We start from the raw sequence: 288358 nt of genomic DNA, 5'->3' as shown, positions 1-288358 counted from the left end.
CAGCAAATTAAGATCCACTGGCTTGAAATTCTCGCTGCCAGCACAGCAGAAGTCGACCTGGGACACTCCAGCTTGGTGAGGGGAGGAGGGTCCGTCATTACTGAGGCTTGAGTAGGCAGTTTTCCCCTCACAGTGTAAACAAGGCCTCCGGGAAGTTTGAACTGGGTGGAGCCCACTGCAGCACTGCAGAGCTTCTGTAGCCAGACTGCCTCTCTAGATTCCTCCTCTCTGGGCAGGGCATCTCCGAAAGAAAGGCAGCAGCCCCATTCAGGGGCTTATAGATAAAACTCCCATCTCCCTGGGACGCAGCATCCTCCCTGGGGGAAGAAAGCGGCTGTGGGCGCAGCTTCAGCAGACTTAAACATTCCTGCCTGCTGTCTCTGAAGAGAGCAGTGGATCCCCCAGCACAGCGCTCTGGCTTTACTAAAGGACAGACTGCCTCCTCAAATGGGTCCCTAACCCCTGTGCCTCTTGACTGAGAGTCACCTTCCAGCAGGGGTCAATGGACACCTCATACAGGAGAGCTCCAGTTGGAATCTGGCAGGTGCCCCTCTGGGACGAAGCTTCCAGAGAAAGGAACAGGCAGGAATCTTTGCTGTTCTGCAGCCTCCACTGGTGATACCCAGGCAAACAGGGTCCGGAGTGGACCTCAAGCAAACTCCATCAGACCTGCAGCAGAAGGGCCTGACTGATAGAAGGAAAACTAACAAACAGAAAGGAATAGCATCAACATCAACAAAAAGGACTCCACAGAAAAACTCCATTCAAAGGTCAGCAACATCAAATACCAAAGGTAGATAAATCCAAGAAGATGAGGAAAAACCAGCACAAAGAGGCTGAAAATTCCAAAAACCAGAATGCCTCCTCTCCTGCAAAGCATCACAACTCCTTGCCAGCAAGGGAACGAAACTGGACAGAGAATGAGTTTGATGAATTGACAGAAGTAGGCTTCAGAAGGTGGGTAATAACAAACTCCTCTGAGCTAAAGGAGCATGTTCTAACCCAATACAAGGAAGCTAAGAACCTTGAAAAAATGTTAGAGGAATTGCAAACTAGAATAACCAGTTTATAGAAGAACATAAATGACCTGATGGAGCTGAAAAACACAGCATGAGAACTTTGTAAACCATATACAAGTATCAATAGCCAAATCGATCAAGTGGAAGAAAGGATATCAGAGACTGAAGATCAACTCAGTGAAATAAAGCATGAAGACAAGGTTAGAGAAAAAAGAAAGCAAAGAATGAACAAAGCCTCCAAGAAATATGGGACTATGTGAAAAGATCAAATCTACATTTGATTGGTGTACCTGAAAATGACGGGGAGAACAGAACCAAGTTGGAAAACACTCTTCAGGATATTATCCAGGAGAACTTCCCCAACCTAGCAAGACAGGTCAACATTCAAATTCAAGAAATACAGAGAACACCATAAAGATACTCCCAAGACACATACTCATCAAATTCACCAAGGTTGAAATAAAGGAAAAAATGTTAAGGAAGCCAGAGAGAAAGGTGGAGTAACCCACAAAGGGAAGCCCATCAGACTAACAGTGGATCTGTCTGCAGAAACCCTACAAGCCAGAAGAGAGTGGGGGCCAATATTAAATGTTCTTAAAGATAAGAATTTTCAACCCAGGATTTCATATCCAGCCAAACTAAGCTTCATAAGCAAAAGAGAAATAAAATCCTTTACAGAGAAGCAAATGCTGAGAGATTTTGTCGCCACCAAGTCTGCCTTACAAGAGCTCCTGAAGGAAGCACTAAACATGGAAAGGAAAAAACAGTACCAGCCACTGCAAAAACATGCCAAATTGTAAAGACCATCAACACTATGAAGAAACTACATCAACTAATGGGCAAAATAACCAGCTAGCATCATAATGACAGGATCAAATTCACACATAACAATATTAACCTTAAGTGTAAATGGTCTAAATGCCCCAATTAAAAGACACAGATTGGCAAATTGGATAAAGAGTCAAGACCCATCAGTGTGCTGTATTCAGGAGACTCGTCTCACATGCAAAGACATATAGGCTCAAAATAAAGGGATGGAAGAATATCTACCAAGTAAATGGAAAGAAAAAAAAAGCAGGGGTTGCAATCCTTGTCCTTGATAAAACAGACTTTAAACCAACAAAGACCAAAAAAGACCAAGAAGGGCATTACATAATGGTAAAGAGATCAATGCAACAAGAAGAGCTATCTATCCTAAATATATATGCACCCAATACAGGAGCACCCAGACTCATAAAGCAAGCTCTTAAAGACCTACAAAGCGACTTAGACTCCCACACAATAATAGTGGGAGACTTTAGCACCCCACTGTCAATATTAGACAGATCAACAAGAAAGAAAATTAACAAGGATATTCAGGACTTGAACGCAGCTCTGGACCAAGCAGATCTAATAGGCATCTACAGAACTCTCCACCCCAAATCAACAGAATATACACTCTTCTCAGCACCACATCACAGTTTTTCTAAAATTGACCACATAATTGGAAGTAAAACACTCCTCAGCAAATGCATAACAAACAGTCTCTCAGACAACAGTGCAATCAAATTAGAACTCAGGATTAAGAAACTCACTAAAAACTGCACAACTACATGGAAACTGAACAACCTACTCCGGAATGACTATCAGGTAAGTAACAAAATTAAGGCAGAAATAAAGATGTTCTTTGAAACCAATGAGAACAAAGACACAACGTACCAGAATCTCTGGGACACATATAAAGCAGTGTTTAGAGGGAAATTTATAGTACTAAATGCCCACAAGAGAAAGCAGGAAAGATCTAAACTTGACATCCTATCATCACAATTAAAAGAACTAGAGAAGCAAGAGCATACAAATTCAAAAGCTAGCGGAAGACAAGAAATAACTAAGATCAGGGCAGAACTGAAGGAGATAGACACAAAAAACTCTTCAAAAACTCAATGAATCCAGGAGCTGCATTTTTGAAAAGATCAACAAAATAGACCACTAGTCAGACTAATAAAGAAGAAAAGAGAGAAGAATCAAATAGACACAATAAAAAATGATAAAGGGGATATCACCACTGATCCCACAGAAATACAAACTACCACCAGAAAATACTATAAACACTTCTATGCAAATAAACTAGAAAATCTAGAAGAAATGGATAAATTCCAGACCCATACACCCTTCCAACACTAAACCAGAAGAAGTCAAATCCCTAAATAGACCAAAAACAGTGTCTGAAATTGAGCCAGTAATTAATAGCCTACCAACCAAAAAAGGCCCAGGACCAGACAGATTCACAGCCGAATTCTACCAGAGGTACAAAGAGGAGCTGGTACCATTCCTTCTGAAATTATTCTAAACAATAGAAAAAGAGGGATTCCTCCGTAACTCATTTATGAGGCCCACATCATCCTGATACCAAAACCTGGCATAGACACAACAAAAAAATAAAATTTCAGGCCAATATCCCTGATGAACATTGATGCAAAGATCCTCAATAAAATACTGGCAAACTGAATCCAGCAGCACATCAGAAAGCTCATCCACCACGATGAAGTCAGCTTCATCTCTAGGATGCAAGCTGCTTCAACATACGCAAATCATCACATAAACAGAACCAATGACAAAAACCACTTGATTATCTCAGATGCAGAAAAGGCCTTTGATAATATTCAACCCTGCTTCATGCTAAAAACTCTCAATAAACGAGGTAATGGTGGAACATATCTAAAAATAGTAAGAGCTATTTATGACCCATAGCCAAATCAAACTGAATGGGCAAAAGCTGGAAGCACTCCCTTTAAAAACCAGCACAAGACAAGAATGCCCTCTCTCACCACTCCTATTCAACATAGTGTTAGAAGTTCTGGCCAGGGAAATCAGGAAAGAGAAAGAAATTAAGGGCATTCAAATAGGAAGAGAGGAAATCAAATTGTCTCTGTTGGCAGATGACATGATTGTATATTTAGAAAATCTCATCGTCTCAGCCCAAAATCTCCTTAAGCTGATAAGCAACTCCAGCAAAGTCTCAGGATACAAAATCAATGTGCAAAAATCACAAGCATTCCTATACACCAATAACATACAAACAGAGAGGGAAATCATGAGTGAACTCCCATTCACAATTGCCACAAAGAGAATAAAATACCTAAGGACCTCTTCAAGGAGAACTACAAACCACTGTTCAAGGAAATAAGACAGGACACAAACAAATGGAAAAACATTCCATGCTCATGGATAGGAAGAAAACAGCCATACTGCAAAAAGCAATTTATAGATTCAATGCTATCCCCATCAAGCCACCATTGACTTTCTTTAAAGAATTAGAAAAAACTACTTTAAAGTTCATATGGAACCAAAAAAGAGCCTGCATAGCCAAGACAATCCTAAGAAAAAAGAACAAAGCTATAGGCATCACACTACCTGACTTCAAACTATACTACAAGGCAACAATAACCAAGACAGCATGGTACTGGTACCAAAACAGATATATAGGCCAATGGAACCAAACAGAGGCCTCAGAAATAACGCCACACATCTAAAACCATATGATCTTTAGCAATCCTGACAAAAACAAGCAATGGGGAAAGGATTCCCTATTTAATAAACAGTGTTGGGAAAGCTGGGTAGCCATATGCAGAAAATTGAGACTGGGCCCCTTCTTTACACCTTATACAAAAATTAACTTAAGATAGATTAACAAAAATTAACTTAAGATAGATTAAAGACTTAAACGTAAGACCTAAACCCATAAAAACCCTAGAAGAAAACCTAGGCAATACCATTCAGGACATAGGCATGGGCAAAGACTTCATGACTAAAACATCAAAAGCAATGGCAACAAAAGCCAATATTGACAAATGGGATATAATTAAACTAAACAGCTCAGTTTCTACAGAGCAAAAGAACCTACCATCAGAGTGAACAGGCAACCTATGGAATGGGAGAAAATTTTTGCAATCTAACCATCTGACAAAGGGCTAATATTCAGAATCTACAAAGAACTTAAACAAATTTATAAGAAAAAAAAAATAACCCCATCAAAAAGTGGGCAAAGGATATGAACAGACACTACTCAAAAGAAGACATTTATGTGGCCAACAAACATATGGAAAAAAAAACTCATCATCACTGGTCATTAGAGAAATGCAAATCAAAACGACAAGAAGATACCATCTGATGTCAGAACAGCAATCATTAAAAATTCAGGAAACAACAGATGCTGGAGAGGATATGGAGAAATAGGAACGCTTTTACATTGTTGGTGGGAGTGTAAATTAGTTCAACCATTGTGGAAGACAGTGTGGCAATTCCTCAAGGATCTAGAACCAGAAATACCATTTGACCCAGCAATCCCATTACTGGGTATATTCTCAAAGGATTATAAATCGTTCTACTATAAAGATACATGTTCACGTATGTTTATTGCAGCCCTGTTCACAACAGCAAAGACTTGGAACCAACCCAAATGTCCATCAATGATAGACTGGATAAAGAAAATGTGGCACATATATACCATGGAATACTATGCAGCCATAAAAAAAGGATGAGTTCATGTCCTTTGCAGGGACATGAATGAAGCTGGAAACCATCATTCTCGGCAAACTAACACAGGAACCAAAAAACAAACACCGCATGTTCTCACTTATAATTGGGAGTTGAACAATGAGATCACATGGACACAGGGAGGGGAACATCACATACCAGGGCCTGTGAGGGGGTGGCTGGCGAGGGGAGGGATAGCGTTAGGAGAAATACCTAATGTAGGTGACGGGTTGATGGGTGCAGCAAACTACCACGACATGTGTATACCTATGTAACTAACCTGCACGTTCTGCACATGTATCACAGAACTTCAAGTATAATTCAAAAAAAAAAAGAACAGGCACAATATTTCTCATCCATATTAGACTTTTGAAAAACAAGTATTTTAATACATTCTCTGGAACACAGTAAGTAATCATAAACAGTTGTTTAATCAATTAAAGTATATAATACATAATTAATGTAGATACTTATCCTCATGTTTAAAAAGAAAAACAGTCCTTAGGAATTTAGAAAGAAATGAAAAAAAAAAAAAAAAAAGCCTGTGTTGAAATACACAAATATTTGAAGAAATCTGTATAAAGTATACAAAGACAAATCCACAGTCTGATCTAAATGATACATCCATGATGTATGGATGTGCAAGCAGTAACTCAATTTGCATAATATGCCCAGCACAGTAAGCATATTAATCGTGCTTACTCTTCAGTTATTACTATGAAGAAAAAATCCAAATCTATATTCTACTAAATAATCATAATTTGGATTTTCAAAGGAAGATCAGACTGTTTAATTTCTACTGTAAAAGATTATTTGTGTTATTTTTACCTATCAAATTCTACTTAAATATAAAACAGAACGGTCTCAATCAGTGTTTTAGCAGAAATAAAATTATTTACAACTTGTTCCATTGATCTCAAAAAATCTCTGAGTGTGTAGGAAAGTTTATGAGTAAGAAAAGCAATTCTGACAAAAATGTTGCTTTGATGAGTTAACTCAATGAGCTCCAAATGCCACTAAGTTTTGCTTTTACTTTTTGTTAGAGAAGCATCTATCTCTCACTTAAATAAGCATTTAAGCATTTAATTTAAATGCAACTGAAAAACACTATTTCTTCAAGTATCAAAAATTTAACAAAATAAATGTAGTCTGATCTATTTCTAGTAGCCTTGTCATTTTAAGTATGCTAACTTTTATTTATTCGCTTGGAATATAAATTGGTCTTGTTATTCCCATCAAGTAGCTGTTAAAGACTTGAATTATTTTTTAATTAAAAAAAATCTTCCAACATCCTAGCATAAGCATTTGTCACTTCGAAAACATAATTTCAAGTACTTTAATTCCTGATATTACTCTGATCTTGTCACATATTAATTCCTAAAAAATGCATAGGGATAAGTTACGATTCATAGATGTAGGTACCATCAAGTCACCAAGTTGAGTCAGAGTAGGCGTCTTATCTAAGGTGTAAATTAAAATCTATACATAAATTTACTCATTTAAATATTAACTGGATATTCAATAAATGCAAGCTACCACATGCGATGCTAGAAATGTAGAAATTAATTAAAATTTATTTACTTTAAGAAATAACATGCTATTGATTTTTTTACATGTCAAAGCACTATAATACCACTGGGACTTCAAGTTCAACATGGTAAACTGGGGCCAGGCACGGTGGCTCATGCCTGTAATCCCAGCACTCTGGAACGCCAAGGCAGGCGGATCACTTGAGGCCAGAAGTTTGAGACCAGCCTGGAAAAACTCCAGCTCTACTAAAAATATAAAAATTAGCCAGGCATAACACGGTGAAACCCCGTCTCTATTAAAAATATAAAAAATTAACTGGGCATTGTGGCGGGAGCCTGTAGTCCCAGCTACTCGGGAGGCTGAGGCAGGCGAATGGCATGAACCCAGGAGGCGGAGCTTGCAGTGAACCGAGATCACGCCACTGCACTTCAGCCTGAGCAACAGAGCAAAACTCCGTTCAAAAAAAAAAAAAACAAACAAACAAATAGCCGGACATGGTGGCCTATGCTCGTAGTCCCAGCTACTTAAGAGACTGAGGCATGAGAATCACTTGAGCCTGAAGGGCAGAGGTTGCAGTGAGCCAAAATTGCACCACTGTACTCTAGCCTGGGTGACGGAGTGAATGGCTGTCTCAAAAAAAAAAAAAAAAGATGATAAACTGAACAAATGGATATTTCTCTCCTGAGATACCTTGAAAATTATACTAAAGTAAATAATATCAACCCACTAAGAGAATGAGAGAGAGACCAGCAGCAAAAGAGAAATTTATACAAATTTCCAAAACATTAGTGTGTTAGTCCATTCTTGCATTGTTAAAAAGGAATACCTGAGAGTGGGTAATTTATAAAGAAAAGTGGTTTATTTTGGTTCATGGTCCTGTAGGCTATAAAGGAAGCATGAGGCCAGCATCTGCTTCTGGTGAGAGCCTCAAGAAGCCTACAGTCATGGTAGAAAATGAACGGAGAGCAGGTGCATCACATGGCAAGGGGGAGCAAGAGAGGGTGGGAGGAGATGCCAGGCTCCTTTAACAACCAGATCTTGCATGAACTCAGAGCAAGAACTCACTCATTACCACGGGGAGGGCACCAAGCCATTCGTGATGGACGTGCCCCATGACCCAAATATCTCCCACCAGGCCCCACCGCCAACACTGGGGATTACATTTCAACACAAGATTTGGAGGGGACAAATATCCAAACCACATCAACTAGCAAAGACTAATGAAGTATAACAAAGGAAGTGACTACATAGGATATTTGGAGAATAGGCTGTCAACATGAGGAAACAAACCTGCAGATATTCTAAATGACAAGGGCAAGAGGGTGAGGTGGGGCTAAAAGGAGAGGCTGTTTTGGTCTGCATGTGTAATATCTGCATATGTAGTTCACCTCCTCACAAACAATGCACAGCAACTAAACTAGCTGTATGTAACTGTCAGGAGAGTGACTAACAAACAACTGAAATGAACTTTGACTAGTCTAAGCAGGAAAGAAATGTATTAAAGTTTACTGGGTAGCTCTCAGAACCTCAGTGAGTACCTGAGAACCAGGCTAGAAAAGCACACAGCCAAGACCACACCCAAACTCCCATGTAGAATTGCTCTAGAGAAGCCAGCCCTGCACTATACCAGGATACTGCATGTTATGACTGAAACCTCAGTGCCTACTACCTCTGAGTTCCTGGGAGCTCATTTGCTCTTTCATGTCTCACACTTCTGATCTCAAATCGGCACAAATGCCTCTAAATGATGGAGCCTACTTCACACTCTACATGCAGACTGCCAGGAAGCTTGGGAAAACAGGGGTTATTAAGTGGGAATTCCTCAAACACGACCAAAGTATTCAAAGGTGTCAAATGGCCAAAGACAATTAAAGAACTATACTATATACTCTTACACGTTAAAGGAGGAAAAAGTACAAGTTATTTGAGAACAACTTGAGCTTTTCATGTAAGCTTGGCACCGGTATGGTAAAGCCCTGACATTTAGGCGACAGGCCTTTAGCATAAATGGCAGCTCTTTGCTTGAGTGCCTAACATAAAGCCTATCAGTTGATAAACACTGCCCATATGCACAGAAGTCACATTCTTCCTGTTTCTTCATTTAACAGCCATGCTGAATGGAGACATAAAGACATGAAGAAAGTCTTTAGCATTGTGTTAAATTTTTCTTTTATAAAAAGAAAGTAAAAAGGAAACTAACCACAAGGGACACAGGGATAAATTAAAGAAAAAATAATAATAAAAAGCTTTAACAAATCTTTAATGAGTGTCGGCAGAGACATTTCAGAAAGTTTTGGATCCATAAAATAACAAAGGAATAATGTGAGCAAGAAAGAGCTTTTGAAAATTACATGCATAGTGCAAAAAAAAAAAAATTTCAGTAGTTTTAAAAAAATGCATAATTAACAATTCCCCCCAAAGGCAAAAAAAAAAAAAAAAAAACAGGAAATAAATGTTTAAGAAAAAGAAGTCATTTAAAAATAAATCCAAGAGACCCAAATCCAACTGACAGTACTTCCAGAAAAAAAGAATAGAAAGGAGAAAATAATCACAAAAAAAAGAAAGAAAATTTCCCAGAGATAAAAGGCACAAGTGTTCCCAGAGACAAAAGGCACGAGAGATAAAAGGCATATTTCCCAGAGATAAAAGGCACAAGTGTTCAAAGTGTAAAATATGGCTACCGGGTTCCAAGAAGGAAGAATGGAAACAGATTCTATTCCCAAACATGTAATTAAGAAATTACCAAACAACAAAGAAAAAAAAAGAATGTAAGAAAAGATTCCAGAGAAGAAAAAAAAATCACCAAAGGAGTAAGAAACAGAATGGAAACAAATGTTTCATCCCGAATACTAGAAACACCGAATACTAGAAAATAATCCAGCAACTGACTTACAGAAAATTCTTTTCAATTTAGAATTTTATGTCCAGTCAAAGAAGTATCAGAGAGAAACAAATATATTTTTAGTAATGTAATGGCTTACAAAATTTATATAGTATGAATTTCTTTGCCAGAAGTACCTTATAAAGTATTCTAGCAAAATGAGGAGAAAACCAAAAAGGACAAAAGCACATTCAGGAAATCGTGGTTACAAATAAGTTTGCTGGCTCTGCAAACTTTCAAATGACTAGTCCAGATAGCAGCTGTAGTATTTATGGCCCCCAAAAGGAGATGGCAAGGTGGAAGGTGGAGATGGTAGGCAACCTGACACATAATATAATCCTGAAGCCAGAAAAAAACTTGAAAATAAAATAAAAACACAGAATAAACACCAAGGAAAAAGGAAGTCATAATTCAAAATTGAAGCCACTAGAATATGAGTCAGTGGACTTCAAAAAAACAAAAAGAGAAGAAAATGCGTTCAAAAAAGTAAAGTAAAAAGTTGAAAATTATTAAGGATGAAACCAGGAAGGCCTACATATGCTTTCCCAATAAGAAAAAATAAAGGTAATTTGAAAAAGCTTTACAAAAATTCACAATGTAAATATGAATGAAAAGAAAATATGGCAAATTTTTAACAAATGCTAGAATTAAATAATCCATTTGAAAGAAAGAATCCTCTTAACCTTGATTCTAGAAACATTCTTCTTTGGGTGGCTCAGAAGCCATACTGAATGAAATGTAACTGTAGAATACTTCTTGATTCTGCAGTAAACAACATTTACAGGGTCATAATAACTTCAATGCTATTTATTAATTCAACTTTTAGGGTCAACGAATAGACAAAAATATAAAATTTAATTACAAATACTAAACCTAAAATATTATCAATACTCTCACCATACAGTTGTCAGATTTAAGTGGTATAATATACAAGGAGAGATGGTGAGAGGACAAAGGGTGAAATATCCCAATCTCATGAAGGAGGGGGTCAAGAGAAACTGTCTGTAGTTAACGGAACAAATATCGTGGTGGAAATGACAAATGTAACTAATAAAGGAACTCATAAAATTAATATAATTATATGTGGAAGAGCAAAGAAAGGAAGAAGGTGAAATGAGTAGGCTAAATTATCTTCTATGGTATCTGCTTGAATGATAAATGGAAAAAAAAAAAAAAAAGCAGGCAGTAAAAACATACAATTTAGCCGTAGGGGAAGAAGGACTAAAACCAGAAATGGTTCAGACTAGTTGTTCCCAGGGTCAGGTTGTACCCCTTAGTGGAGGTAGCAGGACAGAGGGCTACTGCTTTATATTCAAATAAGTTTTTTAAACCATGTACATGGATTATTTTCACCCCAAATTATTATTTAGTTCCTTTCATTAAATAAAGTACTATGGGATTTCAGAGAAAATAGCTACTAACAAAGTCCTAGGGGCCAACGAAAGGTGAGATTTTTAGTTGAACTACAAGAAATACAAAGGAAGAGAGTAGTATTATACGTCTTCTGTTTTAAGATTCACAATATTTTAACACCTCTGGCATCAGGATCATTGTTAAAATTTACAGCATCTTACAATTCCCGATGGCCTGATAGCAGCTGTGATCTAGTTGTTATTGATTGCATACATCCAAACTGGGGCGCTTTCTTAATGACCAACCGGACTATTTTAACCCATCAATATTTTGGTCAACAAACTATTTAAAGACCATTTGAGGAAAGAATATAAACTCCAAAAAACCCTATACTGACATCTTACAAGATCAGTTAAAAGCCAGCATCGAAATTAGCAAAATGAACCAGTTTGGAAGAAAATCCCAGAAACAATAGTGAGGCATTCTTTTATGACTTGCTGTATCACAAATATTCTTGATAGCCCAGAGTATGATACTGTTTGGGAAAATATTTACATCAACGGTTCTGAAATCAAAAGCAACTTGGGAAAAAAAAAAACAGATTTTGAATATGAATAAGAATCCCTTAACCAAAATCTTTGATTTATACTTACCTTATGACAATGATATGATTTAGATAAAAATGTTTATGTATATAATTCTAAGTGAGCTATCTAAGTATAAATTTTTAAATGATAAAAAGTACTGTAAAACAGTTAAATAGGCAGAGCTTTTTCTTTTTACTGATACAAAAATGATGGTTATCTGTGTTCATTCATGTTGCAATAAAGGAAAACCTGAGGCTGGGTAATTTATGAAGAAAAAAGGTTTCTTGGTTCATGGTTCCACAGGCGATACAAGAAGCATGGCATTGGCACCTGTATTGCATCTGGTGAGGGTCTCACGTTGCTTCCACTCATCATGCAGGCAAAGGAGAGGGGAAAGGATGCCAGCATGCAGAGATCACATGGTGACAGCATGGAAGCAAGAGAGAGGAGGGAGGAGCCAAGCTCTTTTTAAAAATCAGTGCTCACAGGAACTAGTAGAGTAAGAACATGCTCATTAATGTGATGATGTCACCAAGCCACTCTTTGGGGATCTGCTCCATGACCTAAACACCTCCCTCTTCAGGGTTCACCTCTAACACTGGGAATCAAATTTCAACATGAGATTTGGAGGGGACAATTATCCAAACTATATCAGTGGTATAACTTAAAAATCCATGTTGTCTTAGACTTGAAGAATTACAACTACCTAGTAAGAAGGGTAATTAGGAGAAATCAGAGTAATTACTTATGATTGGGAAATTATAAAAGATTCCATAGAGTGGACATTTAATTGCCCCTCAAAAATGCAGAGGAATATGAAGCACATTGTAGGTATTAGTAAATGAGATTCCCACCAAACCTATGGTCAGTAGAAACAAACATCAGCTATCGGTAAATGCCAATAAGAACTCTTATTGATACAATAAGAATTGATTTACAAGTTTAGAATCCAGTTAGTCAAAAGACCAAGAAGCCACTTGCCTAAATTACTATTTTTTAGATTGTTTCTTTGAATCCTGTTTGTTCTGTCAACAAAACTTTTCTCCCGGCCTGGCACGACGGTTCACACCTGTAATCCCTATGCTTTGGGAGGCCAAAGCGGGAGGATCACTTGAGTTCAGGAGTTTGAGACCATCCTGGATAACATAGCAAGACTTCGTCTCTACTAAAAATTTGACAAAATTAGCCAGGTGTGGTAGCATGCAATGGGGACACGGAGGCGGGAGGGCAGCTTGAACCCAGAGACTGAGGCTGCAGTGAGCTTTGATCGTGCCACTGCACTTCAGAATGGGTGACAGAGCGAGACACTGTCTTAAAAAAATATTTTCTCCCCCAAATCAGTCCCATGACTAGCAGTGTTGTTGCAAGACACCAGGTCACTAGAGAAATACTCAGCTACCTCCTGGATAGGTCTAATATGATAAGTATGCCATAATTCTAAGAGATAACATCTTACTAATATAACAGCAACTACAATTAATGGGTGCTTATGTGTGTGCCAGTATGTTTTCTCTCTGTTTATACACACACACGCACACACATAGATACAATATGTGTGTTTATCTATGTGTGTGTATGATTTATCATCTCTTTCATCTCCTAAACACAAACCACTTTGATTTAGAAATTCTGTTGGTGTGCACAGAAATCTAATTATTTGATTATCTCACTTTACAGTTTCTTAATTCGTATATGTTTAGACGCCCAAATAAGAGCTGCTAAAGTTACAACGAGAAAATATAATTAATTCTGAAAAAAACTAAGTTGTCCTCCACCCTCACAAAACAGATAGTTGGTAACAGCTGTTCTTAAACATGAGTTTTTCACGTTTTTAAAGCCTATGATGATACCATTATAGAAGCACCTGAGACTCTCTATTTGGCTCAAACCTTTTAGCTATTATTCTAGTGAAAACAGATAAAACAATTATATGTCCCCACGAACTTTATAGACAGTATTGTTCCAAAGGTAGGGCACACTCACTCACTTTCACTTGTACTTATGTGCACTCACTCTCATTCATTCTCTTTCTCCCTCTCCCAGCACTCCTAATCTCTTTTGCCTTGCTCTATTTTTTTTCCATATACTTATTACCTTCTAGTATATGGTATAATTTACTCTATTAACTTCATTGTTTGCACTCTGTTATGTCTTACAAGCACAGGGATGCTCATCTATTTTGTTCACTATCTAGAATAATGCTTAGCCCCGAGTAAGCTCTCAGTAAATATTTGAATAAACAAATGGAATTCAAGATGCTCGTAATATACAGCAAGAGAGCATTAAATGAAGTTAAAGTAAGCTAAGGCCTGTGTTTTCCTGTATTCATTACTGCTCAAAGTGTATTCATTTTCAACTTTGATAACTTAAGGATTCATATGGTAACAGTAGTTACTGAACAATAGAAATAGAGTGTATAACTTTTAAAGTAGTGAAAGAAAATTTGAAGTGATAAAAAATAATCAACCTAAAATGTGGAAATAAAAAAGAAAATAACCAGAATTATGATCAAATACAGAAAGCAGAACAGTAAATACAAGTCTAAAATATATTAGTAATTGTATTAAATGTAAACTGACAAAATTCTCCAGTGGAAAGACATTGAATTTAAAATACCTTAAGAAATAAATGCTGTTTACTACAGACACAGCTAAAACATAAGAATATAGAAAGGTTGAATGCAGAATGACAGAAAAATGATATAGGACACAGAGACACATTTAAAATAAGTATGTAGAAATCTGAAAGCAAAGGATGGAAAAAAGATTTAACATGCACTTACTGAACAAAAGAAAGCTGGTGGAGTTATATCAATATCATACATCATACTTTTTGCTTTAATGCAAAAAGAAACATTAGAAATCAAGAAGCTTACTCCAAATTGATTAAAGTTTCAATTAACCAGAAAAATACTTTTAAGTTAATAACTGGGCAAAAAGAAATATAAAAATCAGAACATATTTTAAACTGATCTTAGTGAAAACAGTATCTCAAAACTTATTTCACACAGATAAAGAAGTATGTAGAAGGCAGCTCAAAGCCATAAATAATACTTTTCAAAAAGAAGAAAGGCTGAAAATTAATGTGCTATCATTCCTTTATAATCAGTTAGAATAAAACATTTAATAGAACATTCACTTAAGCAGTTAGGACAGAAAAAATTAAAGAAAATGAAGGGAAAAAGAAATAATAAAGAAACATTGTCTTAATTACTACAGATTTAAAATGAGTCTTGCTATCTGATAGCACAAATTCTCCCATTTTGCATCTTTTTCAAGAGCGCTTTAGCATTCTTTGGGTTTTGACTTTCCATATATATTTTAGAATCAGCTTGTCAAGTTCCAAAAAAATTGTTAGGAATTTAACAGAGATCCTATTGAGACTGTTTTGAGTCTATAACGATGAAAAGGAAATGGATATCCTCTAATTATTCAGTCCTAAAATGTATGACTATCTGTCTCTATATACTGAGTTCTACTCTAACATGAGATGTAAACCTTGTCTGATTTTTTCCTTAAAAGTCCCTGAACATCTTGTTAGATGTCTTTCACAGGAACTTCATGCTTTTGAAATTATTTTAAATGATGCATTTTTTTAAAATTTCATTTTCTGTTTCTTGATGGCATATAGAAATATGCTTAATTTTTAAAGTATTTTTTAAAATAACAGTTTTATAGGTCTATTATTCATATATAATAAAGTTCACTCTTTTATAGCATACAATTCACTAGGTTTAGTAAATTAACAGAGTGACTGTATGCTAACAGAGTGATGCAATCATCACCACTGTCTAATTTCAAAATATTATCATCACCCCAAAATGCACCTCTTCCTCATTAGCAGTCGCTCCCCTTTCACCAGCTTCCTCCATCCCTGGCAACCACTGATCTACTTTCTGTGTTTATGGACTTGCCTATTCTGAACAGTTCACATAAATAAAATCTTGGGGGTCTTTAGTAACTGGCTTCCTTCTCTTAGCATAACGTTTTCAAGGATCATCCATGTTATAGCATTTATCAGCACTTCATTCCTTTTAATTGCCTAGTAATATTCCATTGTATGGATATACCTCAGTTTGTTTATCCATTCATCAGTGTAGGAGCATTTGGGTAGTTTCTAGTTTTTGGTTATTACGAAGAATGTTGCTACTAAAACTTCTGTGCAATTTTTTGTGTGGATGTATATTTTCATCTGTCTTAGGTATATACCTAGGAATCAAATTACGGAGTCATATTACGATGTGACTATATTAAACACTTATGTTTAGCATTTGAAAATAATTCATGTCACTTTCAGATGGAAGCATTTAAAGATGGCTCACGAGTGTCCATGCTCTCCTTTCCCCTACCACACCAAATGGGAAACTTCCATGTTCCAAATTGTTACAGTTACAAAATAATGGAGTTTCCCTGAACTTAGACCTCCAAGTTATTACATGGAGAAATTGTCCCAGAGAGTTGTCTTAGTCCATAGGAGACTTTGCATCAATGAAGAATTGCATTAAGTCCATGGGATTTGAAGATTATTTGTTACTGCAGCGTAACCTAACCTATTCTCACAGACACCAGGCTCACTTTCTCCAGTAATTAAAGTAGTAAATATTAATGAGATAATACCCATCAGACGGCAAAAAATTAAATGTTCTGGCAATATGAAGTTTGTCCATCTGGTGTAGAGCAATAAAAACAGGAATGAAAATTGGTGAATCCACACTAAAAATGTGTGGCATTATCTAATAAAGTTGAAGTCTACAAGTCCTGCTAGCCTGTAATTTGTCTACTGGTTTTATGCTCTAAAGAAACTCCTGTATACCAGCACACTTGTAGATGGATCATAGCTGCTTTATTTATAGCGGCAAAAGGAAGGAAGGGAGGAAGGCAGGAAGGAAGAAGTAATGGGTGAGGGAAGAAGAAAGGAAGGAAACTAAATATGCATAATCAGAATTCATTTTTTAAATTAATGTGTTACATTTATACAATTGAATATATCCAGCAATAAAAATGAACAAACAATAGCATTCAATTACCAAAAAAAGTATTGAGCACCTCTTACCTGTTAGGCCCTATTTCACACACTAGGGACATAATAGTGAGCAAAACAGGACAAAATTCTGCCCTTGTGGAGTTTACATTCTAGTGGAAATGGGACAGAAAAAAAAAAGATAATTAAGAAGTCATACAGTATTTTATAAGATAAAAATATGCTATAGGGAGACACAGAGGAGAGGAGAGAAAAAGAAATGAAAGGAAAGGAAAGGAAAAATAATATATTACAAGGTAAGAAGATATGCAATTTTAAATACTGTAATCAGAGTAGGCCTCATTGAAAAGGAGACATCTGAACAAAAACTTAAAAGAAGTGACAGTAACAAGGCAAACCATGTGGAAATCGGGAGGACAAGCATTCAAGGCAGGGAAAGCTAAAATGAAAAGTTGCTTTCTAACACAGTCAAGAAATAGCAAGGAGCCCAGTGTGGCTGGACTGAGTAAAGTGAAAGGAAGAACAGTAGGAAATGAGACTAGATAGGTAAAGTGGCAGGCAGAATGATCAGGTAGGGCCTTGGAAGTTATCCTAAGGACTTTGGTTTTTACTCTGTGTGAACCAGAAATCTATGGAGAGTTTGGAGCAGAAAAGTGACATGATCTGACACACATTATAAGAGGAGAGCTCTGATTGCTATTTTGAGAATGTATTGAAGAGGGCAAAAGGTAAAAGCAGGGAGAACAGTTTGGAGGTCCTTGCAATAACCCACATGAGAGTTGATGGAATCTTGTACTAGGGTGGGAGCTGTCACTGGCATTTGAACCAGAGCAATTCCATCTTGAGTAGGGGCTGGGTAAAATGAGGCTGAGACCTACTGGGCTGCATTCCCAGTTAAGGCATTCTAGGTCACAGGATGAGATAGGAGGTCAGGACAAGATACAGGTCATAAAGACCTTCCTGATAAAACAGGTTGCAGTAAAGAAGATGGCCAAAACCCACCAAAATCAAGATGACAATGAGAGTGACTTCTAGTCATCCCCACTACTACACTCCCACCAGCGCCATGACAGTTTACAGATGCCATGGCAATGTCAGGAAATTACCCAATATGGTCTGAAAAGAGGAGGCATGAATAATCCACCCCTTGTTCAGTATATCATCAAGAAATAGTCATAAAAATGGACAACCAGCAGACCTTGGGGCTGCTCTGTCTGTGGAGTAGCCATTCTTTTATTCCTTTACTTTCCAAATAAACTTATTTTCACTTTACTCTATCTAATCTCCCTGAATTCTTTCTTGCACGAGATCCAAGAACCCTCTCCTGGGGTCTGGATCGGGACCCCTTTCCTGTAACAGAGCCATGGAAGTAATGAGAAGTCATTGTATTCTGCATTTGTTTTGAAGATAGAGCACAGAGAATTCCCCAACACATTACAAATGAGGTATGAGAGAATAGGAGGAATCAAAGATGACCCCAAGGTTTGGGGCCTCACTAACTTGAAAGATGGAGATGAGGGAGACTGCAAATAGTGCAGGTTTGGGAAAGATGAAGATTCCATTTGGAAAATTTGAACTGGAGATGCCTACTAGACATCCAAATGGAAATGCTCAGTAGACAGCTAGATATAAAGATCTGAAGTCCAGAGGCAGGAGTCAAGGCTTGAGCTATCACTTTCGGAATCATCAACACACACACAGAGACAGATTGCATGAAATCATCAAAAAGCATGGAGAGAAACGAGCTACACCTTAAGGTACTCCAAGGTTAAAACCTCTAAGAGAAGAGGAGAGGCTGGCACAGGAGACAGAAAGGAGCAGCCAGTGAAGAAGGAAGAAAATCAGCAATGCATGTTGTCCTGGAAGTCAGAAGTCAGTAAGGGACTGTTTCAAGGAGCAGAGTAATAACCGTGACAATGCTACCAGTAGTGAAGTAAAATGAACACTGACAACTGACTATTGGATGAGCAAAGGTAATATCATTGGTGAACTTGACAGTAGTAGACCTTGATGTAGTTTTAGCACAATATTGAAAACAAAAGATTAATAGGAATGAGTTTTTTAAACAGTGTGAAGAGAATAATTGGAGACAGGGAATAGAGATAACTTTTTTTTTTTTTTTTGAGACAGAGTCTCACTTGTCTCCCAGGTTGGAGTGCAGTGGTGCGATCTTGGCTCACTGCAACCTTCATCTCCCAGGTTCAATCAATTCTATGCCTCAGCCTCCTGAGTAGCTGGTATTACAGGTGCCTGCCACCAGGCCCGTAAAATTTTTTTGTATTTTTAGTAGAGACGGGATTTCACCATCTTGGCTAGGCTGGTCTTGAACTCCTGACCTTGTGATCCACCCGACTCAGCCTCTGAAAGTGCTAGGATTACAGGCATGAGCCACCATGCCAGACCGAGACAACTCTTTCAAAAAATGTTGTTTTAAAGGAAAGAGAAGAAATCCCTTAATCTCACAAACATGCTAAGCAAAATAATCTATGAATGAATGCCTACTATAATCATATAAAACTTTTTTTGGGCCAGGCATGGTGGCTTACACCTGTAATCCCAGCACTTTGAGAGGCCAAGGCAGGCGGACCATGAAGTCAGGAGATTGAGACCATCCTGGCTAACACGGAGAAACCCCATCTCTACTAAAAATACAAAAAAAAAAAAAAAAACCCATAGCCGGGTGTGGTGGCACACACCTGTAATACCAGCTACTTGGGAGGCTGAGGCAGGAGATCGCTTGAACCCAGGAGGCAGAGGTTGCAGTGAGCTGGGATCGTGCCACTGCACTCCAATCTGGGCGAACAGAGCGAGACTCCATCTCTAAATAAATAAATAAATAAATAACTTTAAAAAAGGGTAAATTAGATTTGTGATGAAGAAGGAACAAACAAGAAGTTTTGGGATGTTTGCAATGTTCTTTTTTTGGGGGTGGTGAGTAGTGAGAAATTTGCCTTATAATTACCTGTCATATGGCCGGGCGCAGTGGCTCACACCTGTAATCCCAGCACTTTGGGAGGCCGAGGCAGGTGAATCACCTGAGGTTGGGAGTTTGAGACCAGCCTGACCAACATGGAGAAACCGAGTCTCTATTAAAAATATAAAATTAGCCGGGGCGTGGTGGCGCATGCCTGTAATCTCAGCTACTCAGAAGACTGAGGCAGGAGAATTGCTTGAACCCAGGAGGCAGAGGTTGTGGTGAGCTGAGATGGCGCCATGGCACTCCAGCCTGGGCAACAAGAGTGAAACTCCATCTCAAAAAATAAAAAATAAAAATAAAAAACTAATTACCTGTTATAATGATTTATCACATTATCTGTCAACCATTAAATTTGTTTTATATGTTTCTCCCTATATTCGTTACAGTTCAAATTTTTTAAATATTTTATTTATAGTTATGTAAGATTTGTAGTTTAAAATGTTTTAAATATTAATAAGATTATGTGTGACGATAACAGGTAATATCACTATTAAGTCACAGAAAGTATTCAATCAGCCTGGGCAACACAGCAAGACCCCATCTCTACCAAAAAACAAAAAACATGTTTGAGAAGGAATATTCCAAACTATAAGCAGATCGTATGTGAATAGCAACTCCAAAAGGTTGTATGTACTGAGTCTGGTCAGTAGGTGAACATTTGCAACTTTCTAATTTAATTAAAACTGGAATTTGTAAATCACACAAAGTATTAAGAATTAGAGCAGACTATAAGCCTTTTTATTCATTTTTAACTCCACAGGACATACTCTTTAAGTGGGTGTGTTTGGCTTTCAGTACGAAAAATGCAGTACAATATCTGCCGACAGAGTTCTTTTTTTTTTTTTTTTTTTTTCCTGGATACTTTTAGTATTTATTTCCAAGACCTCCCGGAAATATTGCACTTCACAAATACACACCATTTGGTCCTATAGTAGTGATCTAAGTGTGAAGAGATTACTTTTTTCTCAGTAAATTGGTGAGAGAGTAAGTCCCCACATCACAAAGGAGGAACAGAGCCTCTGCCAACCCTGACGACACTCCCAAGCTGTGGGCCGTGAGCTGTTGGATCCATCCAGTTTCAGTTGTTTTCCAAATGACTAGCAACCAGGGTATGTTTGAGTTCTACGATTCCCTGTTCACTCGACAAGCAATTTACTTAAATCTCTGAGCATCTGTTTCAACGGAGATGACTATCCCTACTTCGCCAGAGAATATGAGGGAAGATAAATGCCTGAATAACTTATGACATTTCCAGCCCAAAGGCAAAAAGGCACTGAAAATAAGTCAAAATGTGCTCATAAAAGAGTACTTCAAATCCATTTCACTCTCCCAAATTGCACACAAAGCACGTGTGGGTGAGAAAAGATTGTTTTGTTATTTTGAATCCAAGCCACGGAAAAGAGGCAGAAATATTCTTAAACCTGTCCTTACTAGTGATAACTAAGTTTCAAATAATCTTGAAAACATTGCTGATAAAACATTAGAAGTAGCAACAAAAGCTACTCTAACATTCTCTGTCTGCTAAAACAACCCGACATTTTCTTTTAATCAAAAAGAAAAGTACAAAGTACACCAACCCTTCACAGTACATACTCACTGTACAACTTGTGTGTGTGTGTGTCCATTCCTAATTTCTGGTTTATCTGTTTAGTTAATCTCTGCTATTTTCTGGGATTCATTCCAAGGCAACTAACTGCATTACTAAAATTGGCATCTCTGCTATTGTGCTTAATTTCAGAGCGGCTCAGAAGTGACCTGAAACCAATTTTTTAACATTCTGCCCACAACTTTATGCTAAAAAGTAGCGAGCACTGTTCAAGAACAATAATTGATAGGAAAGGGGCAATGTTTGTTTTCCTCCAAATACATTTTTATTTCCTCCAGATGGACAATACTTAAAGAGAAAACGTGCTATGCTAAAGCCATGTACTTTTGTTGCAGTGTTGCAAATACTAGCTTAAAGATTACTTAAGGTAATATGAGAGGTGTAAATATTCATATAAATCTATATGTTTCTGAGCTCTTTATAAATGTTTTTCTCTGCACCTTTTGGTTGGAAAATCCTAAAAGCCTAAGTCATAAATGCATATAAACTAATGCCAAGATTAACACAGATTGTTTTTATTTCATGAAATTATGAAACTAGCAATGTTTGTAACAAATTAAAGAGTTAAGGAATTTTACTTTTTTATTCTAGGGCATACCTTAGATATTCTCAAAAGGCCCTCAGAAATTATCTTAATCCAACCCTCTAACTTGAAAAAATGAGGAAACTGAGGCCCACTGAGGTTAAACTAACCACAGTGTCATAAATAGTAAACAGGAAATCATACCAAAACTCAGATTTTCGGATTCCAAGTCCAGAGCCGTGAAAGGGTATTTGTTTCAATATACTTTAATACTTACAGAAATAAATGTTAACAGAGGACACCCGAGGCAACCCTTCAGTATAAAGAACTCCATTAGGCTGACAAGAGCCCAGAATTCTAATCTGTCTGCAAACACAAGTCCTAGAAATAACACCAGAAATAGCCAGTTTTTAAATGGCACCGCACCTGGGGTTTCCAAATGATTCCTTAGTTGGGTCTCTTTCTCACCACTACAAATCCCTTTCAGTAAGTGGTTTGGTTGGGATTGGATTTGGGGTTTTGCTGCTGATGCTGCTGCTGCTGTTTAATTTGCTTGCAGGGAATGGGGGGAGGTGGGAAACAAAAGCTTAGGTCTAAACCATCCCTACAGCACAATTATTTTTTCTCTTGTCATTCGAACCAGTAAATCCTCTTCAGGGCCCCAGGGCTTACTGTTTTAGGTGGCAGTCCCTTCAGTTTCCAAAGTAGGCAGGAACCCTGGAAAAGAAGTTGGCGGGGTGGCATGCTCTCTCGGTGGTCCTGGGCAGGTTCGCGCCAGGCGCGGCCGGTTGCTCTCAGCCTTGCGCCCAGATCTTCCTCGCCCCGCGGGAGCCGAGAGTCGCCCGGCGCCGCACCCACCCCACCCCCGCAGCCCGCCGGACGCTGACCCCTTTGGTGGTCCCGCTAAGCTGCCCCGGACTCCTGGTCCCTAAGCGGCCCGCGGAGCTCCGCGTCTGCCACGCGCGTCCCAAAGCCCCATTCTCGAGCTACGCGGAGCGGGAAGAGGTGGCAATAGAAGGTGCCGGAGAGGGAAGCGGGTCCCACCTCGATCCGGATCCGGGGGTCCAACTCGACCGAAGGCAGAGATGGCGGCGGCGCCGGGGCTCGGGCACCTGCGTCGCGCGGGCTCGGCCGGCTGTGGGCTCTGCGATGGGGCCGCTCCGAACTCCTCGCCCAAGGTGCGGGACAAGTCTCAGGAGAGAGGAGGGCAGCCGAGTGCGTGGGGAGGTGGGGCTGAGCAGGAGCGGGCTAGGGTGGGGAGAAGGGAGGGAAGAGTCGGGTGGCCGCCCGCGCGAGCCCCGCGCCCTCCACAGCCGCCCCTGAGCGGGAGGAGCCGACTCGAGCTGTCAGGGAGGCCGCGCAGGTGGCCGGGGGCAACGGCGGGGAATGCCGCTGCGGGTGGCCTCGGGCCCGCGGGAGGAGAGACCCGGAGCTGGGGAGGGAGGACCCCCTGCCCGCAGAGAGGCCGAGAGCCCAGGCGAACCTAGCAAGCACGCGGCGCCGCGAGTTCCCTGCGTCGGTGGCTGCAGGCTTGAGATAGGCAGTGGGTTTCCCCTGATCCTCCCAACCCCAGACTTCCAGAACTCTGCAGCAGCAGGTGTGTAAAATGCTACAATTAAGGTTGCAATAAGTGGGAGGAGTGGGAAAAGAAAGCTCAATGGAAAAGATCAAAACAAGTGAGGTCATGAGTTTCCTGATACCAGGGATGCTTCCACCAGCATCTTCGTCATGCTTGTGAGGAAGGCTGAAGAGGGCATTTGCGCATCTGGTGGGTGGGGGTGTTTGGAGGGGATTGAGCTATATGTCCACCACTCTTTCAATCCTGAAATTAAATGTTTGACGTAGCAATTTATTTTTGAAAGTATCCTTGGACAGTCTGATTCCAACTCCAAAGTAAATAAACATTTTCCGGCCCTCCACTCAAAATGTTCATTCATTATTTGTCTATGTATTAAATACATCTTTATTGAGGAGGTACTATGTGCCAGACAATATGCTAGGTGCAGTTATAGTGTTCCTTGAACTTAGAGTTAGGGGTGGAAGGACAGACACATAAGCACGTATTCATACAATTATTATCAGGACTGGGTGATATGAAGGAAACCAACAGAGTAAGGGAGAAAGAATGAAACGTAGTGGACATTCTCTAGATTGGATGGATGGCTAATTTTTAAAGGCCTCTACTTAATTTGACTAATGGCCTCATAGGAGGAAGCATTCAAGGCACACAGGGAAAGTGAGTTACGGGAAGTAGCCCACAGATGGGTAGGCCAGAAGCAAGGTCTCCCGGCTCCCTGGCCCAGCTGCTGTGCGTTATGGAAGGAACCTTGCTGTAACTTCGCAAACGGAACTTCTCCTTCTTAGGAATCGCATCTCAGGACCAATGTCACTTTTTTGAACAGCACTTGGATCTCCAGACCAGTTGTTGAAGTCACTTTATTCAGAAATGTCATATTTGTGTACTAAATGGGCTTTCACCACTATCTGTGGTAGGCAAAAAATAACGCAGAAACACTAACCCTTGGATATCCCCCAAACCTCAACAAACAGACAGGTGTCTCTATTGGATGGAGACAAGAATTGAGGTAGGTTTCTCCAGATTATTTAGGAAACAAAACAATACAAAAAGAGTCTTTAATTAAATAATCAGTACTAACTAACACATTAGTTTCCTAGGTCTGCTGTAACAAATTACCACAAACTTGACACTCAGACAGAGATGTATTCTCTCATTGCTTTGGAGACTAAAATTCCAAAATCAAGGTTTCAGCAGGTCTGTACTGGCTCCCAAGGCTCTAGGGGAAAATCCTTCCTTGCCTCTGGTGGCTTCAGGAATTCCTTGGCTTGTGACCACATAACTCCAGTCTCTGCCTTCATCTTCACATGCCTTCTCCTCTGTGTCTGTGCCTTCTTCTCTTCTTTCTCTGGTAAAGGACATTTGTCATTGGATTTAGGGACCAACCAGATAATTCAGGATGGTCTCATCTCAAGATTCTTAACTTAGTTACATCTGCAAAGACCCTTTTTCCAAATAAGGTCATGTTCACAGGTTACAGGAATTAGAATGTGGACATTTTTGGTGGGAAGTCACCATTTAACCCACTATAACTAGTAAACTAATAGAGATCAAAATCATTGTCTACTGTGGTATTGGGTGTCATTCCAGCATCATTATTTGAAATTGTATTGGCACTAAATATAATTAATTATTTCATTGTGAACTACTAAAAATAAGTATCGCTGGGCATGGTGGCTCAGGCCTGTAATCCTAGCACTTTGGGAGACTGAAGCGGGCAGACCACTTGAGCCCAGGAGTTCACGACCACCCTGACCAACACGGTGAAACCCCATCTCCATTAAAAATACAAAAATTAGCTGGGTGTGGTGGTGCACACCTGTAATCTCAACTACTTGGAGGGTTGAGGCAGGAGAATCAGTTGAATCCGGGAGGCAGAGGTTGCAGTGAACCGAGATCGCACCACTGCACTCCAGCCTTGGTGACAGTGAGACTCCGTCTCAAAAAAGTAAATAAATAATAAAAAATAAAAATAAATATCATTAAACCTGGGCATTTTGAAGAATAACTGTCCTGTAGGAAGCAAGTACAAAGGCTCAAACCCTCAACTTGTGTTTGAGTTGCAGGCAATCCTTGAAGGGCAAGCATGGCACCTCATAAGTGACCGTTGTTACAGAAATGCATCCTAAATGCATCTCTATAGATTTTTGATAATGTGCCAATACTGTGCTCCGAGTGAGAGGGTCCTTATAGAATTTACATTCTAGTCTAGGAGACACCTTTGAATCTCATTTCATCTGGCACAATATTGGGTACATACCTGAAGCCTGATAAAGAACTGTGAATGAATACATGAGTAAATACCAAGCAGCTGAGCAAATTATTACTACAGTGAAAAACATCTCTACAATAAGAAGATAGAATTTGCTAGAGCAAAGCAGATTAACACCCTGACTCATTCAGTATTCTCTTGAGAGAAGGGAAAAAAAAAAAAAAAACACCCTAAAAGGAAAGCTTTGATGTGAAAAAGAAATTAATGAGATCACCTATCCTCTCTTTTGAAAAAAAATCAATACTACGCTCATTTACACAGATACAGATCCTGCTGGGAACAATGAATCATGACTGAAATTATAGTTACTTAAATCAGGAGAAATATTTTATCCAAGTATTTTAGTTGTTAGTTTCAAAAACATAAACATTGCTCAACTATTAAGTTGAGAATGTTGATACGCCACTTCTTGAAACTCTTTACAAATAATGATTTGAATGACTCCCTTTTCTTCCCAGCTTAACTCTTTTCTCTTTGACTTTCCTTCCTATTCTTCCACTCTTACAATGTTAAGCAATCAACCTATACCTTAATAACTACCAAACCGGGTCTCATTCATTGACTTACGTGGCTTACAGGTCCATCCCTGCACCAGTCGTGTGGCCAGTGAGTTGGAATATGATGACTGCCCAAGTATGTCACCTGACCTGGAAAATGGGGGATACGAGGAGGGTGAGTTTCAACCTAACCAAATTACTGAATGCAGGGAGAAAGTGGAACCCCAAAATAAAATTAGGGTGCTTTTACTGATGGGGAAGTTGACAAACAAAACCACATATGTCCACTACAGTAGACACTCAGAAAAGCTTGTGGTTGAACTGACTGTAGTTTTAAATAAAACAGTGACTTAACTTGGCCATGATACCCTAAATGTCTTTTGGAAAGTTTTTCAGAATAAAATAATAATTGTAACTATGATTATATGTCTAATTACCACACAAATCTTAAAAATTTGCATTCAAAACTGCATATAAAAGCCTCCCGAGTAGCTGGAATTACAGGCACCCACCACCACACCCACGTAATTTTTGTATTTTTCGTAGAGACGGGGTTTCACAGTGTTGACCACGCTGGTCTCAAACTCCTGATGTCAATTGATCTGCCCGCCTCAGCCTCCCAAAATGCTAGGATTACAGGTGTGAGCCACCGTGCCCAGCCAGCAATAGACTATTTAAATAGTACCAATGCCATTTCCAGCCAAAAGAAATTTATATTTAATGTACATGAAACTTTTACCTCCTCATGGAAAAACAATTTACAACTTGTAAGTTGCAACCGCTAATTCAAGAACTATTGTGTTCAATGAGCCAATGATATAGAACTATTTCTATTTTGGTTCCTAACATATCTCTGAGAATAAATCCCTTTAAAACCTAAATGACCAAGTAAAAATAAATTATTGTGTTATGTGAGGTGGCAGCTTTGGTTAATGGAATAAGTGATAGAAGACACTGTGACAGTCTTTTTGATGTATCAATATGGCTAGGCTGCAGTCCCCAATTACATAATCAAACACTAATCCAGGAGTTGCCAGATGTCATTAAAGTCCATCATCAGTTGACTATACATAAAACAGATTATCCTAGATAATCATGGTGGGCCTGGTTCTGTCAAGCCTTTCAGTCAGATGGCTGTTTTAAGGGTTTACAATCAGACAAAAGGCCTTAACCCTTTTTCCATTTAGGACAAAAAAGTGCAGCTCACTGCCAGCACTCATTTAATTTTACATTAGACACATTCTTTGAGGCTGAAGCAAATCTGACTGATTTTCAATGTGAAAATAAAATATAAAAACTGTTCTTGGAGTTATTTCTAAACAAAGCTAACACCAGAATCATCTGAATCATCAGAATCATCTATTATGGAAAAATCAGGTTAATCAAATGAACCTTCAGCCAACAACTATTGGGAACAGGCCCCCAAATCTGGCCATAAATTGGCCCCAAAACTGGCCATAAGCAAAATCTCTGCAGCACTGTGACATGTTTGTGATGGCCATGACGCCCACGCTGAAGGTTGTGGGTTACCGGAATGAGGGCAAGGAACACTGGGCCCACCCAGAACCGAAAACCGCTTAAAGGTGGTTCTTAAACCACAAACAATAGCATGAGTGATCTGTACCTTAAGGACATATTCATGCTGCAGATAACTAGCCCAACCCATCCCTTTACTTCAGCCCATCCCTTTATTTCCCATAAGAAATACTTTTAGTTAATTTGTAATCTATAGAAACAACGCTTATCACTGGCTTACAGTTAATAAATATGTGGGTAAATCTCTGTTCGAGGCTCTCAGCTCTGAAGGCTGTGAGACCCCCACTTTCCCACTCCACATGCGATATTTCTGTGTGTGTGTCTTTAATTCCTCTAGCGCTGCTGGATTAGGGTCTCCCGACCAAGCTGGTGGTCTTGGCAAACAACTCTTCAATAATAATGTTAACATCATCCATAGGACTGCTACATTTTCTAGGATTTGACATTTTCAGGGATTGAGAATGACTGTATTTTGTAAATGGAAATACCACTACTAAAAACAGAATGTGAAAAATAGAATGATGTCTTTTGTTTCTGAAGTCAATATACTGGAGGGATGCGAAAATAATAATAAAAGCATATTACTTGGCAAAGTTATCTTGGGGTAAATGCTACAGCTACAGGCACTATTGGTGGGTATTCTCTGGGAAAACTGGTTAAGTCCAGGCATGGTGGCTCACTCCTGTAATCCCAACACCTTGGGAGTCCAAGGCAGGAGCATCACTTAAGGCCAGGAGTTCAAGACCAGCCTGGACATCATAGCAAGACCCTATATTTAAAAAACATTTTTTTGGCTGGACACTGTGGCTCATGCCTGTAATCTCAGCACTTTGGGAGGCCGAGGCAGGCAGATCACGAGGTCAAGAGATTGAGACCATTCTGGCTAACATGGTGAAACCCCGTCTCTACTAAGAATACAAAAACAAAATTAGCTGGGTGTGGTGGCGGGCCCCTGTAGTCCCAGCTACTCAGGAGGCTGAGGCAGGAGAATGGTGTGAACCCAGGAGGTGGAGGTTGCAGTGAGCCAAGATCACGCCACTGCACTCCAGCCTGGGCAAAAAAGAAAAACCCAAAATCAAAAAAAACAAAAAAAAAAAAAAAAAAAAAAATTTGTAAATTAGCCAAGCTTGGTGGGGCAGACCTGTAATCTTAGCTATTTGGGAGGCTGAGGTGGGAGGATTGCTCAAATTCAGAAGTCAAGGCTGCAGTGTGTGTGTGTCTTTAATTCCGTTACCCGGCATAGCAGGCCTTTTGTTAAAGACTCCCTTCACCCTTGTACACACCCGCAGACTTACATGCGTCAGAGTTCCAGCTGGGCAACCACACTCCCGCATGACCTGCAGCTCACCTGCATTCCACAAGTTTGTAAATAGCAGTTTCGGTTTAACAGTTTCGGTTAACAGCAGTGAGCTGTGATCACACCACTATACTCCAGCCTGGGCAACAGATCAAGACCTTCTCACTTCCTTCTGAGGAAGTAGAGTTGTTAGAATCTGTATTTCTACTAAAAGTCTGCTTAGATAGAAAGATAGAAGGCTATCTTAAACAGACTTTTAGTAGAAATATGGATGTTAACAACTCTGCTTCTTCAGAAGGAAGTGAGAAGCAAGGTAGAGAAAATATATATTGCCCTGGAGAATACCTAAGTCATTATTAACAGGCTATTGGTAGAAATACGGACATGAAAGTGGCTGCTGGAGACCAGACGCAGTGGCTCACACCTGTGATCCCAGCACTTTAGGAAACCTAGGCGGGCAGATCACTTGAACCCAGGAGTTTGAGACCAGCCTGGGAACATGGCAAAACCCTGTCTCTACTGAAAATACAAAACTTAGCAGGGTGTGGTGGTGTGCACCTGTAGTCCCAGATACTTGAGAGACTGAGGTGGGAGAATTGCTTGAACCTGGGAGGTGGAGGTTGCAGTAGACTGAGATCACACCACTGCACTCCAGCCTGGGTGAAAAAGTGAGACCCGGAAGGAAAGAAGGAAGGAAGGAAGGAAGGAAGGAAGGGGGGAGGGAGGGAAGAGAGAGAGAGAGGAGGGAAGAAAGGAGAGAGAGAGAAGGAAGGAAGGAAGAGAGAGAGAGAGAAAGAAAGAAAGAGAGAGAGAGAGATGGCTGCTACTGAGGACTCAGATGGAAATGAGAAACGTGTTATTGGAAACTGGAGGAAGGGTGATACTTGTTATATAGTGATAGAAAGCTTGGCAGAATTGTGTCCTGCAGTTATGTGGAAAGCAGAATTTGTAAACAATGAAACTGGGCATATAGCTGAGGAGATTTTCAAGCAGTGTTGAAGGCACATTTTGGTTTCTCGCTGCTTATAGTAAGATGTAAAAGGAAAGATAAAAATTAGGGAAAGAACAGTGAAACCAAAAGTTGCCAGGACTTGATGACTTAAAATGTTCTCAGCAGAAATTAAGGATTCATTGCCAGAAAAGTGTGTTGTAGAGAAAAAGCCAAAAGTGTGGCTGGTAACACTTTTGCTATTACCTCAGAAAGATAAAAATCAGTATTCAGTCACACAAAAGACTCTTTAAAGAGATGAAACAGGTGACCCATGGATCCCCTCGGCCTTCTTGGACCCCCAAGATAGAGACAAGATTATCTAGGAAAAAATCTATAAACAAGCTTCTTTTCTTCTGCGGTGAATTTCTCTAATACACACAGGAAAACTACAAGATTCTGGAGAATTTTTTACCAGTGGAAATACTGCCACCTTGAAATTTAAAGGATAAAGTATGAGACAAAACAAAGCCATTGGACCTCCAAAATTCCACAGACAAGAAACAGGCTGATAAAACTACTCAGATGTAAACAGATCACACTGCAAAACAGACAGAAATCCTAGGCCTACCAGAAACCCAATCAACAAAAACCTCTGCAGGTGAGGAAACAGGATTCTGCATTTTAATAGGCACACCAAATGAAATTGGAGAAAACTACATTTAGGAGGAAGGCAAGAATTATGGTTCACTTCACATATTGGAAAGATGGTAATGAGGAAAATGTGGTAGACTATTCTATGTAGCTCCTGTAAACTGAACTAATGTCAGTGCGTGGAATGAATAGGGAGCCAGGTTTAAACGAAATCTGAGGAATAACTTTCTAATTCTCACAACTATTGGAAGTGGAATGGGCTTTCTGGTAAGACAATGCACTCTTTGTTAGGCAGGAATCTAGACCCAACATGGCGGCATTACCCGGCATAGCAGGCCTTTTGTTAAAGACTCCCTTCACCCTTGTACACACCCGCAGACTTACATGCGTCAGAGTTCCAGCTGGGCAACCACACTCCCGCATGACCTGCAGCTCACCTGCATTCCACAAGTTTGTAAACAGCAGTTTCGGTTAACAGTTTCCAAAGACCCCTTCCTCGTGACCCTTACTCAACTCCTGCCCTAGTAGTTTCAAGACTCCCCAGGCCCTGTTTGCACAACCAGCTTCCCTACCTCTCAGGCTGTAAGAAGACCCTACCCTCCTCCCTCAGTGCGACTTCCTCGGCCTGCACCTTTGGACTGAGGAACCTCGCCCGCAAGCCCTAATAAAGGCTATTCTCACTGCCGTTTGCCTTGTGTCTTCGTTCCCGGTTTGGCTCCAGCCTCAGTTTACCTTTACACTCTTCATAATAGATATTTTTAAATACAGGCTAAATTATGTTCATCAGGGATGTCATAGGATGGGATTGGATGGGAGACGAGTTAGACTGGAATGATGGTGATTAAGACACATCAAAGACTATTATTCGAAGCTACAACTTCAGAGCATTTATATAAAAAGATTTGGGGTGTAAATGATGAGTTAGAGAGTAAAAATGTTACTGACTATCCACAATAGAGTTGATTCACCCTCCATAGAACAGGACCAATTTTTCCCTCCAAAGGTGGTGATTGCTTTACTTACTTTGCCCACATGTGTTCTCCATTGGTAAGGGGAGAGAAGTAACATACAGACAGAGATCAGAGACAACTTATTTTCAAGATGGTCAGGGTGAACTGGCAAATCTGAAGCAGGAAAACTAGCTGATGCAGATTATCACTTAAACATATATACACATGCCCTGACTTTCACCAGCTCAGTTAAGCAAAGAACCACTAAGTAGCTTCACAGCTTATGGTGCATTTGCTCTGCCCTGACTTTCAGATTGATTGTGTATAAATCTTTCAGGTCTGGAGTACCAGTGCCCTGCAGGAACCACTAGTATCTATAGTTACAGGAGTATTTACCAAAGTTTTCTTGACTTTGACCAGCTTTATACACTGTATCCCATTTGTAATATCAAAGAAGTCTGGAACAAACTGGTAGAGGTAAAAGGACATTTACTATTACCATCTAAAAACCGTGGGAGATTACTCAAAACATTAAAATTTCATGAGAGAGATTTGAGACTACTCGGTTAGTATGGTCTAAAGAGAACCATGAAGCTTTGTCTTTCTTTTGCGATTTTGTGTTGCTACAATTGCTCTGATTTGCCCTTGTCTTTGGAAGGGAAAAGGGTGATGGGGTGGCAAAATCAAGGTCTCAGAACAGGTGATGAGTCTTTATGAAATGGGTACAGAGGCACTTACAGCTAACAGCAAAAGAGCTGTATTTGCAAACTTGAAAGGTGTTATGGTATGGTACAAAAGAATTCACCAATACAATTAATAGTAATAAAAATTCAAGTATATGCTTAGATTTAAGTAAATGCCTTCTTACGTACTGAGTTGCATTAGCTGGATAAACAATATAGCTGTTTAATTAAATAATGGATTCTGAGACCAAAGTAAACATTAGAAGAGAAAACCTTTTACATAAAGATATTTAATTTTGGGGGTCACTTGACATGACATTTGCAGATAATTAGTAGGCCTGCTTATTTGAGTAAATGGCAACCAGTATCTCTGCCTGAGCTGGAAACACATTTAGCAATGGAAAGTGGTTTTTTGTTTTTTTTTTTTTTGAGACGGAGTCTCACTCTTTCGCCCAGGCTTGAGTGCAGTGGCGCGATCTCGGCTCACTGCAACCTCCACCTCCTGGGTTCAAGTGATTCTCCTGCCTCAGCCTCCCAGGTAGGTGGGATTACAGGTGTGTGCCACCATGCCTCGCTAATTTTTTTGTATTTTTAGTAGAGACCGGGTTTCACCATGTTAGCCAGGATGGTCTCAATCTTCTGACCTCGTGATCCGCCCACCTCAGCCTCTCAAAGTGCTGGGATTACCGGTGTGAGCCACTGCACCCGGCCAGAAATGGAAAGTTTTGTTTTTTTGTTTTTTGTTTTTTGTTTTTGTTTTTTTTTTTGAGACGGAGTCTCGCTCTGTCACCCAGGCTGGAGTGCAGTGGCCGGATCTCAGCTCACTGCAAGCTCCGCCTCCCGGGTTCAACGCCGTTCTCCTGCCTCAGCCTCCCGAGTAGCTGGGACTACAGGCGCCTGCCACCTCGCCCGGCTAAGTTTTTTGTATTTTTAGTGGAGACGGGGTTTCACTGTGTTAGCCAGGATGGTCTCGATCTCCTGACCTCGTGATCCGCCCGTCTCGGCCTCCCAAAGTGCTGGGATTACAGGCTTGAGCCACCGCGCCCGGCCCAGAAATGGAAAGTTTTAAACCTCGAGTATAAAAGTTGACTTAACGAAAGCCTAAAATCAATTTTACACATTAAATGCAAATGGTACCCATAGAATACATTTCATTCCTCAAAAAGTTTTAGCAATTTAAAGTTAAACCAAATAGTTAATAAGCAATAAAAGAAAAGTACTTTAAAATTTTAGAAAGGAAATTGAAGAACAAATAAGGAAAATCTGAGTTTCAAAATCCTTAATTAACAGGATAATTAATATCAACTAACGAAGTTGACTATCTTAAGTGCTAGCAATTTTTTCTTTAAATTTCATGATATTCAAAATATCTCTTACTAAAGTGCTATCTCCAGGCCCAGCCAGATAATTTAACCCAAATTCTCCAAGACACACAGTTTTTATAGTGCTCATTATACAATACTATATTTTACTAATATAGTTGCTCCATAAATGCTTTTTGAATGAAAGGGGCATTTTATGAAAGAAAGACAAGAGGAACAAATACATACAGAACAAATAAACACTCTATTGTCAAGCCACAAATTGAGAAAAACAAATACTAATAACAAGAAGGCTTAGACATTAAAATACTTCAAGCTATCCTTATGTTTTTCTAAGAAGTTCTAAGAAGGTATTCTTGGGGTACAAAAGTAAAAATGAAACTGTATCTATAATTTATATTAAAAAATAAATATGAGATGTTTAGAGAACAATTATATGAACACTTACCTACACACAAAAAAATGGCTTTGTCATTCCTTCTAGGAATTTAAGGTTTCATAAAATATTCTTAAGGTAAAGCCTTGACCATTTTACGGACTTGCTCAACAGCATCTGTGTCTCTGCACCGCCTACAGGATAAAGTTTAAACTAAGTCTGGCACTGAAATTCTTTCTCAGTATATTGTCAGCTTAATTTACCAGTGTTTTCTTCCACTTCAGGAAAGAACTCACATTTACTTAAAAGCATCTTTGCATTTATTTTCACTTTCTGATTTTGTTCATGCTATGTCATCCTGAATGTTATTCCTTCATTCCACAACATCCCTCCCTCAACCATCACCCACCACCATTATCTGCTGGCTGAGATCCTAGCCAATATGTCAAGATCCAACAAAATATTCCTTGTAATCTCCCAAATTGGGACTAAGCTATCTATGGTCTATGATCATTTATAAATTTATTTGGTTTCCATTTTATCATGAAACATTATCTGATTCATCTAACGACTGCTTATGCATATCCCTATATAAATGCCCTGAGGGCAAATGTTATGTCTTATTAAAGTTGTTTGTTTCATTATTTCCTAAAGTATTTATGACAGTATCTTAGATGTACAAATTGCTCAAATAATGTATATTGGACTCAAGTGTAAAAGGCAAATTTTACTGTTTTCCATTTGTATAACTAAAAAGAACAAAAAAGTGATTAAAGAATAGATACTTCACAATGATTATATGCCTATAATATTGTTTTAAATTCACATACCAAAGGGATTTTTATTCTAAATTACCATAGAACATGCATTATAGGAATTATATGTTCAGCATAATCTCAATGGATTTTAAAACATATATGCATAAGAAAAAATGATGAGCTATACACCAAAATGTTATCAAAGACTATCTTCAGATTATGGGATAATGGATACATTTATTTTCCTGTTTATATTTACTTTTCTAATTTATCTACAACAATCATATGTTTGCTAAAATAATTGGGAGGAAAAGAGTTATTTGAAAATATCTATGTAAGACCATGTGTTCTTTGGAAGCTCTTCCTGGGAACTAGAACCTTTCAGATTCTCCTGCAGGCCTGGGGCTGCCCGGTTACTGTTGGTGGCTCTTCACCGGCCAGTTGCTCAACCTGTAACTCATTTAGACTCCTAATCTGTTGAAACACCTTTCCTTGCCCTTTGAAATCTGCTGGCATGAATATGGCAGAATCATATTTCCTTGACTGTCTGAAAAGCTACGTAACAGCAGTGAAATTCATAGCAGCTATTTACACCGTGATCAAGAAGCTGTTTAGAGTTGAAAGGCAAGTCAATTGGATTGTTAATAATTTCATACCAAGAGCAAAAATTACTTAACCCCGAGATTAAAATTAACAACAGAACATGGACTAAAATATGACTTCCCCATGGAAATTTTTTACATTTTTTCAGTACTTCATGCAGTATCCGTATTTTTTTATCTATTTGCTTATTTCTCATAAATGAGCAACACAGTGTAAGAAAAACTACAAAATTCTCCAAATTGTATACATAAGCCAAATCAATTATTATTTCCTTGTACCTGAAAGAATATCATGAGAAATAAAGTAAAGAGAATAAATCTTGGGAAATAACTCCTAGAATATTACCTGAAAAGGCTGTTATAAATAAGCAGTTGGCCAGAATAAAACTATTTCAGAATTATGCAGCTAAGTAAAGTTTTTGTGGAGAAGCATTTCAGATTTAAGTCCCTATGAACCTCAAAGGAAGTGTCCAACATTTCTGACAATCCTGATAATTGGTACACACATACTACAAACCAATTTTCACAAAGCACAGAGCACTTTATTCTCTGCAGGAGTATAATGGGATTTGAGAGCAAAACCCACCAGGCCTATTCCCTGACCTATATGCCAACTCTCATGGTTAAACTGCTGCAAAGTTTACAAATTTATAATGAAATGGCTGTGTTATTTTCTTTCCAGAGCCCAGGTTCTAATTCTGAACTAATGAGTCATAAAATACCTAGTCAGTATCTTGTTCATAATTTTAGTTTCTTGCTTTTATCATATCAATGTGACATAAAGGAAACCTTTATAAGTATAGGCACACAAGGTAGATAATGCAATTCAGTGTTCTTACCAGACTACTCCCCGCCTCCCCTACCTCTGATCAAAGTATTTATTCCCTTTTGGCGGAGAAACTGTTCCTTTCCTGACACCAAGCACATGGATCTAGGCGGAGCTACCAGTTACAGCATGCTGGCTTCAGAGGCCACACTGCAAGTGCTCCAAGCTGGACCCATCATAGTATCCCACATTCCTAACTCTGTAATTGGTAAATAGGGTGAGAACACGATTAGAGAAAAGCCAGTCAAGATTGTTCTCTGAAGCTTTTCAAAGAGGAGCTTGGATGAGGGCAGCATGCTGTAAGAGTCAAGGAGGTGAAGAGCTTTTTCCTTCCAGATGGCGAATATATGCAGTTGCAAGCTGCAGCTGCTAGGAGCCAGGTTCTCTGCCACATATAAGAACACAGTCTGAAGTAGAAGACAAAATTTAAATTTCAGGTCGCATAAGCAAATGATCAGAAAGTGTGGCTTAATTTTTTTCATGCAACTGAACTTAATTTCTTCAATGATATCCTGTTTTACTAGATGATAGAAACTCAACCTTAATGAATTCAGGCTCCTACTTCTTTTCCTTCAGTTCACATCTAATTTTAAGCAAGGGACATGGGACAGAAGGAAGGCAGGGCCAGAATAAGCAAAGATTCTGATATTTGGTCATTTGTTGAATTTGGCATCTCCCTCCTTATCCTGTCTGTTTTTCAAGGGTTGATGCACATGGATCCATGCCAAAGGTCACTTCAGGATCAATGACTCTCCTTCCTGGCCCCCAGTGCCCTGCTGAAGTGCATTGAAAAGTGTTCTCCAGCACCACTCTGGGCTCTGGGCACCTTGGTGAAGGCCCAGCAACATGACTATGCCAGGTTCAGGAATTAGTCTACTGCTCCTACACCGTGCTGAGGCAAGTTGGAACTCCAGGAAGCTGCTTCAGATCTGAGGACCTTCATCACAACGGCTATTCCTACATACTGCCCCATGCTACCTGATAGGGTTTAGATTTGTGTCTCCGCCCAAATCTCATGTCCAGTTGTAATCCCCAATGTTGGAGGTTGGGCCTGGAGGGAAGTGATTGGATCATGGGGGCAGTTTCTACTGAATGGTTTAGCACCATCCCCTTGGTGCTGTTCTTGTGGTAGTGTGTGGGAGGTGTTTGGGTCATGGGGGCAAATCTCTCATGGCACTTTGCTGTCCTTGGTGTAATGAGTGAGTTTTCACAACACCTACTGGTTTAAAAGTGTGTAGCATCTCCCCCTTCTCTCTCTTGTTCCTGCTCCCACCATGTGAAACAGATTGCTCCTCATTTGCCTTCTGCCATGATTAGAAACTTCCCGAGGCCTCCCCAGAAGCAGAAGTCACTATGCTTCCTGTACAGTCTGCAGAACCATGAACCAATTTAACCTCTTTTCTCTATAAATTACCTAGTCTCAGGTATTTCTTTACGGCAATGAGAGAGCAGACTAATACACTAACCCGAGTTGCAGAGGGCTTTTCTCTCCACCCCTAGCTCTATCTGGAATAAAGATGAGTAGCTCTTTCTACTCTGTGATTGTCTCAGCTGTTGTGATAGTTTTCTACAGATGGTGGCATTTTCCCACATTTGCTAGTATCTCAGGCACAGCTCTTCAAACTCAGTCCTGTCTTTTCTGAACAAAAATTATCCTGTTCATTCAACTACCTCTTACATGGCAGAATTGGAATGTGAAATTTTTTAGGGTAGGAATAAGATCTTACTTTTTAAAAAGTTTCAAGTTAAATCAGTGCTTAGCATATATGCTCTTAAGAAATGTTTTGTGAATACACAGATGAATTAATGAATGGGGCAATGTGATTGCAAGACCTTGGTTGCCATTTTTTGGGAAAAATATATATATATGTGCGTGTGTGTGTGTGTGTACATATATATGAACACTAGAGCAATACTTTTCAAATTTGGATGTGCACATAAATTACCTGGAGATCCTGTTGAATGTAGATTCTGATTCAAGTCTGGATTGGGGTCTGAGACTCTTCATTTCTAACTGGATTCCAGGTTGTGCAGATGCTGCTGGTCCTAGAACCACATCTCAAGTCACACTGCTCTAAAATCATCTGACAATGGGACTCTTTAGGACATACTGGGTTGCCAGTCACTGGAAGTATTTAAGCAGATGTTACTATTTGTCAGAAATCTGACAGAAAGAATGTAAGATTGTTAATAATAGGGGAAACTGGGTGTACAGTACACGGGAACTTTCTGTACTATCTTTGCCATTTTTCTTCAGATCTAAAACAATTCTAAAATAAGTGTCTTGTTTTGTTTTGTTTTTTGTGAGACAGGGTCTCACTCTGTTACCCAGGGTTGGGTACAGTGGGAGTGTCTATTGCTCCTCCCCCAGAGGGTTCAGTTCTGGGATATGAATTTCACAGAGTACTTCAAAGTTTTTGTTTCAATTATAGATTGGCTGTACTTGACATAATAAAGCAAATTCAATTTAAAACAATAAACACAAATGCCTGCTGTGTTGCCTAGTGATAGTATCATCTACTAGGTGCAGAGCCCCTTTCCCAGTGGTACTGAGAGGTGAAGCTGGCTGGGCTTCTAGGTTGGATGGGGACTTGGAGAACTTTTCTGTCTAGCTAAAGGATTGTAAATGCACCAATCAGTGCTCTGTGTCTAGCTAAAGGTTTGTAAACACACCAATCAACACTCTGTGTTTAGCTAATCAGGTAGGGGACTTGGAGAACTTTTGTGTCCAGCTAAAGGATTGTAAACGCACCAATCAGTACTCTGTGTCTAGCCAAAGATTTGTAAATGCACCAATCAGCACTTTGTCAAAATGCACCAATCGGCAGGATGTGGGTGGGGCCAAATAAGGGAATAAAAGCAGGCCACCCAAGCCGGCAGCAGCAACCCCCTGCGGTCCCCTTCCATGCATTGTTGGTTCGCTCTTTGCAGTAAATCTTGCTGCTGCTCATTCTCTGGGTCTGCGCTGCCATTATGAGCTGTAACAGCGCAAAAGTGTGCAGCTTCACTCCTGAAGCCAGCAAGACCACGAACCCACTGGGAGGAATGAATAACCCCATATGTGCCACCTTTATGAACTGTAACATTCACCGCGAAGGTCTGCAGCTTCACTCCTGAAGTCAGTGAGACCACGAACCCACCAGAAGGAAGCAACTCCAGACACATCTGAACATCTGAAGGAATAAACTCTGGACACAACACCTTTAAGAACTGTAACACTCACCACGAGGGTCTGCAGCTTCATTCTTGAAGTCAGCGAGACCAAGAATCCACCAATTCCGGACACAGTACCAACTCAACTGTCTTTTTTTCCCTTTTAGCCTTCCTTTTCCTGCTAACGTGGGATAGCTCTCTTAATCTTGAGAGCCTGAATTCAATCCTAGTCTGTGCTTTTGAGATTCAAAACACAGTGTGCTGTAACATCTCCTTCTGTGGCAATGCACATAAAAATGCCAATGAGTAGATGAGGGTTACAGGATAAATAAAAGAAAGTACTGGTGGAATCACATAAGGTAATCAAAGTATTCCTCTGCAGAGGGCACAGTGTCCAGAAAGAAAAGTAGCAAAGGCCACATGAGGGAAGTGTGCTGCAGCAGCACCTAAGTCTTGGCCCTAGGTTCTGAGTCCCTTCTAAAGTGCCTGCTTCTGCCTTGTTAAAGCTCAGTTGATCAACTATTCATTTAATTCTGTGAGTTACCTAAGGATCTCTCCTTAATTCCCTCTCTTTACTTAAGCTAATTGTAGCTACATTTTTACCACTTGCACCTTACAGAATCCCACCCAAAATAATAGCTTTGCCAAAAAGGAGAATTTTTATTTCCTGGAATCAGAAAAATGTCAACAGTCAAGCAACAGGAATAGGACACATGTAGATGGTCTTCGGGAACCCTAAAATCACCAGTAATCTTCTCCATCTCTTGTCTCTTCTTCTTCATATAAGTCAGTTTCATTTCCCGTTACTTCCACATAGTGGAAAACATAGTGCTGACCATTCCCAGGTTTTCCATAGAGTGGTTTCCATCACCAGATAAAGGAAGAAATAAATCAGTTTCTATTATTTTGTTTAAGTAGTAGAAATGTAAAGAGAAAGAAAATTATTGAGTTCTCTAATTATTCCATGCCATGTGGACAACAGCTTGTGTTTGGATTGTAGTGGTAAAGAAAATCTCCTCTTTATGACCAAGCTATCCAACCCTTTTAAAACTCCCTTTTAAATGTATACAAAGGAAAAAATAAATTTGAAAAGATTGCTCTGTGTTTTTCTTAAGCTAAATTCAGAAAACAGAAAGTAGTGAGAATAAAAACAAAGCAAGTTTTTAAACAGATAAAAATTTTAAAAACAATCATGCGTTAATGCCTTTGCACTCAATATTAAATATAACATAACAAAGAAGGATCTCATATTCCTAACACAGAAGAATTTTAAAGTCAAGGAGACTAAACTGTGATAACATATGCCCTGTTTCTTGTACCTCGTCCAAGCATAAGATACTGTAAAAATTTTCTTTCAGTTCTAAATTTGATGTACTTGACATTATGAAACACATTCAACTGAAAACATCAATAAACAAAAATGCCCACAGAATGAAGGACAAAAAACGTATGATCATCATAAGAGATGCAGAAAAGGGCTTGACAGAATTAAACATCCTTTCATAATGAAAATGCTCAACAAATTCAGAGTAGAAAGAATGTTCCTCAACACAATAAAGGCCATACACAGCAAACCCATAGCTAATGTCACAATCAATTGTGAAAGTTGAAGGCTTTTCTCTAAGATCAGAAACAGGGCAAGGATATCCACTCTCACCACTCCTGTGCAACATAGTACGGGAAGTCCTAGCCAGAGCAATTAGGCAAGAGAAAGAAGTAAAAGGCATCCAAATTGGAAAGAAGTAAAATTATCTCTTTTTGCTGATAACATGATCTTATAGATGGAAAATCCTAAAGACTTAACCAAAAAAATTAATAAAACTCATAAACTAACTCAGTAAAGTTGCAGGATACAAAATTAACCTACAAAAATCAGTAGCATTCCTATAGACAAACCATAAACTAACTGAAAAAGAAACTAGGAAAACAATCCCATTTACATTAGTATCAAAAATAAAATAAAATAAAATAAAATACTTAGGAGTAATTTAACCAAAGAAGTGGAAGATCTGTATACCAAAAACTATAAAACATTGATGAAATAAATTGAAAATTATACAAATAAATGGAAAGATATTGTGTGTCATGGAGTGGAATAATTTACATTTTGTAAACATTCGTATTACCCAAAGCAATCTACAGAGTCATTGCAATCCCTACCAAAATTCTAATGTCATTCTTCACAGAAATTTTTAAAAATTCTAAAATTTGTATGAAGTCACAAAGACCCCAAATAGCCAAAGCAATCTTGACCAGAAAGAACAAAGTCAAAGCCAGAGGCATCACACTACCAGATTTCAAAATATATTACAAAATTACAGTAATCAAAACAACATGGTACTGGCATACAAACAGACACATAGACCAACAGAATGGGACACAGAACTCAGGAATAAACCTATACATCTACAATCAGTTGATTTTTGATGAAGATACCAAGCACACACAATGGGGAAAGGACATCTCTTCAATAAATCATACTGTGAAAACTGGATATCCACATGAAGAAGAATCAAAATGGACCATTACCTTATCCCTTATAGAAGAATCAACTCAAAATGGATTAAAGATTTAAACATAGGACCTGAAACTCTAAAACTACTAGAAGAAAACCTAGGGAAACACAACATTGATCTGGGGAATGATTTGTTGGCTATGATCCCAAAAACACAGGCAATAAAAGCAAAAATAGACAGATGGGATTGCATCAAACTGAAAAGCTCTGCACAACAAAAGGAAATCTCAACAGAGTAAAGAAACAACCCACAAACTGGGGAAAAGTATTTGTAAATCATACATTGGATAAGAGGCTAATATCTAAAATATACAAGAAACTCAAACTACTCAATAACAAGAAAACAAATAACCCAGTGAAAAAACTGGCAAAGAATTTCAATAGACATTTCTCAGGAGAAGACATACAATGGCCAACACATACATTTACTAAAATGCTCAACATTTCTAATTATCAGAGAAATGCATATTAAAACTACAATGGGATATCACCTCACGACTGTTAGATCAGCTATTATCAAAAATATGAAAGATAAGTATTAGCAAGTACGTGGAGAAGGAACTCTTATACACTGTTGGTGGTATTACAATTAAGTGCAGCTATTTTGAAAAACAGTATGAAGTTTTAAAAAAATAAAAATAGATTTACCATATGATCTAGCAATTTTACTTCTGGGTATATGCAAAAGAATTGAAATCATATGTTAAAGAGATGTCTGCACTCCCATGCTCATTGCAGCATTATTCACAGTAGCCAAGATATGGAAACAACCTAAGTGTTCATCAACAAATGAATGGATTTTTTTCAATGTTGTGTATATGTGTGTCTGTGTGTGTATATATATATGTTATATATATATTTATATATATACACTCACACAATGGACTACTCTTCAGCATTAAAAAAAAATCTGTCATTTGGGACAATATGAATGAACCTAGAGGGCATTATGTTAAGTGAAATAAGCGGTCGGGCATGGTGGCTCACACCTGTAATCCCAGCATTTTGGGAGGCTGAGGCGGACAGATCACTTGACGTCAGGAGTTCGAGACCAGCCTGGCCAAGCTGGTGAAATCCCATCTCTACTAAAAATACAAAAATTAACCAGGCGTGGTGGCAGGCGCCTGTAATCCCAGCTATTTGGGAGGCTGAAGCAGGAGCATCGCTTGAACCCAGGAGGCAGAGGTTGCAGTGAGCCGAGATTGTGCCACTGCACTCCACCCTGGGCGATAAAGCAAGACTCAGTCTCAAAAAAAAAAAAAAAGAAAAAAAAGAAATAAGCCAGGCATGGCTTGACAAATACCTTACTTTTATGTGGAATCTTAAAAAGTCAAACTCATAGAAAGAGAGAGTAAAAAGGTGGTTACCAAAGGCTGGCAGTGGGTGAGAGTGTGGACAGGGAAAGGAGAGATGTTGTTCAACTGATACGAAGTGTCAGTTAGGAATAAGTTCTGGTGTTCTATTGGACAGCATACTAACTGTAATAATAATATATTGTATATTTCAAAATCTCTAAGAGAGGATTTTAAGTGTTCTCACCACAAAGAAATGATAAATATTTGAAAAGATTGATAATGCTAATTAGCCTGATTTGATCATTCCACAGAGTATATATGTGTCAGAATATCATATTGTACCCCATAAATTTATACAATTCCTATTTGTCAATTAAAAATAAACTAGAATTTGGAGGCAAAACACACACACACACACACACACACACACAAGTACCCAGTCTGTGTTGCTTAATGAGCTTTTGTAATCATTTATAAGAAAAAAAAACTTAGACTAGTATAAATGTTAACAGTTCTGGATCTGAGAACATGGAAGTTCTAAGTCACAGTCACACTGCATCCATACTTCATTGAAGAGTCCTTTCAACTTCTTGCTAAAACTTTCAGATGCACTCTTTTCCTCCTCTCCATCCCTTCCCCCACCAGATCTCCAGTGAAATGCAATACTCATGTGTGTTTTTGAGACTCAAAACATAGTGTGCTGTAAAATCTCCTTCTGTGCCAGTGGATACAAAAATAACCACTTTAATTTTTATCGATCCTCCTATTTTCCCCAGATACTATTTCCCTCTTCACCAGGAGTGGGACAATATGTTATGCAAACAACTGAACCCTGGTAACTTGGGTGTCTACTGTGACAGCCATTGGCAACTTTCATCAGATTTGTAAGATTCTTGTGGTGAAGTGAATTATAGCTGAATTCCCTTAATGTTTCAAAGTTGAATTTTCACTTAGGTCAATGGTTCCCGGACTCCAGATTTTGAAAATGAAATTTCAAAAATATGTGGGGAACCAGCATGTTTGCCAGCTCTTACTTTTGCCAAATAAGGACTTAGGGAAAATAATGTTCGCTACTATCAACATTGTTTCACAAAACAAAGAACTTTTTAAGGACAAAAAAAGTAGGCCAAATGTTATCTTGGCTTAAAAAGGGGTGGGGGAGAAAGGGTCATCATTTCCAGAGAATTGACAATAACAGACTAATTGCATCAGTCAGAAAGTCTATCAGGAAACAGATGACACCCTCAAGAAGTTAAAATATTTCAGTAAAGAGACGATTTACAGAGATATGAGCAACAGCAAGAAACCATTACTCCCTCTTAGTTTGAAGGGGTGAGAAAAGGCAACTGTGTTTCCAGAGCCAAGTATGAGCCAGAAGGGATGGGAGCTGGAGTTGCAAGAAACTCAGCCACTGCCGGAACCACGATGAAGAAGGGAAAGACTTGGGTTAAAACTATGATACCTGTCTCCTCCATCTTGCCTAAACCTAACTGGAAATCAGAGCAAGGAGGTCTGAGGATTATAGTCCATAAAGTCAGCCTCCTGGAGCACAAACCAGGTCAAAAATGGCAGAAAAAATGAATCGTGGTGGAATCCACTAAAGTATGTTAATGTGGGATCTGACAGCATAGGGTCAGTCAGAGGAAAGGGTGTGCGTGTCATATCCTTTTTTCTTTTTTTCATTTCAATTGGAGGAAAATTACGAGAGACATTTTAAGATGTAATAGTGCTTGTAATTATATGCTTGATACATTTGTCAGTTAGGAGCTCAATATCCAATATTGTAACATCAAGTGGTGCTCAAATGGGCAACATGTTCTAGTACTTTATTTTTATCATGCTCATAATTAAAATTTTGACTTCACATAGGTACAAAATGGAGGCAACACGCAACACTTTCATTTAGCTCAGGACATTTTGTATGAATTAAGGAGTACCAAAATAAAACAGCCACCACAGGTCAGGGACTTCTACTGCAGAAATTTCCAGTGCTGCACATTGACAGCACTTGAGATGTTTAAAAAATACTGATCCCTTCTCACACCTTAGAAATTCTGATTTAACTGGAATGGGGTAAAACTTGGAATGGGATTTTTTTTAAATAAACTTTTTATTTATTTTGAAAGATTTAGATGTTCTGAAAAGTGATAAAGATAGTAGAATTCCCACATACTTCACACCCAATCTCCCCTATTATTTCCACCCTATGTAAGTAAGGTGCATTGGTCATAATCAGTGAACCAATATTGGTACATAATTTTTAATTGATGTCCATACTTTATTCATATTTTATTAGTTATTAACCTCTCACACTGTTTTTCTGTTCCAGTATCCCGCAAACTAGATGTTGCTACTTGCAGTCAGCATAGCTGTTACCTTAGACCGTTTGCCAGAATAAACTTTCTCGGACTTTTCTTGTTTTTGATGGCCTTGACAGTTTTAGTTAGAAGTATTGGAGCGATGCTGTGGCTCACAGCCATAATCCCAGCACTTTGGGAAAGGCTGGAGGCGGCGATCACAAGCGGTCAGCAGATCGAGACCATTCTGGCTAACACACGAAACCCCGCCTCTACTAAAAATACAAAAATTGGGGCCGGGTGTGGTGGTGGGCACCTGTGGTCCTGCAGCTACTCGGGAGGCTGAGCAAGGGGAGAATATGGAACCCCGGGAGTGCAAGTGAGCTTGCAGTGAGCTGGGAGACGCGGCCACTGCACTCCAGCCTGGGCCACAGAGCTTGCACCTTACTCTTCACAAAAAGAAGTACTGGTATTGGGTGTCATGCCCCTCAATACCAGGATTTGCCATGCTTTCTCAGGATTACAGTGTGGATGTTTGTTACATGCAGAGGAAGACCACAGGAGTGTAATTTCCATTACATCATACAAGACTACATACTATCAACATGACTTGCTACTTTAATATTGACCTTGATCACCTGGCTGAGGTAGTGTTTATCAGGTTTCACCCTTTAAAGTTACTCTCTTTTCTGCTTTCCATATGGTACTCTTTGGAAGGAAATCACTATGCACAGTCCATGCTCACGGAGTAGGAGTTATGTTCCACCTCCTTGAAGATGGAAGAGCTTCACAAATTAGTTGAAATTCTCCCCCACAGAAGATGTATCTTTTTCCCTATTTGTTTACTTACTCAACCGTTTATTTATGTCAGTGTAGACAGGAATATTTATTGTATATATACCTGAATTATAATCCATTGCTACCTTATTTATCTTATTGCTCAAATTGTTCTAGCTTAGGCCATTAGGAACTGCTTATATTGGCTCTAGTCTCCCTTTGATGTGCTCCATCATTGTGGGTATTAAGTACTTCTTTCTTTTAAGAAACTACAACATGCTCCAGACTCATATTGTATGTTTCCTGAGAATCAGCCATCTCTCCAAGGATCCGTGGTTCCTTTTATTGGAACAAATAGTATTAGAAACAAAGATCTGACTTGTTAGGTGTATCCTTGTATCTTGACCTCTTCAGCAGACAGAGCAAAATGTGTGTGTGTGTGTGTGTGTGTGTGTGTGTGTGTGTGTGTAGCTAACTCCTGAATATATACATATCTATAAATATTTCTAGATGTAAATATCTGTACCTATAATAATGTAAGCGTGAGTTCATACTGATGTCTCTAACTCTAATCCATAACCGTATGAATAATTCTTGCCTTCTCCCCATGCTTTCCTGTAAGCTCCCACTTCAACAGTGAGAAACCTGGCTCCTGCTAACCACATTCCATTTACTTAATTCTTCAGTTCCAGATTAGATGTATGATGGTTTCAGAATTGTTAACCTGTTCCCCCATGGGAGACTTTATCAACTAGATTACCATGCTTACATACAGTTCTTTTTCCCTTTAGTCTTACAATCTGTGCTCATTTCCAAAGTTATTCAGGCTAGCAATTTTTTCTGCCAGTCCCTTCAGTGAGATTTTATCATACATTTGTAACATTGTTAATTGTTTAGTCATGTTCTGTATTTCACCCTGTGACCCTCTGACCTCAGAAATAATTTTTTTTTTACAATTTTCATACATTAAAGTTCACTCTGTACTGTAAAGTTCTATAGGTTTTGATAAATGTATGGCGTTGAGTACCCACCATTATGGTATCATGTGGAATGGTTTTATCACTTACAAAGAATATCCTTTGTGCTTCACCTGTTCAACCTTCCTCTCTCCCCAAACCCCAGTAATGTCTGATTTATTTGTTGCCTCCATAGTTTTGCCTTTCCAGAATGTCCTATAAATAGTGAAATCATACAGTGTGTAGCCTTTTCAGACTGGCTTCTTTCTCTCTGTGTCTCTCTCTCTTTCTCTCTCCCTCCCTCATCCACACCCTCCCCCATTTTGCCTGCTCACCCTTCTTTTTGTATTAACTTCACTCTGGGGACTGGCTTTCTCTACAAGTTAGTCCCCAGTAGCTCCATAGCGCCTCCACCCCATTCTCTCTGACATGTTACTCTCCCCCCAGGCTCTCTACATTTCAGCCCCACTGGCTTTTTGATGTTGTCTCTTGAACATGTCAGGCACAATCCCAAATCAGAATCTTTGAACTTGCTACTTCCTTAACCTGGGATCCTCTGCCTCTCCTCATCTTGTTCAGATATTTGCTAAAATTTCAGCCTCACAATGAAGCCTTCATAACTATAAAATTGCAACTTTCTATATGATTTCTCTGACTTTTTTTCTCTGTAGCACTTAGTCTGATCTGACATATATTTTACTTATTTATTGTTATTCCCTTTCTCTATCCCCTAGAACATCAGCTCCACAGGGAACCTATATCCTCAGCATCCAGAATAGCATCTGGACCACACTACTCACTAAATCAGTAACTAAAAATTGCTGTATTCGTTCTCTAAACTGCCATAGAAAATGCCACAGTCTGAGTGGCTTAGACAGCAGAAATGTATTTTTTCACAGTTCTGGAGGCTGAAAGTCCAAGATCAAGGTGCCAGCAGGTTTGGTTCCTCCTAAAACCTCTCCTCTTGGTTTACTGATGGTCATTTTCTCAAATGGCCTTTTCTCTGGGTGCACACATACCTGGAGTCTCTTGGTATGTCCAAATTTCCCTGTCTTATGATGATATCATAAGACATATTGCATTAGGGTTCACCTTAATAGCCAAATTTCAATTTAATTATATTTTTCAAGGCCCTACCTCCAAATACAGTTACATTCTGATGTACTAGGGGTTGGGGTTTCAACACAGAAATTTTGAGAATGTACAATTCAGCCCACAAAAATTACCCTTCCAGTGGACAATCATTTCCTCTTGTTTTCTGTAAGAAGGAAACAAAGATGAGGACCACTGATTATCTCATATAACGTTCACATTGCTAATGTTACCTTATTAAATACTCTTACTCTCTTCTTCAAAAGTAACATTTGTTAAATATTTTTGAAGGCTCCACCACCTCTAGTGTGGTTCTAAAGGAAAAGCTAAGGGAAAATAGTCACATTCAAGGAGAATACATCAGAAGACCGTATCTCGAATATCCTCCTTGGACTCTTGTATTACACCTGTTTTATGATTCACATATTTGACACTGCCAAATTTTAGTTTTCCTCATTATTTAAATAATTGCTGAGAGAAGGGAGCCTGAAGAAACCGAGTATTTAAGGGAGAGGCAAGAAATGGAAACACTACTGTTTTGGGTTGGATTGTATCCCCCCAAAAGACGTGTTCAAGTCCTAACCCCAGTACCTGTGAATGTGACCTTATTTGAAAACAGGCTCTATGCAGATGTAATCAAATTAGGATGAGAGATCATTGTTGATTAGGATGAGACCTAATCCAATATGACCGGTGTCCTTATAAGAAGAGAAACAGACACAAGGTTTTCCTCTTTGTGTGTGTTTCTCTTCTTGTAAGGACACCAGTGACAGAGGGAAGACAGCCACGTGAAAATGGAGGCAGAGATTAGAGTTATGCTGCCACCGAATAAGGAATGCCTGAGGCTACCAAAAGCTAAAAGAGGCAAGGGATATTCTCCCCTAAACGCTTCAGAGGGAGTATGGCCCTCCCAACACCTTGATTTTGAACTTCTAACCTCCAGAATGCTGAGATAATAAATTCTTGTTGTTTTAAGTCACCCAGTTTGTAGTATGTTTTAAAGGCAGCCCTAGGAAATGAATACATACACTGAGAAGACTGAGAAAGAGAAGCCATATAGGTAGTAAGAAAACCAGAATGTATCAGAAGTCAGAGGAGGAAAATGGATGGAAAGTCGCTTCTATTGTCAACTATTCTATGCGGGTTAAATAATATCTAAATCAGGAAGTGTCCACTGATTTGAGCATTATACAAATGTATAGAAGTTTATTATTAATATTATAAAGAATTAATAGGCAATTCCAGAAGAAGAGAAATCACTTCTGTCTGAAGAATTCAGGAAGACTTTATAGAGGGCATGACATTGATGCTGGAATTTAAAGAATAACATTTCAAAGTGCAGAAATGGAAGGTAGAGTTGAACAACATTGGGGTTAGGGGTGACACCTCATGCAGTAGAAAATTGTATATAACTTTTGACTCCCCAAGCACTTAATTACTAATTACCTACTGTTAACCAAAAGCCTTACCAATGACATAGTCAATTAACACATATTTTGTATGCTATATTTATTATATACTATATACTTACAATAAGTTAAACAAGAGAAAAGAAAATGTTATTCAGAAAATCATAAATTAGAGAAAATATACTTACTCTACATTAAGTGGAAATGGATCATCATAAAGGTTTTATCCTTGTTGTCTTCATGTTGAGTAGGCTGAGGGGGAAGAGGAAAAGGTAGGGTTAATCTTATCCTCTCCGGATGACAGAAGCAGAGGAAAATCTGTGTATAAGTAAAACTGCACTGTTCAAACCCATGTTGTTTAAGGGTCAACTGTATTATAGTTAGAGGGGAAAAGTGAATGCAATTGTGGAGGAAAAATACTTCAGAACATATTGAGGAAATGGACAGTATAAAGGAGATGTTATTTGGGGCGGTCTGTATTAGTCTGTTTTCACACTGCTATAAAGAACTACCTGAGACTGGGTTATTTATAAAGAAAAGAGGTTTAATTGACTCACAGTTCCACATGGCTGAGGAGTCCTCAGGAAACTTACAATCATGGCAGAAGGTAAAGGGGAAGCAAGGTGTGTCTCACATGGCAGCAGGAAAGGACGAGCAATGGGGGAAGTGCCATGCTTTTAAGCCATCAGATCTCTTGAGAACTCACTCACTATTATGAGAACAGCATGCAGGAAATCCACCCCCATGATCCAGTCCCCTCCCACAAGCTCCCTCCCGCGACCTGTGGGGATTACAATTTAACGTGAGAGTTGGGTGGGAACACAGAGCCAAACTATGTCAGGGTCAGATCATGGATGTCCTTAAATGCTATGATAAGGAATCTGAACTCTTTTCTAGAAAATCAGAAATGGCACAGTCTTAAATGTAAGTTAGGAAAGTTGTGTGTAACATTTTATACAAATACTGGGGGTAAACAAACATTGATGAGCTGTAGACAAGGAAGACTGGGAAGTATTAAATGCCTAAAGAAGATGTCTGCAGATTTGATCCCACGTGACAGTGGGAATGGAAATGTGGTTCCTATTTTTGAGGCCCTAACACATGCCAGGCCCACTACTGATTGCATTATGTATGTTATTATACTAAACCTGACAACATTTTTCCATGGTGGAATTTATCCTCCTAATTGTATACTTGTGAAGTCTGGGACTCAAAGATATTAAGTATCTTACCTGATTTCACATATCTAATAATGGTGGGGCTGATATTTATATCCAGAAATTTGGTATAATTTTAGGCTCCTGCCTCATCAATTTGCCCTAACCCAACCCAACCTATAGCTCATGTTGAAAATTTTGGATTATTCAGAAAATGTATTAAATGAGGCTTTACATATTTTTCCATTTTATGCCACCCACCCCCACACCCCTAAAAAGGAAGAATATTTTGAAAACTCAGGAATTCTCTTTGGGAAACTTGCTGTATTCTTGACTTACAATTAGTTTGCCATCTATTTCCCCCCATCTTTCCTATTTCCTAAAATACAGTGTCTCACTATTATAAGCATTTAATAGCTTTCCTTTTCCTACTGGCACCAGAGAACATACAGGGCATTTTGACATAGTAAAGAAAAGTGCCCTTTGAACTCTCTGTAAAGTGAGTGCTGCTACTCAAGTGTACATTGGCTTTCCTTTTAGACTAGGATCACTTAGTATTTCTCTGTCAGAGACTCGCTGATGGCCATTTACCCTTGAGACATACATGAATGAACCAGACAATGTTCTAATGATACTGAATTGGAAAGAAAACTGTGCTTTGATTCCTGCTTGTAAGATTATTGACTCAAGATAAAGATGCAAACTTTTAAAGAGAGCATTCTTCTGTGTTTGATAAAAGAGGAATCGAGCTATTCTTCAATCAGCTTTTACAGAAAACATTCATTTATTTATTTTTAAACAGTAAAATATTATGGAGTCAAGCATACACCTGGGTATTTAAATAAATGATCAATGTCATTGCAAGGTAACTGGCTTCCAGCTTTTGAGAATTTAAACTAAACTAAAAACAGGAGAAACTGAGAATTAGGAGGGAAAAGGAACAAGGACCAAATAAATGCCTTTCCTTCTCCTGTTTATATAATAAATGCACTTATTGTTGCCATGGCAAAAGAGCTAGCCTATTTTTTCCATTCCTCTTTCTCTACCCATTATTATATCCAACACCAGAAAATGTCATATTTTGCCATCGTCATTCTTGGGTCATTATGTTTATCCATCTACTCTGCATTTACCACTCTCCTTTACAGTTTTTTTCATAATAGTATTTACAGAAAAAAAAAAAAGTGATTTCAGGTAAGGGAAGTGGCTTCCAATGCAGTTAGAGAAAGAAGAAAGCAAAGAATGATGGAAAGAAAAGGGGAAAAGCCCTCAGCAGTTATTTAGCCAGCGGGGAACCTTCCTAATCTTGTAAAGCCCTTCAGCTCCTCAAGAAAAACCTAGAAATGTCATTTAAAGCAAATTCTACCTTACTGATAAGCTAAGTCAACGTTGTAGGGGTCTATTTTGGCCTTCTAAACACAGACAGCTATAATGATGGGGGTCATATTCTCCTTCATCTTTATTGGGCTGAACTCATCAAAAAGTAAATTCTAAATTAGGGAAATTAATAATACAACTATCCTACAATATGCATACACCATATGGAGTGTTTTGCTCAATTCATGATGCCACATTTTATCAGGGACAGTAACACACTAACATGTTTTCAAAAGATGGCAAGCAAGGTCTTGCAATCACATTGCCCCATTCATTAATTCATCTGCGTATTCACAAAACATTTCTTAAGAACATATGATGTGCTAAGCACTGATTTAACTTGAATTTTTTAAAATAAGACTTTATCCCTACTCTCAAAAATTTCACATTTCAGTCCTGTCATGCAAAAGGCAGTTGAATAAACAGGTTAGTTTTGTTCAGAAAAGAGAAGACTAAGTTTGATAAGCTGTCCCTGAGAGAAGAGCAAATGCAGGAAAATGCCACAGTCTGTAGAAAACAGTCAGTAAGGGTGAGATAAGTGTTTTCATCCTGTTTATATGTCCTGAGGCTTGAGTGTATAAACAACCCACTCATAATGTTCTTTCTCTCTCATTCGCATTCCCATTCCACCTACGATTAGGGCAAAGGGATGAGGTAGCCTGCCTTCCCTTTCATAAATCCTTCAGTTGCAGACCCTGACATTCATGTAAAAGCAATCCTGCAGGACGAAGTTACTATTGGACAGCTCAGGACAGGAAGGGTGTCTAGCCTTGAACAATCTAGGAAGAATCCAGCCAAGTAAAAACTTGGATTCTGCCTTCGATTATCTGAACAGCTGTCATGTGGAATAAGAAACAGACTAGATGGACACAAAGTTAAAAGAAAACAAGTTGAGACAAAAGAAGGGATATTATAAAGAATAAGCTTTTTCCTGAATTTTTCTGAATTTGCTTTTCTTGCAGGGTCAGCTCTTCAAACTTAGTCCTCTCTTTTCTGAACAAAAATTACGCTGTTCATTCAACTACCTTTTGCATGACAGGATTGGTATGTGAAAATTTTTAGGGTAGGGATAATTTTTTCTAAAAAACAATCAAGTTAAATCACATAATATGCTCTTAATAAATGTTTTGTGAATACATAGCTGAAGTAATGAATGAGGCAATGTGATTGCAAGGCCTCGGATGCCAACTTTTGGGAAAAAAAGAAAATTTTTTTTATATATACATATGTATATGTATATGTATATACGTATATATATAAACTCTAGAGCAATACTTTGCAAATTTGGATGTGCACATGAATCACCTGGAGATCCTGCTGAATGTAGATTCTGATTCAGGTCTGGAATGAGGTCTGAGACTCTTCACTTCTAAGCAGCTCCCAGGCTGTATGGATGATGCTGCTGGTCCTAGGACTACATCTCAAGTCACACTACTCTAGAGTTATCTGGCAGTGGGGCTTATTAAGACATACTGGGTTGCCAGTCACTGGAAATATTTAAGCAGATGTTACTATTTCTCAGGAATGTGATAGAAAGGGTATAGATTGTGCATAATAGAGAAAACTGAGTGTACAGTACACATGAACTTTCTTATAATCTTTGCAATTTTTCTTTAGATCTAAAACAATTCTAAAGTAAAAGTGTTTTTTGTTTTTGTTTTCTGAGAGAGGGTCTCACTCTGTTGCCAAGGCTAGAATGCAGTGGTGTGATCTCAGCTCACTGCAGCCTCAACCTCCCAAGCTCAAGACATCCTCCCACCTCAGCCTCCCAACTAGCAGGGACTACAGGCACGTGCCACCACACCTGGCTATTGTTTCTGGTTTTCTTTTGTAAAAACAGGGTTTCACCAACTTGCCCAGGCTGGTCTCGAACTCCTCAGTTCAAACCATCCCACTGTCTTGGCCTCCCAAAGTCCTGGGATTATAAGCATGTGCCACCACACCTGGCCCTAAAATAAAAGTTTTTATTAAAACAAATTTTCTCTTAAGCAGATAATTATCTTTGGGGAAAAGTATTTATTGTGGCTTTTTTTAAAAAATTGATTGACACATAATGATTATATATATTTATGAGATACATCTGATATTTTGATACATGTATATACAATATGTAATGATCATATCAGGGTAATTATGATATCCATCATCTCATTTATCATTTCTTCATATTTGGAACATTCAAAATTCTCTGTTCTAGCTGTTTTGAAATACATGATAAATTGTTGTTAACTATAGTCTTCATACTGTGCTATAGAACACTTGAACTTATTCTTCCTAATTAACCATAATTCTGTACTTGTTAACCAATGTCTCCCTATCCTCCACTCCCCTACCCATCCCAGGCTCTGATAACCACTATTCTACTCTCTAATTCTGAGATCAACTTTTTTAGCTACCACATATGCGTGAGATCTTGTAGTGTGTGTCGTTCTGTGCTTGGCTTATTCCACTTAACATATATCCTCCAAGCTCATTCATGTTGCCACAAATGACATGATTTCTTTCTTTTTTATGGTTGAATAATAGTCCATCATATATATATATATATACATACCACATTTTCTTTATCAGTTCATCTGTTGATGGACACATAGGTTGATTCCATATCTTGTCTATTGTGAATAGCACTGCCGTAAACATGGGAGTGCAGATATATTTTCAACATACTACTTTCCTTTCCTTTGGATAAATACCCAGTAGTGAGATTGCTGGATCATATGGTAGTTCCACTTTTAATATTTTAAGACACCTCCATACTGTTTTCTATAATGGCTGCACTAATTTAAATTCCTGCCAACAGTGTGTTAAGGGTTCCCTTTTCTTCACATAGTCACCAAACCTTGTTGCCTTTTGTCTTTTTGACAATAGTCATTCTAACAGGAGTGAGGTAATAAGTTATTGTGGTTTTGATTTGCATTTCCCTGATGATTAGAGATATTAGCATTTTTCTTCCATCTGTTTGCCATCTGTACATCTTCTTTTGAGAAATGTCTATTTAGGTCTTTTGGGTTATTGGCTTTTTTTGCTATTGAGTTGTTTCAGCTCCTTGTGTATTTTGGATATTGACCCCTTATCAGATGTATAGGTTGCAAACATTTTCTCCCATTCTGTAGATTGTCTCTTCACTGTGTTGATCATTTCCTTTGCTGTACAGAAGCTTTTTCACTTGATATAATCCTCCAATTTGTATGTTTTTGCTTTTATTACTTGTGTTTTTAAGGTCTTATTCATAAAATCTTTGCCCAGACCAACATCCTAAAGCATTTCCCTTATGTTTTCTTCTCATAGCTTCATAGTTTCAGATCTTACATTTAAGTCTTCGAATCATTTTGAGATAATTATCTTTTTAGTGAAAAAAATGCCTTGAGGATTATGGAATCATAGCCCCAGGTCACGATAGATAGAGACTAGAGAAAGATTAAGTTTGGAAGGATTGTGATATTTCCAGAACCACCTAGCAGGAGATTAGGAGCCAAAGATGAGCTATAAGGGAATGGAAAGAAACCAGTGATATGGCAGGAGACCCTAGAAATTGAAGAGAGAAGTCTGAAATATTTCCAGTGGCTAAGAAAGTTTAAGAACTCATGCCTAAGTCCAATTTAATTTTTTCTGTAGCATTATGATATAAAGTAAACCTTTGTGATAGCCTTTTCTCCATTAAATATCTCATACAGACAACTGCCTTAAGTGATAATTTGAGAAACCAAGGAAAATTTGATGCTTTGGGGTACATGCTAGTGGAGGACAGAGAACAGCCAAAAGAAGCAAAATGCAGGTGAGGAAAATAACTTTGAGAAGCCAGAAGTCAGAACAAGAGGTGACTATGAGACATAAGCCCTCAGAGAACATTTGGAGATCTAGGAGGAGGGGAAATAATGACTTTCCCCTAATGCTGTAAGGCTATGACGTAAAGGGACACATTACTAGTAGTGTGTAAGTATATAGGCCTACTTTTAAATAGCAATTGTGAAAATATTTGCCATGTGCAATTTTATGAGTGTACAAGATTAAACTCTAGTTCATACTGACCACTTCAAACAAAAGGAAGTTGCAAATTATTTATTGCCATCTTCATTGAAAAAATAATATGCCAGTACAGAAATTTCCTTTCAATTATGTGTTCCTGGCTTGCTGCCTTCTTAAAATAAACAAACAGCACTGTCCCACCTCCCAGAACAAAAACAATAGCACCATGTAACAGTTAAGCCAAAAAGCAAAACCTCCAAAGCAGATGGAATCAACTCCCTGTGCCAATTTCTTACTCTGTTGACTTTCATCTTTCTTGTTTACATAAGTGGAAATGTTTTCAAGATGTGCACTATTTCATTGATATCAGAATCCAGGTCTGTTGACAGAATAGGGTTCCTGTGGCATGCACATTAGATCAGAACTATCAGGGAATCCAGGGTCAATTCAAATTCATGAAACAATTATTAATTGATTATGCCAGGTAGTTTTATTAAAAGATACAAAAGTCAGTAACACAGCCTTGTCCTCAAGAAACTTTTGGTCCGACATACAAGAGAAAACAAGTAAATAAATGACTGCTTAAAAATGTAAAGAAAGATTGCAAGATGAAAAAAGTTCTGGAGATTGGTTGTACAACAATGTGAATATACTTAACACTATTGAACTATACGGTTAAGATGGTAAGCTTTATGTTATGAGTCTTTTGCCACAATTAAGAAGTTTTTAATTTTAATGAAAAAAATCAATAAAGATAATTGACTGACCACCTCATCCCCTTGGGAGAAAAAAGAGGGAAAGGCTGGCATGGGTTTGGCCCCAGGCAAGATTGGATTCTGGAGTATGGAGCAAAAGCAAGACCTTACCCTATAATACCTACTTTAGAAAAAAGCTGGCCAGGCGCGGTGGCTCACACCTGTAATCCCAGCACTTTGGGAGACCGAGGCCAGTGGATCACGAGGTCAGGAGATCGAGACCATCCTGGCTAATACAGTGAAACCCCGTCTCTACTAAAAATACAAAAAATTAGCCGGGCGTGGTGGCGGGCGCCTGTAGTCCCAGCTACTCGGGAGGCTGGGGCAGGAGAATGTCGTGAAACCGGGAGGCGGAGCTTGCAGTGAATGGAGATCGCGCCACTGCACTCCAGCCTGGGCGGCAGAGCCAGACTCCCTCTCAAAAAAAAAAAAAAAAGAAAAAGAAAAAAGATGAGAAGTTATTTCAAAATCTGTTGTGGTGAATCAATTATCAAATGCTAAGAAAACAAGTAGGGAAACCAAAGAAGCAGAGAAAATAGAATAGAGATGGGCAAAAAACTGGCAGGGTCCAGGAAGAATTGACAAAATACAAAAACGTACCCGAAATAAGAGAAAAAGCAAGGAGCAATGGCCAGCAGCAATCTCTAGCTCCCTCTCTAAGTTGTTGGTAAGCAATTCAAAAAGTGTAGGGACAAAGTAGGGATAGCTAGACACTAGGTGTGATGCTGCAGAACAAACTGCAAGGATCTGCCAGGATGGAAGGAGGAGGGAGATCAGGGAAAGCTTCATGGAAAAGTAGCAGTTAAAGTGAGCTTTAAAAGATGGACGATTAATAGTTAGCTGATGGGTTGATAGGTGCATCAATCCATCATGGCACACATTTACCTATATAACAAAACTGCACGTCCTGCACGTGTATCCCAGAACTTAAAATTAAATTAAATTTAAAATAAATAAATAAATATTCACTCTTTTGAAAAAAAAGATGGATGAATTTTAACATATGAGATGGAGAGAAAAGCGTTTCCATATGACAAGAACAACATAACCACTGAAGCTATAGGAAAGGCCAGGAATCATGGTAATGTATATCTAGCACATGCATCTATCTAAAATGTAGGAAAATTAAGAAAATAATATGAAGTAACCCTAGAAAGAAGACTATGGCCACACTATTAGGATATCTCAGGCCATAATAAAGCATTAAATAAAAATAGTTTTGCAATTATGTTTTTAATGTTTTGGAGTAGAGAGAGAAAATACAAAAAGGGCCAATTTAGAGGCTTTTCAGTGACTTGGGTAAGAAGATTGTACCCAACATAAGGTTTTATCTTGATTATTGCTGGTATTCCCACCTATTAATACATAGTACCTAGTAGGTGAATAATAAAGGCTTGTTGAATTAATAACTTAATGCATAATAAGGAAAAGCTTAATTAATGAAAGAAGAGAGCCTAAGCTAAGATAATGACAATGGTAATGAAAAATAAAAAACAGACAGAAAAAATATTGTTGAGACAAACATCAATATGATTTCATATTAGATTGGAAGTGGAGAAAGAATATATGATTTTGGAGTTTGCAGCCTGGGTGCATTGGGGGTAAAGTAGGGAAGATAATGAGTCTTTTACCCCCACTTGTGCATAGAAAAGATTTTTTATTGTTGATCTTTCTCATATGAGGTATAAGCTATGGTTGAACTTGGTAAATACCCGCAGTACAGAAAGGAGCACAAGAAATTGATTATAATTAACATGAAATTGAATTTACAAATTATCTAGCTCTACTTTTTGGAATGGGTAGAAGCAGTATTCTTAGCTACCTTCTAAAAGGATTCTAAGCAACTTGGATGCTGCAGTGAACGGATAGCTTAGGTCCCACTCAGCTTTTCTCAACAGAAGCACAAAACGAAAAAAGCTAATTAAGTAGAAAAGCTGCCCTATAGTTCATCTCACAATTTTAGAAACAATCCATTTTACTTTAAGTACTCCTAACAGATACCTTCTAAAAGGCAAGGATACTGGTAAAAATGAAACTCAATGTTCCCAGCTCACGATGTTTCCATCTCTGCCCTGATGTTTGGTAAAATAATCAAGATGATCTACATACTGCCCACTGTAATATCTGGCTATTTGCTAAAACAGGTGTTTGGCTTTTACACCATAGATACCTTGAGGTTCCCCTAGGCAGAAAATCAGAGGAAAAAGTATTCTCCCTTAAAAGACAAAATCTTCCATAGTGAACACGTTGATAAATCTGACCACACCTCTATTTGAAATTTTAAACTAAAGCATAGGTAAAGGATGATATTTGGCTACCTTAATAGTCACTTAGCAATAGTGGGTATTACTAGGAAATCTCATTTCTTGTTCAGGGTAACATAAATGCATTAGATTTTCCTGAAGTTTTACAATCTAAACCCAAATAGACTCAGACCTGTTAGCTGGAAATGGGGCCTCTGGTTAGAGTTTTTGTGATCTTCGTGATACATTCTGTGTACGTAGGAAAATAACTGCCTGTGCCATTTATCATAAAGAGATTTTAAGTATATGGCAAACATTAATCACTTCCCATCTGAACTAGCAGAAGCAGATTCTTAAGGCCAGGCTGATCTCCCTGCCAGCAACAAAGACTTCATGAGGGTGTAGTAAGGAAATGGAAACACATTATACAACGACATATATAATTGAATATTGTTCAGCCCACAGTTTTTATTTTAGAGTTGGAGTCTTGTGTTCAAGATCCAATCCAAGATCCATTCAATCCTCTGATTTCCAAATAGCATTCTCTCCCATTATTAAAAATCCATGGGCATCCAGATTCCTCAGCATCCCCTGTGAGAGTTATCCAGTGTTCCACAAACATTGTAAGCTGTTTACACTTCTGAAATCATCTATACAGTCACAGTTCTTTCTCCTTTCTCAGTTGAAATCCAGGGAAACGCAATCAGGAAAGAGCTTGGAAGATACTTCTGCAAGTCATCCAAGAGGGTGGAGACCAAAATACAAGCACTGCAGCTTCAAAGGCCTAGCTGCTGGCTGACAAGAACTTGTTTTTAGGCCCAAGGATAAAAATACTCAAGATGAGCCATTTTCCGTAAAATGCTTAAGAAGAAATGAAAAATTATAACAGAATTATTTGGAGTCTTAAGGCATCTTTTTCATCTGGAAGACCTGCCATTTCTAATATCCCTTTCCTCTAAAAGCCATTCTTAAAACAGCCCAGATTGAAACCACTAGGATTGAAAGGGGAAAAGTTCAGAAAACCCACAGTGAATTAGGGAAAACAGACTCTATACCAAGAAAACAGAAATTTAAGAAGTGCAAGGGAATTTGCTGTCACAGGAAAAGAAGCCTGGTATGTATAATCCTCCTAGGAAAATTCATATTATCCCCAAGACAAGGCTCTAAATAAACTGTGTTACCACTGTCAAATTTCTAAGATTTTTTAAACTAACATTGGGACTACCAGAAAATGTAATGTGCTCTTACACATTAGAATGCTTCCCTTCATTCTCTTACTTTGCAAGCTGTTTTTTACAGTTCTCTTTGAGTACGTGGACAGCAGCATCCCCCAGTAATAAAAACAACACTGGAAGCGATGACCTGTTGGGTATTTACTAGGTGCCAGGGACTGTGCTGAGTATTTTATAGTCATTAAGTCTTTTAGCCCTCACAGTAATCACTATAATCTGGTAGTATTAATTATTTTTTAGAACTAAGAAACTGAGGCTCAAAGAAATTAAGAGAATTTCCAAAAGATTGCATACCTGAAAGGTAGCAGAGCCAGGGTTCAAATCCCTGACCTTAGTAGCACTGTACTGTTTCCGTTGCTAATGAAAATGGAGGATGCATTAAGTATAAACTTGGCTTATTGCCCTGGCATTTGGGGTATGAATAAAAAATGTGCCTTCTTCATCATGTCCCCTCTCACCTGTAAAACTGGACTCACAAGTGATGGGGCCAGGGAAATCCCAACAAATCGAAATTACAGAAAAGCAGCTTGAAAATGAGTGTTTAAATGTCGGTTGATTAGGTTGGAGTAAAGAGTGGGATGGAGGAGATTAACTAAAAGCCTAATGAATATGGGGAAATTCTCCATTACATTGGTCTTGGCAACTGTTTCTTGGGTAATACCTCAAAAGATCAGGCAACCAAAGCAAAAACGGAAACTTGAGATCACATCAAGCTAAAAAATTCTGTGTGGCAAGGGAAACAGCAAAGTGAAGTGACAACCCACAGAATGGGAGAAAATATTTGCAAACTATCCATCTGACAAGGAATTAATACCCAAATATATAAGGAACTCAAACAACTCTATAGGAGAAAAATCAAATAATTCAATTTAAAAATGGGCAAAATATCTGTAATAGACATTTCCCAAATGAAGACATACAAATGGTCAACAGGTATGTAAAAAATATTCAACAACATTGATCATCAGAGTAATGCAAATCAAAGCTACAATTAGATACCATTCCATTGTAGTTAAAAAGGTTTTTATCCAAAAGACGGACAATAACAAATGCTGGTGAGGATGTGGCGAAAGAGGAGTCCCTATACACTGTTGATGGGAATGTAAATTAGTACAGCCACTATGGCAAACAATATGAAAGTTCCTTGGAAAACTATATAACTACCACATGATCTAGCATTCCTACTGCTAGGTAAATATCCAAAAGAAAGGAAATCAGTGTATCGAGGAGATATCTGCACTCACATGCTTACTGCAGCACTATTCATAGTAGCCAAGATTTGGTATCAACCTAAGTGTCCATCAACAGATGAATGAATAAGGAAAATGTGTTACATATACACAATGAAGTATTCAGCAATAAAAAGGAACAAAATACTGTCATTTGCAACAACATAGTTGGAACTGGAAGACATTATATTTAGTGAAATAAGCCAGGCACAGAAAGACAAAATTCTCATGTTCTCACTCATATGTGGGAGCTAAAAGTTAAAGCAATTGAACCCATTGAGATAGAGAGTAGAAGGATAATTAGCAGAGGCTGGGAAGGGTAGCAGGGTGGGAGTGGTGGGGGGCGGGGAAATGAGTAATAGGTGCAAAAATAAACTTAGAATGAATAAGATCTAGCATTTGGTAGCACAACAGGGTGACTATAGTCAACAATGATTAATTGTATATTTTTTAATAACTAGGCTGGGCATGGTGGCTCACACCTGTAATCCTAGCACTTTGGGAGGCTGAAGCAAGCAGATTGCTTGAGCTCAGGAGTTTGAGACCAACCTGGGCAACATAAGAAAACCCTGTCTCAAAAAATACAAAAATTACCCTGGTATAGTGGTGTGCACCTGTAGTCCCAGCTACTTGGGAGGCTGAGATGGGAGGATTGCTCCAGCCAAGGAGGTTGATTCAATGCTGTAGTGAGCCATAATCATGCCACTGTACTCTAGCCTGGGTGATGGAGCGAGATCCTGTCAAAACACAAAAAAAGAAGAAGAAAGAAAAGATAAAGGAAGAGAAGGAAGGAAGGAAGGAAGGAAGGAAGGAAGGAAGGAAAAAGGAAGAAGGAAGAAGGGAAGGAAGGAAGGAAGGAAGGAAGGAAGGAAGGAAGGAAGGAAGGAAGGAAGGAAGGAAGGAAGGAAGGAAGGAAAAAAGGGAAGGGAAGGGAAAGGAAAGGAAAGGAAAAAAGAAAAGAAAGGAAGGAAAGAAAGAAAGGAAGGAGAAAGAAAGAAGAAAGAGAAAGAAAGAAGAAAGAAAGAAAAAGAAAGAGAAAGGGAGAAAGGAAGGAAGGAAGGAAGGAAGGAAGGAAGGAAGGAAGGCAGGCAAACTACAAGAGTGGAATTGGAATATTTCTGACACAAAGAAATAATAAATGCTTGAAGTGATGGATACCTCAATTACCCTGATGTGATTATACTTCGTAGCCTGTATCAAAACATCACCAGTGCCCATAAATATGTATACCTATTATGTACGTAAGATAATTTTAAGGTATTTTTTTATTTAAAGCCCAATGAAGGGACAAGTTTAACCTTCAGTTTTATTCAAGATATACAGAGGTGACAGTCCCAAGTACATCTGCTGGTCTGTAAATGTAATCTCATTTATTTATTTAAATATGGTCAATTTTTCTTTACTCTGGTAAAACCTTACTTTGTTTTCTCCTAGCTATGTTTATATATTTAGATTTAAATTTATATAAGATATATGCATATATATGTATATATGAAACCACACATAACAATTCAAGTATCCAATATTTATTTACTATACCTACAACAACCCAGAATCTAAGAGAGAAACAGACAGTAGGCAAAATGTTCTTTCCACACTCAAAATAGATATGACAAACATCATGTACTTAGAGCACAGCATCATCCTCTCTGGTGCCCACATTCAGAGCTTACAAGCTTTTATTTTACTTATCATTACTCAATTCCACTGCTAATAAGTAAATAGAAAGAAACGATTATTAGAGACAACATCCTTGGCAGCAGCAAAAAGTGACAACTGACAGACAAATAGCAAAACTATAAAAAAGTCCATTCATATACAGTAGTTGCTTAATATATTGTTGTTGAATGACTGGGTGAATGAGTAAACTTTCCAAAAATTCTATTATACAATTGGTTAAACTGCAGTTTGTGTGAAAAGTTTTAGTTATCTGTGTGCAGAATATGAGTCAAGAATTAGTGTTATATTAGATTGAATAAACTGTTTTAGAGAGTGGTAGGAACAGAACTAACATAGGCAACCTTCAATAAAGGCAGATGTGTGTGTTTTTCTGTTTGTCTGTCAGGGTGGGACAGGGATTGTTATAAGGACTCAGAGATCTCAAAGAAATGAAGAACAGCTGACCCTCGTGGAAACTGGAGCCATGGGCTGGGAAGCCATCAGGTATCTGGACAGCCATATGGCCTACCTCATGTTCTCCCTGGGGTCATGTGTCTCTCATCTGTGTTACTCTTGGTTCTCCTAGAAACTTTAGTCTCCATGAGGCTTTAACTCACTTTCAGCCTCAGTGTTGGAACTTTCAGCTCATCTCCCCAGAGATAGGTCTTAATTCCAAATACCCAGGAGAGGAATTTGATTGGCCCAGATTAAATCAGATATTTACCTTTTCTCCAACAAGTCATGGCCAAGTGTGGCAGGGTAAAACATTACAACCACTACTAGAGCAGCATTCAGGATTTATTCACTCAATCATGAATTTACCTCCTTACATATAATATGTGGTCCTTCACCACATGGAACTCACATTTGAGAAGAGTTAATGGTCACATTTTATGCTTCACATGTCAAAGAAATATAATACTTTGTTTCAGTCACTCTAGTGGAGAAAAGAGAAAACTCATTTAGTTATTCATTAAAGAAATTTAATGAGTACCAACTATATTTCCTACATGGTGCTAGGTGCTGTGGTTCTAATGGAGCACAAAATGAGACCCAATCCCTGCCTCATGAGTGAAATTTGACTGTTACCATCAAATTTTAAAGTTTTTCATGTATAAAATACATATCTATTCTGTCCTGCTTTCAAAGGCAGAAGTCACATCAGAGAATGAAAGTTACATAAAGGAAAACAGCTGAATGAACTATCTCACTGTTAGTAGATTCCAGAAATAAAATTAAAATTCCCAGAAGACTATGCTTCCCTCTCCAACTACAGCAAGTGGAGATAACTATGAAGAATATTATCAAAGTAATTCAGCATGAGAGAAAAGGTTTACGGTATTTGCTAAAGTGCCTTTTAAAGCTAAGATTCCAAAATGGAGCTTCGGGGAATGGTGTTCAGAAGCATAGTTAACTTCATCTGACACTCCAGTTCACCTTAGAGAGAGGGCTTCCCAACAGGCTTAATTACGTCATTCCCCATCCTCATTCTCATTCTTCTTGGATGTACTGTCTGTACAGACAACATTGCAGAAATGTTCAAAGAGACCCACAATGGCTCCAAAAGAACATTTTTATAAGCAATATTGTAGACTGACTGTACAAATTGGTAATGGAAGCACTATAGGATCTATTGTGACTAACCTGTTTTTAGAACAAAACTGAAAATGGCACAACTTGTAGCAGACAGGAAAATAGGCTGACCTCTGAGAGAGAGAGAGAGAGAGAGAGAGAGAGAGAGAGAGAGAGGGTGTCTGCATGTGACAACAAGAAAGGATTTATGTAAGCAACCTTGAAGATCATCTGAACCCCACCTCCTATATGAAATGTGATGGTGATGCTCTCTATGGCAACAGAAAGATGCAAGAAAGCCAAGAATTTCAAATGCAGACTTTTGGACCCACCACAGGGCAGAGGGTTTGAGTCCTGGCTCCCTCATCTCTGCCTTTTATTTCATTTGTAAAAAGGATATAATCACAACACCCACTGCACATAACGATTAAAAAAGAAAAAAATATACATGAGGCACTTAGCCCAGTCAGTGCCTGGCCCATGGTGAGCATTCAAGATACATTAGTTGTAAATTAACATAATTATGAACGTGTGCTGACTGCTTTATCTGAATTTTCTCATTACTCTTCCCTGTTTTACAGATGAAGAAATGCTTTACGGATAAAGAGATTGAGACTTAGAAGAGTTAGCTAAATTGATCAATGTCAAACAGTGAGTGGCATGGATGGAATTTGAATCCAAGTAGATTTCAACCAATAATTTAAACCCAAGTAGTTTCCAACTACTTCAGGGTGTATTCTCTGCCTGGCATCTTTACTACCTGACTTCTGTCTGCATTTCTGGTCACATGAAACGAACACGAATTTAGTTGTCTGAAAGACAGTTCCTCTCACTGACCAGATAGCAGATTTCCTTATAAACATATACAATATTGTGATGAATTTCAGAACAAAAATCATAGCAGTATCCTGACCATCCTTTTCTTCAAAAGAAGCATGCAACCTTCAGATTCTAGTAAACCATATTGAAGGATGTGTCTGATAACCTAATGTTTGCTCTGAAATTGACCTAAACAAATCTTGATCTCGTTGGTTTGTTACAAAATATGATCTGTTTGGGTGTGGAACAACCTTCCTTCCCCATGAGTTATTATTGAAGCCAGAGGCTTTTCTGTTGCACGGAATACTCAAGATTCTGATCTAATGGCACTATGCCTCATCCAGAGTCCTCCTGTACCTTCGGTGTTCTTTATCATCGTTCTTTCCTAGTTCATACTGACAAGTCTCAGTGTTAAAAGAACCACTGATGACGCTCTCTTTGTACAGTCCACAATAGAATAAATATTGACCAGAATGTAGGAAAACCTTGGACGTGTGACAACACTGACTTGAAAGCAAATCATTAGTTTAAAAAACAAGTGTGTGATAAGCAAATTCTTAAAAAAAAAAAAAAAGTGTGGGAGGCAGGTATATGTAACAAAATTCCCAAATGATGTTAGTAAATTAGATTTTAAAATCTAGAAGTAAAATATTCTGTCAATTATATCAAATAAGAATTAAGGAATTTCATGTCCCTTGATTACACAAATATTAAGCTCCTACTACGGGCCAAGTAATCTAGGAATGAGGGGTATCACAATAGTAGTCTAGTGGAGGGATACAAAACACACAATAAAAAAGTTTAAAGGCCAGGCGCAGTGACTGGTGCCTTTAATCCCAGCACTTTGGAAGGCCGAGGCAAGAGGATCTCTTGAAGCTAGGGGTTAGAGACCAGCCTGGGCAATGTAGCAAGACCCTACCTCTACAAAAAATTTAAAATTACCCTGTAGCGATCTATGACTGTGCCACTGCACTCCAGCCTAGATGACAGAGCAAGACTTTACCTCAAAAAAAAAAAAAAAAAAAAAAAAAAAAAGGAGAGAGAGAGAGGAAAAAATTTAAAATGTAAAATGTAAAGTCGTGATGAAGGTTCTAAAGAAAAATAAAACAAGGAAGAAGATAGACAGGTAGGATGGGTGGTCACTTTTCTGATAAAATTATCAGAGAAATCATCTTAAAAAGTTGACGGTTAAGCAGGCACTAGAATGAATGGAGAGACAGAGCCATGTGGATATCTGGAGAATGGATATTCCAGTAAGAGGGAATGGCAAATATAAAGGAATAATTGAGAAATACTTCAAAGGACTGAGGATGGCAAGAGTGACGGGAAATTAGTAAGAGGTGAGGTTAGAAAGGCAAGGGAGACCCAGGTCATACATACCAGGTCCTGGTAGGGCATTTTAAGGACTTTGATTTTATAGCAGGTGGCCTTGATAGAAGTTAATATTCACAGGCTGATGTCACACAAGCGTAAGGTTGTTGTGATATCATAACTCCCTCAAAAACTTAGGAGACAGGCCTTATTCCTTTAGGTAATTCCATGTTGAATCTATCATTGTATAAGAGTTCTCATTGTCCTACAACATCACCAGTTTTTTGTAATATCAGGTTGTATTTTTCCAATCTGATAGGTAGGAAATGGTGGTACATTGTGATTTTAATTTTCATTTCCAAGATTACTAATGAGTTTGAGAAGATTTCCATGGTATTATTTGTCTTTTTCTTATTGATTTGTAGAAAAATCAATATTGATTTGTATATTCTGAATACTAATTATTTGCTAGATACACACGCGCACACGCGCACACACACACACACACACACACAACGTTCTCCAAGTCTGCTTTCTGCTGTCCTTACAGTGTCTCCTGATGAACAGAAGTTCTTAATGTACTCAAATTTACCAATCTTTTTCTTTATGGTTTGTGCTCTTTGTGTTTTGTTTAAGCAACATTCCCTCCCCCAAGTCACAGATACTCCCTTTGTAGACTTTTACCTTCCACATTTACTTTTTTTTTTTTTTGAGACAGAGTCTCACTCTGTCACCCAGGCTGGAGTGCAGTGGCAAAATCTCGGCTCACTGCAACCTCCACCTCCCGGGTTCAAGTAATTCTCATGCCCCAGCCTCCCAAGTAGCTGGGATTACAGGTGTGCACCACCACACCCCTGGCTAATTTTTTTGTATCTTTAGTAGAGACAGGGTTTCACCATATTGGCCGAGCTGGTCTCGAACTCCTGACCTTGTGATCCACCCGCCTTGGCCTCCCAAAGTGCTGGGATTACAGGCTTGAGCCATCGTGCCTGGCCTCACATTTACATTTTTAATAGACATGGAATTGATATCTGTGTTCATGGTAAAGTGAACATCCAGTTCCACTTTTTCCACGTAAGTAATCAACTATTTCAACCCCATATGTTGACCAATTCCCTCATTTCACTGGTTTTCAGCAATGCCATCTCTGTCACGTACCAAATTTGTTATATTCCATTCCTCCCTTGGTCCCTTAGTCCTCATACCAGTCACTCACTTCTTATTTAATAAGCTTGATAATAAAATTTGCTTCATCTTTTTCAGGACAATTTGGGTCATTCTTGGACCCTCAAGTCATCTATATAAATTTTAGAACCAGCTTTAAAGCTTTGTCATTTCAAGCTTTTTAAGTATAACACAGATTGCCTTCAGATACATATTTTAATCCCATTGAATTCATTGTTCCATTTGAGTAGATACAGCATCTCAAGATATTTTGTCTACAAATTCATATATATGGTATATTTTCTATTCTGGTATTTTTAATATCTTTTAATAAATTTAATAATTGTCTCCATTAAGGTCTTTATTTTTTCAGATCATTCCCTAGTGTGTGTGTGTGTGTGTGTGTGTGTGTGTGTGTGTGTGTGTGTAAAATTGCTATTGTAAATTAAATTGTAAGTTTTAATTTCAGCTCTTTTTGAGCTTTGTTGCTGTTGTATAGAAATACAATGTATTTGTATATTGATTTTTATCCAACAACTTATCTAAACTTTTTAATCAATTTTAGTAATGTATCCATAGCTTGTTGTAGGCATTGCATATTAAATCATCACATAAAATTTTTAATAATGCTAATTTTCTCTTTTTTCTTCTAATTCTTACACTCTTCTTTTTCTTGTTTTTGTTTAGGGTTTTATTTAACTTTTCTTCTGGGGTGGTTTTTTTTTTAGTAACATTACTAAATTACCTGAAAGATAATGTGCCTGAAGTTGTACCAAACTTGTACCAAAGTTGAAGTATATTTACATATCTGAAATAAATTGAACTTGATAATGATGTATTAATTCCTATACACATTGCTGGAATTACTTTTAAATAATATAAAGTATGGGATTTTTGTACCTAGGTCTTAAACATTGGTCTATAATTTACTTTTACTTATTATACCTATTCAATTCACTTTTAGAATGAAATGAGTTGGGCAACTTTTTCTTATCTTTTATTTTCTGATACAACTAAAGTAATATAGGGATTTTCTGTTCCTTGGAAAGTGTATTTGGACTCACCTGTAAAACCAACAGAGTCTCTATCTAGTAAGGAATGTGGTAGTAAAAGGAAAGGATTGATAATCATATTATATTATTGATGTATTTAATTTTCTATTTCACATTTTTGCTGGGAGGTTGTGGGGGGTTTTTCCCCGAAACCCACTTTTCTAGACTGTTACGGGCTGAATCATGTTCCTAGAAAATTCATATAAAGTCTTAATCCTCGATTCCTCCAACTGTGCATGTATTTAGAGATAGGGCCTTCAGAGAGGTGATTATGTTAAAATGAGGCTGTTAGGGTGGGCCCAAATCTAACCTGCCTATTGTTGTTATAAGGAGATACATGTGACAGCAGGCATGCTTGCACACAGAAGAAAGACCACGTGAGGATACAGTAAGAAGGCAGTCAGTCATCTGCAAGCCAAGGAGAGAGGCCTCAGGGGAAACCAAACCTGCCAACACCTTGCTCTTAGACTTCCAGCCTCCAAAGCTGTGAGAAAATGAATTTCTGTTGCTTAAGCCACTCAGTCTATGGTATTTTGTTATAATAGCTCTAGCAAACTAATATATACATATCTATTGGAGTGTAAGCTAGTTGTTCAAAACATTTTTTCTTTCTCTTTTTATCCTGTATTTTGCGTATTCATATCTTTTATTTTTTTCTTAGCCTTGCTGGAGACTTTTCTGTCTTGTTAAGAGTGAACCAGACCTCCTGGTTCAGATCCTGGCTCTGCTGTTATTAGTAGTGTGAACTTTGACAAGCTACTCAACTTCTCTTAGCTTCTTTTTCCTCTTTTGTAAAATGGGGATAAATATCCTCATGTACATATCTTTAACAAATAAATAGGAAGAAAGAAAATCTACTCAAACCTATAAATTTCCTCTGCCTTAGTGACTTCCAGTAAATTTTGATATGAGAGGCTTTTGTTATCATTCACCTGTACATATTTTGTATTTCCTTTTAAATTATCGTTTACTGCAAGGGTAAATTATCATTTGCAGTAAATGATAATAATGGCACCCGTATTCCATTCTATTCCGTTTCCAGAGATAGGGAGTGTTTTGTCTCCCTTCCATATATTTTAGCTTCACTCTAGTCCTTCCTGGATACATCTGTCTCCATGCAGCTCCTGGTTCATAGACACCATATCTTCTTGTACTTTTCTGAGGATGCCAAGGTATTTCTTAAATATTTTTCTGGATCCCAGACTAGCTGGTTTTCACATGTGTATTCTTCCTCGAAAACCATCTCAATATGGTTTCTTTTCTTTGTTGCACAGTATCTTTTATTTTCTACCATAGGAACTATTTTATTTTTCTTCTCTATTTCTTGAAGACCTATTAAAGTTCCAGGTTTTCAATAGGTAGGGTGGATGGAGTTTCTGTTGGTCCTGCTCATTGTCTATTGGTATGGTGGTTGACTACTTTTCTCAAATCTAGAACTGAAGGGTAGATTGAAAGGCACTGCTCTCATTCTAAACCCTAGATTCTAGCTGGCTTCCTTCTGGCCTGCTTCTATTTTTCATGGGTTAACATGTTCCTTCCACCTAATGGAGCTTTTTTTTTTTTTTTTTTTTTTTTTTTTTTTTTAAGTGAGCTAAACTGATTAAATACCTACTGAGATCAGGTTTCTTTTTCAACTTAAACCTTCAGGACTGTATTGCTGGGAATTGCCTTCTTAGAAAGCAGTGAATGCTGCTGATTATCTTCTACTTTCTGCCCAGGTGTTTTGGGGGATTTGTTGTTTAGTATCTACCTGACATTAAGAAGATGACAGTTGAGTTTGATGATGGATAAACAGAAGATCAGGAAATATGTACTCTGTCTTAGAAAACACCTTTAAAAATGCATAGAGGGCTTCCTCAAAACCCATTTTCTTTATTTGTCTGAACAAGTGAAGAAGTGTAAACTACTGCTCTACCTCTGGTCAGGTAGATGCCTCTGGAAGTAAAGCTGGTATATGCCAGATACACTTTGGAAATTGCTTCATGATATGTCCTATCTCTATAGAGTTCTTAGTTCTTACACGTAACTCTGGGGACAAGTTTATTAACCTCTCTGCCTCTCTCGGTTTCCTCACCTGTACAAAGGGGAAATGTACCTCTATGGGCTATTATGAGGCATAAAAGGCATAATCCATATAGAATACTTAGAACTATGCCTGGGTATCATAAATGTTCCATTATCATTATTTAATAATGATGCTGCTGCTATTGTAAAAAAAAAAAAAAAGTCCTGTACTAAGAGCTATGAGACTTAGGTGCATTTCTATCTCCTCCAACTGAATAATCCTAAGCTTTATTTTCCTCCCTGTGCCTTTTTCCATTTGTAAAATTATAGTGTTGGGATATATAATCTCCAAAATCCTGCCTGTTCTGACATACACGCCGTGGAAGCTGTAGCATCATTTTGCTTCATGAATCCTCCGGGATTGGAAATTCTTTATAAGACTGTATTAAACAAACACAACTCTTTCTGAATCCTGCAAAACAAAACTGGACCTGGGACAAGTTTAAGTTCCATTTGTCCTCAACCCGGTTTGGCCCTGACCAAATGTAGGGTGTGATTTTTTCTTCTTACACAAGTCAAAACCTACTCAAACTCCAGGTTTTCAATAGGTGGGGTGAGTACAGTTTCCACTGGTTCTCCTTGTTGTCCATTGGTATGGTGGTTGACTACTTTTCTCAAATCTAGAACTGAAGGGCAGATTCACTGGCACTGACCTCATTCCAAAACCCATCTTCTAGTCTACTTCTTTCTGGTCTACCCCTACTTTTTGTGGTTAACATGCTCCTTCCATACAACTGAGCTGTTTTTGTTTATGTTTTTAGTGAGCTGAACAGATTAAGCACCCACTAAGATCAAGTTTCTTCCTTCCAACTTAAACTTCAAGACTCAACTCTAACTGAACTGCAGACGAGCAAGCATGGGAATGTGTATGGAATATGAGCCACTTAGATACTAAAGTTGGCATGCAGCAAAAGCTGACTAAATACATCTCCCTGAAGCAGAGGTCCACACAAAACAATTTGGGAAAATGAGCTCTAAAAGCCTTCAAAAGACCTCTTTCTACCAACCTACCATAATTCCCCAGTGTTTAAGAAAACATGGCAGCCTTTTAGATTTAATATAATTTTACAGTTTTTATTGTGATTCTCATATTTATATTCCACACAATAGAGTTAGTTAGGATGGACGGCCCCATTCCCCAACCAAAGAGGGACTTGGAGAGCCCAAATTGGCAGCGATGTCAGTGGGACCTAGGTCTCCCAAATCCTAACCGGGGTGCTTTTCCACTAAACTTGGTTTTCCTCTTAGTTTTTCTAAGAAGCCCTTCAAGCTCTTGCACATATTTAGGTCAAAATTACTACTTTAAGACCTATTGTCTGATTTGGAACGAAATCTTGTAATTACAGGATGACTTCAAAACATTCAATTGAATAATAGGAGTGTGGGTTGCATGTTTTGAGCATTAATAATACCAAGAAGCCTTCCATTTATTTGGTTGAACAAAAATAGTAATCCAATGTCCACTACCCAAAATGACCCAAGTAACTTTAAAAGCTACTCTAAAGGGATGGAGAGCTGTGGGAAATGACTAAATGGCACTGAAAGCAGTACTCTGCTCTTTAAAAGTTCAAAAATTAGGCAATCTGGGCAAGAGAAAGATGTGATCTAAAGGAACCAGAACACAGCCCTGAACAAATTCCAGAACTTGTAATGTGGTCAAGTTCTGCAATCAAGTGCTAAAACCAATTTTGGGGCATTGCTTTAAAAAGCATTCCTGTTGAACCCATTTGAGGGCAGGTGGCCTCCTCAGTATGGCCTTGCACTTGTGTGTGGCACCTGCCCTTGGCGCAAGGCACAGTGTACACTCCTTCCGCGTTGCAAGGATCTGACTCCCAGTGTCTGCCACAGAGATCCCAGGCAGCATTCAAGTGATGACTCGAGGTTCCACCCATTAAAAATATGCCTCTCACCGGGCGCGGTGGCTCACGCCTGTAATCCCAGCACTTTAGGAGGCCGAGACGAGCGGATCACAAGGCCAGGAGATCGAGACCACGGTGAAACCCTGTCTCTACTAAAAATACAAAAAATTAGCCGGGCGCAGTGGCAGGCGCCTGTAGTCCCAGCTACTCGGGAGGCTGAGGCAGGAGAATGGCGTGAACCCGGGAGGCAGAGCTTGCAGTGAGCCGAGATTGCACCACTGCACTCCAGCCTAGGGGACAGAGCGAGACTCCGTCTCAAAAAAAAAAAAAAAAAAAAAAAAATACCTCTCACATGGCGCTGCCTTACCCTTCTTGTAGAAGTGGAACTAGTACAGCATTTCTGAAGGGCACTTTGACAGTTGTATTCATTCAAGTATCCATCATTGGACAAAGAGGTACTAAGCTACCTCTCCATGCCAGGCACTCTGTTAAAGACTGTAGATACGGAAGTGAGCAAAGGAGACAAAAAGCTCTGCCCTTATGGAGCTGACATTCTAGTGTGTATGCGGGAGTGGAGCCATGGGGAGGTGGGGAGATAAGTTACTCTGAGGAAGCAAAGTAAATTAAAAGGTAATTAATAAATAGAACGTGAGAAATTCTATGGAGAAAACTTAAGCAGTAATGGGGACGGGGAATGGAGGTGGGTTATAATTTTAAATAAGGTGGTAAGGAAAAATCTCATTGATAAGGTGATATTTATCCTAAAATTATGTTTAAAAGATTATAGCTACAAAAAAAGAAGAAAAACTGAATGGAAACACATAAAGTGCAATTTGTGGTTATCTTTAGAAGATACTTGTGGTAATTTTCTGTGGACCATGTTCTGCATACGTGTGCTTGTGTGTGTTTAATTAGTTGGAAATTTTGACAATGTACTCTGGCATCTTTATTTCTTAAAAGACCCCACCAAGCAATTCTGAGGCACAATAAAATATAAAATTGTTTTCTTCGCACCTTACGTTTTAAGTTCTACGCTCAAAAAGATTCTAGTAGCTCTGGGCATGCTGAGTTCAAGATTTTAAGTTATACGTATTTTTTAATTGTCCTGAAATTCCCCCTCAATTGGGTTACTAAAGAGTTATATGTAAATACCTCATAGTGCATTGTGAGAAATGAGTGATGTAATCCATGTAAAGAGGTTAGCATCATGCTCAATAAATGTTTAGCTGCCATCAATGTTATAATTGTGAGAGGCTTAGTGGAGAACTTGCTGTTTGATCTGGACCTTGAAAATGAAATGGGTAAAGGATGTGGATAAAGGTCAGATGGTGGATTATCTAGGCAGGAGAAATACATTGGCAAAACATGAGGAATGAGCTCATCATGAGCAAAGGCAAGTCTCCCTTTCATTCGGTAGACATTTACTGAGCTATTGGACCACAAGCTCCAGGAGTTCTGAGGCTATGTCCACCCCATTCACTGCTTTATCCCAGCACTTAGTACAGTACTTTACACAAAAAGAGCTGTAAATATTTGTTGACTGTTCAAAGTATTTTAACCACTACTAAAAGCATGTTTATTTTAGATGTGTCCTCAGGCAGCTTGTGTGACATCAGTTGTCATTTTAATAAAGAGCTAACCAGAGCCACCCTAAGAAAATGATTTCACCAAGATATAATCAAGCTACAAAAATAAAATGTAATAATTTTTGGATTTGTATGCAATAACAACTCATTCATCTAGTATGGTTAGGAAATTAGTAACTTATTTAGAATGGAAATATCCATTTAATGCTAAAGGTTTTCAATTCTATTTTAACCAAGTTGGATGGAAATATTTTTAATTGGGGGGGGGGGTTGTTTTGTTTGTTTGTTTGTTTTGACACAGGGTTTCATTCTGTCACCCAGGCTGGAGTGCAGTGGAGTGATCATGGCTCACTGCAGACTCAACCTCTTGGGCTCAGGCAATCCTCCCACCTCCAGCCTCCCGAGCAGCAGGACCATAGGCACGCGCCACCATGCCCAGCTAAATGTTTGTATTTTTGTATAGATGGGGTTTCACCGTGTTGCCTACGCTGGTTCCATACTCCTGGGCTCAAGTGATCCTCCTGCCTCTGCCTCCCAAAGTGTTGGGATTACAGGTGTGAGCCACCATGCCTGGCCTATTTTTTAATTTTTATTACAAATATCTATGGCTCTTGAACACTGCATATAGAACAAAACTGAGCCTTTAATGAATCTGTGTAATGAACACAAGTTATGAGCAACCAAAAACCACTTTTGACTAACATATTTTATTAGAATGTTTTAAAGTAGTCTTCCAAATGAAAAGAAAATTGGACAACCAGTCTTGAAAAGGTCAGGGACCATGCAGCTCCAGGGTTCTATGTGGAAGGGAAGAATTCAGGGTACCACCATAAGGATGAGTCAGCCCAATTGCTTTGTGTTCCTCTGCTCAACATTCAAATTCCTGCAAGAAGTTGACTGACTTGTCTTGGACCATAAGCTCAGCCTTGTCCAGGACATGGGAGAGCTCCTTACATGATGGTTCCTTTGGAACAGAATACAAATTGGGAAGGGTAATTTTCTGAAGAAAAATCATAGTGCTGCCTCCAGAAGAGAGCGGAATGAATGCTGAGCATGTGGAAACACAGAAGTCCAACACAAGAATGAATGATCATTTTGAACACCAATTACAGTATTAACTTGTAATTCAGTAATATTCTTGAAAACTGATGTTTAAGGTTACTTTTCCCCTTTAATTAGTGGTCTCAGGCCTCTTTACTTTTTGAGTTTCTAATTTTTATAATTCCTTTGTCTTTTTTTTTTTTTTTTTCATCTTTCAAAGTGATTATTTTCTTGCTACTTTTTTTTTTTTTTTTTTGAGATGGAGTCTCTCACTGTCGTCCAGACTGGAGTACAATGGTGTGATCTTGGCTCACTTCAACCTCCGCCTCCCAGGTTCAAGCAATTCTCCTGCCTCAACCTCCCAAGTAGCTGGGATTACAGGTGCCGGCCACCATACCTGTCTAATTTTTTGTATTTTTAGTAGAGACGGGGTTTCACTATGTTGGCCAGGCTGGTCTCAAACTCCTGACCTCATGATCTGCCCACCTTGGCCTCCCAAAGTGCTGGGATTACAGGCGTGAGCCACTGTGCCTGGCCTTTTCTTGCTGCTTTCAATTTACCCACTTTGGGTAGTCTCCATCCATTTTCTTCCTCTATTTGGCTGTGGACTAGGAAATGAAATAAACAAGCTTGTTAGATGTGTGTATGTAATGAGACTGTGAATCAGTGTGGGTCTATGAGTAAAGCACATGATAAATGCATAGACTTGGTGTCATTCACATGACTGCTCAGAGACTTCTCTTGCTAATGTTTAGTTGTTTAGCTACTTAGATAGTGACCAGATGAGGAATTTCTCTGTAAATGACATGTTACCAATTGTAAGAACACCATGTCCTTTTTATAATTACTTTAAATTCATTTTTACTATATCATTGAAAGGAAGGAGAGGGAAAATATTTGCTCAGTTTTAAAAGTATAAAAAATGGAGCCACAGAGGGCTTAAGTACACTGGGGAAAGGCTAGTGCTGAGCCCCAGGTGCCCTGGTTTCCATTTTAGAAGTTAGTTAATAGATTCAGTTATGTCAATATCAGGAGATGTACAGAATCATAGGTCAAAGACAGCTTAAAACTTCAGGGATCACTAGGGGATACAACAAGTGTATGATGTAGACAGAAAAGCACAGGGAAAATTACATATGTGGCTATAAAATACACATACAAAGCTGTTAACTGCACCCACAAATGGGAACAAACATTGATTTCCCTGTTCAACCACTTTTAGCAACAACTTGGATGAAGATACTAAAAATATGTTTAACAATTTGCAGGTGACACAAAATTGAAAAGGATTGCCAGTATATTTAATGAGAGTACCAAGATCCTGGCTGAAACTATTGGCTAAAATGTAATTGTGATTAGACAATATGAATTTTTCAATTTCTTATATTTATAGCTAACATTCTAATTTACAGACATGGTGTAGGGGAAGTCTTACTTGACAACAGTCATACAGGTTTTGGTTTGCTGCAAATAAAGAAATAATAATACCATTCATTGAATATAGTGCTAGCATCATACTAAGTGCTTTATGTGTACTATGTCAGTTCTCACAATTCTAAGACATAGGCATCATCATTATCCCCACATTGTAAGTGAGAAACTGATAATCTGAGAAGTTAGACAAAATGCCCCAAATCTGACAGCTAATGAATGTTGAAACCAGGTGTCAAATCTACCTAAATCCATGTCTTAACCAATATGCTGCTGTTATTATGTAAAAATAAATGCCGTTATTAAAAGATTCAAGGAAGTCTCTTTGTAATACTCATTTTAATTGAAGTACTGTGATTGTCATTTTCTAGGGGTCAATAAATTTTGTATTGATTTATATTTTTATAGAGATACTGTCATAGCATATTCTGAAAGCATTGGAAAGCATGCCATATGAGATATCAATGGGAAAACAGAAGAGTCTAAAAGGTGCCTTCAAATATAGAAATATGAAACAGGAATTATTCATGGTGTCAAGAAATTGGCCTAGGCATTGGATTTAGCCAGACTAGATCCTTCTCTCTTAGCTGTGTGACCTTGCGCCAGTTCCCTCACCTGTAAAATGTGCAGGATGATCCCTGCCTGGCACTAATGTTGCAAGTGTTACAAACAATGCATATGAAGCTCCTTGGCACAGACCCTGGCACAGGGCAAGTGATCAAGAGTATTATCATTGCTTTTTGTGGAAGCTAAAGAACAATAGACTTTACCTCAATATTAGGAAGAATGGCACCTATCAGAAAGTTAATTGGCTGCCTTGTCAGATAGTAAACTTCCATCCCTGGGGGCACTTAGCCAGCATTTATATATGTACTTTAGAGGAATGCTGCACTGCATTAGATGAATTTTTGAATTAGATGCTATCTGAGGTCCCTTTTAAAGATGAGACTCTATATAAGAACAGATGTGCTTTGCTTCATCTACAGAAATGCACTAACCAACCAGCAGTGGGACATCCTCATCTTATCCATTCCCCATTGAGCAAAGGGCACATCCTTTCCAAAAGCCTGACAAGGTAGAGAACTATTTGCAACCCCAGGTTGGTGCACACGATTCATGCAGTTAAGCAACTCTGAAGGCAAAGTGACTTTAGCATCAATTACACTCTTTTAAAAAAGAAATATATATGTGTGTGTGTGTGTGTGTGTGTGTGTGTGTATACTTATCTATTTATTTATTCTGAGAGCATTGATATTTCATGTTTGATGAAATGTCAATGCTGTGTGCTATGCACACAGGTCAATCATCTACTTCATTCACTATTTGGCTATGGCTATAAGTAAAAAGTATATTATATATATTATATATATACACACACACACGTGTGTGTGTGTGTGTTTTAGCCACAGCTAAATGACCCAGAGGAGTAAGGTTAGTTGGATTGGGAAGAAATGGAAGGGGAAAGACTGCAAGTTAATTTCTTCATCCACTCCACCTCTTTTCCCAAATGACAGTCCTGTTTATGAATTACAGCATCTGGTCTGAGTTGCCTCATTTTACTACCTCACTCTAGCATGACATTAGTGAATTGATTTTATGCCTTGTGCTTTTTTAAAAAAACGGATGTTTGGTAATACCTTCTAGATACATGATGTTTTTAAGACCTCAGTTGCTCTTTGCTTTATGAACCAAATTTCATAGTATTTATTCACAAAGGCCAAAAAAAAAAAGTTTACTCTGTTACTAAAGTTTGGAAATTCTTCTCAAGTGATGAAGAGAATAATTACAAACTGACTTTAAGCCTTAGGGAAGTGTTTTGGGCATTTTGTTTACAGTCCAGAGAGATGAAATCTGCCTCTTTGAAGTCTTCCTCTTGACACATTTCTGGCCAGGCTAAGGTAAAGTAATGAGATTTTCTAATATCACGGGATGTTATGTTTCTATTTTGAACTTTGGAAATTTTTTACCATTTGAAATTTATTAAAGTCAAATGATTCTCTATTCCACATGCTACTCCTGCCTGTAAATCTCTTCCCCTAGCTCATGACCAGACTGTTTTCTACTCATCCTTCAGATCTTTGCCAGAAGAGTTCATCACTTCATAGAGCCTTCCCTGACTACACTGTAGAACTTTGCTTGCAAGTAGATCCTTCTTGAAAACATGATTCTCTGTTTGTCCATCAAAGATTTGGTCAAAGGTCTTTTGGAAAAACAGGTCAACCAGGTCATTTTTTGACTGGCCACATGGGCAAAAGCAATCATGTACAAAAGTCATGAGCAACACAAACATTGTAGAGGCACAAGACCTGCCAAAGTTTCATTACTACATTCCCTAACACTTTCTGGGACTATAATGTTATCAAGATAATGCTGTGGGAAAGTACAAATGATCTCAATATGTGGGCGTATTTATCCAATAGCAGTAGCTTCCAATCAGTGTGTCTTAAAGATTTGCCTTTTGTTTTTTCCATGCCCTGACCCCACAACCCCTTATCATAAATGTATGAGGGCAGGGACAAAGTCCACAGTGCTCCTCATCTTACTCCGACTGCCCGGCACGGAGAAGGTACTCAATAAGCAATCATTCAGTAAATGAGTGGATCCTACCTTAAGTCTGGTTCTCCTTGCATGGAGACAAATTAGGAGTGATCAAATCAAGAATACATACAAACTTGGGGAGGGATAGCATTAGGAGATATGCCTAATGTAAATGACGAGTTAATGGGTGCAGCACACCAACATGGCACATTGGCACATGTATACATATGTAACAAACCTGCACGCTGTGCACATGTACCCTAGAACTTAAAGTATAATTTTTAAAAAAAAGTTAATGAAAAAAAAAGAATACATAAAAACTTTTATATCAGCAAGAGAAGTTTGATTATCAAATAAGTAACTATTTAATCCAGCATTACTTGGTTACCAGTCATCAGGAGTATTGTCTTTCTTTACTGCCACATACAAGAACACTTTTGGAGCTCTTCCGGGGGAACTGCCTTCAGAAGCTGTTTTTTGAACCATGCAAAGAAGACTGTCTCATTAATTTTTATTCTTACCCACTTTACTGCCCCCAAATGACTATCAATCATCCACTTCACTCACCACACTTAACTTCAGATAATTCCTTACATGTTTTTAGAATTATCTAGTTATTACAAAATATTTTGCACATTTTTGAAATAAGGTTAGGACTTTCCCCTACACTGATTAACTCGGATAAAGAAAGCACTCATTTGGATATCGAGAATGTTCGTTGTTTAACTTGTTGCATCAAGTTTAATTCCTGTTACATACAGATAAAAGAGTTTTCATTATAAATCTTAATGGTAAAGTCATAAACAATGTTGGGTTATCAGTAGTCCTTCATCCCACTAAAATCAGAAATTTCTCTCTGTTTGCTTATTTAGGAAGAGGAGCAAGGGATTGGGAGGGGCCCCACTAGGGATTTACATTATTCATTCACAACTTTATCAAGGTTGCCAATAGTTTCTACTAATTAACAAGTGTTTTTTCACATAATGAAAATGAGATTAGAGCTACTCACCAGGCAGAACTAGAACCAATGTTAAGTTACAAAATATCAACTTCAACATTGTTAGGAAAGACCAGCCAACAATTACCGAAATCCTGTTTAAAATACGTAGCTGCCAATTTCCTGGCCTCTGATTTTTGTGCTTTCACCGTGAGGGGCTTATCATAAATCCTAGAAATGATATTTGATCTTCTTGGTGATGGTGGTGAGGTAGGAGTAGTTATTTCAGCCCCTCTTAGGCTATTAAAATGTCAACATTGGCACAATAAGTGTTTAAAATATAATGATATTATTTAGGGAGGAATGTGGTCAGCTAGCGGCCCAGTGGAATTTAAGAGTTTCAAATGAAAATAATGGACTAGAATTTAGGGGAAAGGATGCCTAAGGGAAGATAAGGAAAGCAAGCCAGGCAGAGAGGGAAACATTTCCCCCCAGAATAAAGCCTTTTCATTTTGTTGGCTGTATGCCGTGCTTTAGAAGGCTTCCCGGCTGGCTCTGACCTAATCTCACATCAAATATCAATGCTGTGTGCTGTGCGCACAGGTCAGGCATGGCTTTCTCCATTTTAGCAGTTCTGGATCAGTGCAATAATCCTTGGAGGGTCAAGAGGCACTGAGAAAGAAATGAGAATGAGGATGAATACAGCATGTGCTTATCGGTGTTAAAACTCAGTGTCCACAGCAACTGACGGCCCAGATGGGCCAGCCCAGGCCAGCTGGAAAGTGTATGTATTATCAAATAACCGCACACAGGCATATGCATATACGCTGTTTTGCTAAATGTTAAGAATGACCACTCACACCTTAACCCAATCATTCTAACTAGACTCGGTGCATTAATTGACTCTACCTTGCTCTTTTTGGCTGGAAAGTTCTGGTGGAAATGTCAAATTTCTCATTATAACTTCTGATTTCTGCCCTGTGCTCCTCCAAGAGAACCTGAGTATTTAGTCATCTGTTGCCAACAGTATATATTCCAAATGCTCAGGCCCATCCTAATCTGGCTCCAGCCTAACTTTCTAGACTGATAACTACTTCTGCTCTTCATGAGTCTTTACTCAAATCATCTAGTCTCCAAAACACACCTTGTGATGTTCTAGTTCCGGACCTTTGCCTGTGCTCTTAGCTCTTTCTTCTCCACATTGTCCTCAACTTCCAAGTACAAGCTCAGTTATTTACTCTCAGAGAATGATCTCGTCACAGCTCAGGACACAGACTAACTCCATGCTCTACACCACACAGACACAACCCTGCCTCATCTGTATTAGCCCATTGGACAGCATAGCTCAGGTTTACAGAAGTAATTACAACCTGAGGGGTGGACCATGTGCAGTCCACAGACACATTTCCTTCGACACAGATTGGGCATACATGATGATTAATAAACACTTTCTGAACTAGTTGCCAACATTTAAAAACCAGAATTTTCCACATTAAAAAAATGAATCTAGATTTTCAGCTTCTTTTGAAATACCAGAAAATGCATCTCAGTTCACCTTCCTGCACAGCAAAAATCACCCAGCACTGAACAGAGCAGCAGCTATTCTTTCATTTGAGGCTTGTGTCTCCTATTAGGTATAGCTCCCAGCACTTTCTTATTTCTTATACCCAACTTGCTTTACTCATTTAGACTTCCTGGCTGGATGCTATGGGGATTTGAGTTTGCATGTACACAACGCACACGCATGTACACATACACCCACATCACACCAATGAACTGTTGAACCTCACTCTCCAATTCATACGGTTCCATAGAGCTAGAGCTCTTCCCAGGAAGGGCGCCATGACAGCAGAACAGAAACAAACTGAACACCATAACTTGGCTCCAGCCTTCTCCCAACCAAATGTCATCTTCTTCCTCCCACACCAGGCAGGAAGACAGGTTCTAGTCCTCTGTGGATTTTGCCTCAACTCTGTTTTTTCCGAGGTTACAAAACAAAAATATTTACTCCTGCTCTGCCATCAATTTTTTAAGGAAGCTTTTTATTTTAAAACGGTTTCGGAATCACAGAAGTGTCGCTGAGAGAGTACAGATGGTTCTCATGTAACTATACCCCATACCCAGTGTCCTCTATAATTTGTAACCACTGTAAACCAATTCTAAAACGTGAATATTAACTAACATCCACACTTTACTCAGATTTCTTTAGTTGTTCAGAGTTTCCTTACCAAATATCCTCTTTCCCTTCCTAAGATACATCCAGGACACCACATTACATTGAGTCAGCATGTCTTCTTAGTCTCCTCTTGGCTGTAACAGTCTCTAAGACAGGCAATCACTTCCAAGATGGCCGAACAGGAACAGCTCCGGTCTGTAGCTCCAGCAAGATCAATGCAGAAGACAGGTGATTTCTGCATTTCCAACTAAGGTACCTGGTTCATCTCACTGGAACTGGTTGGACAGTGGGTGCAGCCCACAGAGGGTGAACTGAAGCAGGACAGGGCATCGCCTCACCCAGGAAGTGTAAGGATTTGGGGGATTTTCCTTTCCTAGCCAAGGGAAACCATGACAGACTGTACCTGGAGAAATGATACACTCCTGACCAAATACTGTGCTTTTCCCACAGTCTTAGCAATTGGCAGACCAGGAGATACCCTCCTGTGTCTGGCTCAGTGGGTCCCATGCCCACAGAGCCTTGCTCACTGCTAGTGCAGCAGTCTGAGATCAACCTGTGACACTGCAGTTTGACGGGGGGAGGGGCATCTGCCATTGCTGAGGCTTGAGTAGTTCACAGTGTAAACAAAGAAGCCAAGAAGCATGAAATGGGTGGAGCCCACTGCAGCACAGCAAGGCCTACTGCCTCTATAGATTCCCCCTCTGGGGGCAGGGCATAGTAGAACAAAAGGCAGCAGACAGCTTCTGCACACTTAAACGTCCCGCTTGGACAGCCCTGAAGAGAGCAGTGGTTCTCTCAGCATGGTGTTCAAGCTCCAAAAACAGACAGACTCCCTCCTCAAGCGAGTCCCTGACCCCCCTGTATCCTGACTGGGAAACACCGTCCAGTAGGGGACAGCAGACACCTCATACAGGCAGGTGCCCCTCTGGGAGGAAGCTTCCAGAGGAAGTATCAGGCAACGATATTTGCTGTTCTGCAGCCTCCACAGGTGATACCCAGGCAAACAGGGTCTGGAATGGACCTCCAGCAAACTCCAACAGACCTGCAGCTGAGGGGTCTGGCTGTCAGAAGCAAAACTAACAAACAGAAAGGAATAGCATCAACATCAACTAAAAGAACATCCACACCAAAACCCCATCTGTAGGTCAACAACATCAAAGACCAAAGGTAGATAAAACCACAAAGATGGGGAGAAATGAGAGCAGAAAAGCTGAAAATTCCAAAAAACAGAGTGCATCTTCTCCTCCAAAGGATCACAACTCCTCGCCAGCAAGGGAACAAAACTGGACAGAGAATGAGTTTGACCAGTTGACAGAAGTAGGCTTCAGAAGGTAGGTAATAAACTTCCCCGAGCTAAAGGACCATGTTTTAACTCATCACAAGGAAGCTAAAAACCTTGAAAAAAGGTTAGACAAATGAATGGCTAACTAGAATAAACAGTGTAGAGAAGACCTTAAATGACCTGATGGAGCTGAAAACCATGGCACAAGAATTTTGTGACGCATGCACAAGCTTCAATTGCCAATTCAATCAAGTGGAAGGAAGGATATCAGTGATTGAAGATCAAATTAATGAAATAAAGCAAGAAGACAAGATTAGAGAAAAACGAGTAAAAAGAAATGAACAAAGCCTCCAAGAAATATGGGACCATGTGAAAAGGCCAAATCTACATCTGATTGGTGTACCGGAAAGTGATGGGGAGAATGGAACCAAGTTGGAAAACACTCTTCAGGATATTATCCAGAAGAACTTCCCCAACCTACCAAGGCAGGCCAATATTCAAATGCAGGAAACACAAAGAACACCACAAAAATACTCCTCGAGAAGAGCAACCCCAAGACACATAATTGTCAGATTCACCAAGGCTGAAATGAAGGAAAAAATGTTAAGGGCAGCCAGAGAGAAAGGTCGGGCTACCCACAAAGGGAAGCCCATCAGACTAACAGAAGAGCTCTTGACAGAAATCCTACAAGCCAGAAGAGAGAGGGGGCCAATATTCAACATTCTTAAAGAAAAGAATTTTCATCCCAGAATCTCATATCCAGCCAAACTAAGCTTCATAAGTGAAGGAGAAATAAAATCCTTTATAGACAAGAAAATGCTTAGAGATTTTGTCACACCACGCCTGCCTTACAAGAGCTCCTGAAGGAAGCACTAAACATGGAAAGGAACAACCGGTACCAGCCACTGCAAAAACATGCCAAATGGTAAAGACCAAGGACACTATGAAGAAACTGCATCAATTAATGGGCAAAATATCCAGCTAACATCACAATGATAGGATCTAATTCAAACATAACAATATTAACCTTAACTATAAATGGGCTAAATGCCCCAAATAAAAGACACAGGCTGGCAAATTGGATAAAGAGTCAAGACCCATCAGTGTGCTATATTCAGGAGACACATCTCATGTGCAAAGACACACATAGGCTCAAAATAAAGGGATAGAGGAAGATCTACCAAGCAAATGGAAAGAAAAAAAAAAGCAGGGGTTGCAATCCTAGTCTCTGATAAAACAGACTTTAAACTAACAAAGAACAGAAGAGACAAAGAAGACCACTACATAATGGTAAAGGGATCAATGCAACAAGAAGAGCTAACTATCTTAAATATATATGCACCCAATACAGGAGCACCCAGATTCATAAAGCAAGTCCTTAGAGACCTACAAAGAGACTTAGACTCCCACACAATAATAATGGAAGACTTTAACACCCCACTGTCAATATGAGACAGATCAATGAGAAAGGTTACCAAGGATAACCAGGACTTGAACTCAGCTCTGAACCAAGTGGACCTAATAGACATCTACAGAACTCTCCACCCCAAATCAACAGAATATACATTCCTCACAGCACCACATCACACTTATTCTAAAATTGATCACATAATTGGTAGTAGAACACTCCTTAGCAAATGTAAAAGAACAGGAATCACAACAAACTGTCTCTCAGACCACAGTGCAATGAAATTAGAACTCAGGATTAAGAAACTCACTCAAAACTGCACAACTACATGGAAACTGAACAACTAGCTTCTGAATGACTACAGGGTAAATTACAAAATAAAGGCAGAAATAAAGATGTTCTTTGAAACCAATGAGAACAAAGACACAACGTACCAGAATCTCTGGACATTTTTAAAGCAGTGTGTAGAGGGAAATTTATAACACTAAATGCCCACAAGAGAAAGCAGGAAAGATCTAAAATCGACACCCTATCATCACAATTAAAAGAACTAGAGAAGCAAGAGCAAACACATTCAAAAGCAAGCAGAAGGCAAGAAATAACTAAGATCAGAGCAGAACTGAAGGAGATAGAGACACAAAAAAACCCTTCAAAAAATCAACGAATCCAGGAGCTGCATTTTTGAAAAGATCAACAAAATAGATAGACTGCTAGCAAGACTAATAAAGAAGAAAAGAGAGAATAATCAAATAGACACAATAAAAAATGATAAAGGGGATATCACCACCGATTCCACAGAAATACAAACTACCATCAGTGAATACTATAAATATCTCTATGCAAATAAACTAGAAAATCTAGAAGAAATGGATTAATTCCTGGACACATACACTCTCCCAAAACTAAGCCAGGGGAAAAAGTTGAATCTCTGAATAGATCAATAACAGGTTCTGAACTTGAGGCAATAATTAATAGCCTACCAACCAAAAAAAGTCTAGGACCAAACGGTTCACAGCTGAATTCTACCAGAGGTACAAAAAGGAGCCGGTACCATTCCTTCTGAAACTATTCCAATCAATAGAAAAAGAGGGAATCCTCCCTAACTCATTTTATGAGGCCAACATCATCCTGACATCAAAGCCTGGCAGAGACACAACAAAAAAAAAGAATTTTAGGCCAATATCCCTGATGAACATAGATGCAAAAATCCTCAATAAAATACTGGCAAACAAAATCGAGCAGCACATCAAAAAGCTTATCCACCACAATCAAGTTGGCTTCATCCCTGGGATGCAAGGCTGGTTCAACATATGCAAATCAATAAACATAATCCATCACATAAACAGAACCAAAGACAAAAACCACATGATTATCTCAATAGATGCAGAAAAGGCCTTTGACAAAATTCATCCACCCTTCAGGCTAAAAACTCTCAATAAACTAGGTATTGATGGAACGTATCTCAAAATAATAAGAGCTATTTATGACAAACCCACAGCTAATATCATACTGAATGGGCAAAAACTGGAAGCATTCCCTTTGAAAACCGGCACAAGACAAGGATGCCCTCTCTCACCGCTCCTGTTCAACATAGTGTTGGAAATTCCGGCTAGGGCAATCAGGCAAGAGAAAGAAATAAAAGGTATTCGATTAGGAAAACAGGAAGTCAAATTGTCTCTGTTTGCAGATGTCATGATTGTACATTTAGAAAACCCCATCATCTCAGCCCAAAATCTCCTTAAGCTGATAAGCAACTTCAACGAAGTCTCAGGATACAAAATCAATGTGCAAAAAATCACAAGCATTCCTATACACCAATAATAGCCAGAGAGCCAAATCATGAGTGAACTCCCATTCACAATTAATACAAAGAGAATAAAATACCTAGGAATCTAACTTACAAGGGATGTGAAGGACTTCTTCAAGGAGAACTACAAATCACTGCTCAACAAAATAAAAGAGGACACAAACAAATGGAAGAACATTCCATGCTCATGGATAGGAAGAATCAATATCGTGAAAATGGCTACACTGCCTAAGGTAATTTATGGATTCTTTGCTATCCCCATCAAGTTACCACTAACTTTCTTCACAGAATTGGAAAAAACTACTGTAAAGTTCATATGGAACCAAAAAAGAGCCCACACAGCCAAGACAATCCTAAGCAAAAAGAACAAAGCTGGAGGGATCACGCTACTTGACTTCAAACTATACTACCAGGCTACAGTAACTGAAACAGCATGGTACTGGTACCAAAACAGATATATAGATCAATGGAACAGAACAGAGCCCTCAGAAATAACACTACACATCTACAATCATCTGATCTTTGACAAACCTGACAAAAACAAGAAAGGGGAAAGGATTTCCTGTTTAATAAGTGGTGCTGGGAAAACTGGCTAGCCATATGTAGAAAGCTGAAACTGGATCCCTTCCTTACACCTTACACAAAAATTAATTCAAGATGGATTAAAGACTTAAATGTTAGATCTAAAACCACAAAAACCCTAGAAGAAAACCTAGGCAATACCATTCAGGCCATAGGCATGGGCAAGGACTTCATGACTAAAACACCAAAAGCAATGGCAACAAAAGCCAAAATTGACAAATGGGATCTAATTAAACTAAAGAGCTTCTGCGCAGCAAAAGAAACTATCATCAGAGTGAACAGGCAACCTACAAAATGGGAGAAAATCTTTGCAATCTACCCATCTGACAAAGGGCTAATATACAAAATCTACAAAGAACTTAAACAAATTTACAAGAAAAAAACAACCCCATCAAAAAATAGGCAAAGGATATGAACAGACACTTCTCAAAAGAAGACATTTATGCAGCCAACAGACATATGAAAAAATGCTCATCATCACCGGTCATCAGAGAATGCGAATCAAAGCCACAATGAGATACCATCTCACACCAGTTAGAATGGTGATCATTAAAAAGTCAGGAAACAACAGATGCTGGAGAGGATATGGAGAAATAGCAACGTTTTTACACTGTCGGTGGGAGTGTAAATTAGTTCAACCATTGTGGAAGACAGTGTGGCAATTCCTCAATGATCTAGAACTAGAAATACCATTTGACTCAGTGATCCCATTACTGGGTATATACCCAAAGGATTATAAATCATGCTGCTATAAAGACACATGCACACGTATGTTTATTGCAGCACTATTCACAATAGCAAAGACTTGGAACCAACCCAAATGTCCATCAATGATAGACCAGATTAAGAAAATGTAGCACATATACACATCATAGAATACTATGCAGCCATAAAAAGGATGAGTTCATGTCCTTTGCAGGGACATGGATGAAGCTGGAAATCATCATTTTAAGCAAACTATCACAAAGACAGAAAACCAAACATCGCATGTTCTCACTCATAGGTGGAAGTTGAACAACAAGAACACATGGACACAGGGCAGAGAACATCACACATCAGGGTCTGTTGCAGGGTGGAGGGCTAGGGGAGGGATACCATTAGGAGAAATGCCTAATGTAAATGACGAGTTGATGGCTGCAGCAAACCAACATGGCACATGTATACCTACGTAACAAACCTGCACGTTGTGTACATGTACCCTAGAACTTAATGTATAATAATAATAAAAAAAGAGTTTCTAAGATGTTAACAGATTTGGGGAGTATTGGCCAGGTATTTTATAGAAGGCGCTTCAACTGGGAGATGCTCGATGATTTTTTCATGATTAGGCTGAGGTTTGGGGTTTGGTGAGGAAGACTACAGAAATAATATGCCATTCTTATCAATCATATCAAAAATATATGCCATTGATGCTGACCTTGATCCCCTGGCTGAGGTGGGGTTTGTCAGATTTCTCCACTGCGAAGTTAGTTTTTCCCCTCTCCATAACTGTACTCCTTTGAAGGAAGTCAGTACGTGCAACCCACACTTGAATGCGGAATTACGCTCTACCTCCTTGAGTACAAAGTATCTACATAAATTATTTGGGATTCTTCTATATGGGAGATCCGCCTATTCTCCACTAGTTGTTTATTTATTCAATCATTTATTTGTATCAGTATGGACAGACTCGTGGATATTTATTTATACTTTAAAATCCAACACTATCTTGTTGACTTTGTTGCTCAAATTTTTCTATCTTCTGTCATTAGGAACTCTTTCCCTTGCTACAGTTCCTTTTAACATATCCCCATCGTTGTGTGATTTTTTTGAGTTTTCTGAGCACTTCCTTATGCCCTGGTACATTAGGCCTATGTTTGTATTTACTGCCCCAGTGCTAGAATTGATCTCTTCTCCTAAGAGCCCTGGTTTATTTTACTGAAGAATTGTATTAGAAAACTGGATCTGGGGCCAGGCGTGGTGGCTCACGCCTGTAATCCCACCACTTTGGGAGGCCAAGGCAGGTGAATATCTTGAGGCCAGGAGTTCAAGACTGGCCTGGCCAACATGGTAAAAACCCGCCTCTACTAAAAATACAAAATTAGCCAGGCGTGGTGGCGGGCACTGTAATCCCAGTTACTTGGGAGGCTTAGACAGGAGAATTGCTTGAACCCAGGAGACGGAGGTTGCAGTGAGCCAAGATTGCACCATTGCAGTCTGGCCTGGGCAACAGAGTTAGACTCCATCGAAAAAAAAGAAAAGAAAAGAAAAGAAAGAAAATGGGATCTAGGTGCCTGTCTTCCATTTTATATATTTTTATTTTTCTCAATACCCAATTTCTAATTTTATGAAGTATTTCAAAGGTTTTTTGGGGGTTTGGTTTTGTTTTGTTTTGAGACAGAGTCTCACTCTGTTGCCCAGACCAGAGTGCAGTGGTGTAGTCTTGGCTCACTGCAACCTCAGTCTCCCAGGTGGAAGCGATTCTCCTGCCTCAGCCTCCTGAGTAGTTGGGACTACAGGCGCCCACCACCAAACCCGGCTAATTTTTGTATTTTTAGTAGAGATGGGGTTTCACCATGTTGGCCAGGCTGGTCTCGATCGGCCTCCCAAACTGCCAGGATTACAAGCATGAGCCATCGTGCATGGCCACTCTCAAAGGTCATCTTTTTGGTGAAGAGTTCCATGACTTTGTCTAATAATTCTTTCTTTGAAAGGTATTTAACACATTATTATTCTGAGGAGGGGGCGGGCACATATAGATCTGTACCTATGCACACACAGTAGAGAGCCATTTCCATAGAAAGAAAAAAATGGGTAAAGAGATAACAAAAGGTCAATTATTTTAGAAACTCCACTGTAACATGTACCTCAGATACACTCTTTCCAGCACTCAGGGAAGTGGTGGTGCAGCGCAATGACAATCAGAGCACAGTGATCAGGAGGACCTGAGGTGACTCCTGACTCTGGCACTTGCTAGCTGTGTCCTTTGGGAAAGTCACTTTATCTGAGCCTCAGTCCTCAGTTATAAAATGGAGATCATTCATTCATTCGACAACTATATAGTGTTTTTTATGAGCACTTACTACATGCCAGGTACTCTTCTCATTGCTGATATGTAATATAGATTATAGTCTGGCTCTTACTTGGCTTATTATTATGTGGATAAGAACATAGTAAAAAAAAACAAGGATAATTTAGTAATAAGTACTATGAAGAAAACTAACCAGCAAAACAACAGAAAGTATTATACGCACGTGGGCTCATTGTAGATTATGTGGTAAGGGAAATTCAAATGAGGTCGCATTTAACAAAGACCTAAATATTAATAGAGAGCTAGTTATATAAAGATATAGGGGAAACTTCTTCCAAGCATGGGGTATAGCAAGGGCAAATGTTCTGAGGTAAGATGAGCTTGGAGTATGGAAATAACAGAGAGAATGGCTAAAATGGTGGAAAGTAGGCAGGGTAGCCCTCCAATAATATTGAAGAAATAGGTAGAGAGTAAATCATTATAGGTGCTGGCAAAGAATTGAAATATATCCTATGTGTAATGGGCAAGTCTGCCAGTTATTGATTTATTACATTTGAGTTCTAAATTCACCCTTCTTTGTCCTGGGTTCGGATGGCAGAGCTGGATCCTGTGAACATTTCCCTTTGTTAGTTGGATAATGAATGGCAAGCCTTGTCAGTAGAGGGCATTAGAAAGACGCTGAAGGAAGAAGGAGCTCCACTTCCTGATTTGAGTGCTTTTTTGGTTTGTTCTTGCCACACATAGCTGCCAGTGGCATGTGAGATAGGTAGAAGGTGCCTCCCCAGTGAACTTTGCTGGCACTCCAAAGGGTGGCTTTCTAGTGAGTTTGGCCAGCATACCATAGGGCAGCTTCCAAGTGAGTTTCAGGAATGTCCTCACAGGTGTCTTCCCAGCCAGTCTTTCCAGCACCCTGAAGGGCAACTCTCAGAGGTCAGTTCCCCAGAGAATTCAGTAGCACCCCAGCTGGCTTCTCGGTCAGTACCATTGGCAACACCATGGGTGATTCTCTGCCTGCCAACATCTTAGCCAACTTCATCATCCAGGGGTGCTGAGTCACATACTGCAGATGACCTGTTGCCCTGAGAGAAATTGAACCAAAAAAAAATCTCTCTACACTTTGGGAGACAGACAGGAATACATGCAGAGCTCTTAGCCAGATGAGCATAAAATCTCACACTAACGGTGTATTTACATCAGTTCCTTTCACCTATAGATTATGTCTGTCTGACAGAAATGAAGCATGCCTTTGATGGACTCAGCAATAGACTGGACATGGCTGAGATAAGAATTGTTGAGTTTGCAAATATATTAATAGAAACTTCCTAAATTTAAAAGCAAAGAGAAGAAAGACTGAAAAAAAAATGGTGCAAATATCCAAGAACTGTGGAACACTTACAGAAGGATAATAAAGACATAATGGGACTAACAAGAGGAGAAGAAAAAAGGAACAGAAAAAATATGTAAAGAAACATTGGGTCAGAATTTTCCAAAATTAGTAACAGATATCAAAGATTCAGGAAGCTCACACAACGCCAAGCAGGAAAAATACCAAGAAATATCTACACCCAGGAATATCATACCTAAACTGCAGAAAATGAAAGAAAAAAGAAAATCCTTAAAGAAGCTATAGGAGGGGGAAAAAAAACAACAACAAACAAAACAAAACAAAACAAAAATCCCTTATCTACTGGAGGAACAAGGGTAAGAATTACATTGGAATTCTCTTCAAAAACGACTCAAACAAGAATAAGGTGGAGTAAAATAAAGTGTTGAAAGAAAGAAATCGCCAATTTAGAATTCTGTATCCAGCAAAATTTTCATTCAAAAGGGAAACATAAGATTTTCTTGAATGAAAATTGAGGGACTTTGTTGTCAGTACATATGCCTCGAAAGAAATGTCAAGAATTCTTCAGAAAGAGGGAAAATAATATAGGCCTGAAACTCAGATCTAAATAAAGATGGGAAGAATATTTGAGAAGGAATAAATGAAGGTACCCCTATGGTGACTCTAGGAGGTGAAAGAGCTAAAGGAGCCTCCTGTATCTCACATAAAAAGACTTTCCCTCCACTATTACCATAATTTGTCCCTCAGTATGAATTAAATTCTAAAATATTTTCATCTAAATTTGAGGTTTGTGGATTTCCTACCGTAGTCAAAGCTGTTCTCAGCACTCTGGTAGCTCCAGTATCACATTACTGGCACATTTCGAATTGCTTGCCGTATAAGTTTTATAGGCCTCAACTCTGTAAGTATTCAGGTATCATAGGCTAACTCAAGTGTACTCGAGATGCATAGAAGGGAAAGAAAGCTACTGGTCTTTGAGAACTCAAAACTCATTCAGGTGAATCACTCAGAATGGGTACAAATATACTATCAACTTCAGCTTTGAAATTACATGAGTAGTTTGCTTTACCTATGGATTTGGATTCTGTTGTAGCCTGTCTCGAAATTTAGAAAGAAAAGAAACATGAGAACACTGTAAACACTGTAAGTGGATGCTGAGAAAAAAGGTGGACACATGGAGCTAAAGAGTGGAATTATAGACAATGGAGACTCAGAAAGGGGAAGAGGTGAGAGGGCAAGTGAGGAGAAATTACTTCATAGGTACAGTGTATGTTATTCTGTTGATAAATACCCTAACAGCCCTGACTTGACCAGTATGCATGTAACAAAATTGCACCTGTACTCCATACATTTATATGAACAATTTTTTAAAACCAGGTAATAGACATGAAGAATGGCTTGATGGCTTATTAGTAGACTGAACGTGGCTGAGGAAAGAATTTCTGAGACTGGGAATCTTTCAGTAGAAACCTCCAAAACTGAAAAGCAAAGAGAACAAAGACTGGAAAAAACAGGACAGCGTATTCAAGAACTGTGAAACAGCTACAAAATATAACCATATGCATGATATGAATACAGAAGGAGAAGAAAGTGAAGGAAAAATTTAAAACTTCTACTTTTCTTATTCTTAACTGATCTAAGAGGTAACAGTTTAAAAATAATAATAGCAATAATGCATTAGGTTATATACGCTTATGTATATATCTTATGTGTATCTATATGCTTATGTATGCTTAAATATAAGTAAAATGAATAATAACATTGATACAAGGGATAGGAGGAAAGAATTGGGTTATTTTGTTATTAAAAAACACTACCCATGAAGCAGTATAATGTTATTTAAAGGATTGGATTCTTGTAAATGTATACTGCATATTTTAGGACAACCACTAAATATGTTTAAATAAACAGATACAATAGATATGGAAAAAAGTATAACATAAAATGAAACCATGTAAAGTATTGAATTAACCATACAAAAGGCAGAAAAAGAGTGGAAGACAAAAACAGGGTCAAAGAACAAGGGCAAGAAATAAAAATCTAACAATAGAGTAGATATTAATCCTACTATATCAATAATCACTTTGCATGTCAATGGTCTAATGCACCAATCAAAGACAGAGACCGCTGGAGTAGATGAAGAAACCAGACCCAAGTATATGTTGTGTACAATAAACCAGCTTTAAAAATAGACATGTATAGATTAAAAACAAACGGATAAAGATATACCATACTAACACTAATCAAAAGAAAACAGGAGTAGCTATATTAATTTCAGTAACAGCAGACTTCAAAGCAAAAATAGTTATCAGGGACAAAGAGGGGCATTACACAGCAATAAAGAGGTCAGTTCTCTAAGAAGATATACAATCCTTAATATGTATGTGCCTAACCACATACATTAAAATATGAGAGGCAAAACCATCAGAACTGCAAAGAGAGATAGATGAATCCACGATTGCAGTTGGAGACCTGAATATTCCTCTGTCAGAAATGGACAGATCCAGCAGGCATAAAACCAGTAAGGACATAGTTGAACTCAACAACACCATCAATTAACTGGATATAATTACATCTATAGACCACTTCATCCAACATTTGCAGAAAACGTTTTCTTCTCCAGTTCACACGGAACATTTACCAAGATAGACCACATTCTGGCCCATAAAACACACCTTAGCAAATTTAAAACAACATCTGCTCTCAAACCACAATAGAATTAAACTAAAAATGTAATAACAGAAAGACAACTGGACAATTCCAAAATACATGGAGATTAAACAACACACTTCAAAACAACACATGGGTCAAAAAAGAAATATCAGAGAAATTTAAAATTATTTTTAACTAAATGAAAATAAAAGCATGACTTTTCAAAATTTGTGGGATACAGTAAAAACGGTGCTTAGATGAACATTTATGCCATTAAATGTATATATTAGAAAGGAAGAAAGATATAAAGTCAATCATCTAGGCTTTCACCTTAAAAAACTAGAAAAAAAGAGGAACAAATTAATTCTAAAGTAAGAAGAAGAAATAATAAAAATGAGAGCAGAAATCAATGAAATTGAAAACAGAAAATCAATAGAAAAAAAAAATCAATGAAACTAAAAGCTATTTTAAGAAAAATAAAAGATAAATAGGCCCTGGACATGGAGATTGCCACTTACAGGAAGCTGCTAGAGGACGAGGCGAGTCAGCTGGAGTCTGAGATGCAGAACATGTATATCCATATGAAGACCACCAGTGGCTATGCAGGTGGGATGAGCTCAGCCTATGGGGGCCTCACAAGCCCTGGCCTCAGCTGTGGCCTGGGCTCCAGCTTTGGCTCTGGCACAGGTTCCAGCTCCTTCAGCTGCAGCAGCTCCATCAGGGGCGAAGTTGTGAAGAAAATCAAGACCCATGATGGGAGGCTGGTGTCTGAGTCCTCTGATGTTTTGCCCAAGTGAACAGCCATGGCAGCCCCTCCCAGCCGACCCTTCCTGCAGCTGCCCCAGAGCCCGAGAGGGAGGTGGCTGTGAAGGGGAGTACAGGCAAAGGAGACCTACCTGAGCCCTCGCCCTCAGCCCACCCCTAGGGGGAGTTCACTGCCTGGGGCACCCTCCTTGCCAATGCCTCCAGCTACAAAACAATTCCATTGCTCTCTTTTTCCAAAATAAAACCTCAGCAAAAAAATAAAAAATAAAAAATAAATAAAGATAAATAAAACCAATAAGCCTCTAGCTAGGATAACCAACAAGAAAAACAGAAAGATGACACAAGTTATTAATATCAGAAATGAGGCTGGGTGCAGTGGCTCACATCTTTGGGAGGCCAAGGTAGGTGGATAACGAGGTTAGGAGTTTGAGACCAGCCTGACCAGCATGGTGAAACCTTCTCTCTACTAAAAATACAAAAATTAGCTGGGCTTCGTGGTGGGCACATGTAATCCCTGGAATGTGGGAGGTTGAGGCAGGAGAATTGTTTGAACATGGGAGGTGGAGGTTGCAGTGAGCCAAGATAGCACCACTGCACCTCCAGCCTGGGTGACAGAGCAAGACTCCATCTCAAAAACAACAACAAAGCAAGAAATGATAGACGGAACATCATTACAGATCCCATGGACACTAACAGGATAAAAATGGACAACTATGAACAACTCTATGACTACAAATTTAATTTGATAACCTAGATGAAATGGACCAATTTTTTGAAAGACATAATCTGCCAAAACTCACACAAGAATCAATAAATAATCTGAATAGGCCAATATTTATTAAGAAATTGAATTAATAATTAATAACCTTCCAAAACAGAAAGTACCAGGCCTAGATAGTTTCACTGGTAATAATACCTACCAAACATTTAAGGAAGAAATTATACCAACTCTCTACAATCTCTTTTAGAAGACAGAGGCAGAGCGAATACTTCCCCACTCATTCTATGAGGCCAGCATTACCTTATTACCAAAACCAGACAAAGACATTACATGAAAAGACTACAGACCCAGTATCTTTCATGAACACGGATGCAAAATCCTCAACAAGATATTAGCAAATTGAATCTAACAATGTATAAAAAGAATTATACACCATGAGCAAGTGAAATTTATCCCAGATATGCAAAGTTGGTTTAACATTCAAAAATCAATTAATGTAAAATTCAGTACATCAACAGCCTAAAAGGGAAAAAAAATCACATAATCATATTAATATATGCAGAAAAAGCATTTGACAAACTCCAACACACATTCATGATAAAAGCTGTCAGTAAACTAGGAATGGAGTGGATCTTCCTCAACTTGATAAAGAATGTCTACAAAAAACCTGCAGCTAACATCATACTTAATGATAAGAACCATGAAGCTTTCTCACCAAGATCAAGACCAAGATAAGGATGTTCCCTCTCACCACTCCTTTTCAACATCATATTGGAAATCCTAGATAATACTGGGACAAGAAAATGAAATGAAAGGTACACAGATCTGGAAGGAATATATATTACTGTCTTTGTTCACAGAAGACATAATTGTTCATGTAGAATATCCAAAAGAATAAACAACAGACTCCTGGAACTAATAAGCAACTAGAGCAAGATTAATATACAAAAGTCAGTCACTTTCCTATGTATGAGCAATGAACAAGTGGAATTTGAAATTAGAAACACAATACAGCATTTTAGGAGGCCGAGGTGAATGAAATCACTTGGGCCCAGGAGCTTGAGACCAGCCTGGGCAACATGGCAAAAACCCATATCTACAAAACAAAAACACAAAAAATTAGCCAGATGTGGTGGTGCACACCTGTAGTCCCAGCTACTCAAGGGGCTGAGGTAGGAAGATCACCTGAGCCCAGGAGGTCAAAGCTACAAGTGAGCCAAGATTGCACCATTGCACTCCAGCCTGAGTGACAGGGTGAGACCCTCTACCAAAAACAAAACAAAAAAATATCACAATACCATTTATACCAGCATCCCCAAAACCAAACTACTTCAGTATAAATCCAACAAAATATGTACAAGATCTATACGAGGCAACCTGTAGAACTCTAATGAAAGAAACCAAATAAAAACTAAGTAAATGGAGAGACAGTCCCTGTTTATGAATAGGAAGATTCAACAGATGGTGCTGGAATAATTGGATTTCAATATACAAGGAAGGGAGAAAGGAAGGAAGGAAAGGAGGGAGGGAGGGCCTTGATTGATCACTCATACCCTTTACAAAAAAATAACTCCAATGGATTACAGACCTAAATCTAAAATTTTAAACTATAAAACTTTGAAGAAAACATAGGAGAAAATCATCATGACCTTAGGCAAAGATTTCTAAGATGCCAAAAGTATGATCTATCCAAGAAAAAAAAAAAAAAGATGATAAATTTAGTCCTAGCACTTTGGGGGGCTGAGGCAGGTGGATCACATGAGCCCAGGAGTTTAAGACCAGCCTGGGCAACATGGCGAAATCCTGTCTCTACACACAATACAAAAATTAGCCAGGCATGGTGGTGGACACCTGTAGTCCCAGCTACTCAGGAGGCTGAGGTAGGAGGATCACCTGAACCCTGAAGGTTGAGACTGCAGTGAGCCATGATTGTGCCACTGCACTCCAGCCTGGGTGACAGAGGGAGATCCTGTCTCAAAAAAGATAAATTAGATTTTATCAAAATTTTAAACTTCTGCTCTTCCAAAGACGCTAAGGATATGAAAAGACTCCCACATCATCTAGTAGTTAGGAAAAAGAAAAAGAAAATTAAAAGACCAGCCATGGACTGGATAAATATTTGCAAATCAAATATACAATAAAGCCTTGTGTTCAGAATATATAAAGATCTTTCAAAACTCAGTATTAAGAAATCACACAACTCAATAAAGAAATGGACCAATAATTTGTATAGACATTTACTGAAGAGATAAAGATTATAAATAAGTACATTACAAGATTCTTAACATCGTTAGTCAGAAGGGACTTCACTGATAAAATAGGTTGCAGTAAAGAAGCTGGCCAAAACCCACCCAAACCCAAATGGCAATGAAAGTGACCTCTGGTCAATATCATTGCTCATTATACACTAGTTGTAATGCATTAGCATGCTAAAAGACACTCCCACTAGCGCCATGACAGTTTACAGATGCCATGGCAATGTCAGGAAGTTACCCTATATGGTCTAAAAAGGGTAGGAACTATTAGAATGGCTAAAATTTAACAACTGGCAATTCCATTTACTGATGAGGATGCAGAACTGGGACTCTCATACATTGCTGGGTGAAATGCAAAATTGCACAGCCACTTTGGAAAACAAAATCCCAGTTTAGTACAAAGTTAAAAACAGACTTACCATTCAACTCAGAAATCCAGCTCCTTCATATTTACCCAAGTGAAAAGACTCATTGGTATCTCAGATAAGAATACAGTCAGCACCTCAACTAATAAGATCGCTGGTCGTTATGCAATCTCATTTGACTTAGTGGTATCTCACAAAATAGGATGACAATATTTTTCTTAGTTGGAAAATAATTTTATCCTAAAAAAGATTTAAAATTAAGCATAGAAATATTGAAAAGAATCAACCCCGTAATATTAATGGTTTTGTGTTAAATCTGCATATTTGATACTTTATGTCCTTAAAATGTTAAGAGAGTTTCACCTGTTCCTGTTAGCAGGTAAATTTACAACATATAATTGTCTAAGTTCAGTATGTGTTACAAGTTAGAGATTCTTACTTAAAATTGCTAATATATTGAAAGATTTGCTGTTTAGGAAAAACAAACAAACAAACTCTATTCAGTTAACGTAATCACCAAAAGCTCCACAGTAAAACAAGTATTGGCTGATCCTGGTAGTGAGTTTCGCACAGATCTGCTCATTGTCTTCACGTTATAAAGACTTTAAGAAGGAAGATAAAATTACAGCCAACACCCAATGATATCTTACACCATACTGGATATGTGAACACGATGTGTCATTTGGGATTCAAAGGACAGAGGGAAGAATGATACTTACCAGCAACTTTGCCCCACGTGCAGTAGATTATATTAACCTCTCTAAGCAAGTGATGTTCCTTTTACCAAAAAACTAACAAACCTACCTTAATTCATAGTTGACCTTTGTTTATTTATTATTGACTTTGTCCAAAAATACATTGAACACAGCCAGGAGCAGCATTTACAATCTGTGTAGCTTGGTAAAGGGCTTTTTGACTTGTGCTGCCCATAAGAAAAATTAATTTAAACCCAGTTTTCAGCCATAGATAAGGTAAACTATACCTTGGAAGTACCCGAGATGGTCCCAATTTACACCTGTTTTCCCAGCATAATGGATAACACCTACTTCTGCTCTCAAAAGTGTCCCAGTTAGGATGGCAATCCATAGCCTATACATCTAGCTTGTAGCCCATTTGGATTAGCATTTGTAGGGTACAAAGTCGCTACCCTTGAAGTCAAAAAACTTGGGTCTGAGTAACAGTCAGGTTATTTGTCATCTAAGGCAAGCCCCTTAACTTTGGAGAGTCTCAAGGTTTTCCAGTGATGCTGCTGCTTTTTCAGTGTTATGTGGACCACATGAAAGTATATAATTGACACAGTTTTGTAAACTCTAAATGACTATACGAGCACACATTATTACAACAATAAAGCAAGAGGATGTTAGCAAAAGTAAAAATTGTAATAAAATATAAAGAATTCAAAATATTTAATAAGTTTTAACCCAGTGCCGCTTTTCTCATTTAAATAAAGTTATTCATCCCTTCCTTCTTTCGTCTCCTTTGTTTTCTTCCCTTTGATATTTTTTGAGTCCCTACGACACGCTGTAGGAGTAAAGGGATTTGCCTTCCTCCCCACCCTCCCCATCCCCAGCCTGCCCACCTCCACCCTTCTGAAAGTTTGTTAATCTGAGTCTATAAAACAAACTGACAATAGACAGATTCACAGGAGACAAAGTATACATATTTATCACATGCACGTGTGCACAGGAGCCACACAAACTACGAGACTCAAAGAACCAAAGAAAGGCCAGATAGTTGAAGCTTCAATAGAATTTTGAGCTACAGGAAGAAATAGGTCCTAAAGGCTCCTGCGGGGAGGTAGCAACACTTATGAGAGGGTGTGGGGAGGAAAGTCATGGCGAGCAAAGCCATCTTGTGATGCAGATGAAGTCTCTCAGGGAGCAGCCCTCAGAAGGAATAGGTGCAGCAAAAGTTTCACTGTCCAGACTTTAAAAGTATCAGGTCTTTATTCACCTTTTCTTGTGAGTTCCTTTTTCCTGATCCAGATAAGTGGACCTCAGAGAAAGTCTCTGTGTCTGTTCTTTACCTCACCAATGCAGATTTCCTCTACAGATGCAAATCTCCCCCTAAAAGAACAGCTTTTCAGAACTATTCCTGTCTGCTACTTCTCTGAATAACCAACTGAAAATATGCCAAAGAAGTATATTTTGAGGTGACATATTTTGGTTTCCCACAGTGTCATGCACTATTCTAGGTACTATATGAAGAAAGGATTCCAAAAGAAGACTAAGATGTGGCTCTTTTCAATATGAACTCGTCCAATCACTTTTCCAGTATTCATTGAATGCTTACTACTTTATCCCTTAGTATTTAAATATAGTATATATTTTTATATATTTAGAGCTTATATGCCCTGCAATAAATTTTTGAAATTTTTCTCCAAGTATTGCACTTCTTTGTGAGGTTTAACCATCAGATATAGATGTATATATATAAAATTATATATAATTATATATATTATAATCATATTATTTATGTAATTGTTCCTATTGAAAATTTGGAAAATTACATTTTCAGAGACAGGGTCTTGCTATGTTGCTCAGGCAGGTCTTGAACTCCTGGGCTCAAGTGATCCTCCCACCTCAGCCTCCCAAAGTGCTGGGATTATTGGCTGGAGCCACGGTGCCCAGTGCATTTTCTAATTAGTTAGTACTGGTGTTTAGGAAAGCAATAGATTTTTTTTGATACTGATCTGTTATCTAGTAAGTTTTATACGTATAATTTTTTTCTAATAGTGTATGGATTCTCCTGGATTTTCTAAGTAAATAAGAGTATACTATGCAAATAATAATCTATTTATTCCTTTTCAGTCCTTCTGCCACTTACATCTCTAGCACAATGTTAAAAAGTGGTAAGAGTTGGCATATCAGCTACTCTTGTTGTATCAGTTGCCAGAATCAGACTGTTGCTATTAATTTTTGCATGTCTATTCCTGCCTTATGAGGTCCTCAAGATAAGGGCTGGTACCTCTTCCCTCTAGGTCAGTGATTCAGGATCCTCAGGCTCCTGAGTATGGTCTCTGTGTGCAGTCTCCCTTGTAGAGTAACCCTCCACGATGTATGCTGAACTGAGTCAAATGTCACATCTGTGCAGATTTTCTAAGCTTCTGCAGGCACTGTTACTTGATCTTTGTATTCCCAGGTTGGTTTTGTTTTTGGAGGCAGGGAAGGCATTGCTTTATTTTTATTGAGGTATATCATATTTTACTGAGTGTGTATATTGAGTGTATATATACAACCAAATAAACTTGCACAAACTTAAAACTGCTGTGTAACCACCATTAGATCAAGAAACAAATATTCCGGCTGTTGATGAAAAGAGTCAGACTCTATAAAATATTTAAAGAGGTTTATTTTGAGCCAAATATAAATGACCAAGGCCCAGGTATAGTCTCAAGAGATCCTGAGAACATGTGCCCAAGGTGGTTGGGTTATAGCTTGGTTTTTATACATTTTAGGGAGACAAAAGATATTAATCAATACATGTGGGATATATACTAGTTTAGTCCGAAAAGGTGGGACAAAGTCAAATCAGCAGGGTGGAGTAGGGGAGGGGTGATAGGTTATAGGTGGATTCAAAGATTTTCAGATTGGCAATTGGTTGAAAGAATTAAGTAATTGTCTAAAGACCTGGAATCAACAGAAAGAGTGTCTGGGTCAAGATAAGGAGTTGTGACAACAGGGACTTATGTAGATGAAGCCTCATAAGCACCAACCTCTTGGGAATCACTTTTTCATTTTATTTTATTTTTTAAAAAAGGGCTTAAGCCTCAACCCACATATAGGAGAGTCCTCCCAACAAATATTTCTGAGGCATTTGGGGTAACTTATTCTCCTACTCACCTCTTGGTCCATTTTACTCTGAATACTTTCTTTGCCCTGTGTCTCATGCCTCTTTGCTGTCCTCTTCTCTCTCAGCCCACATTAACCCCACATGCAACCATCCTCCTTTTCTTCACTCTCCTACCCCCTCAATATACTTGAACACCACAGTGAACAACAGTATGTATCACAGGCTTTCAGTGGGAATCTGAGGCAAGGGAGGGAGAAGCAATGGGAAAGGGGAGAGGGTTTCACAACACTGCTCTGCCAATATCCTTGTTCTTAAAAATTCTTAGGCTGTCAACCCAAAGGGTCTCCCTGGCGCTGTTTTAGCCTCAGGCTCCAGCCCTTCAGTGGCCAGGATTTCTGTCACCTTTCCCCTGGATTTCTTCTCCACTGGTGTTAGTGTATCACCCCTCCCCCACTTCCCCTTTGTCATTCTGACGCAAATCCCAAATTCTCCTCACTTTCTTATCTAAAACATTTCTAATCCCTTCCCTGTCATGGGCCATAGCTCTTAACACTCAAATGGCATATCTAAGATTAAATAAACAAAAAACGTTTTCTCCTCAGAATTGTGCTACCAACCATCATAATGATAACTTTCACCCTGGTCCACTATACGAATTAAAGGAATGCAGTCCAAAGGCTAGGACTTAGAAGCCACTTCCCTTTTATTGATAGCTTAAACCTAAGGAAGTGTGAGTCCTGACAGCAAATATGCCTAAATGACACCAAAGTCAGCTCCTAGGGTCACCATGAGGGGGAAGTAGCCCCAAAGCACCTGTATGTTTCAGGACTCTCTCCCTTGTCCCCCATCACTCTCCCCACCCCTTTTGCTAAATCAGATGTTAACATCCTCCGTCTGCAGGTCCCAGGGACAGACACCCAAGTGATTATTGCTAAGGATGTGGCACACCAAGCTCAATGCTATTAGGACATAGTTTCAGTTATTTGGGGTTTACACAGTATTCTTTGCCAACTTCATTGAAAACATGTTTTCATGAGAATTCATCTCATTCTACCTACTGCTGGCTAAATTTATCTCCGCAGAGTTTAACAACATAGAATGATTAATTAGGGACCAAGCTATTTCCTGAGTGCTTTGCACATAACTGTGATTCTCTGACTCTGTGATTCACTCTTGTTGCTTCAGCCATCTGTCCCTGAACAAAATGCATTTATTTATGTTTTCTGTGATTTGTTGTTCTCCTCTTTCAAAGACATAAACATGATTGATTTGGAAAAGCAAAAATTTTTTTCCTCTCTTTATAAAATAGTTCTAATTAAAACACAGCCAGAGCAATCCCAATAAAACATAATCATGCCACTCCTGTTCATATCTCCAGTGACGTCTCATCTCTAAATGAATGCCGACACCTTACGATGACCTGCTAGGCCCCATAGGATCCATCCACCCCTACACACACATTATCTGATCTCCCTCCACTCTCCCTGAAGGCTTCACGCCAGCTCACAGGTGCGCTCCAGCTCAGGGCCTCTGCACTTGCTGATCCCTCTTTTTGGACCATCTTGCCCATTGCCACCTCCATAACTGCCTCCACTTCCTTCAAAAGTACCAAGAAAGGTAAGCCTTTCCTGGGCAGTGTATGTTAAACAGAAGCCACCGTCACCCGTTCACACCCACATGCACACTCACACATATTCTATATCCCTTTCTTCCTTCCTTTTTTTGCCTTAGCATTTCCACTAACATACCATCCGTTTGACCTATTTGTGAAGTTTATTTTTTGCTTCCCTACCAAAAAACAAAGTAAGCACCATGGGGGCTGGGGGTTTGTCTATTTTATTTACTGTTCTACCTTCAGCACTTAGAATAATATCTGGCATATAATAGGTGCTCAACAAATATTTCTTTAAAGAATAAATGAATATTAAAAAGAATTGAAAGAGTAGACTTAAAAATAGGTCCCATCGTGTTCATCCTTCTCATTATTCATAGCTCTGTTCAACCACCAATCATCTCTATCCACCCTATTTAAATAGCACCACTACAAGTCATTTTCTATGCCTTTATCCTGATTTATTTCTTCATAGCATTCACTACTGTCAATTTTCTTTTCTTTTTTCTTATTCCTTTTTTTGAGACAGAATCTCTCTTCCTCGCCCAGGTTGGAGTGCAGTGGTGTGATCTCGGCTCACTGCAACCTCCACCTCCAGGTTCAAGTTACTCTCCTGCCTCAGCCTCCTGAGTAGCTGGGAGCTGGGATTATAGGCGCATGCCACTGCACCCAGCTTTTTTTTTTTTTTTTTTTTTTGAGATGGAGTTTCGCTCTTGTTGCCCAGGCTGGAGTGCAGTGGCGTGATCTCGGCTCACTGCAACCTCCGCCTTCAAGTGATTCCTGGGTTCAAGTGATTCTCCTGCCTCAGCCTCTCAAGTAGCAGGGATTACAGGCGTCCACCACCACACCCAGCTAATTTTTTGTATTTTTAGTAGAGACGGGGTTTCACCAGGTTGGCCAGGCTGGTCTTGAACTCCTGACCTCAGGTGATCCACCTGCCTCAGCCTCCCAAAGTGCTGGGATTATGGGTATGAGCTATTGCACCCAGCCCAAATTTCACTATTGAATTATTTTTTACTTTAAAAATTATTTGTCTTGCCCATTTGAAGGTAGGCTCCATGAGGGCAAATAATTTGTCCTGTATCTCCTCAGCTTAAAATGTTTTTTTTTTTCCCTAATTATCAAAAATCATTTGACCATATATTTTTGGGTCTATTTCTGAATTCTTGATTCCATTCCATTGATTTATATGGGTGTCCTTTCTCCAATACCGCATTGTCTAATGTATAACTTTGTAATAAGTTAGAAATCAGAGAATATGTTAATTTCTCCTAAAAATCTTACCGGGATTTTTACTGGGATTGCTTTCAATCTATAAATCACGTTGCGGAAAATTGATGTCTTAACAATACTGAGTCGAATCCATTGGAGGGATGTACATCTGAAGATCCTATAAGCAATGGGAACTCATGTCCTACTGCCCAGCAGTACCCTGAAATAGTGACAAGAACTGAATGGGGAAGTAGCTTTATGATTTTAAGTCTCATTAGAGATGGCTTTTCACCAATATTTTAACCTGGTTAAAATATCTCTCAATCCAAATAAAGAAATCCAAACCGGAATCAATTTCACTTAACATAGAAAATTAAACTCTTTTAATTGCTAATACTGCCCAGAAGTACATGAGGTTTAGCAGTTCTCTAAAAGCTTTTGAGCACCTGAGTAATCACTCGGGTTATCTAAAATACAATGGGGTTTGTAATCTGACTGATTTGGCTTAGAATAAAAGAGCTCCTAAGATTTCAGCAGTTTCCAACCTGCATGAGGATAAATTCAGATAACAAAGAAACACAGAGTAAAAAAAAGGAAAAAGAAAGAAAATGTTCCTGACATTGCCTTAATTAGTCCTCATAGTTAACAGTAGCAACAGTTCAGCTACTGCCACTTCATGAATCTACACCCATCGTATTAGGGGCCATTTTATTTACTCTCTAGCTCAACCGTGTCGCTTTTTTTTTTTTTTTTTTGGTGCTCTGTCGCTAGGTTGGAGTGCAGTGGCACAACCTCGGCTCACTGCAACCTCTGCCTACCAGGTTCAAGCAATTCTCCTGCCTCAGTCTCCTGAGTATCTGGGACTACAGGAGGGAGCCACCACACCAAGTTAATTTTTGTATTTTTAGTAGAGACGGGGTTTCACCATGTTGGTCAGGATGGTCTTAATCTCTTGACATCGTGATCCACCCACCTTGGCCTCCCAAAGTGCTGGGATTACAGGTGTGAGCCACCACGCCAAGTTAATTTTTGTATTTTTAGTAGAGACGGGGTTTCACCATGTTGGTCAGACTGGTCTTAATCTCTTGACATCGTGATCCGCCCACCTTGGCCTCCCAAAGTGCTGGGATTACAGGTGTGAGCCACCGCACCCGGCTGCTCTTGTCTTTATCATGACCATAACCTGGCCAAGTGTTCCAGCTAGCACATAATTTCTTTTCCTAAATCAAGCTATTTTATTTATATTATTTATTTCTCAAGCAATAAATGCCAAAGCTTAGTTGGAATATTTTTTGAAAAAAAAAAAAAAAATGAAGGCTAGGAGCCATGGCCCATACCAGTAATCTCAGCATTTTGGGAGGCTGAGGTAGGCAGGAAGATCTCTTGAGGCCAGGGTTGGACAGCAGCCTGGTCAATGTAGGGAAACTTCATCTCTACAAAAAATAAGTAACTTAGCCAGGTGCGGTGGTCCATGCCTGCAGTACCAGCTACTCAGGAGGTAGAAGCAGGAGGAACCCTTGAGCCCATGTTAAGGTTGCAGTGAGCCATATCTTGCCACTGCACTCTAGCCTGGACAACAGAAGGAGACCCTGAAATCCACATAGCTCTTCTTTGCCTCTTTTGGGTGCGGCTTTCATGGCCACCCTATCTAAAACCACAATGCCCCAAATACTACTTATCCTCCTTCCCCACTATATTTTTTCCAGTAGTGCCTACCATATCAGATACTTTATTTACCTAGTTGTTTTCTTCTTACACTGAAATATAAACTTTTTTTGGAAATGGGGTCTCCCTCTGTCACCTAGGCTAGAGGGCAGTGGCACGATCTCAGCTCACTGCAACCTCCGCCTTCCGGGTTCAAGCGATTCTCCTGCCTCAGCCTTTTGTGACCTTTTATGGCCTTTTGTGATTGGCTCTTTTCACTTCACATAATGTCTTCAAGACTCATACACGCTGTAGCAATGTTTCAGTACTTCATTCCTTTTTATGTCTGAAAAAACATTCCATTGCATGGATATATCACATTATCCATTTATCATCTGCATGTTTCCAGCAGAAGTACTAGCTACTTAGGAGGTTGAGGCAGAAGGGAAGCTTGAGCCCAGGGAGTTTGAGACCAGCCTGGGCAACATATTGAGATGCCACTGCAAAAAAAAAAAAAAAGAAAAGAAAAGAAAAAAAATTGTTTATATATATATATATATATATTTTTTCATTCCAGTGATTTTATTAAAGAGCTGAGCAACTATCAGTTCCACACCATGGAATCTTGAATAAATCAAGCCTAAGACTCACTGCAAATACTAAAGTGGTATCTTGAATAAATCAGGAATCGGATTAAAACCTGTGTTTAGAGCTCATGTAACTCATTTCCATCAGTGGTTAAGTGGATTTTAGCAGAAGCACTGTCAAGGAACCACAAAAGGCAAGGCTGCAGCAGTGATGGCTCGAAGTACTGGAGAATTCTGGGTTTGTCAGATGAACAAGCATACAATTTTGAGAAGAAGGCTGTAAAAATCATGAAACTTTACAGAGTGTGGTGATACCATTTGTTTCTCAACCACAGAGGAAGTGAAAGTGTTATGGCAGAGGCATGGATGCATTTACGCTTTAAATTAATAAGTGAAATGATTAGCCAGCTCAAGTTGAACTGATGGTTTTATTATTTAATTATTCTGAGGGGAAAAATGAATGAATGAATGCACACACTTAATATCCATTCATTCAGAAGTGTGTAAACAGTTATAATCATTCAATTTTGACAGATCTACTCAAAAGTGAAGAGAGACTGTGCAGTCTCCAAGTGTGCTCTTCTCCAAATGAGCAATCTTAGGATTAAGACCACTTTGCCTATGTGCCTAGTATTGACCACAAATAACTGTTTCAAAATGGTCATCTATTAATTTTCCTTGGGAACTGATTTTTCTTATGGCCATTTTACAGTTATGTTGGTATTATCACATTTTTATTTCTACTTCTATTAAAAGTTTAACTTTACACTTGGCTTGGCAACACAAAGAAACAACTAGCTTGATTTCTTTATAATCTGGCTGCCTAAATCCACTAGTAAAAATCAGATCTTTCCCAAATATTTTGTGCATAAGAAGGATATATTATTCCTTAAAGACTATTTTCTATTAGTGCATTCTTTTCTTTAGTGTGCAAAAAGACTCTTCAAAATATGTAGAGCACTTTTCTTAAGGTGTCAGGTTTTTTCCTCTTTTCCAATACAGCTTTTCCAGTCTTCCAGGTCCACCACGGGGAGCATCAGCCACAGAAATTAGGGCCTGGATTCCTTCCAGTCAGCACAACATTCCTGGACTGCTTCTCTTCAACTACAGCAAGTACAGGTTTCACTGGTCAGATTCACATTAAGATTATGCAGACAAAAACACTGGGAAAATTAACTTACTGATCTCCTTTCCAAACGTAACATACCTCAAAGGAACATATAAACTTTTTCATTTAATAACGTACATAAAAGCCTTCGTTAAAATGTCAATAACAACTTTTATTTACAAAGTAATTGTCCTATCACATTACATTTGGGGTTACATGTATCACTGTTGTATGCTGGTAGCATGGCTATTTGAAAGATTATAATTTATGAGCTATTACTCAGTGGGATTTTTGCAATAAGGTACTTCATGAGACAAAATGGAAAAAGGAGAATTAAATTAAAATGCACAACTAATATGTATCTACTACAGAAATAATACTTCTCAGTTGTGAACTAATCACTAGTTCACAACTAGCATCCTCATAAATATTTTGGTTCTATCGGGATACAAAATCTGATTTTGCAAACTTTGAAAAGGCACATTTTGTGACACCACCTAAGCATTTCCCTGAGAACATAAAGAAGGTTATTAATATAATGAACCATTTCAGCCTTGAAAACAGTATTCGTTGAGGAGATACCTCAGAGGTAAGGACTTCCTCAGGACTGTAAGAAAAATCTATGAGTTCTTAAATGGAAGAAAAGAAACAACTATGAAAAGCAAGACCAGCTCAGAACTCCTCCTGAGGAAGAGATGAGATACGATAGGATTGTCCCTGTCCCAAAATATTGCTATCCTTCCATAAGCTGCTGGAATATTTCTTCATTCCGTTCTCCCATTCTCTGTGAACAAGAATCAGTGGGTTATGAGGCATTCTCTAAAAATGCAGGTGCAGCAGTCATGGGAATGGCAGTCGGCCCAATGCAGGTGTCAGGAGTTTCAGATGTGGAGAAGAAAATCACAAGGCATTCATTGTTTCTGTGATGAAGTGTGATCTGCTTTCTTCTCAGCACCACATGACATCAGACTTAGAGAACTAATGAGAGGAGAAGGGTGGGTGACTCTGGAATATGAAGAACCTCAGGAGGGAGGATGGAGGCCAATGGGAAGGCTCTCAGTTGGCAGAGGTGAGCAAAATTCCCAGGAGTGCACCTGGATCTCAAGGGCATTAGGAGGTGAAAATGAGTGGAAAAATTAAAAGGAGAAAGACCTTGTTCTTAGGAAAAGGGGTGGAAAGTTGCACTGTCCTTCCTCCGAACTGCTCACACTACCCTGTCTCACAGACCCAAAACTCAGGCAGGCACCTTCAGTATCACAGGTCAGGTATATTAGAGTTGAACCTGTTGAGGGAGGCTTGGCCTGGAAACTCAATCACCAATTCATGGTATTATTTCTGTGGAAAAGTGTCTCAAAGTCTGCTTGTAAGCCACTTGTTTGAAACATGATAAAGAATCCCTTCCTAAGATTGTTTACTTGTGGACAATTTTAGAAGTGCAATCTCAGTTTTAGACTACAGTCACTATGCTCTGAATCTCCAAATACATTGTACAATTAAAAAAAAAAAAAAAAAAAAAAGAGCCTCTTGGCCAGGCGCAGTGGCTCACGCCTGTAATCCCAGCACTTTGGGAGGCTGAGGTGGGCGGATCACAAGGTCAGGAGATCAAGACCATCCTGGCTAACACGGTGAAACCACGTCTCTACTAAAAACACACAAAAAAAATTAGCCAGGCATGTTGGTGGTCGCCTGTGGTCCCAGCTACTTGGGAGGCTGAGGCAGGAGAATGGCATGAACCCAGAAGGCGGAGCTTGCAGTGAGCCGAGATGTGCCACTGCACTCCAGCCTGGGTGACAGAGCAAGATTCTGTCTCAAAAAAAAAAAAAAAAAGAGCCTTCTGTAAGGAAAAAAATGCCCAACATTTGTGTCACCATGATCAAACTTTTGTATTATATATTCAGATACAGCAATATTTCCTACTGATATTTACTATTTAAATGATATTTAGGCACTACAGAATAAATAGCTCTCCTTTCAGACATAGAGCAAATCTAATAATCTATCACTTGAAATACTCTATATACAAGTACTTTATATCACTCTAAAGATACAGTCAAGAGGTAATGCTTTAAGGCTACATATGAAGGCTATCTTGGTTATTGAAAATGTGTATAAGCAACAAAAACACTTTTGCAAAATGTAGTAGAAACGAATCATTATTGCCATCTTAGAAAGAAAAGGTATTACACAGCAACTAGACATTCAAAATGGTATCCTAAAACTTATTGCTATTGTTCTATTAGGACAGATTATTGCTCAAAACTGCCCATTTTAAAACATCAAGAAATTCTCTCGTTTTTGTTATCTTTTCAGGCAAGGCAACATCACAATAAAAACTTTTAAAGTTAAACTTTTAAAGTTAAAAGTGAAATTTATTACAATACAATAAATGCAAGTGTCATTATTAAAAATGCTGGTTAAAATTATAAAGTATCTAAATAATTTTTCTAATATAAATATTGGAAACAACAACTTTAACAATTCTATATGTACACAGGACATTGAAAACATAAAATCATGCACAAGTCCAAAAAATAACGTTGCACATTAACCCTTTAGTTATTACTTTCTATTTTCTGGTCCCAGCATCATATCCGCTAATTACTCAGATCACAAGCCTCAAGGATTAAGTGTTTTGAATGTATTTCAGTTTCATACTTTAAAAATGCTTAAAGACTATTGGTTGTATTCTGATCAAATGGTTCTCCTTCCCATATTTCCCTTCCTCAACAGATCTTAGAAAAAGATGAGCTGGGAAAACTGTGATTACAGGATCCAACATGACATGTATACCCAATGATTCATTTAAGGGTGGCATAAAGTTATATAGAAAAGACCTACAGGATAGAAGACAATAAGTACATCAACATGTAGTGAAATTAAGCAGTTCATCCACTGCGTGCTTACATGGCTCCTGTATCACTTCAGGAAGAAGCCAGAGTCGCAGAGAAGTCAGGGCAAACCAGAACTGTTGAAGAGTAGGGGTGGGGGGCAGAGGGAAGGAGCTGGGGAGAAGCCCAGATCATAAAGGAAATGTAAAAGAGTCACATATCTATTCTTCCCCTCCTGCTAATGCAGGGGCTGGCTCCAGCCCAGCCTCCCAGCCCACATCTCAGTGGAGCTCTTCCCCCAGCATTGCCTTTCAGATGAGAAGATATATCTGTTCCCCACTGAGAATTTTTCTGGGGGAGAGGGGCTTTTTTTTTGTTTTTAAACTTATTTTGATTCTATATTTACAAATTATTGTATATATTTATAGGGTACAATATGGTGTTATGAGTTTTGAATATAAGGTGGAATGATTACACTAATTAACATACGACCTCAAATATTTAACTTTTTAATGAAAACATTAGAAATTTACTCTCTTAGCAATACTGAAATATACATTCAATTATTCATATATTTAGCATGCTGTGCAAGTGATCTTAAAAAAAAAAAAAAATCACACTTATTCCTCCTGAGGCTTTGTACCCTTTGACTATCTCCCAATTCTGAGAAAACTTTTCACAAATTTGAGGAACAGCCTAAAAATTATAGGCTTGAACATCTGAACTTGAGGGCAGCTGAGACTTTTTTTTTTGTTTTCAAACAAATGAGCAGGTAACACCCAGAGAGGTTAAGTGGTTTAGCCACTGGGAAGATAAGGAAGTTGTGTGTGATGTTTACTTCTCTATGACGATGCTTCTCAAACCTTCATGTGCATACAGCTCCTGTGGATCTCATCAAAATGCCCTGGGTCCAGAGTGGGGCTTCAGATTCTGCACTTATCTAATAAGGCCCTAGGAAATGTTGAGGCTCTTGGTCTGTGGGCCACACTTTGAATAGCATGGACTACAACACAAGGAGGGATCCACCCCTGCCTTCCTGGGCCATGAGAGATGCTTCAGTGTTATCTGCCTCTCCAAGCACATCCCCAAGCAAAAGGTTTAGATGCACTGCGTAAGGTGGCAGCTGTCTACAAGACTGGGTTAACATATTGTCTGACAGCACCATGACTACATGAACAGCCAAACGAGTAACATAATTTGAGTAACATAATCTAAATTTGACAGGTCTATTTGCTGAGAATAAAACTCATCTTTTACTTATGAAGTCTTCCTTAAAGTGAACGTGATATAAAGGTATTAAAAAACCCAGCATATTAAATTTCATAGTAAAATGCTGCATGTGCACAAGTATACAGATAGTATGAGTTCTAAGAAATTCAATGCACTGTAATCAGAATAAAGTGCTACCACTGCTCCCAGCTAAAATCATCTCCTCTTCCAAATATAAGGAAAAACCCTTGAATTGTAAGGAAAATGACTGCATTGCCTGCCAACACAAGGCCACAGGCTCCCCATTTGATCTGAAAGACAAGAAAAGAAGGATTAAATCCTTACTTCCTTCATATCGTACTCTTTGCAATCTCTATTATTTTCTGCATTAGAAACATCCAATGAAATATTACACAAAGCTGCTAAAAGGCTTAATAATGTAACAGACAGGAGACAATGAACTGTTCAGTAATGAGTCTAATTACTTCTGTGATACTTGTTAATTAAGTCTGGTATCATCCTTAACATTTTCCCAATTAGACATATTTCTCTACTTGTTTTTAATTGACAATGATTGCCTTAAATAAAACTCAAGTGGTAAGATTATAAATAGTGCAATTACAATATTGGGTACTGAAAGTTTTGCACACATCAACTTCTTTCATGGAAAATAAAAATTGGAGAGTTATGAATTTGTTTGTTTCTTTTCTAGGCAAGAAAAGACTTTAAATAATAGTCTTTGTACAACTGAAAACTGCTTTCCAGCTTGGTAAATGGTTTGTAGATGGTTTTACAGAAGCACATTTGGGGGTGAGAGTACCCTCTAGTGGGCATTTTTTGTTTTACTTTAATCAATAGAAACGTCAATGAAAGTTTCTTCACAAAACATGACGACAGTATTGAAAGGAAAAAATATAAATATTTACTGCAGCGCTTAAGAAGCGCTGGTCTAAAGCACAAGAAGAATAAAGTCATGACAATCTTGTTGTATTAAAAAACTTTCAATCCTTCCCAATTATCTAGTCAAAGTTCAAGACCCTTGCTAGTCAGGTTTCACAACCTTTCCAGCCTTAATCTCAACAACTTTCTTTTAGCTCTACCACACTGGACTCTTCTTTATTCCATACACTGCATTCTTACACGTGAATGTCATTCCATATAACAGCCATCCTACTTTAACACAAATGCTATTTATCCTTAGAGGCCCCTATCAAATGCCAGTTGGAATTTCTCTCTTCTTGGTGCCCCTATGGCATTCTGATCATGCTTCAACCATCTCACACAGTACACTTACAGTATACTTAGCCAGCAAGCTGGTTTCTGTGTTCCTTAGGAGCAGAGACAGTACCTATTTCTTATTTCTGGTGTTTTACAGTAGCAGTTGTTCCAAAGATATTTATTGAATAAATAAACAAGACTTGCGCTCAAATGATATTTAATGCCTCAAATAAGATTTCATAAAATTAAAACAGAATGTAATTGGAGGGAATAAAATCAAATAGGAGGAGAGATAGTGAACATCAAATAATTGAATAAATTATACCTACAATGTGTACTCTGAAGACAAAAAGAAAGTTTTTGTCTTGGAAGTGAAGATGTCATCTTATTCACTGCATTTTCTGGAAGCTACATAGTTGTCCCTCAACATATACCTATTCTACTGCATTGAGAGTTGAGTCCATGATCCCATTTGCAGGAGAAGAATTTGAAATATCTTCATCTTGCAACTAGAAAAGTACTGCTAGCATAGTATCTGTGGATTACTGTAAGACTTAAGAGGCAGGAATTTAAGAACAATTCCAGAGAATAACTTAAAGTAGAAAAAGAAAAAATCATACAGTCTGGCTAAAAGTTGTAAGAGAAATACAGAAAGCACTCTGAAAGCATGGTCGAGCTACTGATAGGCAGGTCTAAAGTAGAACAGAGAAACTAAAAATACGTGGCCCTGAGTATAAAGCCTAAGTAATGAACATGAAATGGAGGTCCCGGACACAGTCTTCTGAAGTAAACTCAGCAACAGTTGAGCAAAACAATAGAAAATAAAACTTACCACAGCCACACGAGCAAGAATAACAGGAAATCCAAAGGCAGAAACAACAATTCCAGTAGTGAAGAAATATGCCAGTTCCCGACAGGCACTACTGGTTGCGTCTGAGTCATAGGTGACTCTTTTGGCAATGAAATGGGGTATGGGGGAGATGGCGTGGAAAATCAGGACGAATAAGGGCCAGTAAACGCTGTCAGTTGGACCCAGGCAAAATCCAAAAAGAAAAGTAACAGTTACATTTTAAATGAAAGACATACTACTATTTCAAAATCATTGCTATTTTAAATGTTTAGGTCAAAAAGCAATTAATTGTGAATATAAGAACATAAGATGATTTTTACCACATAAGTAGTGATAATTTTAAAATTACTATGTAGGTAGCTTATATTGTGTTAAAAAACCACTGTATAATATAATCTCTAGAAACTTTACTGTTTTCTGTACCACTGAGCCACAATTTCTTTAGAGACAGAATTTTAACTTGGTCATTTCTGCTTTCCCTGTAGAACATAGTAGAGTGTCTTGCAAAAGCTAATTTGGTAAAGATCTTTTGAGTGCATGCATACTTGAAACCTTTTAAGGGCTTAGAATAAACCCCAAATTCCTTGTCCTTGCTTACAAAGCCTTACATGGTGTGGTATTATCTACTTCTTCCATTTGTTTTGTACTCCTTTCCCTTCATTTGCTTAATCTGTAGCCACACCAGCCTTCTTTCTGTTCTTTGAACACTCTGAGCTCATAACTGTTATCCTAGGGCCTTTGCACTAGCTGTGCTGCCTGCTTGCAATGTTCTTGTCATTGGCTGACTCCTTCATACCATGTGATCTAAACTGACAGATTCCTTTCTAAAAGCGGAACTTTCCCTGGCCGTCTATTCTAAAGTACCCCAGGTCACCCTCGAACATACCACCATCTTTCAACTTTCTGCACAACACTTATTCCCATCTGATAGATTAGTCTTGGTCAAACGCCATTTATCTCCAGGGCCTAGAATGATGTACTCCATTCATACTTGTTAAATGAATAAAATAACAAATAAATTTTAAGTACAGAAGGCATGAAAATAAATATGCTCACTAGTGAAAACCTTAGATGTACTCTAATCTTCATTACAATAGCTCACAATTGATAGTGTAATGCAAAAACAAAACAAAACTGTTTTCCTCCCAAATTTCAACGTTTTGCAATTATTAAAAAAATTGCCATCTGGTTTCCAATGGTATTTTCTCTATAAATACTTCAAAAATAATCTTTTTTTCTCCATCAAGACATTTGTTATGCTTCATTTCTTAAGAAAAAAAAAGTCTCTGCTCATTTTTATCTATACACCACAGTAATTCATATCGTCACAATACTGTGATCACACAGACACACCCAGACCGCACCTACAAGCAGGAGGATGAAGCCACGCTAATGAAAGCCTCCCATTCCAGCCACAGATCTAGGTAACCAAAAGGCAAGAAGGGAATGTGTCCTTCAAGAGGACTCAGGATGGAAACAGTGGATTTGGACTCCTGATTCTAAAGTAGAGGGATGTTAGTATGTTTCAAGAATCACCAAACAATATTGTGGGAAGGAGCCCTTAGACATTCTCTACTTCACAGCCCTTCTTTGAACAGTGAGAAAGGAGATACAGAGAAGGGAAGGGGTTTGGAATAGAAATAGCTGTCACCTGACATATCCACAGCCAAGAACTCTTCATTTCTCCTGGAATATAGTGACAGTTTTGTGAAAAACAACCTGACTTTATGTTTCCATTCACAGTAAGCCACCAATATCCAACTAAGAGAAATGTTCATATACAAGAAATCTTGTTTATATGTAAAATGTAAATATTAAGTATATACAATTCAGTAAACATGTAGGCCAGGGGTTGGCAAACTTTTTCTGTAAAGGGCCAAAGAGTAAATAATGAGGATCTGCAAACCATAAAGACTATCTCAACTACTCAACTCTGCCAAAGATAATTGGCAGAGCAATGCAAAAGCAGCCAGAGATAATTCATAAACAAATGAGCATGGCTGTATTTCAATAAAACCTTTATTACAAAAACAGGTAGCAGGTTATATGTGGCAGTTTGCTGACTTCCAATACAGATGATAATCCTGGTTCACTATCATTAAGATACAGTTTTGGGAGGCCAAGGCGGGAGGATGACTTCAGGCCAGGAGTTCAAGACCAGCCTGGGCAACACAGAGAGACTCCGTCTCTACAAAAACTTTTTTTAAAAATCAGCTGGGTGTTGTGGCATCTCTAAAAAACAAAAAATTAAAATAAAGATAGAAAATAAACTTCTTTGTAGCAGCAGTGATGAGTCATTTTCTTACCTTACAAAGACCCAGTGTATCACAGAGAATTAAAACTTCTAGATTTACAGTTGGTTGTAGAATAATGGAAAAACGTTTGGTCAAGAGCATAAGAACATGAGCTCCATTTCCATGTCTGCAATTTTAATTTTTTTTTTTTTTTTTTTTTTTACTTTTTTATTTAAGAGATGGAGTCTCGCTCTGTCGCCCAGGCTGGACTGCAGTGGTGCGATCACAGCCCACTGCAGCCTCCAACCCCTAGGCTCAACCAATCTTCCCACCTCAGCCTCCCAACCCTGCTACAGGCACCATGCCTGGCTAATTTTAGTTTTTTGTAGAATGGGGTCTCACTTTGTTGCCCAGACTGGTCTCAAATTCCTGGCTTCAAGCAATCCTCCTACCACTGCCTCCCAAAGTGCTGGGATTATAGGCATGAGCGACCATGCCCGGCCTCTGTCACTTATTGCTGTGTAATCTGGGTAAGTCTTTAACTACTCTGGGCTTTGGTTTCCCAGCAAGAAATGAGGATAATAATACCTTATTACATTCCTAAATCTAGAATAAAGTAATTGCTGTGAAGGTTCTAAACAAATATAAGTGACTGCTTATATTTGGATCCCTCTTGGGTTTAAACAATTTCCATAACAGGTGGCCAGGACTGTGGTGATGGATTTAAATTCATCACTGTCATAACAACTCACTTCAGTTGGTCTCACTTAACCACATCATCATCTTCATCTTCTTTATTTTTTATTTTTTTATTTTTTGGAGACAGTCTTGCTCTGTCGTCAGGCTGGAGTGCAGTGGCACGATCTCAGCTCACTAGAACCTCTGCCTCCTGGGTTCAAGTGATTCTCCTGCCTCGGCCTCCTAAGTAGCTGGGATTACAGGCGTGAGCCACGCCCAGCTAATTTTTTGTATTTTTAGTAGAGACGGGGTTTCACCATGTTGCCTAGGATGGTCTCGATCTCTTGACCTCATGATCCACCCGCCTCAGCCTCCCAAAGTGCTGGGATTACAGGCGTGAGCCACAGTGCCCAGCCTAATCACATCATCTTCTATCTGGTTGTTCAAGCCAATCATCTGGGAGACATCTAAGAACTCTCTCTCCTTGTTGAATCTTGACATCAATTAACAAAACCTGTTGGTTGATTTGGTTTCCTAACTCACTCTCCTTTTCTTTCCATTCCTACTACCCCAGCCCTGAATTTTGCTTGATTTATGACAGTAGTCCCTTACTATTCTCCCTGACTGCAGTCTCAGCTCTTTCCTGTCTGGTCTCACGTTATGGCCAGAATGACATTTTAACATAACCCCCTCCTCCAAACCCTTTCTCAAGATATTTTCCCAGCTCCTATTGTCTGATGTATAAAATGGAACCTCCTCTACATGGCAGGCATGTAGAGCCCTAAGTGCTGACTTTTGCACTCTTGACTAACCCTTCTTTTGCCACTCTAACTACAATTTATGCTGTACCATAATGTACCATGTGCGGTTTCCTGAAAAGGCTATATATGCTTTCATGTCTCTGGGCCTTAGCATACAGCTTTCCTGGTGCCTAAAGCACTTTTTCCCTAGAGATCTGTATGACCTGCTTCCTGATTTTCTTGACAATTCTTCTCACTTTTTACCTCCTCTGAGAGGCCCTTCCTGACCACTGTCTTCCCAGCTTCTATGCTCTTCATCTTTTGTACCACTTCTACCTCTGGCAGTATGCACACTTTTGTTGTTTACTGTCCGTCTCCCCAGCTGAAACACAAACTCTGACAGAGCAGGACCTTTGTTTTCTTATGTCTTAATCCCTAGTTCCCATCACAGTAGCTGGCACATGGGAAGCATTCAACCAACAATGGTTGAATAAAAAAATGTGTAGAATGTTCCCTCTGCCTGGAATGTTCTCCCCTGACTCATCAGCCTGAGAAACTCTTATTTATCCACCAAGTCTTGGCTCAGATACAACCTCTGCCATGCAGCCTTCCCTGACTGTCCCACTGAAACTCAGGAGCACTTTATCTGAGCTCCAGCATACTTGGCCGGCATCCCCACTGCAGCTGCCATCTTACTGACCAGACTGTTTGCCTGTCTCTCATTCCCAACTAGAACTGTACCTCTTTGAGGAGAGGACTGTGTCTCTTCATTTGTGTGTCCCTAGCTAGCCCAGAGTAGGTGTTAAACAAATGCTTACGGAATGAATACATCAATTTTTAACAGAGCCCTTTTTTTTTCTGTAAAAGTACACCTGACCCACAAAGGGAAGGTGTTCATAATCTGGGCTCCACTAACTCATTGGTTAGAACTTGGTGCTAAATTGACCAAACTCTCTAACACCCATACTAATAGTGACAAAGACACAGAAAGAGGAATGGTTCTTTTTGAAATGATAACTTACCCATAATCCTCTAAGGCACATCCCAGCATAAGAAAAGTCAGCCCAATAGCCCCACTGAAGGATAATGCCACAAGAGCTGTGAAAAATAAAGCCAAGAGTTAAAGTTCCCACAGTAGAGGTTGTCGGGGCTAGAGGGTTTGGGGAAACGGGAAGTGACTTCTAAATAGGTCCAGAGTTTCTTTGGGAGATGATAAAATTTTCTGGAATTAGATAGTAGTGATGACTGCACAACCTTCTGAATATACTAAAAACCATGAAATCTTACAGTTTAAAAATGTTAATTTTATGGTATGTGAGTCACTTATCAATAAAAATGTTTACAAAAAAAAGAAAGAAAAAAGGTCCCAAATTCAAGCAAAAGTAGCAATTTACTCATTTCACTGAGGTTACATTTGACCCCTGTTACAGACTGCATTGTGTGTGTCCCTTTCAAATTTATATGTTGAAACCTTCCTGGCTCCACCCCTCTCACCATGAGACGCCATTAGGAGGTGGGTCTTTGGGAGATAACTGGCTTCAGATGAGGTCATGAGTGTAGGGTCTCCACGATGGGATGAGTGTCCTTATAAGAAGAGAGAAAGTAGAGCACATGCTCTTCTCTTTCTCTCCCTCTGTTCTCCAATGTGAGAGCAGAAAGCAGGCCTGCAAACCAGGAAGAACGCTCTCACCAGATGCCAGATCTGACTGCACCAAAATTTTGGACTTCCCAGTCTTCAGAACTGTGGAAACTAAATGTTCGTTGTTTAAGCCACCCAGTCTACAATATATTTCTTATAGTAGCCCAAACTGATTAAGACAATGACCCATGTCTGCCACCTTAAAATCGTAAGGTATACAAAGGTCTCAAGTAATTCCAATACCTAACCCCTATCCAATGTATGAATTCCCTCTATATTTGTCACCAGAGGGCAGTCAGTCGGTCCACACAACTCCAGTGAAGGAAAACTCACTACCACTCAAGACAGGTTTAATTTAATTCCAACAGTTTCTAAATGTTGAAAGCCCTCCTTCTTTAAATTATATCCAGAACTGCCTCCCTGTAATAGATACCTTTGATCATTTTGCCTCCCCAAACCACGGTACTTCAAGTATTTGAAGATTGTTTTCATGTCTTTGTAGGAAACAATTCCCAACTAGTGTCCACTGAATAAAATATTTATTCCCTGTATCTACTGGACACTAGTCTCTGTGGGAGTAGGAACGTATTTGCCCTTGTTGTGCTGCTGAGTGAGAAACAGAGTATCAAGGTTGTTAAAAAGTTTTGAGCTCTGAGTCACAAATATGAGTCAAATCTTAACTCTGCCACCATCTGGTCTTATGACCTTGGGTAGAAGCTAAACCTCTGAATCTGATTTCTCACCTGTAAAATGGAAATAATGGTGCCACCTTATTGAGCTTATGGGAATTAAATGAGATAATCTATGTAAAGCGCTTGGCAAAAGGAGGTAGTCAAATAAATGCTGACTGACTCAAGTATCTACTCATTTTAGCAATGTTCTTTGATAAAAGTAGAAATCAAAAGCATAGGAGACTATCTTATCCAAATTTTCTTCTGAAAAAAGTCCATAATACTCATAATTAGAATTTAATTAATTAAGCTAATGAACATTTTTGAAGATTTAGAGAGACTCTTTAATAGGAAGGTGCCAAAGTGCTTTTTAAAAAACATCTGAAAGTATACAGATGTTAGGGGACAAAGAAAAACTGTCAATTTTAACATATCTTTTTACATTTCCACTCTTTAATGGAAAATGCTCATGTGCGGATGGAAGGCAAATACCACATATTATTTCATTACAGATGATCTTTTCCTGGCGGGCTTTGCTCCCCTCCTCTGTGCCTGACCATCTGCAGTAACCCCTCCTCCATGAGGCCTGTCAAAGCTAGGAACTGCAGACCTCTTCCTTCTGTTCTGATATCAGTTTCTCAAGGTTCACAACCATCTTTCTGTTTGATTCTTTTTGGTCTTTTTTTTTTTTTTCCTCTTTTTTCAGGAATCACATCCTCTGCATCTCTTAAAGTTGGAGTTGACCAAAAATCCAACCCCATCTCTCTTTTCACTCCACACACTCCAGCTGAAAACTTACGTTCAACCCAAAGCTCCCAGTACAAGGGCCCGGCCACCACTGATGCTCCAGCCCAGAGTAGGTCCTATAGAACTAGGCCTGTACTTCCACCTCCAATCTGAACTCCTCTGCCTTGACAGTCAACAAGAACCTCAAATTCAACATGTGTAACGTGTAAAACCGAACCACTATCCCCACCCTTTAAAGGTCCTATCTTAGAGGGCTGACACCATAATTGCATTCCACCTTCCAACGAATCAGTAAGTCAAGGTGACTCAATCTCCCAGACTTCTTAAACTCTCTGCTACAGCCCTGGTGCAGGCCCTTATCCTCTCATTCCTGCCTCTGTGACTCTTCCAGTCCATCCTCTACACAGCACAGTGATCTTTCAACTATATATATCACTGCTGCCATCCCTTTGCAATTGCTTCCACAGCCTACAAGTTGTTCTAGCATGGAGGCTCCCCATGGCCTGACTCATTCCTAACGCCTGTCCAGCTTCAACCCTCACCACTAAGTTCCCGTCTCACTAATGAAGCTTAAGTACCTGAAGAAAAGAAGGCGTGTTATTTCATGCGCCCTGCACCATGTCACGTGCTGTCCTCCCCCCTTGGGATATACTCCACCTTCACTCCATGCCTTGCCAAGTGAAACCATATTGATCCCTTCAGATTCAGTTCAAGCATTGCCTCTTCTGTGAAAACAGTCCTCTCTGTGGAGCACGGGAAATTAATCCCACCCGGATCAGTTTCCTAGGGCTGCGGTTACAAAGTACCACAAACTGGATGGCTGAGAACAACAGAAATTTATCTTCTGACAGTTCTGGAGGCTGGACTTCTGAAACCAAGGTGTCAGCAGCGACACCACACTCCCTCTGAAGGCTGCAGGGAAGCACTCTTCCTTGCCTCTTCCTAATACTCAGTGGTTGCCAACACGGTTGCCAACAATCTTTGGTGCTCCTGGCTTTGTAGCTGCGTCACTCCAATTTCTGTCTCCATTTTCACATGGAATTCTCCCTGTATGTCTCCATGTCTAAATTCCCCTCTTCTTATAAGGACACCAGTCATTGGATTAGGGTCCACCTTAAACCAGTATAATTTTAACTTGCTTATATCTGCAAAGACACTACTTTCAAATAAGATCACATTCACAGGTACTAGGGAATTAGAGCCTGAATATATCTTTTTGGAGGACAAAAATTCAACCTACCATCTCTGTTCTCCCACCACATCTGAGCACACCATAAACACTCACATAGTAATATAATTATTTCCAGCTCTGTCATCCCCCAATAACTTCTCATTTATCTTTGTATCCTAAGTCTCTGGCATACAGTAGTTCCTCAATAAAAGTTGAAGAATCTGTAAAATGCTTCCTTCCCTTAGTCCTTTTCTATTTCGGACTTCCTTTTTTTTCACCACATTACAATTTTCTAACACATTCACACATGGAACATGATCATGATTTGGCAGTTTCTGATCATGTGTTGTACTGAGACACTACTTTTCATGTTTTCGGCATTGGCTTCAAAAGGATGTATAACACACAGTCGACACTCTCCAAGTAAACCATGTTTACTAAACTGATATTGAGTATAAAAGTCAGTCAGAAATAATGATAAAATATGTCTACCGCTAACATCTCACACACTCGGATAAATTCATAGTGAACAGAGGCGTACTCGTGTATACACATGTTTATAGCAGATATTAACTGGGGAAATCTTTGGGTGCAAATTTCAAGAATGATACAAGCGCCAACATAAAAACAAGTCATGCTACTCTATTCGACAGATTAGAAATGGAATGGTTTCCTACCAAAATACAGGAAGCCTTGCAAAAAACCTTTTCCGTCTCACATTGCTCTAACGCCATACAGATAAGGTACACGGTGTTTTTATCAACTGCCCCAGGCAAAAAACACATACTACACAAACACTACTTTCTTCTCTATGCATAGACGAACAGAGAAAACATCGAAGAAAGCAGTATTAAAATTACACGTAATCTACTCTCCACGACTGCGAGAAACACCGTCTTTCTGGGTGCTTTCCATTGACACCCGCCCGCAGTCAACTCTGCCCAGTTGGAAAAATCATTAGGAAAAAGAGGATTAAGTTTCCCAATGCTAAGAACGCTGGAGACAAAGCGTCCTTTGTAGCAAATAGGAAACTGCGGAGGGGTAGAAAACCGGAGGAAAGGCGTTAGGGTGGACACGTCAAGAAGTGGAAACCCGGTTTAAAAACTCGAGAGAGGTGGAGGGCGCCGCTCTCGCCGAGGGCTCCGCCTGGGGAGGGCTCTGGTGCCGCCACTGGAGAGCAAGAAGGCCAGCGCCCTCGTAAAAAGGGCCGAGGCTCCCCCGAAACGCCGCTCCACCCGCACCCCAAGGGACCAAGGGAGCGGGCGATCGCCTCCCCACCCGGAGAGGCGGGAAGGGTGGTGAGGCCGTTCCCCAGAGGCGCGCGGAAGGCGCAGCCCCAGGCTTGACTGGAACGGAGGTGGCAACCCCACCACACGACAAGCGGGCCGGGGACCGCGATGTACCTTTAACGCCCGCCATGTCTCCCGAGCTGGGGCCGCCGCTGCTTCCGGCTTCCTGCCACGGCCCGGGCAGCCTGCCCAAGCCAGACCGGGAGTCGCCCCCTCGGATCCCGAGCCCGCCCCGGCCACGCAGAGCCCCGCCCCCGCCGGTGCAGAACCCCGACCGTAGCTCGCAAACGCCGCGCCTGCTGGTCCAGACCCCTCCCCGACCACTCAGAGCCCCGCCCCCGCCGGTGCAGAACCCCGCCCCCAGCTCGCAGAGGCCGCGCCTGCTAGTTCAGACCCCGCCTCGCTACTCAGAGCCCCTCCCCTGACGGTACAGAGCTCCTCCCCTAGCTCGCAGAGGCAGCGCCTGCTGCTCCAGACCCCGCTACCGCTACTCAGAGCCCCGCCCCTGATAGTGCAGAGCTCCTCCCCTAGCTCGCGGAGGCCGCCCCTGCTGGTCCCGCCCTAACCCTCACTGGCCCAGAATTCCGCCCCCAACTCTCAGAGGCCTACCCTTGTTGGTCCCGACCCCGCCCCCGCCACTCAGAACTCCGTTCCTGCCAGTCTAGAACTCTGCCTCCAGCTCGCAGAGTCCAGCTCCAGCCCTAAGACCCCACCTGGCCCCACAAAGCTTCCCCAGAGTAACCCCAACCCAGTGCCCTGGACCCTACTCCTAGATCCTGAGCCCTCTGGGTAATCCTCAAGCCCGTTCCTTTTGTGGGCTGGGACCTTGGCTCCGCCCGGACCTCGGGCCCAGAGTCTCTCCAGGGCCGCTCAGAACGCAGTGCACGCAGCGGGGGATCCTCCCTGAGCCTTCCTGAGAACGGAGATGTAGACAAGTGGAGAGAGGGAGGAGAGAGGAGAGGAAAAGTTGCAGTCGATGGGAGAGGGACACCGACTCACTAACCAGTGTTATGTTCCCTGAGCTCCCAAGTGCGTGCTTGTGTGCGAGTGTGTGCCTGTCTGCCTTCACATGACTGTGGAAGGGGAGGGGCGGGGTACCAGAGGACAGGCCCCTTAGGAAACACACCTCGTTAAGAACTTGATATTTGCATAGGTTTGCTTTGCTTCATAGCAACGCTTTACTGAAACCAGCGGGGTTTTTCTTTACTCCCTGATTTATTTGTAGAGACGAAGACCATATAAGCTTTTGTGTCCGAAGCTTTCATGAACCTTAAAAAAAAAAAAAAAGAAAAAGGCTATTATTTTTGTGCCTTGGGGCCTCAAAGTTTGCAGTTTTTAGATCTCTGAGAGCCATTGTGTACTTATCTCACAGGAGTGGAGAGTTCTGTTTTGGCAAGAGCAATCTAGAAGATCATTGAAACAGTCTGGTCCAAATGCTTCATCTTACATTTAAGGAAAGAGGTGCAGAAAGGGTAGGACTTGCCTGTCACACAGCTCTTTGGAGGAGGTTGGATTCTGGGCCACTTCCCCTCATTCTAGCTGAGATCCACTCTACCTGATGGTGCGGTCCCTCTTCTCTTGCTTTTTCTATTTTCAAAAGGACTGAAAGACAAAGGAAACTGTAGAAACTTAGCTTCCCCTGGCTACCTGAGAAGTATAAATTCTCACCACGATCACGTTTCAGGATCCTTGCTCTGTTTACTTTTTCAAAATTGCACATTGAGCATGTTATTGTTTCAAGAAATGTCTATTTGTTGATTCAGTGGAGTATTTTTCTAGCTGTCAGTTTATTTTTCTAGCTCCTCTCATTTCTCCTCATAGACGGATGGCACACTCACTGAAAACAGCATTGTAATACCTGACTCACTGCAGATGCTTGGAGATCCCGTACTACATGGCACTTTTTACTTTGGAGCCTTCAATCTACTCAAGAGCATGGGCAGTGTATGCCACTTTGGTTTAAGGATTATTTTGAGCTGAAGGCAATTAGGAAGAAGCAAATAGGTACAAGGTACTAGAAAAGCACTCTGCCCTCCCTCCATTTGCCAAAAAGCAGGATATAAGTTTACAAAAGTGTACCTCCTGCCTGCTCTACCAGGAAGGACAAAGATTAATCACCAGAGACAATTGTAGACCCCTGTCAGCCTGGAGACAACACAAGAAAAATCTACATGATTAACTTTAGTATTTAGCCTGTATCTGCAACTAGTCTCCCATATATTTGTCTTCCCACAATTTGCTGCCCCTAGAGACTCAAGGTCCTTTATCTTGTCATTTCTTTAAAAATTTATTGTTCTTTGGCTAGGATGCTATATAAGCCCAAGTTCTAAAACCTTTGACTTGCTCATCTCTGAGTATTCCCATTTTACCTACATGAACAATGCACCTGTTGATAAACTTGCTTTACTTTTGTTCATTTGTCTGTCTTTGGCCGGTCTAATGCACAAAGACCCAGCTGAAGAACCTAAGATAGGTAGAGGAAAAGATTCTCCCTCCTCTACAAGAGCTTGGTTCCCTATCATATTATTTCTAATACCTGTTAGAGCACTCAAGGGAACCTGTGTATCAGACAAGCCCTGGAAGTCTGTGGTTTTTAGCTCTCTTCGTATAGTGCTAAGCTACTCTCATGGGGAAGATATTCTATGGGGTTAAATTTCCCTCATTCCCCCTTCCATTTCCAATCACCCACTCTGTCTCCAGAGAGCCTCAATAGGGTTTGCGGGAGCCTTCCATGTCAGCCTGACTCCAGTCCCACAGAAGGTAAGTGATTTTAGAGAAAACTGACAACACATCAGAGGCAGGGTTTGGTTTGAGCACCCTAGGCTCAGGAGTAAGATCCTGGAAGCTGGTATGAAAGAAAAAAGTTGAGATGCTTGCCCCAGGGTAATGTCTGGAATTTTAAAATTGCTGGGACAGTGTTTGTCTTGAACAAGTTTTCTGCCCATGCCAGCTGTCCTTTTCAAGTCACCAAACACCTTAAAGAGAAAGTTAGCTATTTTGCCATAGGCTTTAACCATCTGAAAAAAATCTGCTTTTCTTTTGCCTGATGTTGCACTGAAAAAACTGTTCTTCCACTTACTCCTTCCACATTTTCTCAAGAATAAAAGAGTCACCAAAAACAGAAAGTAAAACCCTAAAAACCAAATCCTTATCCCCAACTTGCCATTGATATGTTACTTGGATGTATAAGATCTGTAACCTCTGTCATGTTGCCTAGGACTACAGTGGACTTACTGGGATGAATTTTAATATTCTCTCCTTGCATTCAATAATCTCACATGATGACCTAGGTTTTATTGTCTCCATCTTACAGGTAGGAAAACAAGCTCCCAGTAACCAGTGAATAGGGAAGCTGAGATCAAGTCCCAAACTGTTCAACTCTAAAGTCAGATGGTCAGCACTTGTACTGTTCCCCACAGTAGATCTTATGCACCAAGAAGCAAGAATTCTTGTAGTAATTAGAAGTAACAGTAACCTCCTATGCTTCACAGGGCATCAAATCCATTCACTGACTTAATTTTCTCCAACATATCTATTAGCATCTTGCATACAGTATACACAAAATGTTGGCTGAATTAACAAATATTAATAAGTTTACCATACACAGTATCATCTCTCCCTATCCTCAGGAAAAAAAAAAAAAATTGTAGCCTCAAGCTTCAGCTCTGGGTAAATTTCTCCATGCTTTAGCTTCCTAAGGTAGGATTTACAAAACCCTGTCTCTCAGAATCTTTGGGGGAATTAAATGAGAAAAAAAATATATAAAACATATATATATATATAATAACACCTAGGGCAGTGCACACAAGATAAATGCCAGGATGTTATATCTACACTGGGGCAGGCTTGCAAGTCAGTGCATAAGTTAAATGCAAGAATGATGCAACACTAATTGAAATCCGTAAATGTTGGTTTTCCTTCCTAATGCTCAATCACTACTTTTTTTTACATAGCTGTTCCCTTTACAGAAACTACAATGCAAACCTTTTTGCCATTTTATGTAGACAGATCTCTGTAAACCCAAGGAGATAAGGAATAAGGACCAGGGTAAAAGTAACTTTGGGCTGCCTTTTCCTACTTGTTTCTATCCACTCCCTGGAATATGAAGTTTCCATGTAATTCCAGCTCCAATACCCACCTACAGTGATATACTTTGTCTTATTTACTATCAGTAACAATAACAATAATTACTATTTAGTGAGTACCCAGTTGTTCAGAGTTTATATACACAGTTCTTAATTCCTCCATTGCAGGGTTGTTAGAATTCTGTTTTACAGGTGATAAAATTAAGACTCAGAGAGTTCAAGAAACGTGTCCAATGTAAGAGTCTGTAAGGTTCAGCACAGTGGCTCATGCCTGTAATCCCAGCACTGTGGGAGGCTGAGGCTGGAGGATCACTTGAGGCCAGGAGTTCAAGACCATCCTGGGTGACACAACAAGACCTCATCTGAAAAACAAACAAACCAACCCAAAAAAAAAACAGGCATGGTGGCTCTCACCTGCCTAGCTATTCAAGAGGGCTGAGGCGAGAGGATCACTTGAGCTCAGGAGTTAGAGGCTGCAGAGAGCTACGACAGACCCACTGCATTTCAGCCTAGGTGACACAGCAAGACTCTCTTGTGTAAAAAAAAAAAAAAAGAAAAAAAGAAAAAAAAAGTCTATAGATGGAAAAACTGGGATTTAAACCCAGTCTTTAAATCTCAAACCAACATGTATCACTATTCCCAAAAACCATGATTTATCTATAGAATAATCAAAATCTGCTACTTGAGCTAGCTTCCCTGATAGGTGTTTCCAGCAGAGAGACTGACTTGTTGCTGCAATAGCTATTTCTGGAATTCAACTTTTTTCTTTTGTTGTTGTTGTTTTAGTGAGGCGGAGGTTACTGCATTTACTGCATTCCTGCAGTTACTGCATTACCAGGCTGATGTGTGGAATGGGTGGGAGAAACTCCTATTCCATCTCCCTGCTCCAAAAAATCCATTTAAAATATTGTTCATGGATAGAAGACATATCAGATGTTAAACTGATAAAATTAGATGCTACATTTATTTTAGCCAAAAGGCCAAAAAGCAATGGGAATTCAACTTTTGTGCTCATTCCCTACACAGATTGTGTTTCATTCACAGCATTAGGATTCAACTTGAACATTCTTCCTCACGCAGACAGTACAGTGATGGGTCAAATGCTTTTGAATGACAGCATTTGTTTCCAAAGAACTAAAATATCTGAGACTTTGTTTCTATGATAAAGTCCCAGACTTCCAGGTTCAATCCTTTTGCCTCAACATACAGATTAATTTTTTTGAAAATCCTTTAATTTTGTGGCTAGGAGACCAGGATTTCTATGCTATTTCTTTTTGAAACATATATCATGTAGCATAATCAAAATCATGTGTGCGTGCGTGCGTGCGTGTGTGTGTGTGTGTGTGTGTGCTGGGGCAGGAGGGATTAAGTATAAATCCAGAAATCCTGTCAGATGACATTTTGGTGCATGCTTTTCGTATTCTCTCCTCATAACTTTCCTTAAAAGTAAATCATGTCAGAAGGTGGCATTCAAGCTCGTCACTGTATTCCTACAAGTACCCAAATAACTTGGATTTCCACAAATATTTTTGAACCTTTTAATATACATTACAAATATTTTAGACCAATCACATTTTGTTGTAACATATTTACAAAACAAAAAATATATTACAATAAATATGATGAAACAGTGAATCTGATCAACAACAAGCTTTGTCACAACCAGCTATTTAAAAGGAATGCAAAAACCTGTTGGTCTGCATATATTAAGAGTTTTGAGATAAATAGGGTTCCAGAATTATAATGTATCCGGAAAAGAGATGTGGGGGGAAATCCCCAAATTTAAGTTAAGTAAGATTCTTTCTCATTGCTAATTACATAATGTTTAATGATGTTTTAAACTGTGAACATTGATGAATTATCCAAACATGATACAAAGCTAATGTAGTTCTATCATTTCAAAATATGTGACATCCACAGAATATCCTTTTAATTGTTATTATATACTGTAGTTCACACAATATCTACAAATGTGAATGAGGAAAAAAAAACAGGTCACAGCAACATGTCTCACATTCCGATTTTAAATAAGACAAGCACATACTGGATCAAACATTATTTTATAATACGTTAATAAATAACATCTAGTTTGTTATGGTTACCTTGAACAGTTTATGACTGTATATTTAAAAAGAGAACATTTTCTTTGAGTTTCACATTGTCAGTAAAAGGTAAAATAAATAATGAACTTTAACGAACAAACAAACAAAAAAAAAAAAGAGAAAGAGAAAGAGATCTATGCAGAACCTAAAGTATTTTTGACATGCCGCTTTTCCGGTATAGCTTGCCACGAGAAAATTAAAACAAAAACAAAAAATGATTGTCTTTTCAAAACAACTTTTAAAAGCTTTTCACAACATTGGGCATGAACCTTTGAAGATTAGCATGAAAATCTTTTTGCCCATCTGCTTTGCGCATATATATATGTATGTATAATGCACATTGTATATGTGCACACAAAAGAGATCTACTAAAGTCACAGAACAGCAAACTGCTTACCCCTTAAAATGAGAACCAGCCAACACACTGATCTAATCCAGCCAGTCTAAGATCTGGAAAGCTTTCATTCTTGCTTTGCTTTCACAAATGTCCCTGTATGAATGTTGTTCCTGTGGACCCCCAACTACTTTTAAAACAATAAAGTCCACTGTAATAATCCAATGGGTCTAGATTTGCCTTGTGGGGAGGTGGGACCTGGTTCCTCAGAGCAGATACTGACAAGCCATCTGACTGGGTCTGCAGGTAAGTGCAGCTCTCTCACTGTGATCATGCCATTCTCATAATTCCTATTCAGTGTTGCCTTCTATTCTCTTACCATAACCGCTCACAAACCTAGAGAACACTGAGTCCATACTAGATATTGGCCCTGATAAATTGTGAACAGGCCAAACTACTTTACCACCTGTTTCCAGCTAAGAATGTTTTCTTGGCTAAACAAAAGAAGAGCATTAAACCTTACAGCAAAACTAGATGTTTCATTTAAACCAGGTTTAGAGTTGTTATAGTAGTAAGACATTTTATTTAATTAATCACAGTTTTCTAAAGGGAAAGAGGGTAACAGCCCACCTTCCTAACCAGGAATAAAGATGTTGGCATCTTCAGAGTCCCTCTTTTCTTTAGCCAGCATTTTCATTCATTTTTAGCTTAGTCAGAAAGTTGGTGGTAATCACTGGACTGTAGTTTAATCACTGGACTATTATCACTCCCCACAATTCAAGTTCCTTTATATTTGTTAGTCCTCTTGACCAAAAGACATTTACAGTATTATGCTAAAGCCCTTAGTAAATTTTTACTTAAAAAAAAAATACTTGGTCTTGTTCTTTGAGTCTGCATAAAGCCACTGCTCAAATTATATCTTTCCAAGAAAAATCTAGGAACCATTAAACCATCATATAACTCTATTATCATAACTGTTGCTCATTAATCCTATTCTCAGACAATGTGATGGGTGTTATGCCTTCATGGGTGGTGGCCTCTGTTTTCCATTTCCCCAGGTAGAATGCTGAGTGGGCTCCCCACAGGGCAGGGAGGAATGCAGTAGTTCTGCAAGGTCATCTGACTAGAAGTTCCTCTCATGCTTTGGATCTTTTATGGTGGGAACTTTGAGAAACCAAACATCCATATCCCTTATCGATGAGAAATTAATTCATGAGTAACTTAACAGTTTAGTACTGAAAACACGTTACTGGAGTTTTTGGTTCATCTGCGAAAACCTCAGAATTGTGACACACACTAAGCATTAGCACAGGTCTGCAGCAGGGATGGAAAAGCTCCTGAATTAATATAAGGGCTTTTGGCCTTGGTTTTCAAATTCAGACCAGGCATCATTGAGCTCCATGAAAATCATCTTTGCATATTGCTCATAGGGTTGCCCAGTAGCCTGCAGAGAAAACAAAAACACATATTAGATACCACAGACCAAAATGTTATTGATATTGAATTTTTCACTGCCAGTATATGGACTCTAAGTAATTGAAATGTTTTTCTATTTGGCCATTTCTACTTTTCAGCCTAATCTACTATATCTGACCCAAATTACTATAACCTCCCCATAATGCCCTCCCCCTAGAAATGCACAAGGGTAGTAGTAATCCATCAAGAAGCAGACAACAGAGAGCTTATCGGGCAGCAAAAGATGTATCTCTGTTCTCCAGAAGTATCTGCCAAATGACAAAGGTTCTTGACAGCCCATCTCCATTGACTGTTTTTAAATCCCATTTTCCCGTTTCTAAAACGTTCTTTGAGAGTCATAATGGGGCATACAGTTTGTGGATTTTTCTGGGCTCTTGTTTCTCCTTCTCTTTTGATTCATCAAAATTCAAGCACTACCACTGCTTCTCATTAATTCTTCTTTCCAGACTAGTACAAAAAAAATGTGGAGAGATGAAAATCAAATGCATCAAATTCAAGCCTGTGTTCCCAAGTGGCACTTCAATCATAGCTTCATGTCATATGACCGGTATAGTCTATGTGACAGCAAGATACTCACTTCCTTCTGAATGTTTCTATGTATTATACGATGATTTCATTTGGCCATGAGTTAGTTGAAGTTTCTGACAAGGTAGAGCCTTAGATGTATATATACTTCAATGAAGACATAAACTGACATAATCAATATAGTGATAATCAAGACAGTGGCAAATTTAATTCCATTTTGAATATTTTATTGATTCTCACAAATTTTACCAACTACATTCTAAAGCTTTTCCATTACTGTCCTAGCTAACCATACTGTTTTATCTCTAAAGGAAAGAAGTTTTCTTCTGTCCAGCTCTTAGCCTGTCCTTACTATTGTAAGTCAGGATACAATTTACTTTTTCTTTTCTTTTCTTTTTTTGGAGACGGGGTCTCACTCTGTTGCCCATGCTGGAGTACAGTGGAGTGATCTCAGCTCACTGCAGCCTTGATCACCCAGGCTCAAGTGATCCTCCTACCTCAGCTTCCCGAGTGGCTGAGACTACAGGCTCATGCCACCACACCAGCTAATTTTTGTATTTTTTTTGTAGGGACGGGGTTTTTTCATGTTGCCCAGGCTGGTCTCAAACTTGAGGGCTCAAGCAATTTGCCTACCCCGGCCTCCCAAAGTGCTGGAATTACAGGCATACGCCACTGTACTCAGCCACAATTTACTTCTGAGCCCTAAAAATTAATCCCTGGGTAAATCTTACTCTCTCTAAATAAGCCCCTGTAATATATAGTTTGATATCTTCTTTCTCATTTCATAAAATGTAACTATTTGTTTAAATATCTGATTTTAGCCCATAGACTTAATTTTATTAAAAATAGGTCATATCAACCAGCACATTTAAAGTAAAACACATAAGATAATGAAGCAAGGGCCTGACAAGTAACACAACAGGGCAGGTAATACCCACTTTATCTGGGTGCACCACCAGGACAGCCTTCCTGTACACCTTCTTCACCTGCTCTGGTGTTACCAGGTCTGCCATGCCAACTGGTTTCCACTTGGTCTCCCCAGCCCACAGCACAGTATGCATCGTGGAGAGAAGGGCTCTGATATTTCTTTCTTTACCTTCAATCCATTCCAGAATCTGTAAACACGAAGGGAATTAAGAAACTCAAATGCTTAATTACTACTTCAGAAGGTTTCCACTGGGACTCTAGAAACCCCTTCTGCTCCAGCAACATCAAAACACTTAGGGCAACCTGTATAATCCAGGCTGTTTCTTCCACCTGAAATGCTTCTCCTCCTTAACCTCCTACCTTGTCTTCCTGGTTAACTCTATCATCCTTCAAAAGCCTGCTGAGGAATTTCACACTGTTAGACTTTGCAAGTTTGATTTCCTTTCTCTCCCATCCCTACCCTCAGAGTTACACTCAACATAAACTCCATGAGGGTAGATACTGCACTAAATAAGTAACCGTTAAAAAAGCGCCAAACTTCTCTGGGCTACTCTACCTTAAACACGTTTTTACCATAATATGTGCCACACTTTATTGTAATTGTGTGTTTGTCTTTCCCTTCCATTAGGCAGAACTTGAGGAAAAGTATTATTTCTTATATATCACTGTATCTCAGAACCAAATAATAAACCTGGTGCAGAAGAGCTCAAAAAGGCTTGTTACATTAATTGATCCATTTAGTCATTTATTTGAACTATGAACATTCACAGTTTGAACAAATGAGGTGATTAAGTCAGAGGGATCATAAAACTGTATCAGCATTGAGTACCTAACAGGAGTTTGGCTAAGTGAGTGTTGCTGGATGAATGGTTCAGTCATGTTAATGACAGCTACTCTCCCAAACAATTGCATACCCTGTACCAATTAAATAATCAAACATGGCTTAAGTGAAATAAACAGCTTTCTTTTATAGGAAACCGCCTGAGTTTGCCTAATGAACAAAGGTTTTTGAGATAAAACACAAAGTTTTTGGGAGAAATATTAAGCCCCTGTGACATTGGGTGGAGTGAAAAACATGCAAATGAAAGATCCTACATTGTACTAAAAAATGTGTCAAAGAATCTAAGTTATATTAGATGTATATTATATACATCTGCAACATATCTGTCAGGAAAGTATACAGAACAGTGGTATATGTTTTCAGAATGTGTTAAGATTGACTTGCCGTTCAAGTACTGGTTTTGCAGATGCCTTAATACAAAGACAGATTACATCCTCCTCTTTCAGTTTGTTATAGTGTCAGCATATTTAGTATTTTGTCACATAGGAACTCAACCTCTCCATCTGTGAAGAACATTCCAATTCTCTTGATCTTTACAAACTCTTCCAGACCTCATACCACTCATCAACATAACCACCCTCTGTTTCCCAGCTAATCTGCATCCGCCTGTCCATACAACATCTTCATCTGTGAAGTTATGTGGTTTTTCTTCAGCTGTGAAACAAAGGGATTAGATTTGCTGATTTGCAAACTTAAAAAAAACAACAACAATGCTGAAACATACTAAAACAGTATGTTGATTTGAGGAAAAAAGAATGTTGATTTGATTTAAGGCAAATCTTCAAATCTAATTTTACCTAGACCTCCAGAATCAAAAAGAGATAAAAGGAGAACTGCTTGGGTTAAAAGTAGAGGGAGACAATGGGGAAGACGGGAGCCACACTTCCCTCAGCCTTTCTCTCCTCTACCTTCCAAACCTCCAGGTCTAATGTTGCAGGAATTGGTAAGTCTCAGATACGTAAATATTTCTCTATCAGTAGAGAAAAGATCCTGGGGGCTTCAGTCAATCTGGTTTAATAAAAAAGCTCTCAAGGCAGAAACAGAAAACATAAACAATGCATTTTTCTTACCAGCAAATTCTAATGACTCATGTTTAGAATGTGAATGCCATCTGAATAACAAAATCACCTCTTAAAAAGTGCTGCTGCTCATCTGAACAGGCAAACAAAAGAAATCTGTATTGCCATACCATGGAATAACATTTATTTTATTAAAGAAATTAAACAGTGTGTGCAACCTCCTCACAGCTACTTTGCTTTTAAAGGGAACAGCTGTACTCAAATCACAACTGCAAAGACCAAATAGAGTGGCAACCAGAAATCTAATACCACGCCTTCTATAGGTGATATGGTCTGAATGTATGTGTCCCCCAAAATTCCTATACTGAAATTCTAATTCCTGAGGTGATAGTATTAGGAGGTTAGGGCTTCCTACTGGGAGGTGATTAGTTCATGAGACACATTTCTTGTAAATGGGATTAGTGCCCTTATGAAAGAGGCCTGAGCAAGACCTCTTTCTTCTGCCTATGAGGACACAGGGAAAAGACCACCATCCATGAACCAGGAAGATGGCCCTCACCAGACACCAAAATGGCTGGCACCTTGATCTTAGACTTCCAGCCTTCATAACTATGAGAAAAAAAATCCTGTTGTTTATAAGCTACCCCATTTATGGTATTTTGTTATAGCAGCCTGAATGGACTAAGACAATAGGTTAGTCTCGTGCTGATAGCTCCATATACATGACTTTATCACATGACTTTGTCATATAGGATAATCAAGCTGTGTCAGGGGCCTCGCTCACCTTTAATTTCTCAGGATCCATTTCCTTAGCCATTTCCTCCTTTCTCATCTCAGCTATTGTCCGAGGCCCCTTTTTGTCTTTGTGAGCATTGAAACCTTGACCAGAGAGTAGGTCTTCAAAATCAGCTGCTTTTTGTTTCCCTTCTGCAATATAATATTTGAAAATCATTAATAGTTTTCATTCTTAAACATAACGCTGTATCATTATCTCACAGCATCTGGGGTCTTCAAGATGTTTTTAATATGCATTCAGTCCCTTAACCCTCATGCTTGCTTACCCTGTGAGTAGGGTAAGAGACTCTTGCATCCATTTTACAGATGATGAAAATGAATCTGTCCAGAATCATTTAACATATATGTGGCAAGGTTAAAACTGGAGGTTGGTTCATGAAGCCAAATCAAATTCCATCTCCACTGTACCTTCTCTTTAGATGAGGATACTCATTATCCCTCCAGATTATAACTAACTCATATCAGTGTTGGCACTGGGATCTGGGTTTTGGTAGTTGAAATCCATGCATGCTACCACTTCCCTGCCCCTATTCTGTTGATATTTTAGTCACTCACTTTGCTCTTTCTCTCCAAATCTGTTGTATCCTCATAATCTTTCTCAATTTGGTTGGACAGGCAGCCAAGCATGGTGGCTAGGAACAAAGAATTTGGACCCCAGCTCCCCAGGTTTGAATTCTAACTCTGCCACTTAATAGTGATGTGACCTAGGCAAGTTACTTACTATCTCTATTCCTCAATTTCCTAATCCATAAAATGGGGATGGTGTTAGGAATATTACTTACCTTATGGAGTTGTTGTGAAAATGAATTAGTTGACATTTAAAATGCTTAGAACAGTGCCTGGCTATCTAAATGCTTGTTAAAACAAAATAAAACCAAAACATCAGTCCATACAGTCAATTCAAATCAACCAAAATCAGTTGGTTGAGTTGAAAACCATTTGCTATCTCTATACTGTAAGACATACACACACCTGCACTTGCACACACTGAAATGTAAGTGCTCTGAAACTAGAGATTTTGTTTCTTGTTTACTGCTGCATCCTCAACGTTTTCTACACTGAAGATGCTCCATAAGTATTTGCTGATTGAAATCACTCACCCCACATCTATCTACTCAAAAATGGAGGGGAATTGACATGACTCTATGGAACTGTCCAGGAAATATCCCTGGTAGTCAAGAACAAACATGATGTTACATACCCCCAACAACTGAATTCCTAACATGTTGGTGTTGTGAGAAGCACTTGTGTTCTAGCCAGTAGAATGTAGCAATAAAGGGCAGGGGTTCTGGAGCCAAACTGCAAGGGTTCAAATCCTGACTCTGTCACTTATAAGCTGTATAAACTTAGGAAATTACTTCATCGATCTGTGTCACAGGTTCCCCACCTATGATATGTGGTTGGTTTTGAAGATTATAAGAAATAATATGGGAGTCTCCCGACTTATTCACAGGGGGTATGTTCCAAGGCCTGTAGTGGACACCTAAAAACCACAGATAGTACCGGACCCTATATATACAGTACTTTCTTTGATCTGATAGCCGAAATGGCTACTAAGTGACTAATGGGAGGCTAGAGAACACAACATAGATGTGCTGGACAGAGGGATGCTTCACATCCTAGACAGGATGGAGTAAGATGGTGTGAGGTTTCATCATGCTGCTCATAATAGTGCACAATTTAAAATGAATGAATTGCTTACTCCTGGAATTTTCCATTTAATATTTTCAGACTGCAGTTGACCTCAGATAACTGAAATTGCAAAGGACAAAACCACACATAAAGGGGGATGACTGTACATGAAAAATGCTTAGTATAGCACCTGGCATACAGTAAGGACTCAATAAATGTTAGCTACAGCTACTACAAAGAACAGAAGAATTGCCTTTCCATGTTCCATAGAGAGAAAGGCCTGTTCCCTCACCATGTTCCTATGTACTTCATTGCAGAGTCTGACAAAATCAACTGAAATATAAAATGTACCAAAATAGGCTTTTAATAAACTCAAATCTAACCATCCCTCCTATGCAAAAATATTACTTTTCACTCATTGTCAAGATCCTATCCAAGGTATCCTCCAGCCTCAGGTGTTGGCACCATTATAGGTACCCCACTGATCTCAGGAATCCACCAAACAGAGCATAAGAAAGACCAAGTGTTCCAAGACACATACAGTCCTCCAATTGGGACCAAAGGGCAAATATGACCAATGTGCTTGAAAGATTCCCCAACTTTTTCTTCTACCTCCTCTTCCAAAGGAATAACAGCTTTAAGATCCATCCACCTCTCCACTCACATCCCTTCAACATTCATTTAGTGCCTACCCTATGCCAAGCATTATGCTAGGTGCTAATGATACCATGGCAACTAAGACACAGTCCCTGCCCTCCATGTGGTTCCAGTGTGGAGAGAAATGGACAAGTGAGCCCACAGTCGCAAAATGGTATAAAAGTTAGAAGCATAGTCAACCCAGGAGGCTCCAGGTACAGCATTGGGGGTAGGGATCATGTTGTGTCTCTACAACTGTAAGATTTCCTCAGAAACTACTGAATTGAAACTATCCAGAAACTACTGTCACCTTCAGACCCTTCAGACACACATATTCAGGCAGTATGACAACACAGACAGGCTGCCCTATAGCTAGGTCCCATACCATCATCCTTACCCAAATTACTTGATCCTTTCCCACGTTCGTTCTGGCCCCCAGGCATGGCCGAGAAGCTCACATTGTAGTTGGGTCGGTTCTGGGGAGAGGAGTGGGGCATGCTGGGCTGAGGCTTAGGATGTGGCTGCTGCCAGTTGTAGGCACCTCCCTGCTGCCACCCGCCACCCATAGGCTGAGGAGATGCCTTCTGTGGCGAGCTGAGAGGTGGGAATCCTCCACCCAATCCAGTTGGTGTGGTGGGCTTGCTGGCAAATGAAGAACTACCTAAAGAAAAAGGGATGAAGAAGGTAAAACTATATTGAGTGGCCTCTAACTCTTGTGTCTTCAGATATTGTTTGCTTTAGTAGCCATTCCCTTGACTGATAGCATAAGTAATCTTCCTAATATAGATAAAGGAATTACAGGCATACATATTATTTCCTTAATCCCCACAACGACACTTTTAGGTATGTTTTAATGGCCTCATTTTTCCTTCAGATGAACAAACTGCAGGTCAGAGCAGTTAAGTGATTTTCTCAGAGGCACACAGCAAGTGGCTGAGCTGACACTTGATTCTGGATCTTTGCCTCCGAGTCAAAAGAACCCTGGCTCTTCCCACTGTGCCATCCTTCCCCACCCTTCCATCTTCTAAGCAGATTCTACTTCTTCACTAGAATAAAATATTTTTAAAAACTACTAAATGACAAGAATGGGGAATAAAACAGAGTAAGTCCACTCATTAAGGTGCTACTTAAACTTCAATTATTAGGATTAATCACTTTTTGTTATAAAGCATGGTTAGTGCCCAAGAGTAAATAAAGATGTTTTGAAATTTCACAAGTAGGCTTTAATTTCATACTACTTGCATTTCATTCAAGGAAAGAAAAAGTAGTCAACATTCTGATAACTTTAAACAGGACAAACGATCTTATTCAAGCTTTAAAAATGATGTTATTTTGTGCCAGGAATTTAAGTAGAATCGTGATTGCATAATCTCCAAACTTTTAAGCACTCACTGCATACAAGCTGGGTTATGTCCAAAATATGAAAACCAGCTGTGACTTGCATTTAAAGAGGTAAAATGAGAAGCTGAAATGTGATGATCCCCAAAGACCCTTTCATGTAATAAGTCTAAAGGAACAACAATAAAATAACTAATACTTATATAGCTCTTTAGAGTTAACAAAATGTGCTTATGTACATTACTGCTCAGATCTACACAACACTCTTAGGAGGTAAGTAGTATCACTGGCCCCACTTTAAAGATAAGGAAATTAAGGCTCAGAGAGGTTTCCTGATATGCTCATGATCACACAGCTAATTATGGAGCTGGGATTAGACTATGTACATCCTACCTCCAAATATCAGGTTCGTTTACTGCACCCAGTAATCCTTAATTCCTCTCCTAATTGCTGAGCCTTTCACTATAACTCATCCCTTACTATCCCTTCTTTCTATAGATACTTTCCCTATTCTGATCCTGGGACTCCACTTTCCTTCCCTACTGGAAATGTGTCATGATCACTGGACTTACCGTCAATCTGAGTTTCAGTCTCAGCTCTATCATTCATTCTTGCATTTGTTCTTCATTCATTCATACATATATACACTAATTCACCCCTATTTGGTGAGCATTACCAAGTGTGATGTACTATGCTGGGCACTAAGAATATAGCCGAAAACAGGACACAGAGAATCTTTCTATATCTCTCTTCTAAAGCTGGGTAAAAAAATCGCACCCCTTTGAGCCTCAGTTTCTTCATCTGTTTAATCAAAACTATGTCTGTATCACAGGTATACTATAAAGACACAACAACTACATGAAAGTATTCCACAATTAAGCAAACAAAGAGATGTTATGTATTATAAAATAATGTAAGCTCATATGCTAATAAGCACATGCCTAGTACATCTTCAGGGCTCAATAAATACTTGGTGATAGGAAAATGTAATGACAGGGCTTGTCTTCAAAGTTGGCATTGCCCCACTCATTCCATAACTAGCAGCATGAAGTCCCTCTTCCTATGTCCCAGAGCCTTCCTGCCAAGAGCACAGGAACATACACCTAAGACTTGGTATTCATTCTATACTGGGGTTTCATTTTATATTTAAGGAAGCTTACTTTGTTCTGAACATATATGCTTTTTATTTTAAAATTTGGTAAATATGGAAAAGCCTAAAGAATGAAGAAAACCTTGCCATATGCCTACCATACTGTCAGTTATTCATTCATTTAGGAACCACTATCGAGCATCCTCTAGATGCCAGGCTGCAGATACAGTGGTGAAAAAGCAGACGCTGACCCCGCACTCACGGGGCTCATCAACATTGCAGGACTCTCTGATGTCCACCCTTCTAGAATATTTTCTCCCTATGCTCAGCAAGTTAATTGTTAATGCAATGGAAGCAGATAACTGACAGAAAAACAAAGTGGTAGCTAAATCCAGAGACCACTGCAATCCTCATTAAAAGCTACAGCAGTGGTTCTCAACCTTGATTGTGCATTAGAATTACCTGGGGAGCTTTTTAAAAAATGCTCCATCTTGTGTAGCCCCTACAGTAGTGGATATTTTACATTCAATTAAAGTTTCTTCCTCCCACTGTAGTGTAAGTTTCAAAGAACAGGAATGTCATCTGCCTTGATTCTTTATTACATCCTGAATGCCTACCACGTAGTAAGTACTCAAAAATACTTGTGAAATGAGGGAATTAATGTTCAAGGGTAGAAAATCATTGACTGGATGAACTGAACTGATACTCCTTCCCACACTCAGCTACATCAACCTCTAAACCTTTTATGAGTGCAAGCTCCAGAGCTAGACTTCTTGGTGTTGAAAGCTTGTGATTTGTGCATGTTACTTAATCTGTTGTGTCCCTGTTTCCTCATCTGTAAAATGAGGATTATAACAGTCACCACTTCAAAAGATTATGAAGATTAAATGAAATGATATATGTGAAGCACTTCAAGTAGTGTCTGGCACATAGTAAGGCTCCAGTAACTATTAACTGTTATTTTTATCGTTTTCATTATTTGACATTATATTATATATTTGTTAATTTATTATTTGATTCCCCTTCTATAATGTAAGTTTTATTAAGGCAGGACTTTTGGGGTTTTTTTGCTATTTTTTTTTTTTACCAAAACAGTCCTAGCACCTAGAAGGCACTTTCATAAATATTTGTTGGATGAATAAATGCATTAAAAATCAATAATAAATGAGATTTTATTGAAGTAAAATTTCATCTGATGTAGTAATATTACTTTAAAATTTGAAATTTTCTGTAAGATACAAAGAAAGGTGGAGAAGAAAATGTCTGCATAAAAGAATTTTGAGAGTTCTTAGAAGGGAAAAACATCTAAATAGTACAGAATGGAAGATAAAGATGCTGACACAAGTTACAGACAACAATGGTAGCCAGGCTCACATTCCCTCCATCTGGCTCTAAATGCCTCAGGAGGGCTTCCTGAGATCAGGGGCTATCAATATGGCCATGTCAGGCCTACCCCATCCTTATTTAACAAATCTGCACTGCCCTAGAGGAGGAAGGAAAAAGGAGGAAGAAAATGTTTCAGAACACAGTACTCCAATGAACTCCTCCTTGAAAACAGGTTCCTTGGTGAAATCAGTTTGAGAACTCTGGACACTGACCCTCTTAGTGGTAATCAAAATCCACTGAAACCAGTGTTTCCCAATCTCACTTGCTCTCAGAACACTTACCCTGTGACATCTATTAACATATGGTGAAAATATTCTGGAAATACGATACTTGAGTCTATTTTCTGTATAGAATTTTACAAATTGGCCAGAGAGCACCACAGTTAATGGAGAGAAGGGGAACGGTGTGAAGATCTCACAGGTAACACCACAGCATCACAGTAAGTGTTCTGCAAGGTTGGCATTATGTGGCACAAATCCATCTGACCAGCCCTGTCTCATACCATTTCCCTACACGTTACTTTTGCGCAGCCAAACTCTGCTGCCATGAGCCCCTGAAAGCTCTAACTTTATTCATACTACACATCCAGAATTAGGCACTGGAGAAATGAATCAATAAAGATGATTTTGAATCCCATATCTGATTCTCACTTTCTTTTTTTAAAAAGCCTATCTCAGGTTTCAGAGGATAGATTAAGAACACACACTATTTGAGGTTCCAGGCGACAAGACCAGCTTGCTACAACACCAAAGACTGAGATTTGAGGCTTTGTAGCCATAAATAAATGTTATTTGTAGCTCGATCTTCTGAGTTTGTACCTAGCGTCCCAAGGTCGGCAAAAGGATCCAGAGTCTGGGGTTTGTTTTGATGGGTGGGAGTACCATGCGAGGATCCGGTTGGGCTGGTGGCAGCTGACTTGCTTCCCATTCCAAAGCCTCCTGAAAAAGAAATAAGGTCATTGAAAATGAGTTAGTTGTTTGAGGCTGAATTCTGAAATTCAGAATTCCAGAGTTACTGTTCATTTTGTCTCCTAGGCAAATTAGGACAGGGTTTGAAAATGTCTAAGAAGTTGCTAGACCCTGTTTCCCTGACCTGGGTGAATGGTGACCTTGAACAAGGACAGAACACAGAAAAGACAAATGCTGTTTCCAAGCCACAAGTGTGAACTATTATATACAGTGTTTGTTTTATTTCCAGGTCCTCATGTCACCTGACTTCACTCTTTCCTGTAGGATTTGAAGTTAGGTCTGGATCTGGATTCCAGCTTTGGCAATTCCTGAGTGACCTTGGGAATCTTGCTTAACGTCTTTGAGCTTCACCATTTTACCATTAGTTTTAAAAAAGAGAAATAATATGAAATCAATGGCACAGGCAACAAAAGAAAAACAAATAGGACAATTATCAGGCTGAACACTTCTGTGCAGGGAAGGTAACAATCAACAGAATAAGAAGGCAACAGGGTAAAAAGACATATTTTTCACCATATACAAAAATCAGCTCAAATTCCATTACACATTTAAATATAAGACCCAAAACTATGAAATTACCAGAAGAAAACATAAAGATGAAAACCAGAAGAAAACCAACAGATGTATAAAACAAACAGATGTATAAAAAATACTAACATCACCAATCATCATATAAATGCACATCAAAACCAAAATGACATATCACCTCACTCCTATAAGAATTGCTGTTATACAAAAACAAAAAACTTGTTGGCAAGGATGTAGAAAAAAAAGAACACAGTTAGTGAGAATGTAAATTAGTACAGCCATTATGGGAAACAATTTGGAGGTTCCTTAAAATATTAAAAATAGAACTACCATATGATTTATCAATCCTGCTACTGGGTATATATCCGAAGGAAATCAAGTCAGTATGTCAAAGAGATATCTGCACTCCCATGCTTATTGTAGCACTATTCACAACAGCCAAGATATGGAATCAACCTAAGTACCCATTAATGGATGAATGGATAAATAAAATGTGGTATACACACAATAGAAAGCTATTGAGCCATAAAAAGGAGAAATTTCTGTCATTTGAGATGACATGGATAAACCTAGACAGCATTATGTTACATGAAATAAGCCAGGCACAGAAAGACAAATACTGTATGTTCTCATTCGTATATGGAAGCTAAAAAAGTTGGTCTCATAGAAATAAAGAGTAGAATGGTGGTTAGCAGGTGCTGGGGTGGTTGGACGTAGGGCAGGGATGAGGAGGCATTGGTTAAAGGATATATTATTACAGCTAGATAGAAGGAATAAGTCAAGAGATCCATTGTACAGCATAGTGACTCCAGTTAATGATAATCTACTACATTCTTGAAAAATTCAAAGAGAATGGATGTTAAATGTTCTCACCACAAAAATATAACCACGTAAAGGTAATGCTTTTGTTAATTAGCTACATTAAACCATATCACTGTGTATGTGTACTTCAAAACCTCATATTGTATACGACAAATACATACAATTTTATCTGTCAATTTAAAGAAAAATCTTTTTTTGAGACAGGGTTCTCACTCTGTCACCCAGGCTGGAGTGCAGTGGTGTGATCTCGGCTCACTGCAGCCTCAACTTCCTGGGCTCAAGTAATTCTCCCATCTCAGCCTCCCAAGTAGCTGGGACTCCAGGCACACACCACCACCCCTGACTATTTTTGTATTTTTGTAGAGATGGGGTTTTGCCATGTTGCCCAGACTGGTCATGAACTCCTGGCCTTAAGGGATCCTCCCATCTCAGCCTCCCAAAGTGCTGGGATTACAGGTGTGAGCTACCATGCCCCAGCCAAAAACTTTTTAAAAATTAAAAACAGAAGCAAATCCTGTCACATGCTACAACACAGATGAACCTTGAGGATATTATACTAAGTGAAATAAGCCAGCCACAAAAGTCAAATGCTGTATGATTCTACTTATAGGAGGTATCTAAAGTAGTCAAACTCATGTAGAAGGGTGGTTGCCAGGGGTGGCAGAGGCAGAGATAGGGAGTTATTTAGTGAGTGTAGAGTTTCAGTTATGTGGGAGGGTCAGTGGTGAGGTGGGTTCGTTCTGGGGATCTGTTGCACAACAAAGTGCATGTAGCTGATAATACTGCATTGTACACTTGGAAATTATTGGCAGGATAAATGTTATGTTGTGGGGAGGGGGTTGCTACAATAAAAAAAAAAGGAAGCAGCAACTGCTTCAGAAAGTTGTTGTGATAAGCCCATTGTGTATGTGTTTGTATGTGCACGCGTGCACTTAACTTGTTCAACGTCAGAAGCAGTCATGTAAGACAGCTCCATAAATGCCATAGTGATCATGAGGAGGAGACCTTATTGATCACAGACAAATCTCGCTCTGAAATAAGTACTTTGTAAAGAAGGAAGAATATTCACATTTGTCAGCATCTACACTATACCAGAAATTCTTATACAAGTTTTTTTAATTTAAACTTACACAACTGTGTGGAACCAAAATTATTATCCCCATTGTTCAGATAAGAAAACTGAAGCTCAGACTTGCCAAAAAATCCAAGAGTTTCTAAGTGATAGAGTTTGATATATATTTATATCTGTCTGATTCTATTGTCAAGACAGATATCCAGCAAAAGAAACTCAGAAAAGTTAAGTGGTGTATGATAAGTAGCACTATCACGTCATCAAGTGCATTGGGAAAAGCTCTTCCAGAATAAGAATCTTTAGGAAAAAGTGACACAAATTACACAGGTAGGCCACAATTCTCTCTGAGTACTCACTTCATCTTGGGTAAGGATTATGCTTTTGCAATTATATAAATGTGTACAGAAAATAACCTGCTGACCTTTACCTGGTTTAGCATGCCAGTCCCAACCTCCAGAAACATCTGGCTGAATATTCACAGCAGGCGTACTAGAAGCTACAAATGGGGAGAAGAAAAAGAATGAGAACAAGAGAGCTCAGAACCCACTTTTCTGAATTCACATAGGATAATGCCGATCCATCCCTGAAGCCTGCATGGCCCCAGCAAGATCCCAAGAAATCCACTCATGCTTCCGAGTTCTTGCTACACTCTGCAACACTCAATATGTTCTACCTTCACCTATGGTTGTTCACATGAGGCTTGACGGAAACTACATATTATTTGTCTCTGCTCCTTCTTTGTCTCACTTTGGTTTTACCTTCATATCCAAACACCTTGAGTTATAGCTGAGCATGTGTCTGTCTCCATTCGACTGTGAGTCCCTCGAAGGCAAGAAAGAACTATCTTATGTGTGTGTGTCCCACCTGTAAACTTAACACAGAGTCAGTGTGCAATAAGAACAGAGGGGGAAAACACCTTAAACTCAGTTTACCTTTGCTAAGTACTAACAAGTATAGAGGCATAATCCACTTAAAACTGACATTTTGTTTTTTCCTCTGCTGTGACATGAATTGAGAATCATGAGTCATGCAGAACATGTATTGGGCACTGGCTATACACCATCACTATGCTGGTTGTCAGGGATGTGTCTATGGTACTCAAAATAAACTCACTACAGCTTCAAAATAAATCATTCTGACCCCCCTCAAAGTTCCAAACATATAATTTAAAAGAAATATTTGGCTAAAATGAATCAGGTGTAATAGAGGAATACATGTGCGTAGTAAGTTTTTTATACATCTATAAAATCTATATAGGAAACAAGATGCCATGATGAAGAACTTCTTTCTGAGGCACCTCTAGGTTTTGCCCACACAAATTAATGATTAAAACGCAAATACTAAACTGACATTGCAACTGGGATTTAAAACACACACACACACACACACACACACACACACACACCCACCCTATCACCACCAGAAGGCATCAAGATTAGCATTCCAAATCTTTTATGTCCTTGTTTTGTGTTTACTTAGTACCAACCAAGACATCTAGTACCTTCCCATCATTAAGTTAAAAAGGATATGCCATTATCAGCAATAATAATTCTTTCTTTTATATTTTTCCCTTCTCTTTTTACACAATAACCCATTCCACTGAGGTGGAAGTTAGACGGCTTTGCTAATACGTTCTATCTGATTTCCTTTAAGCTCTCATCTTAGTCTTACAACCAATTAAGATGTAGAAGTAGGTATCAGAATTTATTGCTAATCAAACCTACAAACCCTTATGACTACCTACCACATGCAAGGCACCACACCAAGGGACAGAGACTAAAAGATGCATTATCTATCCTCAAGAAACTTAAGGTCTGTTAGAGAGACAGGAATATATTTTTTAAAAAAGATAATTATCTAATATTTTAGTCTCTATTTTGCCTTTTATTATGATTATTTATTTGTTCTTCCAACACCATGTCCCAAGTGATTATTCTCTTCAGAATAGATGTTCAATAAATATTTGTTGAGCCCAAAGGTAGTATTTTTCTTTTAATTTTCACAAGAGATTTGCAATGCTTTGTAGAAACCCGGGGGAAGTACCCTGAGGATTTGGAGGTGGTCAATCTGACCTCCTAAAGCAGACATCTGAGTGTCACCTATATTCCATCTTATATGAAGATGGTGAATTGATTCAGTAACAGTGAAATGATCATTGCTTTCCCAACAAGGAGAGGAGAAAATTCTTTCCACTCGCTAGCACAATACAGGCCAAAATGAGAAATGTAACCACAAAACAAAGGAGTGCTAACTGGCCTAAACTGGGTGATAAACATCATGTTCTAATGAGCTCATCAGAAACAGAAAACTAGATCCAAAACTGCCAAGCTGCCAAGTATGAACACCCATGTTCATGGGACACAAAGGGTAGTACTCTTATTAAAACAATAATTTCAAAGTATTAAAATCAGGAAAATGTATAGCCTTATAGACACTATCACTGTGCATCAAAGAAACTTGGATGAGAAAAGATGAGTTAATTTATTTTACATTTAATATTGGAAAGATAGCACCTACCATGTGCCAGTACTTCTTTTTTCTTTTTTCTTTTTTCTTTTTTTTTCTTTCTTTTTTTTTTTTTTTTTGAGATGGAGTCTCGCTCTGTCGCCCAGGCTGGAGTGCGGTGGCACGATCTCGGCTCACTGCAAGCTCCGCCTCCCGGGTTCATGCCTTTCTCCTGCCTCAGCCTCCCGAGTAGCTGGGACTACAGGCGCCTGCCACCACGCCCGGCTAATTTTTTGTGTTTTTAGTAGAGACAGGGTTTCACCGTGTTAGCCGGGATGGTTTCTATCTCCTGACCTCGTGATTTGCCCGCCTTGGCCTCCCAAAGTGCTGGGATTACAGGCGTGAGCCACGGCGCCCGGCCGCCAGTACTTCTTTTAGGCACTACGGATGTATTAGGGAACAAAACAAAATTCCCTGCCTTTGTGGAATTCATGTTCTAATGGAGACAGATAGATGACCAAAAAAAAAAAAAAAAAAAAGTCACACATAAGTTAATTACTGCGTATACTGGAAGTTACTAAGTAAAACAGAAAGGGGAATGTAGAGTAGGGTTGGGAGATGAGTTGTGATTTGAAATGGAAGAATCAGAATAGACTCCATTGAGAAGGGGACATTTGAGCAAAGACTCGAAGGAAGTGAGGGACTTAGCCACGGAGATGCCTGGGGAAGGGTATGAGGCAGAGGAAACAGCCAGTGCAACAGCAAAGAGGCCAGTAGAGCTGGAATGCAGAGAGCAAAGTGGGGGAGAATAGGAAATGAGGTCACAGGCACTAGGATGCTAGAGCATGCAGAGCCTACACAGGCCATTTCAAGGACTTCGGTTTTCATGCTGAGTGAAATGGGGAGGCATTTTGAGCAGAGCAATGACATGACTTAACATTTTAAATGACTGAGCAAAACCAACTCTACTCTACATTCCTGCATCTTTTCTCCTACAGATAGTCAACATCCAATCAGGAGACTCTCTCAAGCGAGCATGACTCATAGGTGAGAGGGGAATTCCTTGCATATCGTCCTGTGGACACACTTCAAATAGTTTGAGATTAAAGACTAGTTGGAAATGAACCATAAAAGTTGCTCCTGGACTCTTTTTTAGTCAAGTTTCAGTTTCACCAGTGTTGCAAAAGTCATCTTCCTTTTGTATTGGCACGGTTTCCCGAAGTCAACTGATAACTGGACTGCATTCTCCAAGCAAGCTCAGGATGCCTTCAACAATACATCACTTTCTAGGTTGTGGCCAATAATGTTCACTAGACTTCAACATCAGGAATGAGCTACAACTCCCTGGCTCAAAGCTATTTATCCCTCACTGCAGAGCTCTGGTTTTAATCAATGTTACCTAAGTGACCCACTTTTATAAATGGATGTGATTATTATTCTTTCTATACAACCTAAGTCTCTAACATAGAAATATAATTTGGGCCACATATGTAATTTTATATTTCCTAGCAGTCACGTTTTAAAAAGTAAAAAGACACTATTGAAATTATTTTTAATAATATAGTTTAACCCAGTATGTTCAAAATATTATGTTAATAAATGATCAATATAAAAATATTGATCAGATGCTTCACATGCTTTTTATGTACTAAGTTTTGAAATCTGGTATATATTTTATACTTGGAGTGCATCTCAAATCAGATCACCCACATTTCGAGTCATCAACAGCCACACGTAACTAGAGGCTACCATATCCCAAACTTTGTTCTTTGGAATACCAATTTTGTGGACTACTAACATATTTTATTGATTGAGGACATATTTTTCCACATTTCACATTTCAAAGATTTCTCTAACCAAGAAGTATCTTCCAGTCATCTCATAGTGGCAGTGTTTTCTTTCTTATTGGTAAATAAAATAATTATATGTCTTACAATCAAGGGTCATTTATGATTCTGTCCAGCTAGCTCTAATGCAAAAAAGGATACCATAGTCAAACAGGAAAGCAGAGCTAAACAAACTTTAGCAGGTTTCTGTCCTGTAAGACAGCCCAGAGCTTTTGATATGTTAAGGTGAGTTGTTAATTTCAAAAACAGAGATGTGTGAGGAAGCTTTTACCATAAAAAGCACCCCCAGGGTGCTTTTATATATGAGCATTTACTGACATCTTGCAGAAAACTATGTTCCACTGAATACAATATAAAATATTTCCTTACCATGTACTGTGGGCGAAGGACTTCTTGTGGGCTGGAGGAACGGGTCACTGGAAGCACTGGATGTGTTCAGAAAAGAACCCAGCAAATCCTGACCTGATGGTTTGGAAGGTGCTCCAAATGGATCAAAGGTGGCACCTAGAAAACAATGGGAAAATATATTTTTTTGTCCCATGAGTTCACTCACTAAATGCCAAAGAATTGTCACCTCATGCAGGGCTAACAGTGGACTCCAAGAATTTCCTATCTTTGTGGACAAAGGAGTAGTCTGGACTTATCTGCTGGATGAACCACAGTTGATACCATTGCTGCTACAGAAGGCTAATCTGCTGCCCAGCAGATGTTAGGAGAGCATTATGCCAATGAAGTCTTAGCTGAAAACATATTAAGCCATATATCCTACCTCGGTTTTAAGAGCAGGATTTATTTGTTAACTAGCCTCATCCCTTCTTACCATACTTAGTACATTTAAAATATCAATTTATGTTAAACTAGGGGCACTCTCCAATAGCTAAAACTGCCCAATACCACAAGACAAGAGCTCAAAATTTAGTCTTTGCAACAATGCTAATATGTAAGTATGATCCCCATTTTACAACTGAGAAGATTTTTCACTAATGTTACACAGATAGTTAAGTGTTAGTCCTGGGATTCAAATCCAGGTCTTTAACTCTAGATTTGGTGTTCTTTCTACTTCCTCTAGGGGGATAGAATATTTGCATTCTAGACCTGGGTATGCCACTAATCCAGTGGGTATCCTCAGACAGGTCAATCAATACATCTAAGCCTCAGTTTCATTGTCTATAACATGAGGCACATAATTAACTGATGTCTAAGGCCCGTTCTGGTACTGGAATGCCACTAGCTGCCTGAAACTATGATGAATGAAATCGTGAGAGTCACACCAGGTACATAGTCTTAAAATGCAATCATCGAGTACTGTGCTATCTTGGATCTTGGAAACTGTTTTCCTGACAGAGTTTTTTTTCACTTTGGCAAGTTAAAACTGTAGGGAAGGAAGTGAAGTACAGAGGAAATAGCCTTGGCATAGGATTCAGGGCACCTGAGTTCACATCCTGGCTCCACCAATAACTAACATCGGAGCTTGAGCCTCAATACCAATACTCTGTAATTCCGAGACCCACACTCATGAAGGATGCCTCCAGCTGAACTATCACAAGTCAAGACCAGCCCACGGCCTTCTGGGAAGGACATGCTTGGGGGAAAAATGTTCCTGTAGGATACTATAGGCCTGAAGAGTTGAGACATTTCTCTTTACCCTTCCTAATGTGAAGTCATCTTGGTTAATGGTGACAGGACCAAGGGGTAGCTGGTTTGAGTTGGTTCTTCAGGAGCTGTACTTATCAATTATTAGTCATATAAACCTATGCTACTGATTTAATTCTATGCTTCCATTTCCTCAACTATAAAATGAGGATAAAATTAGCACTGCTTATTGGGTTTCTATGAGAATTAAATCATTTTTAGTATTAAATTCCATGTATGGCAAATAGTAAATACCTCATAAATACTACCTAATTTTATCAACAATAATTCATCAATCAATATGTTTAAGCAGACATAACTAATGCAGCTCAGGGGTTGAAGTGCTAAACAAAGAAAATGAGAAGTAAGAGTGTGAAGCTCAAACGTCCACTCTTACGCTACCTTAGTGTGCTACCCAAATGGACAATATTTCTATTTTCTCTTATGCTTTCTATTTAAATAAAGATACAGACATCTAAAGGACTTTCAGTGAAATCAAAAAAGTCTATCTTATTAGGAAAGTTCATTTCCACCTCTTTGGCCAAAGATTAGAATTCAAATCTGAGAGGCACAGTGCAACATAGAAAAAATTACCTTCTCCCACTCTTAGGGTTGGAGACGCAGAGGTGGAGGTGGCAGAGCGGCGTGGTGTTGACTGGGTAGACGCAGGTCCACTAGGATGAAACACATCTTCCACTCCTGACTGTCCGGCCTGGGTGGGACCAGCTGCACCTCCACCCCCAAACAGGTCACTCAGTAGTTCAGAATTGGTGGGAGGAGCCACTGGTGGAGAGAAGCTGTTACTCACTGCAGACCCTTCCAGGCCCAAAAGGTCCACATCCTCAGGGGGTGGAGGGGCTGCTGGCTCCTGCTGCTTTTTGCTGGGCTTCTTGACTCCATGAGGCTTGTCACCATTGGCATTGCCATGCGGACTAGAAAGTGTCAGAAGTTCATCGTCTGACTGCTCACTTTCCTGGTTCACTAGGGCAGCGTGGTCCTCCTCACAGAATGACTTCTCTGATTTCTGATCTGAGGAAGGCCAGTATACTGTGAGAGATTAGTTGTTGACCATAGCATTGTTGGTTTTTGTTATATGTATATAATTCCAGAAAGACAGAGGATTCAGCCCTGAGCAAACAGTGCTTTCAGACCCCAACCAGTGGAACACTTGATGTATTTCACATTATATTCAAATACCACTTGTTGAGCATCTGAGAGGAAGCAGAGTATAGGGATAAGGAGCAGGAACTCTGGAGCCAGCCTGGGACTGAATCTCAGTTCCACTACTCACTGGCTCTATGACACTGGGCAATTTACTTTACTTCTCTGTGCCTTGATTTCCTCCTCAGCAAAGTGGGGATAACAAATTGTACCTAATGGCCGGGCATGGTGGCTCACGCCTATAATCCCAGCACTTTAGGAGGTTGACATAGGATCACTTGAGGTAAGGAGTTTGAAACCAGCTTGACCAACATGGTGAAACCCCATCTCTACTAATAATACAAAAATTCGCTGTACATCGTGGCATGTGCCTGTAATCCCAGATATTCGGGAGGCTGAGGCATAAGAATCGCTTGAACCTGGGAGGCAGAGGTTGCAACGAGCCAAGATCATGCCATTGTACTCCAGGCTGGGCTATAGAGTGAAACTGTGTCTAAATAAATAAACAGTACCTAACTCACAGGCTACTGTGAGAAATATATGAGATGATATTATAAATCACTCCAATCAATAGTAAGTAGTACCTAAGTGCTGATTTTTTTTTCAGACACTACGTTAGGTGCTTTGGTGGGGGAGGTGGTGGCGGGGGTACAAACCATTATCTGCTAGTCCTTTGCTGACACTTCTTACTGTCTTTACTTCTCATGTGTGCTGTAGCCAAAAGCAAATCCTTTTTCCAACAGTCTGGAGCAGAAGTGAACCACACATTTAAAAAGTGAAAAGAAGGGCTCTGCTGTGAAAGGTTCCTATACCAGCTTGAAAGGGGTACTTTCAGCACAAAATGAGCAGCAGGAAAGAGGCCTCCTCTGGGGAAGGAGTGACTTTCCAAGCCCTCCCTGAGACAGATCTTCCCACAAAAATTTGATATTTAATGCCAGATAGACCCACATTCCAAATCAAGTATGGATCCACATCCTTTATTCCAAATTCTAAAATGTAATAAGCTATGAAAAGGGCAAGGCTTTCCTAAGTTTGGCATGAATTCAATTGGTGGAAAACTGACAGGAATGAATATGAAGATACTTATAGCCTTCACTTATCTCACTTAAGGCTATTATTTACATGTTCCACTGCAGAAATATTAATATGTTTGATTATAGGTTATTGTCTGAGATATCACATGGGATGTCGAGTTATATCAGTTTATGTACCATATCACCCTTCTAAAATCCAAAAAATTCTGCATTCCTAAACATACCTGGCTCTGAGAGGTTCAGACAAGAGACTGTGCATCTATGCTAAAGCCTATTTCAGAGCCTACAGGAATTATCTCTAAATTATTTACTAAAATGACAGTGGAGAGGTTAAGAGTGAAGCTATATTAAAAGCCCTCACTGTGAGGAAAATAAGAGGTAAGAAAAGTCCACAGGGGATGAGAAATCTACCTACTGTCCAGATACCACTGGGTTCTCCAAATTTGAGGATTTGCTAGTTCCATTTCTCAAAAGAAAATTCTGAAAGTAAGTCTTTCAATTCAAAGGAATTTTATGAACACCTTTTTCATCAAACTGAAACCTGCAGGCAATAGGAATATTGTCTTACATTCACACATCAGAGGAAGGTCAATCAGGAGAATTTCAGATAGACCATCACCACAGCCAGTTTCCTACCCCTTTCATACCCAAACCCTGACTACCCACGTCTACACTGAATCTCACAGTTAATCCCAGCCAGCTCTAAAGCAAGGACGGCCAATGGGTATTGGTTAGGATGCCAATGTCAGGCTACTGCTGGCAGCAGTTGGAAGTTTTATATTGAGAAAGATTCTGAAAATATCTCCAGGTTTGAGAGAAAAGAACACAGTAATCAAGTCCTTATTTTTGGTATGGTTGTTAAAGCAAGAGCAGAGATATATAGACCAAGTGTATGCTTTCTGTGCAGCAGGGTAAGCTCAGTTCTGCCCTGCTAGTGGTTAAGGCTTCCGAGGGAAATGCTGATTTTTATATTTTTATAATATTTAGTTGAGAGCAGAAGATAGAATCCTATGTTAATCTCATTACAGAGGCAGCAATCTAAAGGGAGACCATAAAAAAATCACACTTATTTGTTAGTCCAGAAAAGATGTGACCAAAAACACAGCATAGATAGAGAAGGGAGAATTCAGTTTAAAATGACCTTTTGCATCAGTCTAAGAGCATCTATTGAGTTGAAAGTAGGGAAGCTGCCTGATTTGAACAGGAAATGAATTGGAAGGATGTAAACTTGAATGATTTAAAAAAAAAATTTAAAATAAAAAATTTAAAATAAAAAAAAAAATTTTTTAAATTTTTTTAATTAAAAAAACTTTTTTTAGAGATGGAGTCTTGCTCTGTCACCTAGAATACAGTACAGTGGTGCAATCATAGCTCACTGCAACCTTGAACTCCTGGGCTCAAGCAGTCTTCCTACCTCAGCCTCTGATATAGCTAGGACTACAGGCATTTGCCACCACTCCCACCTAATTTTTTAAATTTTTTGTAGATATAGGGTCTCGCTATATTGCCTGGGCTGGTCTTGAACTCCTGGTCTTCCTGTTCTGGCTTTCCAAAGTGCTGGGCTTACAGGTGGGAGTCCATGTGCCTTGCTTAAATAACCTCTAAGTGCTGATTTACTTTAGTTTGCTTCTAGGGCCAACATCTTTACAGAAGAAATACATAATCATCAAACCATGTGACTTAAAGAAACACTTGTAAATACCTTGCCAACAGAGAGAGGCAAAGAAACCACTTTGTCCGTAATGCCTGGGGTTGTCTGGCGGGATATCTATTGGAGCCTGCCCTGAAAGACAAAAAGACCATGTAGCATCAATGAGACACAGGAAATAAATAACAGAGATGTTCATCCTGAAAAACAAAATCATCAGGTGACTCATACCTCCTAAGGCCAGCGTATCTTGATGTTCCTGGTGAGAAGAGAAGAGGATGCTGGGATTGACATCTTTTGTGCAGTAATGTTCCCACGGAGGAGTTAAGTCTATTACTTTGTCATGGGGCTGTAGTTCTACATCCAGTGTCACCTGAAATAGCTGAGGATATTTTTCTGGTACATCGCATGCATCTAACTCAGGCCTAAATAGGGATTTAAAAAAGATAAGTTCAGTGAAAAACAATGGAATTGGTATGATATTTGGCACAGAAGTTGTCTTAGGTTGACTCTTAGGTTAAATCTAAGACTCATTTCTAAATAAGACTCAATCATAACCAGATAAGTTACTTTACTTTTCTGAGCTTCAGTTTCCTAATCTAGAGAAAAGAGGAGAATGCCTGCTCAACAAATTTGGATGCTACTGCATGTAAAAGCATTCTAGAAAGCAGGGCTGATGTGACTGGCATGGCAAAATCCATTATTAAAATAGTGCAATAGGCCCACAGCCACTGTCCTGAGCCCTTAAACATCTACTCCTATCCTGGCCCCAGCAACTCCACCCTAGCTTTAGCCACCCCCACACCTGAGTTCACCTAGACCACACTATGAGATAGGTTAATGTCGTTGCAGAAAGGTCCTCCAGAAGCCTACTTCAGTGCTATGGCAGGGCATCTATTCTGATGCGTCATTGCTGATATCATACCACTGATTAAACTGCCATCCCCACTGGAAAACACAAGGGGATACACAGATGCAAAGGATCAAAAGTAGTGATACTTTGTCCCGCTTTGTTTACCCTTATTCCCTCACATAGAATTTTAGACCTTTCTATTTGAAGTCTTTGGTCCCTTTGTACTTCTGAAGAGAAATCATATCCAACTGAAAGCTTTGGAATGCCCACAGCCTCTCTGTGCTACTGAGTGACACTCAGTAGTCTAGCAGCACAGGATTCCAGGGGATGCTACAGCCTAGTGCTATGGAGCCTCAGCACTTTACAGTTACTTTGATTCAAACAGAATTTTGGCCCAACCAGTCCTTACTTGGTGAATTTTAAAACTGTTGTGTCCAGTGGTATGAATCCAGTGTGAAACTGAAGCTGGAATATCTGCGTGTTGGTCACCTAAAAATACATGAGAGCAGCACGTTACAATCAATCAGCGAAAAGGGACTCTGATCAAAAGATTAGATTTTTGGGAGCCATGTACCTTCAACTGTTTCAATATCTGAATTTGTGTTTACTATAGATATTAAATGACCGCCCCAGTTAGAATAGGCTCAGCTTCATTTCCAGCCTCTCCTCTCCTTGAACTCTGCCTCAGCAAACCATTTTCTCATCTGCTAAGTACTATGTTCTTGCACATGGGCATATTTTGACTCATTGCATTCCTTCTATCCAGGATGCCCTGTTCCAACCCAATGAACTCATCCTTTAAGGCATGTCTTGAAAGTTCATATTCTCTCTGTAGCCTTTCTAGGCCACTGCTGGCTAAAACAAACTGCTCCCATTATAACACCTCATCCTCCCTCTAATACGGTATCATGCATATTCCTACTTGTATGGATTTCCCTTGCGAAAGTGAGTCCCTTAAAGGCAGAGACATAATCTCACTCTTGTCAATCCTAAAAACCTCAACAATGGCTGGCACAAAGCACTCACTTAACCAATATGTGATGAATCAAAACACAGTTACTTGTCACATTATTCCTATTAGCAAAAAAATGGCAATATCCCAAATGTTCACCAACTGATGATTATTAACTGAGATTATCAACTGAGATTAATAAATCGTGACATTACAATGGAATAATATTTGGCCATATAAAATAATGAAGTACTGACACATGCTATAACATGATCAGCTTCAAAAACATTATGCTAAGTGAGAGAAGGAAGCCTCAAAAGGCCACGTACTATATGATTCCATTATATAAAATGTCCCAAATAGACAAACCCATAGAGACAGAAAGTAGATCAGTGGTTGCCAGGAGATGGAGGAGAGGGAATAGGAAGTGACTGCTAGTAGGTACAGGGTATCTTTTGTGGGTGATGAAAATGTTCTGGAATTAGATAGTAGTGATGTTTGCACAGCCTTTTGAATATACTAAGAACAACTGCATTGTATACTTTAAAAGGGTGACTTCTATGTTATGTAGTTTTATCTCAATTTCTAAAACTGAAAAAATACAATCCCTAATTCCACATCCTCAGTAGAAATGTCTTCCCTTACACTGATCCAAATGGAGCACTATAAGAAAAGCACAGGCTTCTAAAGAGCATGGGTTGCTAAGAGTTCCAGGGCTGCCACCCTCTGGCACAGACATCATGCCAAGGACTTTGAGCAAGTCATAACCTCTCTAAGTCTCAGTTCTTCCCCTGTAAGATGAAGGAGATGAGCTAAGCAATCTTTAAAGACTCTTTCTCATTCTAAAACTATAAGTCACTCGAGCCCAAAGTGATGGGGAGAAAAGATTCAGAAATACTCCTATTGAAGACTCAGATGAGCTTATGCCATGATTCTTCCTAAAACCATACCTTAGCCTGTAGCCGGCTCCCAATGGTTGACCTCAAGTGATACATGGAAACGACCACATCTCCTTGCACAGTGATGTTCAAGGGAATGAAGATTTTTCCATCTTGGACACGATATTCTCTGTAAACACAGACCAAAATATACATTGAAAGAGAGTCCAATCAGGTACAATCACACAGACACAGGTATAGTCCTCTGTGGCTCTGGCCTAGAGGCCTGTTTGCCCAGGCCTGGACCCAGAAACTATTTACTATCTTGAGCAAAAAACAGGAGTGCAGCCAGTGCCAACTGGTTGTGCAGTGGGATGGTGCTGGTCTAATGCCAGGCCCCCTCTCTGCATCCCATCTGGACTGCAATTGCCCATGCCTGCTTTGCAGATTTCATTTTCCTCAAATGCATCTAGCCCCCATGTATTTGCCTTTTCTTAACTTTAAATTAATAGTAAAAGCAGAGATAAAGGGAACAAAAAATCCACTGGAGATCAGGATACAAACAGAAATGTCATGCTCTGTGAAAGTCTTGGATGCCAATCCTCAAATTCAATCTATTCCAAACTAATTTCATTTTATATTACCACCCATTCCCTTCCCGCCACATCCCCTATGACCATCCACTGGCACCTGCTGTCTCTTATGGATTCTATAACTTCTTTAATTACATCACCATCTACCTAGTTGCTCACTTAGAAACCTCATTCATCGGTAATTCTTCCATTACCCTCACCTAATCCCATCAAGGCCATCTCCTCCTTCAATGAGCAGGTGTCCTGTGTTCCCCTCCACTGTCTTAATCCTCTATATAGCTCATGCTAGTCCGTTAGCCTATATCACCATTTGATTTGAAAAGGGGTCATGGCATCCCCTGATTTATTTGTACTTTTCTAGGATTACCACTGATGTTGAACATTTTTTATATATCAGCTATTTCACAATGATATAGTCTTGCAAGAAGAATATGATTCAACTCATTCCTGCTCATTTACACAAGAATTGAGAAGTACACAGGAAGAAGTAAAGTATCATGACTTACTTCATTCGTTCAAAATCTGTGCAAGTTGAATATATTTTGGTTTCTCCAATGAGTACATCACAGTAAGGGCGACATCCATTCCTCTGTTTGTTGAAAAAGGGTATTGGACTGACAGTGATCGACTTAATTGTGAGAGGTTTGAAGTGAGGGCAGTAGGGCTTGTCTGCAAGTAGGTCACACATATAGCCCAGGTATCTGAAACAGAAGATTGGCTCTGTTGGGGCCCATCACACCAGGAGGAGCAAGCAATCAATATTTGCTATGAAGATTCTTCTTGCAAATTATTGTTATAATAAAAATTTATTCTATTAATTTCCTTTTTTTTTTTTTGAGATGGAGTCTCACTCTGTCACCTAGGCTGCAGTGCATTGGCATGATCTCAGCTCACTGCAAGCTCTGCCTCCTGGGTTCACACCATTCTCCTGCCTCAGCCTCTCTAGTAGCTGGGACCACAGGTACCCGCCACCACGCCCAGCTAATTTTTGTATTTTTAGTAGAGACGGGGTTTTGCCATGTTGGCCAGGATGTTCTCGATCTCCTGACCTCGTGATCCACCCCACTTGACCTCCCAAAGTGTTGGGATTACAGGCATAAGCCACCGCACCCGACCCATTCTATTAATTTATTAAACATTAACTAGCAAAAGATAATGCGACCAATAATTTAGGAAAGATTTTGTCTACTGAGATTGCTGTACTTCCCCAATGAACTGATAATAGGGTATTTATTAAATCAAAAAGCTTATGGGAGTTTTATAGTACTTCAATATTTGAACATCTATTCCTATTTTATCTAGTAGATCTAATTTATCAGCTAAAATTCGGATTTGGATAAATTTTAGAATTTTATCATCAGAAGCACTTTTAATCCAAAAAGTTAGAGACGCAATTTTTTTTAAAAATGAAGAAATTGTGATTAAAGGAAAGAAAAATGAATGTTATCTAAAAACGTTTTCTTTTTTATTCCATTTTTCAGATTATCTTTTGTAATCTATTTTATTTCTATATCAGAGTTACAAGAAAAAGTGAATTTTAAAATGCTCTGTGTATTTTTGCATTTCCCTTTGTTAATCATGTTCCCCACAGGAGGATCACCAGTGATAAGTATAACCAGCTACTGCTGTTTTTCAATAAAGACCCGTATAATAAAACAAAAAGGGACTGGTCTTAGAGCTTGGGATGAGGAATGTTGTTCTGGCTATGTCCATTGGGCATTAGACCTGAGGCAAATCACAACCTGTCTTGAGACACAGTTTCCTCAACCTGTAAAATGAGGGAAGTTGGACATAAGTATTCTTTAAAGTTTGCTTCTAATTTTAACATCATAAATTTTCATATGGGGGCTTACAAACTGAATGACAATCCAATATCCTAATCCAATTCCATTTTTCCATAGTTCAGGATAATGCCAGATTGATGTAGTGTAACTGTGTCCCCATCCAAATCTCATCTTGAATTGTAGCTCCCATAATCCCCACATGTTGTGGGAGGGATCCGGTGGGAGGTAATTGAATCACGGAGGCAGGTTTTCCCATGCTGTTCTCATGACAGTGAATAAGTCTCACAAGATCTGATGGTTTTATAAAGGGCAGTTCCCCTGCACACGCTCTCTTGCCTGCCGCCATGTAAGATGTGCCTTTGCTCCTCCTTTGCCTTCCGCCATGATTGTGAGGCCTCCCCAGCCATGTGGAACTGTGAATCCATTAAACCTCTTTTTCTTTATAAATTACCCAGTCTCAAGTAGTTCTTCATAGCAATATGAAAATGGACTAACACAAAGATAAAGTAAAAGAAACTTATGAAAGGATTTATAAGGCAGATTTAAAACAGTACATGACACCAATTAGACCACATCTGTGCCTACCCAGCATCTAGCTTACTTTACCTCCTATGGGATGGTGAAAGTCCAATTCCTGGTCGCTTGGCATATAGCAATCGAATGGCTGGGCCAGGAGTAGAGTAGAGATTACAGAAAATGAACATAGCACCAACCAGAATTGATGATGCCGCCCGTCCATCCTGTCAAAGAAAATGCATAAATTCATTATGAACATGATCAAATCAGCGATTCTCCAATGAGAATGGCAGAATTTGCAATTAAGAGAGAGATAGAGGAGAAATCCTCTTAACTGTGGGTGCTTTTCATTTAAAAATTATTTACTTGAAAACCAAAATTTGTTTCAGCTTTTTAAATCAAAGCAGCAAGGAAAGACCTATCCTTAGAATAAAATTGACTCTAATCTGAGAAGCCCAGCAAAATACACTTGATTTGTATATATTTACTGAAAAATAATATAAACTTCAAAGTAACTTTGGACTTGTTAGCATCATAATTAATAGTTGAAGTCTCTTGGTTTAGGACTGGAAGTAAAGAGCTCACAGGTTAGGTAAATGCTGTTTGTTGGGATATGGCATATATGTATCTCATGCAAAATATGTTCCTAGATTCATATAAAATAAAGAACCTTCACCAGATTCAACTTCATTCAATGTAGAAATAAATCTGTTATGGACTAAATGTCTGTATGCCCCAGAATTCATATGCTGAAATCCTAACCCCAATGTGATGGTATTAGGAGGTAGGACTTTGGGGAGGTAATTAGGTAGGGAGAGTGGAGCTCTCATGAATGGGAAATGTGCCCTTATAAGAAGAGATAAAAGAGCTTGCTGTCATCTCCCTCTGCTTTTGGCCACGTGAAGATACAAGAAGACAGCCATCTGCCACCCCAGAAGCAGGCCCTCACCAGACATTAGAAACGCAGGCACTTTGGGCACAGTGGCTCATGTCAGTAATCCCAGCACTTTGGGAGGCCAAGGCGGGCAGATTGCCTGAGCTCAGGAGGTCGAGACCAGCCTAGGCAACGTGGTGAAACGCCATCTCTTAAAAGAGAAAAAAAGAAAGAAAAGAACTGCAGTCACCTTGATCTTGGACTTTCCAACCTCCAGAACTACATTTCTGTTGTTTAAGCCACCTGGCCTATGGTATATTTGATGGCAGCTCAAGCTAATTAAGACAAAATTCAGTAACATCCCTGACAGATGGTGGCCTAGCCTCTTCTAGAACACTTTAAGTGACAGGGAGATTACTTCTACTTGAAGTAGCCCATTCCAGTTTACAGAGCTCTTCCTTATATTGAATATGTTGAGCTGAATTCCATTCCTCCATAGCTTCCACTCAGTGACCCTCATCCTTTTGTGAGACCAAAAAATAAACCTATTCCTTTCTCCCTATGGCAGTCCTTCACATATCTGAAATACTCTCCCTTTTCATCAATGCTTCTATTTCCCTTTTAAAACGAACTCAATCCCTTCTATTCTTCCTCATTTGATATTCCATTTTAAGAGATGTCGTCATTTAGCACATTTCTTCTAAACAAATTCAAGTTTTAAAATGACAACCTTAAATGTGCTGCCCAGATGTGAAATGCAAGATATGAGATATATTCTGACCAGACTAGAGAAGAAATATCATCTTCTTTATTCTGGACACTATGCTTGTATTAACATAACCCCAGGCCAAACTAGTATAAATGCAGGTTAAGTAACAACATAAGCTTTTATTATTCTCTCTATTCACTAAAACCCCTAGATTTTTTTCCAGATGATCTGTTAAGGTAATGTGCAAATATGTTTAATCTTTTAAAACCAGAATTCAGGACTTTACATTCATCTTGTATTTAATTTCAGGTTGTTAGTTTTTGTTAAGTGACCAACTTACAAGAACTTTAAAAATCCAAATCCATTATGTGACCTTTATAATTCTAAGAAAATTGATAAGCTGAATTTCCACATCTTCATCAAAGGTGTTGATTAAAATAATAACTAAATAAAACCTTCTCCCAGGAGAAAGGTGATCCATTAATCACCTACCTTTGGAAGCAGATATTCAACCTCAACTCAACTAAATATGTAACAACCTAGCCAAATTTCTCCATCTTGACTATAACAAAATAAGAAATATCTTGCAGGACTCCAATAAACTATCTCAACTAGTCTATTAGTCATGTGAAGTGTTCAGTTGGTTTTATATGTGCTCATAATGAACCAATGAAGACTTCCCTTTTGCTAAGAGTTTAAAATCATCTGTGCAAAACTTTCTCAGAATTGTGCCTTGAATTACCATCAGGTTCACAAGCCTATAACTTTCCAGGATCAACCTCCTTCCATATTTTGGGAAAAAATCTCCTCTCTTCATTTGCCTGGCACCTCTCCTTCCTGTTTCTTCATATTACAAATGAAATCCACAATTGCTTCTCCAAGTGCTTTTGGCATTGTGTCACATAATTTAAGCCTTGAGAGTGAATTAATTTGAAGGATTGTGAGGCTCTCGTACTATCTTGCTACCTATCAGCTTTGTCTTAAGTATCATTGTTACATCCTTCCTAGTTTGACATTTGTTCCCTCTGATAAAGAAAACAGAATAAAGGAGTTAAGATTATACCACGTGCCTCAAGAATTTGTTGTTGTCCTTATTGCAAACACAGTTTTAAACAAAGGATATTTTTCTTAATCTGATTTATTTTCAGAATTTAGCCTTCCTGACACTCTTTTCACAGATCCATGACTCTTGGATATGTAGCCTCTCTTTTTCCCTGTGATGCAAGTCTTTTAAAAAGTTTTTGTTTCTACTAAAAGACTATACTACTATTATTATTATTATCACTATTATTATTATTATTTTGAGAGAGGATCCTACTCTGTTGCCCAGACTGGAGTGCAATGACACTATCTTGGTCCACTGCAACCTCCACCTCCCAGGTTCAAGCGATTCTCCTGCCTCAGCCTCCCGAGTAGCTGGGATTACAGGCACATAGCACCACACCTGGCTGGTAGAGATGGGGTTTCACCATGTTGGCCAGGCTGATCTCAAACTCCTGACCTCAAGTGATCCACCCACCTCGGTCTCCCAAAGTGCTGGAATTACAGGCATGAGCCACTATGCTCAGCTATGCTTATTATTTCTAATAAAACAACCAGTAGTATATTAAGATAAAAATAAGAGGCTGGGCGTGGTGGCTCACTCCTGTAATCCCAGCACTTTGGGAGGCCAAGGCAGGTGGATCACGAGGTCAAGAGATAGAGACCATCCTGGCCAACATGGTGAAAACTATCTCTACTAAAAATACAAAAATTAGATGGGTGTGGTGACGCGTGCCTGTAGTCCCAGCTACTTGGGAGGCTGAGGCAGGAGAATCACTCGAACCCGGGAAGTGGAGGTTGCAGTGAGCCGAGATTGTGCTACTGCACTCCAGCCTGACGATAGAGCGAGACTCCGTCTTTAAAAAAAAAAAAAAAAAAAGAAAAGAAAAGAAAAAAAGTTTCCTCCCCCAGCTTCAAGTCCATCTCCCAAAGACATGGTATTGATTTCAACATATGCATATCCTTTTCGAGCGAGTTTATTGAGCACCCCTGTAGAACCATAATCTTTTGTTTGCCTCTTCTTTTTTCTTCTTCATTGGGTTTTTATTCTTTATGAAGAATCACTGGAACCGGGAGTTTCTGGTCTCTGTTGAGTCATCTTTCCTCCATCAAGCTGTCAGATGTAGGCTCTCTGAACTTAGAGAAAATTCTTGAGTGAAGAGAAAATCACCAAGGTGCTTAAGGCTGCTTAGTCCCTAAAAGTAATCTGTTCTGTTGCACCATCTGCTGTGCCTTGGAAAGGAAAATCCTTTGGTCTTCAACATTAAATTCTTACAAACACCAAGTGTTTTTCCTTTATTGCCAAGAGTTTGGAGATTTCAAGCAAAAAGAAAGAAAAAATGTTCTTCAACTTTCTTTCCTGTTTCTTTCCTGTTTTAGCCAACTGGCTCTCAAGAAAAGACAGGGGGTGGGGAATCATCAAGTAATACTATAGCAAAACATACATACTGAAGTTTATAGAAGCAATGAAATTTCCAGCATTAATGCTCAGATTCCATTTGTGTATTCAGTCACTTACTGAAGCCTTTTATGCCTGGAGTACAACAGTTTAAAAAAAGGCATGGTTCCCTCCTGCAAGATTACAATAGTCTAGTGGGAAAATATGTAGGAGAAGAGCTTATTATGACATACGGTATTAAAAGTCACAGAAGACATTTAGATATAATGGGAATGTCTGCATTGTGAAAATACTCAAAAGTCAGAAGGATTTTACTGAAAGTTGAGTTGTAAAGGACAGGCAAGAGTTCTGAGAAGAGTTAGGAAAAGGAACTCTAGGAAGTCGATGGTCAGAAAAATCATTAGTCCCAGTGGGAATGCTCTCAAAGACGGTCAATCTATGTGATTTCTCACAAGGACATAGGTATCTTTTTTCTTTTATTTTCATTCAAACACAAACAGGAAGAAAAAATAAATATGCCAATATGTTAATGTTAACTTTATTTACACAAAAGTCAATGGCATTTTTAGCTGTGTACACATCATTCCTGTTTCTACCTCCTTTATAATATTTAGCACATTCTAGAGTCCCTACACTATGTGAGTTGTGTATACATCTGCCTTTCCCACTGGTAGTCAAGCTTTAAGTCCAGAATAATAAATCCCTTCCTTATTTTTACAACTCTCACATTATCTAATTCCTAAATATGGGCTCAATAAATCCTATTGAACTCAAATGTTATCTGTCTACCATTGTGTATAGGCTCATCCATATTTAACCAAACCAAACCATCACCACCAACAACAAAAGGTTACTCACCAAGCAGTGAACAACACAGACATTTTTGGGATTCTGCAGTAGCCAGTTATACATATTCCGACACACAGCAAAAAGGTTATGCAGACTGGGAGCCTGCCTAATGGGCCAACTGCATTCTGAGACCTAAGGGAACACAGCAAAAGGAAATTAATTCCTCCAGCAACTTCCTCTTCATAAGCAGGTATCACACCAAACAACATCTTCTGGAAGTGATACCACATCCTCTCTTAATACAGGCAGGAACAGTGGGAACAGGGTCCAAATACATGAAGAAGAGGGTGTTTAACACAGCAATTTTTTAAATTAAAGAATTCTGTTTCAGTAAAGGTATGAAAACACATTTTGAAACACATTTTAAATTAAACTAGACCATTTCAAGCACATACTTGGATTTTTTCGATTCTGTGAGGTTACATAGAATTTCATTTCTGTTAAGCATAAAATGTTTTGACCTTCCCACAAATGTTTAATGATAGGGTTATAAGTCCTGCACCATCTCTGATTTATCCCAGCTCTCGTGAAAACATGAAAAGTGCTACAGAGTGAGCCAAAGGCAGGCTTGTGTATGGATCTTTTTTTTTTTTTTTCTCTTTTAATCAAAGGACACAACTTACAGGGGAAACCCTTGGCATTTTCATTCACTTAACATGCATATTTTTTCACACATTATGGATCATCAACTAAGTTACAGGAACACTGCTTGGCTCTGATCCATGCAACAATCATCTAAGACAGGTATTAATATAATCCCCATTTTGCAGATGAGAAAACTGACTCTCAGAGGTTATCCAGAGTCACAGTGCTGCTCAGTGCCAGCACTGCAGCCCAGATCTTCTGAATATAAATCATCATGTTACAACAGCACACTGGTTGACATTACCATTTGCCTCAAAATAGTGTTAAGGCATGATCCCCAATTGATTACATATTTACTAATTTAGCTAAGAATAAACAAGGAGAAGCTTACAGTTGGACAAACTTCATAACCTCTTTAAGCCTTTCTTTCTTCATAAAATGTGGTGAACATTACCTCTTAGGTAACTCACACAGCTGTGGATACTACATGAACATGTACTTTAAGAGCTTAGCTCAGTATCTGACACACCCAGAGTGATAATAAATGTCGGCAATTATTATTTTATCAGGTAACAGCCAATGCAAAGCGCTGCAGTCAGGATGGGCCATATTTGAAGAAAAATGAAGTCCTCCATGGTGAGAGTATAGACTGAAGGGCCAGATCATACAGTCTTTTTAAGGAGCTGGGAGAATATTTAAGGAGATCAACTCTCAGATCTACATTTCCAAAGATCTTTCAGGCTCCAGTATGGAGAATAGAAATGGATAACAAGAGCTTAAAGGTAGGGAGCCCAGTCAGGAGGTTGGTGAGGAGTATCAATAAGGGATGATGGTGGCTAAGGCTAGCTGAGTGGCAGTGGGGTACAAACATACTTGAGGGACTCAGGAGATAGAGAGGTGGTGGGACACCTGGACATAAGACAGGTGATACATGGTGGCAGTGTGTGCATGTGGAGAGGTGTACTGAAGAGTGTGTCAGGGGAGGGAGAGGAAAGAGTTAAGCCTGAACTCCAGGTTTCCAGCTTGAATGGCTGGATAGAAGGACACAAGAAGTGCTATTTCCTGAGACAAAGAATTCTGGAGAAAGAAGAGGCTTCATACAGATGATGTCAGAATGTGCTCTGCAATCCCAAATGTCTCAAATTCCTTCTATTTGACCATGGGAAAGGGAGGCAGGAGGAATGTGTTTGATTAGCCCTTTTCTGGTAACCAGATAATAAATAATCAAAATATGACTGGGAAATTATCTATGCTCTTGGTAGAGCTGACATCTAAAAGCAAACACATTGAGTTTCTCTCTCTGGGGCTGCCAAGAAAGCCCATTCTTTTTGGTTAATGTGTAACTTTTTTCTATAAGATGACTGTGGGGCAATGGCAGGAGACTTCCAGGTTACCCACTTTCATATACCTTTGGGAGGGACAAGTATGGTTTATTAAACAAAGTATTTGAAATTTTTGGCATAGCTCCCAAACAGTCCAGGGTGATCTAGTACTGGCCTCTGTCAATTTAAACTTTATAATGGCTTGCCCTTTTACCCAACATGATTCAGGGCTGTTTCTGGTCTAATCTTTACCCACATATATATTCCCCATTGATGTGTCTGTTTTCAAGGAATGGAAATGACTTACTGACTAAAAATACAGAATAACTGGGAAGATACATTTTGCTGTCAGAGGAATCATAAAATGTATATTTGTACAAGCTCCTTTCTGTCTGCAATGTATTTTCTTTCCTTGGTAAACTCCAATTCATCTTTTAAAACCCACGTTCAAGATCCAATAGGCCTTACTGACATTTACTGAATATTTTACCTAACTGCTGCAGAATTTATATTCTTTTCATTAGCACATGGAACGTTTTCTAGAATAGACCATAGTCCACAAAACGAGTCTGCACAAATTCACAAACATAGAAATTGGCCGGGTGCGGTGGCTCATGCCTGTAATCTCAACACTTTGGGAGGCCGAGGCAGGCAGATCACAAGGTCAGGAGTTCAAGAACAGCCTGGCCAACATAGTGAAACTCTGTCTCTACTAAAAATACAAAAAATTAGCTGGGCGTGGTGCCAGGCATCTGTAATCCCAGCTACTCGGGAGGCTGAGGCAGGAGAATCACTTGAACCTGGGAGGGGGAGGTTGCAGTGAGCCGAGATCACGCCATTGCACTCTAGCCCAGGCAACAGTGCGAGACTTCATCTCAAAATAAATAAATAAATAAAATAGAAATCATACCAAGCATCTTCTCTGACTACAGTGGAATAAAACTTTACAACTAAATAACAAAAGGAACCTTGGAAAATACAAAAACACATGGAAATTAAACAAGCTGCTGAAGAACCAATGAGTCAATGAAGAAATTAGGAAATAAATTTAAAAATTTCTTGAAACAAATTAAAATAGAAATATACAAAAACATATGGGATACAGCAAAAGAAGTACTAAGAGGAAAGTTTATAGCAATAAACACTGATATCAAAAAAGTAGAAAGACTTCAAATTAACAACCTAACAATACATCTCAAGGAACTAGAAAAGGAAGAACAAACTAAAGCCAAAATTAATAGAAGGAAAGAAATGATAAAGACCAGAGCAAAAATTAAGAAAATTAAAACTAAAAAGAAAAAAGATAGACAACATAAAAAGTTGTTTTTTTGAAACAATACACAAAATCAATAAACCTCTAGGTAAGCTAAGAAAAAGAGAGAGAAGACCCAAATAAATAAAACCAGGAATGAAGGAGACATAACAACTGAGACCTCAGAAATACAAAGACTCATAAGAGATGGCAACTATGAACAACTATATACCAACAAATCAGAAAACTTAGAAGAAATGGATAAATGCCTGGACACATACAACCTACCAAGATTGAACCATGAAGAAATAGAAAACCTCAACAAACCAGTAACAAGTAATGAGATTGAGGCTGTAATAAAAATTCTCCTATCAAAGAAAGGCCCAGGGCCTGATGGATTCACTGCTGAATTCTACCAAATATTTTAAAAATAACTAATACTAATCCTACTCAAACTATTTTTTTAAAAACTGGAAGAAGAAATACTTTTGAACTCATTCTACAAGGCCAGCATTGCCTGACACTAAAACTAGAGAAGGATACAACAAAAAAAGAAAACTACAGGCCAGTATCACTGAAGAACACAGATACAAAAATCCTCAAACAAATACTTGCAAACCAAATGCAACAACACATTAAATAGATCGTTCATCATTATCAATAAAGATTCACTTCATGGCCGGGCATGGTGGCTTAAGTCTGTAATCCCAGCACTTTGGGAGGCCGAGGCGGGCGGATTACGAGGTCAGGAGGTCTAGACCATCCTGGCTAACATGGTGAAAGCCCGACTCTACTAAAAATACAAAAAAATTAGCCGGGCATGGTGGCGGGCGCCTGTAGTCCCAGTTACTCAGGAGGCTGAGGCAGGAGAATGGCATGAACCTGGGAGGCGGAGCTTGCAGTGAGCCGAGATTGCACGACTGCACTCCAGCCTGGGTGACAGAGCAAGACTCGGTCTCCAAAAAAAAAAAAACAAGTTTCACTTCATGGGTAAAACGATGGCTCAATATATGCAAATCAATAAATGTTATATACCACATTAATATAATCAAGAACAAAAAATATATGATTATTTCAATAGATGCTGAAAAAGTATATGATAAAATTCAACATCCCTTTATGATAAAAATCCTCATGAGGCCAGGCGTGGCAGCTCACGCCTATAATACTAGCACTTTGGGAGGTGAGATAGGCAGATTACTTGAGGTCATGAGTTTGAGACCAACCTGCCCAACATGGTGAAACCCCTGTCTCTACCAAAAATACAAAACTTAGCCGGGCATGGTGGCAGGTGCCTGTAATCCCAGCTACTTGGGAGGCTGAGGCAGGAGAACTGCTTGAATCCAGGAGGCGGAGGTTGCAGTGAGTCAAGATCGCACCACTGCACTCCAGCCTGGGTGACAGAGCAAAACTCCGTCTCAAAAAAAAAAAAAAAAAATCCTCATGAAAATAGATATAGAAGGAACATACCTCAAAATAATAATGGTCATCTATGACAAATCCATGGCTAACATCGTACTGAATGGGGGAAAATTGAAGGCCTTTCCTCTAAAGAATGGAGCATGACAAGGATACCTGCTTTTACCACTATTATTCAACATAATACTGAAAGTCCTGGCCAGAGCAATTAGGCAAAAAAAGAAAAAAAGGACATCTAAATTGGAAAGGAAGAAGTCAGATTACCCTTGTTCAAACTCAACATGATCTTATGGCTAGAAAAACCTAAACACCACCAAAAAAACTGTTGGAACTAGCAAATGAATTCAGTAAAGTTGCAGAATACAAAACCAACATGCGTAAATCAACAGCATCCATATGTGCTAACAGCCAACAATCCGAAAAAGAAATCAAGAAACCAATGCCATTTCCAATAGCTACAAAAAAATATAAAATACCTGGGAATCAATCTAACCAAAAAAGTGAAAGATCTACACAAGAAGAACTATAAAACTCTGATGGAAGAAATAGAATAGGACACAAAAAAAGAAAAGGTATTCCATGCTCATGGATTAGAAGAAATAATATTGTTAAAATGGCAATACTACCCAAAGCAATATACAGATCCAATGCAATCTCTATCAAAATACCGGTGACATCCTTCACAGAAATTAAAAAAAAAAAAAAACTAAAATGTATATGGAACCACAAAAGACTCCAAATAGCCAAAGCCACCCTGAGCAAACAGAACAAAGTAAGAGGCATCACATTATCTGACTTTAAAGTTTATTATAAAGCTACCATAACCAAGACAGCATGGTACTAGCATAAAAACAAGCACATGAACTAATGGAACAAAATAGAGAACCCAGATATAAATCCACACATTTACCACCAATTCATCTTTGACAAAGATGCCAAGAACTTGCAGTGGGGAGAGGACAGTCTTTTCCATAGATGCTGCTGGGAAAAGTGGGTAACTATATGCAGAAAAATGAAAATAGACCTATATCTCTCACTATATACAAAAATCAAATCAAAATGTATTAAAAACTTGAATCCAAAACCTGAAAATATAAAACGACTAGAAGAAAACATTAGAGAAATGTTCCAGGACATTGATCTGGACAAAAATTTCTTGTGGAAGACCTCAAAAGCACAGGCAACCAAAGCAAAAATACACAGTCGGGACTATATGAAGCTAAAAAGCTTCTGCAAAGCAAAGAAAACAATCAATGAAGTGAAAAGACAACCCACTGAATGGCAGGAAATACTTGTGAACTATTCATTTGACAAGAAATTAATAAAACTGGGCAAAAGAGTTGAACAGAATTAACAGATCTTCAAAAGAAGACATAGATGGCACACAGTTGTATGAAAAAATGTCCAACATCACCAATCAGAGAAATGTAAATCAAAATCACAATAGTGTCATCTCACTTCAGTTAAAATAGTTTGTATCAAAAAGGCAGGTAATACCAGATACTGGTGAAAATGTGGAGGAAAGGGAACTCTTATACACTGTTGGTGGGAATGTAAATTAGTACAATCACTCTGGAGAACAGTATGAAGGTTCCATATGACCCAGCAATTCCACTACTGGGTATATATCCAAAAGAAAGGAAATCAATATATCGAAGATAAAGCTGCACTCCCATGTTTACTGCAGCACTATTCACAATAGCCAAAATATGGAATCAACCTAAGTGCCTGCCAATGGATGAATGGATAAATAAAATGTGGTATACATACACAATGAAATATTATTCACATAAAAAAGAATGAAATCCTGTCATTTGCAGCAACAGGGATGGAACTGGAGGTCATTATAAGTGAAATAACCCAAGCACAGAAAGAGAAATATTGCATGTTTTTTACTCATATGCAGAAACTTAAAAATGTGGATCTCATGAAGATAAACATAGATTAGTAGTTAACAGAGGCCAGGAAGGGGAGTGGGATGGGATTTGAAGGAGGAAAAAATAATATAAATGTAATTAAACTGTACACTTAAAATGGTTAAAATGGTACATTATATATGCATATTTAACTCAAATGTTTAAAAAACAAACAAAAAAAAGTTCAAGTGCTCTCTTGTCTCTAACCATTTCTCTAATACTCACAGAAACGCTTAGTCATCTTTATACTCAAGCCCCTGTTTATTTTCATCTATTACAGCTTTTTTCAGTAGAGCAACATGGTTAAGTCCACAGGCTGGATTTTCACTCTGGATTTACCATTTACTACTTGATTAACCTTAAGCAACTTACTAACCTCTCCAGGCCTCAATTATCTAGTGTGTAAAGTGTAAATGAGCATTGTAGGATCGTTGTCAGAATTAAGTAGCACAACATAAACACAGTAAATGCCACCTTGTGGTCAAGCAGTACTGAATAAACTGCTTATATCTGTCTCCCCTTCTAGACACCGAGCTCCATGAGAAGAGAGACCATAACTTACTCATTTTTGTAACCCCAGTGTCCACTGTGCATGTGTTGCTCATATGGTAGATGCTCAGCAGGTACTTGCTGAGTGAATGAATGAGTGAAAAATAAAGGAATGAACCCCATTTGGCAATCTAGTTTTATAATAAGATTTGTCCACATGTACCATATCTTGAGGAGGGAACAGGTGAACCCATTTTATTGGGTTTTTTCAGACTCTAACAGAATAAAAGTATAGAAAATTTATTGCCCCAGCAATATTTTTGAAGGTTTTAAAAACTGGCTATTACACACACACACACACACACACACACACACACCCCCACACCAAATGTCAATATCTGTAATGAGTCTCAGCTAAAAGTTGGTTAAATTATTCTTAGCACAATAGGCAAATAGCTCCAGAATCATTAACTCAATCAAGTAAATAATATTAATTTAAAGTACTCCATAATTATATATTTACTTGATATATAATTATACACCATTAAGCAAACATACAATTAGAATTTTTTAAAAGCATGTGCTCTGTCTAAAAGGGGAAACCACTAAGGCACAAACAAAACCAACAAAATAAAAAAGGAATTCAATCACTGCAAGCTATTTTTGTAGCTCTCTGGAGTTCACAGCTTCATGCAGTAACTGACACTTCGCAATGCTGTCTCCAGTTTTCCTGAACACCTTGAACACCTCCTGGGTTTGCTTAGCATCAGAGGACACCATACAGATTACAGGGCTGCCATGATACCACCCAGTGGGAAAAAGAGGCCAAATCATCGCCAGGGCTGAATACCATTCAATTTTCATCTCTCCATCATCCCTAGCCCAAGACAGGACGGGCAGAAGCAGCCATTCACTAAGCATAGGAATGAAAGCTTCTACAGAGAGTATGACTTAATTGCCACATCTAGTGTTTTATGAATCACGCACCATTTTTGGAGGATGCGGATAATTCAGTCAATCATTTATTGTGGCATTTTATTATTACCAATGTTAATCATAGCTACTACTAACTGAATGATGACTCTAAGCAAGACACTGCTATCAAATTTATTCCTTACAACAAACCTACAAAAAAAACATTTAAGAATGCTTGTGAGATAGGCGCTTTCTTATTGGCATATCCATTTTACACAGGAGAAAAACGAGTCCAAAGAGAGGTAAAAGTGACTTGCCCAGGAAGAAGAACAGCTGAGACGTGAAGCCAGGATAATTTTTAAAGTCTAAAGTTTGTATACACTATACAGCTTCATCTCAGTTTAAAAAAATAAAATTTGTGCACTCTCCATTATACTACATTGTCTGATGACTGATAACAATAACTCCACCTGGCATTTGTAGAGTGGTTACAGCTTCAAGTGATGGCTGTATTTTACCAGGGTTAAGACATTCAATTCATGGAAGGCTTCATAACTAGAATGTGGGAGTCCCTGGTCCTCTGGCCCCCAGGCCAGGGATTGTTTTTTTCACTCCAGTTATTTCCTGTCATGACACTGAGGCATGGTGGCAGAGTGAGAGATGAAGTATGAGCTATAAAGTTCCTCCACTCCAGCCAATCTCCCACCAACCTCCCACCAATGCAGAAGCAACTGGGAGCTGTGGTGACCTCTTCAGTGTGCTCTGGAAGAAAAAGGAGTAAAAACATTGACCTTCAATCATGAGTCCTTTAAGACACCACGTTGATAATACATTTTCCAAAAATCAAATTGTTCCCAAAGGGAAAGAAATCCTACAAAATTATGTCATTCAGAAATAGTTGGCCAGGCGCGGTGGCTCAAGCCTGTAATCCCAGCACTTTGGGAGGCCGAGACGGGCGGATCATGAGGTCAGAAGATCGAGATCATCCTGGCTAACACGGTGAAACCCCGTCTCTACTAAAAAAAAATACAAAAAAACTAGCCGGGCGAGGTGGCAGGCACCTGTAGTCCCAGCTGCTCGGGAGGCTGAGGCAGGAGAATGGCGTAAACCCGGGAGGCGGAGCTTGCAGTGAGCTGAGATCCGGCCACTGCACTCCAGCCTGGGCGACAGAGCGAGACTCCGTCTCAAAAAAAAAAAAAAAAAAAAGAAAAGAAAGAAAAAAATAGTTAAGAGGGCAGAGTCTAAAAGAACCAGCTGGGCTGCAGATTTCTTCGCTCCTAGAAGGACTCCGTCACCATACTGTCCTTCCTAGGTGGACAGTGGAAGGAGGAGAGACAAAGTGGCCCTAGAATAAATAGCATTAATCAGAACTTAAGAACTTTGGAGCCAGGTTAGACTTGTTGTCCATTCATCCAGCTTTCCATTTATTGCCAACAGTAATGCCAAGAAATGTGTAAAGGTTCCTGATATTCTGGGGCACAGCTATAAATCTTCGATGCAGAAACCAAACCAGTATATACACGCATACACACACATAAGCATGGAGTGGACGGGAGCAGTGTTTATGTTGGGATGATGAGAAAGGTTTAAGTATAGATAGTCGTGTTGGTTACACAACATTTGGGAATGTAATTAATGCCACTGAAATTGTATGCTACAAGTGGTTACAATGATAAGTTTATGTTATGTATATTTTACCACAATAATTTTTTTAAAGGACGGGAAACAGATGGTTAAGCTCTCTGAAGCCCTCCTATAGATTTACAAACACCGAGGAGTCATTATGAACATCTGGTTTGACTGATGCATCTTGTTGGTCTCCAGGACTTCATTGTCAGCATCAGTACTCTTATTTCCTCAAGGTGGATATTGGCTATAAAGAGCAAAAAAAAAAATGTAAAAATAAAAACACCTGAGGTTCAATACCTCCTTTGCAGTCCTGAACAGGTATTCTAGTATTTTGCTTTTGAATGCTGGGCTATGTGCTATGCATTCTTTTGAGTTGTAGCCTCTGCTAAACTGAGACTAAACAAAGTCCTATTTTAACATCCTGTGACATACGCAAATAAGTAATAGAAAAATGAGGAAAATAGTATTGATTATTTCATACAATTCCTGTCAACCAATGTGGCTTCTAAGCATAAAAGTGAATCAAAATACAGAATGACAACTCTCAGCAAAGTAAAATCTTCCTGGAAACAGCCTGTCTTTGCCAACATCACTACCTACATCCTCAAATGCAGGTTTGAACATATACAAACAATCACATAATCATCATGTAAAGTGACTGAATTCAGATTTCAAGGCACAGAGGTGTATGATGTGGGCAGATCCAGACTCCTATGAGTTTATAAATAAAAAATTCCTATGAGTTTATACACCCTTATGAATCTAAAAATAAAACCAGTTCCATGTCCGGTATTTATGGTAGACTCTACCATCAACATTTATTAAAATAAGGTTTAATTTCAGACCTAGCACTCCACAGAACTGGAAAGAGTAAGAAATGGTTCTAGTCCTCATGAATTGAAAGGTAAAAACAAAGAAAACTTTTCTAAATCATGCAACAATGAGATGCAAATCCATTAACAGTGTTAGTGCTGGGGAAAGAAAGGTCTAGGAGTTTGAAAAGAGATGTAGGCAAATCAAAAACAAAGGTAAGATGGAAATACTATGGCTTTGGGACTGCCTCCCTGAGATGCAACTAAGGGTAAAGGAGACAGGTCAGAGGATCCACTTCCATTCTGCCAAATTCTAGGACTATCTAGGAAGAGCTAAAGATGTAGTGCAATCCTGTGTTTTAGGAGAAATAATTGGAAAAGCCTCATGGCATGTGGAAATCTTCTCCTTAGCAAAATTAGGCTAATAAAGAAGAAGATGGGCTGGGGGTGGTGGCTCACACCTATAATCCCAGCAGTTTTGGAGGCTGAGGCAGGTGGATCACTTAAGGCCAGGAGTTCGAGACCAGCCTGGCCAACATGGCAAAATCGTCTCCACTAAATATACAAAAATTAGCTGGGCATAGTGGCCATAGCTGGGCATAAAAGTTAGCTGGGCATTTGTAATCCCAGCTACTTAGGTGACTGAGGTACACGAATCACTTGAACCCAGGAGGTGGAGGTTGCAGTGAGCCAAGATCATGCCATTGCACTCCAGCCTGGGCAACTAAGTGAGGCTCTTTTGGAAGGGAAATGGAGGGGAGGGGAGGGGAGGAGAGGGAGAGGAGGAGGAGGAGGAGGAGGAAGAGGAGGAGGAGGAGGAAGAAGGAGAAGGAGAGAGAGGGAGGAGGAGGATGGGGAGAGGGAGGGAGGGGGAGGAAGGAGGAAAGGAGAAGAAGAAGGAGGAGGAGAAGGAGGAAGAGGAGGAGGAGGGGAGGAGGAGGAGGAGGAAGAAGAAGAAGGAGGAAAGAAAGAAAGAAGGAAAGAAAGAAAGAGAAAGAAAGAAGGAAGGAAGGAAAGAAAGAAAGAAGAAGGAAAGAAAGAAAGAAAGAAAGAAAGAAAGAAAGAAAGAAAGAAAGAAAGAAAGAAAGAAAGAAAGAAAGAAAGAGAGAGAGAAAGAGGAGCCAAGGGGAAGGGAGGGGAGGGTAGGGGAGGGGAGAGATAAAGGATGTATGACACGGGTGGCTTTTAAGGGAGAAACAGTAGCTCATGCAAGGAGATTGTGTGTGTCTGTGTGCACATGAGCACATGCATATCCCTGGTTGGAGCATATGGTTTTGGGTCAATGAAGAACGGTAAAAGATGAAGTTAGAGAAGCAGATAGAGGCTAGGTCATCAAAAGCCTCACAAGATATTTTACGATTTGTATAGGCAAGAAATGGCCCCACTCCTCTGACCTATATAAGCCTTTCTCCTGCTCTAAGGTCCAGCTGTCACTGGTGTCTCCCTTTACTAATCTCCCTTGGCAGGTATTGTAAATATTATTTGTACTTATCTTTAAAATGTCCTGGGTTCTCTCGCCAACTAGGCTTAGGTGTCTCGAGAACACAAATCAAGTATTTATTTTATATCTATAGTGTTTAACAATTCTTTGCACATTCATGCTTTTAAAAAACATTGATTATCTATGTCAAGCACTGTTCTAGGTATCAAAAAAAAAAGCTCCCTCCTCTTCTAGGGCAAGTAAGAGCAGCCCAGGGTAGAGATTAAATATGTAATCTCTGATTCCTTTGGTAAACCATTAAGTCCAGTCACAAAATCTTTAGTTACACTGATGGATGCCTTTCATTAAAGACATCTTTACAGAGAGTGCCTTTTATAAATATTATACAAAGTGACATATTTATATGTAAAAAATGCTTCTATAATGTTATTATATCTTTATTTACTTTCAGAGGAAAAATGCTCCAGATTATCACAGATCTTTCAAGGTCAAATAAAATTTCTATGAAATATTGCATAGGATGTTCCACAGTCCTTAAATTATGAAAATAATGGCACTGACTTAACCTCCAAACAAGAAAAATAATTCAAAAGATTTGCCTTACATTAAGAACAAAATATCTATCCACATTTTTGTTTGATGTTAATTCACTTGTTCTGAATTAGCTAATAGATGGAGTAAGAGTTGGAAGGTTATTTTATTACAGAAGATTTTAAAGAGATGCATTTAAAATCTTCATTATAGAATGGCAATTTAGATCAAACCACTTCAGAATGGCATTATCAGTGCTTTATCAAAGAGTGGTCCCCACAGAAACATCAGGAGCAGCCCCCAGGAAGCTGTTAGAAATGCAGATTCGTATGCCTCCCTTGTCCTTCTGAATCAGAAGTCTCCAAGTGATTCTGATGCACACCAAAATTTGAGACTGTTCTCAGAACACGCTGAAAAAGAGGTCCTTAAAACTCTCCCATATCTTATTGAATATTAGGGCAGGAAGGAGCCTTACAAAGCATGTATACCAATTTTCTTGGGTGTTTTACAGATCTGGAAACTGAGGCCCAGAGATTACCAATGGTAACTGGAATTTGGAACAAAGTGTGTGTTCCAGCATCAAAGCTGAGATCCTAGATACACAGCATTGTCAACCAGCTATCGTTTTTCATACTTGATATCAAGTTTCACTTTTAAAGGATCCATGCATAGAAAGTCCATTCTATTTATTAATAGACCCAAATGAAGTTGCAGAACCAATCATATGTAAAGGCTAAGTCAAAAATATTTAGAGATGTTCTTGAGAGGGGGAAAAAAAATGCCTTTTTTTAGTGAGTAAGTCAGAATTCAGTGGCCAGAAATATCAGGCTCGATATCAGATTCAAACCTAAGCCAATTCTCAGTTCCTTAACCAGGCTGAAACTAGGAATGTTTACCTGCCTAGTTCAAAAAACTTCTTAAAATATATTAATAGAAAGACGTTCCCATTAATACTTGTTGGTACTGTTCTATCCACACTGCCTCATCTTGATACCAAGTAGCAATAAAGAAGAGTCAAAGGCATAAGTAGTGTATCAGCATGAAGGCAGCCAATTGCGCTAGCGGCAGTTCAACCTCCAACTTAAGCCTCATGAACAATGTGCCATGGAACAACCAGGCACCAACAGACTTGAGACCCCAGCTTCGATGGTATTTCATTGACAGATACACTTCCTGTAAGTATCCTCACCCAAGGAAAATCTTTAGGCTCTCTCATAGCAGTCTAATAAATATTTTGTGGACAGAAGTGTCCAGAGTGTATGGTTTTTCAGCTTTAGATGCCTAAGGGCATACGCTTTAAGGTTATCTCTGAGGACGAAAAGCACCATCACGTCTTCAACAGTATGATCTCAGGGCTAAAAATCCTTACCCGGCTGTGAAACTTGGCAGTTCGATAAGACTTAGGTGACAGATTGTATACTGTGTAGTGGTCAAGATGTCTGGAATCCAAAAAGCTTCGAATGTCATCAACCTGATTCCTGAATCCTATGTCAACATTGTCCAGAGGAAAGGACATCACTAGGAGAGAGATCACACAGAAAGAAAACAGGTTAAATGTTTAGGTCTGCTGTAATGATGGGCAGCAACTGGAAGCTGAGCCAAAGCACTGTTAATAAACATGAGAAACTTACCAATAATTCTGGAGGTAACATAAGTGAAGTCTAAATCTCCCTTTGTGTAGCTAAAAGCAAGACAAAAATGGGCACTCATTAAAATGATCCAAATATGCCAAGATTTCTCTCTCTCAATCACTTGCGCATATGAACTGGGACACTGCTGTCTAGGGGGCAAGTTTTGACTCCCCTCCAGCCCTTCTCTCTAACAAGGAAGAATCACTGAGAAAAGACAGCCCATGACCTCAGGGGAATAAATATGCCACTCCAACTGGTGCATTCTAATGCCCTTGTAGATGCCACTTCATGATCTGAATCAATCTCAGAATAGAAACCTCTGCTTATTTATCAACACCAATTGTTCTAGCCTCTTTGCCTACATGGAAATATCTTCCATAATTGTAAGTGGCTAAGGCGTAGGGGAAGAAGTGGTTGAGAAAAAATAAATGACACCATTTTTCTGCCTACCAGACCCTGGTTGAGAATCAGAGGTAAGAGTAGTTTTATCTTTTAACAAAGATTAAAATTTTGATTAATATATTGGACTTGACATTTGAATTTCTGATTTAGAACTGCATATTATAACTCAAAGTGACCCTAGAATTTTCTAATACTTAATAATAAAAAATAACTCCTATGACCTGCTTATAAGAATTTTCATACACTGGAAGCATAGAAAACTTCTCTCACTGAATAAATGTTAAAGGGCTAGTAGGATACAAAAACAAAGTTCTGATTTGATTACAATCCATAGGTAACACTTAATCAGATTGTATGTATATTTTAATCTCATTTAATCCCTAAACAACCCAAAGACACAAATCCTGTCAGGGTATTTTTAAAAAGCTCAAAAAAAGCTCAGAGAGGTTAATTAATTTGTCTGAGGGCTCCTAGTTAACAAGGGCAGATATTGCATTAGAACCCAAGATGTTTGATTGTAAAGACAGGGAGGGCAACTGTTATGCTCTAATGTGGCAATGAACTGAGTCCTCCCAGTCTGTGATTATAGCTTCTAAAGGACTTAACTTTATGTCTTCAATGACATTTCTCAGTTGATCAGATCCCATAAAATTACATCCCAAAATTGACACTCTTTGAGCCAGACAAGTAGACAGCAGGTAACCAGATCCTTTGAGAGCATGGGGATCCACTAAATTAACGGGGAAGAATGTGCGTACCTGGTCACAGATTGTATCACTCTAGAAGATGTGTCTTTGAGGGTGTCTTTCAAGTTGTCCTTTAGGTTACTAAAGAGCCTCCCTGCACCTCCTTTTACCATGTCAAAGAGACCTCCCCCATAGCTGGGCTCCATGTCTGGAGATGAGGCACCTGCCAAAAACAAAAACAAACAAACAAACAAAAAAATGATGATGGCAGAGAATCCATGGAAAACCAATCCCTCTTCATTCTTAAAACATATACAGACTGTCTTTAAGAGTCTGGGACAGATATTCCTGGAAATTGTGTCCCGCTCTCAGAACTTACAGACTCTGAGTTATAGCATTGCTACTGGTTCTCAGGGGAGACCTAGGTCAGTCCTTCACTGAGTCCCAGGTACAGAAACCTCCAATACTGCTGCCACTGGCCATGTGTGACAGTTGAGCACCTGAAATATGGCTAGTCTCAACTGAAATGTGCAGTAAATATAAAACACACAACATATTTCAAAGACTTGGTGCAAAAAAAAAAGAATATAAATTATCTCAATATTTTTATACTGATTACATGTTGAAATAATAATTTAGATATATTGAATTAAATAAATTATACCTTTAAAATCAATTTCACCTGCTCCTTTTTACCTGTTTAGTGTGGATACTGGAAATTTTTTAACTACATATGTGGCCTTTACTGTACTACATTTGGACAGTGCTGCTCCAGAGAGACTGCTGAGGAAAGCAGTAGTCAACTTCAGTGAGTTGAGGGCACTCCTCTGCCCTTTGATGAAGCTGACTATATTAGAAATCCCATTCCATGGCTGTCCCTTAAAGCACTGGTTCACTTCTATCATGAAAAACGCCTTCTGACGGGGCTTTAGTACAGCTTTTAGGCCTTAGGATGCATGGTGGCCATTAGTGCTATCTGTCAAATATTTCAGGTTCTCTTCCCTTATAGCTTCTTAAAATTGTGCTTTTTGGCCCCTTGTGCTTAGCTCCAGTCCAGGGTTTCTCAATCTCAGCACTATTGACATTTTAGGCCAAATACTTCTTTGTCGTGTGTGTGTTGAGGGGGCTGTCCCTGTGCACTGGAGGGTGTTGAGTAGCATTCTTGGCCTCTATTCATTAGATGCCAGTAGTACCTGCCCCAATCCCCACTCCACCTCTGAGTTGTGACAATAAAAAATGTCTCCAGAGACTGGCAAATATCCTCTAGTGGGGGCAAAATTATCCCTGGTTGAAAACCACTGCTCTAGCCTATGATGTGTGAGGGGAAGTGCTGTGTATCACAGTGTATGTTGTGCATCACTTCCAGGGTACATTTAACTGTTAATATGATATTCTCCATAGTTTCTCTCTCTCTCTCTATTTCTCTCTCCTCTCTCTCTCTCTCTCTCTCTGTAACTCTGTATCTCTGTATCTCTTTCCCTTTGCCATAGCAACTGGCAAGGTTGGAGACTGTGGCTGCTGGACTTCTGGGTCCCAGAGACAGGAGCTATGTGGCAAATGACCTTTGATGACCCAGGTGACCTTTGATGAATATTTGGCATGAGTAAGTAATATGGTTTGGTTCTGTGTCCCCACTCAAATCTCATCTCAAGTTGTAATCTCCAAGTGTCAGGGGAGGGACTTGGTGGGAAGTGATTGGATCATGGAAGTGGATTTTCCCCATGCTGTTCTCGTGACAGTGAAAGATCTGATGGTTTTAAAATGTGGCACTTCCCTCTTTGCTCACTTTCTCTCTCCTGCCATCATGTAAGATGTGACTTGCTTCCTCTTTACCCTCTGTCATGGTTGTAAGTTTCCTGAGGCCTCTCCAGTCATGTGGAACTGTGAGTCAATTAAACTTCTTTTCTTTATAAATTACTGAGTCTCAGGTAGTTCTTTAAAGCAGCGTGAAAACAGATGAATACAGTAAGAAACACCTGTTTGTTAATAGAGGCCACCGATCTTTTGGGAATGTTCATAACCAAAGCACAACCTAGCCTATGCAGGCTGATACAGGAAGGAAGCAGGAATCTGTGTCGAGGAGGTGGCTAATGTGAACAGTGGCCAGGTAGGGCTTTAAGGCCTAGCAGTCAAGAGCATGAGTCATTCTCACCTGGGTTCCTGCCCAGCTTTGCTACGCCTAGCTGTGTGACCCTGGAAGTCAGTCTTTATAAATCTCTTTCCTTCCAGCTGTAAAATAGGGATAAAAATTGTGCCTACTCCATAGGGAAAGATTAAATAAGTACATATAAAGCTGTTGGCATGGTACCTAATAAATCTAGGGGTCAAGAGAATGTAGCTAAACTCTATTATGCCACATCCTGAAATTCCTGTATTGGTGGTATTTTTAATCTTTGTTCACTTTCCAACTATATGATGACAAAAGACAAGAATGGCATCTATTCTTTTTTTAAAATTGCAATATATAAGATTTTCAAAATAAATATTAATAAAAATATTCATGTAATAGGCACTATAATTGCTAACATATATAAAACTTACTATCTAGTAGGTATTTTTCTAAGCATTTTGTCTATATTCACTCATTTAATCCTCATAGCATCCCTATGAAACAGATAATATCATTATTCCTATGTTATAGATCAGAAAACCGAGGCACAGAGGTTAGGAAACTTGTCTAAGGGCATACAAGCTAGTGAATATTTACTAGCAGAGTTGAGATTGAGCCCTAGGCAACCCTTCCAATCACATCCCTCTTTCTTCTCCTAATATCAGCCTGAATTTTATATTTATCATTCCAATTAATTTCTTCAAACTTGTATTACATATGTTCGTATCCACAAAAAATATTTTAATATTATTTTCCAAGATTTCAAGCTGTACATAAATGGTTTTCTATTTGAATAATTTTACAACTTTATTTTTTTCACTTACTTTTGTTTAAAATTCATCTATGCTGGTACCAAATGCAGCTTTAGCTCAATTAATGTGTATATCAATTACTCCACTGATGGACACGTAGGCTATTTGTTAGAATAAGCAACACAGTGAGGAACACATCACTTTGATAACATACACAAGACTCTCTCTAGATTATACCTACAAGCAGAATTTTCCAGTAAATAAGGTATGTGCATGTTCATCTATCTAGATGTTGACAAATCATTCTCCAAAGCAGTCACAGCAGTTTAAATTCCTACAACTAGTACATACGTGTTCCTTCACTCTATATTCTCCTTAACACTTAGTATTGTCAGACTTCTACATTTTTACCACTTTGTCAAGTATAAATAAGTATCTTACTTTGGTCCTATTTTGGTAATTTCCCTGATTACTAGTGAGGTGAAGTATCTTTTATTATGTTTACTAGCCAGGTGACTGTTCTTTCAATCGTATTTCAGGTACCTACTACACTCCTACATGCCATTTAGGTGTTCATACATATATATATAAATACATGTTGACTGTCCTGTTCTTCCATCCTGATCTTAAGAGCTATTGATACCTAACAGATGTCTAAGTCACCATTAGACATCTATTAGAAAATGAGGCTCTGTTAGAAATTGCAAAGAACATTGAGTACTGGTAAACAAAAAAATGAATGGACATATGAACAAACATTAATCATTTCTATCACTAACTGAGCTCTCCAGTGCAACAGGAACTGTGCCCAGACCTTTATGATAGTACAGTTTCATATAGCAGGAGAGTGGAAGTGGTTATTATCCCCAGTTTACAGATGAAGCAACAGAAGCTCAAAGAAGGAAAGTAACTCACCAAAGAGTCCAGTTAACAAGTGGAAGAGTCAGCAATTCAAACCCAGATCTGTGCAATTCCAAAGCCTTGCTAATCTACCATTTCACACTATTCTACAGCTCCACTCAGCTCAGGATTCCAACAACTATAATCAAGATGAGCCTTACCTGCCTATACACAACTGCCTCTCTCCTACTCCCTGCTCTCCTCCACCTCCCACCCACACACCTTTCATCTGGCTGCTCTCAGCGGCAGATGTCCCCACAATAAGCACCCTCATAAATCACTGTATGCCAGGCAAACCAAGCCAATCTCATTACGCAGGCAGCTGAGCCTCTGTCTCCCCTACCGCTTCACAGCCCTGAATAAAAGGCCAGGAACAGGTCTAATGGGCAGCTCCACAGACTAGGGCTAGTGTTACAAATCTGAGAATGCTCTCTTGTGTCCTGTTTCATATGAAATAGAGCACATTATTTCCCTGTAAACACACCCCCCCATGTAAAAATCTGTATCGTGTTTTTGTTTTAAATATAGTGAGAACAGAGCAGCATAAAATGTTTATAATTCTCCCATTTCCATCCCTGTAACATTTTCATGTGTTCAGTTTGAACACCCCTTTGATATATAACTGTTTAAGAGATGATACCAAATAGACTGGATGTCTCTTCAGCTCTCAATTTTATGCTGGAACAGAACTACAAGGCATAATAAATATCCTTGATTATCTAAAAATCAGACTCTCACCATCCCTCAGGCTGCATGCTCTGCTCATTAGAGCTTTGGAATGCCGCAGAAATCAGAACAACTTGCCAGAGTCCATCTGTAACCTTCATATATTCAAACTGTATGTTGAACTGGCCAGGACACACGAAAAAGAAGAGGGGCATTATTTGACGTTGCTCTACTGGTTCTTTTAGGTAGATATTCTGGCTTTCCCTGATGAGCCACATAAGTGCCAAAAGTGTAGATCCTGCAAATATTTTAGCCTAAGCTAGTTGAAAGAAAGGGCAGAGAGGTTTCAAAACATGGCACAATGAAGAATAAAATGGTGCAATGAGAAAGAAATGCAGAAGAAAAACAATGACCACAGTAGATCAAGGGGTAACAAACTGGATCCCATGGGCCGGATCCAGTCCATGGCCTGTTTTTGTACAGTCTGTGAAATAACAATGGCTTTTACATTTTTAAATGATTGAATAAAGGTCAAAAGAGGAATGATGTTTCATAACGTGAAACTGATATGAGGGTCAAATTTCAAAGTCCAGAAGTAAAGTACTTATGTTTACATCTTGCCTATGGCTGCTTTCACGCTACCATGCAGTTAAATAGTTGTGACACAGATCTTATGGCCCACAAAGTCCAAAGCATATACTCTCTGGCCCTTTAGAGAAAAAGTTTTCCAACCCTTGCATCAGATGGTTAACACCACTTGTGTTCTTAGGAATGCAGAGCTTGCTACCTCCAACACCTTTCTAAATGCTTTGGCTAAAATGGCACCCAGTGGAAAGAACACTCTGCGCTTACTAAGGTTCCCTTACAGGGTGTAAGGGAGTGGAGGTTAGGACATTAGAGTTGAGACAGCATGTGAGTGTCATCCAAAGAGAAAGGTCCAGGTCTGCCTCTAAGGCTCCAGGTAGATTCTTGCTTCATGATGTCTTGTGGTGTGAAAATCTAAGCCTACCAAAGACAAACATCAGAGAATTGCACTTTTACCTCTGAGTCACTTTACCAGTATAAGAAACAAGTTTTCCTTGGGATTCCTAATGTTTGGGAAACTAGAAGCAGTATCCTATTCCTTCCAAATTGTAGGAACCTGACCAATTCTTGCTCTCAAGAGTGATACAAAATTTGTTTCCTGGGAGAGAATTTCTGTCCCCCACTAGATTGCTAGTTAGCTGTTATCATTTATTTGTATCGAGCTTCATTCCAAAAGAGATCTGAGATGATTCAATAGTTATTTAGAAATTATATAAAGAGGGTAAGCACAAATGCTAGGGCTAGTCTTAACTGCCTTAATGTAACTAAAAATATAAAAAAGTAAGTGTGGCTGCTTTTCATAGACATTTTATTGATTTCTTAGCTATGGACAAAACACTGTGAGAAGTAGTATGGAAGGAGGAGTGTCCATAATGCATAGTGATCATCCCCTCATATGCTTATTCAGTATATGCCTGTGGCACCCTGGGCTGTGGATAATTCCATCTGGTCCCCTAGGAAGAAATGTTCCCCCATAAATTACTGTTGTCAAAAGAAGGATGGTATGCAAGCAATTACCAAAAAGAGACGTTCATCAAGATACTGTTTACCATGGCAAGAGGCTATAAGTGATGTATTTTTTTCAATAGTAAGGGAATTAGTTAAATATCTCTAATAACACCATATGGTTAGCTACTAAAATCACTTTGTAGAAGAGTACAGATGGGCATGGCAAAGGCTAAATGAAAAATAAGCCAGCTACAACACATAATCCACAGTATAATCTTACTTCTGTAAAAGAAAACTATCTGAGTTTAGGGAAAGAATTCAGAGGATACAATAAACATAAAATAATAACAACTCAAACCTACTGAATGCCTACCACGTACTAGGCCACTGATCTAAATTCTTTATACGTAGTAACACATTTAATCTTCACAACTACCCTATGAAGTCAATACCATTGCTATCTTCATCTTATACACAAGAAAACTGAAGCAAAGACACATCAGTGATTCACCCCAGGTCCTACAGTTAGTAAGCCAGGATTTGTACCCATACAGGCTATTCTAGAGTCCAGGCTTTTATCCACTACATTTTCAAAACAGTTATAGTAATTAACAGTTATAGTAATTATATTTAATTACATCTGAGAGAATCATGAGTGATTTTTGTTTGTATGATTATATTTTCTAAATGTTCTACAAGTTACATTCATTAGTATTTTTTTTTCGAGACCAAGTCTCACTCTATCACCCAGGCCAGCGTGTAGTGGCACAATCTCAGCTCATTGCAACCTCTGCCTCCCAGGTTCAAGTGATTCTCCCGTGTCAGCCTCCTGAAAAGCTGGGATTACAGGTGCCTGCCACCATGCCCAGCTAATTTCTGTATTTTTAGTAGAGATGGGGCTTCGCCATGTTGGCCAGGCTAGTCTCAAACTCCTGACCTCAAGTGACCCGCCGGCTTCGGCCTCCCAATGTGCTGGGATTACAGGCATGAGCCACCATGCCCGGCCACATTCATTAGTTTTACAATTAAAAACATGTTATATAAAACAAAGAGCCAAGTGCTATGCTATTCAAGTTTTATATGTCCTTCCTCAACAGCTGTAGAGACCTCCCTACTCTTGCATGATTCATTACAGTTTAGAGTCACACAAGTTTCTCAGTTGGCCTGGGAGAGGCAGGCAAAGGCTGCCAACAGCCTTCCAAGAGCCTGTGTGCCCCCCTCACTCCAAGCAGGCTAGGGGTTTGCCAGGAAGGAACATCCTTCTACACTTGACTCATTCTAAGACTTCAGACCTGGCTTCCTCACAGTGGTAACTGTCTCAGCTCCAGCCTCAATACTCAAGATGATCTAATATGCTGAGGACAGGGAGGAGATGGGCAGCAACTTGGCACCAACTGCAGTTCTTGCTCTCAAGAACTCAACCAACGCTTGGCACCAACTGCAGTTCTTGGGACATCAGCCTTCTTCTGTGAGTCCTCTTGGACTCCACAAAGACGCTTCCACAGAACATTACTTTTCCTCTTTCCAGAACGTTTTCATCATCCAGTTCTAGTAAAGTGAGTTAGTATCCCATAGTGTTCAGGATCAGCCTTTTGGAGAGATGACTGATAAAGTGAACTTGGCATTAGAATGTCATATTCGTATTCCCATTCACCAGTGGGCATTTTTCTCGGTGGTTAAGAGTTACAATGTTAAAAATGTCTTGTCCTGGCTTCTATAAAATTGGCAACTGTGGGATAGAAATCCCTGAAACTAAAGTGACTCTGTAGAGATGCCCCATTAGCCCCTGCTCTAGGGAAAGCCCATTCCTTCACAGTGCTTGGCAAAGGGCAAGGAAGGAACTAGTGTCATTATCACAAAGGGCTTCGTCATCCTTCTTTATAACAGATTTTTCAGCTCTTGGCTCCCAGCAGTTAGAGAAATGGATCATATGGGCATAACAAGCAGATATACCATGGAAAAAGTCACTGCCTTGGCTTCTAAGGCGGCTTACGTCTCATTGCCCATTCATCTCTCCAGGGAAGCTTTGAGGAAACGTAATGGACTCTGAGAAGAGAGGTCTCAGATTTGAGACTTGGTTTTTCTGCTTAAAAGCTGTGTGACCTTGAGCATGTCATTTTATTCCTCTAGGTTTCCTTCCCCCCACCAACTCCCCACCCTATAAACTGGAACTAATTAAGAACAAAAACTTTTCTACATGCCTCATGTCATCAACAGGATCAAATAAGACCATGCATGACATTGTGATTTTTATGTAATGAGATCTTCTAAAATGACCAGAAATTTTTATTTTTTTAAATTTATTTTATTTTATTTATTTATTTTTGAGACAGAGTATCATTCTGTTGTCCAGGCTGCAGTGAAGTGATGCAGTCTCGGCTCACTGCAACCTCCACCTCCTGGGCTCAAGTGAGTCTCCCACCTCAGCCTCCCGAGTAGCTGGGATTACAGGCACACGCCACCACGCTCAGCTAATTTTTGTATATTTTTTTGTAGAGACAGGGTTTCACCATGTTCCCCAGGCTGGTCTCGAACTCCTAACCTCAGGTGATTGGCCGGCCTTAGCCTCCCAAAGTGCTGGGATTACAGTCATGAGCCACCATGCCTGGCAGAATCTTTATTTTAATTCTTAGAAATTCAGCACTCATGGTAAATGATTCCAAGGAATGCCTCCCACAAATGGCTGGGAATCCAACTAGAAATTAAAAATTCAGAGGAAAAAAGATAACATTTAGCAAATAATAAATCAACACTCCCTATGCCAAACAAGAGGTTAGGCATTACACAAGGCAACCCGTGTTAAAATACAGGCTTTATGTCAGCTTTAGTTCAGCCAGAACTGATTTGGATCCCACTTCTGCTATTAGCTGGATGTATAGTCTAGAGAAGTCTTGATTTCCTTATCTGTAGAATAGAAATATTAATAGAATGGCATATAGAAGATAAAGCCACAAAAAATGCTGCCTCTAGCAAAGTTACACAAGCTTGGCTAGAAAAAAAAAAAAAAAAAACAGGCCATGCTATTCCATTTCAGGGTTAACAAAGCCAGACTGGAGATGTGCCTAGCAAGCCTCCCTAGGGTAAGACTCTCCAATTGGTGCTTCCACGCTATGGTCCATGGAAACTCTTCACTTTTGACAGTTCAAAGAACAAATGTTTAACAGAAAGGTGAACCTCTTTATCACTCTGAAGCTTCTGCTTCTCATCTTGACGTGACCTGGTGCCTGGTGGGAGGACTTATTATGAGTTATTTGCAGGACTAAAATTCAGGTTCACTCAGATTCAGTGGTACTGGTTTTTGAAATATTGCAATACTTCTGTACTAGGTGGCACATGGTACAAGCTACAGCTGTGGCCCTGGACACAGCTGCTCAACAGACCAAGAGGGCAGAAGAAGCAGGGGCATGTGTAGCATCCACGGAAGGTTCCAGCGGAGCTAAGCACTGGCAGGCAGAGGCCACAGAGCAGGTGGTGCCAATGAGTCAGGCTTTCTGGATTCAGGCCACATAGGAAGCACAGGCATCCAAGAGCATCACAGCTCTTACAAGTCAATAGCACACCCAGCCCTCTTTGTACTGCAATAAAGTGCCAGGGCCCTTGGGATAATTTTTTTTTTTTTTTTTTTTTTTTTGAGACAGGGTACGGCTCTGTTACCCAGGCTGGAGTACAGTGGCCCAATCTTGGCTCACTGCAACCTCCGCCTCCCAGGCTCAAGCGATTCTCCCAACTCCACCTCCTGAGTAGCTGGGACTACAAAGGTGCACCTATGCCTGGCTAATTTTCGTATTTTCTGCAGCAACGGGGTTTCACCATGTTCTCAAACTTCTGAGCTCAAGTGATCTGCCTGCCTTGGCCTCCCAAAGTGCTAGGATTACATGTGTCAGCCACTATGCCCAACCAGAATAATCAATTTAATGGGGAAGTTGCTGGAAGGTTTGGCTGGCATTCCTCATGTCAAACCATGGCCCAGATGGAGATCATTCAGCTAGTAACAATAATACTGTTCAGAATGTCCAAAAATCAATTAAAAAATTGGAAATTAAAGTGGTAATTTGTGCTATAAACAGTGATAATATACATGTGCATGTGTGTGTTTATTTACAGAATAAAAGGTTATAGTTTACATTGATATATATTGATTTCTATATTATGCTAGTGTGCCAGTTATTAAAGCTTTTGTCATCACTACAGACACCATGAAATCTGTATGTGCACTATTTCCACACTCACTTTTCAGGACCTTAATGGGAAAAGTACTAGACTATGATGGCTCAGCTCTTTCCCAAGCTATGGGATAATCACAAACTCAGGGTCTCAAAGAATATAAACATAGGAGAATGAATTAAGTGATTTCCTAAGTCCCCTCCACCTCTAAAATTGTTTAACGCTATCATCCTCATACAAAGGCCATCTACTAAACATGTACTCTAGGCTAGACACTCAGCTAAGCAGTTTCCATAAACAACTAAATTGGATCCTTGCACTAAGCACAGTGGCAGGTGGGAGTCCCACTGAGGAAACTGAGGTTTTGGTGAAGTTTAGTAACAGTCACAACAGAATGAGATGAAGCTGGGTTTGGCTGGACCAAAAGCCTCTGCTCTTATTCACCTCCCCATCCTGCCTCTTTCAAGAGGTACTTTTTGTCTCTCATGCCTCCATTCTCCCACCTCATTCTGTCCCTCCATCCTAGGACTCAGAGCAGTCAGCTTGCATTAAAATTACTTGTGAATGAGTCTACCTCCCCTCAACTCAATTACTTGCTACTGAGTCTTTAATAGCAAGAAGCATGTTTCACGCCTCTTCACAGCCCCCTAAGTACAATATATAGCACACAGTAAGCACTCAATAAAAGTATGTGAAACTGAGCTGCTATGGAATGCAATAACCAAAGAGAAAATGGCAGAGATAGCAAGGAAGACCAAACAGATCAACTTTGGCAGTGACCTAATCTTTGCTTAACTGTAGGTAGCAAATATGACCAGATGCTTTCACTGTTTCACTGTCTCCTCAAGCTTTTCAGAATGTCTGATTGCAACACTGCACCCACTGAGAAAGCCTGTCTAAAAGATGGAGATTTCATGAAATACAACATGAGCTTTATTATAAAGAAGGCTAATATTTGATGGGAAATGTTTATCTTCAAAGAGATAAGAGGAGCTAATTAAGAAACCAATACTAGCTCCTCTTTCCCAGAAGGATCAACAACATGAAAAAAGATTGATAAGAGTAGAAAAAAATGAGAAATACAAAGTAATGACTACATTAAAACCAAAATGGACTCTGCGTAAAATAAAGATAGGGCACAGTGTTCATAACCAGGCTGTTGGTGCTAGGGGAATTCTAGCCAAATGGATGTAACACATTTTGTTCCTTCAAGGATCAAGGAAATCAGGCTACAGTTGCCAATCCAAATTCTACTCAATAAACTCTCATATAAAACTTTACATGGATATTGCTAATAATTTGATTCAACAAAGTATTTATGATGTGCCAGAGAAAAGGGGTCTAAATAAGGAATCTTTACTCTTCAACATGTGGACCAAATAAAAGGTTCAGCATTATGAAGTAATAATAATCAAATCTATCCAATGAGATCAGAATCCCCAATAGAAACCTGAAGAAATAGAAAGGGTTCTGCGCACCACGTAGAACCTCAACTCCAGAAAGTGAGTGGCCATCAATTGTTTTTTTTCTCTCTTCTCTAATCAAAAGATCAGGGCTTAAAATGCATAAAATGGACTACGACATTTCTCTCTTAATTACCACCCTGGAATAGAGAAAATGTCCTTGCCGTTATCTGACCTTGTCTATGATAGAGAACAGAGATAGCAGAGGACTGATGGCCTGCTTTAAAAAAACTGCAAAGAGAAAAATAAGGCAAAAATTTTCTGTTCAACATTTCAGTTCCATTAAAGAGAGACAAGGGAGACAATATAGACACCAAAGGGTGACTGAAAGAACTCTATCAGTCTTCCCAAATAACCCCCCACACACAGGTAGAATTTTAGAAGACCAGTATGCTTGTTATGCATATGCAGTTCTAAGAAGTGTTTCTCAAACTCCTCCCCTTCCAGCAAGATTGTCTTTTTTTAGCTCCAAGACAGAAATTCTGGAGCTGCCATTGCAAGCCAACTTCTGAGAGAAAGATCAAATTATTGTTCTCCAGAAAAGTAGCAGTGGTTGTGGATGGATATTGTTTGTTGTTTACAAGATCAAGGTAAGTGTATATATGCTATGTGCTACATACAACACACACATGTTTTACACATATACCAAAGTGGCCTTCCTACATGTTAGGCACCATGCTAGGAATATACAGTATCCCACACATTAAAACTGAAATACATTTTTGCTCTTATTTTTCAGATAAGGAAACTGTGTCTCAAAGAGGTCAATTCAGGCAAGCAGGCAGGCTCTGTGGCACAATGGATAATGCATTGGACTTCTAGCCTAAATCAAAAGAGAGTCAAAGAGGTCAATTCATTCACCAGGTTACTTAGTTAGGATATATCCAAATGTCGGTGTGAAGACAAGATTTTCATTTCATCAGGCACAGTCAGGAACATAACAGTCAGAGAGCTGGAAGCCCCCCTTGGACAATGAGAGGAAACAACCCAGACTCATAACACTTTAATACTCAATGGGATATTAGCAATGTATCCCTATGCCTCAAATGGATGCACCAGGAAAATAAAATGACTTCCCCAAATCATTGCCATGACTTAACTTATTGAAAAAACAGCCTTATTGAAATTTACATATAAAACTATATATTGAAAATGTAAACATTTTATAAGTGTTAACATGTAACTGTGAGGCCGGGCGCAGTGGCCCATGCCTGTAATCCCAGCACTTAGGGAGGATGAGGCGGGTAGATCATCTGAAGTCAGGAGTTCAAGACCAACCTGGCCAACATGGTGAAACCCTCTCTCTACTAAAAATACAAAAAAAAATTGCTGGGTGTGGTGGTGGACACCTGTAATCCCAGCTACTTGGAGGTTGAGGCAGGAGAACTGCTTGAACCCGGAAGGCCAAGGTTGCAGTGAGCCGAGATCGTGCCACTGCACTCCAGCCTGAGCAACAAGAGCGAAACTCCATCTTAAGAAAAAAAAACAAAAACATATAACTGTGTGTGCATACACACATGTATGGATGATTCATTCTTGCAGTATATTTGATCAAATTATTCTGCTATGGTGTGGTATTCTATTGTGCATTGTCTATACACAAGATGGTGAAAACACAGAGTACAACTCAGCACTGTAGCAAATATACGCATACACATACACCACACTCAAAGGGATCTCACACCAAGAAACATGTCAGATAAAAGTCCTATCCTTTGCTAAATATAAAATACCTAGACCTCCTGGAGAGTAGAGATCCTCTGACAATTCCTCAGAAAGCTGGGGCTACTTTGAACACTTTATAACTACTTTAAATAATTTACATCAGCAGTTCTAAAATACGATCCCACAACCATCAGTTTCAGAATTTACTGAAACTGGGGTCTTTACTGAAAATGCATATTCCCGATTTCTACTTCCCACCAGGATAATGGTATTGGACTTGAGCTCCTGTGATAAGTAGATAAGTTATATGAAACATCTGTTTTTAGGCATTAAACAACAGTCTAAAAAGGACTGAGATCTCTGAAAGAAAGAAAACACACAAGGTGAGCCTCACAGTTGCTCCAGCTTTTTGCCTGGAGGACTTTCCTATTACCATAAAATGATCTAGAGCCCAAGTAGAATAGTGGTCCTGCTGAACTGTGAAGGCAGGGATCAAAATACAAAAACTGCTAAGAAGCTGGAATATGTGGGACAATATAAAAGAAAATAGGGAGAGGCACAGTGTGGTCATAAGGGATGGGGGTGCTGGAGGGATGGGAGGAAAAACACTGCATGGAAATTCACCCTGAGACCTTGGCTGAGGTCTAGGCTGTGAATATAGAGAGTAAGACTTCACAAGGCCCAGCAGAGACTGCCTGATGCAGGTTTGAGAACTAAACCAGCACTATATACCAGAGGTTATAAATGCTGGCGTATGTTGGAGCTCTAGCATAGCCCAAATGGAAAGCTCTTGCTAAGCACCTCAGGCATTTAGTTGAATATTCAGTGTTTCTGTATCAGAAAGGCCACATCCACACTAGGAATAAGGACTACATCCTAGAGTAAAGGCTGCATTCCTAGGACTAAGTTGAAAACCACAGTAGACCCATTTTAACAAAGAATAAAATCAAGCCTAATGACCAGAAGGATATGTCAGTAATTAAACTGTCTTCCAGAATAAAATTTAACATGTTTTCAAGGAAAATGGTAATCCAGACTTCTAAAAAAGTATCATCACAATGTTTATCATACAATAAAAATAAAACTATACATGTAAAGGAGCAGTAAAAATTGAACAATAAAAGAGCAGTAAATAGAAATAGAACCTGAAATGCTCCAGATGTTAGAATTAGTAGAAAAGAACTTTAAGCTTATTAATATACGTTCAAAGGCTTAAACAAAGAGGTAGTCTTAATGAGCTAATGGCAAAGAATATTTTTAAAAAGAAGAAGAAAACTGCAGAATTGACATATACACCATGGAATACTATGCAGCCATAAAAAAGGATGAGTTTGTGTCCTTTGTATGGACATGGATGCAGCTGGAAACCATCATTCTTAGCAAACTATCACAAGAACAGAAAACCAAACGCCGCATGTTCTCACTCATAGGTGGGAACTGAACAATGAGATCACTTGGACTCGGGAAGGGGAACATCACACACCGGGGCCTATCATGGGGAGGGGGGAGGGGGGAGGGATTGCATTGGGAGTTATACCTGATGTAAATGACGAGTTGATGGGTGCTGACGAGTTGATGGGTGCAGCACAGCAACATGGCACAAGTATACATATGTAACAAACCTGCACGTTATGCACATGTACCCTAGAACTTAAAGTATAATAATAAAAAATAATTTAAAAAAAAGAAAAGTATAATATCTGAAATGAAAAGTTTGCTAAATGAGCTTAACAGAAGATCGGAAACTGCAAAACAAAATGTTATGAACTTGAAGGCAGTTCGACAGAAATTAAAAACAGAGTCTCAGTGACCTGTGAGGAAACATCATGCAAGCAGTTTGCCATCATGTAAGCAGAGTCTAAGAAGGGATGGAGGAAGAAAATTGAGCAGAAAAAACTATTTTATTTACAACATTTGGTGGAAAAACAATTCAACTCACAATCAGAATGTCTCAACCTTGGCACTTGGCACTACTGACATTGTAAACTGGATAATTCTTTGTTGTGGGGGGCTGTCGTGGACATTGTAGAACGTTTAGCAGCATCCCTATCCTCTATTAACTAATTTCAAGTAATATCCTCTCCTACCTGAACTCTAAGCAAAGACAACCAAAAATACCTCCAAACATTGCCAAATGTTTCCTAGAGAATCAACATTGTCCCTGGTTAAAACTATAGCTGCAGATCCAAGTAACTCAGCAAACCCAAAACAGGATAAATATACAAAAAATCACCTTAGACACATCAGAATAAGACTGCCAATGACAAAAAGAAAGAGAAAATCTTAGTAGCTGATAGAGAAAAAGATACATTACATACAGAGGAACAACAATGTCAATAATGGCTAACATTCATCAGAAACATTGGAGGTCAGAAAACAATGAAACGAATTTTTTTTAGAATGCTGATAGAAAAAAACTATCAACCAAGAACTTTATAGACAGCAAAAAAATCCTTTCAAAACAAAATTTTATATTAAAAACACAGGAAAATGTGTGGCTAATTGACCTGCATTACAAGAAATGCTAAAGGGAGTTCTTCAGTGTTAACGGCAACGTTACCAGATGAAAACTCAGATCTGTAGGAAAGGATGAAGTGTACCAGAAATGGTAAATGTCTGGGTGAATATAATGCACCTGAAAGATAACTGTTACAAGCAAAAATAACAACATTGTATTGTGGTGTTATTACACAGATGAAAAATATATGACAAAATAGCACAAAAGATAGGTAGAAGGTAAGCGAAATTGCACTGCTATAACATTCTCTTATTTTAAGTATACAGTGATAAGTGAAGAATAAATATTGCAATCTCTGGAGAAACCACATACCAAATATATATATATAAATATATGTATATTTATATATATACACATACATACACACACAAATATATGTACCACATATATATATAGCCAAAAAGTCAGAAGAATTAAAATTTCATATTAAAAATATATGATTAATCCTAACAAAGCTGAAAAGAATAGAGAAACTAAAAACAGAAGCAATAGTTAGAAACAAATAAGAGAGTAGACTTAATCCCAATTATATTAATAATTATAATAAATCTAAATAGACCAGACACTATCATTAAAAGACAGAGATTATCAGACTGAATTTAAAAAAAACACAAATTATATGCTGTCTACAAGAGATGTACTTTAATTACAAAGTTACAGATAGGTTAATAGTAAAGGATGAGAAAATATTAATCATACGGTAAGCCAAAGAAAGCAGGTAGGCCTATATTAACATGATACAAATTAATTTCAAAACAGAATATTACAGAGTTAAGAAGTAATGTTTCATAATAATAAAGGGTCAATTACTCCCTAAGATATCATTCTAAATATATTCACCTAATAACACAGCTTCTAAGTATATGAAGCAAAAATGAACAGAAAAGTAGAAATAAAGGGACAAACCCACAATGACAAATGCAGACTTTTTAAGAACAAGTAGACAAAATATTGGTATGGGAAGAAAACATTTGAACAACAATACTACATTGCCCTAACTGACATTTATAGAATACTGCAACCAACAACTGAAGAACAAACCTTCTTATCAAGTGTTTGCATATGCTGGGGCATAAAATAAGTATCAACAAATTTCAAAAGGTTAAAAAATGCATATTTTTGGGTGTCAATTAAGATTCATTGAAATGCCTGAAAGCATAATGATGAAATTAAGGCTCAAGTCACTTAGCTTGCTAGTAGCTGGCAGGGCAAGGAAACAAATATTGCTCTCACTGCAAATGGTATGTCCCTTTTGCCATATGCTTGAATAGGGCCTAGACTGGGAAAGATAAGGCAAACATACGAATCACCAGAAAATGCCATTCTTAGTCCAATAAGGCTGTCTGCATTGCCATTGGTCATTCTCTTTTCAGACTCTGCTGTACTATGCTAAAAGCTAGGAGGAGCTCAATTACTTGAGAAAAGTCATGTTAAAAATTTCATACAAAACCACATATCAGAGAGCTCAAGGGAGGGAATCAACCAATATATGCAACAAGGAATCCTGAGATTTTGGAACTGGAAGTACAACTGGTCAAGAAAATCTTCATTATGTGTGCATGTGTGCGTGTGTGTGTTTGTGCATGTGTGCGCACATGTATGCGTGTGTGATTGCAGGATTGAGGGGAGGGGAGAAAAGGGGGAAAAGAGGTAAAAAGCAGAGACATGAATTCCAGTTTCTACTTTATGAAAAAAGGCTTCATTCAGATATAAATATAAACATTACCTATATTTTGATATTTTTATACATTAAAATAGGTTGCATTACACAATAATATCATATATATCTATAATATAGAAGACATTCATAATCAATGTGGAAAATTTGGCACACTTAAGGACATATATAAAGAGCACTAGAAAGAAACCAAATGACTGGGTGAGGAGGATAGAATTGAGGCTGACGAAGTAAAAAAAAGAAAATCTAGAATAAAACCAGACGGGGCCTTGTGCTGTATAAAGACTGCAAAGCAGTATGATTAACTCACTTCTCTGCCCCTGAGGTCTACTGAAACCAAAGAAGATGGAATTAAGACAGAGAATAAAATAAACAAGGGTACCACTGTTAACATTTTGGAGACTATATATCCTTACATTCTTAGTTCTGTTTTTGTGTATACGCACATATACACATTTTGTGTTGTGTGTCCACATACATAGAAATAAAGATGATACTGTGTATAGATTTGGACCTGCCATATTTCCACTTAGCAATGAAGTATAGTCTTCTGAGTCATTAATATTTTTTCTCTCATATCTCTCATAGTGCTGCATTATAATTATTAGTTGATATTCTACTGTTTAGACATACCAAGTATTATTATAAAGGTGCATATAAAGTAGATAAGCATTCTGAGGAGCTTATTTCCAGCCTATGTGTGTCTGTGTGTGTGTGGCAGGCAGGGGTGGTGGAGTGGGGGCAGTGTTGAAGGTTGTTGGAAATAGGAAAGAGGATGGCTTATGGCAGAGGTGATGTCTTAATTGCAGTTTGGATGGAAATGGGCTGAAGGGCATTTTAGCCCATTATTTAGTACAAAATAATGTTGGAGAGCAAGCAAAGGTTGAGACCATCACGTCAAGGACAGACATAAAAGTGAAAGGATCATAACTGAGCTCTGATTATAAGCGTACTAGGGAACATGCTAGGCTCACCCAGCACTGAAAGATGAGTATTACAGTCTCCCCTAAGCAGATGAGGAAGGGTGGGGTGGTGTCTCTGAAACAGAAGGTAAGTTGCCTAAGGCACCAACTATAATAGATACTGGAACCAGGATATCATGCTGTTTTCTCAGAGAACTTGAAGGTGTATTATTAGAGAGGGGTGGAAGATGAGACTGCTCCTCAGACCTCAAAAGGTCAAGCTAAAAAGTAAGAACTTTTACCAAATTCTCTTACTCTCTCACACTGACATATTGAATGACAAAAAAAAAAAAAAAAAAAAAAAAAAGGATTATCAGCAAATTTCCAAGAAGCTGTTCACAGAGCAGATTAATATTGCCCGAGACAAGTGGATTTCCCCAAGGATAGTACACTCTTTAGGGCATATTTGAAAAGCAAGTATTCCATCCCAAGCCAGCCGTAGAAAATTTCAAGGCAGTCCTTCAGTATCTATTTATCAAATAATTGTATTAGTAGGAACCTCCAATAGGCAGTCTCTAGTAAGCCATGCCAGGCATAAAAATGTTCAATGAGGCTAAGCAAACTCAGTGAGGACACTTCTAAATGCTAACTACACAGGGAAGGCAGATACAGTCTGAAGGTGAATTCTAGGAGAAAACCAAAAAACCCACAGCAAGCATTTGGAGGAAAATCTGCTACCTAAGTGCAAAGAGAACCCACTACTCCTCTGTTTCACTGATCTCAAGGGCAAAGAAAGCTACTGCTAGCTGTGGGTTCAGTTTCCGGTGTGGACTTGGCTTATGGAGACCTTCTCATAAACATCTGGCCACTACACTCTCTTGTGGAAAAACCAAACGCTGAGCAAAAGTAAAGTCAATGGGAGGGGTTGATTTCTGTGCTTGGTTGGCGAGACAGGGTGGCCTACCTGGATCTATCTGCACTCTACATACAGAAGACATGAGCTAAATCCCAAAGGCCAAAAGCACACCCTTACCTGTTGGGTAGTAGGAGGTTGGTTCCTACCCTCTCTTCAGACTCCTTCCACTCAAAAAATGACTCTCCACGTGTTACTTTTGCCAAAAATTCTCGACTCAATAATAACCACTCCTGGAGAACCAGGAAAAGAAAAAAAGCATTTATTTAGTACTAGCTTGTTGTGATTAAAAGAACCTAGGATTTGCAAACAAGCATACCCACATTCACAACACTGATTGTCCTTCCTTCCTATCTGTGTAACAGCAGGCAAACTAGTAAATCTCTCTAAGCCTCAGTTTTCTCAACTGTAAAATGGAGGCAGATAATATCCTCCTCCCATGTATATGATGATTAAATGAGATAATGATGGATGAGCATTTGTCACCTAGAAGGCAATCATAAACAATATTTGCCTATGCATGCCTGCCTTCTTATTTCTATATGGGAAAGTAGAGGAGATCCTAATGGACAAAATACACACACACACACACACACACACACACGAAAGGGAGAGAAGCACAAAAATGGTCTGCAGCTAGGAACTGCCACATCCTTCCATCAGTTCAGTGGAAAGGCCACTTACTTGCTGTATAACCTTATACCGAGAGAAGGCCTACGATACCTTCCTCATAGAATCATCACAACTATTTAATCCATCGTCTGTAAAAGCCCACTCACTGTCTGTTACATTTACAACTTAGTAAATGGCAACTTGAGGTGGAGGTGGATGTGGTAGCATTGAATTAACAACATAACTCACAAGGGCTCACCAACTGGGACTCAGAAATATTTTCTTTGGAGTTTGGATGGGGATTTGAAATGTATAGAGATCAGGCATCTGGGAAACAGTCCTTAGATGGAAATCCTCATATGTAGACCCATCCTGCCTGAGGCAGGCTTACCAAGCAAAGGTATGAGGTCCCTCCCTGGCTCCCATGTTAACCAACGGTTCTGCCTGTCTTTCTGGCTTAATTATGCTCCAATAATCCTGACAATATTGGCTGGATTTTGCTGTAAATCATGACAGTGGAAATCCTAAAATAAAAGTAAGATTAATGCTATGACCTCAATCTTGGCATGAGGGCTCATTAATTGCAAATCATGGAGTTAATTGAATTCTAGGCATAGCACTGCTAGCTGGATTAAATTTCCTGAGACCTATTTCTTTACCGACATGAAGATAACTGAAATGCACCAATGACAACTAAGCCAAATATTGGGGGTTGCTAAGGAGACAGATAATTATTTCCCTGGCACAGTAGTTGCCCAACCATCAGAAGAGTCTGATGTCACACTTTGGAGGACTGTCACTATTATTATAGCCACCCTCCCTATCTTCTTCATGCTTAAGGGTGTGATGCAACCTCTCTGAACCTCAGTTTTGCGATAATACTTATTAAGAATGAAATACACACATGCGCATATATCTACAAGAAGTGCTTAATAAAAAATAGCCATTATCATAATCCTATCTTCGACTCTTTGCCATCATTCATTATTATAAGGGCCCCTGGAGGGAGGAAAGAGCTGTGTGGCTTTCCTTCTGCAGGCTGCACCCTGGTGAGCTACAGAAATGGCACCACAAATGGCATAGAAAAATCACTGTACACCCAGGGCCTCCCTAAGTTCAAGGCAGCTTCTGTTTCTACTTAGCATCTGGCCAATGCAGATGCTAGTACTGTAGTCCCCTCTTATCCATAGAGGATACACTGCAAGAGCTGCAGTGGATGTCTGAAACCACAGATAATACTGAACCCAACTGCCATCAATTGGAACACGTTTCTGTTCATGTCTTCCACTCACAAATTGAAGCCTTTTCCATCTTAATAAAGCACTTACGCACTGTGGCCATAACATGTGCCATCTGAGATGTAACGGCAAAACTAGCATGGATTCCTTTTTCCCTTCTTCACAATTTCACAGATAAAAGATTCATTCTTACCATAGATCTACACAACCTCGGAATACCATTTTTTTCCTTTTTTTATTAAGTCAGGAACTTTCACCTTTTCACTTAAAGGAAGCACTCTACAGCTTTTCTTTGGCATATCCAAGTTGCTGGCATCACTACTCTTGTGATTTGGGGTCATTATGAAGTAAAATAAGGGTCACTTGAACACAAGCACTGCAATAACCAAGATAGTCAGTCTTATCACTTACATGGCTACTAAGTGACTAATAGGCAGTAACATAGATGCTAGATAAAGAGATGATGCATATCCCAGGCAGGACCAAGCAAGATGGTGCAAGATTTCATCACGCTACTCAGAATGGCATACAATTTAAAACTTAATGGATTATTTCTGGAATTTTCATAATACTTTCAGACCGCAGTTGGCAGTGGATAACTGAAACCTTGGAAAGTGAAACCACGGGTAAGGTAGTCTACTGTGTTGTCTCTTCTCTTTCCTGCAGTCTGGTCTGTGTGGTTCCATCTGCTCTTCAGACAAAAAAATTACATGCATAAATTCTCATCCAACACTGACAGATGAGTATTGCAGTCTCCACTACACAGGAGGAAGGAGGAAGACTCTGAAATTGAGAGGAATGTGTATCAGGCAGTGGCGATGGTACATACTAGAGCCAAGGTATTATGGTGTTTCCTCACAGCAATGGGTGGACATAGAGGGTATATTAGAGAAGGGTGAGAGGTAAGACCGCAACGGTGAATGATGCTCAGATCTCAAAAGCCTTGAAAGTCAAACTAACCTTCAAAGGAGTAGATAAAGAAATTTAGAATCACTGGAAAGGGTGAGGAGATGCTTTTTTTGAAAGCTGCAACACAAAATTAATTGAGAATACACAAGAAGAGCTTAGCGAGAAGACGGTGCTTAATTTCTATCTGTATCAAGTACTCAGCATGACACTTACCAGGGTAAGCCATCTAAAAAAGGACACTTAATTGAACTGAATTGAATCTGTCAAGAAACCAACAGTTTCTATTCACTTTTAAACCAATTTGAATTGCACTGAAGTGCAGCAAGATGATAACAGCAATAGCCATCACTTATTAAACACCCTCTGATCCCTGGGAACTAGACTACAAGCTTTATGTCCATTATCTTACTTAATCTTCACATTATGTTGCCAGGTAAGTTTGATTATCCCCCTTTTACAGAGCAGCAAACTGAGAACTTGTCTTAGACCATTTGGGCTGCTATAACAAAATACTATAAATTGAGTGGCTTATTAACAACAGAAATGTATTCCTCACAGTTCTGGAGGCCGGAATGTCCAAGATCAAGGTGCCTGCAGATTTGGTACCTAGTGAGGTCCCACTTCTTTATTCATAGAAGGCCGTCTTCTCCCTGTATCTTCCCATGGTGAAAGAGACAAGCAAGTTCTCTGGGGCCCTCTTTTATAGCGGCACTAATCCCATTCATGATGACTCTGCCATCATAACCTAATCACCTCCCAAAGGCCCTACCTCCAAATATTACCGATTAAGGATTAGGTTTCAGCATATGAATCTGGGAAAGAGGGGGACACAAATATTCAGCCCACAGCAAGACCAAACACAAAAATTTAGGTCATACAGCCAAGCTCTTCCCTAGGTCTGTCTTACTCCAAAGCCTGTGCTCCACTGACAACATTTTGCTACCTCCTATTATACTTGTTAAAAGCTTAAAAAATAAAAGGAAACAGTCAAACCCAAAAGCACTGCTGGAGAACAAAAAAGCCAGACCTTGGCCTGATGTCTGCTCTGCATTAATCTAAGGTTATTTTCAAGAACAGCCACCCGGGAGTGGAAAACTGCTACGCATTCACTGCGTAGCAAAGAAATTAATGAAAACTAGTTTCTAAGGCTTGAACAGGCAGGAGTGGAAAACTGCAGTCCAGTTATGATCGTGGTTCCTCACAAAGGGATGATGACAGTGGCTCAAGATGCTCTTTCCTAATTCAGCCTCTCCTTGCTGCCCAATCCCACCCACCCCACAGGCACATGCAGCCTTTAGGGTCAATAGCTGCTGTCTTTGACTCTCATGTTCAACAGCCACATGCACCAGCATTCCAGGGGTAGTGGCAGTAGAGCACAGGAGGTGGGGAAAGAGCATGAGCCCGAAGAACCAAACTGTAAATATGCTTTCCATCTTCCCCAAAGAACCACTCTACAGACTTGGAAACCTGCCCATTGTCAAGTCCCTTTGCGGTGTGAAAGTACATCAGTGCTGACAAACCCAGGGTCACATCCTTTTTTCTTTGAGAAAACTATGGCCGAAAGAGCTGAAAAGTCATTAGCAGCATCTGGTCTCCTCTGCTGCCTTTTAGATTCCAGGTAACACAATCAGAGCTCACAGGTGCTGAAATTTCAAAGACAGACACTAGTAACCATAAAAACGGTCTCCAAAAAATGCAGGTGACAAGCAAGCAGGTGGCTTTCCATCATGAACAATATGCCCTGTGTAAAATCCACAGAATGGTAAGAATGATACATTGAAAGGGTTTGGTTTCCAAAGAAGGAACCAGGACCACGGCTAGCTTATAGATTGGAAGAGGGCAATGCAGCCCTTTGGTGTCTGGTATCAGTCTTCACTCAAACCCTGGAACAAGCCCATTCCTGTATAGCGTAACTGTACAAGCAAACATGGTTGTTCTGGGGGAATCCAGTCTTCACCAGGCTCCCACTGTGTGCTAGGTTCATGCAAGATGCTTCACACACACTGTTTCATTTCACCCTGAAAAGGACCTTAATAAAAAGGCTATCAGTCCCAGTTAATGGGTGCAGAAATGAGGTTCAGAGAGGTTGCATAATCTGCCCAAACTAAGAGGTCTGGCAAAGTGGTGCAAGAGGTTCCCAAGGTTAAGTATCAGCCTAGGTACCAGGCTACACATCAAAATAGCCTGGGGTGCCTGTTTTAAAAAATGCAGATTTTCAGATTTCTTTCAAATCAGAATCTCTGAGAGTAGAGCCTAAAGTCTACATCTTTCAACATCCCTCAGTAGCTTCTGATAAATAGAAAGTGCAATAACACAGCCACAGCCCTATGCCACACTGTGTGACAGAGGACAGACAGCCCTAAATGAAGGTCAGGCAGGGTCAGAGAGAGAGGCAGAGGAGCTACCATTCACTGGACACTTTTTATCTGCCAAATGCTTGATATAGATCATCACACTTAATCATTACAACAATCTGCTGACGTGGATATTATCATGCCCATTTTATGGAGGAGAAAACTGAGGCTCAGTGAAGTTAAATGACTGGATAAAGGTCACATCTCTAAGAAACACTGGGGTCAGAACACAAACCAGATCTGTGTGGCTCTAAATCTCATGCCTTTTCACTATCACATTCTTCCTTACCTCTTTTTGACAGAGAGTAGAGGTCTCAGGGCAATCGCCAATAGCACATAGATGGCTGTAGCTACGGAAGGGCCCAAACAAGACCTTGCCCAATACAAATCAGGCAGCAGAAATGGCTACATCCTGAGGGAGGCCAACTCTTCCTCCAGCAGCTACCATTGCTGTTCTTCTGATAAGAGCAGGAGCCTGGACTCACCAAATACAATGAGGGCAGCACAACAGTGGAGCCATCATCCCTCCTCTCAGCACCCTTGCATATTGAGAGTCTACTCCCTCCCAGGCAAGGGTCCAGGCATTTGGGAATCTGCATGATCTGACCCATAAGGTTAACCAACAAAGTTCAAGTTCCAAATACCAGTGTGCCCTTAAGCATATGGCTTTCCTTCTCTGGACAAAGTCTCTTTCTATAAAATGTGGAGGTGGAATTTGCTGCTCTCCAAGGTCCCATGAACTCTGGGTGACTCCATGACTCACAGAGTCTATACAATGTGAGTGTTAAAAATTGTGATTTGTGTGATTTATTAATACTACAAGGCAAGGTCTGTTAGGAGTCCCACCAAACTAGACATGGAGTTTAAGTATTTGGCTGCCACTAATGGCGGCATTGGTAGAACAGAAGCATTCTAATCTCCACCATGGCTTCTGTTTTTCATTTTTGCCCCAGAAGCCCAGGGGTGAGGGACTATTATCTAACAAGTTGGCCACCTGCAAGTGCCTTCTTTCCTCTTTCCCTGCATTTGGCAGTAATCTCAAGTGACTGCCTGTTGACTGACCACTCCCCAGTTTCCCTTCTTGAAATCTTTAAGCATATGCACATTGCCTGCAAACTCCTAGAAGGCAAGATGGGGTGAGTCAAAGAAGACTCCATACACAGTGCCAAGCACAGGGCTTTGTATGTAGTGGTAGTAGTAGTATTCTAATATTCCGCTACTAAAAATAACAAATCATACCTAAAATCATCTAAGATTTGAGTTCCTACTATGTACCAGGCATTATCCTAAATGCTTTACAGCCCTATACTGTACGTGCCATTGCACTCCAGCCTGGCGACAGAATGAGACTCTGTCTAAAGAAAAAAAAAAGGACAGACATAGTTGATTTATCTGGCTCAATACATATTGTTAATTCTGACCTCAGATTCTGAACTATAAATTGGTCAGCAATACTGCACAGGGCATTTAACAAAGGGTGGTAGGATAGGCAAGAAGCGTATTATGGAATGCTTGTATGCCCCTTTAAGACTTGAATTTTATCTTGTAGGTGATGAGAAGTTTCACGCCTATAATATAATAGGCCTTCAAATTTTATAGTCATTGTTACCATTACCATCATTTTACAGCATGGGAGGTTATGGAGTAAGAATGGGTAGATACAAAGAAATCTGAGAAGTACCTTGTTTCCTCCCACTGTTCCTATAGGCAAAACCCAAATCCAACCCACCTTTCTACACACCAACTACTCCTTACTTAGTATCTTACTCGGTTCAGGCCATTTCCATCTCTAGCCTCCTAACAGCTTTGGACCCCTTCAATTCTCTCCAGAGGGATGAGGTGCGTTAAAATACAAATTTTATCTTATCACTCCTGTTCATGGAAACTTTTAGGGCCACAGGGTTACATGGTTTACAAAGCCTTGAATGACCTGGGAACCGCTTTCCTTCCCATTCTCACCTCCTGCATTCTTCCTTCACCCATCTTTGCCCCAGTCCCAGGGAAACTCTTTGCAGTTCTCCCAATAGCCCATGCTCTCACTTTCTTCTGGATCACTGTACGTATTTTCCTCGGTAGCCTGCACTGTCTCAAGAGTATTTTTGCTGTCTCCAGCAACAATTCTGAAAGTTGCATGCACTACATTCTGTGCTTTATCTCAAGAAAGCCATTTTAAAAGAGCTCACATTATTTACCACCTTGCCAGAGGCTGTCAAGCTTAAGGATTTTGTAACCCATGTTCTCCTACTTCTCCTGTCAAACATGCTTACATGTTATACTTCCAGTTTGTGTATCTGCCTACAAAATTTTCCAAGTATAATCTCATCTGGGCATCTTTTTCTTTGGACAGTTTCGTTATCACCCTCTCCAAAGAAGGGATAGTTATATTAACCTAACAATAAATTTGCCATCTTTTTATCAATTATGTTATCTAAGTCAAAATATATCTTCAGTAGAACTTTTTATAGTGAATAAATTATATACAGACATGGCTGAAGCCTTATGGTTACTTTGCAAAATAATTTTATTTATTTCTATTCATATCTATCCTTTTTACTTTAAAAAGTCATGCAAACAACCTACAAATCCTTAATAATGATTCTCTAGGCTCTGCCTTTGACGTGATATAATCGAACAGAAGGCAATATTAAAGACTGAAGCTTCAGAAAAAAAAAAATCAAATAGTCACAAGAAATTCTGGGCTGAGGGACATTGGAGAGAGCATTATTGGGGTTAGGAAGAAACAAAATTTGCAGTTATTTCCTCAAACATTTAAAGCAGTATCCATGGAGGAAAAAAAAATCCTAAGTCATTGTTCTAAAGATGGCACTGATGCTTTTCAAGGTTTTAAAGCTACTATGTTTTCAGGAGTTATGACAATTTATATAATAACATACGGGTTGGAATCCTGATTCTGTCACCTGCTTGCTATGCTGTGACCTTGGGCAAGTCACTTAACCACTCTGAGCTTCAGACTCCTCAGCTGTAAAATGAAGACAATTATACCCAGTTTATAAGGCAATTGTAAAGCTGAAGTAAAATGATATCCTAGAAGTACTTTATAAAGTAAAAATAAAGCAGTGATGGTTTTTATTCCAAAACCATTATGCCAAAGAGCAATGCAATCAGAAGATAAAACTCCTCTCCGAACTTTGGTTCTCCACCTACGAGTCCATTTATTTCACCAAGCTGTTATTTTTACTGTTATTGGAAGCATATCCAAAGATCTCTACTGAGCTCAGATGAGTAATAAGGCCAAAATGTACTATTCAATTCCCACTATTAATTTGGGGGATAGTGTTGTTTTTGTTTTTTTAAAAAACACTTCTTGGTATGTTAAAATTCTTAATATGAGCAGGTAAATTACATTAGATTGAGAACCCAAATGCCCAAACTGGAACAATGTTCAAATCTGCTAGTGATGGATGGATTGTGGCCAGTGTGAGCACATCTGTGAGTCTGTAACCACTGTAAATAAATGAATCTGCCGTTGTTCTCAGAGCAACTCAACTCTTCTGCCAATAGAACATCCTTTGAGTACCCTCCAATTTTCTATAAATCCCAGGTTTGAAATTCTGATATAATCTTCTAATTTCTACCCCTCTAAGTATTTGTATGGATGTTAAGAGGAAAGAGTGACTTAAATATTTTTATAAACCACTGCTAATATCAAAAACAGCACTGTATCTTATGTTCAAAGCCTCTGGGAGACGTGAAGAGAATTCTGAAAAACAAACAAACGAATGAACAAAACACTATCAATTTAACCACTTCCTAAGGTGAGTTTAATGAAGCAAAAGAGAGTAACACTTCACCAAGGACATTGATCATTTTTCCAAACATACCTAAGCAAAGTAGATTTGACAAGCGTGAGGCACTTACTCCTAGCATTATTGAGGCCTGTCCAAAAATTGCCGTTGATTCAGGGGAGGGGAGTCATTGCTAATAGTGAGCTTCTGTCTCCCCTTCCGTAACCAATAAATTCCAAAATATGTAAGGCTCAAACATGGTATTTGTTTATTTCTTGCCTCTTTTTCATTTCTGCACTTAAGGCATTTGCTTTTGCTGTCCTCCTGCTAAGAACCTCTACCTGGTTCTTTGCATAATTTATTCTTTCTCATCTTCTAGAAAGGTGCCCCACCACCCAATTCACGGAACACTTGTTATTCTTAAATATCAAGGTTTCCATTGCCCCTTCCTGTGGTCTACATATCGTGATTCGGAGTTGGAAAAGAGAGTTAACCATAGAGACATCCTTTCCTCATTGAGTGCCCCAATGTTAACATTTGTATTCATAATCCACCTGCCATATTTATAGGAGAAAATAAAAACAAAACAAAATTTAAAAAGCAAAGCTATAAGCAAAACAGAGTCCAGAAAAGCCTGTGATCTCTAACCTGTCATCTCTAACCAGACATAGCAAGGCTGGCAAACTCAGGCCTGGAACCAGGTCCCAGGTCCCAGGACACGCTGAGAGATTCCAGGACATGAGGAAATAGAAGTCCAGGCCCCCCCTAGATTAATGAACATGAGGCAGCAGCAGAATTAATATTTCCAGCTTGGCATCAGACCAATGTGGAGCAAATCCCAACATTACCATGTGTAATAAATCCTGTGACATCCCTGTGCCTCAGCTTCCTCATGGAAAAGAAAATAAACCAAGAGCACTGCTGACAGCAAAATGAAATACAGGGACAACAGTCTTTGCCAATTTGGTCACCCAATATTTTGTCTGACCTGAGCTTATACTCAGCAAACACGGTATAAAAGCCATCCCTTCAACTTGGGGCTCACAACCTATCTTAAACAACACTTGCTGCTCAAGTTATAATTAGAAATGTCTGGTTATTATGAGGAACATGAGAGGGCTTTATGAAGTGTTAATGAGCAACTCTGGTCTGTCTGGCATTAAAGTGAGTGGGCAATGACCTCAGGCTCCAGTGCACTAAGATAAATAGGTAGTAGCTTCACCCTGTAATCACTGTACAACCTTGGGAAGTTATTTCATCTCTTTGGAAAACTTGGTTTGTAAATTGGGAATTAATAATCATACCTGCCCCCTAGGATTCATCTGAAAATTAAATAAGAGAATGCATGTTAACATATGCCTAGCAAACAAATAGTAAGCCCCAAATAAACGACAAGTATTTTTATCACTGTGACCTCCACACCAAAGATTCTGATTTTCAGTCTTTCACAGAATCCTGAGAATTTCTGGGAGATCCTGCTTTGCCACCTTTCCTAGAAATGGAACTTCATAAACCTGGGAAGCCAATGGCTATAGAGAACCAACCAGGACTTGTTTTCCTGGAGCTGAAACAGAAGGAGGGGTATGGTAGAGACTGCTATTTGCCAACCAAAATCCATTCTCCCCTCCTTGTTCTTCTTAAGAATACTTTTAGCTGGTCACTTGGACTACCAGAATAAAAGACTACATTTCCCAGGCTTCCCTTCAGCCAGGTACGACCATGTGATTAAGTTCTGACCAATGGGATGAGAGTGGAAGTGAGACTGCAACATACAGCCTGTTTCTTAGAGAGAAAAGGTAAGCCCTTCCCTGGCCTTCACATTGGCTAGAAAATGAATATTTGGATGGCCATCTTAGATGACGAGGAAGAGAGTAATATCCTAAGGATCAAAAAGCAGCGTGATAGAAGCAGCTTGGCACCCTAGCTACTTTATACAGCATCCATTCCAGATCAGATTTTTATGTGAGCAAGAAATAGGCTTTCATCTGCTTAAGCCACTGTTACGATGGCCTTTGTCACATATACAACCAAACTTCTACCCTCATAAATATTGTAGACAATGTGGACAAGGAAAAAGGAAGGCAGAACATGGTAGAGGATTGCAACACGTCCCTGGTACATAGTGACATCTCATCATTGTTTGCAGAATTAAACATCCTCTGTTGAACTCCATGCAATCAACCCAAAGTTTGGACTATTGAGGTCAGCTTCAAAAACAGGAGGCACACAGGCCAGCTGGAGAGTGTCCATAAGGAGAATGACTAGGGTAATGAAAAATAAAGAAAACCCATCTCATGAGAAAAGACTGGAAGAGCTAGAAAGAGAAAGGTAAGCCAGAAAGGCAAGATTAGGTTTCAGGTAACTCAAGGGCAGTAAGTTAAACAGGGCTTCTCTCTTTGGACTCAAGTTTCTTCATCTGTAAAATAAATAAGTAAATCCAGAAAAATCCCTTTTAGGTATAGCATGAGGGACTTATAAATTCAAAAGAATTTATGTTGCACCAAGGGACAGAACTACAAACCACCTAGATACAGAATTGAGAGAGTGAAGGGCAGATTTCCACTGAACATCAATAAACATCCCAGCAATGTTTCTTGTCCAGCAATAGAATGGCTGCCTTCCAAAGTCCAGAGCTACCTAACTAGAAGAGTTCAATCAGGAACTAGACTTGGATACAGGTCCCTAGTGGACATTCTAAGTCTTGGAAGAATCAGAACAGCTCCCTAGAGATGCAGTTCCTTCCTGCAGACAGAGCAAAAAAGGTGAACTGTGTAACAGACAGTTTTGGATTTGAATCTATTTCTGCCACTAATCTGGCTACATAATCCTGAACAACTTATTAACCTTTTTTGAGCCTTGGTTTCCTCAGTTTTTAAATGGGGATAGCGAAACATAACTTGAAGTATATTTTATTAAAATATGTATAGGAATATTTTTAATATTTGATTAAATATAATAAATATACAATTTTTTATTTTTTATTTTTTAGACAGAGTCTTGCTCTGTTGCCCAAGCTGGAGTGCAGAGGCGCAGTCTTGGCTGACCACAACCTCTGCCTCTAGGGTTCAAGCAATTCTCCTACCTCAGCCTCCCAAATAAATATAAATATTTCAATAAAATATACTTCAAGTTATGTTTTACTATCCCCATTTTATCCCCAGATGGTCTCTGGGTCAGCTGTAGCCATTTCCTCTTTTGAACAGAGCTGAAGCTATTATAATATATATCAAGCACATAGCACAATATAGGCTCGTAGCTACTTAAAGTAGTCATCTTAATCATCTTATTGCCTGTATAAATGGAGGAAAAGAAAAATGTGATGAGCTCAGAAAATGAAGTTAGTCATCCTGGTGGAAGCATCAGAAGGTAGAAGGCTGGAATTGGGCACAATCAACATAAACAAGGGCTTGCCACACAAATGCTGTGGTTGAAGTACAGGCAGGACCAAAAGCCACTCACAAGGTGGGAAACGAAGGAGAAGCAGCCATTGCAGGATCATCAGACATTGGGAAAGGACTCTCATTCAGACCTCCACCTACCCACTCACTATTTATTTATTATCTACGAGCAATTATAAAATGAGAAAACTGCCACAAAGAGGAAAATACAGAACATAATCAGGGCACAAAGAAGAAGCACCTGACCCAGACTTAGAAGGTCAGGCAAGGGTTTTCAGTGGACATGATATCTAACTTGAGACCTGCACTACCAAGGCAAAGGTGTCTGGGGGCAAAGGATGGGGAGACAGCTCAAGCTGATGATGTGTTGGAGGAGGGTAGAGAATCATAAAATGTCTCCCACTCCTCCTCTAAAATTCCTACATTCTGAGGAACCAAGAAGACTGCTAAGTCCTTCCCAATGCTAAGGTTCCACCATTATGGCCTTTTGCATTAGATGCAAAAGCAAAATAAAATAAATGTCTTACCCTTTGCGGTCAAGTCCTTTTTTTCTTTTTTCTTTTTTTTTTTTTTTGAGATGGAGTCTCGCTCTGTCGCCCAGGCTGGAGTGCAGTGGCACGATCTTGGTTCACTGCAAGCTCCACCTCCTGGGTTCATGCCATTCTCCTGCCTCAGCCTCCCAATCAGCTGGGACCACAGGTGCCCACCACTATGCCCAGTTAATTTTTTTGTATTTTTATAGAGGCAGCTGTGGATGGCAACATGGGGGTTTCTTATGGTGTTAGAATTGTTTGGTACCTTGACTGTGATTCAGGAACCCACACAGTTGAGAAAATAGTATAGAACTTAACATACACACATGAGTGCACACACAAACAAATACAAGAAACTAGAGGAATCTGAGGTGGAATGAATCAATGTCAATATTCTGGCTGTGATATTACACTAGAGTTTTGCAAAATATACCACTGGGAGAAATGGGCAAAAATTACAGGTATCTCTCTGTACTATTTCTCACAACTGAATGTGAATCTATAATTATTTCAATAAACATTTCAGTAACAAAAGTAGATGCAGATAAAGAACATAGTTACATAAAATTGTAGTTATGAAATATAAATTCATCATTAAAATTTTAGCAAAACGCATTTAAAATTTGTTAATTACTGATATCTACTACCCAAATATTGTTTTGTAATATTTTGATAGTTCCTTCATTTTTAGACTAATATATATTTTTACAATAATTTTCCTATGTAAATACAAATATATGTGTGTACATGTTTATGTAGTTTAATTCAATGTATAAAGACTATTTCTTGTTTATACTCATTTTATATTTTGAAGATCTTCCCATCATATTAAAAATTTCTTGAGCTGGGCATGGTGGCTCACGCCTGTAATCCCAACACTTTGGGAGGCTGAGGTGGGAGAATTGCTTGTGCCCAGGAGTTCAAAACCAGACTGGGTAACATGGTGAGATACCATCTCTACTATAAAAAAAAAAAAAAAAGAAGAAGAACTTTTTTGAGTTGGATACTACATAGGTATATCTTAGTTTTCTATTTGGTAATACTACACAGGCATATCTTAATATTCTATTTGGTAATACTATATAGGCATATCATAATTTTCTAAACCAATCCTCTATTTTGGGACATTTTAGGCAGTTTCAAGTTTTTTCTATTATAAATAATTCTGTAATAAATTAAATCAAACTGGTTGCCAACATTACCCAGACACGAAATGTTGAGTTAGAATGGATGGTAGAAATCTCCATCCTGACCAAACAATTCCCCTAAAACAAACATACACCCACACATAAATCATCTTATAGTTATGGAAATTATGGCTATTCTCACTTTAGGATGTAAGGACAATGCACAATTTCAAAAGTTCTATATTTAAAACAGAAAAAAAAAAAAAAAAAAGCCTGAACCACCAACCTTGCTCTAAGTCACTTTTGACCTTGTAGAATCAAGTAGAAAAAGTATAAATGGAGGAAACTCTAGAAAAAAACAATTAAGAGTTTGAAACATGACCTTGGGGAAGCAGTTTAACTATTTTAATTTTGTTTCTTTATCCATAAGTATATCCTCCTCCTTACTAGGTCCTCAGTAAATATTTCCTGTCTAAATGAATGAATGAAGTACTGGCATATGCAGGTACTCAATTGCTCACTGTTACTCAAACATGCAAAGTTCTTCCAAGCTGCTAGTTTGGAATGTCCTCCCCCATCTCCCTCTCCACCAAGAAATCTTGCCTACACTGCAAAGCCAGCACTAATGTCCCCATTCAAGAAGGCTTCATCAATCCACTTACTTTTCGCCTGTACTGTCTATTTCATAATTTTAGTTATATAGACCCTTCTTTCTACAGCTGGTAAAAGAGCAACTTGAGGGCCAGTTTTCCTCCTTTTTCATCTTTGAGTAGGGCTTTGCCATCCATCTCAACATGAGACAGGTTCCTCACATGCCCCAGTCTGTCTAAAGCTCTGGATGAGAGGCACACAAATAATACCTATATGTGTAATTGGATTCTTTCCTCCTGGAAATTGGGATTCAGAGACAGATGATCATTGAGAACTGGTTGCTTCAAGCAGTGGCATAGAAACTCAGGACCTTTGAGGAAGCCATGTACACAGAGAAGACAATAAAGCTGGTCTTCAGAGAGAGTGAAGGGCAGAGCAAATGCACAGGAAAGGAAACAAGAACTATGGGGCACTGGAGAGGGGGCTTCCAGGAGGTGATCACTTCTGGGGTACCAGGTGCATATGGGCTGGCTCCACTGCCCCTGGGCCCCAGGAATTACTCTGTGACTTTATGACAACTCCCTTCCTTTGGTTTTTAAGTAATATGTTTTAAATTGACTTTGACTAAGAAATTGATAAAGACTACAACGCTTTTTCCTCCATCCCTTTATCATTCTATTTCTTTGTATGAAAATACTCTTTCCAACTTTATCTAAAATGTTCAAATCCTACCAATCGTTCAAGACCTCAATCTAACCAAGAAGGGGCCTGTCTCTACCTTCTCTGAACTCCCTCATAGAGCATCCTGTCTGTGCTTGGCACATGTACATTAGAGCTACTCCTGTCTTCCCTTAGCCTCTTTTTAAATTATTTCCTCTCACTAGGCCTGTTTCCTCACTCAAAGTGAGTGGACTGGATGAGATTGCTGGGTGGCAAACAGGGTTCTACACAGACCCAGTTTCTGTCCCAGACAACACTGTTGTGGGGAGAAGGGGAGTGGTCCCAGAAAGCAGTGTCCAGACTCCCACCCTTACTTTAACAAGAGCTGCTGTTTTCATATACAGTCATGTGCACATAATGATGTTTAGGTCAATGACACTGAATATATGAAAGTCATCCCATAGGATTATAACAGCTGAAAAATTCCTATCACCTAGTGATATTGCAGCCATCATAACATCTTAGTACAATGCATTACCTTTTCTATATTTAGATACACTTTGATACATACTTACCATTGTGTTATAATTGCTACAGTATTCAATACATTAACATGCTGTACAGGCTTGTAGCCTGGCAGCAATAGGCTATAGCCTACATCCTAAGTGCATAGCAGGCTATACCATGCAGGTTTGTGTAAGCATACTCTATCATGTTTGCACAACAAAATCGCCCAAAGATGCATTTCTCAGAATGTATGGCTATATTAAGCTATGCATATCTGTATTTTATATACTCAGAGTCTGGTTAAGGCTATATTGAGAAAAGGAATCCAGTACTAATCAAACTTGAAACTACTAAACTAGAAAATCCATAAGGCTCCAAGATTCCATAGCAGTAGGAGTAGTACAGTACAAATAACAAAAACAAGAATGCAAATTTCATTGAGCTAGACACTCTTCTAAACACTGTGTTCGTCAACATTTTAATTATCACATAATCATATGAGGTGGATATTCTCAACTCCATCCTAAAGCAAGAGGCTAAACCACATAAGCTAGGAGTGGCAAAGCCAGGATTTGAGCCCAGGCAACGCAGATCCACATCTGAGTTCTTAACCACAGTACTATACTGTCTTCTAAGCTCCTTTAAGGGGAGATACCTTAGCTTTTGTTTCTTTTCCTTTTTTACCCCACACAGTATAGTACTTGGCCTTCTGGTCACTTAATAGTGTTTGCTGAATGAATAAATGCTTGAATGAACAAAGGAAGTCTATTTTGGATTCCATGGAAACTGAGACACAAACTTCTAGGACCTCGGCTGCCTCCAGGTGATAGCCCTAGCCAAACAGCCCTTTTATATGCTTTCCACACCATCTTCCTGAAAAGCAAAGGACCTCCTGCAGCCTGGCAGAAATTCCTGTAGGGTATAGTTTAATTTATAGGGCCAACCACTGAGTACCATTAGCTTGGTGGGTCCATAGATGCATACTTCACCAGTCTCATTATCTTCAACTCACATTCAACATATTCCCTATATCAGGGTTTCTCTACCTGGGCACTATTGACATTTTGGTCAGGAAAGTTCTTTGTTTTGAGGAGCTGTTTTGTACATTGTAGCATGTTTGGCAACACCCTGGCCTCTACACACTAAAGGCAAGTAACAATTCCCCCGACTATCGTGACAATTAAAAATGTCTCCAGACATTACCAAATGTCCCAGGAGGAGGGCATGAAACAGCCCCTTATTGACAACCACTGCACTAGCTTTTATACAAACACTGGAAAAACAATAAAGAAAAAGAAGCTGGGCACAGTTGCTCATGCCTGTAATCCCAGCACTTTGGGAGGCTAAGGTGGGCAGATTGCTTGAGCTCAGGAGTTTGAGACTAGCCTGGGTAATATGGCAAAACTTCATCTCTACAAAAAACACAAAACTTAGCTAGGCACAGTGGTGGTGTGTACCTGTAGTCCCAGCTATGAGGGAGGCTAAGACAGGAGGATCACTTGAGCTTGGGATGTAGAGGCTGCAGTGAGCTGAGATCGTGCTACTTGAACTCCAGCCTGGGTGACAGAGTAAGACCCTGTCTCAAAAAAAAATAAAAATAAAATAAAGAAAGAGAAAAAAACTTATGAACAAGCCCAGAATGAATATAACAAAGACAAGGCTCAGTGTCTTGTAAACTGAAGAGAGAAAATTCTCCACCTTGAAGAAACCTCAGGATAATAAAATATTCTCAACACTGCCTTACTTCACTTAAACTTCAGCACAGCCAACACTTATCAAGTTATCTACTATATGGCAGGGGATACAGTGAGCAGTTTTCTATACCTTATTCCATTTGCTCCTCGTAATAATCTGATAAGAAAGACATTATCAGCCAAGTATGGTGGCTCACTGTGCCCAACCAATGTTTGTAATCCCAGCACTTTGGGAGGCCAAGGAAGGAGGCTTATTTGAGCCCAGGAGGTTGAGACCAACCTGGGTATGCTCAGTAGAACCTCATCTCTACAATTTAAAAATTAGCTGGGCATGGTGGCATAGGCTTGAAATCCCAGCTACTTGGAGGCTGAGGTGGGAAGATTGCTTGAGGCCCAGGAAGTGGAGGTTGCAGTGAGCTGTGATCATGTCACTGCACTCCAGCCTGGGTGACAGGGTAAGACCCTGTCCACAAAAAAAGGAAGGAAGGAAGGAAGGAAGAAAAAGAAAGAGAGGCCGGGCGCGGTGGCTCAAGCCTGTAATCCCAGCACTTTGGGAGGCCGAGACGGGCGGATCACGAGGTCAGGAGATCGAGACCATCCTGGCTAACACTGTGAAATCCCATCTCTACTAAGAAATACAAAACTAGCTGGGTGAGGTGGCTGGTGCCTGCAGTCCCAGCTAATCGGGAGGCTGAGGCAGGAGAACAGAACCCGAGGCTGGAGCTTGCAGTGAGCCGAGATCAGGCCACTGCACTCCAGCCTGGCTACAGAGCCAGACCTCACCAAAAAGAAAAAAAAAAAAAGAAAAAGAAAGAGAAAGAGAAAAGAGAAAGAGAGAAAAGAAAGAAAGAAAGAAAGAAAGAAAGAAAAGAAAGAAAGAAAGAAAGAAAAGAAAGAAAGAAAGAAAGAAAGAAAGAAAGAAAGAAAGAAAGAAAAGAAGGGAGGGAGGGAGGGAGGAGGGAAGGAAGGAAGGAAGAAGGAAGGAAGGAAGGAAGGAAGGGAAGGAAGGAAGGAAGGAAGGAAGGAAGGAAGGAAGGAAGGAGAAAGAAAGGAGGAAATAAAGAAATTAGTCTGTTTTCACATTGCTATAAAGAACTATCTGAGCCTGGGTAATTTATGAAGAAAAGAAGTTTAATTGACTCACAGTTCCACAGGCTTAACAAGAAGCATGACTAGGAGGCCTCAGGAAACTTACAATCATGGCAAAAGGTGAAGGGGAAGCAAGACACGTCTTACATGGTGGCAGGAGAAAGTGAGAAAGAAAGTGCCACATTTTAAAACCATCAATTCTCAGTCACTATCACGAGAACAGCAAGGGAGAAAGTTGACCCCATGATCCAATCATCTCCCACCAGGCCCCTCCTCCGACAAATGGGGATTACAATTCGAGATGAGATTTGAGTGAGGACACAAAGCCAAACAATATTAAGAGGCATTATCTGTTTTACAAAGGCGGAAACTGAGGCTCAGAGAATTTAAATTATTTGCCCAAGGTGACAAAGCTAGACAGCCATGTTAAAAATTTGAACCTAGAACAACCACTGGCTCCAATTCCAATGCTTTCTCCACTCTTGTACTGCAGTATTCTACAAGAAAACTAGTAGCTATAATCAATGAAAAGCCAAAACGGTAATAAAATTTTCTCATTCACACTTTATCCATGAGACAAACAGGTATATCCTAAATGTTAACAATGGTTATTCATGGAAAAAAAGTTTATCGGTTATTTTTATTTTGTGTGTGTGTTTTCTGCCTTTTCCAAATTGTTTTGCCTTGAATATGTATTGCCTACCTAATAAAAAGTTATTCAAATTAATTTCTGAAAACAAAAATTATTCACAGAAATATCAATCTTTAATGTCAGTTTCAAGTAAACCATTATCACTTCTCACATATGAGTCTACTAAAGATTAAGAAGTTTGTCAGTACTCAGCTTTGACAAGAATGTGAGAAAACAGGTAGTCTCATATACTGTTAGAAACTTAAACAGCTGGGCACGGTGGCTCATGCCTGTAATCCCAGTAGTTTGGGAGGCCAAGGCGGGCAGATCATCTGAGGTCGAGAGTTTGAGATCATCCTGGCCAACATGGTGAAACCTCATCTCTACTAAAAATACAAAAATTATCTGGGCATGGTGGCGCATGTCTGTAGTCCCAGCTACTTGGGAGACTGAGGCAGGAGAATCGCTTGAACCCGGGAGGCGGAGGTTGCGTGAGCCCAGACCACGCCATTGCACTCCAGCCTGGGCAACAAGAACGAAACTCCATCTCAAAAAAAAGAAAAAAGTAACTTAAGTTAGTGCAAGATTCTTAGAAACAATGCAGGATCTATCATAACATGAAATGCGTATGTTCTTTCTCTCAGTAATTCCACTTCTAGGAATTTTTCCCACAGGTATACCACATATACAATATACAAAAATATATGCTCAAAGGTATTTACTCCCTATTAATAGAGGAATTGGGACAGTGGAATTCAAAACAATCATTAGAGAAAATAAGATATATCTTTAGGTACTAGTATAGAAAGTTATCTATAACAATGTTAAATAATATATCACATTATATAATAGCATGTATAGATGGATTCTAGGATAGCCAAGTGTATCATTCTATATATTATTGGATGTATGTATATGTGAGTATGTAGGACTCCATGTCTGTGTGAGAACCTAGAGAGAAAAAAATGGATTTTTATTTTCATTTTTATACTACTCTCTGAATTGTTTTAAATATTCTTTTTGTTAACACGTATCACTGCTATAAACTAAAATAGGTTTGGGGGGTTTAGTTTTTACAAGCCAAGAGGTCTGCCTTTCATGCAATGGCTTGAAAACAAAGCAAGACATAAAATAGAGCTGTCTTCTGTTATAACTGCAAATGCTCACAAAACGAGGCAGTGTGTGAAAGTTTCCCAGCCTCTGTGTGCCAATGAGAAGCATAATGGAGACAGTTCTCTCCTGGCACATTCAGAGACAAAGCCAGGCTCCTATCTCTGTTAGGAGATTTGAATGGCTGAATTTTAAGACCAATAATACAGTAAAATCCTGCTATACTTTCAAGGCAATCTAAACCAACTTCCCTAGCAATTAAAACACAACTTTTCCTGTCCTATCCCTCCAGCTTGTCTCTTCCTAAAGTAGCTGATATATCTTGGCCACAGGGTGCCCAAGATGTCAATTCCTCTTTTAAAAATCTCTCTCTCATGCCCCAATATGGCAGAAGACCTGAGTTCTGCTGCTAGTTTCACTGTGTATAAGCTCATTGAACCAACTGAACCTGCTCTCAAAACATTTTGTTAATGCCACCTACTTCACTGGATCACTGTAAGATCTGCATATGATAGAGCATAACAAAGCATGTTGCTGGTAGGGGATGCTGATAATGGGAGAGGCGATACATGTGTAGGGGCAGGGATATATGGGAAATCTTTGTACCTTCCTCTCAATTTTGCTGTGAACCTAACACTGCTCTTAAAAAAAAAAAAAAACAGTCTTTAAAAAAATTAAATTTAGGCTGAGTGTAGTGGCTCACACCTGTAATCCCTATATTTTGGGAGGCCAAAGCAGGAGGATTGCTTGAGACCAAGAGTTGAAGACCAACCTGGGCACCATAGCAAGACCCTGAGTCTACAAAAAACTTTAAAAATTAGCTGTGCATGGTGGTGTATGCCTGTAGTCCCAGCTACTTGGAAGGCTGAGGCAGGAGACTTGTTTGAGCCCAGGAATTCGAGGCAGCAGTGAGCTATGATTGCACCACTGCATTCCAGCCAGCTTGGGCAACAGAGCAAGACCCTGTCTTAAATAAATAAATAAATGTTTAAAAGGCTGATCCTTAGTGTTGAACAGTAGAATTGCTGACCTCGTCTATGATGTAGAAATCCTGCCTACCATGTGGAATGCCTAGGAAGTCACCTCAAACTCTCTCTATGCAAGCAGCCAAATGGTCTCTTAAAAACACAAACCCCATTTGTGGCCATTCCCTCCTAGTTCGCTAAGGGCCAATTATATCAGGTACACACTCCTTTCTACAAAGCTATCCCCCTTCTCCAGGTTTTTGCATTTGCTGTACCGGGAACTTGAAATGCTCTACACTCCACTCTTTCTTTTTCCTGCTTGTTTCTGTTTCTTCAGGTGTCAGCTCAAACATTATCTCCTCAGAAGGGCCTTTCTTGACCACCCCCTGGAAGATAGTTCTCCCCATCCTACTACCATCCTGAGCTATTCTCTGCTCGCTCTAGCCCTCCATAGCATTTAGCATACCATAGAACCATTTATCTTTGTTCACTGTTCATGCACTATAATCTAAACTCATAAGTGCCAAGGTCTTATCTATCTTATCCTCTACTGTATCCCCCATGACTAGAACAGTGGCAGCACAGAGTAGGCAGCCAAGAGACATTTATGCAATGAATGAATGAAGAGTATCAACTGCAAATGCATTCATTTACATTCTCACATTTCACTGTGCCTATGCAAAAGGAAGGGTCAGTATGATTTTTCTCATTTGAATGACTTGCCCAAGGTCACAGCTTGTAAATGACAAAGTTAGAGCTTACATGTAGAGTTCCTGACTCATAATTCCCTAATACTCCCACTGCTCAACAGCCTCCACTAATTTAGACATGGTAGGGTTGAAAACAGAGCAATATATCCAGGCTTCAGCAACAGGGAAGGAGAAGAGAAAGATCTGCTTTCCTGCAGAGGTAAAGTAAGAGAGACAGAGGGGAAGAAATGGTGACCTATTATCTTATACTCTCGGGCTGTGAATTAGTAAAATTCATTCCTTCATCTGAATGAATGCAGCTACCTCTGGTACTGCACCTCATGAAACCTCTCATCACCAAGTCACTGTATGGAAGGAACACGTTGCTGATCGAAGCAGCTAGTGAAATTTTAGGTAAGCCAGATGCAATTGCCTAAATTGGAAAGTGACACCAGTCTTCATGACTTTTGAGCCACATGCCACAGACTGAGAGCTAAGTCACACGCATACACATACCCCAAAACTACAGTCATCCACACATGGCATGGGACTCCACGTCTCCCAAGCATGCTGACTCACTGACTAGACAGAAGGGGAGGAGAAAAGAGAAGAGGGGAGCAGAAGAGTAGAAGAGGCAAAGGAGAAGAGAGAGGGATAAGGAAGTTGGAGATGGATAGGAAAGAGAAAAAGAAGGACAAAAGAAGAGAAGAAAGACTGCAAAAGAGGAAGAAACTAAAATAAGAATAAGGGTCAGGGAAAAATGAAGACTATTAGCTGCTAAGATTTTTGATCTAATGCCCAAGTGGCCAAATGCTAATACAAGACAGTCCTTGAGAATTTCTGGGGTCAGGGTTTTGTTTTGTTTTGTTTTGTTTTTTTCAGAGAATTCTGAAAAGAAAATTCTGGTTTCAATAATCATCTTCTAAGTTTCTCAGGTTTTTGATTATTCTTGCTGTGCCTCCATCACCAAGCAAGGAACCAGAGCCTAGGGCTCTCCCAGTGAGAAGGAGCCACCCGACACGACACCGACACCGTCCTGGCCTCAGGCCTCAGGTCTGGACTCAGCCCAGAGCCACAGAGCTTCAGCTCTAGCATTTCTGCCCATTATCTTACTCTTCCTCCAGGCAAACACAAGGCCTGCTCCTGCCTCTCACCCCTCCACAACACTCCCCTGGGCATCTGCACAGCCTAATGGGCAGTCTACCAAAAAGCTGAAAGCCTGGTGAAAGCTTGTGCCAAGCTAACAGTATCCTCAGTCCTTCCACAAATATGTTCATGGTGAGCTTGCAGCAGAGAAAAACAGTTGGTCACATTTTCCACATCTGGCTGAGACTGGAAATACTACCTTCTCTCCTGCTGCCATCCAGGCATCTCCTATACCTCACACCACACCACTGGTTGGTTGTCAGTCTGTCATTCACCTGTGCAATGCTTCCCCAGGCTGCCTTTTTTCCCAGTGTCACTGACACTGCCCTGGCTAGGGCCTTCGTTGTTTCTCAGGTCATCAGCTAAACTGCCATTTGATTGTTCTCCTGGTCCCCCACTGGCATGCTGTGTCTTCCAGCACACCCCTCCCCTTCCTCCTAAATCAAACATGCTTGGGGCCCAGGAATCTGTGTTTTCTTTTCCTTTTTTCCCTTCAAATTTTATTTTAAGTTCTGGGGAACATGTGCAGGATGTGCAGGTTTGTTACACAGATAAACGTTTGCCATGATGGTTTGCTGCACAGATCAACCCATCACCTAGGTATTCAGCCCAGCATCCATTAGCTATTCTTCTTGATGCTCTCCTTCCCCCCGCCCCACCCCAGGCCCCAACAAGCCCCAGTGTGTGTTGTTCCCTGCCATGTGTCCATGTGTTCTCATCTTCAGCTCCCGCTTATAAGTGAGAACACGCAGTGTTTGGTTTTCTGTTCCTGCATTAGCTTGCTGAGTATAACAGCTTCCAGTTCCATCCATGTCCCTGCAAAGGACATGATTGCGTTCCTTTTTATGTCTGCATAGTAGGGAATCTGTGTTTACTCAGGTAAATCTGATGCAGTCAGAGCACAGTTGGGAACCACACGTGGGATTCATCCTTCACACAGCTGTAAGTTATCTCCAGGATTCACATTTTGCTCTCTTTTCCCTGGGGCTGCAGTATGACTTTTGTAGGCCCTAGGCATTTTTACCTTCATGGACCTATTCCTCTATTAACAGGAAAAAAAAAAAAAAAAAAACCCACATATATTTTAATGAGTGCATTTGAATAAAGGTGAATTCATTATTGTTATACTCATTTATTTTATTCTGATTTTTAAAGACAATTAAAATGTAAACATTTTTGTGGATCCTAAAATTATTGTGGCTCCTAGACACTGTGCCTACTAGATAAGTCAGCCCTACCTCACCCCTGTCCCCAAATCTTCAGTGGCCTCCCAATGCCTGCAGAATGAAGTCCAATCTCCTCAAGCAGACTCATCCTAACCTGGGTCTTATCTTCCCAGCACCATCTGCTATAGCACCTCCCACCCATCTGGACTCCAGCTTCAAGCTAAATGCAATTCTCTCAACATACCATGCACTATGATGCCACTGTGCATTAGCCCAAAGCCCAAAACAAGTTTTCTTTCCTTCTTTCCCTACAGATTTCTTCCTCAAATATCAGCTTCCACCGTGGCCTTCCTTAGTCTCCGGGTTAAAATTATGGCTCCTTCTTCTGTGCCCCATTACACTTTATATAGCTATTATTACACTATTTATTCACCCTGCCTTTTGTCAAATATCTCCAATTCTAATTGCACTTTTTTCACAGCATAACACTTCTAAAATCAGGAAGTGGCTTACGATGTATGCCAAACACACATGCCAGCTACCAGGTAGAGTACTACACCATAATACACCAACAGTAATTTTCTGCACATGCGAACTAAACACTGCACAGGAGGCATTGGCTCATCCAGTTGCTTTCTTGGTGGTGATATTTGCACTGTTAATACCACATTTCAATTTTAATTTAAAGTTTCTATCTCTAGCACTTTTAAAACTATGTTCTGGTGTATTATTGAAATAAAAAGATATTTTTTGCATCTAGACTATGGCCTGTGACATCTCAGATAAAGTAACTAAAGGTAGTAGAAATTGCCAGATCCCTTCACACATGTTATGGAACTTCCTAATTCTTAGACCGTGAAGAACTTCTCCTCAGATACTGAGCTACTCTGTCAAAGCTTCCAAGTAAATTTCAGGAATAGCTGTTTAATATAAAAGAACTGTAATTTAGTTTTTTCAGAGTTACATATTTCGCAACAAGGAAATGCACAATCTAAACTCCAGGATTCTTCATCCATCTCAAACATAGCTTTTTTCCAACAGGAGTTCAAATGGTGAGCACTGATTTAAAAAAGCAGTAAGTTAGCACTAAGCTTATATACAACTGCAGACGGCCAAAGATGATACAAAGAACTTTTAATATTAAACCTGAAAATGGCTAAGATTAAAACTTAATGATATCGATTAAGAAATAGATCTATAGATAAAAGTCATCTGTTGTCAGTTCATTAAAAGAATTGTATACATTTTGAGTTCCCTTTTTTGGCTAAAAACAGTTACCTTTATGATGAATCATACGGTAGATTGTATTTGTTGGTCGAAAAAGCACAATCTTTTGGTAAGCTAATTCTTTCTTGACATGTCTATATTAGAAAACTGTTAAGGGTCTAGGCTATACGTTAACCATCTTTCTTTCACTTCCAGTGTCTTTACATATGAAAAAATGCTCATTACTGAATTGGTCTAGCTTTTGACCAACAGTTACATTTCTCTCAAACCTGGCCTCATTTCTGTTAAAACCTAGCTGTACGCTTATTTTTAGATTTGAATGGGCATATTTCATTATAAATGCCCTTTTAAAAATTCAAAATCCGTTCATGCTTTTGTGCATTCAACAAGTATTTATCAGACTCCTAATAAATGCCAAGCAATGACAAGACTACAAAGGCAAATAAGACCCAGCCTTGCTCTGAACTTTACTTACAGACTAGAGGGAGAGACAGGCCAGGCAGCATATCACAACTCAGTGTGATGAGAGCTGTGATAGGGAAGTAAAGGCTGCTGAGGAGCATGGAGAATGACCATTGCATGCAGTTTGGGATTAAGGAATACTTAAGCTAAACCCTGAAGAATGAATAGGAGATAACCTGGAAAAGTGGGCGTCTAGGGGTCTATGGGATAAGTTGGCCTCAGTTGAGGGAACAGTGTATGCAAAAACATAAAGATGGAGGTGCAGACTGGGGAGGGGATCTACCAGTGGAGAGACAACAAGTTTTGTTGGGCCAGCTTTCAGAGGTGCCACAAATGGCTTCTGATGTCCTGTTAAGAATACCCTGGACTTTATCCTAAGAGCAGTGGGGATCCATTTTCATTTGCAAGCTATTTTTCCAAAAACACATAATGCTTCATCAATTATATTGTTCTCTCAGTGCTGTGTCAAGTCTTAATCAGTTTTATTCAATGCTGTTTTTGCTCTGTCTTCACTTCCAGTGTTTTTAAATTATTTATATTTAAGTGAAGAAAACATATTTGTACTTTCATGGGATTAAAAAACAACTGAACTTCTTTTGGTTCTCTCAATCACTCCTATTTTTCCTTGCCTCAGAGAAAGAAGCAAATAAAAAAAATTCACTACTAAATTCTTCATTTGCAATCATATGGGCCTTTCTCTATGGCATTTTACTCAATATAGACTAAGTAGAGCCTGTGTAACCTCACGCAACTTGCTTAACCTCTCTGTGCCTTAGTTAACTATAAGACGACAGTTACTATCACCTACCTTATAGGATTCTTATGAGGGTTAAATATGATACCATATGCACAGTGTTTAGCATAATCTCTGAATTATAATAATTAAATTGTAGCTATTTTTGTCACTAAGCATTATTGAACAATGTACACATATGTACATGGTTAAACTTTGAATTTGTATTTTATTATAATTCTAATGGTATACATATACATATATGTATAAAGCATATATATTTACACACACTTATGTTGTATGTTGAAAGTCTTTCCAGAAACTTTTAGTAGGAGTTATCTCTGAGGCAAGGACCTAAAGGATCAGGGAGGGGAGAGAGCACTTTATTTTTCTCATTTTATTCCTTTCTATAATCTTTAATTCTTTTTTAACCTTTTATAATAAAATTTGGTGAAAACCCCTGTTGTGCAAAATCAAAAAAAAAAAAATTATTCTCAAAGCTTAAGATAATTATATGGAAATCATTTTATATAAAGAAAAAAGGGTGTAGAACTTAGGCTTGCTTGGGCTAGAAAAGAGGAAAATTAAGACTAAGGGAGAATTAGTATCTGTTCTCAAAAATCTGTTGTCTGAGGGCTACCGTGTGAAAGAAGGATTGGATATAAATTGTATCTAGAGAACAGAAAGGCTGATTTTGCCCAAATAGAAAGAACTCTGCACTCATGAGAACAGTTCAAAGACACTGCCCCAGTGGCAAAAGCTCCATCACAGAAAGTGTCCACCATTGGCTACCTAGCCAACTTTCTGAGATTTGGTTCCAGGGATTCTCCTTCCAAATCTGTGAAATCTGGCAGTCTCCAAGCATTTGAAATTTGAAACAATCGGACATATCTTGTTCTGTTATCCAGTAACTGGTGCATTTTAAAATGATTATCCAGAAACATCCAAACTATACCCACACATTAAATAAGTTACATAAATTGGCTGGGCATGGTGGTTCACGCCTGTAATCCCAGCACTTTGGGAGGCCGAGGCAGGCGGATCACCTGAGGTCAGGAGTTCAAGACCAACCTGGCCAACATGGCAAAACTCCGTCTCTACTAAAAATACAAAAATTAGCCTGGCTGGTGGTGAGTGCCTGTAATTCCAGTTATTCAGGAGGCTTAGGCAGGGGAATCGCTTGAACTAGGAGGTGGAGGTTGCAGTGAGCTGACATCATGCCACTGCACTCTAGCTTGGGCAACAGAGTGAGACTCTGTCTTAAAAAATAAAAAATAAGTTACATAAGTCAACTTTGCTTCCAACCTACAAGACTTTTCAATGGGCAGGTATTCTTAAGAAAGGATTATTAGTACTTATAAGTTTATTATACTTCCATGAAGCACACAGTCATCCAAACACATATCTCATAATGTTGGAACCTGGTTCAAAATGTGGATGCTGTGTTTAAACACCAACTAAAATAAACTTTGTTAAAGGCAATTTTTGTTTCTAACCAGATGCACACTACATGGTATTTTAGCATTGTTCATTATCCTTATTCTTTAAAAAGTATTAATATCTGTTTCTAGATTTTAATTGGACTACTCTTTTTCAGCTTGTCATTATGAACTTGGTAAATTAAGCCCAATATTGGAACACGTTAGCAGCTCAATGTTGAAAGTTCTACTTTTGTGGTTCTACTTGCCTTGAAAAGTGGGAAGAGAAATAGGGGGTTTTCAGCTAATGAATTGGGGCAGTGCAGTGCCTTTGAGATATGACAGGATGACCTTTAAATGATGGCCTTTTCTAGAGAATAATTTGAATGAAGAGAAAGTGAGCCAGGGAAGGCAGAGAGCTCTGGAAGTCACAACTGGCTAGGAGACTGCTCTGGTATCTACCACTTGAGAGCTGCTGACTTAGAAAGCCATTACATTCCTCTGAACACCTGACCCTCTTTTATCTAAAAACAGGGGGGAAATCAAAGTAGACAAAATTGTTTCCATTTCAAAATCAGTTGATATTGTGCCTACCCAAAAGCTTAGTTCAATGGGGAAAAACTCAAACCTTTGAGTCAGAAGAAGACCTAAGTCTGGCTGTCATTATCTATCCTACCTTTGACAGATCTCCTACCACCTCTGAGAATAAGTTTCTTCATATGATAAATTGAAAGGGCAAGATACAAAGTAAAGAAAAACTGCAAATGTATTTTTATATTGTTTTCAGCCTCATCTAATGATCTGTGGTAAGAACAGTTATTATGATTCCACTTTTATAAATGGGAACAGGCCAGGCATGGTGGTTCATGCCTGTAATCCCAGCACTTTGGGAGGGAGGCCAAGGGGAGTGGATTGCTTGAGCCTAGGAGTTTGAGACTAGCCTGGGCAACATGGCAAAAATCCCACCTGTATAAAGAAAAAAAAATTAGCCAGGCATAGTGGTTCATGCCTGTAGTCCCAGCTACTCAGGAGGCTGAGGCAGGAGAGTTGTTTGAGCCCAGGAGGTCCAGACTGCAGTGAGCCATGATCGCACCACTGCACTCCAGCCTGGGCCAACAGAGCAAGACCCTGTAATCACAGCACTTTGGGAAGCTTAGGCAGGCAGATCACTTGAGACCAGGAGTTCAAGATTAGCCTGGCCAACATGGTGAGAGCCCGTCTCTACTAAAAATACAAAAATTAGCCAGGTGTGGTGGTACACGCCTGTAATCCCAGCTACTTGAGAGGCTGAAACACGAGAATTGTCTGAACCAGGGAGGTGGAGGCTGCAGTAAGCTGAGATCGCACCACTGCACTCCAGCCTGGGTGACAGAGCTATCTGTCTAGAAAAGAAAAGAAAAGGATTACTAGGTTTTTCAATGAGTAACAATAATGCAGAGGTTTGATCCCAAGTCTCCAAGCACAGACACATGCTGCTTCCCCAACCTATTTAATAAAATTCTGGGGAAATGAAATAAGAGAATTGTCCAAGTGTTCTATTATAAACAGTCTTACAAGTTTAAGGTATCATTAAGACTAAGCTTTAAATTATCTAGAGAGATATCAACATATTTTTTTCCACTCATTAACATTTTTATCAGAGCAAAAGTCCCATAAACCACTGATCCTATTCAGCATGTCACAGTATAATCAGTTTAATAATTGGCAGATTACTGCCACTTTCGAAATGATACATGAGCTTAATTAGATATACTAAACAAATGAATACATTTACACTGCACAGGCCACACTTTGAGGATCTCAGAAGAAAGAACTATAATTAGGCAAGACAGATATAGTTGTACTAGTAAAAGAATTCTACTCTTAGAGTCCAATCCTTCATTCAAACCAAACAAATCATTCTCAGTTGAAAATATGCATCAAAATCATCGTAAGATACCCTGTACTTCTACAACAAAGCCACAACATCCCCCTAACAAAATATAGGAGTGAACAGTGGATAAGGGGAGGAGAAAAGGAATCCCTGCAGCCTCTTCACACAATGCCTCTTTGATCAAGTTTAAGAATCAATTCCTGGCAATAGCACTTTAGAGATAACAATATTCTTAATGAAACACTTTCCCACCACAACAGGTTATTAAAGCAATCCATTATTCTTCTCTCCACCTATTAAAAAAGTCTGATTTAGTGAAAAAGACAATCCTCAAAAATCCAGGACTTACCATAGGCTGCTCTGTGTTACAGTTACTTGCCCCCACTGACAGTCCCCTAAAGGCCAGAAGGGTCTCATTCACTACTGTGTCCCTCACAGTGCTTGGCAAATAGCTGTGCTCAGAAAATGTATCTTGAATTTATTCTACAATGTAACATATGTCAAAAACCAATTTCAACTCTTAAAATAATAATCTCTATGGAAAAAGGAAAACACATGAATTTCATATTTCTTTCATTTTCTTGAAGTGAGGCTCCTTCACACTCATTTGGAATGTGTTTGTTTTCATTGCAATTGTTTACATGCTCACTACATGTAAACATTATTATGGTAGCATCATTCAGAGAACATGAATCCTTTTAAGATTTAAAGGAGATTACATCCAGTCAAAAGATGGATTACATTTTGATATATCACAGATATGAAAAAACATAAATTGAATAACCACGTACAACATCGATAAAAAAAAAGTACTGCCTGGGTGCAGTGGCTCACGCCTGTAATCCCAGCACTTTGGGAGGCCGAGGCGGACAGATCGCCTGAGGTTAGGAGTGCAAGACCAGCCTGGCCTACATGGCGAAACCCCATCTCTACTAAAAGTACAAAAATTAACTGGGCATGGTGGCGGGTGCCTATAATCCCAGCTACTCAGGAGGCTGATGCAGGAGAATCACTTGAACCCGGGAAACAGAGTTTTCAGTGTGCAGAGTTCACACCCCTGCACTCCAGCCTGGGCAACAGAGCAAGACTCCATCTCAAAAAAAAAAAAAAAAAAAAAAAAGTCCTGAAACCATCAATCCCTTAGGGATCATTTCAGTTTTATTTAAAATGGTCTAAGAGAATGTCCCATCAATATCGTGGTTAACTTCAATAAGAGCTTGAGTGAGTAGAATTTGCTTTCAGTCCAGGACATTTGGGCATCTGTGGACAATATTTCATCCCACTTTGGGACAAGGAAAATAGAAAATGATAGCCCAAGGAGAGCCATTACACAATTAAAATAAACAAGCATTTGTTTGCAAAGCAGCACATTTAAATTCAGCCTGATTTCATTACTGTTCAAATGACCCCATATGAATCTTTCCTCTGGAATCCTCAGTTGTCCAGTATTAAAGTTACCGATGTAGAAGCAACCACCGAGGACTTCAATTATAAATATCTCTGTAAACAATTCTCCGAACCCGATTCCCTGCAGAGGTAAGCAAATAGCTATAATAATACTCCTAGTCCAACATGGATATATTAAATGACTGTTTTGCTATTAAAATCGCAAATGCCAACAGCAGTTTCAAGAGAGGACTCTAACTTGCCAAAACATCTTATAAAAGACAGTTGCAAACCCAGATACAAAGTTTAGAGGAATTTCCATTGTCCCTACATGTAAAGGTTTATGAAATCTGTACATTCAATGCAAAAGGATAAACAAGATCAAAGCCAACACAGGAAATAAATTTAATTGTGCAAACAGTAAAAGCTGTTTTAGTAAAAGAGCTCTAGATCCCAGGTTAAAAAGTGCAGGGAAAAGGTAACATTAACCCTAGCAGACGGCTGAGTTAAGATGTGGCAGAGCTTTACAGAATTGCAAATAGCATCGGCATTGCAAGAATAACAATTGGAATAAATACCGTCTGCATGCTGCAAAAACAATCAACGCACTTGCTCCTTCACCTCTCCCCCTCATCCAGCTGGGCAGTGAAAGCAGCTGCCTCTCCCAGCCCTCTTCCCAAGCTGTTCTTCGCCCCACCCGCTCGCCTCTCTTCTCCACCCCTCCCCTCCTCCTTCCCTCCCCCTCCCCGCCCCCAGTTGCCGTATTCAGCAGTCTAGAGAGATTAGGAGGCGCTCGCTACAGTCTCTGGGCCTCAGGACTATCTAACGTTTTCTAGCTCCCTGGATGAGAGAAATTAGAGACTCGACACCCAGGTGGGATTAGAAGCCTTCGCCTCCAGCCCGGCTCTCTCGCAAACCGGGTTGGGGGCCCCGGGGGGCCTCGGGCCGGGCGACTGGGAGGCTCCAGAGGCTGCGCCGGGCTCAGCGTTGCGCTCCCCGCGGGCAGCGCTACCTGAGCTGTCCATGGTGCTGGCGCGGTCCGGAGGCTGCCGGGCGGGACTCCGCGCCGCTGCCCCGGCGTTCACTCTCTGCTTGCCGCCAACCCCGCCGCTTCCCGCACTTAAGTCCCCGTTACTGTCCACCAGCTGCAAAGATTCATAACCATCGTTGCTGGTCTTTTTCCGGTAGCTCCCGAGGAGGCTCATGGGCAAGCCCGAAGAAGAGAGAAAATAATCAACCTGGGAAACGAAGGGGGAGATGGAAGGTGGAAAGGGCTGAAGAAGAAATTTAAAAAAAAAAAAAATCAAGCGCCCGACATGACGCAAAGAGGAGGGAAAAGAAGGAGCGGCCACCGGAGAGGAGCTTCGCCGGGCGAGGCAAAGCCGCCGCCCTGGGCAGAGCTCGGCTTGGGGCGCCGGCAGAAGGGAGGGAGGGAAGGAGACGCGGGCGGGCGGGGGCGCGCGTCCTCGGGGCCAACGCCGCGGAGCCGCCCGGCCCTGTCGAGCTCCGGGCCCCAAGCCAGCACCTCCTGGCTGAGGAGTGCCCGGAAGCGATCCTATAGGTGTCGCCGCGTCGCCCCGCCGCGCAGCAGGGCAGCGCCAAAGCCGCTGGCCCGCGGGGAGGGAAGGAAAGGGAGGTAGGAGGGGAGGGGAGGTTCGTGAGGAGGGGGGTTGAAGGCGGGAAACGGGGCGGGGTGGTCGGGGGAGGGGACTACTACGACGAGGGTTGGGAGGGTGTGTTCGCACGCGTGTGGCAGAGAAGAAAGGGGCGAGGTATCTCGGCCTGCGAAGCTTTGAGGACCTGGGGTCTTGTGGTAAAATCCAGATACACCCATTTCATGCAACTTAGCCTGTTTTCACCGGAAGATTCCGCCAAAGCCACCAGGACGGTAACCGTCCTAGAGAACTGACTTGTAACTCAATTCAACAGAAAAAGAAAGGATGTTAAGTGCCAGAATATATCTATGCTAGGATATAAAGGAAGAGCAATATTTTGCAGATTCTCCAGAATAGGGATGATCCCTACGGGAGATATCAAAGAGTTGGATATTCTAATACTAGGAGGCAGCCACTGCTCCATTGTGCCTAGTGAGCAGATGTGACTGTTTAGAACTCTTTGTTGAGCGAATAAACTGAGGAGAAGGCAAGGTTAAGTCCGATGCAATTTCAGATCTGCCACCATTTACCTTAGCACCTGGAGAAAAGACTATTATCAGTTAGCTAGCTTGAAGGGCTGCTTGGGAAGCAAGATAGACAAGGATTTTTTTTCCCATCCTCTAGCCTCACCCCTTATTTTTCTTTCATAATTCTGGCCAAAGAAAGCAGTCACTCATAATCAGAAGAGAATTTATCATGAAGTTAATTAAGCTGTGTACCTAATTTTATATTTGTCATTGTGTATTCTTAAAAGAAGATTTCAACATTGTATAAGTTCTGGACCTTAACAAAACCTGGATAAACTCTGGTAAGTCTTAAAATGTAATTATCAGATGTTTATTTTCACCTAAAATAATAAGATTTTGAGGATTGCTCATTCTCATCAACTTAGGTCAAGATCAAGTAAAAATCTTGGTTAAAAATTATCATTTTCTCTACTAAAACTTGGAGGTACTAAGTGAGGAGCCTGTCAAAAGTCATTTGACAGAGTTTCCTCACCAAAACAAGAAAAAAGTGCATGCATGTAAAATGTTACTTGAGCCCATACACGAAGCCAGCTGTGCTTTCTTCTCATCTTACATGGTTTTCTCTTGCTCTCCTTATTTCAATCACCTAAGGACACAAAATCAAACAATAGCATCTAAGAGACTTCAGTCCAGATCATTTGGGTCTCAGAAGGTTTCCTGGAAGCTCTAGCTCTACACAGGTCTACATAAAATAAATTGGACTAAAAGACATTCTCCTGTACAAGGATCACCTAAACACAGATTCTTGTAGGAAGAGCATGAATCAGAAGAAGTCCAAAGAAATGTTTTCTAAATCCTTCCAGTCCTTCTGGAGAAACCTAAACTTCCTGGCCAGTTGCTTTCCCAACTGCATTCTTTGATGAAGGTATGGTGTGACCTGAATTGCAAATCAGAGTTAATGCTCATTTATAACAAAATCAAACAACCTAAATGGTAGCAAGAAAAACTGCAATAAAAATTTTAAAACAAATTTTTATACTTTCAATTTTCCAAATCTGTCAGATTGAACTATTTTAGTTACTTGACTAAAGTAATAATTCTGTAAAGTCTAGTAAATCTTTTCCCATAACATCTCAAATAATCTTTCTCTGTACTTTTTCTTTTAATTCATTACTGACACACAGGGAGAGTAAATACCTAGTGTTCATCACATGCCCTGACAAATGCTGGACTATAATCATTGGATTAATAGAATTTAGAACCAGCCTGAGTGACAGATTGAGACCCTGTCTCAAAAATAAATAAATAAAGAGAGGATCATTTTTGAAAAGTGAAAATTATTATTTTAAAAAACAGCACTTTCAGTTATTTTTGCTCAATTTCAACTTGCAGACATATTGCTGAAATAAATTATAGATGAGACATACGCCTTTGTATTTTTCAGTATCTATCTCTGGAGTTTGCAAGTGTAAAGAAAAATATGAATGGGCTATAAGAATTTTATTTTTATCTTTATACTTAATATAAATAAAGTCAATCAGGGTAACTATTAATAATCCTACAAAATTGAAGATACAAGGAGCATATTAAGGCAGGAAAATACAATAACGAGGAATAACTAGGTTAATTTACAACAGCCTAAAAACTAGGGCTTGGTCCTAAATTTGTATATGCACCAATTTTAACATTAAAATTTTCTTTATTGTGCTAAAGATCAAATTCATATACTTATCAATGAATATCTCACTGTTCTACTCCATAAAGCAAGCATGAGTACCATCATTATATAGAATTAGATTAGTACCTAACATATATATGTGTGTGTGTGTGTACCTAACATAGGTATGTTATATGTTAGGTATATATGTGTGTGTGTGTGTGTATATATATATATATAGAGAGAGAGAGAGAGAGTAGTACTTAACAATTGTTCTCTATTACTATTATTGGTCTGTCTTGGGTGCAGCTCTATGCTCAGTGCCTGGCAGTCTTAGTTTTTCCCATGGGAAGAGCTCAATAAAGGCTAAGTATTATTTTTTCCAGGGATATCCTAATGGAAAATTGTCTTTGTAATTTTGAATGAGAATTTGGGCTTAAGGGAGGTGGCACTGGTCAAACCCAAGGTGAACATTTAGAGCCTAACTCTTGGTTTTCCAAACTCAAGATTACTTCATAATTTATCTAAAAAATACTACATCATACATGAGACAACGGCAAAGGATAAGATGCCTTCTTTTGGGGAGAGCAATCATTCCCTTTGTCTTTTCTCTTGCTGCCGTCAGATGCTTTATTAACTTGATGAAGATTAGTCACACTGAGGAATATTGAGGAACCAGGCTCTATTCCACCCTATACATACCTCATTTCAAATGCTGTCCTGTCAAAGAGAATGCCACATCACTTTTGGGGTGGGCTAAGAGATCAAGGTATGTATGCCATGACCTATGTAGGATTTTGATCTGTGATTTTCATTTCCAGGGAATATCAAACATTGATTAAGATTGAAGTTGCTGGCCAGGCACCGTGGCTCACACCTGTGGTCCTGGCACTTTGGGAGGCCAAGGTGGGCGGATCACGAGGTCAGGAGATTGAGACCATCCTGGCTAACACGGTGAAACCCTGTATCTACTAAAAATACAAAAAATTAGCTGGGCGTGGTGGCAGGCGCCTGTAGTCCCAGCTACTCGGGAGGCTGAGGCAAGAGAATCGCTTGAACCCGGGAGGTGGAGCTTGCAGTGAGCTGACAAAGCGAGACGCTGTCTCAAAAAAATAAAAAGAAGTTGCCTATGATTGATTCTTAGTTCCAGTGACTCTTGGCTCTGTGACTTTGGGCAAGTTACTTAACCTCTCTGCCTCACTTTTCTCCTCTGTAAAGTGAGGATTACAGTAATGCCATCATAATAATGTTATAGTGAGAAGTAAATTAGTTCCTAACACATAATAAGTGCTTAACATATGCTATCTATTATTACTATCATTCCACTTCTTTTTAAAATGTCACTTTTTCAAAAATGCAACTTCCGGCCGGGCGCGGTGGCTCAAGCCTGTAATCCCAGCACTTTGGGAGGCCGAGACGGGCGGATCACGAGGTCAGGAGATCGAGACCATCCTGGTTAATATGGTGAAACCCCGTCTCTACTAAAAAGTACAAAAAAAAAACTAGCCGGGCAAGGTGGCGGGCGCCTGTAGTCCCAGCTACTTGGGAGGCTGAGGCAGGAGAATGGCGTGAACCCGGGAGGCAGAGCTTGTAGTGAGCTGAGATCTGGCCACTGCACTCCAGCCTGGGCGATAGAGCGAAACTCCGTCTCAAAAAAAAAAAAAAAAAAAAAAAAAATGCAACTTCCTATCTGTAAAATTAAGCTAAAATCTGCCCAGCTTACCTAAGAGATTTGTTATCATTATGACATATGATAACATAAAAGCACTTTGTATAATGTGAACTGATTGTTCTGCCTTGAGTTACTAAATATTCACATGTATGTATTTCCTATTGGATTTGGACTCTTTAGGGCAAAAATCCATGTTTTGTTCATGTTTGTGTCCCCCATGACACTCCAAAGAGCACCTCACTTTCATTGGATATTGAGTAAATATCTACTGAATTAATGAACAAACAAAAATGTCATGGCATTACCTAGTCCAGTGATTTAAACTATATGCTGTAGCCGATGAGTAAATTATAAAGTATTTTCATAAAAATGAAATAGTTTGGAAAACATCAGAGTTTGGAACACAGTAAGAAATTGTTTCTTAAAATATTGTTTTGGGTTTGTGTGATATGTATGAGTGTGTGTATGTTTCTGCTCAGTAATGATATAAATGCATTTCTCACTGTGTGTCCTGCTAATAAATGTTTGAATGTCTATGTTATGGGACAATCTCTGGTACTAAGAGGTTCTAGTGTTCCCAATTATGAACATCCTATACACTGTGACATCTGAATTCATTTGGCTTGGACCACAGAGAGTTTTGGCTAAGCAGACAGTAAATGAAGCCAGAGCTTCTACTCTGTTTTCTCTGTTACAAATATATTATGATCAGGTTTCTAAAATGCATCTCTTCAATTTTCCGTTTTAACAAACATAAATCAATACACAGTATTGAAACTTACTTTTGCAATGTGCCTGAGGGCCATAATCCAGATTATCTCCTTATTGAACAAGGCCTGTAGATATACATAGTGCAAGGCACTCAAACTGGGGAACATCAAGCCATTTCTGACTCCCAGACATGTTTTGTCATACTGTACTTCTTAAAATGAAAAACATTTTAGTTTAGATACCTTTACAGAGGGTATATAGGCTCCAGTCTGAGGGTCATAGTTCACTACTACTTCCCAAGGTAGAATACTCAGCCTCCTCCACTCATTCCTACTACCAATTAGCCCTTGCAGGCATTTGAGTTTGAGACCTGCAGTGCAGTGGCAAAAGCTTAAGGAGAAGTACCACCAAGAAAGATGCCAAAAGACACATCTTTAGGCCACAGTCCAGAAGAAAGTGGAACAGACTGAGAATCCTCTCCTGACTCTGCTCTTAATCAGCAGGGCAGCCTTGATCCATTCTCCTCCTCTCAGAAGTAAAATCGAAGATGTTGAATTGCATGGTTCTCTTTAGTTCTCAAAACTTTAGTTGTCATTTCCTTCTCTCCTCCAAATGATGTCCACAGGGGAAAACCATAGGCATTTAAGTGCTACAACTGTTTGCTGTGTCCCGATTAATCAAAGTTTTGCTGTAGAAATGCATGCATAAATAGTAGCAGCTGTCAAGAGCGACATATAAAGCAACACACAAGAGAGAAGAGGAGGTATGCTGGAAAAAATCGGCTGAGCTGATGGATGACATTTAACCGAAGAAAATCTGAACTATTCCTATAATGTTTCTTAGGAGTGGGGATATCTGTTCTTGGTGCCTGATGGGGTTCTGAGTCTTATGAGAAAACAGGACAAATTTCCCAAGTAGGGCATTTTTTTTTTAAAGATAATTCAATATCATGAAACCTGTGTTTCCTTGAAGCTCTATTATTTATCATTTGCCAAGTGCCTTACCTACCTTAAATCTACAGATTCTATTCTTATTTTGAGGCAGACATGGAGAGGTTAAGTAACTGGCCCAGGGTTACACAACCATCAGTTAGAATTCAAACTTCTATCTTTCTGATCATGTTTTGGCCACTGCGGCAGCCAAAAGAGGCAATTCCACTAATCAAAGTGAAAGCTGAAGGACATTTAGGTCATTCCTTAGATCTGACCTGCCTTACTAAGTGTGGTCAGTAGAAAATGGTTTGGGCAACTTATGAAAATTGCCCTTGCTTTACCTCCCACATGGCAGGTTCTGCTCAGTGAAACCTGAAAGTTTTCAATTAATGTAGCCTCCCAATAAGCAATCTTGTTTTGTAAACATTGCTTAAAAGACTTATGTTGTACTCCTAAAAAAATGGAACTTTGCTCTTCTTGGAAATTTAAAATCACTAGAAGGGGAAAAAAATTCTCATTAAAAGCAAGCTCCTAACTAAAAAAAAAAAGTTTGACCTCTATTGTGTTTGCACACGTAGATGTGTATAAATAGGTGCATCTGTAGATTACAGAGACATCAAGGTATGGCAGAAAAACCACTAGCTTTTGGAGGAAAATTCCAACTGTGTTTGCTTGCAAACATGGATGTGTATAAATATGTGTGTGTGTAGATTAAACAGACATCAAGGCATGGCAAAAAAACTACTAGCTTTTGGAGGAAAATTACAATTATGTTTGAGTCCTAGACCTGTTATATGCAGTTTCCTATAATCTGCTTAACCACTCAGTCACATTCCCTTTCTATGCAGCGGAGGACACTACCTGTCCTTCCACACACAAAGAATCAAATGAGGCCGGGCGCAGTGGCTTGCGCATGTAATCTCAGAGGCTGAGGCAGGCAGATCACCTGAGGTTGGGAGTTTGAGACCAGCCTGGCCAACATGGTGAAACCCCGTCTCTACTAAAAATAAAAATAAAATAAAATAAAAAATAGCCAGGCGTGGTGGCATAAGTCTGTAGCTCCAGCTATTTGGGAGGCTGAGGCAGGAGAATCACTTGAACCCGGGAGGCAGAGGTTGCAGTGAGCCGAGATCATGCCACTGCACTCCAGCCTGGGTAACAGAGGGAGACTTGGTCTCAAAAAAAAACAAAGAGAAAAGAATCAAATGAAGCACATGGAAGCACATAATAAACACTAAAGCCCTATTTAAATACTGCATTTTCTCAAATCTAAGAAACCATCCATTTTAAGTCACAACATAAGAAAAATATGCTACTAAAGAAAGTATGACATACTATCAATCTTAAGATACCTCAAGATTTCTTAAATGTTAATATGTTTAAAAAAATTTTTATAATTATGTAACAAATGTTATTATTTGACTGTATATTAGTCTGAGAATATATTTGTCAATTTATAATTCATGTGTTTTGAGCAACTCTGGCAGGTGAAGACAATACCCATCATGTTTTACCAGGTCTAGCACAGTGCCTGCCAAGTAACAGGTGCTCAGTAAGTATCTGCTAATTGAATGAAAATACCAAAAAAGTTTATTTTGGAAGCCATCTTTAGTTTACAGGAAAAATTGCTCTGGTTTCTTTAATGAGCTCACTTAAAAAACGCATTTCCGTTTGCTAACATTTAACTTATCCTTGACTTTTCAAGGACATGCTCATAGTATAATGTTTGCCTTAGTTCATTTTGTGCTGCTATAATAGAATACAGGAGACTGGGTAATTTACAAAGAGCAGAGATTTATTTCTTACAGTTTCTGGGGCCAGGAAGTCCAAGATCAAGGAGCCTACATTTGGTGAGGGCCTTCGTGCTGCATCATCCCATGATAGAAGGCAGGAGGGCAAGAGAGGATGAGAAAGCAAGAGAGAGCAAGGGGGTTGACGGGGAGGCAAACTCACTTTTATCAAGAGTGCACTCCCATAGTAATGGCATTAATCCATTCATGAGGGTGGAGCCCTCATGGTCTAATCACCTGTTAATGGTACCACCTCTTATTACTGTCAGAATGGCAATTAAATCTCAATATGAGTTGTGGAGGGGATATTCAAACCATAGCAATGTTATACTGTGAGATATATATATTTTATATATATGTATATAAAATCCACAGTTCCTGGCTCGTAACTCCCATAACCCTTGACAAAGTAAACAAAATCTCTCTCTCTCTCTTTCTCTCTCTCTCTCTCTCTCTCTTTCTCTCTCTCTCTCTGTTTCTGGTGTTCTCCCTCCCTACTTTCACCTGTCCAAGGCAGGACTCTTATCTGATTGTGGGTCATAAGACCCTTATCCCAGAGGGTGTCCTGCCCCATCCCTGGGGGAAGAAATGCTGCACAGAGAAGGCAAATAGAGTCTAAAAAGGCCTTAACGGGTTTAGATCATATACTTTTTGTCCATGAATCACATTTTAACACAGTTATCCAAGCTTCAATCGTGCCTACCCAATGAAGTCTTCATACAAGGCCCAAGAGGACAGGGTTTGGGGACCTTCCAGATAGCTGAGTAAGTGGAGGTTCCTGGTGGATGGTGCACCCAGAGAAGGCATGGCAGCTTGGCGTCCCTTTCCTGTATCTTTGTAATGTGTACTATAACCCAATAAATGTGTTTCCCTGAGTTCTGTGAGCCACTCCAGCAAATTAATCAACCCAAAGAGGGGATCACAGGAACCCAAACTTGAAGCTGGTCGATCAGAAGTTTTAGAGGCCCAGACTTGCAACTGGTGTCTGAAAGTGGAGGTGGTAGGTTGGGGGAGCAGTTATGGGGACTGTGTCAGTGGTACCTGACACTATCTCCTGGTAGATAGTTTCAGAATTGGAGGACACGCAGCTGGTGTCCACTGCAGAATCGATTGTTTGTTTGTGGAGGAAAAAGTACCCATTTGGTCACAGAAGCCTTTAATCTGTTTTGATTATTGTTGTGAGAAAATAAGAAAAAGTACTTTGAGTGTGTTTTTCCACACACAGATACACCTACATTACTGTTTCAAGAGTAACTCATGGAAGCATCAGTCCTTTTCATATGTCATTTTACAAGTAGGAAAACTTAAGCTTCTCAAGTGGGCTGAAGACTATGATGGGCTGGTTCTGTGATCAACTGCTCTCAGTCTTGAAGAAAACATTGAAAATTTTTGTGTGGTAAGTAGTTCCCCCAAGTCAGCTGCAAACCAACACTGAAGTAAAAGTTTTCCTAAATCCTGGATAGTCCCATGTTTGGCCCTGAGCCCATTATGTGTGATTTTATGTTCAAGATCCTTAAAATCTGGATGCTTCTTTTTGTAACTCCATTGTGCCTAACAGGATACTGGGCCATAGGGCATGTAGAACTTGGGGCAAATCCTCTATGATGGTGATGCAGAAGGCAGTCACCACCCCAGACACAGGTGGAACAAATTCTTGGGGTGCTGAGTCTCCAGAGCACCAAATCACTGCTGCTCACTTGACCACGTCTAATTAGAAGGAAGGAGCTATCATTTTCTGAAGAGTAAACTAAGTGCATTGGTTTTTCATGTATTTATCCATTCGAATGTGAAAGGTTTCATGAGAAGGATTACCACACCCAAAGAGATTAAAACTCTAGAATGTAGCTGAGTGTGGGCTAAGCAGTGATTGCTAGTGATCCTCAATATTGCTCTCCATCTTCTGTGATTCCATGCCCTTTAGCTGGGCATGTGGCCACATAGTATAAATATTTTTCAGTCTCTTTCATGTCTTGGACCTGCCACATGCAAGTTTTCTATAATCCATTAGGTGCATACATAGGACTAAGTTGTAGCCATTGTAATTAAAAGCAAAAATATGTGCAATTTCTGGTATGGATCCTTAAAAGGGAGGGTAGGTGGTATGTCCTTCCAATCCTTTTCTCTTTCTTCTAGTTGGAATTTGGAGCTCCAGCAGGTACTTGGACCATGAGTTAACCTTGAGGGTGGAAGACATTCACAGTGAAGCAGTAAAACAGAAGAACCCCGAGCTCCAGAGAGCCCTAGCAACCCTAGACTGATTATCTCTAGATTACTTAGAGGTGAGAGAAAAACAAGGTACTTAGTTATTATTTTGCCACTGTTATTTTACTTTTTTCTGTTATGTGCATCCAAACTAACTGCGGTACAAACTGCCACCAGTAACCACTGGATTTCAGATTTTTTTTCTTTTTCTTTTTTTTTTTTTTAGACAGAGTTTTTACACTCTTGTTGCCCAGGCTGGAGCACAGTGGCGCAATCTCGGCTCGCCTCCGGGGTTCAAGCAGTTCTCCTGCCTCAGCCTCCCAAGTGACTGGGATTACAAGCACACACCATCATGCCCAGCTAATTCTTTTCTGTTTTTAGTAGAGACGGGGTTTCACCATGTTGGCCAGGCTGGTCTCGAACTCTTGACCTCAGGTGATCCACCTGCCTCGGCCTCCCAAAGTGCTGGGATTACAGGCATGAACCCCTGTGCCCGGACACTTTCAGATATTGATTTACAACAATATTTACTGGGAATTACATGTTCATGTAGTCATGGACAAATCTGGTAACTTCTCTAAGCCTCTGTTTTCTCATCCATAAAATACTAATAAAAACAGGGTAGTTATTAAAATTGCATAACATAAAGCACATAAAGAGCTTAGCATAATGCCTGGCATATAGTGAGGGTTCAATGAATGCTATCTATTGTGTTATTTGTTGTCATTGTCCTTCAATATAGCTGTGTCTATTGTGTCTGACTCCAAAGCCAGTGATCACTCCATCTCATCCTGCTATCCAAGGGCTGCCTTTCAGGACAGAGCCAGCCCAGAGCTGTGGATCCCTGACTCTGTTATCAGTGAACTCCCTAGTACAGCTATCCCTTCCTTTGGGTGTAATTCTCTTTCTTTGATCTACCTGCATGATCTCAATACAGTCTAGAATATTTTAAGCCATCAAAGGTGATACAGAGCTCAAAGCAAAATGTCAGTGTTATGACACAGTGGTTCTAAGACTATTAGCTTCAATATGGCCAAATGAGAGAGTCTGACTCATTTTCTATTTGTGCTAAAAGTAAACTTAGGTAATAAGTGGGGGCATTTTTATTTTATTATTCTATCTTTTTACTTTCTATTAGGGAAATTTTCAAACGTATTCAAAAGTAGGGAAAATCATATGATGGACTCTGTATGTATCACTCAGCATCAACACTTACCAAGTTGGTCCACTTCTCCATCATCCAGGAAAGACACTGGTGTTGATGCTGACATCCCTATCAAGGACAATAACTATCATGGCTCTCAGTGCCTTGATGTAACCTGGGATGTGTGGCCTTCTGGCCAAGCATCTGTGATTTCATATTGTCGGAGCATTCATTATATCCCTGGGGGTTGCAGTTCTCTGTAAGTTTGCTGTGGCCTGACCAAGAAAGAAGGCATATGCAGATTTCTACAGAAATTATAATTGCAGATTTCCACAGAAATTACAATTCCAGTAAAGAATTTGAGATGAGGAAGGCTAATATCTCTCAGAGTACAAAGTGATTTTAGAACATAAAGTATTTCTTTGGGTTGAATTACGTAGAAATTTGTCACTGTACCTGTATTCCTGAACTACTTGTGAAACATGAATATGCGGGCTAAGAAATTGTTTATCGTAATAAATAACTAACAAACACTTCCAACGGTTAAAAAAAAAAAAGTCATGGTCATTCTTTTTTCATATGTATAGACCCCTAACTACTACTGTTAAGCAAATTCCAGACTTCGTAATTTGGGGGCAGTAACAATCAGATTTCATCTGTACCAGAATTGTGGCAAAGTACCATTCCACCTGCTTGCTGAGAAGCCAAAGCTATTCCCTAACCAGTTTCTCTTCAGGAGACTGTCAAAGGAAAATGCATGCCTTCCCATTTCCTTTTTTTCCAGTAAAAACAACATATCATTCATTCAGCTTCTTGTCCTCACCTCACCTCCCACCTTCACCAACCCTAGACCCACAAAACGTGCCTCATTTTCAAGTACTAGTTGTAATCTTAGGCCTTGCTGCCCAACAGATCTCAAAATCAGCATGGAAGTAATGTAACCATCCAACTAGTTCACCTTGCCCGCTGCCCAGATAAGAGCTGATTTATCAAGACAGGGGAATTGCAATAGAGAAAGAGTGTAATTCACACAGAGCCAGCTGAACAGGAGATCAGAGTTTTATTACTCGAATCAGTCTCCCTGGAAAATTCAGACACTAGGGTTTTTTTTAAAGGATGATTTGGCACATAGAGGGCCAGGGAGTGGGGAGTGCTGATTGATCAGATCAGAGATGGAATCACAGGGGGTCAAAGTGGGTTCTTCTTGCTGTCTTCTGTTCCTGGGAGGGATTGCAGAACTGGTTGCACCAGATTACCAGTCTGGGTGCCGCCAGCTGGTGCCTCAGAATGCAAGGTCTGAAAAACATCTCAGACCAATCTTAGGTTTTACAATAATGTTACCCTAAGGAGCAACTGGGGAGGTTCAGAACTTGAAGCCACTAACTACAGGACTCCTAAACCTATATTTCTAATCTTGCAGCTAATATGTTAGTCCTACATGGGCAGTCTGGTTCCAGGCAAGAAGGGCTGTTATCATCTTTGTTTCAAGGTTAAACTAAGTTCCTCCCAAACTTAGTTCAGCCTGTGCCCAACAATGAACGAGAGCAGCTTGAAGGTTAGAAGCAAAAATGGAATCATTAAGTCAGATCTGTCACTGTCATAATTTTCTCACTGTTATAATTTTTACAAAGGCAGTTTCATTAAGTTTTGCCAAAATAGGAGAAATGTATGGACTACTAAAGCTGCAGGGAGTTATAAATTTCTTATCTTTCAATTTAAAGATAAGAAAATCGAGACAGAAAAATGGAAAAATTGATTCACATTTTAGCTTTCTAAAATGCAGATCTAATTATGTGACTCAGTTGCTTAAAACTATTCAAGGGTTTCCTATCATCCTCAGTCAAAGGTAGTCAGCATAATGGACTCTGCATTCTAGGTCCAGCTAATTTCCCTCAAGACTCAGCCCCCAGCCTTCACCACTTTCCCCTTCCCAACCTCTTTCTAAGTCCAGACAAAGAGATTTGTTGTGATCCCCCACCTGGCCAATCCCAGACCGCCCTTCAGATCCCTAAGTGTATAGCACTTCCCAGGAAATCATCCAATTTCTCAAAACCACATTTGATATCATTTTATGAGGTCCCGTAGAACATTCTACATTGTCTAACACAGCACTTACAACATGCCACACTAAAATTGCCTGTTTAAATGTATGACTTCCCACACCAGACTGTAAGCTCCATGATGGCAGGGCCATATTTGGTACCTAACTCCATGCCTGACACAGGGTAGATGCCTGATAAAGATGTGCTAATGAGGCTGGGCGCGGTGGCTCACTCCTATAATCCCAGCACTTTGGGAGGCCAAGGTGGGTGGATCACAAGGTCAGGAGTTCAAGACCAGCCTGGCCAACAGAGTGAAACCCCGTCTCTAATAAAAATACAAATAATTAGCCGGGCATGGTGGCGGGCGCCTGTAATCCCAGCTACTCGGGAGGCTGAGTCAGAGAATTGCTTGAACCCAGGAGACAAAGGTTGTGGTGAGCCAAGATCGCACCACTGCACTCCAGCCTGGGTGACAGAGCTAGACTCCGTCTCAGAAAAAAAAAAAAAAAAAAAAAAAAAAAAAGATGTGTCGAATGAATAAATAACTACTGCCACTGGGCAGAGTCAGTCAACAACCTATGAAAAGGTGTTCTACGTTGTTTAGGACCCAATGAAGGTTAGCCTTTGCACTTATTACTGATTAAGGTCACAGAGCTACATATAGGAAACTGGTTTTCTGACCAGTCCGGGTCAGAGTTCTCAGCATTCCATTACACTGCTTAATACGAATTTGGCCAATAAAGTTGTCACTTATTGCTACTTTCCATTTCTACTGTATTAAAGTAGACAAACAGATTTGTAGCCTATTGAAATTATTTTAGTTGAAAACTTTGACTTTATTTTTGATCCGAGTAGGAGACTGACAAACTCCAGACCATTTTTCTGAAAGACTTATAGATCATCATTTTTTTAAATTCCCTTTGGGCCATATATTATTTATGAATAACAGAGTATGACTCTTTCATCTTTGCCTCTGAAATCTCTATGCCCATGTGGTATAGACTACAGGGAACCATGTTGGCGAAAAATAAGAAGTTTTCAAAAGAAGGCAGAAGATTGCAAATTACAAAAAGGAAATGTCCAAGTAGTGGTAAGTATGTCTTAAGCTCATGGTACAAAGATAATGACAGCAGTGCTTTTCTAATGCCTTTATAGCTTTGGTCACCAGATTGGAGAGCATAGTGGTGTTGGTTTTCAATTCCATGAGGATTTACCGAGTATTACCATGGGGCCAGTTCCCTTGTCCCCAGTCTATCTTAAGTTTCAATGGGAAGCAATGATAGGAGGAAAAAAAATAGCAAAGACCTATTAAATAATTCAGTAAAACTTAAGTCAATACAAACCTCATTTACTAGAACTTTCTCAGTGTGGTAGTTAAGAACATGGGCTTTGGAGGTGGACAGACCTGGAATTTCAGCCTGGATATTTGAACTTGAGCAAAATACGTAACTTTTCTGAGTCTCAGTTTCTCATTCGTTCATTGAGGTACAACCCTACTGATTGGCTGTACATACTAAATTAGCTAGAGTAGCTATAATGTACATTTATTCTTTTGTCAACCAAGAAGATCGGTCCCTTTTTCTGGGAAATTATCTTCTGTGGTTGGTTTAGAGCTGCCATAGCCCAGGGATGGGCACCTGTAACCAAGCTAGGTCAGCCATGGCTCTTTCCCAGGACTTTTCCAGGACTTTTCCCAGGACTTTTCTAGAATCCTTCCCTAGAGCAAAGATGACACACAGAGGTTGTAGGAGCCATTTTTTCTGACATGTGGAGATAAGTGATCTGAGAGAATGAGAGAACAATGTTGCTGAGGGAGAAGTAAATTTGAGAGAGGAAGACAGGGAAATAGGAAAAACCATGTTTATATTCTAGAAATTCAAGAGACCCAGATACACTCCCACCCTTTCTATAATTACAAGATCCCCCTTTTTCAATTTAGTTAATTCACATGGCATCTCTGTCACTTGTAATCAAAGGAATCCTGCCTAATACAGTACTTCACACACTGCCTGTATCACTGTAGCTCAATATACTGAAATTATTGTGATTTCCTCACATAATTGGATTAGCACTTCCATCCTATTACACATAAAAAGAAAAACTTAAGATGCCTAAATAAAAGCTTACATTATAAATGTAGCAAAAATAATAAGCATCATGCTACCACTTAGAATCCTTACAAATTCAATTAAACCTCCTATACTATTTTCTGGCTATAACTAACATTTATGCTGCACTCTATATTGTACAGAGAACATTTTTTAAGCAAAACATTGTCCAGTAGAAATATACTGTGAGCCATATATGTAATTTTTTAATTTCCAGTAGCCAAAATAGATTTTTACAAGTAAATTTAAAAAATACACAAGTGAATTAATTGTAATAACACTTTATTTAACTCAATGGGTACAATATATTGCCATTTCAACACGTAACAAATAAGATATTTTATATATTTTTCCATCTAAGTGTTCAAAATCTACTGTGTATCTTACAGCACATCTCATTTGGACTAGCCACATTTCAAATGCTCAATAGCCACTTATAGCCAGTGGCTACTACATCAGACAGTGCAGATATAAATGCTGTAGTCAATCTTCACAACAATTTTAAGAAGACTGAAGCTTTTGTAATTACAGATAAAACTGAACTCAAAAAAATTAAGTGAATTTTTTTCATAGTCAACAACTAATCAGTGCCAAGCCCAGGCTCAAACCTTGGCCTTTGCCCTCTACATTTTCTGCTTATTTATGTTACCCGTACAATAAGAACTGATGTTCACCATGATCCTGAAATACAGCCAAATCAAACAAATACATAAATAATGACATGACTTCACCTATAAAATGAAAAGATTGGACACGTGGGCAATAGGTACAAGGATTTATCTTCTATATTTTCTGTTATATGTTGTTTACGCTATCCAGTTCACAAGTCAGGTTTCAAGAGAAAAATGGGTATTGCTGATACATTAACCATTATCATTTCATTTTCATTTCATTAACCATTATCATTTTCTCTGACCTTTTCACAAAGTCCTTTCATGGCTTTTTCTTTGCAGCAACAAATGAATTCCTTGTTTTGATGCAAATTAACCCTGCCAATTAACAAGAAACTTGTTTTTTAGTTAAGGTAACTGAGTGAAAGTGCTTAGCACAATGCCTGGAACATAGCAATTTATGTTGATTTCCTTTGCATCATAGGGTAAACATGTTTTCAAGGAAAATTTAATACCTGGGAAAATACACTAATAGAACTTAAGTTTGATTCTAAATGAAAATTACATTCTTAAAAAAGTCTGCCTCTGTATGTGCACAGACAAAACAATGCCTCTGTATGTGCATTTCTGCCCCTATATGTGCATAGACCAACATATTAACAATAATTAGCTCTTGATAATCGTATTAGAAATAACTTAAAGTAGATGTTTATTTTTGTATGTTATGAAAAAATGTTTGCAAAAATGGCTGCAATCATTCATCCCACTCACCCTCACTTGCTGCCATCCATACCACAATGCAATATTATTTTATATTTCTTCTCACCAAGAGGTAGAGTATACTTTTTCACTCCTTGAATCTGGGCTGGCCTTATGACTTGCTTTGTATAATAGAGGGTGTTGAGGATTGAGTGTCTGTGTCACTCCAAAATTCCTATGTTGAAGGCCTAACTCCCAATGTGGTAGTATTTGGAGATGGGGGCCTTTGGAAGATGATTATGTTTAAATGAGGTTATGTGGGTAGAGCCCCCATCATGGGATTAGTGTCCTTATAAGGAAAAGAAAAAACACCAGAGCATGTGCTCACTGTCTCTCTTGCTCTCTCTCTCTCACACCCCATCCACCCCCATGTGAGGACTCAATGAAAAGGCAGCCAGCAGCCTTCTGCAAGCCAGGATAAGGGTCCTCGCTAGCAACTGAATCTGCCAGCACCTTTATCTTGACTTTCCCAGCCACCAGAACAGTGAGATGTAAGTGTGTGTTGTTTACACTATCCAGTCTATGATGTTCTGTTACAGCAGCCTGAGCTGACTGAGGCAGAGGGGAAGTGCTGTTGTACCAGTTCCAGACATAGGCCCAAGAGCATTGCGGACTTCTGCCTGCTCTCTTGGCTCCTCTTCTCCTTCTCCAGGAGAACAAGCCCAAGCTAGTCTGCTATAGGATGGGAGACCACATGGAGGAGCTGATCCTGACATCCCAGCTGATGCCTCATACATTTGAGTGAGCCCCAATGACAACAGCTGAGGTTGGCCCAGACTGGAAGAACTGCCCTCTGAGCCCATTTAAATTACTGCCAGCAGAATTGTGACCTGAATGTATGCTGTCTTAAGCCACTAATTTTTGGGGTGCTTATCTCAACACAGTGTAAAATAATAAAAAATAAAAATAAAAAAACTGGCTGGGTCTAACGGCTCACACCTATATTCCCAGTACTTTGGGAAGCCAAGGCAGGAGGATCACTTGAGCCCAAGAGTTTGAGACCAGCCTAGGCAACATGGTGAGACCCCATCTCTACAAAAAAATTAAAGAAAATAGCCGGGCATGATGGTGTGCACCTGCAGTCCCAGCCACTCAGGAAACCGAGGCAGGAAGATTACTTGAGCCCAGGAAGTCAAAGCTATAATGAGCCACATTTATGCCACTGCACCCCAGCCTAGGCAATACACGAAGAAGCTGTCTCAGAAAAAAAAAAAAAAGTTTGGGGTGGTTTATTATGTAGCAAAACCTAAATTAACACATATGTGTTTTCCAGAGTTTCTACAATGAAAAGCGTAACATTTAAAAAAAAAAAAAAAAAAAAAAAAACAGGCCGGGTGCAGTGGCTCATGCTGGTAATCCCAGCACTTTGGGAGGCCAAAGCGGGTGGATCATCTGAGGTCAAGAGTTCGAGACCAGGCTGGCCAACATGGTGACACCCTGTCTCTACTAAAAATACAAATAATTATCCAGGCATGGTGGCGGGCACCTGTAATCCCAGCTACTCAGGGGGCTGAGGCAGGAGAATTCCTTGAACCTGGGAGGCGGAAGTTGCAGTGAGTTGAGATTGTGCCATTGTACTCTAGCCTGGGCAACAAGAGTGAAACTCCATCTCAAAAAATAAAAAGTAAATAAAAAATAAAAATCTTTGTAAAGAAGTCAGAAAGAAAGGAAGAACGAAGGAAAGGGAATGAAGGAGGGAAAAAAGGGACAATGGTGGGAGGGAGAGAGGAAAGTAGGTACCAAAGAAGAAACGCAAAAACACAGATCTGGGTGCAAAAACACAGATCTGGGTACAAATCCTCACTCCACCATCCACTAGTTGTGTTAGTCAAGTTATCCAAAGCTTTTCTATCAAATTTTTCATATCAAACTTTTCTAATATCGTTTACCTCGTAGAATTGCTTTATGAATGCAAGGTGGTATTTACAGCACCTAACAGAGTATCTGACACTTAATAAGCACTCAGTACATCTCTTACCCCTTCCTCACCTTCTCCTTTCTTCTACACCCAGCAAAACCTGGATTTTTATGGCTCAGCTTTATCCCACTCAAGTATGCAGGGATATAGTCCACATTTTATTCTAAATTCATTTTCATCTCCTTTCCCAGGCAGAACAGGCCAAGTGACTCAAAACCCATTTAATTAGGTCCTTCGGCACCTTTAGCTTTGGAGAAAATGTTAAATAATAGGAATGCTATAGATTCATTATTAACTTTTCCTTGAATATTTTATTATGAAAATTTCAAACATACCAAAAAAGCTGAAAGAATTTTACATGATGAATATCTACACATCTAATGCATAAATTCAATAATTTGGCTAGACACGGTGGTTCGCACCTGTAATCCCAGCACTTTGGGAGGCCAAGGTGGGTGAATCACTTGAGGTCAGGAGTTCAAGACCAGCCTGGTCAACATAGTGAAACCCCATCTCTAATAAAAATACAAAAATTAGCCAGGTGTGGTGGCGTATGCCTGTAATTCCAGCTACTCGTGAGGCTGAGGCAAGAGAATCGCTTGAACCCAGGAGGCAGAGGTTACAGTGAGCCAAGATAGTGCCCTGCACTCCAGCCTGGGTGACGAAGTAAGACTCCAGCTCAAAAAAGAGAAAAAAAATTCAATAATTTGAAACATTTTGCAAGTTTGCTTTATCTAGATATTTGGGATTTTATTCTTTTTGCTGAACTTTTAAAGAATGAATTGAGACATGTTACTTCACCTCTTAATTTTTCATGATGCATTTCCTAATAGGGACATTTTCCTTTTTTTTTTTTTTTTTTGAGACAGAGTCTCGCTCTGTCACCCAGGCTGGAGTGCAGCCTAATAGGGACATTTTTCTACACAACACAAAATGAATAATTCCTTACTGTCATCTAATATCCAATCTATATCTAAGTATCTCCAATTGTCTCTGAAAATGTCTTTGCTAATAGCTGACTTTTTAATAATAGCTAACATTTAGATAGTCACGATGCTTACAACGTTACTCTAAGGTGGATATTATTATTATCATCCTACAGTTAAAGAAATTAAGTTCAAATGCTAACTGCCCTTCAGCAACATAGGAAAGGTAATAATTTAAAAATAAACAACAACAATAAAAAATGCTAACTGCCTTGCCAAAGATCACATAGATAGAGAGTTTGTGGAAAAGTTGTTATTTAAGTTTATTTACGTGTTTAAGTGTTTTTCAATAGATCAGGCTGATATGTGAACAAATGCATTTAAATTTTTTAAAAATCAATACACTCTAAAACAATAAAGCTTTCAGAAGAAAACATACATAAAGTAATATCATCATGATACTGACGCAAACAGAATTCTTAAACAGTACCCCAAAAGTAGGAACCGTGAAGCAAATCAATAAAGTAGATTGCATTAAAGAATTTTGGTTCATCCAAAGACATCACTAAGAAAGTGAAACTATAAACCGCATTGACAGAAGATTTTTGCAATATGTACATTCAAAGGACTCAATATAAAACTATAAGAAAATCTACAGATCAGTACAAAAAAGGCAGACAACCCAACTTAAAATTTGGCAATCTGCCAGCACCTTCATCTTGCCTTTCCTAGCCAATAGAACTGTAAGATATAGATGTGTGTTGTTTCAACACACAATGCTCAGGCAGACGCAGTGGCTCACGCCAGTAATCCCAGCACTTTGGGAGGCCAAGACAGGTGGATCACTTGAGGTCAGAAGTTCGAGACCAGCCTAGTCAACATGGCGAAACCCCCATCTCTACTAAAACTACAAAAATTAGGTGGGTGTGGCAGTGGGCACCTATAATCCCAGCTACTTAGGAGCCTGAGGCAGGAGATTTGCCTGAACCCAAAAGGTGAGGTTACAGTGAGCCCAGATCATGCCACTGCACCTCAGCCTGGGCAACAGAGTGAAACTCTGTCTCAAAAAAAAAAAAAAAGACGACACAATGTTCTTGTGCCTATGTTTGGTACTGGTACAATAGCACTTCCCCTCTGCCTTAGTCAGCTCAGGCTGCTGTAACAAAATAGCATAGACTGGATAGCTTAAACAATATATATTTGTATCTTATGGTTCTGGTGGCTGGGAAAGTCAAGATAAAGGTGCTGGTCATAATCAGGCATTTCACAAAAGACTATATACAAATACCCAATAAACTTATGACTAGGTGCTTAAAACCTCATAGACATCATGAAAATTCAAATGCAAACCACAGTGACAGATATACTAATTAGAATGGCTGAAATTCAAATGACTGGCCTGGTGCGGTGGCTCATGCCTGTAATCTCAGCACTTTGGAAGGTAGAGGTGGGCAGATCAGAGGTCAGGAGATCAAGACCAGCCTGGCCAACATGGTGAAACCCCATCTCTACTAAAAATACAAAAAATTAACCGGGCATGGTGGCACACACCTGTAGTCCTAGCTACTTGGGAGGCTGAGATAGGAGAATTGCTTGCACCTGGGAGGTGGAGGTTGCAGTGAGCCGAGATCATGCCACTGCACTCCAGCCTGGGTGACAAAGCAAGAATCCATCTTGGGGAAAAAAAAAAAAAAAAATTAAATGACTGACAGTATCAAATGTTGGTAAAGATGTGGAATAACTAGAAATCTCACACCCTGCTGAGATGAGTAAAACTTGGTACACAACCACTTTGTAAAACTGGCAGTATCTGTTAAAGCTCAATATGCACATACCATGTGACCCAGTAATTTTCAACATATATAATCAACAGAAATATGTACATAACCAACAGAAATATGTTCGCATGGGTACCAAAAGACATATGAGAATATTCATAGTAGTACTTTTCATAGCAGACCCAAACTGGAAATGTCTGCCAAAATGAAAAAACTAAATTAGTATATTCACTCAATGGAATACTATATAGGAATGAGAAAGAATGAACTACAACTACCACACAATGGGTCTCACAAACATAAATTTGGGCAAAATAAGTGAGAGCAAAAGATCTTATACTAAATGATTCCATTTATACAAAATTCAAAAATGAACAAAACGAATCTATGTGTAAAACATTGGGTCATTAGTTATTCTTAGTAGAGGTTGGAGAGTTGGCAGGAACTAGAAAGGGGCTTCTGGGTTGCTAGTAACCTCCTGTTACTTGATTTGGATGCCAGTTACACAGTGTATTCACTTTATAAATGCTGTGTGCTTAACTTAAAATTTTGCCTACAAATTCAATGTTCTTTGGGCATACACATACTCACAAATCATTACGTAGGATTCTGAAGCTGATGTTTAGCAGTTCATCTCCTAAGAATTCTGACTAAATATGCCCATTCGTGCAATGTTCTTACTTTCATATGCTGCCAATCTTGCTTTTTCCCAATGTTGTCATTAGTTACAAATTTTTCATGTTAGAGTTAAGCTTCTCTGTATTGCTTTTCTTTCAAATCTTTTAAAACTTTCTTATGAATTCAGAGAAAACAGCAATAAATTTTAGAACATAAAAACAGAATGAATTAAGCTAAATCCTAACCTGGCAAGCTGAGTTACATCGTGGAATCCCCTAAGGACTCAGGATTTAATGGCAATGTAGGCAGGTGAAGGCAATACTAAGACCCCCAGATCCCCTTCCTTGGAGCATGCAGATGGGCAGTTGCCATTCCCCAACCCCAACAGAAAACTAGAGATTTATTCTCTGGAGAGGGTAACAAGAGGTTCAATTGACAAGGGAACACCAGGCAGAGTATAAGGTTGAGTATTGCACTGAAAACAGAATTCAAATAAGTATTTACATTCCCAATGCTAAGACCCCCAGTGTTCTTCCCAGCACTTCATGGGATGTAATGGTACCCTTTTAAAAGAAATTAGGCCAGGCATAGTGGCTCATGCCTGTAATCCCAACACTTTGGGAGGCTGAGGCAAGCAGACTGTTGGAGCCCAGGAGTTCAAGACCAACCTGGGAAACATGGTGAAACCCTGTCTCTACAAAAAAATACAAAAATCAGCCAGGTATGGTAGCATGCACCTGTGGTCCCAGCTACTTGGGATGAGGCAGGAGGATCACTGGAGCCCAGGAGGTCCCAGCTGCAGTTAGCCCTGATTGTGCGCCATTGTACTCCATCCTGGGCAACAGGCTAAGACTCTGCCTCAAAAAATAAATAAATAAAAGAGATTAAATGGCAAAATAAATGGAGGCAGGTAAATGGGAGAGTGATTGTTCTTCATTCAATCTCTTGAAGCTTAATAAAATGGACCTAGTCTCCAAAGTCTAAAAAGATAAAATAAATGAAAGGAAATACATTGCAATAGGAATAAATAACCACTATTCAAAAGGCACTGAGAAAAGACTTTTAAAGAAGGAGGTAAGGAAGTGAGGCCAAAATGAACTACAAAAGCATCTTATTACTCCACTGACTGATGAACTTTTAAGTATCTGTTTTTTAAAATCTTGTATATAAGCTCATTATCCCCTCAATGTTTTTACATGGCCACTACTTCATTTGTTTGCATTTTTAATGGAATTTCAATCCTTTTAAGATAATTTTCCCACAAATATACTACCATAAATATCTGATTTTCAGGGTATTAGAATATCTGGCAGACTAATACATATGCTACTTCCAATCTACCCTATTCTTTCATCCACTCTTCCTTTCAGTCATTCATTCTTTCACTCACTCACTGACTTAGGCATTTTCATATGGGCCAGTAAAAGTTTAATAACTTTCAAAATATACACTTAGGTAAGCATTAACTCTTACCATGTGCGAGTTTCTGCTTTTATCTAGAGAGGCAAAACAGCATAGAAAACATGGGTTGTGGGATCAAAGAAACCTATATGGGAATCCTGGATACACTATCTATTAGCTGTCTGATTTTAGCAGGTTATTTCACAATTCTGATCCTCAAGGTCTTCATCAATAAAATGAACATGCTTCTCAGGATTAGTGCTAGGTTTAAATGAGCTAATATATGCTAAGCACTTAGCACAATTCTAGTAAATGGTAAAAGATAAATAACCAGCACCTTTATTGTTTCTCAAGTATATTAATAACCTATTTTGTATTTTAAATTTACATTCATCACCTCACTAGAGTCACATCAAAACCAACACACTCCTCCCATCTTTTCTGTTTTAGTTTTCTGTGCATGGGCTTTTCAACCCTAAAAAGTGATCTGTAGGTGAACAGAAAACAAACAAATAAAAAAGGATAACTGGCCAGGTGCGGTGGCTCATACCTGTAGTTCCAACACTTCAGGAGGCCGAGGCAGGAGGACTTCTTGAGCCCAGGAGTTCAAGACCAACCTGGGCAACAAAGTGAGACCCTGTCTCTATAAAAAATTTAAAAATTAGCCAGGTGTGGTAGTGCATGCCTATAGTCCCAGCTACTTGGGAGGCTGAGGTGGGAGGATTGATTGAGCCACAGTGGTGGAGGGTGCAGTGAGCCATGATCACACCACTTTACTTCAGCCTGGGTGACAGAGCAAAACCCTATCTCAAAAAGAAAAAAAAAAGAATAACTACTGTTCTATATAACTTAGAATTCTGCTATTAAAATGGCTAATGCTGAATCCTAATTAACAAAAGTTAGGTTTTGGTTATATGCGAGAAGAGTATACACACAATAAGAGTGGAGTTAATTCAGCACATGTTCATTGGTCTTTCAAGTTGCTGGGGCAGGGAGGTAGAGGGATATGTTAAATTATGCCATGAACATACCCTGTACATCAACTTTTGTGGTAGGCAGAGTGCTGGGCCCTGGGTTTGACAAATTATTTCCTCTCAAAAACCTAAAATAAAGTGGGGCATGGTGGCTTATACCTTTAATCCCAGCACTTTCGGAGGCTGAGGTGGGCAGATCACTCGAGGCCAGAAGTTGAAGATCAGCCTGACCAACATGGTGAAACCCCATCTCTACTAAAAATACAAAAATTAGCTGGTGTGGTGGTACATGCCTGTAATTGCAGTACGCGGGAGGCTGAGGCACGAGAATCACTTGAATCCAGGAGGCAGAGGCTACAGTGAACAGAGATCACACCACTGCACTCCAGCCAGGGTGACGGAATGAGACTCTTTCTCAAAAAACAAAAAACCTAAAATACTGCTGAAAATGAAAAAAAAAAAATCATAGTGGGGGGGAGAGAAAGCTGTGGGAGATTTAGAGAAGGGAAAAATGGTTGGGAACACCTGTTGGGGCGGGGGGGCAAGGATCATTTCCCAGTCACCTTATATGACCATGACTCAGAACAGTGCTTGGCATTATGTGCAATATATATTGTTAGAACCGAACATCTAGTTCAGGCAACAATTCATAAAAAGTTGCAGGGAATAAACTGTTGGAAAAGGGTCTTTGACAAAGAATAAATTTCAGCTGACCAAAGACTGAATTGGGAGGTGTACTTCTAAGGCAGGGGCAATAAGATAAGGCCAAATAACAAAATCCAAAAAGAACATGGTCTAAGCAATTGTACACCAGGCATTTTAGGGGCCACATAAATCACGTATAGGAGATTTGTGAAAACCTAGGCTGGGAAACCAGATGGTGGTCATATTGAGAACACTCCTACCTCTGTGCAAGGAAAGAAGAGCAATTGCTGTGGTTTATGCAAGAAAGTTAGAGCATCAGAGGTTGTAAAGATGAAACTGATGACACTGCAAAGCAGGCGCCAATAAGACTACAAAACCAAAGCAATCTGATAATTACAATTATTATTATAAATTTAAAGGAGCTGGGCAGAAATGCAGGAACCAGATGGAAAACAGCAGAATTATACCCAGTGAGTCGGCCAGGCGCGGTGGCTCACGCCTGTAATCCCAGCACTTTGGGAGGCCAAGGTGGGCGGATCACCTGAGGTCAGGAGTTCGAGACCAGCCTGGCCAACATGGTGAAACTCCATCTCTACTGAAAATACAAAATTAGCTGGGCATGGTGGTGGGTGCCTGTAATCCCAGCTACTTGGGAGGCTGAGGCAGGAGAATCGCTTGAACCTGGGAGGCAGAGGGTGCAGTGAGCCAAGATCGCACCATGGCACTCCAGCCTGGGCAAAAAGAGTGAAACTCCATCTCAAAAAAAAAAAAAAAAACAGTGAGTCCAGAACAAAATAATTTGGTTCTCCAAAGTTAGGGGAAAACAGTACTGAGGGGTAGTATGAAGAAGAGGGGCCCAGAGAGCCCCTGAGGCAGCCATCTCTGAATCTGACTCCCCATTGGAGGCCTTGAGGAGACTGAAAAAAAACAGAGACCCTCCGCCCTGCAAACCTTCAGAGATCCTGATTCAACAGACGTAGTACTAGAGGAGAGGTGTGGGTATTCCATTAAGGACACTCTGAGGAAAAGGAGAACATATGAAGGGAAGTCTGAAACTAGATTCCTCTGATAAATCCCTACCCTGGGGAGCTGGAGGCTCTCTGGGAACACAAGCACACATGAGGAGTTGGCTTTCGCAAGAAACAGAAAGGCAGAGATGGAGAAAGGAGATGCTGAGGGGCTTCAGGCTGGGACAGTCTCCTTCTTGTTGAGAGGTGGTAAGGTCCTCTCTGGGAGAAGACCTCACTGTACAGAGCAGTGCTGTCAGAAATGGGAGGGTGACATCACTGAGGTAAAGGAAAGGACTGCCCAGGAGCTATAACATCAGAGGCCTGGCAGCAGTGGAGAGCACTTTTGTGACTTTCTCCAGGCACTGGGAAGATGGCAGGATTGAGATAAAGGGATTCTGAGGTAAAAAGGGGACTCTGGGACCCAGGCTGGGGAGAGAGGAAAGAGAAGTCAGGTCAAGGTTATGGAGGTAGGAGGAGGTCAGAAGTATGGAGGCCTATGGAAATCACAGACCAGGCCACTGAGAGTTGGGAAGCTGAGTTCAAAACTTAACATGTTTGTTAGTAGAAGGAGGGGCAAAAAGTCAATGTATCACTACACACTCATCATAAATGCTAAAAAGAAAAATAGTGACTATACCAATTGCTGGCAAGGATATGGAGAAACTGGATCACTCATACAATAATGGCTGGAATTTAAAAATGAACTTACCATACAATCCAGCAATCGCACTCTTGGGCATTTATCCCTAAGAAATGAAGACTCACTTTCACACAGGAACTTGTACACAGATGTTCACAGCAGCTCTATTCCTAGTAGCTAAGAATTGGAAACCACCCAAATGTCTTTCAATGGATAAATATTTTAACAAATTACGCTATATCCATTTTAGGGAATACTATTCAGCAGTAAAAAGGAATGCACTGTTGGTGCATGTTGTACATCCAACAACTTGGATGCAACTCAGGGAAATTATGCTGAGTGAAAAAAGGCAATCTTGGGGATACCTTCATGGTTTCATTTCTGGAAAAAATCATGAAATAACGTAATTATAAAGATGGAGAACAGACTAAATTTCCAAGGGTTAAGGACTGGGAAATGGAGGTGGCCATAAAGGGGTAATGCAAGAAGAGTGTGTGGTAATATTTGAGCATCTTGATCACCATGGTCGTTGGTTAAGGTTACATATATTCACATAGTACATAGCATAGAACTACAAACATAAACACAAACACATAAACTAGTGCATGTGTGACTGGTGAAACCTTAAGTTCTATGGATTGTGCAAATGTCAATGTCTTGCTTTGATATTGAACTATAGTAGTATAAGATGTGAACATTCAGGGAGGCTAGAGGATGAAGGATGCACAGGATATCATTGAACATTTCTTTGGAATCTGACAAATCTATGATTATTTCAAAATAAAAAGTTTTCTTAGGTCAACAAGGCAACAAACCAAGTAATCTCACAAATATTCACTGAATGACTCGTGTATGCCAGGTTCCATATCAAACACTGGAGGTATAATTGTGACAAGATACAGTCTCTGACTTCAAGGAGTTCATAATTTGGATAGGGACTCTGACATTGTTCTTCCTTTCAATCTCTTATCAACTAAAGAACACAGCTCATGCATGAGTAAATAGCTCATTCCCTACAAACTGCAGGTGACTTCCTTATATTTTCTTAGGAACACCAGGAGACACATAAGAGGAAAGGATTTTGCACCAATAGTGCAGCAGATAAAGTCCATCCCAGTTATGTACACCTGGCATCTGTTGTTTTAACCCACCTGCCATCCATCCCTCCTCCTTCTGGTGACATGTTAATATCTTGATTTTTCCTCTGAAAAGGGCCTAATCCCAGCCTCAACTACCTTCATCCAAGGAAAGTCTGGCCCTAATCCCCTCCCCTAACCCAGAGGAGGAAAACAAGACTGGAAATCAGTGTATTAGTCTCTTAGCTTTAACGGGGAAGGGGAGAGCTTTAAAAGTTTTCACATGTACTAAATAGAGCCTTTTATTTAAAAGTCTGAAATACTGAAATTGTTTTTGCATCTCAACAAACACTGCAGATAAAGCATTATACTGCTACAGGAATTCTAATAGTCGGACAAAGCTTTTTTTTTTCCCCAAACTTGAAAAAAATTTTTTCTAAAATGCTGAAAAAAGGGAATGGTGCCAGGTGTGATGGCTCATGCCTGTAATCCCAGCACTTTGCGGGGCCAACACAGGAGAATCACTTGAGCCCAAGAGTTCACTTGAGCCTGGGCAAAAGTGAGACTTTGTCTCTAAAAAAAAATGAAGAAATTAGCCAGGCATGGTGGCATGCACCTGTGGTCCCAGCTTCACAGGTGGCTGAAGCAGAAGGACAGCTTGAGCCCAGAAGGTCAAGGCTGCAGTGAGCCACGTTCATGCCACTGCACTCCAGCCTTGGCAACTGGGCCAGACTCTGTCTCAAAATAAATAAACAAGTAAAATAAAAATTTTAAAAGGGGCTGGGCGCAGTGGCTCACGCCTGTGGTCCCAGCACTTTGGGAGGCCAAGGTGGGTGGATCATGAGGTCAGGAGATCGAGACCATCCTGGCTAACATACTGAAACCCTGTTTCTACTAAAATATAAAAAATTAGCCAGGCGTGGTGGCAGGTGCCTGTAGTACCAGCTACTCGGGAGGCTGAGGTAGGAGAGTGGTGTGAACCCAGGAAGTGGAGCTTGCAGTGAGCAGACACTGCGCCACTGTACTCCAGCCTGGGCGACAGAGCGAGACTCCATCTCAAAAAAGAAAAAGAAAAATTAAAAGAAACAGAAACTGAGAAACAAAGCAATTAGGGTACAACTACTCAGGTGCATCAACTTTATAACCATTACGCTAAGTGAAGGCAGCCAGACCACATACTATAACTCCATTTACATGAAATGTCCAGAATAGGCAAATCCACAGGGACAAATAGATTAGTGGTTGCCAGGGGCTAGGCGGAGGAGGAAAAGGGGAGCGACTATTAATGGGTTCCATGAAAGTGTTATGGAATTAGATAGTAGTGATGACTGTACAACCTTATGAATATACTAAAAACCACTGAGTTGTACCCTTCTAAAAGGTGAATTTTATGGTATGTGAATTATATCTCAGTTTTAAAAAGGAAAAAGTACACTGAGATTTCATTTAAAATTTGAAACTTGAGCCAGGTACAGTGGCTAAGGCTTGTAATCCCATCACTTTGGGAGGCCAAGGTGGACAGATCACTTGAGGTCAGGAGTTCGAGACCAGCCTGGCCAACATAGTGAAACTCCATCTCTACTAAAAATACAAAAATTAGCCAGTGTAGTGGCAAGCACCTGTAGTACCACCTACCCAGGAGGCTGAGACACAAGAATTGCTCGAACCCAGGAGGCAGAGGTTGCAGTGAGCCAAGATTACACCACTGCACTCCAGCCTGGGTGACAGAGCATGACCCTGTCTAAAAAATAAAATAAAATTTGAAACTTGAAACTTAATTTTTTTTAGCCATGTAATTTTCCCTTGAGAGGAAATCTACCTAATATGAAAAAACATCTCCACAGAACTCTAACACTCACTCAGAAAAGCCCAGTCTGAAAATCTCTCTAATAAAACCCACTTCTCCCATGTTTACAAATGAAAAAAATTACAGCAAAAAATGAAATGACTGCCTCAAAGTGAGTCAGTGACTGGACTGTAAGGAGGAAAATTTCTGGCCTCCAAACTTCCAGGCCAATAGATTTCTTCATTTCACCTAGTTGCCTCATTACTTTAAAAATCAAAATAACCCTCCTGTCCATGGAAATAAGCAAGAAAGGTTGAAAGAGAGAGAGAGGAAGGAATGGAGGGAGGAGTCCATTTGTATCTTTCCACTACATCATTTGTTTACCCAGGAATATGAATTATCCTCCTAACACATAAACATATTGTCCTGGCAAAAGTAGAGTTTGAATGGATCAAGTGTCAGTTTCTAAATCTTCTTTTAATAACTAAAGGCCCAGCTATTATTACAAAATATAATACGGAAGTATTTTACAGACTCTAAAAATGTGGAGAGTGTTTGGGCCGCCATATTAAGTGAAAAAAAGAAAATATGAATAATCTGAACTAAGTATAGTACATTATATAGATATATAAAGATATGCACAGAAAAGGAATCCACTCAATTTAACAGCAAGTATCTCTAAGAGACGGGATAATGAATGTTTTTACAGGCTTTCTCTGTGCTTTTCTGAATTTTCATAATTTCCTTTTGAGAGTACACATACATTTTAAATTATGTTACACTGAGTACCTACTATGTGTTAGACATGCTAGGTGCCTTTAATATATTATTTCTAATCTCGCAACAACCATATGAGTTAGGTATTACTATTTTCACTTTGAAAGTGAGGAAACTGAGGCTCAGAAAAGTTAAGGAACCTGTCTACCTTGCTAAGTTTAAGAGGAGCGATCCAAGGGTAGGTTTCTTTTATCTTCCCTGTCTCCTTGCCTTCTCTTCTTTCCTCTGTGTATTAAGGACATATGCCGTGCCCAAACTTCATCTAATAGTTAAAAATACGGGAAGTGACACAAAAGGAAAAACACAGGATGCTCTGGAAACCTGTTACAGGCAGGCAGTGGGAAGGAGACCTAGAGTCAGAGGAAGCTACCACTAGAAAGAGGAGTAGAACTGAGCCAGGCAAATAGGAGAGAAAATGTATTCCAGGCAGAAGAAACAGCACACTGGAAACCCAACATCTAGCCTTTGAGGATGTAAAATGAAGCCAGGATGACACTACCAATTCCAAGCTGTGTGTGTGCATGCATGTGCATGCATGTGTGTATATATCAGATGTATATTTTAACATTCTCACATTATTAACATATTAATATTTATTTATTGAAATATTTCATGTGTATTTTAATATTAAATTCTGGATTTCCAAACCAAATCAAAAATAGTCTTCACTCTGTTTTCAGTAGGTCAGATCCCACAAGGCAGGAGGGGGAAAAGACAGCTCCCACTGTTTCTTGGCCCTATCCCCACCCCCATCCTAATTAAGGCAAGTCCCCTTCCCTGCAGCTACCTCTCTAAAGAGCCCTCTCCTTTTAACACTGGTTCCCAGATTTTCCCATTTATCTCACAGCAGCAGGAGTCACAGCTGGGTTCAATCTCTGCACTCCACCATGACCGCCCCTCCCCCAAAGTTGTAAAAATGCTATTCTAAATTTAAACCACACAGCACCAAACTAAAAATGGCTTTAAAAGAGGATCAAACATACCTTGTGCTGGGCTCTTGTTAGATTTCACAGGCACGAATTTCCCTTTTTTCTCAGCATATGTAGTCAAATGATTCTTAGGTGATGAAACAAGCGTCTCCAGGTTTGCAGGAGATAAAAGTGTCTGTTTTTAAACTGCCATGGGGAAGGGGATGGAGGAGGGCAGAAAGAGTAGGGAGTGAAGTGCTGACTCGCAGGATGCACCTGGGATTCTGAGAATGTCGCCCAGCTCCAATGTTAGCGCATGCTAGATTCTTCCTCACCCCTTTCCTGATCGACAAGTTAGGAAACGTCAGATGAACTAGGAGTCAGAAGGCCTGAGTACCAGTCCTGGTTATGAGACATTCCCCCAATCCCCAGGTAATTTTTCCTTCCCAAGCTTCAATTCCCTCACCCATAACATGAAGAGGCTGAACTTGATCAGAGGTTCTCAAGCTTTCTCTTTGGCACTTTTTTGTTAATCTATCAATAAAAAGCTCATTTTGTTTATTAAAGTATAACAGACATACTGAAACGTGAACAAACCATGTGCTGAGCTCCAGGAATTTTCACACACTGGTTTAAAAACCAGCAGCCAGATTAAGTAACAGACTATTTCTGGCATCCCAAAGCCCTCTTACTTAGTACATTTTCAAGTACTAGAGTTGGAGTGGGGGAACATATCTGAAAAGACTGAAAAATAAGTGAGTTTGTTTGTCTGATTTTAAAAGAAAATTTGGAGAAATGTAAAAAACATTTCCACAATTCCACCAATCACTTTGTTGCCTTTCAGAGCTATGTCACATGAATTGACCTATTTAATTTCCCTGATCATTTCCTAGAATTGCCATAATATTGATTTGAAAAAGAAGGAGACCTGAGCACATAAGTGATCAAAAACATATGAGATGAATGAGTAAATGAATGGAGCTTGAATTTGAGAGGCTGAAAACATTGGCAGTGACATGAAGCACATGAGAATGACAGCACTAAAATGCAGCACACAACCTGGGAAAGAGGCTGAAAAAAATACCTACTAAGCCACGGTAAAGGGTTTAGACTGTTACCAAGTAGCTGCCTTTTTCTAAGAGAAAGAATTACTTCTTAAAAAATACTTTTTTCTTCTTTTCTATTTCCTCCTTTTCCCTTTTTCCCTTCTTCCTACTTAGCTCTTTAGAAATGCAATTATAACCTTTACCTTCCCTTCACCAGACACTCCCTATAGGGCAAGCTTATCTGTGCACTCACTTAGAAGCTCCAGAGCCAGACGTCTTTTCGACCAGGAGACTGCCTCAAGAGATAACAAATCATAACCTAAAGTATGCCCATGACGAAACTCACTCCCACTTCGAGAGCATCTCAAGACTCTGGCCACCTCACAACCTAGTTCTGCCTACGAAGCCACCAGCTCAACCACCTGGTAGATAAAGCACCAAAGCAAGTCACTGAGATCCCCAGTGGCTCACTCCTCCCCTGCATGCCGTTCATGTCAAGTTCCCCTTTGAAAACCCTTGCTTTTTTCCCCCAAAAGTGAAGCAATACCCTTAAAGGCAGAAGCCTGTACTTCTCCCCCCTCAACTAAGCTTTGGAATAAAAGTTACAAGATCAAGTTTTCTAAACTTTTTGAAGCTCAATCATTCAAATTGTTTTGTACATTTTAGGATCGTGTTGAATTGGGAGGTGAGAGTTGACAATTACAAATCATAAAATCACAAAAGTATTAAACATTTGAATGGAGAACCAGACTCAGAAAAATTATAAAGTCTTTTAGTACACATGTTCTCTGGAACAAAGCAACATATATTTGTAAGAATTTCAGAGTACATATGAAAAAAGATACTGACAAGCTTTTAATAAGCAAGAAAGAGTAACTAAAAATGAACATATATCCTTTATTAAATTCATATGTTTAAAATGACATTGTTACCTTGGTTTTTGGCCTGCGATTTTTATTTTTTAACATAGTCCATTTTAAAAAAAAACACACACTCATACAGACATGTTTAACTTCCAGCTTTAATAGAGTAGGTTGTAGCAGACTGGTTCTGATGTGGGAAATTAGAAAAGCCAGATAAAATTTTTAAACATCTATGTGAAGCAATAGGAAAGCTACTAATCAGCCAGGATTTGAGGAGCCAGATCTTGGAGAGAGGGGAGGCTCACTGAGGTGAGCCTGACTTTCTGCAAGCCCATTTTCCCATTTAGGGTATTTGCCAATTCTTAGCATGGGGTAAGAAGCTGAACAGCCAGGCAAGGGGCAGCTGTTAAGACACAGAGAAGCCTGCAGAATTTTAGACAGTTTCCAGGGCTGCAGAGAGAAAAAGTGGAGTTTAGGACTGAAAAGGCACATCCTAGAGTAACTCACAGCCTGCCAGGAGTTTTCTCCTTCAGATATTCCTGACTCAGCTGCCCAGAGCAGAGGCTAAGAAGCCAAAGAGAAAGCAAATGAAAAGCACAATGAACATTTTGCTGAGTAGAGTTTTCAGCAAGTTCACAGTATTAGGGAGACAAAAATTAGAGTTTAGCGTCTGTCAAGGGGAAAGGGTGGTGAGAAACATCTCAAGACTCTCAGTCAGTTCGCCTAGGGGCCTGGGATTAGGAGAACCAGAAGCAGACTAAACCTTAAAAGTCTGCAAAACAGACTTAATTGGACTGAGTGCCTGATTGGATTGAAGTGATCTCTGTTCTACTTCTGACAAAGAATAGGACAAATACTCTCAACAGGTAGATGACATCATCCAGAGCATCTTCATACACAAAATGACATACAATAAAAAAATTGCCAGACATACGAAGAAAGACAACCAAGAAGAAAAAAAGAAGAAATAAAAAGACTCACAAGTGGCCCACACATTGAAGTTACTGAGCAAAGTTTTTTAAGATGACTGTGATGTATGTATTTGAGAAAACAGATGACAAGGTGAATAATCTATTTTGGAAAAGAATCTAATAGATGGTGGGCATGGTGGCTCACGTCTATAATCCCAGCACTTTGGGAGGCCAAGGTGAGCAGATCACCTCAGGCCAGGAGTTCAAGACCAGCCTGACCAACATGGCGAAACCCTGTCTCTACTAAAAACACAAAAATTAGCCAGGCATGGTGGTACATGCCTGTAATCCCAGCTACTCAGGAGGCTGAGGATCACTTGAACCCAGGAAGTGAAAGTGTTGCAGTGAGCCGGGATCGCATTGCAGCCTGGGCAACAGAGCGAGACTCTGTCTCAAAAAAAAAAAATCTAATAGTAACTCTAGAACTGAAAAATATAAAACAAAATTAAGAAATTAATGATTCCGTAACAAGAAGTTACACACAGCAGAGAGAGCCAGTAAGCTCTAAGATACGCCAACAAAAAAGTAACAAAACTGAAAAAGAAAGAAAAGGGCTAAGTATACAGAAAATGAAGGAATATATGGGACAGGGTAAAAAGTTCTAACATAAAGGTACCTGGAGTCCCAGAAAGAGAAAAAGGAACAAAACACTGTTTGGAGAGATAATTGCAGAGAATTATGATAATTACAGAAAACCTCAAGCCGCACAGATTCAAGGACTGAAAACCCCAAGCAGGATAAATACAAGGAAAACCACACCTGGGACAAGTGTTGAAAACCAAATCAATTAAGAAAAGTCTTAACAGCAGCCAAAGAAAAAAGATGCAACACCAAATAACAACATAAGACTGACTGACAGCCTACTTTGAAAGGATGAAAACCAGAAGACAACGGGATAACATGTTTTAAAGTGCTGGGGGAACATCTGCTTCCCCAGAATTCTATACACCTAGTAAAATTAACCTTCAAAAGCAAAGACAAAATCAACTCATTTCCAGATCATAAAAACTGAGAATATTTGTTTCTAGCATATATGCACTACAAGAAATCCTAAAGGGAGTTTTTTTCATGCAAAAGGAAAAGATCCCAGAGGGAATACACAAAAAATCAGAAAGAAAAAAAAAACAATGAATAGGGTAAACATGTGGGTAAATTTAAATGAATATTCCATAAAACAATCATTTTAGTGTCCTATGGGGCTTTAATAAATGTATAATTAAAACAAAATACAATAATAACACAAAAGGCAGAAAGTGAGGTGAGGGAGGAGATAGGGTAAATGGACCTAAAGTGTTCTAAGAGCATAACACTGTCTGAAACATGATTAAGTATAAGTAGCACTGGGGTAATCACTTGCACACGTGCGCAGGCACACACACACACACACACACAAAAGTCAAATGAAAACAAATGTGTAACGAATATGTGAGAAAGTTAAAAATAATGCTTGCTTAATCCAAAAGAAAGTGGTATATAAAACAGATGGGACACGAATAAGAAACAAGGAGTAACACGGTAGCTATAGCACTTAACATATCAGTAATTATATTAAATGGTTTAAATATTCAAACTAAAGACCATATTGTCAGATTAGATTTTTTAAAAATTCACTTACGGCCGCTTATAAAAGATATAGATTACATATATGGGCATAGAAAAAAGTAAAGTATAGGCTGGGCATGGTGGCTCACACCTGTAATCCCAGCACTTTGGGAGGCCAAGGTGAGCGGATTACCTGAGGTCAGGAGTTCGAGACCAGCCTGGCCAACATGGCAAAACCTCATCTCTACTAAAAATACAAAAATTAGCTGGTTGTGGTGGCACGCACCTGTAGTCCCAGCTACTTGGGAGGCTGAGGCAGGAGAATTGCTTGAACCCAGGAGGCGGAGGATGCAGTGAGCCAAGATCACACCACTGCACTCCAGCCTGGGTGACAGAGCGAGACTCCTTCTCAAAAAAATATATAATAATAAAAAAAAAAGAAAAAGTATACAAATGGGAAAATATCTACCATGTATCTATTAACCCAGTTGGTATAGCTACATTAATATCAAAAAGGTAGCTTATAAGGGAGTATTGCTCAAGATAAGGAAAGACATTTCATAATGAAGCTATAACAACTATAACTGTATATGGTATGCACCTAATAACAGAGCCACAGAATTAAGTAAAGCAAAAATTGGCAAATATAAAAGGAAAAATAGGCAAATCTAAAATTATAATGGAAGAGTTTGCCCTCTCTTGGGAACCAACAGAATGAGAAAAAAATCAGTGAGGACACAGAAGATTCGCACCTCGGGATTAACAAACTGAAATAATTAACATATGTAGAACATGGAACCAAACTATCTTAGTATGCACATTCTTTTAAGTACAACATATACATATAAAAATTAATCATACGAAGGGTCACAAAGCAAGTCTAAAACATTTCCAAGTCATCCAAAATATATTCTCTGACTACAGTCAGAGCAAGCTAGAAATCAATGGCAAAAAGAGAACTAGAAACTCCCCAACTGTTTAAAAATTAAAAAGTATGTTGTTACATTACCTTATGGGTCAAAAAAATCAAAAAGAAAAGTATAAAATATTTTAAACTAAATAATGAATATGACATAACAATACTTGCAGGTGGACACAAAAGCTATGCTTAAAGGCTATCATACATATAGCTTAAAGGATTTGTTTTTTCATTGAGACAGTCTTGCTGTGTCACCCAGGCTGGAATACAGTGGCATGATCTCAGCTCACTGCAACCTCCGCCTTCCAGGTTCAAGTAATTATCCTGTCTCAGCCTCCCGAGTAGCTGGGATTACAGGCACACGCCACCATGCCCAACTAATTCTTGTAATTTTTCAGTACAGACAGGGTTTCACGACACTGGCCAACCTGGTCTCGAACTCCTGACCTTGTGATCCGCCTGCCTTGGACTCTCAAAGTGCTGGGATTACAGGTGTGAGCCACCATGCCTGGCCAGCTTAAAGGATATTAATGTGTAGCCTTAAATGAAAACAGTTTTAAAAAGAAAAGCTGAAAATCAAAGATACAAACTTCCATCTCAAAAAACTAAAAAAGAAGTCAAAAGTTATAGCCAAAGAGTATAAGAGGAAATAATAAAGACAAAAGCAGGAACTCATGAGATGAAAAATAAACGTGTAATACAAAAAATTAACGAAGTAAAAGATTACAGAGACTACTCAAATTTATAAGACCTTGACAATATTGCATCAAAATAAGTGAGAATTACCAGGACAATAAATAGAAATGCCCCTATCAGAAATAAAAAACAAGGACAAGAGCACACCACCTAAAAACTTTTTAAAGATCATAAGAGAATATAAGGCAAACCTTATGTGAAAATTCAGATGAAATGGACAAATTCCTAAAAAAACACAATTTATTAAAACACACACAAAAATAGGAAATCTGAACAGCATACACTATTAAAACAACTGAAGCGAGGCAGAGTGGCTCATGCCTATAAGCCCAACACTTTGGGAGGCCTAGGCGGCAGGATCACTTTAGGACAGGAGTTCAAGATCAGCCTGGGCAACATAGAGAGACCTCATCTTTACAAAAGTAAAATAAACAAATAAACAAACAAACATAGTTTAAAACCTTCCAAGAACAAAATTTCCAGGCCCAAATGGCTTCACCAGTGAATTTTTCCAGACATTTAAAGAATAATTCTAATCTCACAAAAATCTTCCAGGAATAGAGAAATAGGAAATACTTCCTAATTCATTTTACAAGGTCAACATATCTTTGATGCCAAAACGTGGCAAGGGCACCACAACAAAAGGAAATCACAGGTTAATCTCTCTCATGGACAAAGATAATCCTCAACAAAATATTACCAAGTCAAATCCAGCAATATATAAAAAGATATCACAACCAAGTTGTTTGTTCCAAAAATGCAAAGTTGGTTTAACATTCAAGAATCACTGAAATTCACCATATTAACAGAATAAAATAATCATATGATTCACATAATACAGAAAAATATTTGTTAAAACTCAGAACTGATTCATGATAAAAACTTAGCACAGTAGGAATAGAAGGTAACTTCCTTAATCTAATTTTTTAAGTGTCCATATAAATCCCACATCAAATGTTGTACTTAATGGTGAAAATGTGATAGCTTTTCCCCTAAGATCAATAACAAGATAAGAACACTCACCATCACTGCTTCTATTCAACATTATAAGAGAGATCCTAGCTAGTACAATGAGACAAAGGGGAAAAAGTATAAGGATTGGAAAGAAGAAATAAAACTGTCATTATTTACAGAAAAATAAACGGTATACACAGTAAGCCCCCTAAAATCTAAAAACTATTGAAATTAATAAGTGAATTTAGCAAGGTCACTGAAATAAGGTCAACATATAAAATCAATGATATTTCTTTTTTTTTTTTTTTGAGATGGAGTCTCGGTCTGTTGCCCAGGCTGGAGTGTGCAGTGGTGTGATCTTGGCTCACTGCAATCTCCATCTCCTGGTTCAAGCCATCCTCCCACCCAGCCTCCTGAGTAGCTAGGAATACAGGCACATGCCACCACACCTGGCTAAGTTTTTTTGTACTTTTAGTAGAGACAGGGTTTCACCATGTTGGCCAGGCTGGTCTCCAACTCCTGACCTCAAGTGTTCCGCCTGCCTCCACCTCCGAAAGTGCTAGGATTACAGGCATGAGCCACCACACCTGGCCTAATCAACCCTATTTCTACATCCCAGGAATAAACAATTAGAAAATGAAATTCTAAAGTGCCACAGAGAGTCAAATACCGTATGATCTCACTTGTATGTGGAATCTAAAAAAGCCAAACTTAACAGAATTAGAGAATCAAAAGGTGGTTACCAGAGGCTGGGAGGTGGGGGCATGGGCAGGGAAAGGGGCAATGCTGATCAATAGGCACAAAGTTACAGTTAGACAGAAGAATAAGTTTTGGTGTCCTATTGCACAGCACTGTGACTAGAGTTAATAATAATGTGTTGTATATTTCAAAATTACTAAAAGAGGATTTTAAATGTTCTCATCACGAAGAAATGATAAATATTTGAGGTGATAAATGTGCTAATCAGCCTGATTTGATCATTCCAAAATGTAGATCTCTGTATCAAAACATCACATGGTACCCCATAAATAGTTACTGTCAAGTCAAAAATAAAAATCAAAAATTAATAATGTTTTTTAAGTTGATTAAAAAAAAAAAAAACAAGGTCAAAACTTGAGACTGGTGGTGCCCTCAACAGTTACGCTAGGAAGATTGTCCTGCTGAGAGAACATAAATAAAACGTTTTTTAAAAATTTGCCAGGTGAGGTGGCTCACACCTGTAATCCCAGCACTTTGGGATGCCAAAAGTGGCAGATCACTTGAGGTCAGGAGTTGGTGATCAGCCTGGCCAACATGGTGAAATGCTGTTTCTACTAAAAATACAAAAATTAGCTGGGTGTGGTGGTGTGCACCTGTAATCCCAGCTACTAGGGAGGCTGAGGCAGGAGAATTGCTTAAACCTGGAAGGTGGACGTTGCAGTGAGCCAAGATCACCACTGCACTCCTGCCTGAGTGACAGAGCAAGACTCCGTCTCAAAAATAATAAAATAAAAATGTAAGTGGCAGTTAACAATAGCATAAAAATAATCAATGACCAGTGATATCACTTTTAGAAGATTTATAACCCTTTTAACCCAGTATATCTGCCCTTTAAAGAGGGTAGTTTACACTCAGCTCCATCTCATTGTTGCAGACTGCTCTAATCTTTATTAAAGAAGCCATAAATACCTTATTGAACCTATAGTCTCCAAAAGTTTTAATGTTGGTTCGAATTATTTTAAAATGTTCAGGGGTAAAAATCAAATCATTTTGTAAACTCTGAGTAACACAGATACATATAAATATAAAAATATTTTGTATTTTCTTGTTTAGTATCTCAAAATGAAATTTAAAGATGAAATAACCAACCTAACACAAAATTAAACTATACATATGTATATATATATATGTTTCAACTGTAATGTAAAAGAGAAGCGAAATAAGTTATTTACAATAAAGCAACATGGAGTTCAATATGCAAATGATCAGACAAGACTATATTGGAAAACATAATTAAGTAGGTAGCTACTTGCATCTGTATACAGATTTTATGATTCAGGTGTGTTATATTGGTGTCTAAAACACAAGTGGCATTGCTTCGGGTAAGTGATTTCCTGAACAAAATTCAGTATAATCTTCCTTAGATTTACACAGCATTTTTAATCCTGGAAGTTTCAGTGTATAGTGAAACCAATTTATGATCTAAGCCCAAAAAAGTATAGAAGGTTTTCACCTACATCTTCGGCAAAACGTTTGAAAATTGCCCAGGACATGAGCTAATTCATCATTGAATGGAGCAGTCCAGAACACTGGAAGGCACTATCATTTCTAGTTTCTGCCAATGAATGCTACTAGTGCCCCTCAATCATATGACCATCAAATAACACACCTGCAGATTTCCAGTGTGTCCCCCAAAAAGCAATACCACACCCATTCATTACCACTGGCATAGACCAGTCTCTAATCCCAGCTTAACCACATGCTACCCTTGAAGCTCTGAGAAGTCACTCGGTCATTTACAGATCACCCCAGCTAAAGTATCATTTCACCAACTCACCCAGTTACAAGCAACAGTGACAAAAATCCTTGAATTTGAGTTTTCTCTAAAAGTATCAAAGTCATCATGATGTTTAAGAAAAATCACTTCTTAAAAATTTATTTATACTTATTTTGAATTACAGATTAGAGCATGAACACCACACTATTTTTTAATATGTAGATCCTAAAAGTCTGAATCTGACTCTGCTCAAACCCAATTAGATTTTGTAATAACTTCCAGTGAAAAGCTGTCTCAGGAACCATTGGCATAGACAACTTTTTTTTTTTTTTTTTTTTTTTGGATACAGGGTCTTACTCTGTCGCCCAGGCTGGAGTGCAGTCTTGCTATCTCAGCTCACTGCAACCTCTGCCTCCCAGGTTCAAGCGATTCTCTTGCCTCAGGCTGCTGAATAGTTGGGATTACAGGCGCCTGCCACCACACGCGGCTCATTTTTGTATTTTTAGTAGAGACAGGGTTTCACCATGTTGGCCAGGCTGGTCTTGAACTCCTGACCTCAAGTGATCCGCCACCTCAGCCTCCCAAAGTGCTGGGATTACAGGCGTGAGCCTCCGTGCCCAGTCATGACAACTTTTAAATCCTACTATTAAAATGTTATGTGTAACTTTGTTTGCTAAACAAATGCCATGTTTGCCATTTTTAAATAAAATCTAGAAAAATAACAGAAAAACTGGAATGAGAACTATTTTCTTTGACCTCTTATAGACCAAAAAAAAAAATTTCACCCAAATTTTCAGTCTTCATTCTTATTATTTTGTACCTCCGCCTCTAAGACCTTGCTGCATAACATACTCAAAGAACTTAGTAAAAAGAAAATTTGGAGCTGAATTTGAAGAGTTAAAATATCTGTTTTCCAAATAAAAACAACCTAAAACATCAGTCAAAAGTCATCATTTTCTAGGGTTCACATCTCCCTTTTTATATAGGTAAGTTAATTCTAAAAATGTTGAGAATTTTATTAAAAACTGTAATTTTACAGAGTACAGGGCTACTTATTTTCAAGTACTTGCCTACCATGTGAATGGTTTTGGAGATTAAAAAAAGACCTGGGTTTGAATCATGGCTCTGCCATTAACTAGCTATGTATCCCTGTACAAAATTCTTAATCCATTTCTTCAAAATAAAATACCACCTACCTTGCAGTGTTGTGACAATATGTAAAGCACCTCCCAGAGAGCTTTTCACATAACAGTTGTTCATTAAATAGGAGCTATAGTTGTTATTATTATAATTAGCTGTCATGTTTGCCAATATCTACTTATTAACTCACTCAACTATTTTCTTTTCAGCTGCCTTATACTTAATTTCTTTTTCCTGGCTTGCAAAACATTTTGAGATATGCTGGATCAATGTTACACAATGTCTTTTGTATTAAAAACCTCACTGAATTGTCCTAAGACGAACTAAAAAGATGGAAAGGGCAGGCAGGCAGTTCTTAAGCCACAAGTCAACATTTACTGAACCACTCATGTAATGGTAGCTCTCCATTTTAGAGATAAAGAAACTGAGACCCAAAGAAATAAAGAGTCCTGTCCTAGGTCACAAATGAATTATAACTGAACAAGCCAGAGTCTACCAATCTTAACTCCAAACCCGAGGCTCTTTCCAGTACAAAGTAAAATAAAAATTTTAAATACTGGTCAGACACGGTGGCTCACGCCTGTAATTCCAGCACTTTGGGAAGCCGAGGCAGATGGATAGCCTGCGGTCTGGGGTTCGAGACCAGCCTGGCCAACATGGTGAAACCCCGTCTCTGCTAAAAATACAAAAATTAACCAGCCATGGTGGCATGCGCCTGTAATCCCAGCTACTTGGGAGGCTGAGGCAGGAGAATCGCTTGAACCTGGGAGGCAGAGATTGCAGTGAGCGGAGATCGCACCATTGCACTCCCACCTGGACAACAGGGCATGACTCTGTCTCAAAAAAAAAATTCTAAATACCAATTCTCCTTTAAAAAAAAGTCCGGGGATCTGAGCTTAAAACACACTGATACACTGAGAAACCAGGAGTGTTTCCATTTCAAACAATGTTGAATATTAATCTTAACCTGAGCCTCCAATTCAGGCAGCTTTAATTTTTTTTCTAAATCATGTCCATGGCCTAGCATGACTTGGCAAATAAGCAATTTTTTTTTCTCTCCAATAAACCCTTTCTCCAACCACTGAAAACAACAAAGGAAAAACCAACATTCTTCCTAGAGTTAATTTTAAAATACTTCGATTTCACACACAGGTAATACCTACTCGTAAATGCTGGCTTAGAAACAGGAGTGAACAGGTCCTCTTCCCGCTTACTAGGCCCATGCATAGCTGTTTTCTTCCCCACTAAGGCTGCTTCATTAAAATGTAAACGTCAAAACCACATAGATCAATACGTGGATGTGAATGATCCAGAGCCTATGAGATGTTAATACAAACACCACTACCTGGCCCTTTTGAAAGCCTCAATTATGGAAAGTGGGATTGTTTAAGAGCCTTCATTACAGTTTCATAGATTAAAATACCATTCTCTCCATTGGCATTAGGTTGTTAGTGGGCTTTTTTTTTTTTTCCTTCTTTTTCTAACGTTGAATATGTATACATCATTGCCCACCACCAGGAGGGGATTCCTATAACAAGGCAGAGACGGTGGCAGGCTCCCGAGGACTGGAGAAGGCCAAGACCGGCGGCGCTGCGCGCAGAGAGCTTTGGGGCCTCCGTTGTTGCACCGCTCACCCAAAGAACTTAGCTCGGTGCCGGGAGGGTCGCTGCGCGAAACCTGCCCGCGGGGCTGCGTGCCAGCCCCCACCTGCGCACCCAAGCCCCCAAGCCCCCAAGCCCCCCAAGCCCAAAGGGAAAGCGCCGGGGCCTCCTTAAAACCCAGCGCACTCGAAGCGCAGTCTGCTGCGCAGCGGCTCGCACGGAAACCGGGTGAAAAGAAAGGGGGGCCGGCGAACCCTAAAATTAGCGTTCCGGAAGCAGCGGCCCGGCACCGCCGCGCGGAGACAGCGTCCTCCGCCCGGGCGACAGCGCGAGCGCTCTCCCCCGGGCGCGCGGCCCCTCTGCGCCCTTCCTGGGCACGCGGGCCATGGGCAAGACCAGCTCAATAGGAAGGAAGGGCTCCCCCCGGAAACGGGATCGGGGAACACGTGTAGCCTCCGGAGACCTAAGGGTCCATCGCTCCTCCCCCAAATGCGGCAGAACATTTAAGGAGCCTCCGAATTTAAAACCCCAGAATCCTCCAGAATGCTTGTTGTTGAACTTAAAATTTGGTTGGCTCATTTTTCAGTGAGCCCTTTCCTTTTTTGAGTTTTTATTTAAATCGGTTTCTCTCTTCCCCCATCCCCCCCACAACAGAATTAGAGTGTTGGGAGGTGAGGGGGAGGTAAGGAGTGGAGGCTGATGGAGTGGGGGTAGTTCACATCCCAACATTTCTCTGCAAGATAAACAGTTCTGAAGGTCAGCGACGGCTCCCCATGGAGCGCTCCTAAAAAGATTAATGTTCATTAAAGGATTCTCCGTCAGCGTTTACCTTGAGAACCCAAACTGTTTTAAGTCCCAAGTATTTCAGATATTCCAATTCTAATAATGTATTGAAAACCTGTATATTCATTATTAACTATTGTGAACACCCCCAAAATAAAATTATCAAAAATCTGGGAGCTAGTCTAAGGAAATCTGTGAAAGCTGTGTTACTCAGCCAAGATTAAATGAAGAATGCAAAAATAGAGTTATATTTAGTACTACAAAAATGGAAAGCTGAATGACACAATATTTGGAAACTAGAAGCTAGTCATTTTTTAAAGTCATCATATTTATTATATAACTAGAATGTTAATATAGGCACGGTAATTTTAAACTAGTCATTAATACAAACTAAGTATGTCTGTGGAGTGACATCGCATCCCTAGGATCTTTTAGCCTTTAGCCCTCTCTTAGCCATCCTTCTGCAGTCCGCCCCTTACCTTTATTTTCAGAATCTTTCATTCTCTGCTTCCTCCCTCTGCTGCAAATGAGCAGGAAAGTCCGTCTGATTCTGCAACCCTGACTTTTGATTTGTCATTCACAGTCAGCGGTCTCGGGGGCGAAGTCTCTCAACGGAGAAGCACTCGGGCTATGATAATTGCATGCAAGTCGGTGTGCGGGGTTATAATTTTGCTTATACTGGAGCGGAAAGGATGGGGATGAAGGCAGACGTAAACACAAATTCCAAAACATGGCATGGAACCGGATCTGGAGCCGAGGTTTGCCTTTCCTTCCCTCAGGATAGGGAACCAACTGTTTAGCGCCTCCTCATCTCTGAATTGAAAGGGGAATGTCTGTGTCATGCACCAGGTTTATTTTCAGATGGTAAGTCAGCTTTGGAGGAGGATTAAGAGCCCTGTACTTTCATTCATTCATTCAACATTTATTTTACCTCTGTGGACCAGGCTGTATGCTAAGTACTGGGGATACAACAATGCACAGGACCAGCCCTCGGTCCTCAAGCTGCTCACAGGCGTTATAGTACAGAGGCATACAGTGCAATATAATGGCCTGTGTCTGCTGCATGGACACAGGTTATTGAACCCATTTCACCCAGGCCTAAGTTGATACTCAAGGAGGCTTTAGTGACTGGTTGTAAGCCACTGAGTGGCAGACTAGGAATAGGCATGAGGATACCAAACCATAAGACCCCTCTGTTGGAGAGGAAGGAGGATTCAAGTAAATCTTTCAGTCATTCAGTTCACTTACTCTAAATCATTCCACAGCTCAGATTCATTCATTCATTCCTTCAATCATTTATTCAACACATGGTTATTTGTGCCAGGCACTATTCCACCTGTTAGGGTTTCAGGTCCCTGCCTTCTTGGCTATTGCACTCTGGTGCAAGGATTCAGACAGGTAATGTAGACATATAATAAATGGCAATAAATGTTGTGAAGAAAAATGAAACATGGTAATGAAGTAACAGGGGTGCCATTTTAGGTAGGGTGGCCAAGGGAGGTGCCATTTTACTTGTTTTATGGAAAATGGGTAAGAGTCATCACAGTCTCTTCCAAATGGCTTCACTCAGAAACTGTTCTTTAAGTTCTGAACCCTCCCAATCTCCTCTGCTTCATGCATACTCACTGATGGATGGTGTTTATTCCCCATGATACAGATTGGTAAACTGGTAGCCAGAAAGACTAACTGACTCAAATACATAACGAAATTGGAAGAAGAGCAACAGAAAGGAATACATCTTCCTGTTACTCTCATCCTCAGAAATTACTGAGTTAAATGCAATATTGATATTAAAAATTTGCGGGACTAGACATTAAAAGGGTTGAAGACCTATCTCTACCATCTCTACCTTTTATTAACTGAGTAGTGTAGGGCAAGTGACAGAACCTCTCTGGCATGAGTTTTCTCATCTGTAAAGTGGGAATAATCATAGCTGTCCTATATGTGTACTGGGTTGTTCATATCATTAAAAGGGAGAACAGAATTTTGTAAACAAAACACTAAATAAATGTAGGGTATAATTACCAACTGCTTGGGCACATTTAAGAGGACTAATTGTCAGTGTTCACCTGTTCATTACTGCAACCCGAGAGTCAAATATAGCTATAATGTGAGAGCTTTCATGGCTATTAGGGGGGCCTTGAGTTGACTTCTCGTTGCCACAACTGGAAGACTCCCTGAAAGCTTTGGGAACTTTAAGTATTTGTTTTTGGTTCCATCTTTCCTTGGCAGTGGATAATATCTTTCTGCTGTCTTTGACAACTTAAGACCAATAAGGAAAATCTGCCTTCATTACAACTCCTTACCGGCCACCAAATGAGACATTGGCTAAACCACATCAGAGAAACTGGCATCTTTATCTCCAAGGACCAAGTCCAGGATAGCCAAAATGTGCCCAAGAGGAGCACTTTGGGGGACTGAGAAGGTGAGGGAGTAGGTGGTGAGAAGCCATCATTCATACACTCTTTTATTCAATAATATTCATGGTACCAGCACTGCTGTGAACACTAGGAATGACACAGTGCTGAACAAAACATTCTCTGTCCTCAGGAGCCTATGGTCTCAGGTCAAGAGGCTTCCACTAGATATGCCAATTTCCCAAAGTAGGCAAAAAAACGCCAAGGCGTGGGTTTGAATAGTAGGGCAAAAGCTCCAAAGCAAAAGAGGACTGGGAGAGGTGGCTGATGCCTGTAATCCCAGCACTTTAGGAGGCCAAGGTGGTAGGATTGCTTGAGGTCAGGAGTTCAAAACCAGCCTGGGCAACATAGTGAGACCCTGTCTCTACGAAAAAAATTTTTTAGTTTGCTGGGCATGATGGCATGAGCCTGTGGTCCAGCTACTTGGGAGGCTGAGATGGGAGGATGCTTGAGTCTGGGAGGTCAAGGCTGCAGTGAGCCATGGGCAACAGAGCAAGAAAGACCCTGGGTGACAGACCAGACTGTGTCTCAAAAAATAAATAAAGCGTAAGAGAATGGATTCAAACATGGGCCCTGCCATGTACCAGCCCCTGGAATATAAGCTGAGACAAGTTGCTGCACCTCTCTTAAGTTTCCATTTTCTGATCTGCAGGATGGAGGCGATAATGGTACCCATCTTCCACGCTGGGTGAGGCTCAAACAAGTTAATACGTTTAAGGTTCATAGCACAAAGCCTGACACATAAAGGCTCCATAAATGCTGTAAGATGAGTAGTATTACCTTGTAACTGGGTCAAGTTTACTCCCCTAAGCTTCAGTTTCCTCATAAAATATGGAAAATAATAACTAGTTTGTAGGATTATTGTGAGAATTACATATGAAGAAGAATATGAAGTCGTTGGCATAAAGGAATAAAGGAATAACCAATCACCAACCACCCTCACTCCAGGCCCTTTTTAAAATTTTTTTTATTTTTAATTTTTGTGGGTACATAGTAGGTATATATATTTATGAGGTACATGAGAAATTTTGATACAGGCATGCCACGTGTAATAATCACATCATGGAATATGGAGTAATCATCCCCTCAAGCATTTATCCTTTGTGTTACAGACAATCCAATTATACTCTTTCAGTTATTTTAACATGTACAATTAAATCATTATTGACTGTAGTCACCTTGTTGTGCTATCAAATACTAGGTCTTATTCATTCTTTCTAACTATTCCAGGCCCTTTTTAATGAAGAAGGCTCCCCAAACCAAAATTTTAAAAAGACCAATGCTAGGAGTAGAAAGGAAGTAGAAGAAGGGAAGGAAGACACCCATTTATATTGCAAAAGGAAGTAATAATGTTTTCAAAAGTGTAGTCATTTCTAGGGGTATTTGCATTGTACCCAACATTGTATTTTGAAAAGTTTCAAACACACCAAAAAGTTGAAAGAATTATTCAGTGGGCCCCATATCCAAGTACATTTGGGTATATTTGCTTCATCACATGTGTCTGTTTCTCTATCCAACTTTAATTGATCTTTTTTCTCCTTAAGTTGAAAGAGGTTTGAAGGCCTCATCAAATATAAAGAGCCTTTATTTTCCCTCCTGATGCAGTATTTCCAGAAGCACAGGCCTCCTGATTCTGTGGCTATTCCAAGCAGAGCTGGGTGAACTCTCAGAAGTCTTGTCATGTCACACAGTAAATCTCAAGGCCACACCCAGTTAAGGACAAGGATGGAGTCTAGAGCTTTCCACAACAAGGCAATATCTCTGTCAGACCCCAAGCTTCAGATAAACTGGTACTGAGGATGATTAGAAACAGCCGCTAATGAACAAGATGCTCTATCTCAAAAACTGGGTTTAGGAAAAGCTTCAGGCAGGCTCTGCTGGCCACTAAGTCCCTTGACAACCCTGCACATCCTTGCCTTGTTAGATGCCACTCTGAGTCACTAAACCAGTGACTCATGCTCAGCAAGCGAGGCCATCTTGAGAGCTAAACTGAAGGGAATTTTCAAGAACAACGAGTGAAACCCTGAATTGAAAGGGAATAAGGCTTTTTATTGTCCGAGCAAAACAAAAATGAAAGGAAAAAAAACACTGCTGTCATACTGTGGATTAAACTTTCCCAGCTGCAAATTTTACTCTGAGGAAACACTGGGCACCAAAAAAAAAAATAAGTAAATTTAAAAAAAAAAAAAAGCTTTTACATGCCCTTGGAATTTTTGAGGCATTTTAATTCTTGATTAGTTGATAGGTAAGCAGAGACCTAGAACACATGTCCCAAATTAGGCAGATGAAATGATCTTTCAATGACTTGTCTAGAGCTTCTGCTTGCTTAGTCATTCATTCCCAAAGAGTAGCTTTACCTGTAACCCCACACTCGGTCTTCCTGCACCCAGCCAAGCTTCTGTCTGGCTTGCTCAGAGCACCCAAATGGCCAGAAAAGAGGTGAGAAGGAAAAAGAAAATGTGCTTACTGCGGGGAGGGGGTAGATGTTTAGGATTAGGGCTAGCCACAGAGAAGAGGGCAGCATGGGTTATATGGAGTACCTACTATATGCCAAGCTATTTTCTTATCATCATCATCATACATTTGTTGAGAACTTACTATTTGGCAAGCATTGTCTTTAATGCAAGGACTCAGAGCAGACCTCCAGGGTTTGAATCCCAGCTTACTAGTTGTATAACTTTGGAAATGTTACTGAACCTCTCTCTGCTTCAGTTTTTCTTATGCGTAAAATGAAAGCTGTAAAACAGGATTATTATAAGAATAAAATAAAATCATACACAATCTTTAAGACAGTGGCTGGCACATAGTGTGACAAAAGCAATGCACACGTTAACTCTTGCCATTCGTTTTATTAGATGAGAAAAACGAGGCAGAGAGGCAAGAAGACTTGCCAAAGGAGACACATAGCTAAACATAACAAAGTCCAGAATCGTCATGTCATTTATTTCTCACACAGTCCTGTGAGGGAAATGGGAAGGAAAGGAGAGTAGCTTCACCTGCAACACCACACTCGGTCTTCCTTTTATTGGTAAGAGTTTGGAAACCCAAGACGGTCTAGTAATTTACACGTCACAAGTTGGCAAGTAGGAGAGTTGAGATTTAAACCCACATTTGCTGACTGTAAAACCCTTGCTCATCCTACTAGGTCAGTGGTTCTCAACCTTTAGCATGTGTCAGAATTACTGCAGAGTTTATTAAAACACATTTCCAGGTCCCAGCCTCCTATCCCTCCCCATCCTCCCATCCTCCCACCCCTCAGTTTGTGATTTGGTAGCTCTGAGAGGGGGCCTAGAATTTGCATTTCTAACAAGATCCTGAGTGATGTTGATGCTGCTGGTCTCATGCTGCTGGTCTAGAAACCAAGCTTGGAGAACCACGGCTCTCTACAATCATGCACCTGTATGCAGAACAGGTGGTAGGAGGAGAGCCAGAGCCACAGACCCAAAGATTGTGGGTCAGTAAGGTTTTCCCACTCTGACAAAGTGTTAGTTACTTCCCATAGCCTGGCTAATAAACCTTGTATTTACACAGCCCTTTCATTTTTATGGTCTCATTTGATCTCTCTAATATCCTTAGGAATAGGCTAGGTAGGGATCATGACTTCCATTCAATGTGGCTTGTTTTTAGGGACATATGGCTAGACAATGGCAGTGAGAGAATAAACCACTGATCAACGTGACAGAAATTCTGTCCTTTTCTCCAAGTAAATTGTTCTGGAAAATACTATCTACTGATGGACAATGACTCTAGTTCCAACCTGTGTCTTCCCAGAGAATACCATAGCTCAGGAAAGGGCTCCTCGCCCGCCACAGGGTTTAGAGGAAGGAATTTCTGGTGGGAGGAACTCAAGGCCGGTTATCTACCATAATTTCAAGGGCTAGAGAAGTCTACTGCTCATAAAATGCTTTCCTCATTTGCTCCCTTTTCTATAACTTACAAACTTTGATATTTGAGTAAAATGGTTTTCTGGAATGGATGGAAGCATTTGGAGGGTTAATTTCAATTCAGCACAGCTTGTTCATTTAGAACTACTGGCATAATTAAGTATATTTTTAAAAGTTGTTTAGACCTCTAAACCAACAAATAATTCATATCCAAAATATTTAAAGAATTCCTAAAATGGATAAGAAAAAAAAAAAAACACCAAGTTAAAGAAATGAGAAAGACATCAATAGGCCTTTCACAAAGGTTCACACAAGAATGGCCAATATTCATGTGAAAAGATACTCAGCTTCATTATTTGTCAAGAAAATTCAATATAAAACAACATGGAATACCATTTCATACCCATCAAATTAGCAAGCATTTAAAAGTCTGACCATATTCAGTAAGGAATCAGGGAGCTTATACACAGTTGGCAGAAACTGAATTCGCACAAATATACAAAGGTCAACTTGGCAATAGCTCTCAAAATCAAAAAAATATATATACAGTTTGATGCAGTAATTGTCCCTTTAGATAGTTATGCTAAACTTTTAGTGACAAATGTTCAGAGTGTAAATTTCAGAGTCATTCTCTTTGGAAATATGTAAAAATGGAAGGAATCTTTCATTCCAGACATATTTATTGAATGTCTGCTATGTTCAGGACACAGTATTAGGATGAAAAGATGACAGGAATCCTTAGAAGCTATGTTCCTTCACCCCTGCAGCCTCCTGATGAAAAAGAAGAAGGTGGCAGAAAGAAGGACCTTCTGGTTGACGCAGAAGGGTTAACTACCCCAAAAAAGCCTCCAGCTGTGGTTGCTTCCTAGAGTGCACTGAACTTTTAACCGTATTTTGAGTGTGATCATATGGTTGACAATCTAGATTAAGCATTAATCTAGACTAACAGCAGTCTGGACTATTATGAAACTCTACACTATTATTAGTCTATACTAACAATAGTATACGAATAGTAGTCTAGATTTTCAGCCATATTAATATTATGGTTTTCTAATAATTTCTAGACTTTTCTAGGTTTTCTAGACTATTTTCTAAGAATAGTCTACATTTTCAACCATATTAATATTAGGTTTTGTTTTATTAATATGAATACATATAATAGTAAACCTAATATTAATAAAAATAACCAGCCCTTTGTGAACCTCTATGTACCAGAAGTGCATTTAATCATCACAGTTACATGACATAGGAATTGTCATCCTCATTCTTCAGATAATATATAACTCCATTTTTGAAAGACTAAGGACATTGTCTAATATCACGCAGCTTATTAATGTGCCATTTATGAGTGGCAGATTCAAATAGTAGCCTGTCTGACATCAAAGCATATGATTCTAGATGCCCAAAGTGATGTTAACATCATCATAAGAAATTCAGGTTAACTTTAAAAAATCAAATAAAATTGAAATATAGATTTCTTTTATTGTATAATATTTATTCATTTTACTTCCCTCTTCTATGAGTATAGCTATTGAAACATGTTTTTTCATGTATGGAGGGAGATGTGGCAGAAAGGATGTTGTATAGACAGGCCTGAATCTGCCACTCACCAGTCACATGACCTCCAGCATATCACTTGGTGTCTCTTGCTTCACCTTCCTTTATATATAAAATAGGGGAAATACATAACATCTGCCCTCTCTCCTTCCAGGGGTATTGTCAAGATCTAAACAAAAGCCTGTAGTTGAACTATTCTTTAAGATGTCAAGTATCATGTAACATTAGATATTAGAATGGCTTTATACCCAGGGCTTATGAGGAAAGGGGAAGATAGATAGTAGAGGAATGTAGTGAGCAGCCAAGATCCTATCTAAGACGAGAGGTGTGGGATGGCAATGAGCCCTGGGAAGCTGTGAGTAAACGCTAGGTCAGGAACACAGAAGCAGAGATGGTTTTTTAGGCACTACAGATCTGGTTTCAAAAATTATAAAACTAATGCAGGAACAGAAAACCAAACACCAGTTGTTCTCACTTATAAGTGGGAGCTGAACAATGAGAACACATGGACACAGGGAGGGGACCAACACACACTAGGGCCCGTGGTGGTGAGGGCAGGGGAGGGAGAGCATCAGGAAGAATAGCTAATGCATGCTGGGCTTAATACCTAAGTGAAGGGTTGATAGGTGCAGCAAACCACCTTGGCACACCTTTACCTATGTAACAAACCTGAACATCCTGTATGTGTATCCCAGAACAAATATTTTAAAAATTAAAATAAAAATTATAAGACTAGAACACTTATTCTAACCCAAGTTACTACAGTGGCAATATTCATTTATTCCTCTTTTGTAAGCATTCACACAACATCTGGAATAACACTATGCATGTAATTATCACTCAGGGGATACTTGTTGCAATCATCGATTTCATTTAAGCTCATGAAAGAAGTGGTCAGCCTTCCGCCCTATTTAGTTTCAGCAATAGTTCTTTTTGTTTGTTTGTTTGAGACAGAATCTCACTCTGTGACCTAGGCTGGAGTGCAGTGGTGCAATCTCAGCTCACTGCAGCCTCTGCCTCTTGGGTTCAAGCGATTTTCCTGCCTCAGCCTCCCAGGTAGCTGAGACTACAGGTGTACGCCACCACACCCAGCTAATTTTTGTATTTTTAATAGAGACGGGGTTTCACCACCGTGGCCAGGCTGGTCTCGAACTCCTGACCTTAAGTGATCTGTCCGCCTCGCCTCCCAAAGTGCTGGGATTACAGGATTGAGCCCCCGCACCCGGCCTCAGCAATAGTTCTTGATGACAGTACGGAACGAATTTTATTGGTGCACTGACTTAAAAAAAGTAGGAACACATACTTGGAAGCCGGCAAGATGACAATGACAAGCTGCAGAGTCTCCCTAACAACCACCAATAGAAAAGCTTGGTTTTAATGCAATAAATAAATATTTGAAAGATAATTATTGCTGGTCATTTTCAAATTTATTTTTATAATGCTTACTAGGTACTAACACTTTGTAACTACTAACTCGTTTAATTCATTAATTTATTTAATCCTCAAAACACCAGGAGTGGGTGAGGGGACTATATCGATGGCAGGGTCCTGGTGCAGTCTGGCACTGCCCTGCATCTGGTCGGCCATTTTAGAAATAAGGCATGTCAACCCCTCAGAGGAAGGATCCTCAGACGATGGAAACAGACAAAAAGGACAAGACAAGACACATTTATAAGCAGTATCTACACAGTACCAAGCCCTGCACTTAGCCTGGTGGGGGATGCAAAGATGAAATGGATGAGAATGTGGAATCTTTAATACCAGATGAACAGTGACAAACGCTCTACAGGTGACGAAATGCTAAAGGAGGGGTTACAGGTGGCAGGAACCCCAAAGATTTCAGGGAAGAGACTGCATTTGTGCTAGTCTTGGCAGGAGGGTAGGAATCCGGCAGGCTGAGATGGGGGCATGGACACTGCAAACAGAGAAGAACCGGGAACCAGCAGATCAGGTCACTTCCCTGCTTAGCACACTTCAGTGTTTTTTCCCAGCTCATGTTGAATAAAATCTGAACTCCTCCTCATGTTCTGCCCAGACCTCATCCGGGCCCTGCATCCCTCACTTTCTCCTTGCTCAGTTCAGGCACTCTGGGAACCTTTTCACTTGCTATTCTCTATTACTCAGCTCCACGCTGGAGTAACTCCTCGTCAGTCCTCGGGTCTCCGCTAACTTGCAGTGCCTCGGAGAGGCCTTCCCAGTCCGCCTGCCACGGAAACTCGGGCCCCCTGCCTTTTTTCCTCTCTCAGCAGACTATCTGATTCCCTCCAAGCACACATAGCAATGTGTACCGGGCTTTCTCTGTTTTGCGTGTGTAATGTCTGTTTTCCTCTCTCGAAGCAGTTCCACAAGCCCTTGCCCATCGTGTTCTCCTCCGATCAAGGCAGATGGAGGGGCTCCATAAAAATTGTGGAATGAATGAATGGAGTGAGTCAGTGATTGGCTGTGAGTTGAGGCCCTGGCGAGGACAGGACTGAGTGTGCTAGGAAATAGTTTATCGCGGCGAGAGCTTCGAGATCACCGCAGGCAGGTAGAAAGGAGGTGGGTACAGGGCAGGAGGACCTTAAAGGGACCCTCGGGTTCGGATTCATTCCCCCAAAGGGCACTGCATTGCAGGCGCCAGGCCAGGTGCGGGGCGGGGACAAGCTAACCTCAGTGAAGCTGTGTCGCCGCGCCACCGTGGCTTCCCTGTGTCCAGAGCCAAAGCAACGACCAGGGGCTAGGGGAAAGGAGACTGTGCCGAGACAAAACCCTGCGCTTCCCCAGTGGTGCGCTTCCCCAGCGGTCCCCGTCCCCGCGGCCAAGGGTCGGGTTCGGGGGTCGCCTAGGCATCCAGGCTCCCGGGGCCGAGAACGCGGCCCGAGAGACCGCCGGGGACCTCCCCGCCGCGGCGGCGCCCCTGCCTCAGGGTAACAGGTCCCGACCGGCCGCGCCCACACTCACCCTGCCCCGCCTGGCGAGCTGAGCGCGGCCTCCACAGCCGCCGGGTCGCCTTCCACGGCCGCCGCAAGGAAAACAGCTTCCGGCTCTTCTGTCCTCCCTTCTCAGTGGCGCCCATCGGTGCGCCGCGCCCTCCCCCGCCGCCGCCGCCCGAGCCGAGCGCCACCGCTCGCCGCCGCCGCCGCGCGTCTGCCAGGTGCCGGGCCGCTGCCGGGAGACGCGCGCCGGGGGCGGAGCTTAGGGCATGGAGCCGTGGCTGGCGCGGACCGGGGAGGCGTCCCCGCCCGGCCCACACGGCGGCGCCTGGCGCCCGAGGCGTGGGGGTGAGCGCGGGCCCGCGCCCCTCACTCGGGAGGCACAGTTAGCACCCTTAATTAATACAGAAGTCCTGGGGGGCGCTCACCCATTTTATCTCCCAGTTACAAACCATACACTCCACGCTCCCAGAGGGTAAGGCATCTGCCCACAATCACACAGCGCTAAAGAAATTCCAGAGCCCTAGGCTCTGACGATGTTTACTCACACCGTGCTACCACCTCAGAATGAAACAACATCACGTTAGAAAGTGGTTTTAATTCTGACAGATATTCCTGTTTTCCTAATACAAGGGATTACTAGTCACCCATGATTTTTTGAGAACCTGTTCCATGTCCAGCTACTTTTACACACATTTCATGAAACCTCA

The 288358-nt window shown here is 39.6% G+C and overlaps 3 protein-coding genes, 1 long non-coding RNA gene and 1 other non-coding gene across 18 annotated transcripts in view; 1 reads left to right on the top strand and 4 right to left on the bottom strand.

The window, feature by feature from the left end:
- The window catches only part of LOC116276357 (leptin receptor-like), an 86158-nt gene extending 62594 nt beyond the window's left edge, over positions 1-23564 (bottom strand). For 2 of the 5 annotated variants that reach the window (XM_031669589.1, XM_031669596.1), the window contains exons 1-3: positions 23455-23564; positions 23016-23219; positions 22644-22688 (exon numbers count right to left, since the gene is read on the bottom strand). The gene's annotated coding sequence lies outside the window, so the exon portion shown is untranslated. Of the gene's footprint in view, positions 1-22643; positions 22794-23015; positions 23220-23454 lie in introns of those variants that run through there. The other 3 variants (XM_031669598.1, XM_031669590.1, XM_031669591.1) reach the window with 3 other exon arrangements.
- Positions 23565-111405: 87841 nt separating this feature from the next.
- Positions 111406-124616, bottom strand: LEPROT. The gene is made up of 4 exons (XM_031669575.1): positions 124446-124616; positions 119837-119912; positions 115145-115331; positions 111406-113405 (listed from the first exon to the last, which is right to left on the bottom strand). Exons 1-4 carry the CDS (start codon positions 124459-124461, stop codon positions 113289-113291), a joined length of 396 nt encoding a protein of 131 aa, XP_031525435.1. The 5' UTR covers positions 124462-124616; the 3' UTR covers positions 111406-113288.
- A 4601-nt stretch (positions 124617-129217) lies between these two features.
- LOC116271865 lies at positions 129218-129408 on the bottom strand. Its single transcript, XR_004180625.1, has one exon. It is a non-coding gene; the product is annotated as a U2 spliceosomal RNA (small nuclear RNA).
- Positions 129409-129940: 532 nt separating this feature from the next.
- Positions 129941-287877, bottom strand: DNAJC6 (DnaJ heat shock protein family (Hsp40) member C6). Of its 7 annotated transcripts, none has more exons than XM_021942536.2 (20): positions 277358-277596; positions 200537-200649; positions 181225-181375; positions 180065-180114; positions 179803-179951; positions 166132-166254; positions 161341-161474; positions 159457-159651; positions 158430-158547; positions 156937-157016; positions 155906-156099; positions 155729-155809; positions 152426-152860; positions 150569-150703; positions 146335-146403; positions 143336-143455; positions 139101-139364; positions 136425-136567; positions 133792-133968; positions 129941-132296 (listed from the first exon to the last, which is right to left on the bottom strand). In XM_021942536.2, exons 3-20 carry the CDS (start codon positions 181356-181358, stop codon positions 132195-132197), a joined length of 2703 nt encoding a protein of 900 aa, XP_021798228.2. In that variant the 5' UTR covers positions 181359-181375; positions 200537-200649; positions 277358-277596; the 3' UTR covers positions 129941-132194. The 7 variants fall into 7 exon arrangements, with proteins under 7 accessions (XP_021798228.2, XP_021798221.2, XP_021798216.2 ...); XM_021942539.2 differs by lacking the exon at positions 277358-277596 and adding an exon at positions 287677-287763 and having other exon boundaries at positions 131836-132296; XM_021942542.2 differs by lacking the exon at positions 277358-277596 and adding an exon at positions 232259-232322 and having other exon boundaries at positions 131836-132296.
- Positions 233406-250344, top strand: LOC108587315. Of its 4 annotated transcripts, none has more exons than XR_001905759.3 (6): positions 233406-234143; positions 236085-236228; positions 241790-241960; positions 242698-242843; positions 246954-247042; positions 249807-250344. It is a non-coding gene; the product is annotated as an uncharacterized LOC108587315 (long non-coding RNA). The 4 variants fall into 4 exon arrangements; XR_004185828.1 differs by having other exon boundaries at positions 233406-234727; XR_004185826.1 differs by having other exon boundaries at positions 233406-236228; positions 249970-250344.
- Positions 287878-288358: the final 481 nt, after the last annotated feature.

The sequence above is a fragment of the Papio anubis genome, chromosome 1 (assembly GCF_008728515.1).
Source record: "Papio anubis isolate 15944 chromosome 1, Panubis1.0, whole genome shotgun sequence".
NCBI lineage: Eukaryota > Metazoa > Chordata > Mammalia > Primates > Cercopithecidae > Papio > Papio anubis.
Note: the sequence above shows the minus strand (reverse complement) of the source record. Positions and strands in the feature narration are given on the sequence as shown.

What these genes read in the sequence shown, in the direction of transcription:
- LEPROT (XM_031669575.1), bottom strand. An exon ending in TGTGCCTTAGAGGATTATGG is followed by an intron (nt 115,332 to 119,836) that starts GTAAGTTATCAT and finishes TCCAACTGACAG; the next exon opens with CGTTTACTGGCCCTTATTCG. An exon ending in TTCTTGCTCGTGTGGCTGTG is followed by an intron (nt 113,406 to 115,144) that starts GTAAGTTTTATT and finishes CTTGTCTTTCAG; the next exon opens with ATCAAATGGGGAGCCTGTGG.
- DNAJC6 (XM_021942524.2), bottom strand. Translation starts at nt 232,885, where the DNA reads ATGAGCCTCCTCGGGAGCTACCGGAAAAAGACCAGCAACGATGGTTAT. An exon ending in CTTTCACCATCCCATAGGAG is followed by an intron (nt 159,652 to 161,340) that starts GTAAAGTAAGCT and finishes CTTCTGTTTCAG; the next exon opens with ATACCTGGGCTATATGTGTG. An exon ending in TGGATCCTGAGAAATTAAAG is followed by an intron (nt 133,969 to 136,424) that starts GTGAGCGAGGCC and finishes TCGTGTTTACAG; the next exon opens with ATTCTGGAATGGATTGAAGG.